General features: G+C 40.4%; 10 protein-coding genes, 2 long non-coding RNA genes and 2 other non-coding genes across 16 annotated transcripts in view; 5 read left to right on the top strand and 9 right to left on the bottom strand.

The window, feature by feature from the left end:
- Window positions 1-8,218, top strand: part of LOC125006587 (E3 ubiquitin/ISG15 ligase TRIM25-like) — a 9,782-nt gene extending 1,564 nt beyond the window's left edge. The window contains exons 2-3 of the mRNA XM_047582800.1: window positions 4,898-5,404; window positions 6,337-8,218. Of these exons, the coding sequence (XP_047438756.1) occupies window positions 4,898-5,404; window positions 6,337-8,016 (2,187 nt within the window). The 3' untranslated portion in view covers window positions 8,017-8,218. The remainder of the gene's footprint in view (window positions 1-4,897; window positions 5,405-6,336) is intronic.
- Window positions 52-164, top strand: LOC124999045. Its single transcript, XR_007111130.1, has one exon. It is a non-coding gene; the product is annotated as a U5 spliceosomal RNA (small nuclear RNA).
- On the top strand, window positions 398-510 carry LOC124999052. The gene has a single exon (XR_007111132.1). It is a non-coding gene; the product is annotated as a U5 spliceosomal RNA (small nuclear RNA).
- Window positions 8,219-84,769: 76,551 nt separating the features above from the next.
- LOC125014804 lies at window positions 84,770-92,459 on the bottom strand. 2 transcript variants are annotated; one of them, XM_047596204.1, is made up of 10 exons: window positions 91,901-92,459; window positions 90,603-90,743; window positions 90,171-90,280; window positions 89,565-89,709; window positions 89,078-89,098; window positions 88,882-88,961; window positions 88,710-88,800; window positions 88,525-88,626; window positions 85,955-86,119; window positions 84,770-85,445 (listed from the first exon to the last, which is right to left on the bottom strand). In XM_047596204.1, the coding sequence occupies exons 1-10, from the start codon at window positions 91,929-91,931 to the stop codon at window positions 85,306-85,308; spliced, it is 1,026 nt and encodes a 341-aa protein (XP_047452160.1). In that variant the 5' UTR covers window positions 91,932-92,459; the 3' UTR covers window positions 84,770-85,305. The 2 variants fall into 2 exon arrangements, with proteins under 2 accessions (XP_047452160.1, XP_047452171.1); XM_047596215.1 differs by having other exon boundaries at window positions 90,603-90,686; window positions 91,901-92,450.
- Window positions 92,460-93,694: 1,235 nt separating this feature from the next.
- On the bottom strand, window positions 93,695-98,453 carry LOC125014903. The gene is made up of 3 exons (XR_007113540.1): window positions 98,336-98,453; window positions 96,665-96,835; window positions 93,695-94,598 (listed from the first exon to the last, which is right to left on the bottom strand). It is a non-coding gene; the product is annotated as an uncharacterized LOC125014903 (long non-coding RNA).
- A 1,994-nt stretch (window positions 98,454-100,447) lies between these two features.
- Window positions 100,448-120,425, bottom strand: LOC125014592 (FHF complex subunit HOOK interacting protein 1A-like). Its single transcript, XM_047595805.1, has 18 exons — window positions 120,226-120,425; window positions 116,889-116,943; window positions 115,030-115,251; window positions 113,813-114,017; window positions 113,496-113,717; window positions 112,301-112,463; window positions 110,941-111,052; window positions 108,525-108,626; window positions 107,973-108,029; window positions 107,793-107,879; window positions 106,267-106,434; window positions 106,110-106,189; window positions 105,511-105,677; window positions 105,307-105,418; window positions 103,292-104,616; window positions 103,019-103,197; window positions 102,704-102,824; window positions 100,448-102,357 (listed from the first exon to the last, which is right to left on the bottom strand). The coding sequence occupies exons 3-18, from the start codon at window positions 115,132-115,134 to the stop codon at window positions 102,125-102,127; spliced, it is 3,438 nt and encodes a 1,145-aa protein (XP_047451761.1). The 5' UTR covers window positions 115,135-115,251; window positions 116,889-116,943; window positions 120,226-120,425; the 3' UTR covers window positions 100,448-102,124.
- On the top strand, window positions 102,393-109,083 carry LOC125014909. Its single transcript, XR_007113541.1, has 7 exons — window positions 102,393-102,625; window positions 102,738-102,841; window positions 105,276-105,440; window positions 105,528-105,792; window positions 106,254-106,398; window positions 107,802-108,048; window positions 108,500-109,083. It is a non-coding gene; the product is annotated as an uncharacterized LOC125014909 (long non-coding RNA).
- A 2,859-nt stretch (window positions 120,426-123,284) lies between the features above and the next one.
- Window positions 123,285-150,757, top strand: LOC125014597 (SH3 domain-containing protein 19-like). The gene is made up of 17 exons (XM_047595818.1): window positions 123,285-124,408; window positions 132,218-132,245; window positions 136,121-136,161; window positions 137,441-137,570; window positions 139,210-139,345; window positions 139,461-139,632; window positions 139,714-140,847; window positions 143,237-143,308; window positions 145,017-145,257; window positions 145,740-146,019; window positions 146,102-146,308; window positions 146,972-147,030; window positions 147,114-147,364; window positions 147,484-147,515; window positions 147,861-148,035; window positions 148,119-148,213; window positions 148,801-150,757. The coding sequence occupies exons 1-17, from the start codon at window positions 124,318-124,320 to the stop codon at window positions 148,906-148,908; spliced, it is 3,252 nt and encodes a 1,083-aa protein (XP_047451774.1). The 5' UTR covers window positions 123,285-124,317; the 3' UTR covers window positions 148,909-150,757.
- On the bottom strand, window positions 150,755-154,406 carry LOC125014704 (tripartite motif-containing protein 16-like). Its single transcript, XM_047596001.1, has 2 exons — window positions 152,361-154,406; window positions 150,755-152,279 (listed from the first exon to the last, which is right to left on the bottom strand). Exons 1-2 carry the CDS (start codon window positions 153,761-153,763, stop codon window positions 152,096-152,098), a joined length of 1,587 nt encoding a protein of 528 aa, XP_047451957.1. The 5' UTR covers window positions 153,764-154,406; the 3' UTR covers window positions 150,755-152,095.
- A 2,714-nt stretch (window positions 154,407-157,120) lies between these two features.
- LOC125006526 (E3 ubiquitin/ISG15 ligase TRIM25-like) lies at window positions 157,121-163,694 on the bottom strand. Its single transcript, XM_047582671.1, is given in 2 exon segments — window positions 157,121-158,782; window positions 162,006-163,694. Coding segments are annotated over 2 exon segments (3,330 nt in total). The 5' UTR covers window positions 163,674-163,694.
- Window positions 163,695-167,102: 3,408 nt separating this feature from the next.
- Window positions 167,103-169,540, bottom strand: LOC125014713 (tripartite motif-containing protein 16-like). Its single transcript, XM_047596014.1, has 2 exons — window positions 168,105-169,540; window positions 167,103-168,023 (listed from the first exon to the last, which is right to left on the bottom strand). Exons 1-2 carry the CDS (start codon window positions 169,475-169,477, stop codon window positions 167,840-167,842), a joined length of 1,557 nt encoding a protein of 518 aa, XP_047451970.1. The 5' UTR covers window positions 169,478-169,540; the 3' UTR covers window positions 167,103-167,839.
- A 679-nt stretch (window positions 169,541-170,219) lies between these two features.
- On the bottom strand, window positions 170,220-173,236 carry LOC125014696 (tripartite motif-containing protein 16-like). The gene has a single exon (XM_047595989.1). It carries the CDS (start codon window positions 172,932-172,934, stop codon window positions 171,264-171,266), a length of 1,671 nt encoding a protein of 556 aa, XP_047451945.1. The 5' UTR covers window positions 172,935-173,236; the 3' UTR covers window positions 170,220-171,263.
- Window positions 173,237-174,565: 1,329 nt separating this feature from the next.
- On the bottom strand, window positions 174,566-193,420 carry LOC125014661 (serine/threonine-protein kinase DCLK2-like). The gene is made up of 16 exons (XM_047595914.1): window positions 193,187-193,420; window positions 191,601-192,737; window positions 188,087-188,511; window positions 185,807-185,933; window positions 185,569-185,697; window positions 185,278-185,360; window positions 184,368-184,440; window positions 184,154-184,259; window positions 183,804-183,861; window positions 183,041-183,160; window positions 182,778-182,924; window positions 182,307-182,440; window positions 181,191-181,268; window positions 180,976-181,072; window positions 180,790-180,870; window positions 174,566-180,695 (listed from the first exon to the last, which is right to left on the bottom strand). The coding sequence occupies exons 2-16, from the start codon at window positions 192,040-192,042 to the stop codon at window positions 180,570-180,572; spliced, it is 2,226 nt and encodes a 741-aa protein (XP_047451870.1). The 5' UTR covers window positions 192,043-192,737; window positions 193,187-193,420; the 3' UTR covers window positions 174,566-180,569.
- Window positions 193,421-198,405: 4,985 nt separating this feature from the next.
- Window positions 198,406-216,593, bottom strand: LOC125014619 (NACHT, LRR and PYD domains-containing protein 3-like). 2 transcript variants are annotated; one of them, XM_047595867.1, is made up of 9 exons: window positions 216,261-216,593; window positions 211,709-211,787; window positions 211,283-211,384; window positions 207,529-207,710; window positions 205,303-207,091; window positions 202,153-202,326; window positions 201,453-201,626; window positions 201,255-201,301; window positions 198,406-201,170 (listed from the first exon to the last, which is right to left on the bottom strand). In XM_047595867.1, the coding sequence occupies exons 2-9, from the start codon at window positions 211,777-211,779 to the stop codon at window positions 200,638-200,640; spliced, it is 3,072 nt and encodes a 1,023-aa protein (XP_047451823.1). In that variant the 5' UTR covers window positions 211,780-211,787; window positions 216,261-216,593; the 3' UTR covers window positions 198,406-200,637. The 2 variants fall into 2 exon arrangements, with proteins under 2 accessions (XP_047451823.1, XP_047451831.1); XM_047595875.1 differs by lacking the exons at window positions 211,283-211,384; window positions 211,709-211,787 and having other exon boundaries at window positions 205,303-207,138; window positions 216,261-216,592.
- Window positions 216,594-228,456: the final 11,863 nt, after the last annotated feature.

The raw sequence follows: 228,456 nt of genomic DNA, 5'->3' as shown, positions 1-228,456 counted from the left end.
GACGTTGTGGCTGAGAATGGACCCCTCCTCTTCCAAAAGTAGAGTCCATGCACTCTTGTTTCTCTTCAAATCGTATAAATCTTTCGCCTTTTACTAAAGATTTCCGTGGAGAGGGACAACAAGGGTTTTTCCCAATTTTTTGATGCTCTGCATTTTGCGGGGCTTCTCATTCATGTAAATGGAAATAACCATTTTCTGATCAGGTGATCGCGATGTGTCCTGTGTGTGAACTTATAAACTTTGTGTTATGTTGCCCTCTTGTGGTCACTGACTGTACTGCAAACGAAATCCTCAGATTAGTACTATGTGCTTGTTTCTTGTCTTGACCATGTGAACCATGAATCAGGACGTTGTGGCTGAGAATGGACGCCTCCTCTTCCAAAGGTACAGTCTATGCACTCTTGTTTCTCTTCAAATCGTATAAATCTTTCGCCTTTTACTAAAGATTTCCGTGGAGAGGGACAACAAGGGTTTTTCCCATTTTTTTGGTGCTCTGCATTTTGCGCGGCTTCTCATTCATGTAAATGGAAATAACGATTTTCTGATCAGGTGATCGCGATGCGTCGTGTGTGTGTGAACATAAAAAGTTTGTGTTATTTTGTCGCTATGGTCATTATTTTGTTATTTATGTGTTTATTTTATCAAGTAACTGGACTTTCATTTCTTGTCACAGTTGTCCTATGAGATGCAAATTTTGTGATTTTGCCTGCACAAACCAAGATTTTCTATTCAAGCACTATCATCTGAGGCACTACTAAGCTCAGGATTGTTATTACAGTACTTTTGAACTTTGTTGTGGTTTGGACTCTTTAAACATGTCCACGCCAGTCTGCATCTTTTTGTTTGTGTGCAGTCTACAGTACTTGCAGTATTGGTAGATACTAAGAGATTTCATCCTCCTGCATATTTGCTGGATGTTGATTTAATGTTTAAATAAACATGTTTTACAGAAGTAGTATTATTTGTATTTGTATCATATATGGTAGGCACAATAGAAAAGTTTTAGTTGCCATACCTTCTCATGTTTGACAGTATTCATAAGTACAACTCAAAATGTTGAGTTTTGATGCATTTGAAAGGTAACTTACCCGAAACAAACAATAATTAGTTGAGATTGCTGAATTGTAAGTGTTAAAAAATATATGAATTTTAGATTATCTCAAAGTTAACTTATAAGTTATCTCAACAAAGGATAATTTGTTGATATAAGCTTATGTAGTTTTCTTCAAAACTTGAGAGTTTTAGTTTGGACTCAAAACGCAAAAATGTGTTGCAGCCAGTTACCTAGAATTTTTGACTTTCATAGCCCTTTATTTTTTACAGTGCATGATCTCACTGTCATTAGGAGCCAGTCTGTTGAATGCGTGGACAGTTACAAGTATCTTGGGATTGCCACTGATGACAAACTAACTTTTATCAAGACCTGTGAGCAGTATGCAAGAGGGGACATCAGCAGCTGTTCTTTCCTTGGAAACTGTTCCATTTTAATATTGACAAATCTATGTTGACCCTATTTTATCGGGCTTTTATTGAGTCACTTTTATCTTTTGCCCCGGTGTCTTGCTATCTTGGTTTGGTAATCTGTCACTACAGGACAAAAACTTCCTGAACCATATCATTAAATGGGCTGGGCGGCTATTTGGGAAGCCTCAACTCACCATGTCTTCTCTTTATAACGCTACCTGTACTCTCAAAGATGGCTCAGACCCTTTGCATGGTGAGTTCCAGCTCTTTCTCTCTGGTTGTTGTTTTTGGGTCCCTGAGGGAAGGACAAAACGGTACAGAAAGAGCTTTGTATCAACAGCAATTGTAATGCTGAACAGCAAGGCCCAGAGGTGAACAGTCTTGTTCATATTGAACAATTGACGCACGTTTTAATGATTGCACTTTTAAGGATTGTATATGTTAAGATGTGTGTACTGCTGTTGTCTTGTCTGCCATGATGTATTTTACGTTATTATATTTGGTTTGCTCAAATTTCTAATTAAGATTAAAGTGAATCAAATTCTTTCCTCTCTACTGTGTCTGCTTGATACTCAGAGGTTGTTGTGTAACTGTCCTTAAGTCCTTTGAGCTCCACCAAGAGGATGGACCAGATGGTCCTGGTTGTATGTGCACTGAGTGACCTTTGACTCATCACCTCTGTCTCCTCTGACAGGGAGAAGATGATCTGCAGGATCCTGCTGCTCATCATCCTCAACTCATGTGTCTGTGGTCAGTCTACAAAATTGACTTGATGAAGTCCAAATCAGTTGTCAGTCTTTAATGATGGAGAGGAGATGAAGAGGAGAATCAGGCAGAGGAGAACCACGACATCACACTGGAGTGGACCTTCACCACCAAACCTAACATGTCTTTCACTTCCCTTGACATCCTCTGTTTGATGGTGACTGATCAGAAAATCTCAGTCCTGTATCGTCTACGTGAAGGTGTTGAGTTTTCTCCAAGTACTCTGTTTTCTTCCCACCTACAAAGACATGCTCGTTAGGCTGATTGGTGATTCTAAATCGACCCTAGGTGTGCGTGTGAGTGCGAATGGTTGTTTGTCGATAGGCTGGCAACCTGTCTAGGATGTACACCACTTCTCGCTCGATGCCAGCTGGGATAGACTCCAGCAGCCCCTACCAACTTAGTGAGGATGAAGCGGTACGGAAGATGAGATGAGATGACTTTTCAGGATGAGTCCAGGGAGACAAAGACGTCCTCAGAGAAGGAGGAATCGGACTTTATGTGTCCAGACTCAGGACTGATGACTCTGATCTGTAGCAGTGTGAAGCCATCACAGATTATGGCTCCAGATCTGGTAGATGTGAACTCAACGTCACTGATAAGTTGACAGAGTAGAAGTTACTAGAAGTCCTTTTTAAAGATGTCGACTGGTTTTTGAGACGTGTGAAAGTATCAACTAATATTTTGATGTTCTTTCCAGCAGCTGCTGATCAGCCTCAAACTCAGAGACCAACGTTGAGTCCAGAACCAGAGACTGGAAGACGGAGCAGGAGACTAAATGATGGAGTAACAACAGTAGCAGCATTAGCAGGAGCAGCATCAGCTCTTCTGTCTGTCTGTATTGTGGTTTGTTGTCAGAAACCAAGAAAACACGAAAAACAAAGAAATGGAGCTTTGTGTAAAACCTAAGACACAAACCTAAGTGCTCCAGTTACTTCGATATTATTCAGTGATAAATGATGTTTCTGTTGAGTCAGACTTTAAATGAGTTCTTAAAGCATTAATCACTGAAGTCACTGTAAATAATTATTGTCTCTATCAGATGATACAGTTGTGGAGAGTCTTCATGAAACCTGCTCTGGACCAATCATGGCTGTTATCAGTCATGGATGATCCTGACCACCCTCTCCACCAGACGATAGACAGACAACGGAGCTCCTTCTCCAAGAGACTCAGACAACTTTGTTGTCTCAAAGAATGCTACAGGAAATCTTTCCTACCTCAAGCCATACGCCTGTTCAACTCCTCATCTGCATGTCACAGATATCACTCTGTACATTATTTCTTTTCCCTCTTGTATACACTTTTTGTTTCAATTCACTTATTTTTATAATTCTGTAAATAATGTGTATATAGGAGATTGATTTCATTCTGTTTTTCTCCATCATCTGCTGCTTTGCTAACGTCAACATTACATTTTAAAAACTTGTCTTAGTTCAATGTCTCTTGAAGACGTCCCACCACTCATCCAAGGCTTCTTCAGTTACAAACCTGATCTGTTGTGAAATGTGATGAATAACTGATGTCAGTGTTTATAGTTTTTCTGTCTTTATTTTAAATAAGTTAAAAAGTGATCTCCATGTCCTGTGTGTCTGGTAACACAATTTTGTTAGTGGGAGCTTTTAAGGGGAGGGTCCTCTGTGGATCATCCCACAGATACTGTACTTGATCAGTTTGGGATCTAGTGAATTTGGAGGCCAGTTCAACACCTTGTGCTGTTTTTCATGTTTTTTGAGTTATCCCTAAACCATTTTAGTTGCTGCTACCATTAAGGAGTCATTAGTCTGGTCTAGGTGGGAGCTACATGCCCGAGGAAAATCCTCATGAATGAATACCAAGTCCAAAAGTTTCCCAGCAGAACACTGAATAAGGTCTATGTTATTCACTTCTCCTGTCAGTGGACTTAATGTTATGCCTTACTGTTGCAAATCATTGTTTACCACAGTATTAAGAGTCCCTATTGGCACTAACAATTACTAAACTCTTTTATCATCTACGAAATTGCAAATATGCAATTTTTTTTTCCAGTGGTGTCAATTCCATAAACTGAACAAAATAATTGTCAACATGAGGACATTAATCAGAGAACTGTGACTTAAAAAGTCATTTATTTATTATTTATTTTGATCTTTTTATCAAGACTCAGTGGGAGGTAATAAAAAAGCATTAAAAAGACAGACAACAGGAACCACAATGTTTGTTGGATATAAATCTGAAAATGTCAATGGTTGCCTTTGGTGCAAACACAAAACATCAACAAATGAAGAATTTTAGCACAAAACTCTTTCATTGTGGATTCAAATGAATGTTTTTTGAGAAAAATGAAGGGAGAGTTCTCTGGAAAGAGGCTGATCACTGCTGTACTGGACCTGAAGATGTGGCCTGTGATGTCTGCACTGGGAGGAAGCTGAAAGCCTTCAAGTCCTGTCTGGTCTGTTTGGCCTCTTACTGTGAGAAACACCTCCAACCTCACTATGATGCAGCTCCATTATAGAAAAATAAGCTGGTGGAGCCCTCCAAGAAGCTCCAGGAGAACATCTGCTCCCGTCATGATAAGATGATGGAGATTTTCTGTCGTACTAATCAGCAGAGTATTTGTTATCTCTGCACAATGGATGAACATAAAGGCCATGAAACAGTCCCAGCTGCAGCAGAAAGGACTGAGAAGCAGAAGGAGGTGGAGGTGATGCTACAAAACATCCAGGAGGGAATCCAGGAGAGAAAGAAAGATGTGGAGCTGCTTAGACAGGAGCTGAAGGCCATCAAAGACTCTGCTGATAAAACAGTGGAGGACAGTAAGGAGATCTTCACTGAGATGATCCTTCTCCTCCAGAAAAGAAGCTCTGATGTGGAGCAGCTGGTCAGATCCCAGCAGGAAACTGAAGAGACTCAAGTCAAAGGTGTTGAGAAGAAGTTGGAGCAGCAGATCACTGAGCTGGAGAGGAAAGGCTCCGAGCTGAAGCAGCTCTTAAACACAGAGGACCACAACCAGTTTCTACACAACTACCCCTCACTGCCACCACCCAGTCAGTCTACACACTCATCCAGCATCAGCCATCCACTGAACTTTGAGGACATGAAAGTAGCTGTGACAGAGACCAGAGAGAAACTACAGGACATTCTGATTTGTACTTATTTCCACAACGTGGACAGTACATGTCTGCTTTCAAAGCACGCATCACAGTTTTGGTAGCCGACCATTCACAAAGTGTCATTTCTTAACTGTCATTTCTGAAATGCAAAGCAGATCAATAAAAATATTTAGTCAGTCTCTCTTATCAGTGCACGTTGAACTCTCCACCAGTGTCACACATCTCGATAGGAGCCATTGAAACCAATAAGTTTTAAAGCTGTAGAGTAATCTTGTCTTTTCCTGTAGTTTTATTACGTTATACTGACAAATGAGAGGTTGTTAAAGACCTGTATGGATTCATTTTTTTTATCTTGTCTGAAACTTTAGATTGGCCTGAACACTGTTGTACTTTAAGACTTAAGATCATCGAAAGAGATAATGATACTATTGTAGCTCAAATATCTGAATAAGTTAATGCTGGTTCTCAAAGAAAGGAGCTCGTGCACCCAGTTTGTGGCATATGGGGCTACAGAGCTGCAGAATAGTCAGGAAGCTCATACTTCTTACTTGTACTTCCTTTCTAAATGATCTCATGAGTGAGGTAAAGAGACGACTAGAGTTACAAGACTGATTTTAAACATTTCTCACTCATTAGCTAGTTATCCACGTCTCTCTTTACTTTTGTTGTTTTAGGGCAACATGTTCACTGTCAGGTGAGTTGTACCCCAGAGAGATTATGTGTGTGGTTTAAAATAAAATAAAAACTTTCAGAAATAAAGGATCAATACTGTTAAGTCAAAGTTTGTTTATGGAGAACAGATCAGCTGGCGGTTGAAAAAAAGAGTTCAACACATGGTGCCACATTACTGGAATAACCCCGCCCTGTTCTTGGAGCAGCTCCACTCTGTTCAGATATTTCCCTTCATATCTGCACTTTGAACATGGGTGTAACCAAGATGAGCTGATAGGCTCCATTCACTGTAGAATGATGTGCTATTCAGATCAGAGCTCAAACTACTACTTTTATCAATCAGGAATCAACACTGAGGGATGAAATGGAGCAGCAGACTGAGCAGAATTTGGGGAACATCTCTTGTTCCATCTGTTTGGATCTACTGAAGGAACCTGTGACTACTTCCTGTGGACACAACTACTGCATTAACTGTATTAAAAGCCACTGGGATGGAGAAGACCAGAAGGGAATCTACAGCTGCCCTCAGTGCAGGAAGACTTTCATACCGAGGCCTGTCCTGGAGAAAAACACCATGTTAGCAGAGTTAGTGGAGCAGCTGAAGAAGACTGGACTCCAAGCTGCTCCAGCTGATCACTGCTATGCTGGACCTGAAGATGTGGCCTGTGATGTCTGCACTGGGAGGAAGCTGAAAGCCTTCAAGTCCTGTCTGGTCTGTCTGGCCTCTTACTGTGAGAAACACCTCCAACCTCACTATGATGCAGCTCCATTAAAGAAACACAAGTTGGTGGAGCCCTCCAAGAAGCTCCAGGAGAACATCTGCTCTCGTCATGATAAGATGATGGAGATTTTCTGTCGTACTGATCAGCAAAGTATCTGTTATCTCTGCACAATGGATGAACATAAAGGCCATGAAACAGTCCCAGTTGCAGCAGAAAGGGCGGAGAAGCAGAAGGAGGTGGAGGTGATTCTACAAAACATCCAGCAGGGAATCCAGGAGAGAAAGAAAGATGTGGAGCTGCTTAGACAGGAGCTGAAGGCCATCAAAGACTCTGCTGATAAAACAGTGGAGGACAGTAAGGAGATCTTCACTGAGATGATCCGTCTCCTCCAGAAAAGAAGCTCTGATGTGGAGCAGCTGGTCAGATCCCAGCAGGAAACTGAAGAGAGTCGAGTCAAAGATGTTGAGGAGAAGCTGGAGCAGCAGATCACTGAGCTGGAGAGGAAAGGCTCCGAGCTGAAGCATCTCTTAAACACAGAGGATCACAACCAGTTTCTACACAACTACCCCTCACTGCCACCACCCAGTGAGTCTACACACTCATCCAGCATCATCCATCCACTGAACTTTGAGGTCGTGAAAGAAGCTGTGACAGAGACCAGAGAGAAACTACAGGACATTCTGAGAGAGACATGGACAAACACCTCAGTGACAGTGACTGAAGTGGATGTTTTACTGTCACAACCAGAGCCAAAGACCAGAGATGAATTCTTGAAATTTTCACGCAAAATCTCTTTGGATCCAAACACAGTACACACAGAGCTGTTATTATCTGAGGGAAACAGAAAAGTAACAGTAATGACAAAACCTCAGTCTTATTCTGATCATCCAGACAGATTCACTGCTTATTGGCAGGTCCTGAGTAGAGAGAGTCTCACTGGACGTTGTTATTGGGAGGTAGAGTGGAGAGGAGAAGGAGTCGGTGTAGCAGTCGCATACAAGAATATCAGCAGAACAGGGAATGAAAGTTCATTTGGATACAATGACAAATCTTGGTCACTACGTTGTTACACAAATAGTTATAGATTTTGGTACAGCAAAGTTTCAAGTGTTGTCTCAGGTCCTGTTTCCTCCAGAGTAGGAGTGTACCTGGATCACAGAGCAGGTCTTCTGTCTTTCTACAGCGTCTCTGAAACCATGACTCTCCTCCACAGAGTCCAGACCACATTCACTCAGCCACTCTATGCTGGACTTGGTCCACTTGATTCTAAAGTCACTGCTGAGTTCATTAAAGTCAAATAGACAGAAGTCTCTTCAGGGACAGTTGGTTAAAATGTGTCTTCTAGTCTCCATGTGGTTTGGTCTCCATGGTTGTAGCTGAGAGCTCATTGTTGTGTCATGTCTTCACTGCTCAGAGATCAGCTGTAAATCACCCTTTGTGGGCGGTACTTTGTCGTCTCCTGGTTTGTTGTTTGCCTGATGTTGGACTTTGATTTTACTCCTATCTCTCACATCATCGTTTCTTTGTAAATTTGGATCCATGATCCTCAAGAACCCATGAAATTAAGTGTGGGGTACCCCAAGGTTCAGTTTTAGTCCCAGTAAATTTTAATCTTTATGTGATTACCCTTGGGGACATCATCAATAGGCATGGAATAAATTTTTCGCTGCTACCCTGATGACACGTAGCTCTATATTTCTCTGTCTCCTGATGACACGGGGCCAATTGATTCCTTTTATGACTGTTTTTTACAGCTCAACCAGGACAAACTAGAGGTTTTAATCATTGGTCCTGAACGCAAGAGAGAGAAACTAAAAGAAAGAACTAAAAGATTTTAAACCATCACAATGTTTTAAAAATCTGGGCATCTTTCTCAAATCTGAGCTTGATTTTAGCCCACATATTAGAAATGCCACAAAAAAAAGGATTTACCAGTTTCTTTCTCTGGCCATTACAGAGGTGGTAATGCATGCTTTTATTTCTAATCGTATATGTTATTGTAATGCCCTGTTTTCTGGTCTCCCCAATAGGAGTATTTCACAGCTTAAACTGCTCCAGAACTCAGATGCACATGTGTTAACAGGGATCAGAAAGCAGGCTCACATTAGAATGTCTTAGATTTCTTAGAATTTCGAATGGCTCCCTTCTGGAATGGCGTTTTAAGATTGATTTTATGGCTCTTTTATTAGTTTTTATCTGTCTTAATGGCCTTGGGCCTTATCTGCCTGACCTGTTTTTACCCTATCAGGCCTTGTAGATTATGGCCTTTGGCAAAGCCTCATTTTATTATCATGGCCCACGCCTGTGGACCAGTGTGCCAGAGGAAACTCAGGGCCACTGAGACTGTTGTGTGTCGCAGGCTCAAGACCCACCTTTTCAATTTAGCATTTAACTGAATTCACTTTTACTCTTCTGATTATAACCTGTTTTTTTCTTTTTTTCTGCTGCTTTTATTGTTTCCAATTGCTCTTAAATTGTTACTTTGGTTCTAATACTAATGTGTTGTTTTTATTGTTTTTCATTCCTTTTAGTAGAGTTCATATTTTCAGTTTATATCAGTTATCTTAGGTTGTCCTGATGATGGTTTGGGGTCTGCTCCAGGGCTTTATAGCTGTGGTGTGGGCCTGTCTGTTTAGGTTGGGGTGGTCTCTAGGGCGGCAAACTCTGTGGACTAGGGCTGTGACACCTTTCGGAGTGTATGGCTCCCAATTAATGGGATTTCCTCACTTGGTCCCTCAGTGCTCAGCCACATTCTATTCTAGTTTATCTTTGGGATGGGGTGGGGTGGTGAAGTGTATGCTTAGATGCATGAACGTTTGTGTTAATGTGTTTGTATGTTGTCACTTCTCTTCTACTGCATAGGCCCCAACAGAGAAATCAGCAGATCTTCCTTCACAGAGATTTAGTTCTGACTTTGGAAAAAAGAAAATCTACAATTACATTTCCATTGATTGTTGTTTTCAAACGGATGAAGAGACAAGCTCATGTCAGTGATCATGAGCAATCAGGACATGAGTCATTATTTGATTGTACATAGCTGTCATCTGAGTCCAACTAACTGATTGTGTGGATGAAGTGAATCTGTGCATTAAATCACTGAACAAGTCATTTATCAGACTTTACTAATTTAATGGAGAACAAACTGAAGCTTCACATGATGAATAAAGCAGCTGTTTGTCACACATGCACAAATGACCGTCTCCTGTCTTTATTCCATGAATTATCAGGTATTTAAGTGCACTGTTGCATTTTATCTTGACTGTCAGGTCAGATAGAGCCCTGTAAATTTAATAAATGAACAATAAGCACATTTATTATCATTAATTAGCACAATAATATGATACCATGTATAAGACATAGTACTTTTGGAAATTATTTGCTGTTTCGCCTACTATATCCACTACGGGGTGTTATAGTTTGAGAATTTGACCAGTTCGTTAATTGGTTTGGCAGTGGTGTAAGGTGTCTTAACCAGTCAAAGCTGAGGGAGTTCTACACCATCGTGACCATACTGGGTACTGGTGTTGAGGTTAACCTTGAATCTGTTCTGGGTTGTGTACAAGTCAAGAGGAAAGATATTGATGACATGTGATATCTACCCAGCAGTTTTGTGTTACCTTTGTTGTTTCTTCACAGAACAGGAAAATTAATGTGCTTTAAGAACAACAACCAAAGACGAAGCAATGAAAACTTGAAAATTAAAAGGTTATTAGCTGACAACGTTTGTAATTTTACAATTTTAGTGCACATTTTGACTTGTTAGGACAAGCAGGATTATGACATCTCAAAACTGAGTTTAGCCTCCACTCAAGCCTACACTCTTACATACACTGATCAGTCACACCATGTCATGAGAATTCAGTGCTGGGAGACTTTTTTGACCTGGCACTCATTGGTGTGGATGTTACTTAAGCCCCTTTAGCCCCTTTAACAGTTTTGGTCCAAATTCACTCCCTAAGAAAACCCATATCCATTTTATGATGAGTCACAACTGTTTCGGAGACACAAGGGAGACCAGCAAAATATTAAAAAGGTGGTCATGTTGTTATGTAATGTTATGCCTGTTTGGTGTATATATGTGCCTGCCTTCATCAATGTTGGTGTTTTACGATTATGTGAATTCAGTGACAAACTCATGATAAAGCTGATGTAATTATGATTCTTTGGGTGAGTTGAGTAAAAATATCTCTTTTGTAACTGTTGTTCGACTGTGACACATTTTTTCACACAGCATCTTCGGTTATCCCTATTTACAAAAACATATTCTATATATATAAAATGCAATACAGCATGATTGTTGTAATTCATCAAATTGTCAGTGAGTCCTACTGATTTGGATAAGAACCAAAGTGTATTTACACATGATTTGCATTTGTCCACTGTTCATGCTAATAGAAAATAAATAAATTAACTTACTTACCGAGCACTACCTGGCTGTAGTTCATCCCATCACCTAACCTGAGTCTGAGGAAAGAGAGAGGAGTCAGAAACATCAGCACTGGATGTATCTGGCTGCTTTGCAGCTGTTTATGTATTCATTATTTTTTTAATGTGTTTCCTCATCCATCAGTCAGCGTTTGCTTGTTTTATGCAAATGAGACCATTTTGCCAGAAAGACACAGACACTCAGTGCAAGCAAATACACTAGAGTCCACGGAGCAGAGACACAGACGGAGGACACAGATGGAGGACACCTGAAAAAAGTCTGATCAAGTGATGTGAATTTTTCCATTTATTAGTGATCTGTGGATTGCCATGATAATCCTTAACGCTTCTTCCAGGACTGACCAACTGAAAGCATGTTTTTTATTCCATTTGTCTTTTCCAGATATGTCAGTGAACTCCTCTTCCTCTTCTGCCACTGACTCACTTCTTCATCCAAACCCTTCCTCCAACGAGACTTATGTCTCCCCATACGTGTACTGTCTCACCTCCAGCCCAAGCTTCTTCATCCTCATCTCATACAACATCACCACCATTTTCCTCCTCCTCCCTCTCTGCATCTTCATCCTCTACCATGGTCTCCGGCAGTGGCGTTCCACATCATCGGCAGCAACAACGAGCCACTCCGACAGGTTTACCTACCACATGGTGGCCATGGGGTTGATTCGTGTCTTTGGGTGTACCTTCTGCTTTTGTGGTGCCTCCACCAATAATTTGAATATTTCTACTGTGGGGTTCTTTATTACGGCTTTCAACTGGTATGGAGAGATGTACTTTCATGTCCTGACATGTGTGGAGCGCTACCTGGCCGTGGTTCATCCCATCACCTACCTGAGCCTGAGAAAAGAGAGAGGAGTCAGAATCAGAAATATCAGCATTGGCTTTGTCTGGCTGCTCTCCTTTGTGGGGATGAGCTTGGCGGTGACAGAAGTCACCTTTATCATCATAGACATCTTACACTTGACATTATCCTTTACTGTCATCTCTTTCTGTAGCTTTTCTGTTGTCCGTGTTCTGATTCGTTCAGGTCCAGGGGATCAGGTTGGGAGAAGGGAGAGGGTGGACCAGTCTAAGCTGAGGGCTTTCTACACCATCGTGACCATACTGGGGGTGCTGGGGTTGAGGTTAGCTTGGAGTCTGGTCTGGGTTGTTTACGCGACAAGAGGGGCCAGTGATTGTGTGATAATGACGTGTGATGTCTGGTTTAGTCTTCCCAGCACACTTGTGCTACCTCTGCTGTTTATTCACAGAACAGGAACATTGACATGTTGTAAAACCATTGTCAAGTGAAGACAAGGGCTAAATCCATAGAACAACATCTCATACAAGGTCATAAAACAGTGAAAATGCTCTGTGTAGGATATATGACTGATCCAAGTGTTTGTGTTATTGTGCCATCTTATCACAACTTTTGTAAAACTGGGCTGATAATGCCTTCTTCGCTAAATGTGGCAAAATATAGAATGTTTTTTCTCTTCAATTAATCCCTTCAATTATCCTTTAAATGTGATTCCTCTAAAAAGTGATTACTCTTCACTAAACATCCATGAAACATCATTCCAGAGGTTTTCATTTTGTGTGCAGTTTCTTTCTCTCTTTTTTTATCACTTTTTTGCCCACTTTTTTTTCATGCCCTCCAACAGTGGCGCTCCATATCCTCGGCAGCATCAATGAGTCACTCCGACATCTTCACCTACCACATGGTCGTCGTGGAGCTGAGTGGTGTCTTTGAGTGTACCCTCTGCCTTTGTGGTATCTACAGTGATAATCAAAGTATAATATTGGCTGGTTTCCTCCTCTTCCCCTTTAACTGGTTTGCTGAAATGTTGGTTCACGTCCTGACATGTGTGGAGCGCTACCTGGCTGTAGTTCGTCCCATCACCTACCTGAGCCTGAGAAATGAGAGAGGAGTCAGAATCAGAAATATCAGTGTTGGTTGTGTCTGGGTGGTAATAGTTGCACTGATGGGTTTGGTGGTGAGAGAAAAAGTCTTCATCATTCTGAGTTTCATCCTCTTGATAGTATCATGTACAGTCATCTTCTTCTGTAGCTTTTCTGTCCTCCGTGTTCTGATGCGTACAGGTCCAGGTGATCAGGTTGGGAGAAGGGAGAGGGTGGACCAGTCAAAGCTGAGGGCCTTCCACACCCTCGTGACCATACTGGGAGTGCTGCTGTTGAGGTTGGCTTGGGATATGGTTTGGGTTGTACTGCACATGTCGGAAGGGAGCTATCAGTGTCCGGTGTTGTCATGTGATATTTTGTGTAATCTTCCCAGCAGTCTGGTGCTGCCTCTTCTTTTTACATATAGAGAAGGGAAATTAATGTGTTGCGAAAACAACATCAAAGGAGGATGAAATGAGGGTGACAGTATGTAATTCAATAAATGGTATCCAGTGTATATTCTTCCCAAATGGATCTACTGGGACATAGCATTTTAGAGAATATTCCCCTACTTGTAGTGAATTACTAGAGGAACAGGAGCCTTCCTGCCCTTATTTCTGATGTCCGGGTCAAGGAGGTGAAGGAAGGGACTCCTATTCTCAGCCCTCCAGGTCATGGTATATTTAAAAGCTGTAACAAAGGTATCTGTACTTGTTTCTTGAAGTGTTCTCCACCTTCCATCCAAACCGCTATAATCAAAATGACTGACTGCAGAAGATATCTGGATAAAACTTGATTTGTCTTAGTTATAAATAGTCCTGTTTGACATTTTGTGAACATTTTGTCATATTTAGCCAATAATTTGATTTCTTGAGGGCATGACCAAACATGATTAATTTTTCTTTGACCCTCACCTTTAACGTTCAATCAATTCATCATCCAGGTCAAATTCATCATCCATGGTTCAAAATTACATATAGAGGAGGGTTAATAGTCGGATCATTGTTGAATTACAAATCATTTCCACTCTGTAAATGTACTTGTAAATGTGTTTTTAACAAAATAATGAAGGGAATATAGTGAATTTAAACATCCCTAGGGTGGTTTTAACATGTTATTGAGAAATAACCTGTAATCAATCTCTTTAAATGCTACATGTTGAAAAAGTTTATTGCTATTATTATTTATTGCTATATTTGTTTTCCTTGGCTAAACTTTAGTGATTAATTATGACACCTTTGGTCTAGTTTGATACCAAAAAGGTTTTATGTACGGCCTTTTACGGCCTACGTCGAGACTATGTCCTGTTCAGATGAAATCCAAAACAAACCATTCTTCCCTTTTTAGACTTTCAGATGTTTTAAGCAATTATCATGGAGAGAAATAACATGGAAACAGTCTGATTAGAGGTATGCTTCGTATTGTCTTCCCTCTGACCATGCAAGTTTTGTTCTTCTGGGTCAAAACTGACTTGGCCTGTTTGACTGTTTTGTTTGTGTTAGGAATCCATGGACAGTAGACCACATTTAAAGGAAATCATGTGAAATAGAAACGAGGGTTATATGCTTGTGCAGATTATGTGGTGAATCGAATCCAAATCTTATCCATCATCCAGTTTTGATACATTTAAAAATGTGTCATATGCCATGGTTCTGTGTCCTCTACTTGTGATCATGTTTTGAGTTTCCTGTTTTATTTTGTTAAGTTCCTTGGTTTCCTGTCTATCATGCCTCCTTGTGTTTTCTGTTGATAGCTCATTGGTTTCTTCTGGTGTGATTGCCCTGATTTGTTTCATCTGTGTCTCATCATCCCTTGGCTCTTTCCTGTATATATAGCCCTGCCATCCACCATCCCATGACGTCATAGGCACGATACATGGTTTTTGATGGATCTGAGATTAGCCAACACACCTGCCTCCCAATGTAGAGAATCAAACACTGTGCAGCATTTGTTAAAACCCTATATATAATACATGTAATTTGGTTTTTGTCACTCTTTGTAGTTTCATAATTGTGTAAGATAACTGACTGTACTTTGAAAGAAACTGGTGTTTTTGTGATTGGTTACTCTGGTTCGTGTAAAAGTCTCCTTCTGGGAACTAATCCTGTTATGTTCTTGGATTAAAATGTGGTCATATTCATTCTGAAACTGCTTCCATTTTCACTAAATATACAAGCAGAGCTCTGCATTTCATCAAACCACTGTCAAAGGTGTGTTTAAAATAACACAAGCCTGAACACAGGAACACTCACAGTTAATGACTCTGATTTGGCTAAACAAAAACAATGGCGGTTAGGATCTATTCATCAACCTAAGAGTGGAAGACAAAGCGTGTGTTCATAATATTTCATTCATCAAATGCTGATCCATTTACCAGTGAGTGTTATTGTTTTTTTTCTCACATGCAAACAGCACATATTTGAATTAAATTTAAAGAGGCTGAGAGAGAGGTGTAGTAATACACAGCCAGTCCAGTGAAGCTGAAGCAAAACCTCCACAGAGGAGACACATAGATGTGAGAAGACTCAAACGCTAATGAGTTTGGTGTTTTTTTTAGATTTCTTATAGACTTTTATTATAGTAAAGGTACGACAGCGTACAGTGACTAAATTGAGCATATCATAACAATAATGAGAGGAAATCCTTCATCTAGGATGGACAAGTGGACGCCATCTCTGCTTTTATCCCATTTTCCTTTTCCAGATCTATCAGGGAACTCCTCTTCCACCACAATGACAACTTGACATACATGTCTCCACTCTTGTATTGTTTCTTCTACAAGCCAAGCTCCTTCATCTTCATCTCATACAACATCACCACCATCGTCCTCCTCCTCCCTCTCTGCATTTTCATCCTCTACCATTGTCTCCGACAGTGGCGCTCCACCTCCCTGACAGTGACAACCAGTCACTCTGACATCTTCACCTTCACCAAATATACATATAATTATAAGTAGTAATAATGTGACTGTATTTCATCAGGCTGCTGTCACAGGTGTGATTATAATAACACAACCACGAACACACAGGAACACTCACAGTTGATGATTCTGATTTGGATAATCACAAAACCTTGTTTACACATGCTTTGAACCTAATGGACAAATAAAACAAACTGCACATTTGAATTAAACTTAAAGAAAGAGAGAGAGAGAGGATGAGCGGAGTTGCTATTTAAAGCAGGTACAGAATAGCTGAAGCAAGAGACGCCGTGGGAGGAATACGTCTGTGAAGGTTCTCGATCATCCAGGTCATGGTAATCAAAAAGGTGACAGGTAAGTATCCAGACGTTAATGGCAATTAGTGGAAACAAGTCAAGCAAGTTTCTGATGGGTTTTACCCACAGAGATTCCTCTGTAAATCTCAACCTCCCACCAGTCTCTCAGGACTGAAGAAGCTACTCGGATGAGCAGCGAAACAACTTTACAAGTCCAGTCTTTCCCCCTCTGGATTACCGATTACTGGAGACAACTCAGAAACGAACACTGATAAGGTTGGTGTTCCTTTCATTTTTATTTGTACTAGTATCATGTCAAGTTATATTTGACATCAGTCAAATCGATAATATTTTATTTGGAGAGGAAATATAACAGAGACTGCTTTGTCTTTCTATCTTCCAGATGTCAGTAACGTCCTCCACTAATGAGTCCCTTCTTCCTCCGCCAGATTCACCCATCAACCACTCCTTACCTTTACACTTGTATTGCCTTCTCACCAGACCGAGCTCCTTCATCTTCATCTCATACCACATCACCTACATCGTCCTCTTCCTCCCTCTCTCCGTCTTCATCCTCTACCATTGTCTCCAACAGTGGCACTCCACCTCCTCAGCATCAACAATCAGTCACTTCAACAGCTTCACTTGCCACATGATGATCATGGAGCTGATTCGTGTCATTGGGAGTACACTCTGCTGTTGTAGTATCTTCAGTAATAATTTGAACATACCACTGGTAGGGTTCTTACTTATCGCTTCAGTCTGGTATGGAGGGACGTTCTTTCATATCTTTATATGTGTGGAGCGCTACCTGGCTGTGGTTTATCCCATCACCTACCTGACCCTGAGGAAAGAGAGAGGAGTCAGAATTAGAAATATCAGCAGTGGCTGTGTCTGGTTATTTAACTTTGCAGTGATCGGTTTTATGGTGGCAGACGTGATCAGTATCATTGGGAATTTCTTATTTTTGATATCTTCTTTAACAGTCATCTCCTTCTGCAGCATTTCTGTTCTCTGGGTTTTGATTCGTTCAGGTCCAGGGGATCAGGTTGGGAGAAAGGAGAGGGTTGACCAGTCCAAGCTCAGGGCACTCTACACCATCATGGTCATATTGGGAGTGTTGCTGTTGCGGTTGAGTTGGGATATAGTTTGGACTATTCTATACATACCAGGAAAAATTGATCAGTGTGTGACTATGACATGTGGTATCTGGTTTGATCTTCCCAGCAGCCTGGTGTTACCTCTGCAGTTCATTCACAAAGAAGGAAAATTAGTGTGCTGTAAGAACAACATCTAACACAGTATCTAGCAGTTAACAAGCAGTTTTCTGATGGGCTGCACAAACAGACGTTCCTGTCTAAATGTATCTTTATCGGGCAGTCATTGAAATACTTCAGTGACATTCTAAATTTCAACCCTAGACTATTATTTTAACTTTTTAAATATTTTTCAAAGGTCAGTGAAGTTACCACATATGGTCACTTGCCCTTATGTGGTAAACGAATGTAAACATGAATTTAGACCGTTAGAACATAAGCACTGACTCACTGTTGAGACTTGTCAACATCATCACATTAGACAACATTAGGCCACTTTTTTGTGGTACCTATTAAATCAATTATGCCCCGCGTTCATTCATTCAGAGAGGTGAACTTTGCAGACGACATTTGACCTGAGAATGTAGATTTGATATTTGATTGGCTCTGTGAAAACCACATGCTTTTTAAAATGTGTGTTGAAGTTACCATAAAGGGCTAAACCTCAACTCTCCACCAGTCCCTTAGAACTGAAGAAGCTGCTCATATTTAGTGTCGGAAAGTCTTCACAAAACGGTACAAGTCCAGTTGCCTTTCTTTGGAAACGCCTAACAAAGGTTTTCCCTATTTTGACACAGAAGGATCACAGTGAATCTTTTCCTTGACATTTTAAGGTTGACTTCTACAGGAGGCATCTCGTCCCTGTTGTCATCTGGGCATGACTAAGAGATGCAGGTGGACATCTTTTTGAGACTTTAGACTTTATTTGTCCCAGAAGGAAGAAGTGTTTCCACTTGAGTGTACATATATTCAGCACAACAGGAAATAAGACAAGACAAGAAAGTGCAGAGGTCAACATTAACATGACATTAGACATTGAAAGTGGAGACCACATCTGTTTGAAATTGAAAGAAATTTTCTCAGGGTGTTTTTATTTATAAATTGAAATGAACAACTCAAAAAGACATTGAGCGTAGATTTTAGATATGGAGAAAACCATTGTTGTCCAGTGGAGTATACCTGTGCTTATCAAACAAATGTAGTCTGGTTATAGTTATAATTTCAAGTTTGTGTATATTGAGTGATGGCTCCTTCACATAAACTGACGTCATTCTTATTCTGTCTGTTAAGATAAATGTCTCCTCAAAGTAACTAATCGTGTAATTTTTTGTCCTTGAGTTAATTTCTCTTGTTGGGTCTCTTTGCTTGCGGTTTACTGTATAAACTAATAAGTAAACAACTTATAAAGATAATGTGAATGGTTTTATTTAAAAGCGTTTTGTGCACATGCACCATTTTTTCCTCATGGAAAATACACAAACAATGCGTTTGCACCATACTGCGACTGCACACTGTGGGATTAAAATAACACGCTCATGGTTAATGACACTGGTTTGAATAAACACAAACATTTGCGTGCACACAATTTGAATTCTGTCCACAGTTTGTCTTGATGGATTGGTAAATGATAAAAAAAAGCAATATAAACAATAAAAAAAAAACAAAAAAACAACAACATTTAAATTCAACTTGGAAGCACAGAGAGAGAGGAGTTGAGTGGCAATGTACAGCCTGTTCAGCAAAGCTGAAGCAAATGCTCCTCCATAGAAGAGAGACACAGTGGGAAGAAACTGAAAAACAAATACTGATAAGGTTGGTGATCTTTTCATTTTCTTTGTCGTCTTACTCTCTTTTTCAATCTAACTTACTAAAATGCATGGAAGAAAAAGTCGATAACTGGAAAGATTCTAAGCTCCTATAGACCAGTATTTGTAAACTCGGTAACACTTTCTATGAAGGTTGTATTTATAATGCCCTATAAATGCACTCATAATGTTTTATAAGGTGTCTATAAAGCATTATAATGGTCATTATTACCATCTATACATATTCACAAGTCGTCATAACCAACTTCATGATGCATTATGACAACTGGTTATGAATGATTATAATTTTAATCTGAATAATGCATTATAAATATGTCAATATCTGCCTAATCACTTGTTAATGTTATGATGCATCATAACTACTTTGCTTTGCTAAATGTGTATAGTGATGCATAATGAGTTTTGACTTCGCCTATAGTGCTTTATATCTGTAGTTATAACTATATGTAATAAAGTTATAATAATGTATACATCTCCCTACAGCACACAGTTATAAACAGCTATGCAATATCATAAGTGCTATTTGTCAGCGCTAAGTAAAGTGACAAGAATATGACAATATTATTAACAGATATAAGTTACTATGAGTAATTAAAAGGTGCAATGAACTAAGTCCTGAGTCTGGCATCTTTACCCCATATGTACCATGTTAATATCCTAGGTGTTATTAGTCAGCTTTAGGTAAATTAGTGCGACTATTATAAACAAATATGAGGCACAATGAAATGAGAGCCTGGACAGTAAAGACAAAAGGAATGCATTTAGTTCACTTTATTTTCATTTAAACCAACACACATAATCAGAATGATTATCAATGTTCTGAGCACATTACACAAACACATGAAACACGTGAAACAGGCCACCAAAGTGGCACGGCGTGGTCCTAGAGATGTGGCTCTTAAAAGTGCCTTTGGGTTGGTGAGGTGATTCAGGGTCAAAGGTCAGGAGATGGTTTGACAGCAACTACAAGAAGAACAGAGGCAAATCTTTAGTGCTCTAGCTGGGTTTGCTTTTTTATGCAGAAAGGTTTGATTGAAAACACATAAGCAGATCACGTTTTTTTTGTTTAAAGCAGCCTAATGAGACATTGTGTTACCGCATATCATGCAGGCACCGCAGATTACCCGTAGGTGGCTTAAGCTAGCTACACGAAAGTTACCAGACACGGCTAGTTTTAACTCACAAATTAGATCGTTTTCATATTCTTGCGTTTAATGATTGAAACCATTTGAAATCATTGATTTAATATGTAAACGATGTGCTTCATGTAGGCAAAGTAAGGCATTCGCTCACAAAACACTAGCAGGACAGAGAGACGACCTACCTGTCCTGGAGAGGACTCAGAGGAGAAAGGAAAGAAAAGCCGCTTTACGACTAGTACATACAGTCAATGCTTTACGACAGTGGGTGGAGCTGGGGACGGAGGTGGGTGGGTGTAGCTGGGGACGGAGGTGGGTGGGTGGGGTCAGAGGTCAGGGGTCATGGACTAAGGAATAACATTTCTACAATAATAATATTATAAATAAAAACGATATTAAAATAATATCTGACGGCATTCAATAAATGCGGACATTTCTAGCGATGAATCACCTCACCAACCCAAAGGCACTTTTAAGATCCACATCTCTAGGACCACGCCGTGCCACTTTTGTGGCCTGTTTCATGTGTTTCATGTGTTTGTGTAATGTGCTCAGAACATTGATAATCATTCTGATTATGTGTGTTGGTTTAAATGAAAATAAAGTGAACTAAATGCATTCCTTTTGTCTTTACTGTCCAGGCTCTCATTTCATTGTGCCTCATATTTGTTTAGAATAGTCTTATATCCACAACACCTCATTTGCACTAATTTACCTAAAGCTGACAAATAACATCTATGATATTAACATTGTGCATATGGGGTAAAGATGCCAGACTCAGGACTTAGTTCATTGCACATTTTAATTACTCATAGTAACTTATATCTGTTAATAATAGTGTCATATTCTTGTCACTTTACTTAGCGCTGACAAATAGCACTTATGATATTGCATAGCTGTTTATAACTGTGTGCTGTAGGGAGATGTATACATTATTATAACTTTATTAGATATACTTAAAGCTGCAGATATAAAGCACTATAGGCAAAGTCAAAACTCATTATGCATCACTCCACATGTAGCAAAGCAAAGTAGTTATGATGCATTATAAAACTAACAAGTGACTAGGCAGATATTGACATATTTATAATGCACTATTCAGATTAAAATTATAATCATTCATAACCAGTTGTCATAATGCATCATGAAGTTGGCTATAACGACTTGTGAATATGTATAGATGGTAATAATGACCATTATAATGCTTTATAGACACCTTATAAAACATTATGAGTGCATTCATAGGGCATTATAAATACAACCTTCATAGAAAGTGTTACCGTAAACTCTATATAGTATACATTAACATATCATCTTAGACCTAAGCTAAACCACCAACAGGAAGTTTAATTGGTGCTAAAGCAGAGAAGATTTCTCTTGTCTAATAAATAGAGAGATACACCAGTCAGGCATAACATTATGACCTTTCGCCTGTGTCCTCATGTTAGTGGGGGCCTTTGAGGGGAGGGGGCTTTGTGGATCATCCCACAGACAGTTGATCAGTTTGGGATCTATTGAATTCAAAGTCAGATCCACACCTTGTGCTGTTCTTCATGTTTTGTTTTTAGTTGTTCCTTAGATGTTTTTGTGAGAGAATATCCTGCTGGGGATGGCTGCTGTCATCAAGGAGTGTCATTGCTATGGTCTGGTCTGGTCTGGTCTGGTCTGGTCTGGGTGGGTGCTACATGTCTAAGTTAAATCCCCAGGGATGCCAGGTCCAAAAGTTTCCAAGGACAACACTGAACTGTCACGAGATGGTTTAAATGTTATCCACATATCATGTCATGATGTCATAATATTATGGCTGATTGGTGTGTCTGTCTATAAATTTTCAGGTTATTGTCTCCTCCAGATGTCAGTTAACACCTCCTCAGCCACTAATGACTCCTCTCTTCGCCCTCGAGCTTCCTCCAACTACCCCTCCCTCCCCTTAGGCATGGATTGCCTCATCACCACGCCGACGTCCTTCATCTTTATCTCGTACAACGTCACCAGCATCCTCCTCCTCCTCCCACTCTCCATCTTCATCCTCTACCATGGTCTCCAAAAGAGTTGCTCCGCCTCCTCAGCAGCAACGATGAGTCATGCTGACAGCTTCACCTACCATATGGTGACCATAGAGCTCATTCGTGACATTGGGTGTACCCTCTGCTGTTGTGGCATCTACAGTAAAAATTTGAACATATTTCTGGTGGGGTTCTTTTGCCTTTTACCTGGAATGGAGAGATATTCTTTCACACACTGACATGTCTGGAGCGCTACCTGGCTGTGGTTCATCCGATCACCTACCTGAGCTTGAAAAAGGAAAGAGGAACAAGAATCAGGAATATCGTCATTGACTGTGTGTGGCTGCTTAACTTTGCAATGATGGGTTTGATGTTGATAGACATAGTCTTCATTGTTACGTCTTTCTTTATCTTGATTCTATCATCTACCATCATCTCCTTCTGCAGCCTCTCTGTTCTCCTCGTTTTGATTCGCTCCCGTCCAGGGGATGAGGTTGGGAGGAGGAAGAGGGTTGACCAGTCAAAGCTGAGGGCGTTCTACACAATCGTGACCATACTGGGGGTGCTGGTGTTGAGGTTAGCTTGGGATATGGGCTGGCTTCTGTTGTACTCATCGGGAGCGAGTGGTCACTGTGTATTAATGACCAGGGGTATCTGGTTTAATCTTCCCGGCAGTCTGGTGTTACCGCTGTTGTTTCTGCACAGAGCAGGAAAATTAGTTGGGTGTAAGAAATAAGGATAAGGGCTACGTTTGTAGAGATCACTTCAGATACAAGAAGCTAAAGACAAAGAATCATAGAAAACTAGCAAGACGACATCTCGGTTTAATGCCAACATGTAAGCTCGATATTTGCATCCATGTCTAGTGCGACTTACATATCATACAGTCTGTTGACTTTGAAGGAGTTTAATATGTTATTTTGTTATAGTCTCAGTCTTAATAATAATGATTTTGACATGGAGGATCAGAGCAAATACTTTCCCCTGAGAAACATCAACCATAGTTGAATAAATATCTCTGCTGTTTCTCCACAGAAAAATAAAATTAGTGCATTGTAAGAGCATCTATTGATGATAACAGGCCAGAGCTGTAAACATAAAATCACCTCGAATACAAAAAAAGATAGAAAAACAATCACTGACACAATCAGGGGAGTAAGAGGGGCCTTGTCCTGGTTGTCATTCAAGGTGACGAAGTGAAGTAGATATACTCTCTGGTACCATAATCTTTGACCAAATGGGTTCATCCTTGACTCCAAATTGACTTTTTTTTTTGTCAAATTTGAAGAAATTTAGTCAAAAACTATATTTAAAGAATACATTGACTTTGTCCTGGGAATGCTCAAATATATATCTGTGCTTAGAAAGTACTTATAGTGAGGTTTGTTGTAATTCTTGTTCTTTCTGACAATGTATGTGAAGAATTTGTGTTAGTAAGTAATCCCATTATTTTTTCTTCAGTTTATTTCAGTTGTGTCTTTGTCATTTTCTCTGTATAAAAAAAAAACAAAAAACAAAAAAAAAAAAAAAAAAAACTGATCTGTAACTTCTATTTCCCTGATGGTTTTGTTTCGACAGTGCATATCTACATTAAAAACTTGAAAATATCCAAGTAAAATGTCATTGAACTCCACATTTCATCATACTGCTGTTATAGGTGCGATTAAAATAACAAAACCATGAGCCAAGGAAAAGTCATGGCTAATGAGTCTGATTTGAATAAAGACGCAATCTGGTTACAGGTCATTTGAATTAAATTCTGACCATTCTTCATCCTAATGGACTGATAAAGTAAGCTGGTGGACTGACATCAGTGTCAGGATGTATGCAATAATATATATGTGTGTGTGTGTGTGTGTGTGTGTGTGTGTGTGTGTGTGTGTGTGTACCGGTATATATTACAGTGAAATTATTGCAGGCCATTACGGATATCAATAATATTATTGGCAAGCATCCGTGTGATTGTATGTGCTTAACTGTGTTTGCATTTGTCGTATGTTACACTTTTCAAACTTATGGTAGGCTTTATCATTTGTCAGTCAGTGCTCTTAAAATGCAAATGCAACATATTTGAATTAAACTTACGGTTAGGGTTAGGGTTACACGGACTGAGAGAGGTGGAGTGGAGTTGCAATATACAGCTGGCACAGGATAGTCGAATACTTCACAGAGCAGAGACACAGAGGGAGGAAGTCAGAAACAAATGCAGTCAAGGTTGGTGTTCTTTCAATATTTAAAGTCAACATGATATGTGGACAACTGATATGCACAGACAAACACATATTTGAACATGTAAACAGTCGATTCCATTCCAACCATTTCAACTCACTCCATTTCAAACTGGAAAACTACTTGAAGATTTTTCTTGGGTTGGAAGTAGACCCTGTCCTTAAACCCTTTACAATAGATCGATGTATGTATTTTTATACACTTTATTATCATGTCTTTGTCTCTTCCAGATATGTCAGTATACTCCTCTTCCTCCAATGACTCCCTTCTTCGTGCAAACCTTTCCTCCGTCAAGACCTTCCTGTCCCCACACTTGTACTGCATGATCACCAGACCAAGTTCCTTCATCTTCGTCTCATGCAGCATCACTACAATGTTCCTCCTCCTCCCTCTCTCCATCTTCATCCTCTACCATGCCCTCCAACAGTGGCGCTCCACATCCTCGGCACCAGCAATGAGTCACTCCGACAGCTTCACCTACCACACGGCGATCATGGAGCTCATTCGTTTCTTTGGGGGTATCTTCTGCTGTTCTGGGGTTTACAGCAGTAATTTAAGCACATTATTAGTGGTGGGGTTCTTCCTTATATCTTTCAACTGGTTTGGAGAGATATTCTTTCATGTCCTGACATGTGTGGAGCGCTACCTGGCCGTAGTTCATCCCATCACCTACCTGAGCCTGAGGAAAGAGAGAGGAGTCAGAATCAGAAATATCAGCATAGGCTGTGTCTGGGTGCTTAGCTTTGCAGGGATGAGTTTGAACTTGATGGAAAATGTTTTCGTCTGCGTTTGTTTCTGCATGCTGACATCGTCCTTTATTATCATCTCCTTCTGCAGCCTTTCAGTTCTTCATGTTCTGATTCGTCCGGGTCCAGGGGATCAGGTTGGGAGAAGGGAGAGGGTTGACCAGTTGAAGCTGAGGGCGTTCTACACCATCATGGTCATACTGGGAGTGTTGGTATTGAGGTTAGGTTGGGACATAGCCTGGACTGTAGTATCCATGTCAGGAGGAACTAGTCAGTGTATGATTTTGGCATGCGATTACTGGTTTAATTTTCCCAGCAGTCTGGCGTTGCCACTGCTGTTTCTTCACAGAATAGGAAAAATAGTGTGTTGTAAGAAAAACATGCAGTGAGGATGAGGGAAAATGATTTATTTCTTGATGCGCAAATTGGTTAACTCATCTGTCAATGCATATGTAAAATTGCATAGTTTTGCATTTCTTTTTTTAAATTTTTGTATTAATTTTATGTATTCATCTTATGTTATTGATGCAACTTTGTCCAAGTCTCAGATGGACTCAAACATTTGTACATGTAAATAAAGTCTTACATATTTACATAATTTGATCTTTGTCTGCATTTGTAGTTTCATAATTGTGTGAAATTAATAATAATCCCATTATTATTACGCCCACATGAGGAAATCTGTTATAAATCATGTTTTTCCATCAAAAAATTTAAGTCAATTTTTACAGTGACAATCAGTTTCCACAAACAATGGCCCAGGGTAAAGGATGGGCTGCCGCCTGGCACTATGCACTATTTTCACTAAACCCTTTATGGAATATGTGTGCTTTGTGGTATTTCTAAAAGCTCTTGGTACAGGTATAGTCACAGTGTTGCTGAATAAGTTCAGTGACATCCATGTGGTTTATATTTTTGCTATCAAGGTGATTTCTTCTATCTCATCTAATTTTAGGCAAGGTTGAAAATGTAAACTCCCCCTGAATTTTACCAAGCATTGTAGGCAAAGTAACCGCCACAATGATAGTCATACATTCTCTGAAGTTGTTCCAATCCATAGAAATCAGGGTCATGCATATGAACCAGAGAGTTACTGAGATATTCCTGGTCCATTTTGGGTTTGTCTCTCCAGACGAGCTTCACTCCCCCAGTTATCATCAGTATGACTGTAAATAATGTTACGTCTGTGAACGTTCCCAGTCATCCAGGTCATGGTTTATAAAAAAAAAAGAAGAAGAAGAAGAAGAAGAAGAAAGAAGAAGAAGAAGAAGAAGAACCTGAAAACAGTGGCCACTGGTTTATTGAAGACATTTCGCCACTAATCTTTCTTAAATAACGTTACGTCACCAAACTGCCATCTCTGAGTAGATTAAAACTCCGAACACAGAAACACTGACAGGTCACACTCTCAAAGACTGATTTGGATAAACAATCAGGTGTCGCCACCTCATTTGAATTGTGTCCATTCGCCCCATAGCCTGACCATATAAAGTACAGGTGGACTGTATGTGCACCAGTGTGGTTTTTTTTTTTTTGTTTTTGTTTTTTCCCATTCGCTCTATATTGTGTTGTCAATAACTCCTCAGTCAATCTGTGATGCATATTGTTTTGCATGCAAACACAACATATTTCAATCAAACTTCAGAGAGGCAGAGGGATGGACTGGGGCTGCAATAAACAGCCCTAGAGTGTATTCCGCAGAGGAGAGACACAAAGGAAGGCAGCTAAGAGTACATACTGGAAAGGTTGGTGCTGATTCAATTTTCGAAACATCGTCACAGGCTTAAATGCTCAGTTGTGCGGACAATGGAAGTTATGCACAAAGTACTTGGTTATCAATGGAAAGACCACGAGGATGCCACCTAAATTTTTGACAGTATGGTGTGTATTTGTGCAATACTTCCGTTTCATCTAAACAGAGCAATATTTTGCCAACCACCGAAACATATTAGGATGGATTTTCTCCATTTGTGTTTGCATAAAGATACTTTTTATGATGCTGGATATTGACAAATGTATCAAATACATAGCTTTGGTATGGGATGGTTAGATTTTACAGTAATATTGCCAGTTTAAAGAGATACTTTATGGCTTGCACAGAGGAGTCGTCTCATGTCTTCTATGTTTCTGAAGGAGATTTCTGAAGTCAGACAAGGGAACTCTCATAGTTTCGTTGAGATGATTATTATTAAGATGATATTTGACAGAAAACAACTCAAAATTGTACAAATTTGCATTTGAGTCAAATCATAAAGCTGTGATCATTGGTATGATTAATTAACACTGCTAAAATAAAACTGAGTAAGCTAAATTTAGCTTGTGAGATAAATCTATTTAGATTCTTTTGGCTTGTGTGGGAATGATGTCACTTGTATCTTGGTAACTCAACTCAGGTGAAGTGAGGATTCTCAGACTTTTCAAGTAGGAAATATGACTTCAGGGGGCGTTCCGGTTGAAAATTTTGACTCAAAACTTGATATTTTGGAAATGAATGACAAAAAACTCTGCCTCTGCAAGAGGACGTCAGAGGACACTGAATATTCTTCATAAACATATAGACACGTGCATTCATTTAATCCATTTCACAGTCATTGTTCTTCTCTTCCAGATATGCAGATATGTCAGGAGATAGCCCCTCCAGTGACTCCCTTGTACAACCTAACTCTTCCTCCACTAATGCCTACATCCCCTTGGACGTGCGTTGCTTTTTTTCCAGTTCAAGTTACATCTTCATCTCATTCAACATCACCACCATCATCCTCCTCCTCCCTCTCTGCATCTTCATCCTCTACCATGGTCTCCAAAGGTGGCGCTCCAGCTCCTCTGCAGCAACAATCAGTCACTCCGACACCTTTACCTACCACATGGTGACCATGGAGCTGATTCGTGTCTTTGGGGGTACCTTCTGCTGTTTTGGCATCTGCTATGATAATATAAACGTATTACTGGTGGGCTATTTTCTTATTTCTTTCACTTGGAATGGGGAGATTTTGTTTCATGTCCTGACATGTGTGGAGCGCTACCTGGCTGTGGTTCACCCCATCACCTACCTGAGCCTGAGGAAAGAGAGAGGGATCAGACTCAGAAATATCTCGATTGTCTGTGTCTGGCTGCTTAGTGTGGCAGGGCTAAGTTTGGAAATGACCCAATACTTAGCTAAAGTGACTATAGGACTTTTGATACTATGCCTAATGATCATCTCCTTCTGCTGCCTTTCTGTTCTCTGGGTTTTGATTCGTTCAGGCCCAGGAGATCAGGTTGGGAGAAGAGATAGAGTTGACCAGTCAAAGCTGAGGGCGTTCTACACTATTTTGGCCATACTGGGAGTGCTCGTGTTGAGGTTGGCTTGGGGCTTCTTATGGTCTCTACTGTATGTGTCAGGAACAAGCAATGACTGCGTGATCCTATTATGTGAAAATTGGTTGATTCTGCCCAGTTGTCTAGTGCTACCGCTGCTGTTTCTTCACAGAACAGGAAAATTAGTGTGTTGTAAAAACAACTGCCACTGAATATAAGGAAATCAAATTGGTTTGGGATTGGGATGCCTAAGTAACATCCACTTGAATGAATATCAGGTCCAAAGGTTACCCAGCAGAATATTAAAGATGTTATTGTAAACGTTATTTACTTCTCCTGTTGTGGATAGTCAGTGTATATATTTAGAAGAGAATATAGACTTAGTCAATGAGTTCTAACACATGTGTTTCCTCAAACCTTGGCTGCACCTATACAGATGTGCATCATACATCCCTACCTAGCTGAACTTTGGTGTTGGTTTCTCTTTGTAGTATCAGTTATTTCTGTGTGTTTCTGTCTCTGTGTTTAACTTGGTTCCTTCCCCATGAGACTTAATTTCATCCATTCCACCAATCAAATCCTAATCATTTAGAAAGAGTAGAATGCGATTGTTATCTGTCTGCCTATTTTTGGAGGGTGCTACTTAGCTGTTTTCTGTTTGTGTTTACATGGGTAACTTTGGTTTGTTTTTCAGAGACGGATTGTGTTTAAACAACGGTGAAGTTCTTCCTTTATCCTTATTTTAATTTGTTTGAGTAGTATCTATTGCACGCTTAACTGCTCTTTTTTGTTTATGTGTTTGAATTGTCAATCATTGTACATTAAACAGTAGTCAACCAACTGAACCTGTTTCACACCTGTTTCATTTATCTTACATCGTTTAGAGGGCTGGGTCATGACCGTGTCATGTTTATGTAAATGTGGTAAATGATTCCATGACAGAAACCAATGGCATTCTAAATAATTTAACCATGGACTGCATAAGGATGGTAGATCAGCTCCTCAAGAGTGAAGCCAGAGCAAGTAGAGCTCCCCATGGTGACTGGCTGTAGTATAGGTCATAAGCCCCGCCCCCTCCAAGTTATTAGATGGGACTTGGGCCACTAAAATACATGTCAGATATTTTCTTTCAAGGATGTGTCAGTAATTGTAGGTAGTTAATATAATACTGATGCTTGTTCCATTTTTTGGAGAAGTTTTGTTTTAGTTATTTTATGCTATAGAAACAGGATGTGGCATAATGGCAACCACCAGGTGCCATGGCAACCGCTATGTGACGTGGTCCTTTAAGACTGAGAGTTGTGAACAAATAACTGGATAAATAAGTACCGTGTGTCCAACATTTCCTTGTAACTGGTAGAGTTGAGCGTAGCTGAGCGAAAATAGTGTCACTTGGCCATTGAGAGGAAGTAGAGAAACGTTGGTCATTTGGTAACATTTTAGTCATTTTCTCTTCAGTTAATTTGAGTTGTTGTGTATCTTTGTCAACAGATTTGTGTAAAAATAACAAAATTATCACACAACCTCTGCCTCATTAAAAAACCTAGTGATTAAACCACTAGGAAACAGAGTTTGAATCGCTTCTGTGCATTTTAATGTGCATTCAAAACATACACACATCAGCAGTGGGATTGTTGTCACTGGTGCACAGCCATGAACACAGGAACACTCGCGGTGGATGACTCCGGTTTGAGTAAACACAAAACTTTGTATATCTATGATTTGAATTCTGTCCATTGTTCGTCTTAATGGGCTGACAAAATAAACTACAGGTGGGCTGATGGCCGCAGTGTTATGTATGTGATCATTAATATAATAATTAATGTGACTGAATAAAATGTTGACACTGTGGACACCATATAATAGGACTGATTCAACAATTCCTCTGTGTGCATGTGGCTGTAAATCATGTGTCTGGGATTGTTCATTGGTTGGTCAGTGTTTTTTTTATGCAAATTTGACTTGGAGACAGAGGTAGAGGAGGGGTGAAGCTATCATATCTAGCTGGTACAGAACAGTTGAAGCAAATACTCAAGAGTCCACCAAGACAAGACACTAAGAGACACTAGTATTCTCTGACACAAATACTGAGAAGGTTGGTGCTCTTTTCATTTTTTCTTTAATTTCATAAATAATGCAAATAAGGGAGAGATGGAACTGCGAACACATCCATGAATTAAACTGTTGAGAAGGGAACCAACAAAGAAAATGGAACCGCAGGGATAAAATTATTTTTTACTCAACATTATCAGTCATTAATTACTTTTTTTATGACTCATTTTTTCAAAGTTGTTCCTGAACAACTAAAAAACAGTGTGTTTATGTGTGTGTGTGCATCCTGCTGGGGATGGCTGCTGCCATCAAGGAGTGTCATTGTTATGGGGTGGGGGTGTCTGGTCTGGTCTAGGTCGGTGGTAAGTGTCTAAGTATCATCCACACAAATGCCAGAAGAATATTGAACGGTCACAGCATGCTAAATGTTGTTTACTTCTTCTGTTAGTGGTTATAACGTGGCGGCTGATCACTGTATGTATAGTTTTAATTTATTCTATGACAATTAAGCCACAATAAAAATGCAAATTGCAATAGATGCTTATGGGTCATTGTTCACCATAATCTGTAGTTGTCATGATCATTGTCATGTTTCTTTTTCTCCCAGTTATGTCAGCAAACTCATCCTCCTCCAATGACTCTCTTCTTCATTCAAACCTTTCCGCCATGAGCCCCTACTATCCTTTAGACATGTACTGCCTATTCTCAAGACCAGGCTCCATAATATCCACCGCGTTAAACATCATCTCCATCCTCCGACTCCTCCCTCTCTGCATCTTCATCCTCCACCATGGTCTCCAGCAGTGGCGCTCCAGCTCGTCGGCAGCAGCAATCAGTCACTCCGACAGCTTCACCTACCACATGGCGACCATGGAGGTGGTTGGTCTCTTTGGGTGTGCCCTCTCAAATGTGAGCGTCGCCAAGGATGATGTATCCACATTCCTAGTGGGGCTCATTCTTTTGACTTTTACCTGGACTGGAGAGATATTCTTTCACATCCTGACATGTGTGGAGCGCTACCTGGCCGTGGTCCATCCCATCACCTACCTGAGCCTAAGGAAAGAGAGAGGAGTCAGAATCAGGAACATGTGTATTGGCTGTGTCTGGCTGCTTTGCCTCTTGGTGATGAATGTAATGATGATGGACATGGTCTTCTTCATTTCGGTCTTCTGCCTCTTGATATTTTCCTTGACAGTCATTTCCTTCTGCAGCCTTTCTGTTCTCTGGGTTTTGGTACGTTCAGGTCCAAGGGATCATGTCGGGAGAAGGGTTGACCAGTCTAAGCTGAGGGCGTTCTACACCATCGTGGTCCTACTGGGAGTGCTGGTGTGGAGGATAACTTGGAATATTTCTTGGTCTGTGCTTTATGTGTCACAGAAAAGCAACTGTGTGGTGGTGGCATGTGAAGTCTTGTTCAATCTTCACAGCAGTGCGCTGTTACTTCTGCTGTTTGTTCACAGGAAAAGAAAGTTAGTGTGTTGCAAAACCTTATGAGTACAAGTCACTACAGGAGCTGCAGGAGCCTGCTCTACTTCCACTTCTGCTGTTTCCCCGCAAGAAAATACAATTGCTGTTGTAATTTGATAATAGCATATTCATAGAATCTTCAGATATAATCTTTAACCAGCCTCTTTCAGTTGTTATTCTCAGCCATAAAGATAGTGTGTCTGTTGAGGGTATTGCTATCCCCTTCTCTGATTTACTGGACCTTAGGGTTACGTAAGAGGAGATACTGTCTAGGTATTTGATATCGCAGAAACAGGCCTTTTCTTATTTTTGTGTGACAAGTTGTTACAGGAATGTGGTCAGTTATGGACATACATGTGTATTCTTAACTTTGGGAAGCCAATCGCATAACAAAACTGTGTCTTTTTAAACACTATAAGAGACAAATGTTTCTACGTTGTACACTTCTGAGATCCTCCTTGCCACTTTGTGTGTTTAGGTACAGTCGTCTCCTATTGTAATTACAATATACTCTCATGTTTTAACTCTTTCAGTATTGTGTGATCATTATGTGTCCATCTCTCGGACAACTTCCATCATATTTCTCTTTGAGATTTCTAAAAGTCACTTTGAGCAAGGTGGACTTCAAATAAACTGGTCACATGACCCCCTGCATCGTCCACTCCGTGGTTGATTAGGTGGTTGCGAAAAAAAAAAAAAAAGATAATGCAAACACCTGCATTTCTAAAAAACCTCTCATATATCTAAAGCTAAAACACTTCACACTCTCATGAGGTGATTTTTCAGATGTATTTATAAAAATGTTTATTACAAAAGTGCAATGGAAACACGTTTTTCACGTCTCTGTCACACCGTGGTGAGGGTGTCTTGTCTTGGGTTTGTTTTGTCCTGTCATTTCCTGTTTTATTTTGAAAAGTAATTCTCCTCTCGTTTCAGGTCACTTGCCCTTCCTCATGTGTCTCAGTCTGATTGTCCTAAGTGTTTCCACCTGTCCCCTATTTCCCTCCATGTGTTTAAGTAGTCTGTGTTCCGCTTGTCTTGTGCCAGAGTGTCATCGTCCTTGTCCTGCACGAGAGCCTTGTTCCATGTCCACAGCCATAGTGGTTGCCCAAGTAAGCCGTTAATTCCTCTAGAAGAGTGAATTTTTGTTTGTAAATTTTCCAATAGCTAAAGTTCATAGCCCTTTGTTTTTCCTCGTTAACGAGTGATTTTTTGTTTGTTAATTATTTCCATAGTTTAGATTCCTAGTCCTTTTGGTTTTTCCTCTTTAAGAGTGATTTTTTTGTTTGTTTATTCTTCCATAGATTAGATTCATAGTCCTTCGGTTTTCCTCCTTTCGGAGCGTTTTGTGTTTCTCGGTTTGTTTCTTTTGATTAGAGTTTTTTCCTCCTCCTGGAGAGTTTTTGTTTCTCAGTATTCAGAGTTAGTGTCTAGGTTTTTATAGCCATTTGTTTGTCACTCTGTCTGAGTTCTCCGGTAAATTCAATAAAAGCCTTTTTGTTATTCAATATCTCTGCATCTGAGTCCTGCTTTGAGTCTCGGCCTGACAGTCTCTGGTGACGGGGACTTCCTCAAAGTGAAGTCTTGCATGACGAGAATTTAAGAGAATTATGGGATTTTGCAAGACAAGACTTACCGAGAGTTGCAGCTCATTCGCAAAACACCTTTCGATAGAAACGCGTGCAAAGCGCAACTGTACTTTATCGAAATTTCTGAAATTAGGCTTTTATTTTGCTAAAAGTTGCTATGGAAACACGGGTAGTGTCATCCGCTTTGTGCAAAACTCTTCCTTCAGTGAATACTCATGAGTAAACCACTACAAGAACATAGTTTTAATAATGTGCAGCGGTAGTAATGTGGTTGTTGTCATTGTCGAACGCCATATTTCATTGAACCACGTGTGTGTTCAAATATCACAACCATGAACGCAAGAACATTCAGTCAGTGACTCTGATTTGAATGAAATCAAATTTTATTCATACATCATTTGAATTCTTGACTGTGTTTTCATATGGAAACTACACATAGACACTTGATTGGGTACACAGTTGAAGATGAATGCATTCTAATATAAAGTCATGCACTAATTTGTCAATTCAGTTAAACGGCAAACAAACTGCATCCTCCAACATCCAGAAATATTTGTGAATGTATTCATACTTTCCGTCATAGTAGAGCCTCTGAATAACCCCCTTATCAAGAAGCCATCCATTTTTCAGCAAGCGTCTGTTTTATGCAAACTTTACTTGAAGCTTGAGAGAGATGTGTGGTGAAGCTGCAGTACATAGCCTGTATGGTGTAGCTAATACAAATACTTCACAGAGGGGAGACAGAGAGGACGGCAGCTCAAGAACAAAGGTTCGTATACTTTTCATTTTATTAACACTGTCCTATCAAATGTAAAATACCATCGAACAAAAAAAGTCACTGTTTGGACACTTGCAGAGGTGATATAATGATGTGATGTGATGAAAAAAAACATAGACAAATTAAGAAGCTATTAATCTGGCAACATAAGCACTGCAAACACTCTGAACAAAGTTGAATGCTCACAAATAAAAGTATAGGAAATATTTTTTATAAATTCTGTAATATACACAATGGTGGTTAACACTGATGCCTCACAGCAAGAAGGGTAAGGAGTTGGCATGTTTTCCCTCCGTCTGTGTGGGTCCTCTCCAGGTACTCTGGCTTCACCCCGAGGCTGAATGAACGAATGAATGAATGAAATTGCTGACATGGACTCCCACAGCGTCCGGAGTTCACCCATTACCCACAGTTAACCCTAACCCTAACCCATGCTCCCTCTTGTGACTCCACCGTCCCCCACTCCCATTTTAAACTTTAAACTTTTACCTCTTCCAGATATGGCAAGAAACAACTCCTCCACCACTGATGATGTCCCGCTCCCCCTTTGCCTCTTAACCAAACCAAGCTCCTTCGTTTTCATTCAACATCACCAACATCATCCTCCTCCTCCCTCTCTGCATTTTCATCCTCCACCAGGGTCTCCAACAGTGGCGCTCCACCTCCTCAGCCGCGAGCCACTCCGACATCTTTACCTACCACATGGACCATGGAGCTTATTCGTGTCCTCGCATCTGCTCTTTGCTGTTATTTAATCTACTGGGACAGTTATATCATATTATTGGTGGCGCTCTGGCTCTTGTCTTTAACCTGGTACGGAGAGATGTATTTTCACATCCTGACATGTGTGGAGCGCTACCTGGCCGTGGTTCATCCCATCACCTACCTGAGCCTGAGGAAAGAGAGAGGACTCAGAATCAGAAATATCAGCATTGGCTGCGTCTGGCTGATTTGCTTCGTAGAGATGTTTCTTGTGACAGAACCAAGCGTCTTCTTCTTGATGGGTTTTTTCATCTTGATGTTATCCTTTACAGTCATCTCCTTCTGCAGCATTTCTGTCCTTTGTGTTTTGATCCGCTCCGGTCCAGGGGAACAGAACGGGAAAAGGAAGAGGGTTGACCAGTCAAAGCTGAGGGCGTTCTACACCATTGTGGCCATACTGGGGGTGCTGCTATTTAAGTCCACTTGGGAATGACCTGGGTTGTACTTGACTCGTGGGAAGGACGGAGTAACTGTTTGATGATAGCGTTTGATTACTGGGTAAATATGGCCAGCAGTCTGGTGTTACCTCTGCTGTTTCTTCACAGAATGGGAAAAATAAAGTGTTTTAAGAACAACATCAAATGAAAATAAGGGCTAGATACATCAAAATGTGGTCACCTGAGAAAAAATGTTATGATAGTCAATTTCTTTCCTTATATTTTGTCATTTGTTGGTAGAGTCATTAAAGAGAAGCTGACAGATGCAGGCATGCCTGAACATTGAATAAAATAAAATATTAAAAGAATGTTGTAACCCTTGAGCTGTGTGATAGCAATAATTTATAATACAAAAATTCTATCATGTAAAACACATGTTGTATAACATATTGTATATGTAAAAGACAGTTTTACTCATAATGTGTTTTTTTAATATTATTATTTCTGTCTGCAGTTTCAGAAATTCATTTGTACTGTTACAGACGGGATGGTTACAGAGACTGTCCAAGTCCTAGGCTTTGCATGTAAAAGACAGTCTTATTCGTAACGTTATGTTTTTATTTCTGTCTGTAGTTTCAGATTTCTGCTTGAATAACTGTGTTCACTGACATTTTCTGAATGCTCATGAATAAATTACTGAGAAACACAGTCCGTGTTCATGTTATTTACACAATATGAGATGGCCTTATTCTGTTCCTGCTATCGTTGGACCAATCTCAGACTGCCTCTTATTCAATCTTGGCCCATCACTGAGAACAAAGGGCAATTTTTCAAAAAGATATTTTCAAGTAAATGCTCAATTGGAGAAATTTCAAAACAATTTCCAATCAATATATGTGCATTTAAAATGCATATAATCTTTTAATACATGTCTTGAATAATGGATGATACCAGCTGCCTGGAGGACACTGGTACACGGGGTCTGCTTGTTATTTCCCATTAAGACCCATGGAAAGAAACGCCTGGGCAGCTACCCTGTTGGTAACATGACCGTGAAGCCAACGCAGGATTGGAAAAGGAATGAAAAATGCATGCATCTATGGTTTTATTTGAACACTTGTGTTCACATAAACTTCGTATTTCTTTCATTCTAAAATATGCACGCAAGAACCCTATACATTACCAGCCGCATGTCACATTAAAATATCAAAACCCTGCACGGCGCAAGGCTCACAAGTCAAAAGCTCACCAGCTGATTTGGATATCATTAATCATTTATTTGTCTGCCAGCGTTTGTATGCAAAGGAAACACATTTGAATGAAAGATAGAGGATAAAGGTGGTGGGAGCAGTATTGTACAGTCAGTACAGTAAATTGTAAGGAAATGCCCCAGAGTTCACAGAGAAGATAAAGAGAGGGAGGAAGCTCAGGAACAAAGACTTACAAGGTTGGTGTTGTTGTTTTTTTTTTTTTTTTATTGTTTTAATGTCAGCATCATAATAACTGAACAAACAAAACAAAAATACTGATGGAGCAAAATTAGTGGACGTGCAATAATGTGGTGAGAATTTTTCGTCAGGAGTTTTTACGGATGTGTGCATTTCTGTAGAACAAAACATCTGGGTAGCCCATGTGCACGTTTATTGGCATCAGTCACTACTTCAGTGCAACCAGGGATTCTCAGAGCATATTTTTGCATCTTTTGCACACATTTTACAACCATCCTAACTCCATACTCTGTTAGTCTGCTTATTAGTCGGCACTGCTCTCTGTTCTGTGTAACGTCTTATTTTAGGTGCATTGTCTCCCAAGTTTTTTTCACTGTCCATATGGTATTGTTTGTCTTTGCATTGTCTTTCATTCTTACCCTGTCTATCTGCGCTGTTGACCCAGAATGATGTTCTTTTTCTGAAATGTGGTGTTACTTTTCCTCAGCAGTGGTGTTTTCATGCCACTATATATAATTAATTCAGAAACTCACTGGATATTGCGAGTGACTTCAGGAGTCAGTAGTTTCTCAGGGGTAGTGACGAGAATTTCCTACAGACTTGGGGAGTTTCTTGAAGATGTTTCATCTAAGTCTTCGGTTCTTAAAGACTGTTCGGGAGTTGGGGTTTAAATAGAATACATCAAACTCACAAGACTTGGAGCTCGGGTCTAGACAACTCCCCACTGATCCATCAGAGCTGAAGAAGCTACTTGAATGAGTGGTAAACGTCTTCAAGAAAGTACCATATTCGTTCTGATACACTATATCCTAGATGTGATTTATACATCTGATTTATTTGATTGTCTTTTTTCTCTTCCAGACATGTCAGTAAACTCATCCTCCATCAACGGCTCCCTCCCTTTAGACCTGCATTGCCTCTTCAAAAGTCCCAGCTCTTTCTTATTCATCACATTCAGCACTGTCTATATCGTCGTCGTCCTCCCAATCTGCATCTTCATCCTCCGCCATGGTCTCCAACAGTGGCGCTCCACCTCCTCAGCAGCAACAATCAGTCACTCCGACAGCTTCACCTACCACATGGCGACCACGGAGCTGATTGGTGTCTTTGGGGTTATCTTCTGTTATGGGGTGGTTTTCATCAGAGATTTAGAAATGTTTAAAGTTGGGGGCATATTTTTAACTTTCAGCTGGATTGCAGAGATATACTTTCACATCCTGACATGTGTAGAGCACTACCTGGCCGTGGTTCATCCCATCGTATATCTGAACCTGAGGAAAGAGAGAGGAGTCAGAATCAGAAATATCTGCATTGGCTGCGTCTGGCTGATTTGCTTCGCAGAGATCAGTGTCACATATTCAGACTACTTTATCATTGTGTATTTCTTCAACTTGGCATTTTCCTTATCAGTCATCTCCTTCTGCAGCCTCTCTGTTCTCCGGGCTTTGATGCGTTCAGGTCCGAGCGATCCGGTTGGGAAAAGGGACAGGGTTGACCAGTCTAAGCTGAGGGCGTTCTACACCATCATGGCCATACTGGGAGTGCTCCTGTTGAGGTTGACTTGGGGTATGGTTTGGGCTGTACTGTATGTTTCAGGAATAGAAAAAGATTGTCTGATCATGGCTTCTGATATATTATTATATATTCCCAGCACTTTGGTGGTACCTGTGCTGTTTCTTCACAGAGCAGGAAAATGTGCTTGTTGTAAGAACAGTCTCTCTTAGAGACCTGTCCAACATTCGTGAAGATCCCATCGAAGAGGCTGGTGTCATTCTGATCATCAGCTATGTTTGTATATGTACATGAATATATCTACTTGTGGGAGCCAATCACTCGGTTCTTCTGCATCATTAAACAACTTTGCAACATGACTGGTTTCATTTATTTATTCAAAGATGTTATTATAAAGTGGCATATTTTCTCAAGCTGTGGTCCACCAGGTGTGATTAAAATAACACAAGCAGAGTCGTCACGGTCAATGGCTGTGATTTAAATAAACAAAAAACTGTGTTCACACATCATTTGAATGGTGTCTATTGCTCATGTTAACAGACTGATAAAATAATTGTACGTGCTTGTTTTATGCAAATGAAACATATTTAAATTAAACTTAGAGAGAGAGCGGGAGAAGTGGAGTGGTGCTCTAATAAAAACCCAGTATAGTATGTTCTCAAGCATCCGCAGAGGGGAGACACAACAGTAAGAAGCTCAGCAGCAAACGCGAAAAAAAGGTCGGTGTTCTTTCAATATCATTATCACCTGCACTGAACAGTCGCGTGGATGGAGCAAAATTGTGGGTGTGCAATGTTACATGACCATTTATTAATGTAATATTAAGGAATCAAGTATATTACTTTAAAGCATTTTAGGGATTTGAAATTAAAATGAAGTTAGCCATTTTATATATCTGTCTTGTTCCTTAAATCTCCTTTATCCTGTTCTTGACTCCTGAAACTCCCTTAAACAGGATATATTTTTATTCTTGTTTTTTCATATATTTATATATTCTCAACGTTTGCACATTTTGTCTTTACGCCGTACGCCTTTGAAGAAGGTAATTTCAAGCCTGTATTGTGTTGTACATGTCAGAATTGACAATAAAGTTGTCTTGACTTGACTTAAACCTTCCCTTCTCATCATTTCCTTCAAAGCCTCTTGTTACTTACCTTCAATCTCTCTCATGCCTTCTCTCTACCTCCTCATCCCCTTCTTTCAATCTCTCTAATCCCTTTAAACACTCTCATTCCTGCCCCATCACTTTCCTTCAACCCTTCTTACAGCCTCCCTCCCCTTCAACTTCTCCTATCCCTTCCATTCAAGCCTTTCCATCCCCTCCCTTTGACTCCTCTCATCCCTCCACCCATTTCCCTCACGTCCTACCTACCCAAACACTTCCTTGTATTAATTAAGGTGTCAAATTACATTTGATTGTCATTTTCTCTTTCAGATATGTCAGTAAACTCCTCCACCTCCAACAATTCCCTTCCTCACCATCCACAACATTACCCCTTCAGGTTTGACACCGCTTGCCTCTTCTCCAGACCAAGCTCTTCCATCTTCATCACATCCTGCGTCATCATCATCCTCATCCTCCTCCCTCTCTGCATCTTCATCCTCTACCACGGTCTCCACCAATGGCGCTCCAGCTCCACTACAGCAACGACGAGTCATGCCGACAGCTTCACCTACCACATAGTGACCGTGGAGCTGGTTCGTGTCTTGGGGAGTACCCTGTGTTGTTTAGGTATCTACAAGGGTCATTTAAAAACATTTGAGATAGGCTCCTTTCTTTTGATTTTCACCTGGAGTGTAGAGCTACTCTTACATGTCCTGACATGTGTGGAGCGCTACCTGGCCGTGGTTCATCCCATCACCTACATGAGTCTGAGAAAAGAGAGGGGAGTCCGAATCAGGAACATCATCACTGGCTGTGTGTGGGTGCTTTGCTTTGCAGGGATGCTTTTGACAATGCTAGATGAGATCCGCATCATAGTGACTTTCTTCGTCTTGATATCATCTTTTGCTGCCACCTTCTTCTGCAGCCTCTCTGTCCTCTGTGTTTTGATGCGCTCAGGTCCAGGGGATCAGGTTGGGAGAAGGGAGAGGGTGGACCGGTCAAAGCTGAGGGCCTTCTACACCATTGTGACCATACTGGGAGCGCTGCTGTTGAGGTTTACTTGGGCTACAATTTGGGTCATACTGTTTGTGTCAGAAGAAAGAAGTTATTGCATTGTAATGGCAGGTGATAACTGGTTTAATTTGCCCAGCATTTTGGTTTTACCGCTGCTGTTTCTCCTCAGAACAGGGAAGTTAGTGTGTTGTAAGAACAACATTTAGCGAGGATAAGGGCTTCTATTAGCATACATTTTTTTCCCACTTGTTCAGTCTTTCAGCTTAGATTAAGAAATATGTTGATGTTTAGTTGGTACAGAGTTTATAGAGACTGACCAGAAAAAATAAAACTGCTTTAAACATTCGTACACTGTCCATGTGAGTGCATACATACATACATACATACATTATTTATTGACATTTGTCTTTTACGTCTGTTAGTTTCATGACCATTTTTGAATATATTATTGACTCTTTTTACCAGTTTGTATGAAATTCTCCTTCTGGTAGCTAACCCTGTTATCTGCACCTCAGTTATTGTGTATCTTTGTGTGTCCTGAGTTTCATTAGATTATTAAACAACTCTGAATCTATGATTTAATTCATTTATTGACAATGTATAAGAAATAATAGTACGATTGTCATATCAAGCAATGTTTTAACAAACTGTAGTATCAGGTGTGATCAAAATAACCCAACCATGAACACGGGAACACTGATTTGAATAATACAAATCTTTGTTTTCACATCATTTGACTTCCGTCCATCCCTGTTTGTGCTAATGGATGCTAACTGCTGTAATGGAAGTTTAGCTTATTTGTCCCCGCCCACTGTTTCTTTCCATCGAACCTCACAGGACAGACATGGAAATGCACAGACATGGGAAAACAACAGGCGTCAACCTTACTTCACATGCAAAGTCAGCAGCAACAACGGTGACTGTGCTAGCTCCTGTTTAAGTGGAAGATCATGATTGCACATGTAACAAAGGAATAGGTGTGTGTGTGTAGGTGTAAAGTCCAGGAGCCACTAAATAATCACAGTAGTAGCAGACCCCTGGAGGTGTCACCTGAGAGCTGGCATCCACCCCATGAAGGTGGACCTTGCCAGAAGCTCAGGGTCTTTCTTCACAATTACCACTCGGTCTGGACTGACCTTTCTTTATAAAGAAGTAAAACCCTTGTCAACTGGCACAAGTCTCTATTTTTTTATTCACCAGCAGCAAAGGAAAATTTCCACAACACAGACAATTAAAATCATTTGTCAAGTGCAGAGTCATTTGTCATTACATTGTGTTTTTTATTATGCAAATGGGATATTTAACTCACAGCTAAAGACTGAGCGAGGAAGTGTGAAACATATTTGAATTAAACCTAGAGTCAGTGAAAGAGGTGGAGCAGCAATAAACAGTCAGTACAGTAAAGTTGAATCAATTAATCCGAGTCCACAGGTTGGTATTCTTCTTTTTTCTTAATGTCAACATCAACATTAGTGTGGATAAAGCAAAAATCAAATCACACAAGTACTTCTCTATTATCATAGCTAGTTGTATCTTCTTCTTTTTTAAAAAAAAAATTGCAGTTGTTTAAGTATATCAGATAACTGATCTCCTTTTTTCAGCTTTGTTTTTTGGCTATGCCTCAACAGTTCCTTCGCCTCCATTTGTTATGTCCCCTTTGTCTGTTGTTTTTCTCTTCCCGACTCCTGATTCAATTGAACCATTACAATCAGTGTGGATATTATTTATACTTTAAAGCTAAATGACTATGACGTTTTTCTCTTCCAGAAACTGTGTCCAGAAACTACTCAATCAATGGGACCCTCTCTTTATACTTTCAGTGCTTCTTCTCCAGAAAAAGCTTCTTCGCCTTGACCGCTTTCAGCCTCGCCAAGATCTTCCTCTACCTCCCTCTCTCCGTCTTCATCCTCTTCAATGGTCTCAAACAATGGCACTGAAAGCCTTCAACAGTGAGTCACACCTGCAGCTTCACTCACCAAATGGTGACCATGGAGCCGATTCGTCTTTTCTGGGTCCAGCCTTTGTTGTTGTGCTACTTACGAGATCATTTTAAATATATTAACGGTGTTGTTCTGTCTTATTTATTTTACCTGGTTCGGAGAGATGTTCTTTCAGGTTCTGACATGTGTGGAGCGCTACCTGGCTGTGGTTCATCCCATCACCTACCTGAGCCTGAGGAAAGAGAGAGGAGTCAGAATCAGAAATTATCAGCATTGGCTGCGTCTGGCTGTTTTTTTTTTTTGCAATGATAGCTTTGATGAAGACGGTAGAAATCTTCCTCATTGCGTATTTCTGCCTCTTGATATCAACCTTTACAGTTGATCAGTTGTGATCTGGGTTGTGCTCTTCTCATGGGCAGAAAGGAGAGACTGTATAATGATAATATTACCTCTTCTTTTTGTTAACAGAGTCTACTCCATGTTTTCAAGCTTTCCATCTTGTTTTTATCCTGAGGTAGTTCTGGAATAGCTTGGACTAAGGTTTTTGGAACATTGTGTTGGTGTAGGATGAAACCCTGACCAACTATACCAGAGGATATACCATTGTTTTCATGAATGCACAATATATCTAGGCTACACACATGTAAAAGAGAGCCTTAGTCGTAATTTGGGGTTTTTGTGTTTATTTTTCTGTAGTTTCAGAAGTTTTATTGAAACTTACTGAATACTCATTAATGCATGAATGGCTGTGACACACAGTCTGTGTGCTTGTTATTTTCATAATATTACATGGCCATTTCTTGTTACTGGTGTTGTTGAGCCTTTCAGACAGTGCATCTTATACTGTGATGTTTGTTTTCAACCAGAACCATGGCTGGTATCCCACTTTTTGTTGAAGTAAACTTAAATAAACTACAGACTGATCAAGGAAGAAATTTTCCCAAGTGTTTCCCTTGAGATTCTTTTTGAGAATTTGGCCTAGTTTTACCAAGTGGTATGGCCGGCCAATGATTAGCGTTGGCGCTTCACAGCCATAATTGCTATTTGGAGTTTCTCGCTGTGCCTGAATATGGTTTCGAGACATGCTCATTGGGGATTCTAAAAAGATGTCGTAGTCACACGCACACCTATGACATCTCCCCCAATACTTATTCGATAACCCAAGCCTTTCCCTGTTGGATGAGTTTGTTTGGGCTAGTAGGAACGTAGCAATCCCACTACACCAAAAAAGGCCATGTCTGTAACTAGTCAAAGTATTTCTGTGTATTTGTCATTGTGCCTGGACTATTTCATGATAAATACTGGTTTTCAACTTCCTGGTTCCGCCCCTAATCCACCTTCATCTCCAAACAGGCACGACCGATCAATCATCAGCCTTGTTTTACTGTCGTAAGAGGCAGATGAAATCCCATAATTATACCTTCTGCTTTGTATTGGAGCTAGGGCAAAATTTCAGGTTTATTTTCAGATGCTAAATTATTGTGTACACTTAGAAATGTCATGTTAGAAATACGAGAGCTTGCCATCCAGTTGTTGAGCTTTTTTTGGTACACCCCTTTAGTGAGTTGGGTCGCAACTTTGTCTCTATTGCCTTATGAATATGAGCCTGATCTTGGTTCCATGCTGTAAACAACATCAATTACTCCCTGAATGGGAAAGAATGTCTGCTCTTAGTCTGATCGTAGAGCGCATGTGTGTGTTTGACAGGTGCTCATTCATTTGTCAGTCAAAGTTTCTGTTGATGTTTTTTTCATGCAAATAAAATATATTTGAAGTAAACGTGAAGACAGAGAAAGCGTGAGTAACAAATTAATTACTGGGAGTTAGATTAGAATTTAAATTTAAATTGCTGGACATGAAGAGACATTATATCTTGGCATTTAAAATGTCTAGAGGTTTTAAAGACTAGTCAACTTGTCAGTTTGTCAACTTCGCTGCTTTAAGCAGTTTCATGGGGACAAGTCACAGATCATGTGACAATAACAACATGGACTCTTCCTAGAGGACAGTGATCCAGTGGGTCATTGCAGGATGTCTAAGTAACATCCACATGATTCCAGTTTTGATTTGTCACAAGATGGTCAATGTTATTTACTTCTCCTGTCAGTGGTCATAATGTTGTGGCTGTATATTTTTGCATACAAGAGACATTCTTTCTTGAATTTTGTTACTGTCAGTGATGAGCCCACTGACTGTAACAGGTGGGTTTCTGCTTTTGTTTTTAATGCTGTTCTGTTTTTTTTTTTTCTGTCAATTTTAGTTAGTGTGTGTCTTTGTCATCAGTTTCCTATTAAGAGGACTCAAAAACCTTCTGCATAACCGAATTCTCATTTCATACTCTTTTCCGCATTTTAATGGTTTTATTTTCACAACGTTCTCCAACTAAATATATGAGCAATAATGACACATTTGTCATTATGGTGGCTGTGGATGCACCTTCCGTGAGTGTAATCAGTGTGAGTGTCATGCAAATGAAAGACAGAGACGGGTGAAGTAGAGCTGCAACGCACAGCCAGTAAAGTGTAGTTGACACAAATACCCAGAGTCGAACGAAGGGTGAAGCTCAGAAACACTGATCAGGTTGGTGTTGTTTTTGTTTATTTTTTATTATTATTTTATTAACATTATTTTCTTAAATTCACAACAATAATGACTGCTTGTAAAGAATCTAGAGCCGATGAAGGTCAGAAGCTGAAAGAATGGAACTACGACAATATAATTAATGGGATTTGTTTGTTGAATCTTCTCAAACTAGAGGCGTTTATAGTGGATTTTTTATCATCATTATTTTTATTATTATGCACTGTGAATGGTGAATCTGTCCAACAATGTGTAATTCTGACTTGAGAAAGAGAAAAATGTGGAGAATATCCTGATATATGTCTCTCATGAGTTTTCCAGCGTGTGGAGTTGAATACTGAGTCACTGCAGCACCACCTTAATATCAGAATTAGATTTTGTTTAGTCACAAGTTGCTTTCACATCACTTAGATATGAAGTCATCTATTAGTCCAACCTAATGGATATGTGGATAAATTAAACTGAATTTAGGATTTTGTTTCTGTCCACTGTTACTCTGATAAATACTAATCAGCTTGTTCTCGACACGTCAACAGGGCAGAACTTTTTCCTCGTGCCGTGTCCAGCAACTATTCTGTTGGAATTGGAAGTGGGTGTGGTTAATGCGGGAATGTCTCACTCCTATTAAGCACTGCTAGAAACTGCCAGAAAGTCTGGCGTGTACTGAGTCTGCAGTTAATGTTAGCGTGATCACAGTTGTGTGTACGCAGTTAACAGACACAATTTATAGATGTTTTTTCATGTTAAATGTTTTCATCTCTCTCAGATATGTCCGCATACTCCTCCACGTCATTCTCCTCCCCCTCCTCCTCCTCCTCCAAGGACTCACTTCTGAATCCACGCCTTTTCTCCATCAACGGGTCTATCCCTATAAAAATGTATTGCCTCCTCTCCAGCCCAAGCTCCTTCATCTTTATTTCATTCAACATCACCAACATCATCCTCCTCCTCCCTCTCTGCATCTTCATCCTCTACCATGGTCTCCAACAGTGGCGCTCCACCTCCTCTGCAACAACAACATCCAGTCACTCCGACACCTTCACCTACCATGTGGCGACCATGGAGGTGCTTGGTGTCATTGGGTGTATCTTCTGCCTCTGTGGTATCTATAAGGAAAGTGTGAACATGTTACAGCTGGGATTTGCTGTTATCTCCTTCCTTTGTTATGGAGAGATATTCTTTCACATCCTGACATGTGTGGAGCGCTACCTGGCTGTGGTTCATCCCATCACCTACCTGAGCCTGAGGAAAGACAGAAGAGTCAGAATCAGAAATATCACCATTGGCTGTGTCTGGGTGCTTTGCTTTGTATTGGTGGCTTGGGTGACGATGGTTGATTTATATTCCAATGTGGATATATTTATCTTGATAATATCCTTTGCAGTCATCTCCTTCTGCAGCCTGTCTGTTCTCCGGGCTTTGATGCGTTCAGGTCCAGGGGATCAGGTTGGGAGAAGGGACAGGGTTGACCAGTCTAAGCTGAGGGCGTTCTACACCATTTTGTCCATACTGGGGGTGCTGGGGTTGAGGTTAGCTTGGAGTCTGATTCGGAGCATACTGGCTGTGTCAGTAAGTATCGGTTGCGTGTTTATGATTTGTGAAGTCTATGTTAGTCTTCCATGCAGTCTGTTGTTGCCTCTGCTGTTTCTTCACAGAAAAGGAAAAGTGGTGTGCTTCAACGGCAACAATTAGCCTCTGATTAGCCGTACCCAAAGAGAGATCACTCTGATTGGCTGTCACATGGGAATAGAAACAGAAGATAAAAAATGTTGTCCAACAACATGATGTAGACAGATGTTTCAGAATAGCTGCAAAGGAAACATCTAACATTGAATTATGAAACAAAAAAAAACGGTATCAATGTGTTGTTCAATGTGAAAGAAAGTCACTGACAAGTTTCACATCACTCTTGACGCTTAAGGGTCGCAAATGACTTAGATATCACCCTAGACTCACAACTTAAGTTTGATGCACACGAAAAACAAAAAAGTCCAGTCTGAACTGTTTTAAACTTGTCAGGTCATGTCTCTCTTTTAAGGCAGAACTGAAGACATTTAGTGAGCATTTAGTGAACATTGGTTTAAGCAGCAGCAGAGATGTAAACACTAATTTTTTTATTTTGTCATTATCAGGACAGATATTTTAACTTGTTGTTTAATTATCTTTGTTTTGTGTCATGTGTGTAAACACATCACATTTTTCCATTTGTCAATGTCGTTTGTATTGTCCCTGTTAAAAATGTAGCAATCTGTAATTTCCTCTGACCTCTAACAAAGAAGTCAATTATGAGCTTCTCAGGAAACACATAATGCTCTGTAGGCAGGGGAACCCAAGCTACGGGCAGCCCCTTTAGCTAAAGAGAAAACTTTAACAGCTCAAGTTAAAATCAAATGGACCCACAAGGTGGAATAAGCTTTAATAGATCTGAAAAGGGAGCTTGTTAATCAACCAATACTCAGTTTATCAAACCCAAACGGGCCATTCGTACATATGTCACACTTGATAAACTTGGAGCTGTTGCCTGTTGCAGAGAAATCTTTGACATCCTTTGTGGACTTATTAGTCTGACTTCAGACTCATGGTTCTGCATACCCAGCCACTTTGCCACGTTGCAGGAGAAGCCTATTAATACTAAGGCTGGTTTGCTGTTGTCACTCCACAATAAACTTCTACACAGATTTGCTACAACTTTTGGTGTGGTTCATGACATTGAAACTTCCGCACAAAACTCTGCTCAAAACGTCACACAAAAAGAAAAGATGGGCATTCTATTGTTTCTGTTTTCTAACGATTTTATTTTTTGTTTTTAGAAAGTGAAAATCAACCGATTTTTAAAGGTTTGGTCATCCCTCTTGACCCTGGTAACGAGAAATGCTTTTACTTTTAATTTTTGAATTTTAAAATGAAAATCAAATAACCACTAATTTTTCCTTTTTTAATATCTTCTTCTGAACGGAAAATCCAATGACCAAAACATACACGGACCCATTTCCTATTTTGTTTTGCTACATTTTCTAAAGAAATCTAATTTGTGTTTCCAACTGCTGTCTTCTCACTTCATGTTAAGTTGGCACATGGATTATATCATGTGTCAAAAACAGGATGTGGACAGCTGGTACACTTAAGGATTTTCAACCTTTGCATCAGATTATTGAAAAGTGTGTCACATGTGTTAAATTTTACAGCATGGTCATCTGCTCCTACAAAACCATTTTGATCAATAGATGATGGATTTTAATAATTCATCATCATTAGGAGGTTCTCCTAAGACAGATCATTGTGCACTGGGGGGTTCACACTGAACTCAGCAGACTGGTGAGAAGTTTAAAGTTTGCTGTTTGTCACAAATTTCAACACAATCTTTCATCAAAATGCTGCCACGGGTGTGAGTATACTGAAACATCCATGAACTCAGGAACACACGCAAGTAATGACTGATTTGGATAAACACAAAACTACTTTATACATTATTTGAATTGTGTCCCATGGAACAATTTCTTTGTCAAGTGACAATGTCAGACTTTATGCAAAACATATTGAAATTCATCTTAGGGACACAGAGCCAGGTGGCGTGGAGCTTCAATATAAAGCCAGTACACTATAGCTGAAGCAAATAATTAGCCCACAGCGGGAGGAAGCTCAAAAACACTGTTAAGGTTGGTCCTCTTTTTATATTTATTACCATTATAATCTTAAACCTTTAGACACTCAGTTCAGATGTCAGAGAAAGGGGTGTTGATGATTTAAACTTGGATTTGAAATGATTTTAAAACCTTGGACGGAAAACGTATAAAATATTGTCTTTAAGTTGCATTTCCGGAGATGAAGCAACCCAATAATGGCTCTAGAAAGGGACAACTCTATCTTGGCACCAGCCTCTCATAAGACTCTCAGTGTGCAGTCACTTAATCATCACTTCAGTACCTTTTTAATGTCACAGTAAGAATTTTTGCCTTATCATTGCAAGGACTTTAGATTGGAAGCTGCATTTGGTGAATTTGTTAAAACATGCCTTCGACTGTGAACGGCAACTAAATAAACATTAATTTAACTTCTTTCTCTCCGGTGCATACATTTAACTCAATTCCAAACTTCATAATCAAGAAAAGTGAGTAACACTTGTGCAGATAAAAGAAAAGTTGTAACTAATGTAGTGAATTGGTTTGATGTAATTTTCCAGATATGTCGGTAAACTCCTCCTCCTATGACGGCCCCCCCTCACTGTTACAGTATTGCTTGCTCACGAGCCCAAGCTCCTCTATCTTTATCTCGTACAACATCACGAGCATCGTCCTCCTCCTCCCGATCTGCATCTTCATCCTCTACCATGGCCTCCAACAGTGGTGCTCCACCTCCTCACCAGCAACAATCAGTCACTCTGACAGCTTCACCTACCACATGGTGACCATGGAAGTGATTCGTGTCTTTGTGGGTACCCTTGTTTGTTTTGGTATCTATATGGAGAGCTTGACGGTATTACTCATTGGCACCTTTCTTTTGTGTTTTCCCTGGTATGGAGAGATATTCTTTCATATCTTGACCTGTGTGGAGCACTACCTGGCTGTGGTTCATCCCATCACCTACCTGAGCATGAGAAAAGAGAGAGGAGTCAGAATCAGAAATATCACCATTGGTTGTGTCTGGGTCCTTTGTTTTGCAGGGATGGGTTTGGTTTTTGTAGAGCACTTCATCACTTTGCTTTTCCTGATCTTAATACTATCCCTAGCAATTATCTCCTTCTGCAGCATTTCTGTTCTCTGGGTTTTGGTTCGTTCAGGTCCAGGAGATCAGATTGGGAAAAGGGAGAGGGTTGACCAGTCTAAGCTAAAGGCGTTCTACACCATTGTGGCCATACTGGGAGTTCTGGTGGTGAAGTTAGCTTGGGGCATAATTTGGGCTATACTCAATCTGTCTGGAAGAGATGATGGTTGTGTGGTCAAGGTGTCTGAAATCTGGTTTAATCTTCCCAGCTGTCTAGTGTTACCTATGCTGTTTCTCCACAGAACAGGAAAACGACTGTGTTGTAACAACAACATCCAGAAAAGAGCTAGACATGGATAAAATAAAATCACTACGCCCAAACCAGGGCTTTCATCCTCAAACTTTGGTCTTTAACATAAATAATGGTCACAGAAGAAAAGGGTACCTGAGTTGGAACGCGTGTAGTGTTTACTTTTAACTATGTCCTTAATTTATTAAAGGCATTCTAAGATGACTGCCTTGGTATCTTCGGTTTTTATTTTCCACTTTTTTTGCTCTCAACCAAAGAGCAACATCTTGAGTAACTAAGTTCTTAGTTCCAATCAGCACTCCTATTTTCAAGTGTTGTATATTTTTGTAGTTTCCTCTACAGTTATGTAACTTCTACTTCATGATTGTACTATTATGAAATATAGTTTTTATCTTTATTGGTTACATTATACAAAAAAATAAATGCATGAATGCATGAAAATAGAAATAAAAGAAAATGTACTGTGCAGTACGGTGTAGTGGGTATTTAAATCGCATGGGCTGTCTTGTAAACTTATTGCTGTCAATATCAGAGCACAGATTGATTATATTACCTCTGCTCTGCATTACATTACATTTGTTTTGTTTGTTTTTTTTAGCTCAAAATAGTGTGAAGTACTAGATAACTGTATATGCTTGTCTGGTTATTTCAAAAATATCCTTGTGGTGACTATTTTCCATTCAGTTGTTGTGTGTCTTTGTCATCACTTGCCTGTACAAATCACATAAACCCTGTTGTGTTATCTCTGCTTCACTAACTGCTCATGATTAACTATCCGATATACTTTTCATGGTGGTGCACATTCAATTTTTTTATACAAATAGTCTGATTGTCCTTATAAAGCGACATTAAAGTTTCATTAAAGTGCTACATGCTGTCACATGCGTGATTAAAATAAGACAACCACAAACACGGAGACGTACAAAGCTTAAGAGTCAATTTGGATAAAAACAGAACTTTGTGTACACATAATTTGAATTCTTTGAAATCATTTGCCAGTCAACGTGTCTGAGCATGTTAAATGCAAATGAAACATGATGAATTAATGAATTAGGGAAAGGTGGAGTGGAGCAGCAATACACAGGCAGTCCAGTATTCGGTCCTACGTCGTTGTCCTCCTCCCTCCCTGCATCTTCGTCCTCTGCCATAGTCTCCAACAGTGGTGCTCCACCTCCTCAGCGGCAACAATGACTCACTCTGACATCTTCACCTACCACATGGTCGTTGTGGAGCTGAGTGACAATAGAACATCAGGGTTTTTTTTGTAATTAGATGTATGTAAGGAATCATAGTGTTACTGTTATTATACATATCCACATCCATCAATGAACACAGGGACACTCATGGTTAATGACTCTGACTTAGATAAACTTGTTTACAAGTGTTTTAAATTTGTCTGCTGTTCATGCTAATAGGCTGATAAAATAAACTACAGGTGATGATACATAACACAGATTTTTTTTTTTTTTCCCAAATGCAAATTAATCAGATTTAAATTTAAATCAATGACAAAGAGAGAGGTGTAGTGCAGTTGCGATACCGGTACATGTAGCCGGTATGGGAAGATTTGGAGGAGTCCAAAGAGTAGAGACACAGAGGGAGGAAGCTCAGAAAGAAACACTGATAAGGTTGGTGGTGTTTTCATGCTCTTGTTAATATGATCCTTAATGTGGTATGGTCTGGTCAACTGAAATGCACAGACGAATATGAAGTTTGTTTTCAGTCGCACAGACACCAGTTACACAACTGATATTATGACCATCTTCCAAAAACTGTGTGTGAGGTCTCCCTCCTGAACAGTTAATACTCATCAGAGAATGGACATGGGCCTTCTCAGGCTGTCTGGGAACATAATGTTGTTAGTGGAGGCCTTCGGGTCATTGTTGTTGTTTACTTCCCCTGTCAGTGGTCATAATGTTGTGGCTGATCGGTGTGTGTCGTTGTTGTGTCACATACTCCTAATCCAAATGAAATGAAAGCCAACAGTTTCACAGCAAACTAAAAAAAACTAAATTAATCACTTGATTCTTTCCCATGTTTCATCCCCAACTCAATAAAAGTATAGAACAATGTACATTGTGATTGTTGTGTTAAAAAAATATTTAAACCTTGAACACAGGGACACTCACAGTCAATGACACAGAGTTGAATAATCACATCATTTGAATTCTGCCCACTGTTCATGCTAATGGAAAATCGAGTGTTTTTGTCATATGCAAATATTTGAATTAAACTCACACAGAGGTGGAGTGGAGCTGCAATATAAAGAGTACAGCTTAGATGAAGCAAATACTCAGTCTATAGAGGAGAGACGCAAGCTGTAAAAAGGTAGGTGATCTTATTTCCATTTTTAATATCAGCATATGGGAATACTGAACACAGGCACTGAAACCTGGTGTTGTTAACACTTTCTGTCATTTATGTTATGTTTTTAAAGTCCTTAGCGTTAGCATGTTTTATTTAGCTATATTTATCATAACTGAAATGACCTAAAACTAACTTAAACTAACTGAAACTGACGCTAATCACCTTTTCCAAAGAAAGTTCCTGTCACATCGAGTGAAAACCCGGGTCAACCCGAGTTTTTCGGCAATTGACCTGGGATTTTATTGGCTTGGCTCGACGTGGCTTCAACGTGAACAGGAATGCCGCGTCAACCCGGGTTTGTCGCTCTGCCTGTATCTGCCTGTTACATTATGACTCGACGGCCTGACAGACTGTATCATTGTAGAAGCTTCAGCTCAAAAACAAGTTTTGTTCTACTCCCATAAAGACTGATCTCTGAAGGGCAGAGATTGTTGTTCATTTTTTTTAAAGCAAACAAATGAAATGTGCTGTTATGCGATCATTAATGGAAGCACATAGGTGAACGGCAACTGTACTGCTGTGTTTATATACAGTTTGTATAGTGATCTCCCACACTTTTTTAACGATCATGGCAGCGCTCTGCATGTGAGGAAGCTGGGAGATTTGGCAGCAGATATCGGGCTCTGTGCAGGACACAATGATTTGTTCTAATATGAGCAGTCCTGAAGAATCCATTCTTCAGGTCATCAACAAACTACAAAGTCATTTGCAATGTACGCAATGATGTATGAGGGAGGAAAAAACAAGCAGGCAGCTCTCAGAGCGGGAGGTCTGGGCGATGTGAAGGCACCAAAGTAGAGTTGATCTGGGTCTGAAAATGTCGGGTCGACTTTCAATGTGAAAGCGGTATGAAGGGGTACTCTAGTACAAAGCTGTTGGTGCTGTGTTGCACAAAGTACCAAAAGGACATACTTTTGTATATTGTGCATTTTCCCAGCATTCAAATCAGGTCCATATAAATATCAGGATAACTGATTTCTGGACACATGTCAAGATTATTTGTTATCTGATAGTTTGTATGGATCATACCTCCAGTTGTCCTTAATTGGATCTGGTCTCTCTGTATTTACTGCTGCATTTAGCCATGTTCTTGCCACTCATGGGGCATGGCCCCTGGCAGAAGTTATGTCAGTGCATACCCTCTATTTCCCACACATTATGATTCTGAAATGAAATGGGTCAAAATTTTTACATTCCTTAATATCTCAGTAAACTCCTCCTCATCCATTGGCTCATATTGTCATCAACACCTTTTTAATCATTACTCAGTACAAGGAGTAATCCCTAATCTAGCACAGACATATATGGCATTTATTTATTTAATCTATTTGTCATTTTGTCTCCCAGAAATGTCAGGAAACTCCACCTTCTCCAATGAATCCATGGCCGTGGATTGCCGCATGTCGAGTCCAAGCTCCTTCATCATCATCTCATACAGCATCACTTCCATCGTCGTCCTCCTCCCTCTCTGCATCCACATCCTCCACCATGGTCTCCAACGGTGGCGCTCCAGCTCCTCAGCAGCAACAATCAGTCACTCCGACAACTTCACCTACCACATGATGACCGTGGAGCTGATTGGCGTCCTTGGAAACATTGTCTCTTGTTTTGGTACCTTCAAGAAAAATCTAGACGTATTGTTTGTAGCAGATTGTCTTTTGTTTGTCCACTGGTATGGAGAGATGCTTTTTCACGTCCTGACATGTGTGGAGCGTTACCTGGCTGTGGTTCATCCCATCACCTACCTGAGCCTGAGGAAAGAGAGGGGAGTCAGAATCAGAAGTATCACCATTGGTTGTGGGTGGCTGCTTTGCTCTATAATACTTGGTTTGAGTGTGATGAAAAAAGTCTTCACCATTCTGAGCTTCTTCCTCTTTATATCTTCCTTAACAGTCATCTCTTTCTGCAGTGCTTCTGTCCTCTGGAGTTTGGTTTGTTCAAGTCCAGGGGATCAGGTTGGGAGAAGGGAGAGGGTGGACCAGTCAAAGCTGAGGGCCTTCTACACTATTATGGTCATACTCGGAGTGCTGCTTTTGAGATTTGCTTGGGATATATGTTGGCTTGTATTGTATTCATATGGAGAAAGTAATTGTTTGATCATTGCGTGTGAAATTTGGTTCTATTTTCCCAGCAGCCTGGTGTTACCACTGCTATTTCTTTACAGAACAAGACAAGCAATGTGCCATAAGAGAAAAGGCAAATCGGGATAAGGGTAGCATTTATATAAAAAAAACAAGTGTATGTGTGAATAAAATTAATTCTGGCACACACACACACACACACACACACACACACACACACACACACACACACACACACACACACACTTTTTACACCCTGAGGTCCTCCGGCAGGCTGTTCCATAGACGTGGGCCATAAAACTGAAATGATTCCTCACCGTACTTCTTTGTCTTGACTCTAGGAACCACTAAGAAGTCGCTACCAGAGGACCTCAGGGCTGCAAGGCTGATAAATATGAGGGACCAAGACCATTAAGACATTTATAAACCAATAAAAGAACCTTAAAATCAATCCTGAAACACACAGGGAGCCAAAACAGCGATCTTAAAAAAGATGTAATATGCTCTGTCTTTCTGGTCTTTGTCAGCACATTTACCGCTGAGTTTTGATGTAATTGTAAAGGATTTATGTTTATGTTTTGTTTTTTGGGAAGACCAGAAAGGAGAGCATTACAATAGTCAATACGACTGGAGATAAAAGCATCAGCATCTCCGTGTTTGCTCGAGAGAGAAACGGGTGGACTCTGGCTGTGTTCTTGAGGTGGTAAAATTCAGTTTTTACTACGTTTTTAATGTGAGGGATGAAACCAAGTCAATAATAACGCGTAGATTTTTTACTTGTTCTGAGAGAGACACAGACATTGTCTGTAGTTTTGATAAAAGTTTCTCTCTCTGAGTCTCAGGACTGATGACTAAAAGCTCAGTTTTGTCCTGGTTGAGCTGTAGGAAGTTCTCTGCCATCCATGTCTTAATATCTAAAATGCAGTTAAAGAGGATATCAATCAGTCCCGGGTCAACAGGAGACACGGCGATGTATAGCTGTGTATCATCAGCATAGCTGTGAAAACTTATTCCATGTCTCCTGATGACTTCACCAAGAGGCAGCATGTACAAATTAAAGTGTTGGACCTAAAATCGAGCCTTGGGGGACACCACCATCTAGTTTGAATCTCCCAGATGAGGAGTGTTCATCTATAGAAGCATAAAACTGTCTGCCAGTGAGGTAGGATTTGAACCAGTTAAAAACAGTACATGAGAGGCCGACCATGTTGTGCAGTCTGCTTAAAAGAATATCGTAGTCTTCCGTGTCAAATGCTGCACTCAGATCCAGTAGAACCAGGACAGAGAGTTTCCCCTCAACCATGTTTGTTCGGATATCATTTAAAACCTTGATCAGGGCAGTCTCAGTACTGTGATTTGTCCGAAAACCAGACTGAAAAGTTTCATACAAACTGTGAGTTTTCATTAAATCAATCAACTGGTTAAAATCACTTTCTTTCAATCTTTTCAGTGTCTAAATTATTCCTCTTCAGAAGAGGTCTGGCCAAGGCTGTTTTAAAAGCACTTGGGAAAACCCCTGTCTGAATAGAATAATTTAAAATATTCAAAACATCCTCAGCTGAAAAAGTTGCAAACAGATTTAAAAAATGGTGAATCTAAAAGGGGGGTTGCTGGTTTTAACTGAGAGACCTTCTCCAGCACCTTAGCATCAACCAGGACAAAATTATCCAATGTTTCCTCACATAAAAACATTCAGCTGTAATAAAACAAGATTGAGAATGACTAAAAGCTGACCTAATAGATGTTATTTTACTACTGAAGTGAAGTGAAGTTCTGGGGTTATTATGGTTTTTACTGATGTTTGTAAAATGTGCCCGTCTAGCTTCCTTTATTGCCTTATTGTAGTTTTTAGCTCAGACTTTAGAATATGGAGGTTCATTTGTAATTTGTTCTTTCTCAATTTCTTCTCTGCAACCCGACACTTTCTTTTTAATTGTTTTATTTCATCATTAATCCATGGAAGTGTTGGGTTGCAGGCAGTGTTGGGGGTAACCGTTACCGTAATATATTACGTTTAGGCAGTAACAGAGTAACATAACGCGTTACTAACTATATTTTAGTAATATCATTACAGTTACTGAGTCCGAGGTGTCCGAGGTGTCGCACAGGCAGAGGTTTCGAAAAAAAAAATAAATACAGGCGCAACAGCCGTAAATAAAGAGAAGAAGAAGATGGTTTAAAATCAACAGAAGAAGAAGAAGACGGCAAGTTCGCAGCAACTGAATGTTTTCTAAGTGGTTATACTTGCAGTATTTTGATTTTGTCACAGTAATAGATAAGAACCTCAGAGCAAGGTGCACTTTATTTGCTGATTAGAGGCCGAGGGAACCGTCTACAGCTAAAAATAGTAAAGTAAAAGTAACCTGAAGAAACACCTGGAGTTAGAGGCTAAACGACCTATTGCTAGCAAAATACTGCCTTCATTTTTTAAAGAAACTTATGTAAAGTAACTTATTACTCTAAACAGAAGGTAATATTGTAAAGACATGTATCACTTTCAAATGCAAGTAACTTGTAATATAGAATATATCACATTTTGAAAGTAACCTGCCCAACACTGGTTGCAGGTGAGTTTTTTTGTTTTTAATGGTGCGACTTTATCGAGTGCTGTTTTTAATTTCTTATTAAAACTATCTACAATAAAATCACGAGGAGGGTAAAAAGTCTGCAGGAATGTCACCTAAAACATCAACAAAAAACCACTGACACTAAAAAAGACACAAAAATGATCAGAAATAGCTCAATCTAAAACAGAGGAGATGTGTTGACAGACAATAACGAGGTCCAGTGTGTGACCGTTGATATGTGTGGATTGAGTGATATGTTGAGTAAAATTCATACAGTTAAGAACATTTAAAAAATCAGCTGCAAGGGAGTCTGATTAATTGTCGACATGCAAATTAAAATCACCTAAAATAATAATCAGATTGAATTTTATGTGGATAATGGAAAGAATTTCTGAGAATTCTGAGATAAAAGAGGGGCGATGTTTGGGAGGCCTGTAAACACACATGCAGAAAATAGGTGGACTGTTAATAACAATGCATTGGTGCTCAAAAGAAGGATATCTGTCAACCTTTAGTTCTCTAAAATCTAGTGATGATGATAAAGTAGCTGCTACACCCCCTCCCTTTTTATTCTCTCTGTTAGAGAATGAGAAGCTGTAGTTGGGAGGGGATGATTCTAAAAGAACTGATGATTCATCCGTGCTCAGCCACGTCTCAGTTAATAACAAACAGTCAAGCTCATTGTCTGAAATCAGATCATTTACAATAAAACTCTTATTAGACAGTGACCTAACATTAAAAAGTGCCGTTCTAAACGGTCTTGTTGTTGTGCTGTTATATGATGTGTGTGTTTGTACCAGTATAAGGTTATTGCGATTTGTAGTGTTGGACTAGGACTTATGGAGTCTGTCTCTGATCATGATGGGAATGGTGTATGTTTGGTGTATGTTTGACGACTGAGTGGGTAAAATGAGTGGTGAAGGGAGTGGTGGGAGATCTGTCCTGCGGGGGGAGCTGTTGGAGGAAGGGGAACTGTGGTCCATGGGTGTGGCAGGGGAAGAAGGCACCTGGGAGGGGGCGTGACATGTGTCCAGGCATAAGCGTGGCGCAGACAGGACAGCATGCTGTATGTTCGCCGAAGATTGGGGTGAAGTCCGTTGGCCCTGAACAACGAGGGATGGTTCAAAAACAGGTTAAAATTGTCTATAGAACCAACATCATGCGCCCTGCAGGCAGATTGGAGTCATGTGTGCAGCCTGATAAAACACTCTGCTGCACGAGACAGAGTGGGTAGGGGACCACTGATAAAAATGTTAACCTTACCCTCCGTCAAAAGACTAAAAAGGTTTTCAAAATCCCTTTTAGTCACCTCTGACTGCCTGTGCACAGTGTCATTGGTGCCCACATGTACCACCACCCTGGTTACAGTTGGTGGTGTAGAGCACAGCAGCGCAGGGAGTTTCTCCAGAATCACTGAGACGGTGGGTCCAGGAAAAAAAATGGGTAATGGCATTGGCAAATTGAGTGCGCCTGACTATGGAGTCACCCACTACCAGTGTGGTCTGAGGGGGGAGCAGTGGAGACTCGTCGTGCAGGTATGACAATGTCAGACCTGGAGAAGGGATTCCCCAGTTCTGTGATGTCATACCTCGGAAGGGGATTCCCCACAGCCACAGCGTCGTAGTTGTGACTGAGGGTCGACATGATGTTGTCTTCTACTTCAAGCCGCCAACCACTCGAGATCCAGCAGTGGCCAGTGGGAGGAAATCACCGGTGTCAACAGGCGCCGGGACCTGACCTGTAAAAGATAAAAACAACAGTGTATGTTGTTTTGATTTTTTAAAAAGTCTCTGACGACTGAATGACTGGATAAATCTGTTGTCTGTTGATTAAATAACATGTAAGCAAGCCATTAAGTTATTTTAACTTACATTTGGGAACTAGACCACATTCCATGCCATTCTCATGCTATAGAGGTATGTCCCATAACCCTCTCTCTCTGTTTGTCTCGGTTCTTTCACCCCATCTGTTTGGACCCTTCTTCATCCTATATCCTTGACCTATTTCAACCCATCTCCTTCGGACCCCTTTTCATCCAGTTGCTTTCGGCTCCTTTTCCACTTCAACACTTCCCATCCCTCCTTCCATTTCTCTCAAGCCCTGTCCACCAACAATCCTTTGCATCAATGATGTCTTTGTTAGTGATCATTGTGATTATCATAATAAAGCACCATGACTTATCACAGGCATGACTAAAATGTCACAACGCATGAGTGGAGAAACATTCAGTTCATGGCTGTGAATGATTTGAATAAACACAAATCTTTGTTTGCACATAATTTGAATTCTGTCCATTGTTCATGCCAGTAAACTGTGGCATTTGTCATGTTCATGGTATATAACAGTGGTAATTTTACATGAAGTGGATGTCCATTTGTCTGCCCCTACGTTTTTATGCAAATTAAACTTAAAGACAGAGAGAGAGGGGTGGGGCTGCAATATACAGTCAGTATAGTTTGAAGGACACAGAATCCATAGAGGAGACACAGGCGGAGGAAGCTCACAAACAAAAACTGATCAGGTTGGTGCCATTTTTGTTTTTTAATGTGTTGCACATTTTAAACAAGCAATAGTGTGAAGATGCACAAAAAAACAACTGCATGGCAACCTTTGGCTGCATGCATTGCCCATGTCCATGTGCAATTCTCTAGACTCTGTTTAATCTTTTATAATTAATTGATTGTCTCCAACTTGTGTCTGTATTTGAACACATTGTAGATTCAGGATTTTCTGGAGTAACTCCTGTAGTATAGATTTATCTAGTTGTCATTTTGTCTCCAAGAAATGTCAGGAAACTCCAACTCCTCCAATGAATCCATGACCGTGGATTGCCGCATGTCCAGTCCAAGCTCCTATGTCATCATCTCATACAACATCACCAGCATCCTCCTCCTCGTCCCTCTCTGCATCTTCATCCTCCACCATGGTCTCCAACAGTGGCGCTCCACATCCTCAGCAGCAACAATCAGTCACTCTGACAGCTTCACCTACCACATGGCGACCATGGAGCTGATTGGTGTCTTTGGGCGCATTTTGTCTTGTTTTGGGACCTACAAAAAAAATCTAGACATATTATATGCGGCAGACAGTGTTGTGTTTTTAACCTGGTATGGGGAGATGTTCTTTCACGTTTTAACATGTGTGGAGCGTTACCTGGCTGCGGTTCATCCCATCACCTACCTGAGCCTGAGGAAAGAGAGAGGAATTAGAATCAGGAATGTCACCATTGGTTGTGTCTGGGTAGTTAGCTTTGTAGACATGAGTTTTTATAGTATAGAACAGTTTGTCATTGTTGATATCTTCCTCTTAATATTTTCCTTAGCAGTCACCTCCTTCTGCAGCCTTTCTGTTCTCTGGGTTCTGACTCGTTCAGGTCCGGGTGATCACGTTGGGAGAAAGGAGAGGTTTGACCAGTCAAAGCTTAAGGTGCTTTACACCATCATGATAATACTGGCAGTGCTAGTGTTGAGGTTAGCATGGGATATGGTTTGGGTTGTAGTGTATATGTTTAAAGAAATCCCTAACTGTGCGATCTTGGCATGTGAAGTGTGGTTTAATCTGCCCTGCAGCTTGGTGTTACCTCTTCTGTTTCTTCACAGGAAGTACATCACCAAATAATAATAATATAGGATTTGTAAATATAAAAATCAGATAAGAAAGAAGAAAATAATAATAATGATGATAATAAAAACTTAAGTTGCTGACCAAGAAGTTTGATGAGCTTTGAAAACTAGCAACTGTGTTTGCTCTACCAGTGAAAAAGTAACGTTATTTTTAATTTATTTACCTTTTTAACACTGGAAGAGCGAACATGACTTTTTTTTCCAGTTGTTTCTTGCAGGACATAACTTGGAGCCTGGCAAAATGGATTGACTTTTTACTTCATGATATTTCCACAATCCAGCTACCTCATAAAGTAACAGCAGTAATAGTAGTGAGTATATTTCACTTTATAGGGAATAATCAGTATTGTATCAAATTAATCATATTGGTGGAAAAAGAAGCCTGATGAGTGTGCAGCGTCTCTGAGTGGCTTTGAGCTAAATGTTAACACTGGCACGTCCATTTGAGCCATAGACAAAAATGACTGATGTATAGCAATAATTAGAGATGTCCGATAATATCGGCCAACCGGTAATATCAGCTGATATTAGCCTATTTTTGTAATATCTGTTTATATCGTTATTTTTAACACCGATAATGACAACAGATAACGTAATGGCCGTGTTGTGCTGCTGCGGACTCCTGTTATTGCTGCTTGTGGGGTCCTGAGACATTTACCGGTGCGCAGTGGATGAACTTATCAAACTGCACCTGGAGCCAAAACAACAACTGTGTGTGTAAGTTAGTCTGGGCAAAAAAAGAATCGGGAAATTAAGAATTTGGTCAATATCGGATATCGGCAAAAAGTCAATATCGGACATCCCTAGCAATAATGTTAAACATTTTATTGTTTTAGTTATTTTGGATCATTAGTTCGGTTTGGTTAAAAGGGTTGGGTGGGATTGGGATAATAAACTAAAAATTGCATTGGAGGTTCGTCTGGAGTCTCTTTTTGGGAGTGAATATGTTCCTCACAAATCAAATCATTTATGCAGGGCTTCATGTGGCGATTGACAGAAGAGTGGCAACAATGTCAGCATATGTTGCCTGAACACTGTGGAATTGCACTGAACTTTTAGCGGATCCTTACAGTGATTACAGTTTATTGTGAGAAGGATCTTTCTTCTAAGTTTTATGAATGTGTAACTTTATAAATATGATGTTTTCATAAAAGTTTCAGTCACTGTTATCATTGATATTGTCATGATTATGTGTGACTGTATCAAGTTGAGTTTCCTGTTTTATTCTCCTTATGTTTCCCTTGATTACTCATTGGTTTCTCTTGGTTTGATTGCCCTGATTAGTTTCACCTGTGTCCGAACATCCCCCTGCCCATGTGTGTCCTAATAGTCCTGCATTCCTTTAATCAGTTAAAGTAAATGCACCATCCTGCACACAAAGCAACAGAACCAGCATGTTAACTGGGTGACCCGTGAGCGGCTGGATGATGTCCAAGAAAAGTTTAGGCAACGTCAGATTTCCTGGTTTTCTTTCTTTTTATTAATCAGTACCCAACAATAACAGCAACAGCAAAGGGTGAAATGTCTCTTGTGGTCCAACCTGCAACACAGACAGATGTTAACTGGCGCCTTAAGTACTGTGCCACTGGATTAATTACTGGACTCTTCCACTTTACAGGTAAATGTACATATTTATCACATGGCTAACTCACCATAGACAAATTTTCAATGTCTCTTGCACACATAATTTTTACAATACTCCATTTGGCTGCTGTCGTTATCCGCAAAACACCTCTAAAATATAAATACAATAAATAGAAAAAAAACACCCTGATTTGACGGCACACAATCAGCCGTGGTCATGAGGTTCCCTAAAAGCTCATCAATATTCAATAAATATTAATATATAAAATGAAGTTAAATATCTGTAAAGACGTGCCAATAAGCAATGTGCAAAATGTATTGTGCAAACATTGGTAAATAAAGTGCTATTGTGACTCAAATGCCATGTGCAATTATTACTATCATTTGTGCAAAGTTGCAAATAAAACAACGTTACCACATGTGCAATATAAACAGGTAACGAAATGTGCTTCGTTACACAGCAGCAATTTCCTATTTCTATTTGATGGCATTTGATGACATGATGAGAAATTATTGTTTTGGAAGGTGCAGACAGTTTAAATATAATTTTGTTGTTTACCCAGAACTTTGCCGAAAAGTTGGCGAATGAAATCAGTCCACAAAATGAATGAAAATAGACAGTTGTGAAATAACTGATTATTTATTGTGATGTTGATTAAAATTGGATTACAGTGAGGTATGACTGCAAATAGTCCATGTGTTTTTTGTATTTTTTTTTTTTTTTTAAGCAGCTTTATACACAATTTTGTAATCTAAAATTGAACCCACTAAAATAAAATGGCTTTTCTTTCCCAAACACATCAAATGTGTATAAGTCAATATGAAACATAACATACAGCTTCAGTAAAGTGCTGAAACAGGCTAAATCCATGCGTAGTGAATGATACTGGAAGGTTGACTGCCTTAAAGTTAGGCTAGTTTTAAAATCTATTAGGAGAAAAGTCTCTCTAGTGTCAAACTTGGAAACATAACAAGATTTTGAAACGATGATTGAACGCATGCAGTGACAAAATGAAGGGTAGGCTAGGTTTGACTTTGCACTTTTCATAGACTGTTGTGTAACCATGACAACCAACATTCACTAGTGACCAACAGTCGGCTACAAAGTGATGGGCTTTGTCTGTTTATATTGGGGATGTCCTGGTCAAGTTTTTCTGTTCCCAATTCTGATCCCAGTCTTTTAATACTCAGTATTCAGGTAGCTCACACCCTGGCTCCAGACAAACTATGTTCTCTCTTCTCCAGAATTTTTCTCGTCATCCAAAACCATAAACTAACTATCTTTGGCATATTTTTCAAGCTTTGAGGAAACTTTTCTTTTAAGGCAGTGTTCAGTGTTCGTTGTTGTTTCGGTACATCCTTTGAGAGAAGTTGGTAGTATTGAATGATGATTACCTACTACCACCTCATCAAATGTCCACATTACACAATTTACAATTTTCTACCACACAGCAGACACATTTGGTCACGTTTTCCATCTTCTTTGATTTTTGGCAGTTTCGAAGCGAGCCGTCATATAACAGAAGAAGCTAGGGACATGGTTTTGGTTTACTGCATGCCTTAAACAAAAAACTACAAAAGTTTGGGCTTGGCTGAAGCCCAATCTTATCATTTTAAAAATGTCTGATAAAAATAGGACATTCCTAGTTTGTACTACCCAGTCATCATGGAAATCATCCATGGAAGCTGCTTTGAAAGGGGCAGCAAACACTTTTAAAAATACTCAGCAGGAGATTGCATGATCCCTTTGGCTATCAGCATCTATCTGGGGAAAAACAAACCAAGGCAATGTGGAGCCCTGGAAATTATCTGGCAGAGTAACTTAGCTAGTATATAGGCAGAATGTCCATGCCGACATTTGCATATAAACACTTAGGAGTGACCATTATCACACCTAAAAGTCAGCCACAAGCCCATAGCTCGAACTCTGGAAAGATGGACTTTCATGCACAGGCTTCATGTGTCATGAATGCTAATGTCACCCTCTTTCCGGTGGATCATGAAAAATTAACAATCCCTTGATGTTCAGGGGGGACCGTTATGGTATGTTAAACAACCCTAACCCTAATAACACATATTAATAAACTTGATATTGTTACCTGATATTATGAAAGCTGAGCTACATAGAGTTTATTTCAACAAGATAGATCATTGTCCTGATTTCTGATCATTCTTACAACATGACAGTTTTCCTGCTCTGTGAAGAAACAGCAGAGGTAGCACCAGGCTGCTGGGCATAGAGAACCAGAATACAGACACCCAAAGACCACATTTAGCACTCTCCTTCAGTTGTGAGGAACCAGCCATGGTAGTGCTTAGAAGACACCCCCCAAACCTCAACAACAGCACTCCCAGTATGGCCATGATGGTGTAGAATGCCCTCAGCTTTGACTTGTCAAACCTCTGTTTTGTTCCAGCTCTGTCCCCTGGCCCTGGACGAATCAGAGCACAGAGGACAGAAATGCTGCAGAAAGAGGTGACACTGACACAGAAGGCTACAACAGTAAAAGACAGAATTTGAGCATGGAGCTCATTTGCAATTGGCACAGAACTAAAACCAGCAAAGCAAATCAGCCAAACACAGCCAATGGTGATATTTCTCAGTCTGATCCCATTGGCATTCCTCAGGCCCATGTAGGTGACGGGGTGAATGACCGCCAGGTAGCGTTCCAAACAGGTCAAGAGGTGAAACATCATCTGTCCGGTTAAGTTCAATGAAATAAGGTAGATACCAACTGCCCCTATCTCTGTGTGACCAGTGTGGACACTAACACATGAGAGGATGGACCCTAAGATGCTTACGAGCTCTATGATAACCATGTTGTACATAAATAGGTCGGAATGGCTCGCCACCACTCCCGAACCCTGCTGCCGCCATCTCTGGTAGCCCAGGTAGAGGACAAGGATGAAGAGAGGGAGTAGGAGGAGGAAGCTGGTGACGGTGAAGGCGGTGAGGGTGGAAACACCAGCTCCTGACTTGAAGCACTGGTGCAGGTTTTCAAAGAATGAGGAATAAGGAGGAGGAGGATGAAGAGAGCCGTTGGAGGAGTTCAGGGCCATACCAATTGCCGTCTGTATAAGAGAGGAAGTGAAAGGGAATAATTAACTGACAAAGACACTTTTGGATGAGTCCGCTAACCTTTGTCTTAGCTTTGCATTAAATATGGCGTGACCTGGCTAACTCAGAATCTTCAACAACAAATACACAGCATCACCCTTGGCTGCTCATGTTCAAGATTCAGTGTGGCTACAAAAAAATCAAACATAACTCCAACAAACTTTTGCATTGTTAGTCACTATGCCGTAATAACTAGAACGTCTTTAAATGGGCAAAATGTCTGCATTAGAGAGAGTAAATGGATTCCTCGCTGCGCTACTTGAGGCTTTTCCTATTAAATACCTGGCTCTGTTAAGGAGGCACAAAATGTAGACTATCAGAATCAGAATCAGAAAAGATTTTATTGCCAAGTGTATTTGTACATACAGATAATTTGTTTTGATGTTTGTTGAATAAAAAATATGCATGTGAAAAATATGAAAAAGTTAAAGTGAGCTTTACTTTACAAAGAATGCTAAAGCCAAAACTGTCACAGGGTTCGGAAAGAAAAGCAAACAGCGAATTTATTAAAGTTAAGTATTGTATAGGCTTGTGTCAGCTTGATATATCATAATGTATCTGTCTAATTAACCAGCAGTGGCTTTACCAATCCCACACTAAAAAATTAAAACAATGAAAACACCATCATGCAAAATTATTGCAAAAAACATTTTAAAGCAGCAGTATTAATAGTTGTTATGCATGTGCTCAGAAATCGTTTGTGTTATCTATTCCCACCTTATCTCTGAATGCCCTTCCACTCCACTGCAGCTCTGACTGTGTGTCATGCACGTTTGTTAAATTAGCCTGTATATATGCACCTCTTGTTTTGCATATGGGACACATTATGCTAAGAAATAAATTAGGGTTCATTTATGTTGTCACCTACACAACGGCATCACTGCCTTGCTCTTCTTTATTTATTGAACCGATTCATGAATGTGATACAGAATTTTGTGTGCAGAACAGAATTAAAAAAACAAAACAAAAAAAATGTTATTTAACGATGAAGTATTGGATTTTAATTGATTGGTGTATACATAATATGATATAAATACACACTTGTTTATTTTCCCACTTGGCCTTTCTGTCTTACACACACTTCCTTTCTGTGAGTTGTGATGAGTTTTATGAAGACTAATTGTCCCTAGGATGGGAAATAAATACTTCTACAATTTTAAATCAGCATCAACAGTATGAACGATTTATTTATTTGCTGATGATACTTGTATATTTTCATTTAATTACAGTATGCTCACTAAGGTGTTAAAGTCGTAATAGAATATGTTTCCTTGGGTTTCCATGGCCGAGCAGCTGCATCCAAGTCATGTATCACCAAGTACAATGCAAAGCGTGGGACGCAGGGACGTGTAAAGTAGCCACCACTGGACTCTAGAGCAGTGGAGACATTCTCTGAGGTGATCAATCACAGTAATGCATTGTGCCAAGTATGAAGTTTGGTGGAAGTGGGTTTTGGTGTGGGGATGTTTTTCAGGAGCTGGGCTTGGACCCTTAGTTCCAGTGAAAGGAACTCTGAATGCTTCAGCACAGCAAGAGATTTTAGACGGTTCCATGCTCCCAAATTTGTGGCAACTGTTTGGAGATAGCTCCTTCTTGTTTTAACATGACTGTACACCAGTGGGTCCTTAAAGACATGGATGAGCCAGTCACTCGTCTGCGAGTTGAGGACAGAGTCCTGACCTCAACCTGACACAACATCTTTGGGATGAATCAGAGTGAAGACCGAGAGCCAGGCCTTCTCATTCAACATCAGTGTCTGACCTCACTAACGAGCTTCTGGAAGAACGGTCAAAAATTCCCATTATGGAATTATGGCACTATGGAAAGCATTCCCAGAGGAGTTGCAGTTCATATTCGTGTAAAGGCAGATGAGTGAATACTCTTGGCAATATAATACATGTCATTAACATTTGGCAAATTAATTGTAATTAGCTTGTTAACACATTTTGTTATAAAGCATTGTAGCTGAGTAGCCGTCCATTAGTGTGGATGGTTTGACAGGAGTCAAAAGAGCTGCACCTGTAAAGAGGTGCACATTCAAATCGGGCATGGTCATTAAGTCTGCGCTGAGTGTCTCATTTTCATATCCCAACAATCTGTACACCACTCGTTCTCTGACCTCATCTAATTTGACTCACAATGAGTCACATGTTCGATGGTGTTTTCAGAAATGGCTGATGAAATATTGTGGTTAAATCGCATAGAGTTGATATTCCCAGTGGCCTCATCCTTTCATTATTCCTTGGCATTTCCTTCCTTGAATTACCAGGTTGTTGCAGGTGTCCCATTGGCGTGTATGTATATGTGCACGTACATGATTGATTATTTCCATTTAAAATGACTCATTTTTAACTTCACACACCATTTAGAGTGATTGATTTGCAGCATATTTCTTGATCTTGTATTTCTCTGTCTCATAAAGTTGTTCAATGTAACACAAGTGCTGCCTGAGTCTTGACCTTTCTACAATTCTGAAAATCTGAGAGCTAATTTAACTAAAGGAAGCTCCTAGACCCATGATACATGATACCCATGGACCCTCTTTAAATAAAAAAACACATAAAATACTTCTTAGTTATCTAACTTATCTTTAATAGTTCTTGTAACACCAGAAATATAAGCGCTCAACATGGGGCTAATTTCTAATGACTTGAGGAAAACAATTAAACCCTAAAAACACGTGTTACGATAGTTCTCCTTCCCACATCACAACAAACTTCAACAGCATAGGCCGCTAAATTTATAAATTTACAAATGAGAGATAAAAAGTCAGAAAGAAAGAAAAAAAGGATGAATTATTGTCAAATTGTACGCGTGGTATTCAAATTGAGAAGCTGATTTGATTGAGTCTCCTCAATTTCAAATTTGCCTTCAATATAAATATAAACAGGATTTAAATGACAATGTCAACAAACGCTGTTGTGCATTCAAATTAAGTTGCCTGGTCTGGTCTAAGTGGTGGTAAGTAACAATGACAATGAATTGTCGAAAGATGGTTTAAACGTTATTTACTTTTCCAGTCAGTGGTCATAATGTTGTGGCTGAATAGTGTACTTTGAAATGCAATGACAAAGACGCAATTTCTCTTTTTCTGTTTCATTGCACAACTTTTTACAAAATAGAAGAAAACTTAAGCTGCTGTATGGTGTGAATAAGTCTGCCTCAGATACCAGCTCTTACCTAGTTTGGAGAATGTCCCTGGCTATCTATAGCTGATGCAATCTGTCAAGAAAAGCTGGAACCAGATACTAATCTAATCTGACCCTTGATCTTATTTGTTCTTTTTCTTACAACATGACAGTTTTCCTGCCCTGTACAGATACAGCACCGGCAACACAAAGCTGCTGGGCAGATTGTACCACAGCTCAGCCAACCTCACGCCGCATCGTATAGATTCCTCCAAGAATGGCAAATCATATAGAGAAGTGGCAAAAATAGTCCCTCCAAACCTCAACATCAGCACAACCAGTATCACTATGATTGTGTAGAATGACCTCAGCTTTGACTTGTGAATCTGCTGCCTGTCACCGGCACTTTCCCCTGGTCCTGGACGAATTAGAGCACAGGCAACAGAAATGCTGCAGAAAGATGTCACAGCTACACAACAGACTAAAAACACTAAATAAAAAATGATGGTGATATCATGGTTTACATGAGTAGAGAGACCTGTCCCTGCAAAGCACAGCAGCCAAACACAACCAATGGTGACATTTCTGAGTCTGATTCCATTCACCTTCCTCAGGTCCAGGTAGATGACGGGGTGAACGACGGCCAGGTAGCGCTCCACACAGGTCAGGAGGTGGAAAAATACCTGTCCAGTGAAGTTGGTAGAGCAAAGGATGATACTCAGCATCACCAACTCTGCGCAACCAGCTAGCATTCCACAACAAGACAGGGTAAACCCCATGATGTTCATCAGTTCTGTAATGACCATGTGGTAGGTAAAGAGGTCGAAGTGGCTCATCGTTGTGGCCCAACGCTGCTGACAGCATCGTTGGTAACCCAAGTAGAGGACCAGGATGCATAAAGGAAGGAGGAAGATGAGGTTGGTGATAGTGAAGGTGATGATGATGAAAATACCAGTTGTTGTGTTCAGGCAGTCGTGAAGTTGTTGATAGATGTCAAGACCAGGTTGAAGAGAGGCATTAGATGAGGTAAAGTTTGATGACATGACTGTAGGCTGAGATGAGGGTTAGGGTTAGGGGAGAGTAAAAAAACAAAATCAGTAACAGGATCTAAATGCTCCATGAGACAGTATATTGACATGAATGCTGAACTGCGTAATGCCAGTGCTACTGGTTCCCCCAAAGTTTCATCATTTAGCATATTCTCACATTCACATCAAAACTAAATGAGAACACTGAAAATAATACAATACAATAGAAAACAAAACAATATTAAACATGCCAAGTAATTTGCAAAAGGAAAATAAAAGAACAAGATAAGAATATTTTTTATTAGTTTTTGTGTTGCATCAGATTTAAAATTTACTACCCTCTTGTGACCTTAGTGGACAAAAATGACCCATTGACTTCCATTGACTCCAGCTAATTTTTCATGTTTTGTTTTGTTTTGTTTTGACAACAGTGATTTCAAGTAGATTTGAAGTTGAATTTTGTGCTGAAGATGTTACAAAAAAAAAATAAAAATAAAAATCTGTTTTTATAGCAGTTTTCGGACATGAATGTTGCTAATTTAAAGCTCTGATCTGCAAAATTAACCAACAGCATGTCTTTTCTTTTGATCTGTCAATTTTGAAGCTTGATTTTTAATTATTTAAATATTTTAATTTTATTTATTGCAATTATTGCATGTTCTTAATGCCATATGTTTCCTGTTTTGTACAAGATTTAAAAGTAAAAAAAAAAAAACAAACGAAAACAAACATATCACAACCACTTCATCATAATCTGCCTATAAGAGAATTCATGCTTCCTTTTTTTAACATCCAATTTATTTATTTATGAATTCCTATTTCAAACAAAACACTCAGGGGTGGAAAAGAATAGATTAAACAATTACAACAAACATTACAGAATTTCAATTTTCCTGTGTGACAAGGAACAAAATAAGCTACACGAACACACATACCTTACATTACATTTCACCATATATAGGCTTTTTTAAAAAAAAAAAAAAAAATACAACATGCAACATGCAGGAAATTTTTAGGATCTTACTCTTGAAGCAAAGTGTCTGTCTGATATTCACCAGCTTATTTTCCAGCTCTATTTTATTGTATTAAAAGAGTTAAAGAAAAATGGATTGAATAAAGATTAACATGCAACAGAAGCTGCCACGTTAGCACGATAAATCTTGTAAGATCAATAAGATGCACTCACTTTGTCAGTAGTTTCCATCCTTCTTTCTGTCATGTGTCTGTCCTGACTGCAGAGTGGCGTGATGCAAAGTGGTTATGTTAATCTCTCTGTGTGTTTGAATGTGATGCAACCGAGCAGATAAACTAATACATACACAAACAAACAACTGAAGAGAATGCGGGAAAAAAGTTTGTATGTGTGTTGATTGTTCTTTCAGGCTAGTTGCATGCAGATGTGCCAAATAATGTCTTTATAAAATCTCCTGGAACATATAAATTCTCTGAAATTATTTTAAGAAACAACACAGAACAATGGTTCCCTTTAACTTGCATTGAAACTGATAGAATTCAAATGAGCTATAAGCAAGAACAGGTGTTTATCCAAATCGGTGCCAGAACACCTGTGATTGTGTAACCTCTTATTTGAATCAGTCAACCCAACATTTTATTTTTGTTTTGTTTTACTTTGTTTTTGATTAACTAACTTTAAACCATAGATAAATATCCATTCTGAACATTGTCGTTGTCCCTCGATATCAACAAAATGTGACACACATCTAACCTTAATGATATCACTCTCCCGTCAAATTATGGCTTTTCGTTACAGCCTAACAATTCATATGTGAATAAAAGTCAGGTAATGCACCATTTGGACGTTTAGAAACCCAGTGCGACTGAAAACTAACCGACAGGCTAGCAGTCAGCTACCAGCTAGCAACCAACAAGAATTTAGCCCTTTTTACTGCTAAAATACGCAATTGTGTGCACATTGCAAACAAATGGATGAGTTGAATGGAAAGACAAAATTTTCCCCCCTGAGGAATCAATCAAGAAAGAATTATTGTGTTATTGTGGTTTGCACTATTGGCAAAACTCAAAGTGTGGCTGGTGGTTTTTACCACTTTGAATTTGAACTTTGTCCATTGATGAGTTACGGTAATCCAGACTGAGTACAGCTCTGTTTACACATTTTCAGCACCAAGTTCAATGCCAAAATTATGAAAAGCTCAATAAAATCACAGCAGGAGTCACATTTGGAAGATCAGGCGTCAAAAGGATGGAAGGGACAACGCGCACAGAGCACTTCAACCAAAAGGAAGAAAAACGTCAAACCTATCTAGGAGTTTAAGGTGCTAACTTTACATCGTGTCAAATTGTCCAGATCCTGATATGTTACTGTTGCCATTTATGAATTGAGAATGCATGGATCTAGATTATAGCACCAGGAGGTTAGCTCCAAATTATTGCCTTAATATCAGAGTTGTCCTTATCTGACTGAGGCACCCAGATAAAGCGACTGGAAATTGATTTTCACCAGCATCTAGCTAAGCTTTAGCTGAGCAAAGTCGGTAGAAGAACCACCTGAGGTTTAGTGCCGTCTTATCTGCACCATAACTAGCAATAATAATACCTACAAGAAAGCTGTATTATATCACCACCTAGTGTGGAGGAGAAGGACATGTTCCCGTCAGTTATTCAATTTTCTCCGTTGCATGAAAACTGGGACAAGGGCCACATTCAGAAAGTCGAATTTTGAGCATAGCTCCATTAAGCTGTGCATGTAATGTAAACGGGCCAGCTGACTACCCAGTACCTAGTATTATGACGTCCCTGCTCTACTGCGACCCTTTTTCTGCCTCACCGCTGCTTTTACAATACTGCAGTATTCCCGCTCTCAGCAGAAACATCACGGGTAACACCAGACCAGTGGGCAGACAGAACCACATCCCCGACACCAGCATTGGACACCTGATATACTCACTTACTGAATTCGAGTTGTAAATTACAAGAACCAGAGCGTGTCCACAAAACCTAAACATCAGAGTTCCTGTTATGGCGGCAATGGTGTAGAAGGCCCGCATCTTTGCTTGGTCCCTGTCTTTCCCCCCATCCCCTGGGCCTGGGCGAATTAGGGTGTGAAGAACAGAGATGCAGCAGAAAGAGACGGACGTCGTGGAGATGAACAAGAAGACAAGAAGTGTGATGGTGCTGAAATATTTGGTCAGAGCAAACCAGGCGACGAAAATCAGCCAAACGCACCCGATGGAAGCGTTTCTGATTCTGATGCCAGCTCTCTGCTTGAGCCCCAGGTAGGTGATTGGATGAACAACGGCCAGGTAGCGCTCCACACAGGTGAGGATGTGGAACAGCATCTGTCCGTTAGAAGTGACAGAGAAGATGTACAGGCCCACCATGTTCAACCAGGGCAAACTCAACCAGACGCCACAGCAGAAGAAGGCGCAGCCGAAGACGCCCAGCAGCTCCATGGCAACCAGGTGGTAGGTGAAGACATCCGAGTGGCTAGCCGGAGTAGAAGTCGAAGAGGAGCGCTGCTTCAGCCATCGCCGGACACCCAGGGCAATAACGAGGGTGCAGAGTGGGAAGAGGACGAGGATGTTGGTGCAGCAGAAGCTCACGAAGATGATGGTGCTGAATTTGTAGTTGTGGCAGATGATTGAGCTTGAAATGAGGGAGGAGGCATTGGCGGAGGATGAGGAGTTACCAGACATAGTTGTTTATATGATGGTCTGAAGAAGAAGAAGAAGAAGAAGAAGAAGAAGATGGATGACAAAGAATCAAAATATGACAAAAACATCCATGAACGTCTAAAAAAGCAAAATTTGATGTCCAAATTTTCATAAAATGAAAGCTTCCAAAAGTTTAAAACGTTTAGTTTTAACAGAATCAAAGTAAATCTATTGTTTTTAAAGAAAGAAAAAGAAAAAAGAAAAAGCTCACACACCTTTTCAGTTTTCTTGTTGCGATTCCAAACTGGACTGTTCAGCTCTGGTGCCTGCTTCTCTACATAAACGAATATTAATACTCATGCTCGGGGGTGGGCGGGTGGTGTTTTGCGTGTATGAAGATGTTGTTTTGCATGTTACAAAGCCATGTAAAGTATCTTATCCATGCAATGATACTTTAGCCTGTAAATTGCAGTAGGCAAATGGACTGACCCGAAAAATAAACTTTAACTTAATTTGTTCGTTGCGCTCAAAACACAGCATCAGGTGTGCGTCTTCAGAATGTTCATTTAACTTCCTGATGCAGTTTAATGGGTTTGTTTACCTTCACTTGATTAGTGTTTATCAGTCAATACCTTATAAGACTCATTCTTCGTGTCCACCCATGAGTAAATTTAATCTTTACACCAATACAATGAATTAATTAACAATTTAAATGTCTTGTGTTTAAAAGTAGCTGCACACTAGTCACACTGACTGCCTTATATAATCCTATCAAACTAACATTACATTTGCCACAGAATCAGTCTCATGTTCATGTTAATTGTTTTGTGGGGTAGGGACAGACTCAGGACGGGAATTTGAGTCCCTCGCTGGCTACTGCGTTCATGCAAACCAGGCTGCTAATGTAATAGATGTAACAGATACCAGACTAGTTATGACTGTGGCTGGTGTGTTGTCCTGAAATGAAAGTTATCCACATTTAAAGTAGATAAAAAAAAATAAAAAAAAAACATTTGACTAGACAATGATAGTCTACGTGTGCACCTTTAAAAACCCATTTAGATGATCCATCATGGGCAATGGGTCAGTGGGTCCATCTAAATGGGTCATCATATGTTCAAATAATTGTCTTTGTATTAAACACTCAGGAAGTCAGAGGTATCAAGAAACACATTTATTGAAAACAATAAAAACTTTGACATTACACTTAAATATAACAACAAGAAACAAAAAAACTTCCCCACATGAAAGTTTGAGTTTACAGTGTTCACTCACTAAAATCTATAAGCAAACAACACAAAATCAAACATCAGCCCTATTCGTAAGGGACTAAATTTCACCTGGGAATGTCGCATAATAATCGTGGAGGTTTCTAAATCCCGTGCGAATAGATCATTTGTGTGCAAATCACCTACTCTGTTTCCCCCAGATACAGGTAAAACAAATCTGGCATGTCTGTGTTATTGGTCTGTGGTTGTTTGTCTGCCTCGTTTCACTCAAAAATTAAGATGGCTGTGTTACAAATCAAACTTTAGACAGTGGGTTGGATGCAAAGTCAAGACGTTGTTTGACACTGCAGTAGTTCAGATTAATACAGTCTCATCACATCACGTTATAGCAAATAATAATTTAATTAATATGAATCTAAAACTCTAAACTAGAAGTACTCTAGAAGTATGAAAAATGTTGAAGAAAGGCAACTGGACTTTTGGAGAGAGTTTTTTCTAGAAGAATTTTCATCCCAGTAGCTTCTCCAGTTCTAAGGGATTGGTGTGAAGTTGAGGTTTAAATAGGAACATCTGTGGTTATAATCCAACATAAACCTGCTTAACTTGTTTCTGTTAATGACCAGAAGCTGACACGACTAGTATCCATTAACAACTAGATACTTTACCGTCGTTGAGACATTATCAGACTCCCATCTCAATGTGTGAACGGGATTGACATTTTTGGGGACAGAAGTTAGGACTGTATTGCAAATTGGTGGCAGATTACATCTCAGGCCACTTCACCTGTTTAGAGAAGGTTTTACCAATCTGACATAGATGTCTTCCTTTACTGAGGGTATAATATAACTCTGACGTGACGAGGGAGTAGCAGAGCTGTCATAACCAGGGAGAATGTCAGTAAACTTGAGTAAAGTTTCCAAATCGACCACAGGAAACATATGTCAAAATGTCAGATGAATATAGTCCTGTGCAAATAGGGATAATAGGAAGTCAACAAAGCAATTAAATGAAGCTCAGGCCAAAGTTCACTAAGGAAGATTTGTCCCATCATGGTTTCTTTCCCTCCAACGCCTGACCCTAACCCTAAACTGTATATGGACTGTCTCTTTATTTGCCTGTCTTCTTTCAGCCAATCTTTACCTTGTCCCTGCACTCAGTCTGCAAGCAAGCAGACTCGGAGATGCAACCCTTAACATTTTGCATTGTCTCATCTTCTACTACTGCTTATCCTCTCTAAGGCTGTGGGGGTTGCTGGAGCCTTTCTATCGGACAAGAGGCGGGGTCCACCCTGGACAGGTCTCCAGTCTATCGCACTCACCCGCACACCTAGGGTCAATTTAGAATCACCAATTAACCTAACAGCCATGTCTTTGGAGATGGGAGGAAATTGGGGTACCCAGAGAAAACATGCAGAACTGTTGGTACAGATAATAGTGAGAGGTTGGGTTATGGGTTTCTGATGGTTTGGTGCTGGTGCATCATTGATTTGATATTTACGCTAAAATTGTACAGTGGGTGTCGCATGCGTTGCATTTTGAAATTTTCATTTTCAAGCAGGAGTCTGAGAATGTGCCCTACGGCTTAAGTGGTTAAAACAAGCAAGCTTTCCAGTTTTGTGTAGAAACAGCACAGGTAAAACGAAACTGCTGGGCAGACAGAACCAGAATGCCGACACGATCACCAGACAATGATCGCCGCCTGCGGCAATGATCAGCCTGTACATGACCACGCAAGACAAAAGACCAGCAAACCTCAACAGCAGCACTGCCATTATGGCCAAGAGGGTGTTAAGCACCCTCAGCTTTGACGGGTCAGCCATATTTCCAACTCTTCCCCCTGGCCGTTTACGGGTGAGGCTGAAAAGGGCAGAGAGAGTAGTAAAGCTGATGACACAGAACGAAAAGATGTAGATGCAGAAAAATGGAAGAGACGGGTACAGTGGGAAGTATCTGTACATCACAGCTATCCATCCAACAGAGAGCAGCCAAACACAACCAATGCTGACGTTTCTTATCGTACTCCCGCCTCTATTCCTCAGGCCCAGGTAGATGATGGGGTGAACGATGGCCAGGTAGCGCTCCATACAGGTCAGAGAGTGAAAGAGAGTCTGTCCCGGTAAGACAATGGAGAAAATATAATACCCAACAACAGATACCAATTGATATCTTATATGGAACCCGAAACAGGAGCAGACGGTTCCAAAGACCCCAAAAAGCTCCATGGTCGACATGTGATAGGTGAAGTGGTCAGTATGGCTTGCTGTCGATGTCACAGAAGTGGAGCTCCGTCTTTGAAATCCGATGTAGAAGACGTAAATACAGAGAGGGAGAAGGATGAGAAGACTTGCGATGGTGTAGGCAGAAAAGATGGTGGTGATCCCATTTTTGCTGAAGCAGAAAGCATCTGTTGTGCGGTTGGAGGAGGCATTAAGGAACAATGATGAATTGCTGAACAACTCACTGAACATTTTCTGAGGGAAGGAAAGAGGAGAGTTTCAGATTCAGACATCTTTGTTAACCTCCTGAGACCTGAGCTTGTGTTTGCTATGCATTTTAATTACTCCGAGGTATTTGGGATGAGTAGGACCTGAGAAGTATAGAAATAAAGCATCATCTTGGAACAAGAAGTAGTAGTTTTTGAAAAACAAAAACAAACAAAAAAAGTGTTCTCATATGTAGACACTGGGATTATTTCATTATTTATATTATAATAAAGTTACCTAATTAATATCAAATAACAATGAAGTCCCAGTGTCCTTAGCAAGGTTGTAGCTCATTGTTTTTGAAAAAAATTAGTTAAATGTGTGGGTCATATCAAATGAGAAACATTAATAAGCTTATATAAGTCTTGACTGTAGAATTTGATGGGATTTTGTTCCTCGTTCACCTTTGTCCTGTGATCCTCTGTAGAATAAATCTAACGAAATTCCCAACCACAGGTTTTTACCGAGTAGTGTATTGACCCTTTGCTACCACTAGATGGCAGACTAAAGTGTCCACTAACAACAACAGGTGTAAATGAAGCAGAATAAGATGCAATAAAACCATATTATCTATATTAAACCATATTATACACAAGTACATACAATAAGAACAGATAAAAGTAGAACAGAGCAAGACAAATTCCAAGGAACACAGTGGAATCAATGGTAAATAAATAGAATAAATAAGTAAAGGGAGGTCACCCATTTGAGATTATAAAGAATTTAAGAGACAAATGGCAGAGGGAATAAAAAAGCATGCATTGTTTGGCTTAGTTGAAAGGGATTTGAACCCCACTGTAATATCCAAGCTCACCTCTCACAATGCTGAATCAGCATTTTTTATAACAGACTTTTTGGTCATGCCCTTTGGCCTGCTCCCCTTGGTTTCACCAAAACTTAAAACAGTCAGGAAAAAAATAAAATTTCTCATCTGTTTTGAGGTAGCCTGGGAGGGCTTAGCCCTGTTCGCCCATTCATACCAGCTGTCCCTATTTATACCAGGGTGGAGTTAGAGATTGTTCTATTCCACTTGGGGCAGCAGGTCCCACATCCTGACGCGATCAGGTACATCATGTTAGCATAGTTAATATCTTACAGGGACTAGCAACAATAACGGTAATGGAAGTATTAAGAGACCAACCTTTGGAGTCGTAACAGAATCAGAATTTCCTGGATCTTCTTCCTGCACAGGTGGGCTGCTGCTGGCAGGTGTCTGTCAGAAGAGAGTTTAACGTATGGCTTGTAGGGTGGACGTTTTGTTGGTGTTAGAAATCAAATCGGAGCACGTAGGCTCTTTGCATGTCGCTAAAGCAGTGACGTTCAGACCACTGTTTGTTTGTTTTTTTTAGTGCGGTATGGAAATTGTTTTCCTTGTGTTGGTCCAGTGGGTTCAAGATGCATGTGGTTGACTCACCTTCATTGGCCCTGAGGGGAAATTTGGCTTGGGAACACACAATCTCATGCACATGTAGATAATGCAGAGGAGTAACATACATATGTTGAAACGCCTAAAGTACACACACTGTGGTATTAGTCTGGTTTATACGAGTACAGTATTTGTACTCTTCTATAGTATTTTAAATCTATTTCATGTTAAAGGGCTTACATGGCAGAAAAGATGTGGTGGGGTGCTTGTTGGACTGAAAGATTTCAGAAATGTCAGAGGTCATAAAAAAAATGGCCACATGGGGGTGCTATCCACACTACAATGAAACTAGTAACAACTTCCCACATTGCTCTTGACAACAAATTTCCAGGAAACTCAGAGAGGACAGAGGCATTTTAATCACTCCTAAAGCCAATTTAAGTGTTAATTCTGCTTAGTTATGAACCAAAGCCAAGCTGCAGATGTTACATGAAGGTCTTAAAAGACTCCTTAAAGATATTTAACTTTGTAACCACTGACTATGTTGATAGCCGCGCTTTCTGCAGAAATGACCTTTATTCCAGTTCTTGGACACAAATGGCTTAACACATGGCACATTTAGAGAGTGCGCTTTACCCTAGTCCCAGGATGCCTTTTTGCACCGCTATTTAAAAAAATAAATTAATAAACATGTGTCGTAATAGTTTTATAAGAGAAAAAACACCTGGTGATTAGTATTAATACAGGTAATACCTGTAGGCAAATGATCATTTTTCCATGGAGACCAGAAGAATACAAATGATTTCAACAAGCAGGAGAAGTGCTTTCATAGGGGCTCCCCACTGTACAATGATCTGCATCATAGTGTAACTCATACTGTTTTGTTGCAGCGAATAACCATTAATACCAGAATCAACGGGTTTATATTTAAATCAGGAACACGTTCAGGCATGTTTTCTTTTATGATACTGACAATTAGTTTTTATTATTAGAGTTTAGAGAACTTCAACATGGAGTTGGGGGCCAAGCAGCGAGAGGAAGTGGTGACACGTCGTCCATGTTAAATTCACTTTATGTGGGATCAAGACTTTTCGCAGGATTCACATTTTACTGTTTTTCCTTCACACACTTTCATGGAATATTAAATGTAAATGAATACATTTAGCTCCGCCATGTGATCTTTTATTACCTAACACAGGAACAGCTTCAAACTAAAACACTCCCACGTCACTCTAGAACAAAATAACGCCGTCCTTTCAACCCGAAGACAAAGCAGTGCATACCTGAGTCACTGGCACAGAGCTCAGTGATAAAAACAAACAGCACATGCTACAAATGCTTGGGTGATACTGACGTCGTCTGAGTCATCATATGAAACAGTCAACAGATCAGCTATGGAGTAGGGTCAGAAAAGGACATAATTGCTGTTTTAGCTAACCCTGTACACAGTTCTGTCAGATTTTATTGTGAAAGGCTTTGTATTTTTCTTTTGTGTAACATCTTTTCTTTTTTCTTTTTCTGATGTTGTGCTTTTCTTTACTGTGTCATGGATCCATATGGGTCTGAAATAAAGAAACTGTTAATGAAGAAATGCTCTTGCAGTTTTTACAGCCTTCTCTGTGCCTTTCATGTACAAAGACCATGCCTTAACATGTACAAGGAAGTTTGTTGGTAGACAGGAAGTGAGGGAGATGGATGAGAGGGATAGAAGGGAAAGTGATGGTTCGGTGAATGTGTACATGGATGGATCGTGGTGGAGGAATCCAGAGAGTGACACTCAGGTCTTCCCTTCTCAGGAAGCTTTATATTCCTAGAATGAAAGATGGAAGAAGAAGAAATGAAAAGGTGAGGCTGACTGGAATGAGACATGAAGTGAAAATGTAGCTTTCTCCAGTGCTGTAATCTGAACTGACAACAGAGAAGTTTGCTCATTCAGCTTTGTTGTCTCTGCATGTAATACAGGTAAATACACAACCAAATGCAGCTTGGCATCTAACAGATGTGCACATAGCAGCAAGTGCAAAACAAAACCAATATCAGGGTAAAAAAAAAAAGTTATTTCTTCGAGTACGTGATCTTTTGAGCTGTATAATCACATGTCCCAGAATTCTTGTCAGTTGTGCTACATCAATGCAAAAAAAAAGAAAAAAAAAAAGACAAGCAATGACACAAGACACTGCTATTCTGCATGACATGAGAAGATGTTTAGCCTGGATGAATGCTCGTGAAACTGGAGGACGTGGAGAACATCTGCCAGGTTCCCATGTGCATTGTTCCCTTTAGATGCTGCGGTATTTTTAAACTCTCTTTGTCCTAAAGAAGAATACTGCGTTAGTCAAGACAACACAGTTAAAGCTAGTACAGTAAACATTAAACAGAAAGCATTCACTGACAGGAGTGCTTGACTGATGCCCCGCCCACTTGCAGTTTAAATTCGCCAATCAAGTCTGAACACACGGTCTCTGATAGTGAAACACTCTCCAGTCACCTGCTGGATCAGGAAGAGAGATTCATCTCTGTGGTTGAGTCGCTGTGGAAAATGATCTGGAGCTTCATCACCTGAGAGAAGACGCTGGAGGTAACGATGTGACTATTGGTCCTGTGTACTGTTAGAGTCATTCTCTAGTATTCGACATGGGTTTATCATTGATGTTAACTCTATAGTGAAATGGGTGATGACAGTCAAGATTATGTTTTATATTTAGTGACAGATCAGGGAAACTTTGAACTCATTTCTCTTGAACATCGTGACTAGTTTTATATGTCATTGGCATAAACTTGAAACAAACACTGGAAAGAGCAGAGGCTGGAGCTTCGACGACTGGCTGCAGATTAAACATTACAGTCACACGGCCTATGAGGCAAATGTTCACAGAACAGGTTTTTCCTGTTCCCTTGTGGACAAAAACAAGACAGTGGGGAAGTGTTGCTGATACATTTCTGCAACAGAGAAAGTGAAAGAAAAATCAACCGTACCTTTTCATTGTGACTCTCAATGTCAATTTATATGTATATAGCACATTTAAAAACAACCAAGTCCTTTACAGACTAGTCTGTAAATCATGCAACAATTCAAACTGAATTGAATGCCAAAGAATAGAAATTTATTTTAAGAAGGGATTTTGAAACAGGCCGTCTCTGTGCCAGCCTGCTTCCACTGCAGTGGTTGTAGTTGATGGAGTTTAGTCAGAAAGTTCTTTGGTCGGTGGTTTGTAACAAACAGGATGAAGAACAGGATCAGATGTTGTAACAGTTGGCTGTATCTGTATCTCTGCAGTAGGGGCTGATTGATTTTCTTTACCTGAATACATATTGTGGCATTTCACACAAAAGAAGCTATGGAGGCTTTTCTGAAAGTTTTATTGAAGCTTGAACACAAACTATTGTCAATCATAGACTACGTCAACACAGCGAACTTGGAATATGTGGCTCCCAATCGGGAAAAACAAAAAACAAAGTTGAAAAGTTGAAAACACCTTTTCAACTTTTCCATGTACAGCAGCTAAAGGTCTAATAACTTCAGACAAAGAAATTCACCAAAACATAGATGATGTGCAGCCTCCTTGTCTGTGTTACCACAGGAAGTTGGTGAAGTTGTTTACTGACTCCTGCTAGTGTTGGCAGATACCTGTTCAGATGCATTGCAATAGTACTTGTTATAGTAGTAGTAGTAATAGTTGTATTTCAGGGCTGACATGTCATGGTTTTAGTATTTCCACACACTTGATGCTAGTTTGCTGCAATAGGCTCCTCACCTGTCTTCAAGGAGGCGTCCATGTTGTTATTGTCACGTAATCAGTGGCTAGTCAATGTTTTTTGTATGTATTTTGTATTTTGCGAGTCCACTAGTCGGTACAACCCCTAATCTGCAGTGAGTGACCTTTGACCTGATGTGTTGATGACTCTTCATCTCTGTCTCCTCTGACAGGGAGAAGATGATCTGCAGGATCCTGCTGCTCATCATCCTCAACTCAAGTGTCTGTGGTCAGTTTAGAAATTGACTTGATGAAGTCCAAATCAATTGTCAGTCTTCAATGATGGAGCTGAAAGACTCCCATGTTCCAGTTCTCAGTGTGTCTGCTCCTCTCTTTCTCTCTCTGTCTCCTCAGCAGCAACATTTGAAGTGAATGTGACACAGAGCTCCTATCAGGCAGAGGAGAACCACGACATCACACTGGAATGGACCTTCACCACCAAACCTGACTCTTCATACAAATATCTGATCATCACCTGTAGCTTGTTCATCAAACATCAAGAGAAAGAGTTGACTCTGTATCATGTACGTGAAGGTGTTGAGGTGTCAGAGTCTCAAGATGAACAGTTTTCAGGACGAGTCCAGGGAGACAAAGACGTCCTCAGAGAAGGACGAATCAGACTTCATGTGTCCAGACTCAGGACTGATGACTCTGGTCTGTACGTGTGTGAAGTGAAGACAGATTATGGCTCCAACTCCGGCAAATGTGGACTCAGCGTCACTGGTGAGAACACTGACACAAAGTACAAATCAACCAAGTCATAAATGAACAATTAGTTTTTAATCCTTTATGTCAGATCCTTTGCAGATTGTATTGCAAACGCGTCCTATTACATTTGAAACAACTGGTTTTGTTTTGAACATTTTTCTATAGTTTCTCGTTATGTCACGATATTAGACACATGTATATGTTCATTTCCGACAAACAGCAAATGCTAGCTGCTAGCTAAAAATGTTCTACCATTACTGAACCTAATATGTTATCTACGTATGTATGTTTGTCTTCATGCAGCGTGCAAACTTCCAAAGCAGAAACGAGGTAGACGCTGCGAGCCGACCACATTTAATCAGAGTCTGGCAGTTACAGTTCTGATCATTATGATACTTTTAGCTCTAAAACCTTTCATTGCTTTTCTATGGCGGCGCCGGACCCGTGCAGGTATGATGGGAATCTTTCACATTTTGCATACATTAATATTTTGAAACGGTTGTGCAGTGTTACATCAGTGGCATTATTCCCTAAAAGAAAAAAACTGTGCAACTGGATTTTGTTTACTTAAGTACTTAAGTTAATATAACAAAACTAACATTTAAAAATCCAACTAATTGTTCCCATTGTCCATTTTCCTCAGGTACGACTCAAGAACCATGAAGTTACTGAACTAGTACTGAGTACAGAAGGAATGATTGATGATGGGACTCCATGGGACTACTTGCCAACTCTGTCTGCTGACTTCAAACATGTACTTTGCAAGTTCTGACTGTATCTGCTTCAAATAGGGCCTTAAGATTGTGAGCATCATTTAGTTTCCACTTAAGATGGAATTACTTTTAAGCACTTTACTTTTTGTTCTATTTACTTAAATATTGTAAACAGGTGATATAATTAAACAAACAATATATATATTATATATATTTTATATAATATACTATATACTACACTATATACTGAAATAATGTGATACTGTAACTACTGTCATCTAAAGATTAAGTTCCATAATATTAATATAACTTTGTTTTTAAATAGCTCTACCATCTGGCCAAATGAAGTAATTTCCGTGTAACTGTCAACCGAATAACTACAATAAATTATTTTTTGTGACAGAATATTTGCAGTATTTGTGGTTTTCCTTACATTTGATGAAACACTTTCAGTTTTGATGCTGTGATGGGGATCCTCTTGGTATTCCTCTTAATACTGTAGTTCTTTTTCTTTTTTGTGTGTCCTGAGAGGTAGGTTCGCTTCATTTTATCCAGCAGCAGGACAAAGTCAGCTAGTAGGGGGTCCCATTAGGGGAGATTCACAACGTGTTCCATCACTGATTAGGACCAATATCAACTGTCTCTGGGGACCCCCTTCCAACTTGGGCACTAGGCAATTGCCTTGTTTGCCTGTCCGCTTGCAGTGGCCCTGGGGGTAGTTCAGGCCTCAGAGGACTCCTGGCTGGATCGCCAAAATCTGTGTTAGTCTTAAAAGTCTTCCTTTCTTACTCTTCTTTTGGGAATTTTTGTTTGGAGGTTTATCTGCACTTGTGAAACTGAAACTATACGTATTTGAGTGTAGGGAGGGTAAAACTGGATTCCCCTCTATGCCCCTCTGCGTACATTGACTTGAAAGTCCTGGACTGTCCAGATGTGGTGGTGAACAAAAAGCAGAGTGTGGAGATGGAAGAAGAAAACTACATTGGCCATTATTATGTCTAAAAGGCAGAAAACAAGGAAAAGTCACAAGGAATGGGGGCAATATACTGAATATTTTTTTTACATCCATTCATCACTGAAGAACCAAATGAAGCTTGTGTATTAAAGAAAAAAATGCTTAAAATGTATTATAGGTCAAAAGCAGAAAAGCAACATGACTACATGAAAATAGTTTTTATTCATTTGTCTTCCATTATTATTTTTTTTTTTTTACAAAATAATAAATTCACAAGAAAATTGCAAATAACGCCAAATAGCCTAATTATTATCATTTCACATAATTTTGACATTAGTAAAAATTATAGAAAGGGTATTTACAATATTGTGACACATGTATAACAGCTTGATAACATATTTTAACATAACATTTAAAGTTTGAGAAACAGCTGACGACATGTCTTTTCATTCATTTTGAGAGTTGCTGTTGTTATCCCTGATGGTTAGCTAACACTTGGCGTGGATTAAATATTGTTTTTGGTGACCATGAGAAAACAAAACTAATCAGACAGTTAAGTCTAATGTCAAAAACATGTACAAACACGCGGCAACAAAACGGTTCAAGCTAACTCTGTTTACAGCTGGCTGGTACAGATTCATACACTGTTCATTCACAAATGTTTAGCTTTCCAGCTCCCGTCCTGGGGTGTCCAAGACGAGTAGTATGACTTCATGTAAATGTTCATCATTTTAACAAGTTAAGAGGAAGAAGATGAGGAGAAGGAGAAAGAAGACAAGGGGAGGGTGGAGGAAGGAGCATCAGTGGAGGCGATAAGCTGATCACACCACTCTGGCTCGTCCAGGTTTATTTCAACAAATGGGTCAGTGGAGCAAACCGCTAAGGACAAACAGAGTGAAAATTTTTAGATTAATAAATGTTGTCATTGCTTGTGTAAACGCACCTTCCTGCTTTCCTATATTTCTAGCTGAGAGTGTTATGGGATTCATTGAATTTTGAATGTTTTCTATGACCCTGTTTGTTTTTTCTTGTATTTCCTGTTTTTGTAAAGTTCTTCCTTGGTGTTCTTGTTTACTTCCTGTGTTTCTCCCCTACTTTGGTTGTGGGATTTGTTTCTCCTTGTGGCTCGCCCTCATTAGTTTCACCTGCGTCTCGTTAACCCCTCTGTGTATAGACAGCCCTTTAATCCTCACCTCCTACCTCCCTTTAGTGTCTTGCATTTGGGTCCTACTTCACTAGAAACGTGAGAGGGAGTTAAATTAGCTTCCTGACTTGTTCAACCTGGCTTTGAATCAAAAACAAGGACAACTAGCTAAGTAAACTGCACCAAAGCTGCCATGAAACAGCTTAAAACTAAAACCAATAATAACGATTTACTGCTATCTTACATGGGTTGTTGTTGTTTTCATTCTGCTGCTCCCCAATACAGTCGAGGAACAAGTCGGTGCTGCTCGATGGGTCGGATGTCTTGTCAGCTTGCTCGTCACCCAATGAGGGGCTGGTGTTAGGAGGTGAACTTTCAACACCGTTTGCATCTGGCTGTTCCTGGGCAGCTGGAAAGAGGAATCAAGAAAAAGGTTAGCCACCCTTTACATTTTTGTTTTGTTATTTGTTTGTGAGAACATTAGGGGAATGAACTACAAAGGGTGTGCTATCCCATGTGAAAAATTCCTCCTGTAGTTTTTACCCCCTGAGAAAACCCTCAAATTTATATTTTTTCCAATTTAATGTTGGCTTTGAAAACCGCGCCTCAAGAAATGTTCCAACTCGAAAGCAGCATGTAAATGAAGTGAAAACAGGGTGATGAAGGAAGACCATTGGCTGTCACCCATTTCTTAACCACGGCTTTGAAGCTCAGTGTGGGTGGCATTAGTCGTTAGAATTTTGGCAGAGCCTTTCTCCACCTACATCCCAGCTCATTCAAAAATAGGTAAATCTTGTCACCACTTGTCACTTAAAGCAGCCATGCCCTTATTTATGCATAACTTTCAGACTTAATATAATTTAAACAGGTGTGTCATATAAAAATTCTGGTCACGAATGGAGAAATTATCTATAGAGATGAAATTTGTTTTGTTTTTTTGTACCGGGCTGTACTGGATTTCTGCTTTAAAGTTGGACATTTTTACATGGAGGTCAATGGGAATTGACTTGTTATTGGAGCCAGCCTCTAGTGGCCATCAGAGGAATTGTAGGTCTAGGCACTCAATGACCATTTTCTGTGATGAGATATGATGGATGGATGGATGGATGGATATACTGTATACATGATATTTATGGGATTATAAAAATTTGAGCAAATGTTAACGAGACAAGACTAGAATAATATTTGATGTGATAAGATGTTATTTGAATTGTTATTTGAATAGTTATTTTGAACATTCAGACTGACTTTCAAAATATCTGTCCCTGTCATTGCATGGTTTAAGGGGCGGTTGCCTATCTGATCTCAGGCAGTTGATGGCAGTCCAAAAATCTAAGACTTCTGAATCCATTGCCTTCTGAATTTCTATTTTTTTGACACATGTTTAAACAGTGGACAGTAGAGTGTTTAATATATTAGCATTTAGCAAACTAAAATTGTCCAACATTATACAGTAAACCATTCAAATTGCAATAATGCAATTTATTGTTTAAGATGAAAAATGTTAGTTTTGCTTCAAAATGGTTCACCCTCAAACGCTTCCCTGATTATGTTTGGTAATGTTAATTACCACAACAATAGTTATGAGTGTTGTCCTTTTGAATGCACTGGCAGACAAGTTTTCTCAGGAATATGTGCTCAATTTGAAGTTTCTAAAAATACATTGTATGTGACATTTGAAATAGCTGCTAAAATGAGTGCTATTATTTGCAGTTTGAATAAACTGTCATTACATTTCACATGGACAGCTTTCCTGAGGTCATGACAGTTCAAAAAACTTTGACTTTTTCCAGAAGACGTAGCTGAAAAAAGTTTGTCCTAAGAAGGTTGTCAATTTCAAATTTCATGGAACTGTCCGAAATCTCAATTTCCTCCTGGGTGTTGAAGCCAAGACAGAATCCGCAAACACAATCCATTCTGTTTTGCCCTCACTTAAGTGTAGAAAATGTTGGGCAATCCACTGCTTAATATCATCAATGCAAAATAAAATAAAGTGTTCTGTGCACTAGTATGCTTCACTGGCAAATACACTGGAAAATCATCTTCATAACAATGAAAAGGTAAGTTAAGATACGTATAAGATATATAAAATAAACAGAATGGAGCCAAGAATAGAACCTTTGTAAGAAGGTAATCTAAAGTGGCTGTCAAAATTAACATTGATTTGAGGTGTGTTTACATGTACAAATTTGTAGATCTCAGTGGGTTCTTGCGGCATACCATTTTCTTAGAGTACATTGAACTATTCAACTGGCAGTTTATTAACTGATCTAGCTGGTCTGAAAATTGAATAAAGATCCTACTGTTGGCAAAATTTCAAATCTATTAAATTCCTGAGCTTTAGTTTGGTTGGTGGCAGGTAGGACCTTAGAAGCATGAAAACACTATCATTGAACAGGAAGTAGTTTTTGGACAAAAAAAAAAAAAAAAATGTCCTCATATGTGGACACTGGGATTATTTCACTTTATATTATAATAAAATCATCAATATGTGACATTGCTGACACTGTGATAGACTGAATTGTAAATAATCAAGTCCCAATATCCTCAAACGAGTACTTGCAAAGTTATTGCTCATTGCCATTGATAAAATTTGTAAAACTTGAGATTTAGTATATTGTCCCCCTTTGACCCGTAATTGGCAATAGAATGAATTCACTGAATCTAGTTAGTTATTAGTAGTTAGTTACTATAAGTAGTAAAGAGGATTCAGGTTTAAATGAAGCAGAAGAAGCTGCCACAAACCTGAAACTTAATGTCCCCACATGAGGACGATGATTTCAGGAGGTTAAAAGATAGAATTTAATTTTGTACCGCTCTCTTCAACGGAGGTCTTTTCCTCTGGCTGGAGACTCGTGCCGTTGGCTACTGGAGGAGTGGAAAGGTCGTCGATGGTGTACATAGGCACTGGTTGTTCTGAAATAAAGCACACGGGTCATTCTCAACTCATACACAGTCATAATGTTAATCCAAATGGACTTAATTAGATGGAAACACACCTAAGTCATCCACATAGACTTGTTCAAATGTGCCAGAGGGCTCGTTGAAATGGTTAGCAGACGGCGGACGCTGGAGGTCAAATGAGTACGTCTGGACAAACGAAGAAAAAACAAGGCCGGTAAGGTCACAGAGTTTAGAGGAAAACAAAACTAAAAACCTTTTCTTTCTTACTCTGGCTGCTCTCCTGAGTATGTAGAGGAAGACAAGCAGAATAATCATCACCACGATGATGAGCGCCATGACCACATAACCTGGAAAGGTGGAAAGAGAGTTGTGTAAGTTTTATTAGGAGTTGTTTTAGCATGTTTTATGTTAAGGATAATATGAATGATTAATGAGTTAAGCATCAATAAATACATGTCCTTACCCCAGACATTTTGTCCTTCCCCTAGTGGACAATAGAGGTACAATGAATTTACAGGAAAAAAAATCTTTCAACACCAAGTGAATGCATGGATTAAATGTCTAAGAGACATCGTGATGAATAATAATAAATATTACAATACACATAACAGTAATAATATATGTATAATTAACAAATCATTAAATTTTGCCTAGATTTTCATTTTTTTTTCTATTTCAATTAAATAAATAGTGATGTTTTGTAAAATGGAGTTACTAATAAATCTGTATTTTTTTTTTTTTTTTTGCATGCCAAAAAGTCATACCAAATTTTTCAAAGGCTCTGACTTTAAACTTTTTTTTATTTCCACTTAAATATGTAGAAGAGCTGCGTGCGACTGATGTGAGCGTGTTTGTCAGAGTAGAGGCGTGAGCACGTTGTGGTTTTTCGCACAGGAAGGACAACTGAGTCAGTGAAGGCGTCCTTTTTAAAATGCACAGCATTTTAGTACCTGGTAAGTCAGTTGAGGGGGCTGCTGTCGTGCTGTCTACCATGGACACTGTGGTGACGCTACTGGTGGTGTGCTGGTGCTTATTTTCTATGGTGGTGACGGTCTTGTTGGGTTCGTTGGTGTCATCTGTTTCGTCTAAAAGAGTCTGTGAAATACGATCAGTGTTTGAGTCTTTTAATGTCACAGCCTTTAGTCTGAAACCTCTGGAGGAGATGGAGAGGAGGAGGAGGAGGAGGAGAAGAAGGAGAGAGAGAGACAGTAGAGAAAGAAAGAAAAGGACACTGGCGAACTGCAAAGAGAGAAGATGAAGTAGAAGTTGGGTGACGATGGAATGAAGAAAGGGACGTAGAAGTATGGGGGAAGTGGAAGAAGAAGAGGAAGAGTAGCAGAAGAAGGATGAGGAGAATGGGGAAGAGAAAATGCAGGAGGAGGAGAAGGAAGAAGGGAATTAGAGGAAGGAGGAGGAGGATGGGAAGAAGAAAGATGCGGAGAGATAAGATAGTGAATAAGGGAAGTAGGAAGACTTTTTAAAAGACATTTTGATGCGAAACTTAGTTAGAATCAGATGAAGTTAAAGTTAAAGATAAAGATGAGGAAGATAAATACCGTGTCATTTGACGGGCCATTCTCAGTGGATGGAGCTGTTGCCGTGGCGACACCAGTTTCAACGGTAGGCGTGAACAGGGGTTCAGTAATGGTGTCGTTGTCACTGGAACCTGTTCCATACAGAAAAACGAGACCCGTTACCAAAGCAGGAACAACCAGAGAACCGTAACCATGGAGACGACAATGTCCACACAGAGACGAAAGGGTAGAGGAAGAGAGGAAGCGTGAGGAGGTAGAAGAGAAAGGAGGGAGACAAGGACATAGACTGCAACTAGAGACGATGAAGTGACAGAGGAGGAAAAGAAGAAGGACAATGAGGAGGCGGAGGGACGTGAAGGAGGAGCAAGTGGAGGTGGAGAAAGAAGGCAATAAAGAAGTAGGAGAAGGAGACGAGTTAGAAGAGGATGAGGAGAAGCTTCATCTGGTCTGTACCTTGGGGTGGTTCTGTGGCGTCCCCTGGAGTAGGAGTGGTGCTGTTATTCTGCTCTCCCCTGGAAACCAAGGGAAGGGCTAAAACTGAGGCAGGAGGAGAGAACGATGGAGGCGTCACCGTAAAGGACAATAAAACCAGCACTTGAGGTGAAGAAGATCAAGAGTCAACACAGAGAACAACTCAGACTTAAAAATAAATTACATTACATTACCCATAAATTAGAGTTTATGAAGAAAAACTACAAAGATGGAGTCGCTATTGACTCATGGAAAGCCAGAAGAATCTAAAGGAGCAGAGGAAGTTTACAGCAGGAAGAGGAAAAGGAGGAAAATAAGGGGGAGGAGGAGGAAAAGAAGAGTAGAAGGACAAGAACAATATAGAAAGGTAAAACGAGGAAGAGGATGGAAGGATTGAGGAGAAGAGAGGGGAGGGGTATGAGAAGAAAGAAAAGACAGGAAAATAAGTAAGGACACAAGAAGGAGGGGAAGAAGAAAGGAGGAGGATGAGAGAAGAAGAACAGGAAAGCAGAGGTGGAGAAGACGACGGGGGTTAAAAAGGCGGAGACAAAGGAAGAGAAGTTTGAGGAGGAGGAGATGGCAAATAAAATAGATGACGTTCAAGAGAGCGTTTTGATTTAAATCAAGTTTTCGTGGGTGAACAGGAAGTTGTTTACATGAATAACATGAATCAAAAAACACGAAGGGAACAAAAGAAGATCAGTTCACTTATTTAACATTTTACTTCTTAGCTTTTTAAAACTGAAAGTCCAAAAAAAAAAAGACAGAAAAGAAAATCTGTAGAAATCTCTATTGGATTTTACTTATTGGTTATTTTAGAGCTCAGAGTTGCTCTGGTTGACAGTTTCTGGCCGAGTTGCTGTATTCGATGGTGCGAAGGTCTGGGAGAAGAGCTGCAACCTCAGCGAACGCCCCATTCAACTTTTGTTTTTACATTTATCACAGCGGGTTTGAATTCTGCACATCAACTAGTCTCCAAATAGCAGGAAAATGAAGGACAGTTTGTGACTTCTATTTTTTTCTTTCTTTCTTTTTGCACATTTGAGGCAGGATGTAGAGTGACACATGTGCTTACTGTAGAGCTACTGAATGTTGCTTCCTGTGTTTCAGAGGTTTCCACGAGTCCTTAAATGACTCTAAACACCTGTTGCCTAGTCTAAATTTGAGCCTGAAGGAATAAATCATGAACCTTGTTGAAGCTCTTTGTTATCCCTGCGTCATTGGATCCTAACCCTAAAACTAGGGCCTAACCCCAAGTCCAACAGTTGATCTCGACTCACCGAGGAAACAGATTCGACTCCACAGCTTCATGGTGGTGATGAATTAGCTTTTTTTTTCTCTTTCTTCTTTCTCTTCTCTCTGTCGTTCAGATTTCTTAAAGCTGGACCATCGGCTCTCCTCGAGTTTCTCCTTTCACTTATATTCCTTTCTTCCAGGAGCACCCCCCTAGTCCTTTGTCGTCGGCTGTCGTTCAGTTTGAATGCTCTGCGTGGCGCGCTCTCTCTCTTCCTCTCTCTACTCTCTCTCAGTATCTCTCACCCTCTCTGGTTGACTCTCATTCGCTGATCGCCTTTTTTTTTCTTTTTTTTTTCTTTTTTTTTTGTTTGCCTCTCTTTCAAAGCGTAGGGGCCAAACATTGGTGGGCACATTTCAGCATGATTCGACAATTTTTTAGGTGAAGTCGAACTGACAGGAGGCAAGTAACACTATGACAATCTTGAAAAAAGTCAGTGTTCTGCTGTGAAACTTTCTGACCTGGTATTCATTCAGTTCATTTATTACTTAGACATGTAGCACCCACCTAGACCAGACCAGACACCCCCACCCCATAGCAATGACACATCCCCAGTGGGATGCAGAACAGAAAACGGGAAGAACAACAGAAGACATTGATCTGGCCTCCAAATTCACTAGATCCCAAACTGATCAAGTATCTGTGGGATGATCCGCCACAGAAGCCCCTCCCCTCAACCCACATATATAATGAAGGTATACCAACTAGCTTTAGCTCGTCCCATCTCTTGATACTTAATGCGAGCACGGTACTGCTTCTTCTACATCCCTTTCCAGAGGGCATATTCTGACCTCTTCTCAGTTAAATTCACTAGGTCCCAAACTGATCAAGTATCTATGGGATGATCCACAGACCCCCCCCCCGCTAACAACATCCTCTTTCAAGGCAGCACAGGACACTCTCAGAAGGCCCATGTCCATTCTCTGATGAGTGAGTTTTGGAGGCACAAGGGAGACCTACACTGTATTTGGATGTTATGCCTGATCGGTATATACATTTTTCTTTACCTTAACCTTCTACATCTGTCTCTCTCTCTCCCTCTGTCTCTCTCTAAACGTCTCTCGGTATCAGTCAGGAACTGAGTCATCGACCGCAGACTCTGCTCCAGATTGACACAGGATGCTCGCTCAGTGTTACAGCCTCTCACCTCGTGGGCACATGTGTCAGGGCAAAGCATCAAACTCAACCTGCAGAACGCACAAGATTTTATTGAATAAATAGTGATGATAATAATAAATCTAACGGCACGGAAGGGTTGCAAGAAGGAGAGGAAGCACTTCGTTTTAAGCATTTTTATTTATTTTTTTAAACAAAGAACAGTTGTACTGCTGCTTCGTGCAAGTCAGTTTGTTTGGTTTTCTTGTCTTTGTGGTTTGCTGGCTGCATGTAGAGGAGCGTGCAGCACCTGCAGCGCAGTTTGAATGTAACAGGTTTCAGAGGTAGAAGTAGAGAATTGTTTACTTGGCTGCAAAAATGCACATAAAGGTTAAAGTACATGTTGGGGAAAAAGAGCTGTATCATTATTATTATTGATTATTATTATTATTGATTATATACATGTAGACTGATCAGGCATAACATTATAACCACCTGCCTAATAATGTGTAGGTCACTTTTGTGCCTCCAAAACAGCTGTGACTCATCAGAGAATGGACATGGTCCTTCTGAGGGTGTCCTGTGGTGTCTGGTAACATAATGTTGTTAGCTTGAGGCCTTTGGATCATATAGGTTGAGGGGAGGGGCCTCTATGGTGGATCATCACACAGATACTTGATCAGTTTGGGATCTAGTGAATTTGGAGGCCAGGTCAACACCTTGTGCTGTTCTTTATGCTTTTTTAGTTGTTTCTAATGTGTTTTTGTGTATGTCTCCTGCTGGAGATGGGTGCTGCCATTATGTGGAGTGTCATTGCTATGGGGTGGGGGTGTTTGGTCTGGTCTAGGTGGGTGCTACATGTCTAAATAACATCTTCACAAATGAATGCCAGGTCCAAAAGTTTCCCAGTAGAACCGTTAGTTGTGACAAGATGGTTTTAATGTTATTTACTTCTTCTCTCAGTGGTCATAATGTTGTGGCTGATGGCTGTATGTTGTAATGTTGGAGACTTATTCATGCTAAATAGATGCAGCATTCAGTTAAAAGTTGACAAAATCCATATTCACATGGTATCAGTTTTACATGTGTTTTAGAAATTACCACCTACACATGTGTGTTTAAACTGACTCCATGATTCTTTAGTGAAAAAAAAGAAACCAAACTTTTTTTTTTTTTTTTTTTTTTTAAATTTGTGGTGGGATTTTTATTTTACTCCACAAATTATTGACATTCGCACAGGATTAAAACCACAAACGACCTCTGACACATCTCTGTTTTAAAGTAGTCTGTAATTGCATGTTTCCTTCTAAATAAAGAAGATAAGAAGCAGTTTTGTTGAGCTGGTTTCACTCATAATTTAGCAGACGTGGACTAATTCACAAGGTACCAAGTAAATACACTGCAGTCAAAGGAGGAGGATCTCAAACAAGAGTTGTAACAGATTCTACAATGCAATACAATAGAATCCAACAATACAAGGAGATTTGTTTTCTTTTCTGGTGTTCACAGTACCAGAACAGCACAGAGCAGGCAGAGGGAACCAAGGACATTTTCCCCAACGGTTTTCCTCTGCAAGAAGTGCGCAGCAGCTGTGGAAAGAGAGAGAGGACATGAAAGCTATTATATGGACAACATGTACAGTATGCAAAATATTACAGGATATTTCGGATAAATAAATGCAGCCAGGGAAACTACAGAGTTTTCAATGTGCTGGTCGGTATGCATTTCAACACTGGTCATGTGGTCAAGATTGGAAGAACAGTATTGCAGATACAAGCGACTGGCATTAAATATCCTGGGGGAGCTTGGTGTAGAGAAAAAGAAGACAAAATGGGCCGGTTGAGGTGGCTTGGGAATCTACGATTGAGAGCCTTTTGTTATAGGTTTATCGAGCGTGACCAGCTGGGAGCAGAAGCTCACGCAGCATAGATCCAGAATTTGCTCAAAGGATTACATATCTCAACTGGTCTGGAAATGGGATGATTTCAGGGTAATCCTGCAAAGTTATTTGTAAGAAATATTTAAAGAATGGATTTAAATTCCTCCAAGCCATTGATGATCACAGATCAAAAGTTAGCAGAAACATCTAGATACTGAAAACAAGGGCTCACATCCTTTTAGAACTCAGATATGTTTCACTTGTTGTTTAATTGGATTATCAAGACAGTTTAAAATCAGTTTTATTTAGAATTATACAACAAGTAGTTCTGACCAGGCAATTCGATTGGTCAATAAGACATTTAGAACATGCTCAAATCAGTATCACAGCACGGCGGACTCATCACTAAAAATATTGCTCCGCCAAGTCTGTGGCAACATTGTGTCCATCTCCATGGCAACACTGTAACTGTCAGAGCTGGAGCGGGAAACGGCTGAAAAACGCGCTACAAAATGGATCAGTTTGTTGTTAACAGCATCTTTGTTATGACTTGGGCAATAAAAGTAAACATTTTTAGCTCATTTAAGCATTATTGATTTAGTTCGAGTCCGAGACCGCGTCAAAACATGAACGTCAGCTCAGAGTTCACTCATCTGGGACTAGAAAATAATTTCTGTTGCTAGGTTGTTACTAAGGTTCGGATTATTTGCTGTAGTGGTGAACTAGGTTCCACATAGGAGTCTACTGACGTGACTGATTGTGTTCCAGTTATTAGTCAGACCCCATTTATTTCCATGGAAACGGGAAGCACACTCGCAAAAAAATTTAAATTTTGAGGGCAAAATGTCCATTTAATGATACGCCTTATTTTGTTGGCTATTGTTTTATAATCGCATTGTTATCGGTGACAGGACCGAGGCGCTTCAGACGACGTTAAAGCAAAATGTAGAACATTCTCCTACACCTTTTTAACGATCATGGCAACAACTTTAGAAGGAGCAGGGGTTTGACCGGTCCAATCTTCAGGTCATCAACAAACTGCAATGTTATCTGCAATGTACGCGATGATGTATGGGGAGGAAAAAACAGGCAGGCAGCTCTCACAGCGGGAGGTCCGACCCGGGACTTCTGGCGATGTGAAGGCACCAAAGGCGAATCGTCCTGGGATTTTCAAAGTGGTATAAGGAATAGGAATTTCAACGTATAAGGGCCTAAGTTTGTTGCCGATAAATAAGCATTGCTTGTACAGTAACGTTATGTCGTTACAACGTTGACCCCCTTTTAACGTGCCGAGTACCAACTGTAGCCTGTGACATTAATTAGCTGGCTGTCAAGGTTTTCCTGTGTCAAGCTTTAAGATGCTTCTGATGGATGGATAAGGTCAGATATGTTCAATATTTCCTATCTCCAGACGTAATATGTTTCTTTACCTGCTTGATAGTTTTGACTGAGACTCCAATCTTCCTCAGAAGTGTCATTAGTAAATTTAAATTGAATTCATTATAGACGTAAACTTAAAATCATCGTTTTATTTTATGCCCTTGTTGCCTTAAAAAACTGACAACACAAATGTGAGTTATTTTTAAAATATCTGCTATTAGAATCTTACAACGGTGTGAATACTCATGAGCTAACCTTTGACAGCTTGGGACAATTTTTCTAAGTGGATCTTTGCCATTGGTCTCTTATTGACCTATAATTTAAAACATCTAAAAATGTCAGCCTGAAGTAATCAAGTACGAAACATACGCACTGACCAGAAGAAGTCAAGTTTACCTGAATAGGTGAAGGAGGATGAGTCATCTTGCACTGGCCCAAACCATGTATAGTTTGTTAAGTCTTCAGGCATGAGTAGGGAGCCATTCCAGTTGTCAAAATAATTATAATCAACCCAATAATCAAGGGTGTCATTATATTGGTATCCACTTGGTAAAATCGATGAAATGACTGCAGCACCCAAAGGAATATAAGGACAGAAAAAAGAAAGTTTATAAAAGCTGTGAAAACTATATTCTTACATTGATCTGAAGATTGTGACACACTAAGCCAACAGTTGTCTATATGCCACTGTCAGGCAGACAATGAGCATCTGTTTCCCTAGTTTTTGGGGGTGTTCAGCACCATTTGCACGAGTAAAACCTAATCCCGTTAATGAAGCATAGGGCTGCTAATATCCTGGTTTGGCACTGTTCTGCTGCATCTGGACCAGGACTTCCTGTCATCATTGATGGACCAATGAATTCTGAATTCAACCAGTGAGCTCATCTGTCCACGAGCTGAATGTGAAGAGAAACTGGTTCATGGAGGAAAACAAGCCCAAGGAGACACATTGTTCTGCAGTAGAACAGTTTGGGACGGCCAAGTCAAAGTCCTGACCTTAACCCAATAGAAGCATCAGTTCATGAGAGGAAACCACCATCATCTCAGAGCTGAAGTGATTCTGAGGAATGGGCTAAAATTCCTCCAAATTGCTGTAAACAACAGATCAGCAGTTTACTTTATGTTTGCTATAAACCAAAATCTCATCTTTGTAGTCTACTTCCTCTTCTGTTTTAGTGGAGGTTTTGCATCAAACTGCCAAAATACACAAAGACAAAGATAAGGAACCAAATTTACGTGGCTTAACATGTCTGCTGTATTTGTACTTTACTCTGAAAGATGAAGTCAGTCAGACTTCAGGTGGTAACAGCACATTCTCAGTCAATACTACCACCTTGATTCAACACCTACAAAGAAAACCATTTAACAGAAGCACCCAAGTAACCACAACAACTTAACTGTAAGATATTTAAGATCAGATCGAGGCTCTGATCAGGATTTAGGTTGGCCGATAACTGAATAAAAAAGACTGGTATCTGATCAGGGTCCAAAAAAAAAAAAAAAAACTAGATTGAAACATCTTTAAGTTGTCAGTCCTGTTATTCCAACTCACTGATGTGCACAATTGAGGTCCTCTTTGTCTACTTTCTGGAAAATCTATTCACATGTTCTTCCATTATCATTAAGTCTGTATTGTTGATTTGATGTGTTCCTACCTTACCACCAACTCACCATTCACTTCCACTATTTCCAAAAACAAGACCTCACAAATAACAAATAGTCCAGTTAGAAGAAAGGGAATGCCAATTTCACTTGCCTTGTTGTAATTTGAACAGTTCCCCAATTGAAATGAGAATCAGAGCAGAAAATTGTCACAATATGAGGAAATTGAAATGAAACTAAAGTAAAGATAAAATTCTCTCGGGATAAATAAAGTACCTAATCTAATCTAACGACGTTAAGATTCTTCCAGTTTGTTCTCTCATTCCTGAGATTGCTGGAATCAACACAAAACATTTAGTGGAAAATATGAAGAAATGAAACAGGAATTAGGAATTTCGATGGCTCCAAATAACACCTTCTCAAAGCGAACACACCAGACAACTGCTAGAAGTTTGGTCAACTTACCAAGAGCCCACATCAAGAGAAGAAGCTTTGTCGATGCCATCTTCTTATCTTCCTATCTTATCTTCTAAAAGCTGGTTGAACATCTGGGACCACTGAGGATCGTCTGAGCTAAAGGAACACTTCCTCTCTGTGCGTGCTGTAAAACAGGAAGCAAGACGTCATTCATACGTCTGCCCCCATTTCGTAAAGCAGGGCCCTCATTTATCAATCGTGCGCAACGAGAGCGTAAGCACATTCCAACGCAAACTATGGTATTTATTAATTTGTACCTGTGCTTAGAAAAGTGTGTCAATTCACGCACAACTCTGACCATATGTACACACAAAATCTAGTGGTAGAACCGTGGAACTACACATAGAACCCAGAAAAGAGTCACAGTGTTCAGCAGCACATTAAACTTCCACGTTGCCGGTCTCTTCGAAAAAATCTAAGTCAGTAATTAGCAGACACTTTGAATAACTGACATGACAAACTATAAAAGACAACCTGAAAAGAAAAGTTGAAGTACACTACTATTGCTTACCTTGTATTATTGGAGAATTTTGAGAACCGTGCGTTTTCAAAGACCGTTAATTAATTTGATCTTGTTCAACACGCTTCAACAAAACCATACTGATGGATTTAAAACGCTTGTTTGGGTCTGTGGGACCCGTTTTCATTTTTTATTAAAAGAAAAATTATACAATTAATTCATTCTTCAAACTCAGACTCGCTGGCCTTGGAACATGTATCACAATACATTTTTAATGACCACACACCGTAACGTCCCCAGAGTGGATTGTTATCACAACCGATCAAGATGGCCAGAAGGTTCTCTGCACAGAGGGCTCTGGAACTGATTTAGGAAGAGAGAGAAGTTTTTGATGATGACGTAGAGGGAGAGGATTTAGAAGAAGAGGTTTCAGATTTTGAGGATTTGAGCATGTGCTCTGTCCCATCGGTGATCAAACCTTGGGTTATTGGTTGGGTTATTTTTGTCGATGTCATCTTCTCTTATTATCTTATCATCTCATCTTCCAAAGACTGGTTAGAAAAATGTGGGACCAGCGAGGTTCGTCTGAGCTAAAGGAACACTTCCTCTCTGCGTGTGCTGTAAAACAGGAAGCAAGAAGCTCTTAAGTCTGTCCATTTCAGAAAGCAGTGAATAAATGAATGTGAACGTGGGCTGGTTCGCCAGAAAGCACCAAGGTTCTCAGACCTCAGAACGGAACCGAATCCGGAGCCAGAACCAGAACCGTGTCGGTCTGAAAGCACTAACTGAGCACTAAATTTGCCAGTGGTAGTTTATACACAGTACATAACTATATGCTGTGATCGATATCCCTTTTCCTCCCATTGTAACTAAATATTTAAACTGTCTCCTCGTCATTTCGTAGCAGAGTTTGATGGTTACCTACTTGGTGTCTGAGGGAACCTCTGCCAGCCCTATCTGCTGACCCCTTCATCCTTACCTACAGCAACGCTACGACTTGACCCGCAGCCAGACACGAGCCAGGGTGGAAGGCTGCTTCCACTGCCTTCATTGGCTCAGGGTTGCCCCAGATAGGGCGGGGGATATAACTGCAACAATTCTGCACAACATTGAGAGAATTCAAGGGGGGCAATGATGGAAGAGCTGTGAGGGGCAACATATGCAATCATTATTTCTGACTGACCCATCACCTTCTGTCCAAAAAGTGTTGTGCAAATAATTAAAAGTCAGCACATCATCCACCTCTGACTGATGATCCAGCAGTTGTATTTCCTCTTTTGTCTTTATGAGGTTCAGTCTTATGTGTTTCATTTCAAGATTTGACTTTGTCCGGATAGTTTTTGAATTCTTTTGAATAAATTATACATAATTATTATGAGTAAGTAATTATTTAAAATTTAGTAAGATTTATAAGTAAGAAAGATGAGGAAGAGGAGGATGAAGAAAAGAAGATGGAGAGAAGAAAAAGAATGAGCAGAAAAGGAGGAGTAGACAGAGGAGAAGAATTAAAGAATAAAGGATGAGGAGAAGAGAAGGAAGAAGGAGGAGAAGTAGAGGAAAGAGTTGTTTCTGTGCTTCATCAGATGAAGTGTATTTTTTATGGTGCTGATATTGTTTCACAAAATAAGCATAAATAAAAGTTAATCGGTCAAAATCTTTTTTAATAATCTTCATCATCTTGACAAAAATAATAATAATGATCGCTACTTAATTCTCTTTCAGGACACCGCAAATAATTCAACACACAAACATTAACAGGAGTTTAAAAGAGAAAAAAAAATGTACATCAAAAGTCAGAATCCACTGTATTTACATCTCGGTATATTGCACTAAGATCGTAAGGCTCCGTCATGACTCTCACATACAGACGAAAGGAAACATAGACAGGAAGACGCGACCCAAGCTTTAGATTCACAGTTTGTGACTCGCTTCGTTTCATTTTCAGCAATAAAAAAAAAAATCAAAGAAAAGAAAAAGCAGCAAGATTTTTATGAATAAAACGCACAAATGAAAAGTTTCTTCCCATGTTTTATGTCTGCCATGTTAAAGATTCAGTCAGCTCACTTAACTGGAGTTAGAACTGTCGAGTGCAGCTCGTTTGTTTTATATGGTTAAATTTATTTAGTGTTTTTTCTGAAAAATTTTGATATTTCTGTTGCTTTTCCTTAAATTGTTCTGTTTGTTTTCTTTATTGCATTATAACGTTGGCTTATACAAAATAGATTATTATTACTATTTATTACAGTCATTTAAAAGTTAAACACAATTGTGCTTAATTTTCAAGTTTGTATTGTGCACTGTAAAAATAAATATCGTAAGATTTAAAAAAAAAAAAAAAAAAAAAATCACTCAAGTAAAACGTCCATGGGGGGGAAAAAAATGGTATCCTGCAGAGAAAAGATGTTTGACAGATTTCTCCAGAATTATTATCACGACCTTCAGGTGTAAACATGCTCCAAAAATATAAAACATATGACAACAATCTAAATATTTTACCTGAAGTTTGAACGTAAAAACCTACAGAAGTCACTGAATGTTGTGCTTAGATTGTACTTATGCAAGTTTTCAAGATGGCTTTACATATTCATTTCATACATACTCAAACATTAATTGTGAACATGTCAAGTTAAAGTTTGTTTTACAATGATTATTTTTTTGTCTTTTATTCTGCAATAAAACTTGTTGTCATTTTCAGCTCATTTTCACTTTTTATTAATTATTATCAAAATATTTCATTTTCATTTTTATTTACAGCCACTGCTGCCAGTGATTTGAACGTTTATTTTACGATTTTTCTTTTTACAATTTATGCTCAACAAATTAGTGCAAAGATTTAACAAAATGATTTTCACAGACCCCAAAAACATGTCCAAAACTTGATTTATCTTCAAATAACCAGCAAGCGTAGTGCCTGAAAAAAATTATGAAAAGTATGTTCATTAAGTTACATTAATTCAAAAATATTGAATGTACATTATTCTAACTTGTTATCTTTTAGGTCCATTTACTGTAAAGTCACTTCAGTGTATTTAAGGTTAGTTTCATTTTTAACATTTATTTATTTATTGCATCCAAAGCAGCAAGGGGTTGCCTCAACATATTAGTGCAACTAGAATTAACAAAACTATTTGTACAGACCCCAAAAATTAAAACTTGATTTCTCTTCAATATAATCTCCTTCAAATACATCTTCAAGTGCTCCCAGGAATATACTGTACATAGGGCTCATACAGGTTTATATGTTCGCTGTAAAATCCACTTAAATTGTTCAACACATGATGTAAAAAGAAATCTTCTGTGAATTAATTTGTTGAGTATTATTCCTCAGAAGAACATCCCAGTGCGATGCTGTGCTCCTGGGCGATGGCGGCCAACTCCTTCAGGAATTCGGCAAACAGGATGATGGCAAATACTCGGCTCTTGGCTTGGGCAGGAATAGGAGGGCAGGGCGGCAGGGCACTGAGGGGAGGCAAAGCCAGGGCGGTCCTCACGGAGCCATTGGGAAGAGATGGATCCAGGATGACGTTTCCGCCCTGAGACTGGAGGCTTTCTGAGGGACACGTGAGGAACAGAAATCTACTTATTTTCGTAGTTTGGAAGGGATACCAGTAGGTGGCAGGCTAGTAAGCAAGAGCTACTGTTAGCTGGAAGCAGGAAGCTAAGAAAAGGTGTTGTTACTTTGAGGTTAGGAAGAGCTACTATTAGCTGAAAGGCTAGAAAGCTAGAAAGCTAGGAAGAGCTACTACTACTAGTAGTAGGCTAGGAATCTAGGAAGAACTACTGTTAGATGGGAGACTGGGAAGCTTACAAGAAGCTAGGTAAAATCACCAACATTTCTGAGGATTATTAATTAGCATATTTGTTGTGTGTGTGTGTGTGTGTTGATGTGCATTAACCTCTGAATTTGCCATCTTGGTCTTTAACCAACAGGAACCTCCAAGCCTCAGTGACCAGGGCCGGGTAGTCTGGTCTGGCTGTGACGTAGCGCTCTATCTGGGCATGCACCGACTCCAACACCTAGAAACACACCACAGGTACAACAGTACACAGAGTATTATTATAGCATGGTTATAGTGCAGTGGTTAGACAGTAAGACAGTAGCTTTCTACGCATGTCAGTGTATGGACCACAAATACAACAGCTAATGGGAAACCTGTAAACAACACTCATGGTTTAAAGGGAGGAGGGGCTACTATTAGCTCGGACGTTACCTGGTAGAGTGTCCGTACGTTGGGCTGGTTGTTTGTGTCTGTGCTGAGCAGGAAGGACCTCAGGAGAGGTTGCGGGTACGACGCCAGCTGTGCCAAGATTCCTGTCACGAGCAGGTTCACAGCTATGGTGTTTTCCAGGAGGTTCTCCAGCCGAGACAACAGGACGCTGATAAAAGGACCTGTTGCATCATGAGGGAACTACAGGTTAGCAGGATAAACTCTACGATGTCCAAGAGAAAGTGTTGGTGCTTTGAACCACCACCCAGTACGTACCTGTAAATGGAACTCCATGACTCCTGCCCCCTTTCTTAGTGGCGCTCCTCCCCACCTCTTCCTCCTCTTCCTCCATCACCTCTTCCGTTTCTTTCTCTTCATCACCCCACGAGGAGCTGAAATAAACTCCAGCACTAAGCTCTTCCTCTTCCTCCTCAAGTTTCTGCCTCAGCTCTTGAACTCGCTTCCTGAATGTGGTCATGTCATCTATCATGTCATCACAGTCTGGCTCCACCCCTAAAGACAGCATGAGCTCACGGTACTGGGACAGGAAGTTGTTGTTGTTATTGTGAGTGACTTTGTTCTCGGGCAGACTTGGAGACTTGGCATTGGTTGTGGACACAGAAGGGTCAGATTCAGCATGGCCATTGTGTAAAGTGGTTGTTGCTGCTAAACATTGAGGTTTGTGCAGTTGTTGTGTTGTGTGCATGTGATTGTTGCAAGCTGGGAGGTCACTCAGGTTACAGTTTTGCCACCCGTCTTCCTCAGCATCATCACATTCGTCGATGATGTGATTCTTAACATCAGAACTGTTGGCGAAGGGTTGATGTCCCCGTGGCTCTCCTTGACTAGTTATCCTTGTAATCTCAAACTCTTCCTCCTCCATCCTGTTGGCACAGTCCTCACTCCTCCTCCTTCTCACCTCCTTCCCATAATCCTCACTCCACCGTCTCTCCTCTTTCCCTCCATCCTCACTCCTCCTTCTTGTTGACATAATGCTGTTAACAGTTTCCATGACCGTCCTCCAGGTTGTCATCGGCATTGCTGTTGACACTCGCTGGCCTTTGGAGATGCTTCCACGGGCTCGCCGATTTGCTGCCATGATTCGCTCCAAAATGGCCGCCTTTGTGTCTTTTTGAGCAACGAGATCGTAGACCAGCACGTCGTCCTGAAACTCTGATTCCTCAATGTATGAACCGTGCACCAGCTTATTCGCACTCCGTTTCATTTCCTGGATGTGTCTGGGAGGCAGCGGGGGAGTGCATCGGCTTTCGGTCTCTGCAGTGAGCCCACCATTTGACAGCACCATGTTTATCGCTGGTGATGACGAAAGATCCTCATCTGCAAAAATGTCGTCCCACTCCAACTCCAAGGTAGAGCTGGCTCGTCCCGCTTGGTTGCTAGTTGAGACAGTGTCTGAGGAGGATAGGGTTGGGGAAAGAGCTGAAGGCGGAGGAGTGATAACCAAAGAGCCAATGGAGTCACTCTTGACTCGCCCTGTGATCTCTTCTTCGTCTTCTACGTCATCCCCAGGAGTGTCAGATCGGTACTCCTGAGGCAGAGGATCGATACCGTCATATGGAGCTGACCAGAGCCGACATGCCCTGCAGATGAAACCGAAAGTGAACTGAAAATGTTGCACGTACATAAATTAATCTTTAATTCACCATTGCCAAAAATTCACTACTATATTTCTTCTGCTTTCTAGTCATGCTAGGAGGATAATACTAAACAGATTAGTACACCAACTTCAACATCTCAACAATGATGGGATGTCATGCACATCTTTGTACAAATATTCATGTTCCCCAGAAGGATAAACCCTACTGTATTAGAATTCTATGACATTTTATAAACTCACTAAAGACCTTTCAAAATACTGTATGTGCGCATTGTACTGGTCCAAAACAAACAAATAAAAAAAATAACTCACAAGAATAAATAGCTTTGAATGAAAATAAAACATAAAGTCTCATATATACAATCAAAAATATTTTTCTATCAGAGGAGTCGCCTCCTGTTGATCTTTGCAGATAAAACAAGTTAAATGGATGTTACTTGAAATGCAATGCTACAGGCTGCCCAGCAGATGTCACTTCAGGACAGTGAACCATAAAGTACTCTACTGTCACTGCTCTGATGCAGAGAGCTAACGACCCACTACATCACCATGCCATGCTTCTAGATGAAGCTGGAGAGTAATTTGTTCTTCTGGCGACAGAAACTATGACAGATCACCACAAATTGCAACTTTACTTTACAGACGATACAGGACCAATCTGAGAAATACCAACCGGTGGGAAGTGGAAATTGCCTGGCGGGCATCCCAGAGGTAATGGAGGTAGTTTACATCCATCAGAAAGTCTGAACCGCGACAGTAGCCGACGCTGTCCGATACTGAAAGATCTAACAGACACAGAGAATTCAAGTGAGTATAGAAAATATGTATTGTAGCTATATGTTTGAGGATATGTACAGTATGTGTTGTTTGTACTGACCTGCTCCTTTGGGCCAGTGGATGTGTTCTGAGTGTGAGTTGTGGAGGTATACCGGGCACCAGGACGGCATGAGGAGGAGGAAAGAGGCAGCACTGGAGGAATAACAGTCCCTCTGCTTTAAGGAGCAGCGTTGTTTCCTGTTCAGATGGCTGCAGGGGATCAGATACCTGAGGAAACATGGACCCACATGGGTCAGCAAGACAGAACAGACTCAGCTGGTCTGGAGTCTCTCCGCACGGTACTGATTCCGCTCCATCAAAGATCAAGAGCTTGACTGCTGAGGTATTTTTATTTTATCTCTATCAGTTGAAACACGCCTCATAGATAAATTTAAATGTCACTGAAGTTCAATAGTTCACACATAAACCTGATCAGATCATTTTATTTAGTTTCCATGTAAAGAAGAATTATCTAATAAGTAATCTTACTGAATGTGACTGTTTAATCATCACTAACTTGGTCTAGAAGCACCTGATAGTAGCATAACACACATTTACAAAATCCTGTTTCACAAGGTTTTTCTATCAAATGAAAGAACATAATAAAGTAAGATAGACAAACTGTGCAAATTTAATTCTCCCTGGAGCTTTTGGACTGACCTGAACACCAGCTGCAGCATAACATCTTCACAGAAAAGACCAATGAGAGTCCTGAAGAGCGCCAGGGACACTGTACCAAGCTGGTAAACACACAAAAGTGAAAGGTCACATAACTCTTTTAAAAACAGCTATATTCTATCACAGAGGCATGTCCTACCTGGAAAGGTGTGTTGACCCTGCTGACCAGCGTGTCCAGGATGTGAACGTTGTCGTGGGTGTGCAGCAGGATGAATGACAGGAAGGTCTGGAGGAGGGCGGGCTCGGAGATGGAGCGCAGGAAGAGATCCAGGTACGCTGTGGTGGTCATCACCTCCTCCACTGTCAGCTACACACAAACATGCAAGTGAATATGTGATTAAATAAGAGGCCAGTCCATTCATGTGCATGCTAAGATATTCACATAAACGTCAATCAGATCAGAGACGTCTGTATCCTCAACGCTAGTCAAATATGTTTCAGGTGCTGAAACAGGTTGATTCGGGCTGCCACTTGTCAAGTCAAGTTGTGGGAGCCTATCCCAGCTGTCATTGGGCGAGAGGTGGGGTACACAATTATCCTAACGAGTATGTCTTTGGAGGTGGGAGGAAACCTGGAGGTACCTGGAGAAACCCCATCTAGACACAGGGAAAAGATGCAAACTCCACCCAGAGCTCGACTCAAACCCGAACTTTGCTGCCCCCCAATGCACAATATAAGACAAAAAAACAAACAAACAAAAAAAAAAACAATAAAACCAAACCATCACCAATAAAATAAGAAAATAAAAGTAGAGTAAGAGAGAATAATGCATCGGTTTTATAAAGCGCTGTATCATAGGCATTAAACAGATGCTTTACACTGGATACATCCGCTCACACAGTCACACCCTGGTGGTGGTAAACTTCCTGCGCTGGGGCAGACTGATGGTAACATAGCTGGCCTCTCCTACCACCACCAAACATGACTCACTCGCAATCATACACCAGTGGAGCTCACACTCTGAGCAAGTGTCTTGCCCAAGGACACAGTAGACATGCTAGGGATAGGGCGCCTGAGATAATGAAGATGTCTGGTATGGTGTCCTCAGATTTTATGCAGACGATGTGGTCCTGTCTGCTTCGTCAGATCATGGCCTTCAGCGTGAAGTGGGTTCTGCGCTAAGACTCAACGTCGGATTAGCAAATGAAAATGTGTTTAATCTGTTCGCGCTGGAATAACTACAATTAAGCATCTTTCCTGTGAGCCCTCTAGTGATGGCTTCAAGCAGAAGATGTAGAAACAGCTGGTGCGATTTGACTAATGTGGCACGACTACAAAATGACATGACCTGTAGAAATGTAACAAAACCTGGTGATGGACATGCCTACATTTCAAAAAACCTCTTAAGTATTGCTGGAACACTTGCTATGAGTGCTATGAGTTGGTTTTTAAGACATATGGATATAAAAGTGTATCATGAAAGTGCAATGGAAGCACTTTTTTCACATTTCCTCATCACCGGCATCACCGGAGATGATGCAGGGGGTCATGTGAGTATCTGGCATGATGCGAATTTCAGAGAATTATGGGATATTGACAAGAATTTAGGAGAGTTACAGCTCATTTGCAAAACAGCTTTCAATGGAAACACGTACAAAGTCAGAATTTCAGAAATATTGCTTTTATTTTGTGGAAAAACTGTGACTGAAACGCAGTTACTGATACCTTGTGTAGAGCTGGAGCGAGCACAGGCACGAGGAAGCCATTGTGGATGTAACCCAACAGCTGGGACCGAATCGAGGGATGAGCGACCTAAAAAGGAGACAAAGACAAACGGAAAGAATAAAAATGGAGGGAACTTTTCGGATTGTATCATTTTATATGTGGGGATGCACTGTATGTTACCTTGGTAACAGCACTGCAGAAGTCCAGAGAGTGCAGGAAGTGTACAAGAGCTGGAACCTGGTGACCGAAAGACAAGGTACAAGGGACTCATTCATTCATTATTTTTCGTATTATTGCATTCTACGGGGTTAGGATTACAATACAGTAGCTCTGATTGGTTGGAGTGCTATCCAGTTGCATGCAGAGGAAATATTTGACACTGAGATTAGCACTAGCATCAACAAAACAAAATGTAATGGTGATGGAAGTGGAAGTAGCAGCCCTTTCACAGCCCTTTCACTGTACGTTGCTGTTCCCAGATTCATGCTAAGATAAAGTCACAAAATGATGGTAAAAGTCTTTGCAGATCTAAGGGTTATGTTACCTTTAGCTTTAAATCACATTTATAGCTATCATCAATAACCAAATCAACCAGGACTGATGGTTTATGACCATCACTCAGCCAAGCTAATGACCAGTTATCCTCAGCAAGAAATTCGTGGAGCTAGTTAGCTAATATTAATATATGCTAATATGCTAATGTACAGGACATATACAAGTTGCCATGGTTACCTGCTGCCAGTCAGCCTCGTCCAGACAGTGCCAGTCTTCACTGTAAACCTGCAGCCTGGCTGGAAGAGACGAGTACAGACCGGACAGACCTGTGGCCAGCACCTGAAAACACACCAACATTTCTTTATTTAATAGTTGTCATGAGAAGATGTCACTCTTGTGATGGGAAAAAATGTGACAAACAGCTCTGTGCTGTTCCCATAATGAGGGTTTTGGTTCACGAGTGAGAAATCCCAACACTGATCTTTGCCAGGTGCCATTTTCCAGGATTGGCTGCACTGGACGGTTCATTCATTCAAATACCGAGGGTGGTCGTAATGTGCTACCTGAGCTATATTCTGTAAATTCAATCACGTTTTTTGTTAGCTCAGGCAGCCAGGGTTATTAAATGTATTTTTGTTTCTTCTGTTGCATTTAGGGTTTTCGTTAGTGTTTTGGGGAATAAGATAGCTGGGGTTTTGTTGCCTACTTTACTTTGTATGTAGCCTTGTATATAGCTCACTTGTCACTGGTTGTGTGTTGGGTTGTAATAAACAGTTCACTTAGTTTGCACTTCGCATATCTTGCCTGTTTTTATGTTGCAATTCTTTGTCAACGGCAACAAACATCAATCTTCATGCACCAGAACAACTCACTGAATGACATATGCTATGCTATGCTATGCTATGCTATGCTATGTTGTTATGTTGTTTTAGGAAATACTGATAGGTTGATGGTTTTAGCTTTGGAACACATTCTGTGCTTCCCTGTGTTTGGAGTTTATATGCTAAGCTAAGCTAACTGTAGCTACACAGTCAGGAGGTGACAGGAGAGGAAGGAAGGAAAGAGGAGGAGAAAGCATCAGGATAAAACATCAGTCTAAACAGCAGCAGCAGCAGCAGCTCTGAGTCTCGTTAAGGCTCGGGTGACCGTCCAATCACGTGCAGACTTGCTAATCCCTCTCTGCCTACGAGCCAATCTCACACTGATTTACTAATCTGCTCTCTACATAAAGATTGAGGTCAACGTGTGGTCACATGGGCTTAAATCTGAAACACACACACAGGTAGCACATGCTCGCCCTTTCATATATCCTCACCACCACCACCACCTCCTCCTCCTCTTACATTGACAGCAGAAAGATGGCATTTATATATTATATTTTTAATTTATTTATTCTCTTGACATTCATTTCCTTCAGTCTTCTTATATTTTTTATTTTTAGTGTAATATCCGCTTCCCTGAAAACAACATAACTTCCTCTCTTATTTTACTGTTCTTGGTTTTCCTCTCGTCAGTAAAGTTTCTAGTTCCTCTAATTTCTCTGTCAATATCTGTCACACATTCAGTCCCCGAGGAAGCGGTATGAGCTCATTAGTTTGTTACATAACTTGTGATAATGAGATTACAATGCAGAGAGAAGATGAATGGGGGGAAAGGGCTTATGCACTCCACAAAAAAACAACAACTTCTGGTTCCATTCATGTTATAACGCCTGATTCATAAAAATCTGTTAAAGGATCAACAGTCAAGCTCTTGAAATACATTTCTTATAATTTTCTTCTTCCTCCTTCCTCTTCATGCTCAGAAAAACACATCAATTCAGTACATGAATCAAATGTGTTGAAGGCATTGGTGTCGAACTAGTTCATGCTGTGACCTGCATATATCTCTAAATTGCTGCTGCTGCTTTTTAAAAATATTTTTATTGTTTTCTTTCGCATTTTTAGCATATGTTGATAAAATCACATGAAAAAGGATTCCCTTTACCACCTAGCCAGAGACTATAGCTGGAAATTAGCTTAATTAGCTAATGCTGCTCTATTTACTGGCACCTTATACAGTTGATTAATGTATACACATTTAATACACATTTAATGAACTATCCCTTTCAAGTCATTTTATTAAAAATCAGTAATTTCTTAAGAAATATAAGTGCAACTTGCATTGCTGCCATCTGCTGTTCTGTTATGTAAGCAAATCCTACTAATAAGTTGACACCCCTAGTGTCAACAATGCCAAGGAAAACCGGAGAAAAAAAAGATAATTTTAGTACGTGTGAACGTGGCATGGAATCAAATACTGCAATGCACAGTCATCTGAAAACTGTTGATGTTTTGATTGTTTCACTTGGATACGACATTCATGAGTCCAGGACGTCCGCTAGCGACCAATTGTCAGCTACAAAGCAACGGACGATGAGTAACTCCCTTTAAATGTGGAAGGAGAGTCAATGGACTACTAGCAGGAATGGGCGGAGCCTCTTGTCACTGTGTTTCTATGGTGACCCACATCTGCTCAGCTAATCCTGAATCAACGCTTGTCATTTTTTAGACCGGCAGCAGATGATCCGACAGATGTAAGAACAGCGTTAAAGACAATCAGAAGAGGAGAATTAAAAGCCTCTTAGCAGCTTGTGTTTATTTATTTTACTTACAGGACAGAAGTATGTGTTCTGTGCGATGTGCTGAGCGACGCGAGGCTCAGAGGCCGACAGAGACATGATGAGCAGCAGAGCGTCTCGGGCCTGTTGACCGACTGAACCCTGTCTGAACGAGAGACAAAAAATATCACAATAATTAGGGTTTTATGTGATGTCTACAAACATGTGAACTTATATCTGTGTGTACTTACTGTATGTGTGTGGCCTATGCTTTTGTATGTGTTTTGTGTATGTGTCTAAACATAAGCACCTTTGTGTTTGTATAATTATGTGTATACCTAAGGTTGTATATACCTACTATATATATTTGTGTATACTTGGCAGTGCAACCCATGTATTTGTATATACCAGGTGTGTACCTAAGGGTGTATATACCTACAGTGTATATCTGTGTATGTTTGTATGTGCAACCCATAGATTTGTATATACTGCATGTATACGCATGTGTGTGCACCTTGGTGTGCATAAGCATTACAGTATTAGAATTGTATGGTATACCTAAAGTTGTACAGTATATATACCTACACTATATATCTGTGCAGACTTGTGTGTGTACCTCGTGTATTTAGACATGCCGTGTGTATACCTATCCGTGTCTACATGTGTCTACATTTGTGTGCGTATACTTGCTAAAGTTGTATATACCTACAGTGTATGTCTGTGTATACTTGTGTGTACACCCTGTGTGTGATTTCTATGCATAAACACAAGCACCTTTTTGTTTGTATACTTGAGTGTATAGCCAAGGTTGTATATTACAGAATATGTTTGTGTATACTTGCGGGTTGTATATACCTGCAGTACGTGTTTGTGTATGCTTGTGTATTTGTATACACCACATGTAAACCTACAGTGTGTGTGTGTACTTTATTGTTTTGTGCATGTGTATAAACATAAGCATCTTTGTCTGTGTATACTTGTTAGATTGTATATACCTTCTGTATATATCTGTGTATACTTGTGTATACACCTTATGTATTGTTGTCTATGATCCCTATGCATAAACATAAGCACCTTTATGTGTGTATACTTGAGTGTATATCCAAGGTTGTATGTAACTATAGAATATATGTGCGACCAATGTATTTGTATATACCATGTGTATACCTACAGTATGTGTGTGTACTTTAGTGTTTTTTAGTTTTGCATGGTATACCTAAAGTTGGATATAACTACAGTATACATCGGTGTATACTTGTGTGTACACCCTATGTATTCTCTTGTTTTATTTCTGAGGGTTTCCTGATTTTGTAGACCCGTGTTTGTATACCTATATGCATATACACATGCGTGTATCGTGTGTCAGTGTACACCTGTGTGTATTCCTTTAAATCCAACAGGTGTGTGTACCTACCTGTGTGTATATGGTATGAGCAGAGAGAACAGCAGGAAGTTTGCTGCTCCCTGGTCCTCACTGGTGTGGAAGAACAGCTCCAGCACTGAGGGATCTTTGACCAGAGCCACACAGAGCTGGTTCAACAGGAGGACGAGCTCCGCCTCCACCACACCGCCACTGTCTGCAGGGGGAGGGTTGGCACACAGGTGATTACCTGCCCAAGCTACTGATTAAACAACGTACTGACTACACCTTCAGTATGTGACACCACTTCCTTATTAACCTCTTAAAACAGACCAACCAGCTGCAGAGGACTCCTCCGGCGTCGGGCACAGTTGGTTTTAAAAGTGATTACTTTAAGCTAAGGAGATGGAAATCCACTGCAGTCAGAGTTCAAGTGGTGAAAACACCTTGGTACTCCAACAATATTGAGAATAACAATCCCTCATGTAACCACCTCAATCAGAACAGACCAATCAGTCGGATGGAGAAGGGTGGCGTAAACCTTCAATAATCCAATCCAATTAACACTTGATCTGCTGGTTTCTCGCTGGCTGGAGTAAATCTACTCTTTCCGTGCATGTTTAGGGGCAGAAACTGAGCCACTTCATGTAAATTTGAGGCAGCTTTATAGGAATATTTTGTGTTGGTTGTCTTGAAATCACAACACAAGGACAAAACTCGCGGCAGTCTCAGCTCCCAGACTCCAAATAACCCAACACATAACCATCTGCACTTTAAGATAAGGACATGGAAACCTACAGAGTTCAAGTATTGAAAACACCTTGGTACTCCAACAATATTTAGACTAAAAGTCCCTCAAGTAACCACCTCAATTGGAACCGACCAGTCAGATGTATGTAGGGTGGTGTAAACCTTTAATATTCCAATCTGCTAATAACTATATCTCTCTGGTTGGAGTAAATCCACTTTTACTAAGCATATTTAGGAGGGTAAACATCAGACCTTTCTTGCTGGGCCACTTCATGTAGATTTGACGCAGCTCTATAGGAATATTTCAACATTTCCTTTTGGTTCTGTGCCGGTTTTCTTCAAGTCACAACACAAGGACAAAATTTGAGGCACTTACAGCTCCTAGACTCCAAATAATCCAACACATAACCATCTGTTTTTGTGCAAAGCTTAGCTAATTATCTGTTACTCCAAAAATTTAGCTCATCATCTAACTTGATTCCTTTCACCAGCGACTCACCGGTCGCAGCTCCAGCACAGGAGGCGAGCAGCATCATGAGGGGCCGTAGAACCGGTTTATGGTGCAGTAGAGGCTGTCTGGCCTGAGACAGAAGCATCTGGTACATCCTGAGCTGCTCCAGCTTCATGTCCTCTGTGAACTGTCTCCTCAGGCTCCACAGAAACAGCCTCTCCATCACACCCTCCAGGACCACAAACTCCAGGATAGGACCCATCGCTCCTCCTGTGCACGAACCAGTGCATGGACAGCCACGAAGTCAGGTATGACACAACTAACCTCCACATACAGGAAGCATCTCATCTATTCTTTGTTCTTACCCTGCCCCGACTCCTCTTCCATCAGCAGAAAGAGCATGTGTTCCACATAGTTCTGGACAGCGCTGGCTTCGTCGGCCGGGATGGGGCCAAGACGTAACCCTCCAGAGCTGCCACTGCTGCTGCTGCTGCTGCCGTGACCAGAGAGGAAACTCAAGGCGCTGCCGCCCCCACGGCCCGGCTCATGTTTCTCCAGGATCTTCACAACCTGCAAACGGACAGCACAGCAAAAGCATCTAAATGTGTGGTAACTGAGTTTTCATCCATTTTAACCTTTTCAAAATTGCACATTAAAACATGATATTAACAGGTATAGAAGTGCAATTTCAAATTTTCTATCATTGTTAGTTCCTCTGACAGCCACTAGAAGCACCAAGTGCTCAAATTAATGCACAATTATCGATGCCTTCAGACTTAATGAGTTTGATTCTGAAGTTAGGGCTCTGACTATAGGACTTAGGGTTAGGGTTAGGGTTAGGAAAGCAAATGGATGGATTGCAGACGAAAATACTTTCTGGTGAATATGAGGCAAGGTGTTTTCAAGTTAACATCAGTTGTATCCAGTGGCAACTTGGGTTTGTTTACTGCATGCTATACTCAATAAACTCTATTCTTGACATCAGAGCTTGACTGTTCCAGTGTGCTTTCTATAACAAAGAAACTTCAGAATCTCCACACAAGCTAAAATCTTCACTGGCTTTGTTTCCTGAAGATTAGCTTCAAGTTAGCCAAAACACACAGTGAGTAATGCAATTATTGATCCTGATTTCAGTTTTAAGGCTTCAAACATGCCATGGATCAAACCTGTTTACTACATTTTTAGACAAAACTCTGAAAGAAATGAACTACGCTCTGGCAAAAAGCGGCAGAAAGGTTGAACACATGAATGAAAAGAGATAAAGAGGACGAGGAGAATGTCATTCACTCTCTGGATTTGTGTTAACCTTTGATCTTGGCTGCCTCAGACAAGGACCACACAGACAATAGTTTTCTTGGCAGCTGTAGGGAACGATTTGTTCTAAATGGATCTTGTGTTTAAGGGCCAGAGTCTGGGCCAGTAGTACACACACAAACACACACACATACTCAGTCAGTGTCGGCCATTATGAGGAAAATAGGACAGAGCAAAGAGGCCGAGAGCGAGAGGCAGAAGAGATTAAAAATGACAAAGCAGGAAACTGAGTCAATGAAGTGCAGTATAGGCAGAGGAGTTGGTCAACCTGTGCCCAGTGGTTCTTGAACACGATCATGCAGGTTTCCGGATCGACGCCTCTCAACGTGAGGGACTTCTTCCGGTTGCCCCCGACAACCACCGACGCCATCATTTTGCCCGTCGTCAGGTGGTTATGGCATGTTTCAGAGGGTGGTGGCGTCGCATTACCTGGCTCTGTCAGCCCCAGGTTCAGGCTCCGTCGCTGGGCTCCCGGAGGGTAGCTGGTGGCCTGTGGAGAACCAGGAGAAACTATGGGGTTGAGGAAGTTAAAAATGTAACGCCACAATTTGAAACGAGCAACTCAGAGTGTTTTGAAAGTCCAGACCAGGAACATCCCATAAGAGCTGTGGTTTTAGAGGTGATCTGACACCAGTTGTCTAGTTTGCCCTTTGTCTAAGTTGCTCAAATCCCTAATTTTTCCTGCTTCTAACATCAACTTTGGGAAACATGATCACTTGCTGCTTAGAACACTTACGCTGCACATATTTGATCTCATGGTTCAGAGATTCTGGATGATTTTGATGCAACTCCAGTTAACTGAAGTTAATCTATTGGTTAATTCTTGAAATAGACTCCAATATTTGCATGAATTTGCTGTGTTAGGACAAAGAACAACGCAATGCTAGCGCAGATATCTGCGTTTAGAAACAAGGCTCCGGTGTCCGCAGCTTTCATGGTTAGCGAAAATTTTCATTAACAGTGGTTTTTAGAGAATCATTTAAAGGGTTTAAAACCTGTAAAACAAACTAATGATGAGAAGAAAAACTCATGTAATCTAATATAAAACAATGGGCTTTCAAATATTACACAACCTTTCAACGCTTAGTTTCCAGACTTCTTTTATATTATTCTTCACCAATGTCCAAGACGTCCTTATTTATGTAAAACTTAGAAAGGGTCCACATGTCCCGACTGGTCAGAATATCATAATTAAGTTCAAGTAGATACAACTACTGGTTTCACCTTATTTGAGGACATTATGAATATCACCTGGCTGAGATTTGATGCTGCAGGACAGTAATCCACAGTGACCTTTGGTTATTTTTAGCTGCACGCTTTTGGGAACTCTCATCTAATTTCTAACCTATTTGTGTATTCTTAGTTAACCTAATTGAAACATAAAGAAAGAAAGAAAATCTATTGGCACCTTGTGTCTCTATTCTTAGGCCTGGTTGGTTTAGTCCTGTTGCTAAAGTTCCTTTGTCCATTCTGTTCCGACATTATCAAAATCTTTTCTTGTCCCAAGCTCGTTTTTGGTCTCATCAAACCAAAGAACCTCAAATGTGTCCTATGGCTACTAGAAAGGAGACTAGCAATGGGGACACTAAGACATCTTTGTCTTACTACTATTACTTCCAATGATTTGTGTGCTCCAGTCTAGATTGTCCCCGTCCCTTAAATTCATTGTGACTCTTTCAGCCCGTCTCTGTGGGTGTCCAGGGCGTCTCCTCCAGTCTATCCACTTCACCACCCAGACCAGCGTTTAGACTCCAGACTTCCTGTCTCTATCTTCTACCTTCAACTGGGACTCTCATCTCATGTTATTCCTTTAGATCTGTCTTTACTGAATTAAAATGCAGGATATCCAACTCTTACTCTCGAGCTAGAGGTCACTAAACACAGAATGGAGTTTTTCAGGAAGGAATATTTTTGACCGTTCGGGGCACTTCCTGTGTCCCTTAATAACGTATACTGTATGTTTCTGTCCATGTGTCCAGACAAGGCCAGAACAGGAAGTGAAGGTCTTCGGCTGCATCAAGCAAACAGGAAAAACTGACAACAAGTCCGAGTCCCACCCTGGGCGTTCCGGGAAATTCCCTAAATTCCCGCAGAGTTCTCCAAGAAATCTCCTGACAGTATTCCTACCTCCGTGCTGCTGCAGCTGGGACGTCATGGACGAGCGAGCATGCTGGCGGTTATCCTGAAATGAAGACAGAGAGACAGATATGAGCGACAATTTGAAAACTGACAAAAAAACAAACAAACACAAACCTACTTCATTTCCTGGAGACCTAATGAGTTTTGTTCCCAAAAGAGAGGCTGGGTTCTCACAAGATAAGTAGGACGAGGAGGACAAACAAAAGTCTGCAAATCCATCCTTTAACATCTGGGCCTTTAATCTATGTGTGTGCAGGACAAACAGTTGGATTTTGGTCCAATTTCCCATTTGGATCATCACGTTGTCATTTTAGAATGAGTGTGTGTCCTTGTGGTTTTGTCAGTACATATATATATATATATATATATATATATGTATATATGTATATATATCAAAGCATCCTTTAGAATTCTTCTCATTTCTGCATAAAAATGACTCAAAACATCATTGTATCTTCACATAAGTCCTGAAAGTTGACCAAAAAAACACAATCAAACAAGTGAAATGGAAATATTATGCTTTTGTGTTTGTTTAGTCAGGAAAATGGGCCAGTATTGCCAATCTATGAGCTGCACCTTGAGGATTACAAGTTAATTTAAAGGTCAAATTAGAGTGCATGTGTTCAGAAGTGTTTCCATCAATGTGATGAGATTCAGGTGTGAGTGTGGTTCAGTTCCTGGTTTAGTTTCTATAAATCAGAGATTTGTCTCAGTCTGATCTTCACAACACATGTTTGTGGACAAAGGAGCTTTGTGAGGAGCTCAGAAAACGAGTTGTTGCTGCTCATCAGGCTGGAAAAGGTTCCACAACCATCTCTAAAGAGTCTGGAAGCCACAAATAATCCACAGAGAGTCAGACAGATTGAAGACGACTGTTCCCCTCCACAGGAGTGGTCCACCAACAAACATCACCCATCATAGTGGGAGAGGAACCAGAGGAACCCAGGGGAACTTCTAAGCAGCTAAAGGCCTCTCTCACATTGGCTGATGTTCATGTTGATGAATCCACTCAACAACCAAAGACACTGCTCTCTGTCCACAAAGAACATGTTGGGACAATGTTTAGTGGACAGATGAGACCAGAGTAGAATAGTTTGGTTAAATTTTGGGCATCGTCATGTTTGGAGATGAACCACACTGCATTCCAGCATCAGAACCTCATCCCTCCATGAAACATGGGGGCGCTAATGTCCTGGTTTGGGCCTGTTCTGCTGCATCTGCTCATCATTGATGGACCAATGAACTGTGAATTCTACCAGTGAACTCTGAAAGAAAATGTCAGGACATGAGTCCATGAGCTGAATGTGAAGAGAAACTGGTTCCTGGAGAAAGACAAGGAGCCCAAGAACACAAATGGAGAATGTTTAAAGAAGAACAAGATGAATGTTTAGATACGGCCAAGTCAAAGACAGATCCAACAGAAATGTTGTGGAAGGACCTGAAACATCAGTTCATGAGAGGAAACCAACATCTCAGAACTGACGTGGTTCTGTTCTTGGATCAAATTCATCCCAGCTGCTGTAGACACTGATCAGCAGTTACCATAAACAAGGAGCTCACAGCACAGACTGGAAACCAGGCTTCACTTACTTTTACAGCTCATGAATGATCAAATGATTATTTTTCTTGAACACATAAACACAAAATTGCTTGGACATCAGGATATAGGACATTGGTTTTATGGAGGCAGACATCACATTGAGGTTTACACTAAAGTGAATGGATGTCCTCACAGAGATAGAAACATACATGTGTGACAGAAAGAGACAGAGGGAGGAAAAAAAGAGAAGTAATCTGAGATGAGACGAGGATGTTTAATCCCAAACGAGCAGACAGTCACATGCCATCACACAAACCACGGATTAAACACACACACACACACACACACACATGGATTGACCTGAAGTCTTTTCTGACCTCATTTTTAACGTTTTCCACTCATTTTCAGATGTTTAGCCGATTGAGGATTTGAGTTAATCGCGATAATAAAAATCACCCCTGCGTTGCGTTCAAGGACGCCTCAGGCGGAGAACGATGTGGATTTCAACTTTCTCAACTTCAACACGCACATCTGTGTTAAACCTGTTGGAATCATCGCATCGTATTGGGCGACCACATCCTCTCACAAACTGTCTAACAAATACGGCCTTTGTAGTTGTCTTTCAGAAACGTTTTAATGATTAATCTGATTGATTTTTGTTTATTTTCACTGGTCAAACGTCCCAAATACGAAGCAACACCTACCAGTGACGAATAACCAATCCAGTTAGATTTAACAATCAATTGCTATTTTCCATTTTTTTTTTATCTACTTCTCTCTATAACTGTCTATTCCATCTATCCTTATGCATGTTCTTATGCCTTAAAAGGTTGAGTTTCTTCATTTCTTTTACCAACACTTGTAGTGCAAGTCATGCACTTATTGTTTCCTTAACTTGATTGTTTACTGGATTGATTGTGTATGAATGGGGTGCGTGTGGAAAAGCTGCACATGTATTGCTCTGTTGGGATAAAAAAAACTCTCTGAATCTGGATCGATGCGTAAAATGACAACAAGAGGCCAGAGATAAAAAAAAATAGCAAATATTTGCATTTTAGAAGCTGGTTACAACAGGATTTTTGATCTTTTTTTATTATTATTTAAAAAATAAATAAATAAATATAGCAGTAAATAAGTTTATCATTTAATTATCTCAGTCAGACAGGCCCCGGCTGAAGATTCATAATTGTAGAATTTGTTGATGACCAGGCTGAATAGTGTGAACATCACCTCCTGTAGTGGGAATCAGTGGTATTTTGAATTGTGACTTTGTGATGTTTTAGCAAACATATAACAACAACTACATAGAAACTGTGCCGGTGTCCAAACAGATATGGACCAGTATTGTAGATAAATAAGTCACTTCATGTCTGTCTTTACCTGTTTGTTGTTTTCCAGCTCTTAGAGCACCTGAACGCACCATCTTAGGGTCACTGAACCTCCTTAATACTACTTACATCACACACAGCACACCGGTACACCAGCATTACTCAGCACAACGCAACTATACGTTTATATAAGTTAAATTATTGTTCTATTCTGCCCATTTCTTTCAGTTTTATAGAGTTCTCTTATTCTCTGTTGTCTTGTTTTCATGTTATCATCACTTTATTCTGGTTTTTATAACCTGTTGTTCATATATTTCTAGTTTATTTCCTCTTGTAGCTGTCAGCTCTTGTTATTCTTTGTTAAATTCTCGACTGAAAAGCGCATGATTGTAAATCCCAGTATATTTTAATTGTACACCAGACTACACGCTGCGCTCAGTTGACAGGCGTCTCTTACCTCTTCTCTCTAGCTGTTCGTCCTAAGTGAAAAAGTAAAAAGAAAAAAAAAAAGCCCTTAAAAACTCCGTAAAAGTCCAGACACGTGTTTAAATCCTCAGTTTTGTTGTTTGTGTTTTCCTATAAAGGGAACAGTTGTGTCGTTTCCCAGCGCAGCTCCGCTCCTGAAGCTTTAAGCGGCTCAGCTGTCAATCACTCTGGTGCTAGGTAACAGTTGACCACGCCCACTGCCACGTTAATCCACGCCCCCCGAGAACAGTTTTTATTTATTCATTTATTTCACAGCCTAATAACATTACGTTATTATTACTGAAAACTGGAAACCTGAAACTTGGAGCACAAATAAATAATAATGTATAAGTCCAAATTTGTATGGATTTAAAATAAAATTATGAATGGTTATTTGTTCTATTAATATTCTATTAAAATGTATTTATATATTTCTATGTGTGAATATAAAATGCTTAAATTACATCAAGATATCAGACGTATGCATTAAAAAAAGTATTAAATAAACCTCTGCTATTTGTACTTCACGTAATATCATTTTATTTGAGTTAATAATAGGTTATTACTACTGTTTTCCTCATTCATTATTATTTAAAAATGTATGACACAGATATTTACAACACATTAGACAGATAGATGCTGTTAATCACCGTGGAAACAGGTTAATGGCCGGTGTTAGAGAACAGCAGGAGGCCCATTAATCTACTTTTCCTACATAGGTCATCTGGATCGCAGCCAACTTCATCATCTGGATCACAAACCTCATTTAATGTGAAATGTGTCTTTAATATCAACGTGTTCTCACTTGTTCTTGGCTATATTTGGTTTTCTGTGTATGAGGCACCCTTTGGTTTGCCTATAAGGTCATTTAATCACAAACTCTTGTACAATTCATGTTTACAAAGCTCAGCAGAAATAAGATAGATATTTTAAATGTGGTGCTGGAGGTCAGTGTTTGCAGATGATGGCGTTGTGTTGATATTTCTTCACAGAGCAGCTCTGCAGAAGGTATTTGATGAATGTGTTGTGGTTGGAGGGATGGATCATGCCCTCCGTTCGCCATACGTTCACCAGTAGCGCCCCCTGCCGGCAAAACGATGGAGCTACAGCTGGTTTATGAATCAGGTTGTCAAAGATTCAAGGCTCAAAGAGTTTATCGTCACATGTACAGTGTATAAACATGTTTCCCTGTACAATGAAAACCTTCTTTTACCGTCCACACAGATGCCTAACAATACGTTTATATAAATGTTAGAAACAGAATATATATATATGTAAAAAAAAACATATCATACAAAATATAAAACAACTAGTGCAAGTAAGAGTGTAAGGAATAACCTGAATTATCTGGTCAATAAAACGTAAAAAAAAAACGTTGTGTGAAGTGAAAAATGGTGATTTGTGCAAGTGGCCAAAGAGTCTAAAACAGGTTAAGGTCATGAAAGTAAAATAAAGTCAGAAATGTTCAGTATGAATTTTCATCCAAACCATCAATTAATGAATGAATATCCTCTCAGTTATTAACTGACCAATGACAGGTCAAAAAAATGTCAGGAACCAGAATCAGAATCGCTTTATTGGCCAAATGAGCAACGTACACAGGAATTTCATGAATTTCATTTAGCGAGAGAAAAAAAAAAGACAATATATACAATTTAGAAAGAAAGAGAGAAAGAAAGAAAGAAAGAAAGAAAGAAAGAAAGAAAGAAAGAAAGAAAGAAAGAAAGAAAAGTGAGCAATTACTGTAATAAATACAGGCAAAATTTTAGTCCAGCTGTTTGGGAATCTGACGGCAGTATGGAAAAAAGACTCCTTATTTCACACTCGGTCCGGACTCGGACCTTAAACAAACTCTCGTCCATCATGGACATTGTCCACATTGTGCATTGTCTATAACTGTGACGAACCAACTGGACTGTGGTCATTACTGATGCTACACGGCATCACATATTCATATTATTATAGAACTTGATATATCTTTCATATCTGTTTCCATGAGATGAAGCTACTGGACATAACGTAGAATATTATATTTCTAAATAAATAAATAAGAACCCGCTGACTGGCGTTGTAACCACATGGTTGATCTTTTTTGTAGTAGAAGCAGACAACAAAATGCTTAATTTCTCATTTTGAACACATTTTCTAACAATTGCTAGTCATTCAGTTTGTAAGATACACACATTTGTCCCTGTGTGAACACATTATATATAGAAATATCCAATCTGTGGCTTTTATACTTTTATAAAGGCGCTTTTGAACAGATGACCACAGCTCAAATATATACATCATACAGGTTCAGTGTTTATATTGTGTGAACCCCCTTTGACTTCCACACTCAGAAATACGATTAATCGTGATTAAATATCATCCATTTTTAATCTATATTAATCGCATTCACTGACATATCATTATTAAAATGTTCACACGAAGTTGTGTGATGAGATATTTTCTGTGTTCAGAAGCGCTGTAGCTCGAAAAGTATAAAAGTTTAGATATTTCTATATATAATGTGTTCACACATGGGCAAATGTGTGTATCTTACAAATTGAATGACTAGCAATAGGTACAAAAGGAGAAGTTAAGCTGATGCTACTATGAAAAAGATGTGGTTACAAAGCCAGTTAAAGGGTTAATTATGATATGACGAAATACTCAGTTTGCAGTGCACACTATTAATAAAGATTAAAAATGAATGATGTTTGATTGTGATTAATCCTGTTTCTTAGTGTGGAAGTCAAAGGGTTAAATCAGCCTGGACCTGTTTGTTTACATTCCTCCGTTCAGTCAGAGTCAGCTTTTTTCTACAGACACCTGGCTAAGATAACAGGAGATACATACAATGTAGAAAACAATTAAACAAAAACGAAACAGAGACGAGCTAATGGTGTTATTCCACGGCCAAACGAAGCCACCTATAACCCAGAACATTTTCTGGTACAGTGTAACCGTCATGTTCAGTTGATTTAACAACCCCTGTAAAATCATTAATGATTAAAGGGTGTTAGTTCCTTTGTCTGCCTGTAGTTGTCCTGTGTTTCTGTGTGTTTGCTTTGTGTTTCGTTTTTACGTGTCTTTTTGGGATGATTATGAGTCTTTGGGATTGATTTGTGTCTGTTTGTGTGGCCCTGTGTTTATTTAGTGGTTGTTTTGTGACTTTCTGGAATCATTATGCATCTTATTTTGTCCCTTTGTAGTGGTTTTGTGTCTCTCTTTTTTTGGTCATTGTTGTGTATTTCTTTGTCCCTCCTTGTTTTTTGTGTCTCTTTGGGACCATTATGAGACTTGGTAGTTATTTTTTCTAGTTGTAGTCGTCTTCTTATCTCTTGCATCTCTTAGTAGTAGTTTTGTATCACTTTGTCTTTGTTTTGCGTCTCACTGTTTTGCCTGTCCGTAGTTGTTTTGTGTCTTTCTTTTGATTTTAAGTCTCTCTGTAGTTGTTGCTTCATTGTCGTTGTGGTTCAATTTTGTGAGTTTTTAGTTGTTTAGCCTATTTTTTGTGTCACTTAGTAGTTTTTTGTGTGTATTTGTCGTCATTTTCACAGTAGTTTTTTTGGTTGTGACTCATGACCAGGGTCAGTCCAAAGTCTTCCTCCTTTTTTTATTGTTGTTTGTTAATGCTAATTGTTTTGCTAGCTAATTGTTTTGTCCTCCGCATTATCGCTTCCGGCTGGTGACGTCACACAGCCGGAGCGCGTGCGGCTTGTGTGTATCGGTGAAAACAGGGAAGCTCGGAGAAAGTCCACCTCAGCCCGAAACTCTGCGCAAAACTTCAGAGTTTTAAGAACTAACCGCAAAGATCGGACCGATTCACTTGTCGGAAGCTGGCGAACACGGAGCCGAAGTGTGTAACTGAACCCGGGCGTCATTTCGGCCGATGAAGTTGACGGTGTTTGGGTGAACTTGTCTCGAAAAAGCAAGAGGAGGAGGAGGAGGAGGAGGAGGAGGAGGAGGAATAATGTCACCGTTTTTCTGAGCCAACTCCATTTTCTATCTGAGCTGGAGGAAGGGAAATAAAGGGATAAAGAGGTGAAAGGGTAAGGGATAAATAAATAGGTGCGTAAATAAATAAAGAGCAGGAGAAATGGCCGAGGCTCGGCCGGAGGAAGAGGAGGAGAACATGATGAGGGACACCCGGGAACAAGTGGTCCGACGACCGCCGAACAGCTCCGGAGGTAAAAGAGCGAAAAACACAAACTCAACTCTTCTCTGTTTTAACCGATTAATCCCGATTTATAGTCAACGTGTCGACTGCTGTGGTTAAAACCAGCTGTCACAGGTCAGATACTTTTCTAAGACTCAAAATACAAACATGAAACTTCACTGTCCGCACGTATCTAGCGACAAAGCTTTAAAAAAAATCTACTTATTTGTTTAAAATTCTTAATATTCGAGGGTTTCTGTTGCATTTTTTGGTGAGTTTAAAGCTTCTCTGTGCTCGTAAATCTCTCTTTACTGTGATATTTGTAGCGGGGCTGTAAAATCTCTCACATTGTTGATGCAAGTCGACGAAAACTGAAAACTACAAAAAAAAAAAAAAGTCTGGTCTAAAAATACAAGTTAATTGCAGGTTTAAATGTCTGCATCGTTTATCACCAGCACCGAAAGAATATTTAGGTTTGATATTCTCATTATATATATATATGTAAATAAATAAATAAATAATCATAGTGGACGTAAAAAGCCGATTAATCGACTTGTTCGAACTGACTTTGGTTGAAGAGACTTTAAGATGGTCTTCTGCAGGTTTCTGATCTCATCATCTGTTTATTTTTTAAATAATCCTTATTTTTGATTAGCTTTTATGAGCATTTATGGACCAGATCAGTTGTTAATGATGAACTGATTAATTGATCGTTTTTTATTTGAGTCGTTGTTTAAAAATTGTGTTTCAAAATTGATTTAGTCATTTTAAAATCAAAATGTGGAAAATTCCTTGACTTTATTTTACTTTCATGACCTTAAACTACATATTACTGAATTTCTGGCTCTTGGTACTTTGTGTATCTCATCTTTATTTACTTATTATGTTTTTTTTTTTGTTTTTTTTTTGGACCGAATCATTGGTAATTTATTAATCAAAAGGATTTTTGACAGTGAACATGTGAATTTGGGTTGATAACTGCTTCCTTTATACATCTGTTCTACTTTAACCCAACATCAGCATTTGTAGGTTTGTGTTTGAATCCAAATAAGTTGAAATGTCACAATTTATAGTGGAAACGGTTGTTTTATTAGTCAATTTGCTGATCAGCTTTGCTTTCTAACTGTTGTCACAATCACTTTTAAAACAAAAATGCAAAAATTTGACTTTAATGACCTTAAACTACACATTGCTGAATGTTTGACTGATGGCCATTCGCACAGCTCAGGCTTTTTCACTTTAAATGACATTTGATTGACCAGATTGGTCTGATATCATTACCAAATATTCAGCCTATTGATCAGTAGTGAAAGAGCCTGTTTGAAAGATTAAAGTCAGACACTCATTTATAATCTGCTTCCTTCGTACATGCATACTTCTTGAACTCTAGTTTAAAAGTGGAGATCAGTGGCAGATTAATGAATCATTTAAGCGAGAATGAGTTGGCATCTATTCTGATTATCATTTTAGTCATTCCATAAAGAAAGACCGGAAATTCTCCGTTTACAGCCCCAAATGAGCTTAAACTATGTGTTTTACTATGTTTTGACTCTTGGCTTTTTTAAAAATCTCCTCTAGGACTTTCTTTTTACCTGTATTGATCAGATCATTGGTTATTCATTAACGTAAGTTATGATTGGCCCTTTAGTAACCGCTTTATTTACACATTCACGCAGAAACTGACAGGCAAAAACGTTTTGTATTAACATGGGTGTAGCTTTCTGGAACCCAGCACGATAAATTCTTGTACCAACATGAGATCTTGTCACTATCTGGGTCAAAGTTTGCATGCGTAAATACACTGAGGCAGTTCCCTGTTGACAGTTATGGCGCTTTAATCTGTGCCAAGATTTCAGCAACTCGGTCTTGGTCTCGTTCAGGGAAACACAAGTTATAGTTTAACATGACCTGATCCTTCGAGGGAATAAAACAGAATAGAATAGAATAGAGTGTATTTATTGTCATTGTACAGGTACATCACAATTAAGGTCACCTAAGGCCCCCATTAGGTACTGAAGAGGAAGGAAATGTGCAAAACTAGAATACAAAATATGTACAAAATATAAAACACTAACATGACTTAACAAACCCGTTCGCACATAATAATGAGTCACAGATATTGCACGTCACATGAAATTATTGCACAAGTTGACGCATGTGGAGTTATTGTACATATTCATTGCACCTTGTTATGAGAATTATAGCGGGAATTATTGCACATCGTCTGTTTGTTGTTTGACTTGTTCAGTGCGCTCCTTTATAAATGTGATGAGTTCAGATGGTGCCGTTCACATGACGCATGCTTGAAATGATAATATGACGCAATATCACCTGTTGACGCGTGACGCTTTTTTTTAGCTGTTTTGCTTTTAACTGTTGAAAAAGTCGAGTGTTTGTGGTGGATGTTGGAGACGACAGAGCAGGATGAGGAATCACTTCTCTGCTTCTGTAAATGGTTTTATTGTTGTAGCTGTTTGTTTGGGAGAAGAGGAAACGGAGAAAATAGGTAGTTAGCATTTGACTGAAAGGTGAGCCGACAGGCTAGTGTGAGCAGATACACTAACAATTTTGAGATTATGTAAATACAGGCCATTTTTGTGGGGGTTTTTTTTGCCGCTTTAATGACCAAAGATTAACTGAGTCCTGCTGCTTTTACCTCTTTAACAATCCAGTTTAATTTCATGCTAGTGGCAATGTTTTCAGCCTCGACCCCACACAAAGCTAGTTGGTTGCTCGTGGCCGTCAAAGGCTCTGGTTACCTTGGTAACGCTCTTATGTTTCTGAGTACAACAATCTGAACATAAAAAAAATATTCCCTTTGTGCGCATGGAGCTAGCTCTGCTTGATGTAGCGTGTTATTGGCCTGGTGCGTCTGGTGGTTTTGAGGGAATCTGCGATCGCGTCATGTGTCAATTAGTTGCCCATCTCTTACATGTGTTCAAGTTGCTGCCAGCAACAAACAGTTCTTTGTCTCTTGTTGTTGCAAACTGTCAACATTGACGTTCCGCCTCGGTTTCCACGACACTGCGAGCCCGTTATCACCGTGATGAATTTGGTGGTCGGGAAAAAAAGTGGTGGGCGTTGTTTCCCTGAGGCAAACGTTTGGAGAAGAGGTCAGGTTAATACTTGTACGTTAAGTTGACGCAGAGGCTAGTGGGGGTAGCCAGGTTTGTTAATCCTGGTTTAGTATTTCCGGCGTCTTCTCCATCCCTGCAATTTTCAAATTGATTGTTTCGCATCAATAAAGAATCTGTAAGGTTAACTGAGGAGATTTGTATGACTCGTGTTTAATGAAAGTTCGGGGAAAGTTTCAGTTGCCGTTGGCTGCGTTTTGCAAAATAAAAGCGTTATTTCTGAAATTTCAATACAGTTCTGTTTCCATTGAAAGGTGTTTTGTGAATGAGCTGTAACTCTGGTAAAGTCCCGTCTTTCGGTATCCCATAATCCTCTTAAATTCTCGGCTTCACTTTGTGGAAGACGGACTTCAATGAACTGGTCACGTGACTCCCTGCGTCATCTCCAGTTGAAGCTGGTGACGGGGAAATGCCACAAAAAGTGTTTCAGTTGCACTTTTGCGACACAGTTATGTCAACGTATCTGGAAAAACGTTCAATAAAAATGTTTTAGTGATATCTGAGACATGTTAAGAAATGTGTTTCCATTTTGTTTCCAAGTTTTGCACGTTTCTACGAGTAATGGAAACGACTGTCGAAAGTGGCGGTGGAAGTAGAACCAAAAATGAACCTGACTGGCAAAAAAGCTGACTCGCGTTTGGGCGCGATGCCATAGGGCGAGCCAGACCGACGAGGCACAAGTGTAAATAAATGACTCACACCAGTGCCACAGGCTACGTACGTAGGCGCCCTGTCATTGCTGCAACATCCCAGAATGTGTTTTCCACAGACCCATGGTCAGTGTAGAGCCTGGTTGCCTTTAAGGAGAGCAGCAGCAGCAGCAGCAACATTAGCATCCACCAACTGTATAAACATCACAACAATAAAATGTTCTCAAGTGTAAAATGTGACATTTACGCTCATGGTTTTGCCCCAAACATAAAACCAAAGACTTCCACCAAACGTCTGTTTCCCTTAACTGTTCGTCGGCTACTTTTTAAAGGACAAAGAAATAAATTTAAACGTGGTAAAAGTCTCACTGGGTTTTAAATATGAGCTCATTGACACCACAAACTAATGCGCTGGAAAACAATCTGAAGTGTTTGTGTGCTGCATTCCTGGTCTCTCTGGGGATTTAATGATTTAAGTGCAGTCTGTCTGTTATTGATTTCTGTGGCATCCGTTTGTCTTTGGCTTCTCATTAGCGTTCGGTAATGCAGCTTAATTAAAGCCTTTTTTTAATTTAAAGTCAAACCGCGGCTCTGCTTTATATTCGTACATATCAGAAAACCAATTTATTGAAATTTGTTGGATGCAGTCGCCTTTTGGACGAAACTGCAGATGAATATTTTGAGCTGGATACGTTTATTTTACCCAATCAAACGTTTTGACCCTTTTTTTTTTTTTCCCCCACATGGAGCTCGTCTGGGAACGTTACATGTGATAAATGTCACATGTGGGCGTCCCAAGTTTGTATTCGGCTTCCTAAACGTGTCAACAGCTTTAGACATGTGCTGCCGCTAGCTTCAAACCAGCTCTGAAAGAGTTAGCAAAGTTTTATATTCCGACCAGCACTGATTTCAGGCCGTCAGAGTTTACTGCACTTTAAACAGGTGCAAAATGACCAGTACGAGGCAAAACTGAGCAAGTTACATATCACTGAGTCTTATCATGCCCCAGGTTTGCTGTTTTTGAGCATTAAAACAGCCGACGGGGACGATGTTCCTGACCTGAAGCGCCCAGATATATAAAACTACCTCATTAACTTTCCTTCGTAAATAGTTTCTGTTATATACCAACCTTTAATAATGTTAACACAGTTTAAATGAATCTCTAAAAGCACCACAACATACATGAAATTATTCTTTTATCTTTATTTATTATACAAGTGTTCAATCCCGAATTTCTATCTCATTGTGAATATGTTTAGCACTAAATGAGCAACATCCCTTTGTAATCTACATTATAAACATTAGACTAACTTGGACATTGCGTTAAAAACTAAACAAACAAGTCTTGGAAAATGCTGGATTCTGTCCCAGATAAAAAGTGAGGGATCTCACTTTATTGCTTTAATCCACATCTGCCGTCTTGCGGGATCTTTGGGAATCCCATAAAACGATTTCCACTTTGCTTTTCCCTGACCATTCTGACATCCTGGGACACAACAACCCAACCACCGAAAAATCATTAGAGAAGAGTGCTTTGCTGCCAATATGGCGGCGTTGTGATTAACCACAGTGACGTCAGGTCCCGGAGCTCTATTTAGCTAATTAAGTTCAGTAGAATATAAGACGGTACACAGTCAAAAAGCAGTTTGTTTTACTTAAAATGAAAATCCTGCGCCTACGACTAAGTTGTGTGGAGAAGGAAAAGCATCTGTAGTACGGCAACTTTATTAATACCGGCTTTCACCTGGGTTGTCACGAAACAACTTTGACAGAAGAAAAAGACCAAAACAATTACAATATTCCACATTTTTGTTATATGTTAAATGTTTGCAGGTTTCTTAAAACCTTTAGCTAATTGTCCAAGATCAGTCAACTTTTTTTTTTTTCATGTTCAGAGAAACTTCGGAAACCAACCTGAATTTTCCCCAACCGCAGCATTTTTCTCCATTGGGAACTGCTTCTGCTCTAGTTGGTTTTGTTTTCAAGAAAATGTCTGTGATTGGTTGTCGGACTATCCAGCTACAAGCAAGTTTTTTTCTCTATCAAGTGAAACGTGTCCCATAATGAAATCCTAGGCTAGTTCAGAGACAATTAGTTATAGCTCAGTGTAGCTCGTTGCTAATTTGGATCTTCTAATGTCTTGAGCTGGTCTGTTGGTGTATAATGGATTTTAACCTATTAACATTACATCTTCACATGTCTAAATAAAGCACTGAGAGGGAATCTGTGACCAATAAAGACAAAACAAATGCTGAGGCTGCTGAAAACTTCAGTTTGATCACTTGTTACTGAAAACAAAACTTCTCTCTTGTCAAAACATTACATGTACACCTTTAAGGAAGTAGATTCAGCAAGATTTTACCAGAAAGCACCGGCTCAGTTTCCCCAATCAAAACAGTGAATATATGTTTTTCTTTTTACCGACCTCCTTGCGCCAAACACGAAAACCCAAAAGATGACGAGTGCAGAATAAAATTTGCTGCGTGGTGCATCTGGACGTTTGAAGGCAGCTCCAACCCAGAGCTCAGAGAGCCAGCCCGCTGCAGGACAAACATCTGGAAGTGTTAAAACTCTGATGACTCCAGCAGAATCCAGCTGTAGCCAATCGCAGTCTGACTTCCTGGACGGTGTCTGCCAATCAGGAAGCTGGCCAGATCAGACGGGTGGGCCAATTTTACAGGCAGAGAAAGAAGGGGAAAAGAAGAAGAAGAAGAAGAAGGAGAAGGAGAGGACAGAAGAGAGATATTTTTTGAGTGTTGGAATAGTAGGAAAAAGAAGATTATTCCTTGAGACAACGTCTAAAGTTGGTTTGGAGTGTGGAGAAGGAGAGGAGGTAGGAAGTGAGAACATTAACTGAAGAAGGGAAGTGCAGCTCTGCTTTTCTTTTCTTTCCCTTCATTTCTTTCTGTTAAAATATGTATACATATATATTTATAAACTCTACTGATTCTCAGTCATTCCGACATTGGCGAAACAGACCAGAAGCTAAAGCTGCTACTCCATTTTTGGACAAAATGTTGCTGCCTACAAACAGTGTGAAGTGCTGACTGTTGTCCAAGAAATTCTTTGCACTGACGTCTGGGGCAGAAAATTAGCTAAAATTGTTTTTCCACGAATGTGGCTCTAAAAGCGAGTCAGCGCCTCTAGATGTTAAAAGGACCAACTTGACAGCAGAAATAAACGTGTTTGCAGCCTGGTTTCATAAATAGTTAAAAAGTAAAAGTACTGTTTGTGTCTAAAAAATATTTCACATTTCACGCCCACAACGTTTTTATCGGAAAAAAGTAGGTAACTGTTGGGAACTGATTCTGGTCCAGCAAAGTCAAAGCACAGCGTTTAGTTTGTTAACAACGAAATTATTGATTGGTTGTCGGATTATCCAATAGATGCAGAGGTCCTCTTAGCTAGCTAATTAGAGCTAACTTCTTACCTGCTTTTGGCTAGGCTAGTTAGCTGGTGGCTTTTAGTGTTTTACTGTCGTTCTTAGGTAGAGGGTGGAAGTGTTGGTTGAAGTGAAGCCGCATGTCCCATCACTTCTTACCCGCTGCTGTTGGCTAGGCTAGTTAGCTGGTGCCTTCTTGGTGGTTGCTTGTTGGTAGCTGACTGCTAGCCTGCTGGTTAGTTTTTCAGTTGGACTGAGCTTCTAAATGTGTTTTGCCTCGGATCATGGCACAAGGGATTGGAGCACCTTATCCTGTGTATTTATGAATACCTTCATATATCTGGTGCTGCCAGTTGCTGTATAATGGTTTTGTTGGAGGTTTTAACCTATAAATATTCCATCTTCTTACAGCAGAAGAATCCACTGAGAGTAAATTTGTGGTCAATAAAACCAAAACATTGATTTTTAGAAAATATCGAGGCTGCTGAAAACTGTCAACTAGATTGTTTGTTACTAAAAACAAACCACATCTCTTGTGACAATTCTTGTTAACATTATATGTACACCCTTAAGGAAGTGCAGTCTGCAGGGTGGTGGTGTGTTTGAATTTTATTAGCAGTTTTTGATCAATGCCACCGTCACCTATCAATGAAAGTTTCTCTTTCTCTTTGCAGGTCGTCGAAAACCAGAAAACCGTCACAGGTACGACATTCTGCACTTAGTCCTTCCTGACAGGTTTGGTCAAGATAAGTAACTGTTACCAGGAAGTAATCTGTCCCACATGTAGACTTTAGCCACTTTGAACCGAGCTGAGGTGTGTTTCATGTTGACTCGAGGCAAAAAGAGACGGTCTCTTTGATCTCAGCCTCTCGTGAAAGTAACTACAGAGTAGATCGGTCGACTCTGTGGTTTCATAGGCCGACGCGGCCTCAGGCCTCAGTTTTCCTCGGCAGAGTCGGCAGGAGCTACTGACTTTCCTCCCCGTTGGTCTCCGGTTCTGACACACTCCTGAAGGTATTTTGGCTCTTGGCCGGTTGGCATGGCAACTAGCCGGAGGAGTCATAGGGTTTAAAGACGGTGTGAGTTTACGGTGGGAAACAAAGCCTCTCTTCTGTTAAATGATAGGTTAACTGGCAGCAGAACGGACTGTAAGAAGGCTGAGGATGTTCAAGATCTTAAAGTGTCTATAAGAGTGATCACATAGATAGAAAAGAACTCCCTTTGAAAGGTTGTAGTATGTTCTCTTTAGTAAATATCCACCAAGTCCAATTTCTTGTCTTTTTTGAAATCCTCTTTTTGCCTCATCAGAGTTGTTAGTGTAACCTGAACTTGGATGATTGACCGAACTTCACTGATCCCTTTTTATGTTCTTACTTTTAAACTTCTATTCAAGGAAAACACAACGACAAACAGTATTTCATCAATAACCGCTGAGAGCAAATAGCGTTGTTATAAATGATTTACTTTTTAATGATTCCATTCAACAAAACCATTCAGTGTGTAGACATAAATAGTGAATGCAGTGTTGAGAACGATTTTAATTTCAATAACTTGTGCTGACTGTAATAGTAAAAAGATCTGTATTAATTTTATTATTATTGCTGACGCTCACTTAGTTGTTGTTGACATTCTTCACATTAATGGAGGTTTATCTAGTTTAGTTTTATAAGTCAATGTTTGCAAAAACAAACTGCATAAAACTTGTAAATGCACTGATAAGCAGTGCTGCCATGCTATCCATTAGCATCGCCATTAGCATCGCCATTAGCATGTGCTCTACACTCAGACAAAGTCTGCAACGAAACAACACTGACCACTGCGCTTCCTGGAGACAGTGTGAAGGAGAACAATCTTCCAGAAAGGGTTAGAGAGTTTATGGCAGCGTTGGATGACCAGAATATTTCTGGAGTAGAGCTAACCTCTCCACACCGCATTAACTTAGACAGAAAGATTTATTGGACTGAATCCAGTCGACTCTAGGAGAAGACAAGGAAAGACTTTAGGAATGTACAGGAGACCAACTTTAGATCAGTTCACAGATTGGAGGATACTCAATATTTAAATACCCTTATTGGATTGGAGCAATACACCATGACCAGGACATCCCTAGTAGAGAGACTTCATTCAGTGAAGTCCAACAACCGGACAAAATTGTCTCGATGTGTTGAGGTTTAAAGCTGATGGATTTTCTGTTGAGATGCTCTGACGTAGCTGCTGTGATTGGTCAAATTTGCATCTCACTGCATCTCTGTTTAGAGAATCACCTACTTCCTACCTTTGGACATATGCTCGATATGCTCTACCAGCATTTAAAACCTTTACAAACACGTCTCAAATAATGGGGGGAAAAGCTGCTACAACATAAAAACTGCATTTGCAAAGACGCCAACTCCAAGTTAAAAAGCCAAAGTGCACACCCACCCAAAAGTGAGTGCAAACTCGAAGAGGAGTTTCTTATTTTGTCCGTTGCCTTTTCAGTAAACAGGGAGGAATGGAAAGAGGGGGAAAGGAGGAGTGGTTTTCCACCAATGTTCAAAGCACAGCCATGAGTCTTGGGCAGTGTCAGGGCTGAGTCATGTGTGTCTGTTCATGGTTAAGACAAAGAAGAAACAGACCGAAAAGACGATTTAAGAACGAGCTGCAGAAACGTCTGACCTCCTGCTGTCATCTGAGTGAGTCTGTTGTTTCTTAACCTGCCTAGCAACCGCCTATTTGCTTTATTTATTTTAAGGTCTCTTTCAGGGAATTTAGCTGAATAAGCCGTCCGCTTATTGGGGAAAAACAAGGTTTGACATTTTGACATTCAGCTGTAAAAAGCTTTGAAAACGTGGCCTGTAGGACACAATGGAGTCAAATGTCATGTTAGAAGCACCAAGGAATTGAGTTCCTTTCCTTTTCTGCGATTGCTGTTGTTTTAGTTATTTAGAATTTAGAACGATGAAACCCATCTGTTCACTTAAAAACAGATGTAAAAATTGTAGTTTCCCAATGTTTAAACTGGAACATTTTCTGTACAAGCTGCCTCAGATACGTCGTCAGTTTCAACACTGCTTTCTTTTAGTTTTCTCATCGTTCCACACTTCGTTAGTTGTGGAAGTTGTCCAGGACTTGGTGGTGCTATCGTCACCCCCCCCATGAATGATGAAGAGGTTGGATCAATTATGGTCAAGTTCTCAATATATCAGAACTGTAAATGGTGACCTCAACTGGGTCAAAACAAGAAATTTAATTATTGTTCCCAAGAGAGAGATGTGTTTTAGTGGTGACCCCATCAAGTTTTTTGGCAGCTTTGGCGCTAGAGGTTTTGACGCTACATGGATGTGGTTTTGGTTTATGGCAAACCTAAAAAAAAAAAAGTAACTACAGTCTATCAGGCTTGGCTGAAGCCCAGTCAAATCCAGTTACATGAAAAATGCTTGGATCGGCCCCAGTGCTAAACGGGACATCTCTGATCTCCAGGACAGATGGTAGTCACGATGCTAATGGTAATAGATAATAGTAGCAAAGGCTAGCATGGCTGCCATTAGAGCTTGAAATGGGCTCATTATTCATAGCTTAAAAACTGTTTGTCATTGTGGTTACGTTTGAATAAAAGTTTAAAAGTGAGACTATTGGTTGATCTGTCTTTGGGTGGCTTTGATGCTGGGCAACTACCAGTAAAACCCAAGAAGAAGAAGGTGTTTTGACTGGACTGCGACCGCTGGGTCTGAGTGACGAAGCCCATGTGGAAATGCAAAAGCTGCAGTTCATCCAGTGGCCACTTGAGGCTCCAAAAGGGAGCAAATCCTCATAGACCCCCATGTAAAAAAAAAAAAAGGCCAACTTTACAGCACGTCTACAGCCTGGTACAAAAAAAATATTTTGGTCTCGGGGGCTGAATTTTTTTGTAACGTATTCATTTATTTTTTATTAAGTTTTAAAGTTCTCCATAATTAAGGGCGCTTTGAGTGACAGGCAGTGGAGAGTTGGGTGGGTAAAGCTCATCCAACATGGCGACAGCTCCATTTTCAAGCTTCAGAATCCAAACAGTCAATGATTTTGACACTACGGAGACATGGTTTTTGGTTATGGCAGACCTAAAACAAATGACTACAAATCAAGCCCCGTCCGATCCAGTTATTTGAAAAATGCCTGGACCGGCTCCAGCACCAACCGGGACGTCCTCGTTCTCTAGGGCAGATGCTAGTGGAGATAATAGTGGTGATGGCATTTTGATTTATGGCGGACCTAAAATCAGTAACTACAAAAGATTTTCAGTCACAAGTAGACGCTATAGTTGCAGCCAAACTGAAGTCCTGACGGTTTCCTCAAATAGTTGATTGACAGTTAAAGTCCGTGGTCCAGGTGTTGTCCTTTAGATTTGTCCTTTGTGTCTTTATACCTCAGAGCACGGAGCTGAGTGGAGACTGAAAAGTTCCAAGTGTTGGGACTGGCTGGGTCAAACGAGGTATTTTTCGTCACTGGAAAAAAAAAAAAAAGAGAGAGAGAGTTTTATAGAGGGAGGGAGGAGATGGCAGCAACAGAGGTGAAATGAAGTGACTCATGGTTTCCTCTTTCTTTTCTTCTTCTTTCTGCAGCCAGGGTCCTCTCTCGTCCATCAGAGCAGCCATCAAGAGAAGTGAGTATTCGCTCTCGACTTCTTCTTTGAATTATTTCATCTAAGTAGAAGTAGAGTAAACGTTGGTAATTAATCTAACAGAGCTGTGGGTGGTGAGGTCAGGAAACCTTTCAAAAACTGGAAAATGTGCATCATGACCTTTTTGCAGGGTGATTTAGTCCTGGTTGCCTGGTTAGACCTTTGGGTTTCCGTTCTGTAAAGCCTAAATCTTCTTGTGCCGTCACAGGAAATGCAACAAAAAATGAAAACGTGGTTGTCTAGACGACGACACTCCCTGGGAAACCAAACATGTTTGTTTCCATTCACATGTTTTATTGATCAGCTGCTATTTAAATCCTTTACTAGTTCATAAAAGGTTACGATCACAGCTGCGTTCAACCCACAGAACAGAAATCCAGTGTAACAATAAAGATCCTCAGGTTTCTCGTTCTTCTATCTTTCTTTGTTGTCTTTTTCGTCTTCTTGTTTGTCTACATGATTGTCGTCTTCTTCTGTATCTTCTGTCTTATTCTTCTTTGTGTTCTACTTATTCATCACATTTGTTGTTCCTTGTCCTTCTTGACTTCTTATTCTTTCCTCATCGTCTCCACTCTTGGTCTCTGTCCTGTTCTTCTATGTCTTGTTCCTTGTCCTTCTTCCTTTGTCTTCTTTCTCTTCTGTTTTTTTTGTCCTTGTCTCTGTTTGTTTCTCCTCCTTCATCTCGTCCCTCTTTATCTTCGTTGTGTTCTTCTTCAGCGTCGTCACCTTCTTCTTCTTGTGTGTCTTCTTACTTGTGGTTTTTCTTCGTCTTCTCTTTGTCCTGATCTTCCTCATCCTTCTGTTGTCGTCTTATTCTCCGCATCCTTCTTCTTTCTTCTTCCTTCATCTCCTTCCTCTTCTTTTTGATCTTCTGCCCATTTTTCTTTTTCAACGACTTCTTAGACTTTGTCTTCATTGTCTTTTGCTCCTTCTTCCTTCAACTCTTTCCTCATCTTCGTCGTCTTCTTCTCCTTTACCTCTCCTTTTCTTTGTCTTCTTCTCTTTCTTTTACTCCCTCTTCTCCTTTTTGTCCTCATTCTCTCCTCTGTCTTCGTCGTCTTCTTCTCCTTGTCCTCGTGTTTTTGATTTAACCTCCTTCTCCCCAGTCTTTTTTGTCGTCCTTCTTCTTCTAAACATGTGACAGACTGAGAGACAGAGACCCACCCGTCCTTTTTTTCCCCCTGATTCAGAAGACGTGTGTTTGATTTGGATTCCTTTAACTTTTTGCTGTTTTTTTGTTTTTTTTTATCTCTCCTGTCAGCCTCCAACCGGTCGACATCTGTCTCTGAGACGTCCAGAGACAGAGACAGAGACAGAGAGAGAGAACGAGACAGAGACAGAGAGAGAGAGAGAGAGCGAGAGAGAGACAGAGAACGAGACAGAGATAGAAGGTGGGTAGTCATAACAGAAACTGTGTTGTCTCTGGACGTGGTACGGTTTCGTTGTCATTTAAGGAAACGATAAAACGTTCCCGGCAACAAACAATGGGCTAATCTCTGAGCTCCTTCCTGCTTCACTTTCACACACTTTAGTTTTATTCTTGGTTCGGAGCCACCGGAAACATTCGTAGGCCGCTCTCTAATCATAGTCGATGCTGAATGTGAGCTTCATTCCTTCACAGTGAAGTAAAACACTAAATATGTCCTTTAACAGAGGGAAGTATTTGAGAAGTGAATATATCCAGGAAAAAAAGTGTTCTTACCCAGGGTGCATCACAGTGATGTGTTGTTTCATTTCAGTTCAGGGAGTAATTGGATCAACGACGCTCATGCAAACAGTTCTGTGTTTACAGGAAAATTGGGTTTTCAGGAAATCAAAAGTGAGTGGTTAGAAACTAGGGAAGTCCTGATCAAGTTTTCTTGCCCCCGAATCTGATACCGACCTAATATTGAGTCCCGGTCGGGTCTTAGATGTCCTAAAGTTGGTCCCCAGTACATTCCTAGAGTGTTTCCTTGTCTTCTCCTAGAGTCGACTGGATACATTCCAATAAATCCTCCTGTCTAAGTTAATGTACAGTGGAGAGAGTAGTTCTACTCCAGAAATGTCCTGGTCCTCCAACGCTACCATAAACCCCTTAACCCTCTATGGAGGATTTGTCTCCAGGAAACTTCCCTTCTTTTGTTTTCAACGTTCGGTGTTTGTTGTTGCTGTTTGGGTGAAGCCTTCAGCCTGAGTCGACTCCATGGATTCTGGTTAGTGATTTATTTTGAAGGTCTACGATTTTTGGCAGCTTTGATGCGAGCCAGCCACCATTAACCTCCTGAGACCGAAGCATTTATTTGGAATGCATCTTAATTCCTTTAAGATGTTGAGGTATGAGTACTTGTTAATTTGTTAAATTTTCATGTCATATCAAACTAGAAAATGCTTCACTACCAGTACATGTAGTAAAAAGATGAAAGTGTCTCCTCATGAGGACAACAGGCCTAAATGAAGCAGAATAAGCACCAACGAACCTAAAACATAATGTCCCCATATGAGGGTCTAAGGAGGTTAAAACAAGAAGATTTGACGCTACAGGGATATGATTTTGGTTCATGGCAGACCTGAAATATATAACCTTAATTCTTAGTCTTAATTCTTAACCTCAAAGAAGCATGTTGAGATCCATCTTTATTCCTTTGGCTTCAATAGCATTTGATCTGTTTTTATTTCTTTCTACCCTGTGTAGCTTTTTATTGCTTGATACATTGATGTTGATCTGTGTTTTACATGTTTTATATGACGTGTTGAATGTGAAGCACTTTGGTGCAAATGCTCTTTGCTTTTAAGGTGCTATATAAATGCAACAAACTGAAAGATACCGACCGGCACATCCCTGGTAGAAGAAGGACATAGATGTGCAAGCACCGCTTTATAAAACGTTAAAACATGTTTAAATAATACAGAGAAATAAGAGATTTGGGCTGAGACTGAGCCAAATTCCTAGTTTTGTTTAACTAATGCTGCAAAGCCTAGAGATAGTTACTGTTTATAGTGAGACAAATAGAGTCAGTTTATAACTTCCTGTTGTGGTTTACGCGTTGCCAGGCGACCAGAGATCACCATCCTATCTGCAGAGCCACTGGCCTCCACTTCCTGGTTCCCTGGCGCTGCTGGTGGATTCCCACCTCCGCCTCCTCCTGCTGCTCAGATCTGGGGACCCACGATCCCTCCATCCATACAGGTGAGCCGTGGTTGTATCTTCATATATTCTTCGTCTTCTTCATCTTTTTCCGTTTTGCCTTCTTCTTCTTCTTCTTCTCTTTCTTCTTCCTGACCTTCGTTTCTGTCCTCCCCAGCCTCCTCCGTCCTATGAGGAGGTGATCAGGGAGAAAACACAGGAGCAGGTCCTCCTCCCTTCCTCCTCCACCTCCTCTTCATCACCGCCCCCCCAGCGTCCAGTTCCCGCAAAGACGACCATCGCCACCCAGACTGATGCAGAATCTGCCCCCGACCCCGAGGAGCCACAAGGTGACGGGAACCTTGTCGGATTTTATTTATTTTTCTAAATGAATAAACAGCTTGAGTAAAATTCTTTTTGTCTGTGTGCAGCACAAAGACCAGTGAGGCCACCACGACCACGTCTCCCCTTCACTCCAAAGCCGTCCCATGCTGACGAAGCCACCCTTGCCACCACCAGCCAATCATCGCCCACCTCCTTTGGTTGTAACAGCGTTGCGACAAGCACGCAATGCAGCGACCTCGTCACTGATCTCCCTTTGACCACGACCTCTGGTTCTCAGACTGCCGAGGCGTCTCCTCCCAGCACCTCCTCTCAAGTGCCACTGGAGCGCCCTAGGCCACGCCCACGCTCAAGGGTCGGCATCCAGCCAATCAGCAGAGAGGTTAAAGTTCAGACTTTGGTGAAGCTTCGGGAGGACGGTTTGGCCACGCTAGCCGCCCGCAACCAAAGTGACGCCGCCGGCCAGGAAGCGAGCCAAGGGAAGTACCTTCAGGAGCTGCTTGAGGCGTTCAGCTCGGACGACTGGGGCTTCCCTGATCACCGTAGCGACAGCAGCGGACTAAGCCAATCGGAGAGCGAACAGGAAGAAGAGGAAGAGGACATGGCGACGCTGAGAGCGAGGATACAAGCTTTTGAGCAGCAGCAGCAGCAGCAGCAGCAGCAGCAGCAGCAGGTGGGCGATGGAGCAGTCGAGGGGGGCGTTGTCGCGAAGAAGCCAGAACCGCGACCTCGTCCTCGTCTCCAACCAACCAAATCTGCCCCTCCTGTCATCGCGCCAAAACCCAAAAACTTTTCGCATGGTCTCAAACCATCCAGCAAAGTATTCTGGGAAGACTCGGCTTCAACAGGTGAACCAGACACAACTGGATTAAACCCTAAATCTCAAACTGCTACAGAACCGATTTGTTCACCGGCTCAACCGTCAGTGACTTCAAAACCTCAGTCTGATGCTGAACCCCTCTTATCCAGCGCCCCTGTCCCGGCTCCTAGACCCCCTCCACCTAAACTCGCCGCCTCTGTCGGTGACACACCCAACCCCAAACCCCCGCCCAGACCTGCAGTCGCCCCCAGAGCAGGCAGCGTGGTGGTGCTACACCAGGATAAGAGCGCTACAGACGGGCACACCCCCCCGACTCTGCCCCAGAGACCCTCTGTAGAGGTCGGCAGTGGAGTACCGTCGGAGACCGGAAGTGATGCAGCTCACGCCGCCGCAAACCAAACTGGTGAGTGTCGTCATGGTTAGTGACATTTTCGTTAGTAGTAGCTTCTCTGAAAGTATTTAACCACGGCTTGGTATTGGCTACATGCAGGTCAGTTTGAAGCAAATGATGGTAGAAACTTGTCAATAATGGATGTCCTCGCACTTTTGGGGGTTCCAGTCCTGAATGTCCTTAACTTGGTCCCTTGTAGCTTCCTATTGTTGTCTTCCTTGTCTTCTCCTACAGTCGACTGGATTCGGTCCAATAAATCTTTCTGTCAGAGTTAATGTAGTGTGGAGAGAGGAGCTTGTACCTTGGGATCTCTACTCCAAAATGTTCTGGTCATCCTACACTGACATAAAGTCCCTAAGATTTTTCCTCCAGGATCAACATTCACTGCTTGTTGTTGTTGTTCTTCCCATGTTATTGGCCCCCAAGCTAATAGTGGCTCTTCCTAGGCTTCCAGCTAACTCCGTTCTAGCTTCGTAGGAACCCAGCTAAGAGTAGCTCTCTAGCTTCCTACCTGACGTTAGCTCTTCCTAGCTTGGAGAGGGTAGGTCATGCTTTGACTGTTGAAAATCTCACGCAAACCCATGTGTGGGTTCTCTAGCTCATACATGTTGTGGTCATCCAATGCCATAAACTCCCCAACCCTCTGTGGAATGTTTTTCTTCTTTTAAATGTGTTGCCGTGTTCTTCCTAGCCTCCCAGATATCACAGTAGCTTTTTTTTTCCAGCATCCCAGGCAAACTTTGGCCTTTTTTGAAGCTTTTGATGCTGTTTCAACACACGCAGGAAATGTGCTGCTTCCTGTTTATTCTGCTTATCTGCCAGATAACCTGGATGTGTCGCCCCTGCTGATAAGCACTAATGTTTAATTGTTGACAGATATACTATAGAGTCAGCAGCAGTTCTGATAAGCTTGATTGTTTTGGTCATAGATTTTAGCTGTAACCCCTGTTAGTGTCTGTAGTTGTGTCAGACACTCACTGATAACCATGATTATTTTGTTTCTCTTTTGATTTTACTCACTACTTACTTAGGAAAATGAAACCTAAAGTATTTTTGATTCGCATACCAGGATCCTGGCACTTGAAATTGTGGATGCAAATTTCACAATATTTACTTTAAAATGTTTCCTTCACGTACATGTGGATCCAGATCTATTGAGTCACTGCTTACTCTAAAATAAAAACCCTTTTCTTCAGACTTTGTCGTTATTATATTAATATTTAAGGTAAATATTCAAGTGTTCTTTTATTTATTTTCTGTCTGAGCTGCAGCATCATTTGAAAGATAATATCGGAGCGTTTGTGCGGACATTTATATAAAACTCTCCAATGTTTACCCTGAAACCTCCCTCTGGGATTTGTGGTGATGTCAGGGTGTCTGATTTCTGTACGCTGACTTCTAAACAGAGAGTCACTGTTGACCAAACAAGCAACCAAACGTCTCGTCTCACACTGAACAAAAAGCGAAGACAATGAAAACAGACTCAAGTCTTTCGAGGAAGTGGCTGTTCACTGTTGTCCCTGAAGAAGTTCTAATTTTTTCATAGTACCTACTGAACTTACTGCCTTGTCAGCGGTCTTGTTTTGCTGTCAACAGGCAGAAAGTCTACATCAAATATGTGCATGCACTGCTGATTTAGCGAAGGGCAAATTATGACAACTCACATCCAGTCTATTGTGATAATAAAAATTGTTTAAAACCTTTAAAACTTGTTTTGTAGCTTCCTAGTCTTCTAGCTGATGGTCTTTGTAGTTTCCTAGCCACTCAGGAAGTAGTTGCTTGGTTAGGGTTAGGGTTTAACAATCTCAATTAACAGTACATTTACCTAGCTTCTTAGCCTCCCAATTAATAGTAACTCTTTCTTGCAAATAATAATACATCTTCCTAGCCACCTAGCTAACAGTAGCTTATAGCCTCCTTGGTAGTAGTAGCTCTTCCTAGTTCCCTATCTTCCCCCTGGCTAACGGTACATCTGCCTAGCTTTTTAATCTTCCAATTAAGCTTCTAGCTTCTAGCTTCCTATCCTCCCAGATAATAGTATGGTTTCCTAGCCTCCTTGCTAATAGTAGCTCTTCCTAGCTTCCCAACTAATGGTAGCTCCTCCTAGCTTCCTGGCCTCCCAGCGGAGATAGCTTGTCCTAGCTTTCCAGCTAATGGTCGCTCTTCCAGTTTCCTAGACACCCAGCTAAGTAGTTTGTCCTAGCATCTAGCTAACAGTATCTCCTCTTGGCTCCTCTTTGTCGTGTGTTCAAGTTCAACTTTATGGTCCCGACACAGGAGACACGATACAACTACTCCCTAAATATCCACCAACATCTGAGATTCTTGAAGTCTTGAATTTTTATTTTTTTTTTTACACCGCTGCTACACCATTGTTTTGTATTTTTTTTTGTCGTTTCAGTGAAAGTAGGGAGCGTTCGTCCCGGCGTGCCGACCAAACCAGCAGCACTGACCTCGCCACGCAGAGCCAGCGGTAAGAGAGAAGCTGCAGCACAATGGATTGTTTGAGAGCTTAGAGACGCAACAAATCTAGCTCGTTTGTTGTGAGGCAGAAATATGCAAACGTGTGGAGAGATTTAATGTGGTGTGTTGATTTGTATGTGAGTGTGTGTGTGTGTGTGCGCGCAGCAGAAAGAGAGCGAGTGTTGTATTATGCAATCCAAACCTTGGGAAAGAAAAATGCAGCGATTGTGTGACAGGAAAAAGGCCTCCACTGTTGTGCTTGAGCACTGCGAGCTTGATGCATGGGAATTGTGTTTTGTATGTATTACTCTATGTGTGTGTGTGGATATTTTCAAACTGGCTCATTTATTGGCTGTAACATGAACTTGTGTAAACCAGTAGCTCATTAATGGTCTTTTTGTTTTGAGTTTCGCAGCCTTTAAATCTTCCAGTCACTACTCTCTCTGTATAACGGATGCAGCCACAGACTCTTTCCCACCGAGCAGTGACTGAAACAAAGATTATGCTGTAAAAAAAAAAGAAAAGAAAAAAAGACACATGCAATCTCGACGTGTGTGTGGTATCATCCCTCCCTACAGTCCAGTTGCCGCTAGTTGGATCCAAACGTCAACCTCTCGGCATTAAACAAGAAGCAAACACAAGTAGTGTCCCTCTAGTGGTCGTCTGTGTGTCTAAACATTGAAGCCAAAAAATGCAGTTCCTCCAATGTCCACTAGAGGTGACGATAGCTAACTGCAAAAGTGAGTCAATAACATAAATAAATAACATAAATAAACATTTTAACAGCCTGGAACAAAACACAGGTCCCTTCTCTAGACTTGACTTCCTCTTCCTTAGCTGCTCTTAGTTTCATAGCCTCCGAGCTAATAGTAGCTCTTCTTAGTTTCCTAGCCACACGGCTAATAGTAGCTCTGTCTAGTTTCCCAGCTAACAGTAGCACTTCCTAGCTTCCTGACCCCTCCATTAACAATAGATCTTTCTCACTAACAGTAGCTCTTGCTAGCTTCCTAGCCTCCCTGCTCATAGTAGCTCTTCTTAGCTTCCCATAGTAGCTCTTCCTAGTTTCCTAGTCTCTTGAGAGACTAGGAAACTAGGAAGAGCTACTATTAGTTGGGAAGAGCTACTAATAGTAGCAGCATAGTAGTAGTAGTAGTAGAAGTACTAATAGTAGCTCTTCTTAGCTTTTCCTAGCTCCCTAGCCTCTCAGCTAATAGTAGCTCTTCCTAGTTTCCTAGCTTCCCGACTAAATGTAGCCCTTCCTGTTTTCAAGGTGAATACAGATTTGACTATGATCAAGCGTCAGTGACTTTAGTGCAACAACAAACATCCTTTCAAGGAACTTTGTCCTCATGAAGCACTTTCTTAGTGCATAATTAGCAGTGAATCACCCCAAAAAACAATAATAAACTACCACATGTCTTTGGATCACACATATCTGCACATATGTTCAAGCCCCAGCAGAGGGCGCTACTTCCTCACAAAAAGCCAGTTCAGGTTTTGGTGGTGTTAGTCTTCAGCTGAGCATGTGCCATTGTTATGTCACAACCAGAAGGCAAAACAGCTTAACAGGGATATAAACAGTCAAAGTCACAATGTTTGGCAACAATCCACAAGTAAATCAGCAGCGGAAGCTGATCTCTTGTCTCTTGACCGGCCTGTGTATATATTTAAACATGTCGGATGAGTAATCCACTCTGACTTCTGCTCTCCACCTCCAGCCCCAAATCTGGCCCCTAAACCCACCGGAGTTTCACCAGCCGCCCCAGATCCAAACACAGTCCAAGCTAAACCTACAGCTGCTGCCCCGACTATAGCCCCCAAACCTACGGGGCCGGCCCCGGCCAAACCCCCAACTCCAGCTCCAGCTCCAGCTTTGAGGAAAGGTCCTGTGCTCCAGACCAAAGCAGAACCTGCCAACGCTGCAAACCCAACCTCCTCGGACCCACCTCTTCCTCCACGGTAGGAAAGAGAGTCACAACAACAACAATCTTTGTCAGTTAAATAGGAACGTCATCTTCTTTTATCTGGGGACACCATGTGGTTAAGGAATTTCCTACGTTTTGTGTGGTGCATTCACACGGGACAAGGGAACTAACTAATTTGAGATAATTACGGACATTAACCCTGGTTATGGAGTTAGTGTTATCTAGTATTACTTTCATACCACTATGTTTCTTGACAGCTTCAGTCACATTGCAGATTTGGGTTAATAATGAAAAATGTATTTTTAAAATGAAAACATGATGTGGTTTCATCCTTCTAATAATATTTCCTGATTTCCTCTGATGCTTTTCACTCAAAGCGGTTTGATTTATAACCCGTCCTTCATGATTCTTGAGTGAAAAGAGGCAGATAACCTGTGATTAAACTAATCCAGTGCCTAACTAAAGCAAATGTAAGTAATATGTAAAAATTGCTGCTTTCTTTTTTCCTTTTTCCAGTCCATCCAGTGTGAAACTCCTTCCTCTTCGTCCTCCACCAATCAAATCCACCCCGGGGAGGCCGCCACCTCCAGCTACAACCAACCAGATCCCTCCTGCTTCTAAGACGACTCCCACCAACCAGTCTTCGTCATCGTCATCATCATCATCATCATCACCACAGACTCCTCCTCCTCCTTCATTAACAGCCAGTCAGACTCAAGCTCAGAAGGCACCAAAGAGAGGCCCCCCTCTTCCACCACGCCCCAAACCTGGACACCCTCTCTACAACAGCTACGTGGTACGCCCACAAAACCTAGATACACAAACACGATTGTTTTTTTGTGTTTTATTTTTATCTACTTTGATTGTTCGTTCCTCAGAAACAGGAAGTCCTGATTGTGCTCGATGACCCGACCCCCTCACCCTCTGAGCCTCAGTCGGACGAAGGGAAGGTTCCTTCCACCGTCACGCCTCCCGTCAACCCGTCTCAATGTCTCCTGGACCTGGACACCCAACCAGAGCCTGTCCAGGACCAGGACAGCCAGTCGAAATCTGGGTTAGAAGGCCTGAGCATATCAGACTCCCAGGTACTGCTAAAGCTAGCTTTGTCTGTGCTGAAATATAACGGACTGTTATTGTGACGTTCTTAGGAACAAACCACTTGTCAACTTGTCAAAAAAAAAAAAGAGTCCAGATGTCGCATAGCTGCATGGACATATAAGTTAGACTTCAAAGGATTTCTATTAAAATATTAATACTAAAACACCTCCTTAAATTTGAAAGGAGGAAGAGCTACTATTAGTTGGGAGGCTAGGAAGAGCTAATGTTAGCTGGAAGGCTAGGAATATCTACTTTCATCTAGGAAGAGATATTATTCAGTTGGATGTTTGGGTGAGTTACTATTAGCTTGGAAGTTACAGAGAGCTACTGTTTGCTGGAAGGCTAGGAAGAGCTACTATTAGGTTCAAAGTCAGGAAGAGCTACTATTACCTTGGAAGTTATGGAGAACTACTATTAGCTGGGAGGTTAAGAAGTGCTACTATTAGCTGGGAGGCTAGGAAGAGCTACTTTCAGCTCAGAAGCTAGGAAGAGCTATTTGGTTGGATGTTTGTGTGAGCTACTATTAGCTTGGAAGTTACAGAAAGCTACTGTTAGCTGGGATGCTAGGAAGCTAGAATCTCTCAACCCATCATAGGTTTGATTGTAGAGGATATATGTTGATGGTTGTTTTGTTTTCTTTGATTCTTCAGTCCATCCTTCCTGTGCAGCCTTCTGAGCAGAAAGAGCAGCCAGACCCTCCTCTGGTCAGGTGAGACTCACAAACGCAAATAATATAATATTTAATGGAATTACTTGCCCGTGGGTTCGTCTACTCATCCCATGTCCCTGCAGCGGTCCTCGATGCGTCGCCGTGTTTGACTACGAGGGAGAGGAAGAGGACGAGCTCACCTTCTCCCAGGGCGACGTCATCTCCCTCCTAGAGCTCGTTGGGGAAGAGTGGGGGCGTGGCCAGATCCACGGGCGAATCGGAATATTCCCCCTGAACTTCGTAGAAGTGGTGGAGCCCCTCCCACAGCCGACGACGTCGACCGGGGAAACGACCAAGACACCACGGACGGACACAACAGTGATAGAGAGTACGGGTGAGCAGGAATATTTATTGATCTAGGAGACTTTCAGCAAATTTTAAAGCGTTTAAAATGGTTGTGGATATTGAGCTAATGTCAGTTTTACCTTTTTCTTTCACATTTGTGATCAACAGCACCAAAGAAGTCACAGATCCCAGACTCAGAGGTGAGTTTGTTTTACGGGGAGGTAGTCAGAAATATAATTTTGTTGTGAATCGAAACCACAGGATGTTCCCATCTATGTATTTTCAAAATGAAGGCATAATTTTTGGTCTTCAGTAGTTATTTATTTATCTAGTTATTTAAGGTTTGCCTTAAATAAAGAACACATCCCTGTAGCATCAAAACTTCTTCTTCTGTTTTAAGCCTTTATGGGGCGAGGAACCATATCTGGTAACTTTGTTCCTCTCATTGAGGTTTATTGTCATGTGGTTTTCATTCAGCCAATCAGAGAAGATCAAGGGAACATTCTCAGGTCTAATCTTCTGTGGTTATTGATGTGCTGCTACAGGCAGAGGAGTGGGCTGTGGCTCTGTTCGACTTCCCCGGTCAGACTGCAGAGGATCTGTCCTTCCACAAGGGGGCGATGATCCAGGTGACGGAGCACATCGATGCAGAGTGGAGGAGAGGAAGACTGGATGGGAAGGAGGGGCTTTACCCTGCGGCCTTCACGAAACCCTGCCAGGGTAAAGGGTTTTAGGTGTGTAGCCGAAAGGGGTGAAGGGTTAGTGGTGAGTCTAACTTCCTCCTCTTCCTCTTGTTTCTGCAGCTCAGCCAATCCCAGACCAGGAAGCTGAGGTTAAAGGAGTGGCCAAGGCTCTGTTTGACTTCACAGCAGAGAGCGAGGAGGAGCTCACACTAAAGGTGATTTGATTTTTTTTTTTTTTTTTTTTTTTATTACCTGGTGCAGCCAGACTAAAATACCAAGCAGGATTTCTGTCCTTGGTGAAAATGTTGTGTGTAGGGAGGTTCCGGTTAACTTCTACCTGGCAAGCTATCAATTTCGCTACATAAAAATCAGAAATAAATCATATTTTAACCATTTATAAAACGATGTGCTGCCTTAAAGCAATTTACAACCAACTAAAGCCATTTTTTGTGAAAAACTCAGAAACTCCACAACCCTCAAATAACTACTATTACTCTCCTGTCCATCCTGTCCATCAACACAACAAGGAATTTCTGTGATTCTTCTTAAAATAATCTTTTACTAATTTAGGCCAGAATTTCATAGCCAGACAATATTTTCTTCAGAATATAAATTAGTTAACTAGACACACTGGATAGCCCAGCGACCATTTAGTTGTCCATCACTACATTAAGCCCCGCCCACATGGTCTGATTGGCCCGTAACATCAACATAAGAGCATAATCAGTTCCCAATGGAGAGACTCCAAAAAAAAAAGATTGGAAAAAACTCTTTTAAACCCTTAATTGTTTGTCGTCTGCAGGTCGGTGACGTTGTCACACAGGTGGAGTCTCTGGATGAGCAGTGGATTATGGGAGTTGTGGGCGGGAAGCGTGGGATCGTGCCTAAAAACTACATTTCACTTTTTTGAGCAGAAATTCCAAAACAGACGATGGGGAAAAAACAAAAGTTCTTCTGGTAAACGAGTCTGGATTTGTTTTTTTGTTTTCCTTTTTAATGGAAACCTTATTTTTGACACCACGGGGAGTTCATGACTAGAAGGACACAACAATGAGATCTGGCATATTTTTTTTTTTTTTTGTTTGTTTTTTCTCCACACGAGGTGGGTTGGTTACTAAAGAGGAGAACTCTGACCCAGAGCTGAATGGACCTTTGAATGTCTTAACTACCAATTGTTGGGATTACTTCTGCACATGTGGACTACAGTTGCTATTTTTGGTTCATTGGACTCAAGAAAATCCCCCCAAAAAATAACTCTTAAAGCACAACTGCCTTAACTCTGAGCTCGTTAAAAATGGATCTACAAATCGATCCACGCGATGGGGGAAACGATGGATAAAGAAGATCTGAAATTTGGACGTTTGCTCCACAAATCCACCTTTAGACGACTTCCATCTCTCTCTATGTCTTTGGTATCCGATGTTAAAAGTTTTGCGACGTGTCTGTGAATGTGAAATTAGGCCGACTTGCGGGATTCAAGCTAAAATGGACTAATTGCCTTTTGACTAATTGAATATATCTGATAGCTGTTCTCATGCCGAGCCACAAGACGTTAGAAAACATGGAGCTCTGACCTGTATCGTTACATCATATGTGACAAAATGTACTTTTTTTGAGAAAAGGTAAGTACGAAATATTTGGTTATTTGGAATAACCGTACAAAAGTGTTTTGCATTATGACACCTGTAGCTATATTTTAAACGTCTATGAATTTATGTTTTTTTTTTTTTTTTTGTCTACTACACTCCCTGGAGCTTTGACGGTTAAATCATTCCACTTGACATGAGGAACACTAAAGCCAGTTTTAAGGCTGTGAACGTACGCATCATGTAGGTGACAATTAAAAGACGTTGCCATCTTGTTTCCTTAACACAAACTTGTGCTGCCTTTGGGAAAAGTTGTGCGATACGTTTTAATTAAACACATCTGAATTTAAGAGCATGAATAAATGGCAAGCAGGCATGTGTTTCACTAATAAACTAAAGGAAACGACCGGTGGCTGCTGTAAAGTCTTTAAAGTCTTAAAGTTTTGACATTAAGGATCAAAAAGCTTGTTTGACGGGTTAATTTCTAAGAAGGAATCCCCCGTTCCCAGACTGAACGTGAGTCGTATTTGTCAACTGAAAGTCAGAATGACGCTGATGATCCGCGGTGATCACAGATTTCAGATTATTTTAAGGTAATAAACTAATAAACGTTGTCTTTAGTTATATGTGTAACACTTAAAAGTCCAAAATGTTCAAATCAAAACTAAATAAGTTGCTTTTCACATGGTCAACAATTTTCCAGTGTTTATTTATTGTCTGTGCCATGTGATTCTGTACGTCTGTGAAGCCAAATTTACATATAGATGCCAGATGATGGTAGATGAGCAGTATTTTACTTAAATAGTTGTGTCTTGACGAGTTGTTTTCAAATTAATTTGTGACATGTTAAGAGTCCTGAAGAGGCGTTTGTGTAAAAGAAACAAAATCATCTACATTTACTACAGTAGCTTTTCGTATTTTCTCATATTTTAACAGTCAATAATTTTTGCCGCATCTGCTGCTGTGCAGAGAAACCAGATCAGATCATTACGACCGATTTGGTGGCAGCTGATCAGAAAACATATTTTGCTTGACGTCTTTACCTTGTTGGAGTGGTTCTGTAGCAGTTGAGTGACTGTAAATGTCGTGTGAGTGTAAGACAGAAATCTCATGTTTAACCAAACATTCCAACTTTTTTTTTCAATGCAAATAAAACTTTGACACATTTTGTCACTTTTTCTCACTTGTATTTTATTTAATTTTTTTGAAAGTGCAAAATAGCTGCTTTTAAAAGACATTAATCTTCCATAAAGATCCACAAGTTAGATTACTGGCAAACTCAGTTGAAGACCCTAACCCAACTCTTTCCTTGATAATATACTCCCTCAGAATTCTCTACTTTTCTGCAAATTCTCAGTAATTACTAATGATTATCAGCGGCTCATACGTCAGATCAGCAGTTACACAACAGCACAAGGGTTCACATTAGATACTGACAACAAGGGTATACATACTTTTGCAACTCACAGATATGAACAAATGATTCATTTTCTTGAATAAAAAAGAAAGAAGTACAACATTTCTGTTCAATTTGTTTGACTGGTTTTTCTTTGTCTACTCACAGGAGACGCAACAAATGTAACTAATGTATTTTCATAAATTACTCTTACTTGCTGTATTTCTAGCCACACAATGGTCTGTCAGTTTATCAACAAATGCGGCAAACAGTTATTCGGCTAAATCGGGCCAATTTTGTCAAATTAGCAAATCATAGTTTTTCATTTGTCCATCCCTGTAGACATCAGAGTGTTTAACAACTGAAAACCAATGAACCGTTCCATGTCTTTTCCATACGTTTGATCTGAGTTTCCTGGGAGATCTGGGAACATTCTGGGTCTGTGCCGGCGTCTCTCCCTAGCTCATCAGTTCTGGCAAACCCCCGGATGGAGGCGCCCAGGGAAAATCCTCTCCAGATGGCCCAACCATGTCAGCTAGGCCCTTTTAAATGGAAAGAGCAATGACTCTTGTCCATATGTCCCAGTTCCTCATCCTCTTCATCTCCCAGCGTGAACCCAGCTAAGGAACCAACCTTTCAGCTGCTTGTATCCCCAATGCCATCCCTTCCATCACTACCCAAAGCTCATGAACATAGGTGAGGATTTGGTCGTAGATCTACTGGTAAATCCAAAGCTTTGCTCAGCTCCCTCTTCATCATGACAGTCCAACATCTCTCTCCATTTAACCATCACTCGTGAACAACCTCCCAAGATACTTGAAGTCCTTCGCTTTGGGCTGGAACTCATCCCCAACTCAAGAGACAATCCATCATTTTCTAGGAGAGCACAGTGGCATTGGACTTGGAGGTGCTGACCCTCATATCAACACAGTAGAGATTCATATATTGAAAAGGTTTTGGTCAAACAACATGAAAATGGTGCACAAAAGATGTATAATCATGTGAAGAAACTACTACAGAAACTGTAAGTCGCTATAAAGACTGCCTACCACCTAATTTCTCAATTTCATCCTATATATGTAAATCAGGATTAAACATAAGCCTGCCCTATCTGTCTATTTGACTTTAATGAACTTGGCAGTGGCTCCAAAATAAAGAGGACGAAGTCCAGCATAGAGCGGCTGAGTGAATGTGGTCTGGACTCTGTGGAGGAGAGTCATGGTTTCGGAGACGCTGTAGAAAGACAGAAGACCTGCTCTGTGATCCAGGTACACTCCTACTCTGGAGGAAACAGGACCTGAGACAGAAGTTGAGACTTTGTTGTAGTAAAAATTATAACTGTTTGTAAAACAACGTAATGTCCAAGATTTGTCATTGAATCCAAATCCACATTCATTCCCTGCTCTCCTGATATTCTTGTATGCCACTGCTATATAAACTCCTCCTCCTCCTCTCCACTCCACCTCCCAGTAACATCGTCCAGTCAGACTCTCTCTACTCAGGACCTGAGGATAATCAGTGAATCTGTCTGGATGATCAGAATAAGACTGAGGTTGATCCATTAATGTTACTTTCCTGTTTCCCACAGATAATAACAGCAGTGTGTGTGCTGTGTTTGGATCCAGTGTGATTTGACGTGAATATTTCCAGAATTCATCTCTGGTCTTTAGCTCTGGTTGTGGCAGTAAAACATCCACTTCAGTCACTGTCACTGAGATGTTTGTCCATGTCTCTCTCAGAATGTCCTGTAGTTTCTCTCTGGTCTCTGTCACAGCTGCTTTCACGTCCTTAAAGTTCCTCTGAGGAAGAATCTTGATGCTGGATGAGTGTGTAGACTCACTGGGTGGTGGCAGTGAGGGGTAGTTGTGTAGAAACTGGTTGTGATCCTCTGTCTTTAAGAGCTGCTTCAGCTTGGAGCCTTTCCTCTCCAGCTCAGTGATCTGCTGCTCCAACTTCTCCTCAACATCTTTGACTCGACTCTCTTCAGTTTCCTGCTGGGATCTGACCAGCTGCTCCACATCAGAGCTTCTTTTCTGGAGGAGACGGATCATCTCAGTGAAGATCTCCTTACTGTCCTTCACTGTTTTATCAGCAGAGTCTTTGATGGCCTTCAGCTCCTGTCTAAGCAGCTCCACATCTTTCTTTCTCTCCTGGATTTCCTGCAGGATGTTTTGTAGCATTACCTCCACCTCCTTCTGCTTCTCAGTCCTTTCTGCTGCAGCTGGGACTGTTTCATGGCCTTTATGTTCATCCATTGTGCAGAGATAACAGATACTCTGCTGATCAGTACGACAGAAAATCTTCATCACCTCATCATGACGAGAGCAGATGTTCTCCTGGAGCTTCTTGGAGGGCTCCACCAGCTTGTGTTTCTTTAATGGAGCTGCACCATAGTGAGGTTGGAGGTGTTTCTCACAGTAAGAGGCCAGACAGACCAGACAGGACTTGAAGGCTTTCAGCTTCCTCCCAGTGCAGACATCACAGGCCACATCTTCAGGTCCAGCATAGCAGTGATCAGCTCGAGCAGCTTGGAGTCCAGTCATCTTCAGCTGCTCCACTAACTCTGCTAACATGGTGTTTTTCTCCAGGACAGGCCTCGGTATGAAAGTCTTCCTGCACTGAGGGCAGCTGTAGATTCCCTTCTGGTCTTCTCCATCCCAGTGTCTTTTAATACAGTTCATGCAATAGTTGTGTCCACAGGGAAGAGTCACAGGATCCTTCAGTAGATCCAGACAAATGGAACAAGAGATTTTTGTGAAATCCATCTCAGTCCGCTGCGCCATTTCATCTCTCACAAACAGTAAACTTTCTCAGCAGTAAATGAAAGCATCACACTGGAGGCCCAACCCATTTCGCTGGGCTAGTCAGGTTTGACAGCATAGTGATTCCACCAATCATTTAGCTGGCAGAGTTCTGTAAAGTAAGACACCAGGAAATAAACTGTGATGCCGAAGAACTTTGTGTTGGAGAGAAGGGAGGAGTTATCAAACGTTTTCAGGCTTGAGTTAAAGCAGTGGTTATTGTTGACATTTCCACTGCTACATGAATGTTTACAGGAACTGATCCGTAACATTTTATGTCGTACATTGCTTATATTTGTATTTTGAAATCAACATCACAGACGTTGATTTTCATAACATTAAAAAAATAAAGCAAATCCAAAGGTATGTAAGGATTCTAAAACCAGTCTGGCAGTTGGTTGACAGATAAACTGGGTGACGTTTTTCACCTGTTGGACTAGTTTGTTGAAGTGCGCTGTACTGTACTCTACATGTTTCCTTCAATCTGATGTATGTAGCTATGACAAAGGTTTGTTTATTTTGTCTCTCCTTCTCTTCTTGTCTGTGCTCTGTTTCTACCCGGCTGGTCTTCCGCAGATGTACCCCTCCATGTGAGCTGGGTTCTGCTCAAGGTTTCTTCCTGTTAAAAGGGATTTTTTTCTTGCCACCGTCACCTTCAGGCTGCTCTGAAGGTTTCAGGGCGTTTTTTGTAAAGCATCTTGAGACAATTTGTATTGTTATTGACGCTATATAAATTTAATTGCTGATTGTAAGAGTTATATGGGTTCGGGAGTGTGAGTCTGACAGCAGTCTCTTTGTAAAAGATATTTTCTTGTTTAACAAACCATTTCAACTTTTCAATCCAAGCAAAACTTGGACACATTTAAACAATTTCTAAGCATTTCTGTTTATTTTTACGCACAGTTATATTGTAGTTCAGCAGACATGAATCATTTTCAGCTGGTGAGGAAATGCTTCAGAGTCCACCAACAAATGGATACAGTTTAACCATTTAAGTGCTACAGTGCTGGGAGGTACTGCTTCCCTTTAAAAACCCGAAATAAATCATGAATCGCTCCACAACCATCCGATCTATATGGATGACCCTGTTCTCTGTTAATAGATAAGACTTCAGAGAATGAATTCCCAGTATTAGTAACATTGTGGCTGTTACTATGTCTGATTAAGTGGGGTTAAATTATTTACACTTTTATCCCTGTGTAAACATTTTCAAAATAGAAATAATTTCAGTCAAAGATGTTTGTTCAGCAATCTCTTTACTGTAACTGTACAAAGTTTTGTAAGAATAACACAAAACGCACATATTCTATGAATGTCCTAAAAACAGAACCAGGCAGACTCTCAATTTTGACATTTGAATAATCAAAATACCCAAACTTGGCCAGATTGAGTTTTGACCTAGTGTAGTCTAGTCGAGTTACAAATTCCCACCGATTCCCTCTATAAGATGCAATAGGACCACAATTCTATCTTTGTCCATTTTATTTAGTCTATCCGTATTCCTACTATTGTGGCTGTTGTGAACACATGTAAGTCCCCAAGAAAACTAGTCATCAAGACATGTTACATAACAATATGAAACTAAACTTCTGTACAAGATGTCTATATTGTGTTTATCTGTTCCACCACCATTAGCTCTCTACATGGAAGCACATAACCTTGGATGGCATTGTGACACATGGATCAGATTCTGTCAGGCAAGTCACTACATGGTACATAGTTGATCATTTGGATAGGCTCTAAAAGATAAAATGTAATAAAAACACTACCAAGAGCCATTGTTTCACTTACTAATATTTGGACATACATTCAATTAAGCAACTGTAAAATTCACTTTTTTCACAATTGAAATGAAGAGAGGTTTCTCCAATTTCATTCAAAGTCACTAAAAAGATTGCCTACAATATTCTGACTTTATATTTCTAGAATTCCTTCTGTACATGTATAGTGATCCTACTACGGGGCTAAATCTAAACCTAATAAAACTTTGACACATTTGAAACCATTTTCTCACTTTTGATTTTAGTGTAATTTCCAGCAAGTAAGGAAACACAACACAACAGCTGTGAACAAAAATAGATACACTACATTGCCAAGAGTATTCGCCCATGAATTAGGTGTTCCAATCAGTTCCATGACCACAAGTGTATAAAATCAAGCCTCTAAGCATTCAGATTGCTTCAACAAATATTTGTGAAAGAATGGGTTGCTCTCAGGAGCTCAGTGAATTCAAAACTTCTACTATGATAGGATGCCACCTGTGCAACAAATCCAGTCATGAAATTACCTCGCAATTAAATATTCCACAGTCAGTTGTCAGTGATGCGATTAGGAACGACAGCAATTCAGCCACAAAGTGTCAGGCCACATAAAATGACAGAGTGGGATCAGCAGATGCTGACAAACAGAGGTCGCCAACTTTCTGCAGAGTCAATCACTACAGACCTCCAACCCTCATGTGGCCTTCAGATTAGCTCAAGAACAGTGCCTAGAGAGCTTCATGGAATGGGTTTCCCTTCCTGCATCCAGGCCATACGTCACCAAAGACAATGCAAAGCATCAGATGCAGTGGTATAAAGCACCACCACTAGACTCTAGAGCAGTGGAGATGTTCTCTGATTGTTATCGCTTCTCTTCTGGCAATCTGATGGACCAATCTGAGTTTGGAGATTTCCAGGAGAGCAGTGCTTGTCTGACTGCATTGTGCCAAGTGTTTAGTTTGGTGAAGTTTTTCAGGAGCTGGGCTTTGCCCCTTAGTTCCAGTGAAAGGAACTCTGAATGCTGCAACATACCTAGAGATTTTGGACAATTCCACACAACTTTGTGGCAATAGATTGGGGATGGTCCCTTCCTGTTCCAACATGACTGCACACCACTACACCAGTAGTTTGCTGTGGAACAACTTGACAGATCAGCACATGCTCCTGACCTCAACCCAATAGATGTGAGGCAGGCCTTCTCGTCCAACATCTGACCTCACAAACGTACCTCTGGAAGAATAGTCAAAAATTCCCATGAATACACTTCAAACCTTGTGGATAGCCTTCCCAGGAGAGTTGAAGGTGTTGTAGCTGCAAAGGGTGGGCCGACAACATAAAAAACCCTATGGATTAAGAATGGGATCTCACTGATGTCACAAAATGTGTGTAAAGACAGGAGAGTGAATACTTTTAGCAATATATATATATATATATATATATATTAACAGGCATTAATCTTCCATAAACATCCAGCAGCTAAACAGAACCTTTACATTCCTAGCCCACAAGGTTCAGGAAAATGAACAACTCTACGTATCTTCGCCCTTCATCAGAGCTAAATATGAACAGACTTTATCTGTCAATTGACTTTAATCAACTCAGCAGTGTCTCCATCATAACGAGGACAAAGTCCAGCATAGAGAGGCTGAGTGAATGTGGTCTGGACTCTGTGGAGGAGAGTCATGGTTTCAGAGACGCTGTAGAAAGACAGAAGACCTGCTCTGTGATCCAGGTACACTCCTACTCTGGAGGAAACAGGACCTGAGACAGAAGTTGAGACTTTGTTGTGGTAAAATCTGTAACTGTTTTTCTCACAATATAAAGCCCAAGATTTGTCATTAAAGCCAAACCAACATTCATATGACCTCTCTGCTCTGCTGATATTCTTGTATGCGACTGCTACTTCAACTCCTCTTCCTCTCGACTCCACCTCCCAGTAACAACGTCCAGTCAGACTCTCTCTACTCAGGACCTGCCAATAAGCAGTGAATCTGTCTGGATGATCAGAATAAGACTGTTCTTCTTCCAGTAGTTTTACTTTTCTGTTCCCCTCAGATAATAACAGACATGCATTGGCTGTGTTTGGATCCAGTGTGATTTCACATGAATATTTCAAGAATCCATCTCTGGTCTTTGGCTCTGGTTGTGACAGTAAAACATCCACTTCAGTCACTGTCACTGAGATGTTTGTCCATGTCTCTCTCAGAATGTCCTGTAGTTTCTCTCTGGTCTCTGTCACAGCTGCTTTCACATCCTTAAAGTACCTCAGAGGACGAATCTTGATGCTGGATGAGTGTGTAGACTCACTGGGTGGTGGCAGTGAGGGGTAGTTGTGTAGAAACTGGTTGTGATCCTCTGTCTTTAAGAGCTGCTTCAACTCGGAGCCTTTCCTCTTCAGCTCAGTGATCTGCTGCTCCAGCTTCTCCTCAACATCTTTGACTCGACTCTCTTCAGTTTCCTGCTGGGATCTGACCAGCTGCTCCACATCAGAGCTTCTTTTCTGGAGGAGACGGATCATCTCAGTGAAGATCTCCTTACTGTCCTCCACTGTTTTATCAGCAGAGTCTTTGATGGCCTTCAGCTCCTGTCTAAGCAGCTCCACATCTTTCTTTCTCTCCTGGATTCCCTGCAGGATGTTTTGTAGCATCACCTTCACCTCCTTCTGCTTCTCAGCCCTTTCTACTGCAGCTGGGACTGTTTCATGGTCTTTATGTTCATTCATTAAACAGAGATAACAGATACTCTGCTGATCAGTACGACAGAAAATCTTCATCACCTCATCATGATGAGAGCAGATGTTCTCCTGGAGCTTCTTGGAGGGCTCCACCAGCTTGTGTTTCTTTAATGGAGTTGCATCATAGTGAGGTTGGAGGTGTTTCTCACAGTAAGAGGCCAGACAGACCAGACAGGACTTGAAGGCTTTCAGCTTCCTCCCAGTGCAGACATCACAGGCCACATCTTCAGGTCCAGCATAGCAGTGATCAGCTGGAGCAGCTTGGAGTCCAGTCTTCTTCAGCTCCTCCACTAACTCTGCTAACATGGTGTTTTTCTCCAGGACAGGCCTTGGTATGAAAGTCTTCCTGCACTGAGGGCAGCTGTAGATTCTCTTCTGGTCTTTTCCATCCCAGTGTCTTTTAATACAGTTCATGCAGTAGCTGTGTCCACAGGGAATAGTCACAGGATCCTTCAATGGATTCAGACAGATGGAACAAGAGATTTTCACTGAATCCATCTCAGTTTACTTCACCATTGCACCTCTCAACAACAATGTCGAAAGAGTTTCACTTTCCCAGCAGTAAATAAAACATTCACTGGAGGCCCAACCCCTTTCTTTGTTTTTATTTGCATTTACACTCTGCATTGGTTGTGCTAGTCTATCTGACAGCATAGTGATTCCACCAAGTGCTGTTTTATGAAAAGGGAGGAACCCAACACAACTGGAGAGTTGGACTTTGTGTTAGTGTGAGAAAGCCCACAGGTCCGGTCCAATACTACCATCTACTGGTGAAAGCGTGAACACTGTGTGAACTGTCATGCCCAGCCACAGTGAACTCGCAGTGGACCAGTTAGTGGGCCACACCATATGAAGCTGCATGGACATTCTGTGTGTTTCCCTAATTATGTGTCCCTTCTTGAGGAAATATAAGATTTCCATGTCTTAGTTATGGATAATTTGAGCTCTGCATTGCTCTGCATCTTGCTAGCACTGCAACTAAATCGAAGCAGTGGTTATTGTTGACACGTTGAACTGTCACAGGTCGACGACATAAGCCGTAATGTTCAGCTTCCATTGTTGTATAATGACAAAGTAAAAATATTTTGTTACTGTACTTTTTTTGTAATTTCAGTACCTTTTCTATTTCTGTCGACTTGTACTTTTATTGCATTTCTTTACTTTTTATTTTTTGTGTTGTTTCGGTAATCGATAATGTCGGATCACAGACAGCAAAAGTCAGATCATTGATTAATCATGTTAGGCGCGAGCGCAAACAGGAAGCTGCGTTGATGTTACATTTCACCTTCTACTTGAATTAAGGTCAACGATGAAGACTGATGACTTGACTGCTGACGACGTTACTCCATCACCAGCAAATCTCAAGAAACACAATCAAGCCACAACAGTCGGGTAACATCATCTACTAAAGTTATCATCATTAGCATGATCCACGAGCAGTTCCAAGCACAGGACTGTGTAGCTAATGGTAGCTAGCTATCTATGGATGGAAAAGGGGGGAGACAAAAAGGTAAAGTGGCACAATGCTATGTTTGGCTAACGTTCACTAACTTAGCTAATATCATAAATTAAACGTGGTGCAGAGTGGATAAAGTGGGTCTAACGAGACAGGCTAGTGTAGTGGAAGGGGACAGATTGTTTGCTTAAATTAGTACTAATTATAACCAGATTGCGATAAGGAAATATGTTGCATAATGGTCTTTGACCGGTAGTGTGAGTAGCTTTTAGATTATATTGTATAGTGTAATGACTACACAGCCAGGTTGAATATTGTTCACTGTTTCAGAGAAAGCATGTGGACCAGCTTAAAAGATACAAGGAGCTGAACATTTGGACAATGAAAAATATGTGAACTGATTGAAGCAACCAGGTCTGGCTCCTCTGATGAAGATGAGTTCTTCTCTGAAGTCCTGAACTCACCTCAACCACAAGACAACTCAAAAGAGCTGGGTGGTTACTTGGGCTTTTCAGCAGATCCCATGGAGTCACTAAGTTTTTTTTGTTTTTTGTTTTTTGTTTTTGTTTAAACTTTGGGTGTTGCTATTATTATAATTTGTTCAATATTGATATAATACAGTTGTTTTGATTTTGTTGCAGTCACCCAGTTGCAGATTCAACTGCAGATTGAGTTAAATCTTTGCCAGTTGTATTCAAATAAGGCTCAGAGGAGGTAAGAAAGCTGCCTGGAAGCACTTTATTTACTTTGTTTTATGGCAATATTCTGTCCTCATGTTTAAATGCAGAAAAAAAAAAATTCTTTAAAAGGTCAAAATTGACTGCTCTCTAACAGCAATTTTACATATACTTTTTCCTTGTACTTTTGATACTTAAGTACATTATAATTCACTGAAATTTTGATACTAAAGTGCAGTTAATACCAGCCACTTTAAGGCGTTTACTCAAGTAATACTCTAACAGATAACTTTCACTATTACCAAAGGCACTTTGTAAAAGATATTTTCTTGTTTAACAAACCATTTCATCTTTCTAATCCAAATAAAACTTTGAGACATTTAAACCATTTCTAAACATTTCTTTTATTGATTTTTTTACATACAGTTTTATTGCACTTCACCGGACATGAAGCATTTTTCAGCTGGTGAGGAAACACATCAAACTCCACCAACAAATGAAAAAGATAGAATAGTGTGATTAATCTGATTAGTCTGATTCATTTGTGATAAACTATGGGAGATATTTACATTTAATTTTCTTGGAATAACAATAACCCCTTGACTACAACTGTATCAAGAGTTTTTTAACAGACATATTCTATAAAATATTAAAGTATTAAAGTTCATACATGCAACTCCCCAAAGAAACGAGTCAAGACAAATTTATCAAATTGTCAGTAATGAGCCATTGTCATTTTAAATCATGAATTCCCATCCTTGATAATGACCCACTACATTACACAGATTTTGTGCTTAAAAACTTGAGCCTTACAGTCATTTTTCCTCCTGCCGTTCTGACACCGTGAGTTTTATCTGTCTAAGGAATTAATGATTCATTTATCTGTTCAATTTATTTGGCTTATCCAAGACCAGATCGTGGTTGCAACAGGCTAAGCAGGCAATTCTAGATGTCTTCCAAACCCCAAAAATGGCACCCAGGAAGCATCCTGACCACGTGCATAGTGTCCATGTCAACTGGACCCTTTTAAGGGGAAAGACCAACAGCTCCACTCCAGATGTCCCAGCTCCTCATCCTCCTCGTTTCTAAGGGTTAACCCAGAAACCCAACAAGGGAACCTCATTTCAGTCACTTGTGTCCACAGTGCCATCCTTTCCAAGTTCATGATCACAGGTGAGGATTTGATTGTAGATCGATCAGTAAATCCAAAGCTTTGCTCAGCTCCCTCTTCATCATGACAGCCCAACATCTTGCTCCATTCAGCCATCACTCATGAACAACATCCCGAGGTACTTGAACTCACACCCAACTCGAGGCATTCCATCATTTTACGGCAGGGCACTGTGGCATCGGACTAAGAGGTCCTGACCCTCATATCATGCCATTACAAAGACAATTCATACAATGATTGAACATGTTTTGGTAAACAAGTAAAACAATAATGACCATGAAAAGAAACCGAAACAGTGAGTTTCCATTTCAAATGAAAGGGATAAAATTGGTTCAAATTTCAAAGTCAGTGAAAATGTTGCTTGATTGGTCCTATACTCTGTATCATGGCCCTACATCAGGGCTAAACATGAACCTACTCTGTCTATTTGATTTTAATGAACTCAGCAGTGTCTTCATAACCAAAGAACCAAAGTCCAGCATAGAGAGGCTGAGTGAATGTGGTCTGGACTCTGTGGAGGAGAGTCATGGTTTCAGAGACGCTGTAGAAAGACAGAAGACCTGCTCTGTGATCCAGGTACACTCCTACTCTGGAGGAAACAGGACTTGAGACAGAAGTTGAGACTTTGTTGTAGTAAAATTCGTAACTGTTTGTGTAACTACGTAACGCCCAGGATTTGTCATTAAATCCAAATAAACATTCATCTGACTCCCCTGCTCTTCTGATATTCTTGTATGCGACTGCTACACCAACTACTCCTCCTCTCCACTCCACCTCCCAGTAACAACGTCCAGTCAGACTCTCTCTACTCAGGACCTGCCAATAATCAGTGAATCTGTCTGGATGATCAGAATATGACTGTTCTTCTTCCGTTACAGTTACTTTTCTGTTTCCCTCAGATAATAACAGATATGTGTTTGCTGTGTTTAGATCCAGTGTGATTTCACATGAATATTTCCAGAATTCATCTCTGGTCTTTGGCTCTGGTTGTGACAGTAAAACATCCACTTCAGTCACTGTCACTGAGATGTTTGTCCATGTCTCTCTCAGAATGTCCTGTAGTTTCTCTCTGGTCTCTGTCACAGCTGCTTTCACATCCTTAAAGTACCTCAGAGGACGAATCTTGATGCTGGATGAGTGTGTAGACTCACTGGGTGGTGGCAGTGAGGGGTAGTTGTGTAGAAACTGGTTGTGATCCTCTGTGTTTAAGAGCTGCTTCAGCTCGGAGCCTTTCCTCTCCAGCTCAGTGATCTGCTGCTCCAGCTTCTCCTCAACATCTTTGACTCGACTCTCTTCAGTTTCCTGCTGGGATCTGACCAGCTGCTCCACATCAGAGCTTCTTTTCTGGAGGAGACGGATCATTTCAGTGAAGATCTCCTTACTGTCCTCCACTGTTTTATCAGCAGAGCATTTGATGGCCTTCAGCTCCTGTCTAAGCAGCTCCACATCTTTCTTTCTCTCCTGGATTCCCTGCAGGATGTTTTCTAGCATCACCTCCACCTCCTTCTGCTTCTCAGTCCTTTCTGCTGCAGCTGGGAATGTTTCATGGCCTTTATGTTCATCCATTGTGCAGAGATAACAGATAATCTGCTGATCAGTACGACAGAAAATCTTCATCACCTCATCATGATGAGAGCAGATGTTCTCCTGGAGCTTCTTGGAGGGCTCCACCAGCTTGTGTTTCTTGAATGGAGCTGCATCATAGTGAGGTTGGAGGTGTTTCTCACAGTAAGAAACCAGACAGACCAGACAGGACTTGAAGGCTTTCAGCTTCCTCTCAGTGCAGACATCACAGGCCACATCTTCAGGTCCAGCATAGCAGTGATCAGCTGGAGCAGCTTGGAGTCCAGTCTTCTTCAGCTGCTCCACTAACTCTGCTAACATGGTGTTTTTCTCCAGGACAGGCCTCGGTATGAAAGTCTTCCTGCACTGAGGGCAGCTGTAGATTCCCTTCTGGTCTTCTCCATCCCAGTGTCTTTTAATACAGTTCATGCAGTAGCTGTGTCCACAGGAAGTAGTCACAGGATCCTTCAGTAGATTCAGACAGATGGAACAAGAGATTTTCTCCAAATGATTCTCAGTCTGCTGCTCCATTTCACCTCTCAGCAACAGTGAATGTCTGAAGAGTTTCACTTTCCCAGCAGTAAATGAAAGCGTCACACTGGTGGCCCAACCCATTTCCTTTTTTTTTTTGCATTTCCACTCTGCTGTGGTTGGGCTAGTCAGGTTTGACAACATCGTGATTCCACCAATCCCTCAGCTGGAAGATTTATGTAAAGGGAGGAACCAGGAAATAAACTGAGAGTTGGACTTCGTGTTGGAGAGATGGGAGGAGTTATCAGTAGTTTTCAGGCTTGAGTGAAAGCAGTGGTTATTGTTGACATGGTGAAATGCTACAAGTCGACGTCATGCATTTCTACGGCTGAAAACACTTAATCCAGTCAATCCAGTTTCTTTACAAATTACTGCTTATATTAAGAAGTTTACAATCACTATAGCTTGAACGGATTCACCACCCACCTTACACACACACAAGTCACAGGTGTCCTCATACATTTTATGGGTGTTTCACTTGTTAGACTGATATGAATGTTTGGATGTAATTATTGCATCAATCTTTCCTGAGGGGTGTGTGTTCTGCATGCCATTGCAAAGACACTTGTTAGTAATAGTCATGTGGTTTTGTGAGCGTGAGTTATACAGAAATCTCATTTGTTCAAGAGATTTTCTCATATTTAAGTATTTTCTAAGTGATTCATTCATTTGTCCATACATAAGTTATTTGTTGTTCAGCAGACATGACTCATTTTCAGCTGGTGAGGCAACACTTCAAACTCCAGTAGTGTGTCTGTTAAGCGCTGTGTGTAGATTATGTTCATGGAGGGAAGTTCAGTTCCAATGACCCTTTCTGCTGTCTTTATGACTCTTTGCAGAGCCTTACTCATTCTGTGTTGTGTTACCATACCAGAAAGTGATGCCTGTTGTGAGGATGCTCTCTATCAGTCCCTTGTAGATGTGGGTGAGAGGATGACAGCGTAGGCTTGCTTTCCTGAGCAACATGATGAAATAGAGCAGTGTTTAAAATCCATCTTAGCTGAGAGGTTACCTCCAGGCCATGGAATATGTAACTTTCAACCATCTCCACCTCATTCCCCTTGATGAAGAGAGGCTGTAGGGGGGGGTCTGCTCTTTCTGAAGTCCATTATTATTTATTTTTTCTTGTCCATGTTGAGACTGAGATTGTTCCCCTCACCATAGGCAAGAATGCCATTCCTGCGTCTCGACTCGCCCCGCCCGTGTGATGATGCCCAGGATGGTAGTGCCACCAGCATACTTTGTGATGATGGTATTATCCTGGGTGAGACTCAGTCATGTGCGTGCAGGGTGAAGAGTTTAGGATTAAGACAGGAGCCCTGTTGTGATCCTTGCTGGCTGTCAGCTCTGCGGACACCCTCCCATTGTCACCACCTGCAGGCTTTCAGTCAGGAAATCCAAGATCCACACACATGGTCTGACAGCTTCTCAGTCAGCGTGCCTGGGCGAATAGTATTAAAGGCAGAACTGTAATACAGGAAAAGCGTCGTAACTTACGTTCCCTTACTGATGTTGCAGGATGTGATGTAGAGAAAAGGTCATTGCATCATCCATTGAGTGGTTGGGTGGTAGGCAAGCTGGAGGGGGTCAATTGTGCTTGGGGCTATTTTAAGAGCTCAACCTTTTAAAACCGAACAGATCGTCAGCGTAGTAAAAAAACAGAACCCAACCTATTCTCCATTTTGATATTTGAATTATCAAAGTACTCAAACTTGGCCAGATTGGGCTTTGACCTATTTAAGGGTAATCTGACTACATATTACCACTGATTCCCTCTAAAGGAAGTAATGCTTACACAATTCTACCTTTGGCCATTTTATGTTGTGTGTACATCATCAAGTTCATGAAGCTACTAAACTTCTGTACAAGATGGCCTTATTGTGTTTATCTGTTGCACCACCATTAATCCTCTAGATGGAAGCACATAACCATGTATGAAAGTATGGCACATGGATCAGATTCTGTCAGGCAGATTCTGTCTGGTGCATAGTTGATGGAGTGTCATCTTTGACTCGACTCTCTTCAGTTTCCTGCTGGGATCTGACCAGCTGCTCCACATCAGAGCTTCTTTTCTGGAGGAGACGGATCATCTCAGTGAACATCTCCTTACTGTCCTTCACTGTTTTATCAGCAGAGTCTTTGATGGCCTTCAGCTCCTGTCTAAGCAGCTCCACATCTTTCTTTCTCTCCTGGATTCCCTGCAGGATGTTTTGTAGCATCACCTCCACCTCCTTCTGTACTGACTGCAATAGTCATGAGGTTTTTTTAAGTGTGGAATGGCTCCACAACCACAGATAAGAGTTAAAGGAATGGATTCCCAGAATGAGTAACATTGTTGCTGTTGCTATTCCTTGTTGTTGTGGTTAAACTATGGGAGATTTTTACATTTTTGTGAAGGTTGCTTACAGATTACTACTGGTTTTAACTACAAGAGGTAATAGGTTCACAGTTCTACCTTCAGTCATTTTATTTGCCTGTATATCATTCAATTCTACCATTGTACACATTATAGACCAGCCTGGCTATGCAGCCTTAAGCAGATGGGTCCCTCAATATGAGCTGGGTTCTGATCAAGGTTTCTTCCTAATAAAAGGAAGTTTTTCCTTTCTACCGTCGCCTTCAGGCTGCTCTGCAGGTTTCAGGCCGGATTTTGTAAAGCATCTTGTCACAGTTTGTATTGTTGACGCTGTACAAATAAAATTGAAATGAATTGAACAGAATCCATATAAATCTTGGCATTTCCTCCATGTGGCTGTTATGTACACATGTAACTCAACAAGGAAACTAGTTACCAAGACATCCTGCATATTATTGCAAAGCTAAACTTCAAAGATGACCATGAGTCATTTATTTCTTGTTCCATCGTTAGCCCACTAGATAGAGGCACATAACCATGTATGGAATTGTGCCTCAAAGATTAGATTCTGTCAGACAGATTCTGTCTGGTGCATGGTTGATGGAGAATCATGTGGATAGGTTCAAAAACACCAAATGCAATAAAAACAACACCAAGAAGCATTGTTTCACTTACTAATCATTGCAGCTACTTTCAGTTAAGTAATAATCTACTAATACAGCAACTGTAAAATTCACTTTGTCATAGTTTTCAGTCATTCGTTTTATGTTATCGTTTCTCCTCTACAGAGTTGTGGAGGGCTGGAGCCTATTCCAGCTGTTATTAGGAGAGAGGCAGGGTGTACCCTGACAGGTTGCCAGTCTATCACAGGCCTAACCCACACAGACAGACAGACAGACAGACAACCATTCTCACTCACGTGCACACCTTGCTGTGAATTTAGAATCACCAATTAAACTCACAAGAATGTCATTGGGAAAATTTCTAGAATTTTCTCTATGTATGTATACAGATCCCAAATTAGTGTTAAACCTAAACCTACCAAAAATTTGACACATTGACACAGAAAGTTTTCCCATTTTTATTTGCTGTTAAAGTCATTTCCAGCAAACAAGGAAACACTTCAAAAAAGCTTTTAAACAAAGAGCTACAGCTTTACTCTGGATTTCCCAGCTCCTCACCCTCTTCATCCCTAAGGATGAACCCAGAAACCCAACTAAGGAAACCCATTTCAACCACTTGTTTCTTCAATGTCATCCTTTCCATCTCCCCAAAGTACATGACCTTAGGTAAGGATATGATCATAGAATGACTGGAGAATCCAAAGCTTTGCTCAGCTATCTTAATCACGACAGTCCAACATCTCGCTCCACTCAACCATCACTCGTAAACAATGTCCCAAGATACTTTAACTCCCTCGCCTTGGGCTGGAAGTCGCTCACAACTTGAGACATCCATTGTTTTCCAGCAGAACAAAGTGACGTCGGACTTGTACGCTCTAACCCTCATATATATATATCATAACAGGAAAGATAAGAACATATTTTGGTAAACCAGTAAAAGAACAAGAAATTTGTTTAGAAAATCTGTATCTGTAACTGTACAGCAAACCAATTCTCAGATTTTTTCACTTAAAGAAACTACTACAGAAACTAAAAATCGGTGTGTTGCAAATAAAAGGGATAACATTGGCTCAAATTTTAAAGTTGGTAAAAGATTGCCTGCCATCTTTCTAATTTGTTGTTCTAGAGTTCTTCCTATGCATGTTTCATGGCCCTAACATCAGGGCTAAACATAAACCCCCTTCTGTCTATTTGACTTTAATCAACTCAGCAGTGACTCCAGAACCAAATATCCAAAGTCCAGCATAGAGAGGCTGAGTGAATGTGGTCTGGACTCTGTGGAGGAGAGTCATGGTTTCAGAGACGCTGTAGAAAGACAGAAGACCTGCTCTGTGATCCAGGTACACTCCTACTCTGGAGGAACCAGGACCTGAGACTTCAGTTGGGACATTCTTGTACCAAAATCTATAACTGTTTGTTTCACAACGTAAGGTCCAAGATTTGTCATTGGATCCAAACCCACATTCATATGAGTTCCCTGCTCTTCTGATATTTTTGTATGCGACTGCTACACAAACTCCTCTTCCTCTCAACTCCACCTCCCAGTAACAACGTCCAGTCAGACTCTCTCTACTCAGGACCTGACAATAATCAGTGAATCTGTCTGGATGATCAGAATAAGACTGAGGTTGATTCATTCTTGTTACTTTTCTGTTTCCCTCAGATAATAACAGCTTCGTGTTTGCTGTGTTTGGATCCAGTGTGATTTCACATGAATATTTCCAGAATTCATCTCTGGTCTTTGGCACTGGTTGCGGCAGTAAAACATCCACTTCAGTCACTGTCACTGAGATGTTTGTCCATGTCTCTGTCACAGCTGATTTCACGTCCTTAAAGTTCCTCAGAGGACGAATCTTGATGCTGGATGAGTGTGTAGACTCACTGGGTGGTGGCAGTGAGGGGTAGTTGTGTAGAAACTGGTTGTGATCCTCTGTGTTTAAGAGTTGCTTCAGCTTGGAGCCTTTCCTCTCCAGCTCAGTGATCTGCTGCTCCAGCTTCTCCTCAACATCTTTGACTCGACTCTCTTCAGTTTCCTGCTGGGACCTGACCAGCTGCTCCACATCAGAGCTTCTTTTCTGGAGGAGACGGATCATCTCAGTGAAGATCTCCTTACTGTCCTCCACTGTTTTATCTGCAGAGCGTTTGATGGCCTTCAGCTCCTGTCTAAGCAGCTTCACATCTTTCTTTCTCTCCTGGATTCCCTGCAGGTTTTTCTGTAGCATCACCTCCACCTCCTTCTGCTTCTCAGTCCTTTCTGCTGCAGCTGGGACTGTTTCGTGGCCTTTATGTTCATCCATTGTGCAGAGATAACAGATAATCTGCTGATCAGTACGACAGAAAATCTTCATCACCTCATCATGACAAGAGCAGATGTTCTCCTGGAGCTTCTTGGAGGGCTCCACCAGCTTGTGTTTCTTTAATGGAGCTGCATCATAGTGAGGTTGGAGGTGTTTCTCACAGTAAGAGGCCAGACAGACCAGACAGGACTTGAAGGCTTTCAGCTTCCTCCCAGTGCAGACATCACAGGCCACATCTTCAGGTCCAGCATAGCAGTGATCAGCTGGAGCAGCTTGGAGTCCAGTCTTCTTCAGCTCCTCCACTAACTCTGCTAACATGGTGTTTTTCTCCAGGACAGGCCTCGGTATGAAAGTCTTCCTGCACTGAGGGCAGCTGTAGATTCCCTTCTGGTCTTCTTCATCCCAGTGGCTTTTAATACAGTTCATGCAGTAGCTGTGTCCACAGGAAGTAGTCACAGGATCCTTCAGTAGATCCAGACAGATGGAACAAGAAATGTTCCCCAAATGTTGCTCTGTCTTCTGCGCCATTTCACCTCTCAGCAACAATAAATGTCTGAAGAGTTTCACTTTCCCCAACAGTATATTAAAGTGTTAAAGCACCAATCCCTCAACTGGCAGATTTATGATAAGGGAGGAACCAGGAAATAAACTGTGAGAATTGGTCTTTGTGTTGTAGAGGAAGGAGGAGTTATCAGCAGTTTTCAGGCTTCAGTTTAGGGAGTGGCTATTGTTAACATCATGTATTTCCACAGCTCCATCAATGTTTACAGGAGCTGAGCTGTAATGTTTTATACTGTACATTGCTTATATGCCTTTCATTGTAACCATTTGCGTCTTGAAATCAAGATAACAGAAGTTGATTTTCATTACATTAACAAAATAAAGGAAATCCAAAGTTATGTAACGAATCGAAAAGCAGTTTGAGAAGTGGTTGGAAGATAATTTGGATGACGTCTTTCGCTTGTTGTACTGGTTTTGTTGAAATGTACTGATTGTAAGAGTCATGCGGGTTTGGGAGTGTGAGTTCGATAGAAATCGGTTTCTCAGAGGTATTTTCTTGTTTAACAAACCATTTCAAATTTTCAATCCAATTAAAACTTTTTTTTTCAAAAACAATCACATTTAAACAGTTTCTAAACATTTCTTTTTATTTATTTTTACGTACAGTTATATTGTAGTTCATCTGACATGAATCCTTTTGAACTGGTGAGGAAATGCTTCAGACTCCACCAACAAATGGATAAAGTTTAACCATTTGAGTGCTACAGTGCTGGGAGGTACCGCTTCCCTTTAAAGAACCAAAACAAATCAGGAGTAGCGCCACAATCATCAAATCCATATGTATGACTATTTTCTCTATGGATAGATGACACTTAAAAGAATTTGATTCCCAGTATTGGAAACACTGTGGCTGTTACTATTTCGGATTCATTTTTTATAACCTATAGGAGATATTTACATTTCTATCCCCACCTATCAATATTAAGGATTTTTATTCAACAAGCCATTGACTATTTCTGTACCAAGACCAACTAAAAAAACACACATATTCGATGAATGTATGAAAAATAGAACCAGGCTGACTCTCAATTTTGACATTTTAATAATCAAAGTACCCAAACTTGGCTAGATTGGGTTTTGACCTCTCTAAAGGAAGTCTCGTTACAAATTCCCACTGATTCCCTCGACAAGATGCAGTCGGCACACAATTCTACCTTTGTCTATTTTATTTAGTCTGTACATCATCAAATTCTATGATTGTGCACATTATAGAATCCACATAAATATTGGCATTTACTCCATGTGGCTGTTGTGAACACATGCAAGTCCCCAAGGAAATAGTCACCAAGACATGTTATATAACAATATAAAACTAAGCTTCTGTACAAGATGTCTATATTGTGTTTATCTGTTTCGCCACCATTAGCTCTCTAGATAGAGGCACATAACCACGTATGAAATTGTGGCACATGGATCAGGCAAGTCACCACGTGGTGCATAGTTGATGGAGAATCGTGTGGATAGGCTTAAAAACATAAAACACGATAAAAACAATATCAAGAAGCATGGTTTCACTGACTGATCATTGCAGCTACATTCAGTTAAGCAATGATCTACAACTATAAAATTCACTATATCACAAATTAAAGGGATATACTGGTAATTCTGTCAAATTTAAAAATCACTAAAAGGATTGCCTGTAATCTTTTGACGTTTTATTGTATTTCTAGAATTCTTCAAGAACTTCTAGAATTCTTTCTATACATCTATAGTAACCCTAAATCAGGGCTAAATCTAAACCTACCCCATCTGTCTATATGACTTTTATTACCTCAGCAGTGTCTCCATAACAGGATGTCCAGAGTCCAGCATAGAGAGGCTGAGTGAATGTGGTCTGGACTCTGTGGAGGAGAGTCATGGTTTCAGAGACTCTGTAGAAAGACAGAAGACCTGCTCTGTGATCCAGGTACACTCCTACTCTGGAGGAAACAGGACCTGAGACAGAAGTTTTGTCTTTGTTGTGGAAAAATCTGTAACTGTTTGCGTCACAACGCAATGACCAAGATTTGTCATTGAATCCAAATCCACATACATATGAGTTCCCTACTCTTTTGATATTCTTGTATGCGACTGCTACACCAACTACTCCTCCTCTCCACTCCACCTCCCAGTAACAACGTCCAGTCAGACTCTCTCTACTCAGGACCTGCCTCCATCCAGTGAATCTGTCTGGATGATTAGAATAAGACTGAGGTTGTTTCATCAATGTTACTTTTCTGTTCCCCTCAGATAATAACAGGCACATGTTTGCTGTGTTTGGATCCAGTGTGATTTCATGTGAATATTTCAAGAATTCATCTCTGGTCTTTGGCTCTGGTTGTGGCAGTAAAACATCCACTTCAGTCACTGTCACTGAGATGTTTGTCCATGTCTCTCTCAGAATGTCCTGTAGTAGCTCTCTGGTCTCTGTCACAGCTGCTTTCACGTCCTTAAAGTTCCTCAGAGGACGAATCTTGATGCTGGATGAGTGTGTAGACTCACTGGGTGGTGGCAGTGAGGGGTAGTTGTGTAGAAACTGGTTGTGATCCTCTGTCTTTAAGAGCTGCTTCAGCTTGGAGCCTTTCCTCTCCAGCTCAGTGATCTGCTGCTCCAGCTTCTCCTCAACATCTTTGACTCGACTCTCTTCAGTTTCCTGCTGGGATCTGACCAGCTGCTCCACATCAGAGCTTCTTTTCTGGAGGAGACGGATCATCTCAGTGAAGATCTCCTTACTGTCCTCCACTGTTTTATCAGCAGAGTCTTTGATGGCCTTCAGCTCCTGTCTAAGCAGCTTCACATCTTTCTTTCTCTCCTGGATTCCCTGCAGGATGTTTTGTAGCATCACCTCCACCTCCTTCTGCTTCTCAGTCCTTTCTGCTGCAGCTGGGACTGTTTCATGGCCTTTATGTTCATCCATTGTGCAGAGATAACAGATAATCTGCTGATCAGTACGACAGAAAATCTTCATCACCTCATCATGACGAGAGCAGATGTTCTCCTGGAGCTTCTTGGAGGGCTCCACCAGCTTGTGTTTCTTTAATGGAGCTGCATCATAGTGAGGTTGGAGGTGTTTCTCACAGTAAGAGGCCAGACAGACCAGACAGGACTTGAAGGCTTTCAGCTTCCTCCCAGTGCAGACATCACAGGCCACATCTTCAGGTCCAGCATAGCAGTGATCAGCTGGAGCAGCTTGGAGTCCAGTCTTCTTCAGCTGCTCCACTAACTCTGCTATGATGGTGTTTTTCTCCAGGACAGGCCTCGGTATGAAAGTCTTCCTGCACTGAGGGCAGCTGTAGATTCCCTTCTGGTCTTCTTCATCCCAGTGGCTTTTAATACAGTTCATGCAATAGTTGTGTCCACAGGAAGTAGTCACAGGATCCTTCAGTGGATTCAGACAGATGGAACAAGAGATGTTCCCCAAATGTTGCTCAGATTGCTGCTCCATTTCACCTCTCAACAATAGTTAATGTCTGAGGAGTTTCATTTTCCCAGCAGCAAATGTCATACTGGAGGCCCAACCCATTTCTTCATGTTCTTGCATTCATAACATGCAGTGGTTGGACTAGTCAGTTTTGACAGCATAGTAATTCCACCAATCCCGCTGCTACTAGATTTATCAAAAGGGAGGAACCAGGAAATAAACTGAATCCAGCTCAGCCTGCTGCGCCATTTCACCTCTCAGCATCAGTGCCTGTGTGAACAGTTTCACTTTCTCTCAGGCAAATTAATGCATCAGGCCCAACCCAACCTTCTTTCACATTTACATACTTATCATCAGTGGTTGGGCTTGTGAACACTTTGTCAGCTCAGTGCTGGTGGAAATAATATTCTGCGGAAGTGTACTAATGGCGGAACCAGGATATATACTGTCTGACTCCATGTTGGAAAGAATGGAGGAAATGTCATCTGTCAGCTGTCACTATCTGCTGATCTCTTATCCTCAATGTACACATTTAAAAGGTGTCTTCTGCTTGAGGGATCTCCATCAGTTTTACACTACCCTGTCCTGGCACCCTTTACTTTATTCAAGGTGTGCAAACTTGGAAAAACTGGAAATGCTATGTTTGACCTGTGAAAATAAGGATCTGAAATGAGGACAGTAAAACAATAACCAAAGATTATGACATGTGAGAGCAGAAGGGGAAATTGTTCTGTGTGCCCTTAGACTAGCTTAAGGTGATCCTTGATTTTGGCAACATACTCTGAAATGTCTTTTAACCTTTTCCCTGGTGTTTGAAATAAACTAAAGTCAAACAAATAAATGAAACTAACTGAACAGCAAAAATGAAACCTAGCAGAAATGGCAAGCTTTGTGAGTAAAGCTAAACAAAACGAGTGGAATGCCGTGGACCCTGTCCTGGCAGTGTTTCATAGTTTAAATAGTTCTGGCACTCTCCATGGAGTTTCCAGCCTGTTCTTTATATCAGTAATGAAAGAACTATGATGCTTTTATTGTCTGTTCCTCACTGCAAGGAAATTGCCAGTCATTGACCTACCCAGATAGAGTGGTACTAAGAAGGATCAAGAAATTGTCAATTGAGACACCATGCCGGTTTTTTACTGACTTCTATCTGAATTGGTAGGCTAGCACGTAGTTAATGAGGCAGGTTAGCTTAGCTACTGAAATATCTACTTTACTAATTTCCTATAAGCATTCTTCAGCTTCAGTGATGAACATTCCTATAACATTCATATTATTAATATATTGTTGTATTTCTCTTACAGTTAAACATATGTGGGTGTTATTACCGACTCTGGCAGGGTAGATCTGTCGGGTGGTTCAGAGGAGCCAAATTCAGAGGAGACATTTCTCAATATTTACTCTTAGTTTGGGAAAGGAATTAAAAACCGCTTCAGGATTGCATTCACGAGTACCTCATTCACACTCAGTCTCGCTCTCAATTTCACTCTGGGTCACTTTTGTTAGTTGTCTTCCATCTCTGTACTTAACATAGAAAAAGACATTGTCACCGTTGTCTCTTCTGTTTTGAAATCCTTAAAATCTGTTAAATATTCCTGCTAAATCAACACATCGTGCAAGACAATGCACTTCGACATGAATGCCACTGCAGAAGATTTATTTTCACAGTTTATTTGAATGCATCTTTTCTCGATACCAGCCAGGGTTCTGGTCTCCTCCACCCTGATCCCAGCAAACATACTGTACATGTTTTATATCAACACACATGACGTTACAGATCATCGTTAGCATTAAAAACAGCATGTCTACAACATGTCCTCAAAACACTTGTTTTCACTTCTCTTTTCACTTCAGACCACAGCAAGTTCCCCTAAAAGCATCTCAAAGAGAAACAGTCCATATTTTAAAGTGAGGAATAAAACAAACCAAGCTTAAAGAGTAGTTTATACTAATTTAATTAATTTAATTTAAATCTAAGCCGTTTATATGTTTTAAGTGATTGGACTTTACATAAATCAGCTCGTACACTGAGATTCCTTTTAGAAGAACCAGCCTAGTTTCATTCAAAATCCTACTTAGTCTACTGCACTTCATTAAAAAAAAAAAACAAAAAAAAAAAAAAAAAAAAAAACGGTTTCTGTCTATAACGAGGCATGATGTGAAATTATCACACACTGCATTTCATAGAAAACCACACACAAAGGGCCTGGAAAGCACAGCCACCCAGGTCAGACGACTCTGCTCAGCACAGTCCAAAAAAATAGAACAACAATTCAACAATTGATGTCAAAAGAACCAACAATGAACCAACAATGAATCTAAAAGACACAAATTCAGCAACACAATGAAAATAATACGCACTCGTGTATCAAGTGCAACTCATAAAGAAATGTCAGTAACCTTCAGATCATACAAATCAGACATGGATTCAGCTACAGGCATCGAGTGTTTTGAAAAGTCACTCTCGGTGCATTCAAGGAATAAACAGCGCAACAAAACAAATTCACATTAAACCCATGCAATGTCCAGGTTTTCTTGCAGTTCTGATTTTTATGGTCTTTCAACAATACTCTTTCACACTTAAATGTGAAAGTTGATTTAACTGACCGATGAAAATGACGTGAATCCTAAAGATTTGTGGACCTGGGTGGCTGCAGCGCTAACGCTATGGACAGAAGGCGCCTCTTGGTTTGGTGTGAAGCAAAGATAAAATAATTAAGACTACTGGGTTCATAGCAGGCATAGAAGGTCAAAGGCCGAGCCACTGATTGAAAGTCGGGCTGCTGCTGAAGTTCTTCCCGGAGGTAACGGTAGTTTAGCATGAGGACAAAACCGCCAGCTAATCGTAGTAAGTTGTGTAAGTGTTCATCATGTGAGCTAAGGCCAACAACACCATGTGCAAAAGTTCAGCCAGGCTCAATGACTCCTGTACTGAAATGTGACATCACTGACTGTATGTAAAGATGCTTTACAGGTGATTTCAAGGCTCTGTGTTAGGTGTCCAGTCATCACCAATCTTAGGGATTGGCTTGCTTCTGGAGCCAGCAAGTGGTCATTACAGGAACTGCAGTCTTTGGCATGTCGGTGTTGGCTTCCGTTTTCATTACCAGAGGTTCCAACTAAGGTTAGTAACATTTGTTTTGTCATGATATGCACAATGTATTTTCGTAGTTGGGATGTCCCGTTGTTCGGGGATCATACCCTATCCTGGCATTTTGATATTTGATATTTTATAATTATTTGTTTCAAGTTTGTCATAAAGCAAGACCTAAACATCCCAGTGGCATCAAAGCAACTTTTTGTAGTGTTTTAGTGGCATTTAATGGCATAGAGAACACAAGGTACGAGCTACCCTGTCCACACTACATCAACTTTGAAAGAAAGATTTATTGGAATAAATCAATCACATCCAGGGGAATGAAAGGAAGACAATAAAAGACTTTGGGAATCTACGGGGAGCAACATCTCTAGTTTTTTAAGTAGTTGTCGCTTTGGTCACTTTCCAGTGAAGCTGTTTCACCATTGTTCAATCGACTCGCCTGAAACAAAGCAACCTCAACAATGCAGTCGACTGCATTTTTGCAGATGCTTCGTGAATTTCTACTAAAGGTAAGTTCATAGTTTACGCCCATGTTTGGTTGTTGACACGTGTCCTCAAGGGTCTGTATAAATGTTGAATGTCTCGATGGACTGCACATGCATAACCCTAAGTCCTGTATGCATGTATAGTAGCTTATGTAAATATATCTTTCTGAGGTCCTAACTTATGAGTAGTTGTGAATTATTTGTTTGTTTTAAATGGGTCTTTCAACTTCAGCAGCAAACTCTGCCAAACTCTTAATCAGCAGCCCCGGCCCAAGGTCAAGGCCATGGAAAAGGTTGCACTAAGTTCAAAGGTGGCGTCAAGGTCAACAACACTGAATCAGGTCAACACATTCACCCAGATGGCTACCTTTTCTTTTCAAGTTTTAACAAAAGTAAACCCCTTCCTTTGATGCAGACGAGCACTCGCACCTACACTACTAGTCTGGAAGTTTGGAGACACCTTCTCATTGAATTGAATGAGAAGGTGTCTCCAAACTTTCGTGTATACTTCATACTTTCCTTTCATCTAAAAGTCAACTACACCACACACATGTATTTACACACACACTTTTCCTTCAGGAATGAATAACCACTAATATCTGACAGACAGCATGATGGATGCATGGATGGAGCAATATCATTGGTTGACACCACATCTTACAGACACATGACCATACAAGGAAAGAGATTTGTCCTCGTCTAGTGATTTGTGTAAGAACTCTTTCTTTATGCTTCGTCAACACCCTTCAGGAACTTCTAATTTCATTTTCCTTCCTCTGTGTGTTATTTTTTTTTTTTAGTTTTTTTTTTTTTTAGTTGAATAAGAAGCTAACTATTGGAAAATACATTTTAAAATGTTTCAATACCAGTGTGGAAAATGATTTATTTCTTTCAAGAGACAAATATTTTCAGGATGACAAGATTGTTTCTTTTCTTTTTTCTTTTTTTGCTACTGTTTCCCTACTTCACAACTGATTCACACAGACAGACACCATCAGACAGAATGATATTTACAGTATTTACAACATATCTTATCCTCCGTAAACTGCTGTAAACCGAGGAGAGGCAGAGAGCTCATACTTCATGGTAAAAACCTCAAAAGCTTGTTGGAATAGTTTAAGAAACTGTGAGGTTCAGGATGTCACTCAGTTAATTTGAGATACAGTACAAAGTCTAGGGAATAGGTGAAGGACAGAAGGAGGCTGAGACAGAAGGAGACGTCTCTGTTGGCTCATTGTTTTGAGTTCTTATCAGTCAAAAACTAATCAGGTAGCTAGCCCGACTTTTCCACCCCATAAATCTTTTGTGGCAAGAACGTGGTCTAGAGTCTCTCCACTGGAAAGAAATTATGCTCCTGCAAAGATTTGCTTCATGCGATGATGGATAGAGTGGCAACAGTAGTCGCACATGTCATCTGAGTGCAATGGAGTTGAATTTATTTTCAACTACATGGCTCTGATTGGTTGAAGCAAAGTCCAATTGGGTGCCCCATAATGAAGTTATAGGACACATATTCTGATAAGAACTTGAGACTTTGTTGGAAGGAACATATTCAGGAAATATGAACTTTCATGGATCTAAGTTTCTCAAATCAAAGCCAGGATACAGTTGACCTAGCTTGACAAAAGACCAGAACGACAGGAAATAGCTACTCTTTAACTCAATAAATACAACCAACCAACTCTTCTAAAGCTGCCTTACTGCTAACACACTGTACAACACTTAAAACAAACAAAAACATACTTTAATGGGTGAGTGTTGGACGGAACTGGACTAGCTGATTTCCTGTTCCGTCTTTGGGCTAACCTCGGCTAATCGCCTTCTCAGCGAGCAATTGTGCACATTTTCTCAAAACAATGAGCCTTAGATTTAAATACAATAAATAAGAAGTGGTAGCTTCTGAACCTGGAGAAGAGAATTTAGGATATTAGAAGAATTGCTCAGCAGCGTAAACAGGCACAGAACTCAATTATCTCCCCGGTTGGTGAGTGCCAAGAAAAGGAAATGAGAAACGTCCTCCGGGCCGGCAGAAGGAGAGCTGGAGGGCAAAGGCAGAAGAAATGGGACGTTTCCCAGAATAAATGGAAGACTTCCTGGTAGCCTAGCGGCAGGGACTGCAAGGAGCTTAATCCCTAAACCAGAGGGAGAGTTTGTAAATGAATCAGATGTTCATATCCCTAACCAACGTGGGTTGAGGCCATTTTTCACAGCCATTTAGTGTCATTCAGATCAGAGGTAATGGCCCTTTTCGGGAATTGACCACCCAGTCCAAACGAGTCACTAGATGATGAAACTGGATGAGTCCAATAGCACCGTCATGGTGTCCTAGTGTTGATATGTCATATATCCTTCAAGTAGCAGGGAGGTGACTTCATTTATGTCCCACCAAAACAAAGCGAGTGTTTGATAAGAGATTCAATTGGACTTTAATCAGCAGCAGAGATGGGCCATTTAAAAGTCTAATGTAGAATAAATGGCACATAGTCTAGATCAGATGCAGCGATAATACTGGAAAACCTGGTTTGTTGCCAATGGAACAAATGGCCTAGATCAGTTTCCAGGAAAACGATGCAACTTCAAAGACCAGGTGACAGAAAAAACACTGTTCTAAGTGAAGGGATTGTTGACCAGAGTCTTTTAGAAGAAAGAGGAACAGGTTCTGGGCCACAGGTGTAGCTTCTTGTCCTGTTTGTAGAAGATGAAAGAGAACATTTTCAACATGTGGCACCATATTTAGTTTTTAGGAGTGATTCAACTAGACTAGACATTCTGCATTAAAGGTTGATGATTCCTGGACCAACAGTGGTGGTTTTGAATCTTGTAGACAAGCTGCTGTGGATTCTAGACCAGAGACGAAGGAATTCATTGGTTTCCTATTGATGTGTTCTGAGAGAGACTGAACTGACTTGATCTCCAGAAGAAGGAATGTGACCGGTTGAACAAGCAGAGGGGTGTTGTAAACCAGAAGTGGAAATAATGTCAGTTGTCCTTGTCCAAGAACTTGTTTGGTTGGAGATTTGACATCAGACTGGGTGGAACGTATTTTATTTGTGGTAGATGAAAACACGTCCTGTTCAAGATCTCAGACTTTAAATAAGATGAGTTCTAGACATGAGGACGAAACACAAGTTGTAGAATAGATGGAACTTGTTTGTCTCCACTCTAGACCAGAAGTGGGAAAACTTTGTTATGTTTAAATTCCAGTTGTTGGAAGGTGTTGTCTTCTAGACCAAAGGTGAGGACATTGTATTTGCATGTGTTGGATTTGTAGAAGATGAAAACAGCTCCTGTTCTACAGTGGATCAAGTCGGACTTCGAGAAGTTAAAAGTGATTTAGTTCCCAAAAGAGTTAAATAGGATATGTTCTAGACAAGAGGAGATAACACAGAATCTAGAGTAGAGGGGACTTGTCTGTTTCCATTCTATGTTTCCAGTAGACCAAAAGAGGAGTGGGTTAAAAGGTTTGGTTTCCAGGAGACACAGCAGGAACTTTGAGACAGGAGGGGGGAATGCATTTGGTTTGTAATACATGAAAACTAGTCCTGTTCTAGAATAGAGGACTAGTCTCTGGGTTCCCAGTAGACTAAAAGGGGAGAAAGTTTAATTTCCGGTCGAAAGTGTTGAAGGTGTTGTGTTCTCCACCAGTGATGAGGAAATTTGTTTGGTTTCCAGTAAATACAGCAGGGTATTCGATACCACACTGGAAAGAACTGTTTTGAATTTCTAGTACATTGAAATGGATCCTTTTCTAGACTGGATCTTCTGTTCTTGACTTCCAAAGGAAAAAACATGTGGATGAAAATCACAAGTCGTAGAGTAGAGGGAAATTATCTGTGTCCACTCGAGACCAGAGGTGAGGGAACGTTTGTTTTGTAGTAGATAGAGCAGGACATTCAAAATGAGACGGGAGAGAATGGATTTGGGTTGTAGTAGATGTTCTGGTCCTAGACTGGGACTTGGACTTCCAGAAGACAAACTTAGTTCTAGACAATAGGTGGGAAAACTTCCCAGGTTTCCAGCTGACCAAAGTGGGAGTGTTATGTTTAATTTCCAGCTGATGAAAAGTGCTGTGCTCTAGACCAGAGGTGAGGGAACTTGTTTGGTTTCCAGAATTGGGGATTCCTGCTCTGGTTCCAGTGTGTCTCCACTGATCTGGTCCTCAGCGCTGCTCACAGTGTTGGAGTCCACAGGAGCTTCGTCCTAGACAAACACAGAGTCAATAGTGAGTCCAGTCAGTTTGAATGTAGTCGTATGTAACATCTGTGTGTGCATTTGCGTGTTCTTGTGCTCTTACCGTCACCCAGGGGTGTAACAGGACCTCCTCGGCAGTGAAACGAGCATCCACATTTACCTGCAGCATTTGACTAATCAGCATCTGAGGAGTAAGTCATGTGACTGTTAGCAATTTCATCATCTACCGCCTCCTGCTAAGATGTTTTTGGGGGATTCTCAACGAAGACGTTCGATGAGTGAGTGCTACCTTTGCTTGGAGGCTAACGGCGTCCCAGTCTGGAGACGGAAACTCCAGCTTCCCTCTGAGGATCTGGTCAAACAACTCCTCCTGGACGTTGTTCTCACTGGGGAAGAGCAAGAATCTTTAGACTGTCTTCAGGTGACACAAGTGTCAGTCAATATGTGCAATATGTAGTAAAACACAAAACTAGACTCTGCTTGATTGTGGAAAAGCTCACTGACCTTCTGAACGGAGGAAATCCACACAGCAGGATGTAGGCGATCACTCCTGCTGCCCAGATGTCCACTTTCAGTCCATAGCTACACACAAAGACAACAGTTTAACACATTTGTTAGTGAACTGTAAACAAGGTTCTGTATGTAAATATGAAATTGAGTTTCTAAACTCAAAGCTAGGGCACTGGAAACAGAAAATAGCTACTCTCCGAATTTCAATAAATCCGACCGACCGACTCGGTTGTGTTTTACAATCATATACACTTTCTCATTTAACTCCTGGCACATTTTCCAAAATGTCTGACTTTTCTTGTTACATTTCAAAAGCAAAAATCAGTAAAAACTCGATTGATAGCTCCTGAACTTGTGGGAGAAAGGATCTAGATTTAGAATTTCAGTCTAAGTTTAAGACTTTAAATCTCTATCATGAGCTGTGGACAAACTTCGTTTTGACATAAACAAAAACTCCAAAGTAAAACAAAAAAATATAAGAGTCTTAACCAGCATATAAGTACTTTCATCATGTTCATTTCTAATGTTATTCTGCTGAACTAAGAATTAATGTAATCATGTGAGAGTGTCATTTTCAATGGAAACAATATGAAGCAAGACACTGACAACTGAAATTAAAGTTTAGCTACACTCAGCGTTGTCTTCCAGTAACAGGGTGAAGAGTCGACCAATAGGTTTGTTTTATTTTCAAACGGAAAACGACATAACTTCAGCATCGGCCATTCAGAAATACAGCTGTCCATGCTAGGTTGTTTTTTGTCACTTAAATGTATCATATTTCCAGCTCACGTTAGCTGCTTTATAAAGCAGTTTGTAACCTTTTAGTGAAGGAAATCGTTGTTAATTCTGACTTTTGGTAGAATAATTGTTTATTTCTAGTCACTGTGCGATATATTCACCATGTTGTCATTTAGCCTGAATGAGTAAAACAGTGCAACAAAGCTTGTTGATGGACAGTTAGCCATTTTCCACTGACAAGATTTTAGCTTGTGTTGGGGCTACTAGTTAAACTAGTCTCTTGCATCTTCAAGCTGGCTTTCTGTAAATTTCCTACCTTGTCATTACGTTTCATCAGTCTCTCTTAAAAAGTGCAAACTACACAACTCTCACCCGGTTTCAGCGATGATCTCCGGGGCGACGTACGTGGGCGTGCCGCACACAGTGTAGAGTGGTCCTTCTACGACTGTGGCCAAACCGAAATCCCCCAGCTTCAGGGACTTGGTGCCATCCGGATACTCGCACACCTGCAGAACACAAACAGGTAAACAACACAAAGACACAGCGAATTTACTGTCAAACAGGTTTTCTAATAAAGAACACAGTCATTTCAGACACTCGTGAGTCTCCAAAAATGACGAGTTAGGAAGTATAGTGTCTAAATTATGATGATTATTGTTGTTTAAGACTTTTTCCAAGTTTGTCCTATTCATTAGTTTTCATTTTCACTATTAAAAAGTTTTCAACCTGGAATAGAAAATACACCATTTGCATTATTTATGTTAAAAGCCCAACTTCTACGTGAGATGCTTTTCACTACCTGGAGGAATTTTTGCATTTTAAAGTAAATCTGTGTGTATGTACCAGCAGGTTCTCTGGTTTGATGTCTCGGTGTACGATGTTCATCCGGTGAAGGTACTTGATGGCACCGGCCAGGTTGAACACCATGGCACTAGCATCGCGCTCACTGTACTTGGTGGAGGAGGTGATGGCGTCGAACAGGTCGCCGCCCTGGAAAAACAAAAATGAATATGTCAATACAAAAAAAACAAAAAACAATTGGAGTCAGATGGATCTGTTTTGTTCCCGACTCTCAAGGACGAAAAAGGACAAAGTAGACGAGGAACCTTGACGAGCTCCATGACCAGGAAGAGCTGAGAGGGCGTTTCGTCCACCTCGATCAACTGGATGATGCTCGGATGTCGAACTCTCCTCAGGACCGCCACCTCGTTTTCTATCAGGTGTTCCTGTTCACACACAAACACACAAGGTTGTGGTTCCGTGAAGCTTCTGCAACGTGATTTTTCAGAATTTTCAGAAAAGATTCCTACTGGCTTCAAAAAACATGGTACAGAACCGCACAGAACCAGAAACTCCAACGACAAAGACAACTCATTGACAAACACACGGATAGTTTTAGACGTTTTAGACAGATGGTTTGAAAGAGGATTAAAGGAAGACATCTATGTCAAACTGGAAAACCCCTCCCTCAACATGGTCTGAGCATCTGCATCCACAGAAGGTTTCACCAGCCTGGAGTCTCACAATCGATTTATCATTAGATTGTTTCCTCCAATTAAAAGTGATCACCCCCAACTTCTTTAGAACTGAAGACTTGAATTAAACATCAAGAAACTCACCTAGTCTAATCACCTTGTGACGCTTTGTGTGACGCTTTCACACAAAACGTCGCAAAAAATGCGCACAAGGATTTCTTCTTGAAACTACTTTGAAATCTTTCAAATCAAGACTGTTGGAAAAGGTTTTTTTTTTTATTTCTCACTGTTGTCGATCATTTAAAAGTGAGGATGGAAAGCCTTCATATCGTTGGCTTCCACTGAAAGCGAACTGAATCTTTTTGAACGTTACAGTTACAGATCTATCCGTTACCTTCCCACAGCAGCGAGCTTTGTCAATGATCTTCAGGGCGAACTCCTGTCCCGTCGACCTGTCAGTAAAAATAGACCAAATAAATAATCCCGGCCTTTCAGTCTTTCTAACGAAGCTTCATTACAGAAACATTTAAATGTTTCTATGACACAACTTTTAAAGATTTTACAATAATCTAACATCAATCAATCGATTGAACTTTATTCACAGGACACAGTAAAGGTCCATAGTAAAAAAAAAACTTTATCTTGAAGTTTTTTTTATCATGAAGCATGAACTTGTTTTTTAGTGAAAGTCAATTCCTTTATTATTGCAGACTGCTTCTAATTGTGTGCTGGGGTCACGTTTACCTCTCGACGCACTCCTTCACCACAGCAAAGTTTCCGTCTCCGATCACTTTCCCGACCTTGTACTTGTCGTTGATCATGGAGGAGGAAACCGATCGATTACCGTTCACTTCAAGGAGAAGATAAGAAGAGTTAAGAGACTTTGAGACTCGCCTGAGACTATTTTTTTTTTTTAATTTTTCAAAAGATGAAAAACTTATATTCCGGCTAAACACACCTTCGACGGTGGACTCATCCAGCTGCTCCGCCTCTCCGTTCACATCTGTGGAGGAAGTGCGATGTGGAGATATCTGGAGAAGAAGCGAGACTTCATGTAAAAATGTTTCCTTCACGAAACCTGATCCATATTTCTACAAAAACCTGACAGCCCTGGTTACAAAGTTCTGTCTGGTCATTTTCTGTTTTATTTTCAGTTAGTTTTAATGTTGTGTTAGTCTTTATATTTTCACAGTTTCTCATTAATAAAAATCAGAAAACAGAATCAAAGTAAATATGATAATCAGATTGTTTATTAGTTTAAACCAGCGCTGTCAAAATGAACGTGTTAACGCGGATTCATCCATTATCGTGATTAAACTGATTCAAAATGGTCCTCTCCATGGGACACGTGAGGACACAAAAAAAGCACTTCCAGCTTCAAATAACACATTAACAAAGCCAAGCATACGTTAATCTGGGATTCTGCTAGAACTGTGGGCTAACGTGGCTAACAGCTGGAGACAAACCAAGACAAAGACAAGCTGGCAGTGCTCTCTCTCCTAGTTGCAGCAGCAGTGTAAATAAGAAATGGTCAGATTTCCTCTTGTTGGACAATGTCAACAAGTTAGTTTGGCTTAGTAGCAACAGGGACACATCAATGGGGACAAATGATTGGTTGAAAAAATGTTGTTCAGTTGTTTCAAGTTGATTTGTTGAAACTGTACAGACGTAGTCTGTTTGCTAAAACTGAAACGTGATTAATAGAGATTAAAAATTAATGATATTTAATCAAGATTAATCCACAGCAACCCTGTGATTAATCTGATTAAAAATCGTTTATCAATAATCGTTAAATGTTTGACAGCGCTGGTTTAGACATATTTAGGAGAGTTGTCTGTCAATCAATCAGTGGTTAGCTCAGTCTAAACCTTGAGGCTGCGTCGCGTCCCGGGGCTGGTGGGGGACGGGCTGGATCTGGACGATCTCCCAGTTGATCCTGAAGCCTCATTGGCTGCGCACAACAGAAAAAAGCAAACTAATTATTAGTCTAAACGATACTGGTAATCACACATGTGGAGGGAAAATGCTCTCAACAAAATATGCATCCTCTCCCCACATCATGTCTCACAACCACCACATGGTTCATGGTTCTGAAACAGCAGCAGGTAGAGATCAGCAGCTGTTATAATTTTCTGTATTTGTTTTTTGTTGCGTCACACCTGGACCCGGTGACTTTGTCCTGGACGGGCCTTTGGGAGGAGTCCTAGAAGAGGCGAGGCCAGAACTGCTGGGGGTCTTCGGAGTTTTTTGAGGGGCACTCGAGCGAGACACCTTGTTGGCCCTGCACTCTGTAGAGAGACAGGAAGTGAAAGTGTCGATTCAGTAAATGTGTTGGTCTCAGCTAATAGCGGACTTTTATGCCAGCTGTGTTGTTGCGGATTAATAATGGTGTTGTACCATTCACGAAGGCCTGCGATTTGCCGCCGTGTGTGAGCACAAAGTCGTCCTGAGCGTAGCGGAACTTCTCCGGTCCGCACGCCATGAACACATCGTCGTCCCCAAAGAAATCCTGCAGACAGGTCAGCTAACAAAAAAAACACAGACAACAGATGGGAATATTCAATCCAGGTTTATGACTGACTTTAATAAAAATAAACACAGAGCGCTGTCTAAGAACTGTCTCCAGGATTAAAATACAAATTCCACATCAGGATGTCCCAGATTGCTGGAGGACGAAGAGGAGGGGAGGGGGGAGTCGACAAAAATATGGATGATGAACAGGTGAAGAAAAGAAGGATCAACAGAGGTGTAGGACGACGGATTAAAGTCCCGTCAAAACAGAAAATATGTGAGAATGGATTAAATTACTTGCAGCTACCGAGCTAATCTTCTGTTGGATGTGTGCAACCCGAATGAAACGGGATCACAATCCATGGAAAACAGTCAATATTCCACCCCTGGGGTTGAAAATGAGGCCCAAAACTGAAGTTGTGTGGCTTCATTGACTTCCAAGATGGCAACGCCCAGAGACGCCACACTGAGCTTCAGAACAGCTCTTCAGGAGTCGTTTAAATAGTTTTGATGAATAATTTGTACCTAATGAACTGGCCAGTGAAAGGGCAGTGAAACAGAAACTGGTACCGAGGAATTTTAAAGGCTGCGCAGTTTCCATGGAGACCACACCGACTAACGGATGCGGAACCGGGTTGTGACTGGAAGACTGGTTGCCGTGGTAACAACCCTCCAGTGTTAAAGAGGGTTCGTGTGTGTGTGTGTGTGTGTGTGTGTGTGTGTGTATATTCAAAGTGGCTGCACAAACTGAAAGGACGGAGAGACTTGTTTCATTCACGCCGAGTCTGAAAAGAGTGAAAACGACAGAGCCTTCGTTAAGACTCCATGCCTTCAAAATAAAAGCCTTCGTTAACTCACTGCCTTCCAAATAAAAGCCTGTAATGTACTGCCGTGGATGTTACTAAAAGGAAGATTACTAGTGCCGCTGATGCTTTCATTTTGAAAGTGGTGTGTTTTGGGATTACATTTATATTTTACATTTATTAAGGCTGCTGTGTGTGAGTCCATAGAAAAGTGTGTGTGTATAATCCGAGCATCCTTTCCCTCAGCTCCACGCCATCATTGTCACAACCGACACACTCGTCTGTAACTTCAAAGATGGTGTGTGCATGTTGTAAAAATAGTCTTGCCAGCCAACGTGTGACAAGTTTAAATCCTGAACTCAGAGAGAGGATCAGAGCACATTAAAAGTTAAAAATACCAAACGTGACAAGAGTGAGCTTCAAAGACACTATGCTTACGGTCCACACTTTAAACACATTTTCTCTACATAATCCTGATCTCCAACAACAGTTCCAGTCGTAAATGATGGAACTAAGTCATTTACCTGGACCACATTTTCCAGAATTTCCAGCATTTCAACAGCTCAATGCACCAGAATTGCCAACATCTGTTCATTCTGTTTCCAAAAACAAATTATGACAAGGACAACTAGGGCAACTTGTAGGGGCTCTTGAAAAAGTCCCTGTAAGTTGCCCCAGTTTCAATTAAATGAGCTGAAACATAGGCAACATAGGCAACTCGTGGGGTCTCTTGAAGACGAGAACAACTGGACTTATAGTTTCTTCAATTGCAAATAGATAGAACTGCAGAAGCTACTTGGGTAAAACGTCTTCAATACTCTTGAAACAGTCCCAGCAACTTGTGGGGTCTCTTGAAGACGAGAATAACTGGACCTGCAGGGACAATCATTCAGTTTCTCAAGGACAGCTGAAGGCAACTCATAGGGACTCTACTCTACAGTCCCTACAAGTTGCCCCAGTTTCAGTAAAACAAGGTGAAAGAGAAGGGCAATTCATGCAACTCATGGGGATTCTTGAGAAAGTCCATACGTCTTCAATAAATCAAGTCCAGTCTCCCTCAGGTCAGCTTTTTTGTTGTTTTTTTGGATGTACCACAACTTGGATGACTGAGAACATCCTCAATCGATTAGTTGTGTTGTCACATTTCCTAACCCTGCTCAGTAGACAATAATACCCTGGGATACGTAGCTGTACCAAGCCCACACAAGTTGCCTCCCAGCATCTCCTTAATGACATCCAGAGCGAGAACACTTGTGGGTTTTTGGACTGTACTGTGTGCACACAGAATTCATTCATCTATGTTGGGAGACTGTTCAAATTGAGATATTTTTCTGTCAAGAGGTAAAACTAAACTTGACCCCACCTGTTTCCCATCCAGCGTGTAGAGCCTCTTTACTGCTCCAGAATCCAGCTTGATGGCCTCGGTGATGTCTGCCAGAACTTGTTCGAAGGAGTGCGCCGTCTTCTTGTTCAGCAGGATCCTCACCGCCTTGCGGGGCTTCACGCCGCTTCGGATCACCGTCACCAGCTTGGGTTTGATGAAGTCTTTGCTCTCCCTGCCCTCCCGACCTTCGACGCGATCCTTGGAGGAGGAAGAGGCGGCGGCGGCGGCGGCAGCGGCGGCTGCAGCAGCAGCAACTATGCTTGTTGACACTCCTGTGGACGCTGTGGACGTTCGGCCGGAGCCTGCCGCGCCAGTCCCGGCTCCGGGCTTCCAGCTCGGGACGGAAATCTTGGTGTAGTCAACCTTTCGGTAAGGCTCGTTGGAGGCGCAAACATAACACTCACCTGGACAAAGAGAGAGAAAATGAATATTGTCCTGAAACTCAACTGAGGAGTGGGAAGAAACAGTGACAAAGTGATGTTGAGTAAAATATTCCCAACAAAAAGCTGATGAACACGTGAAATGTTGAAACTGAGTTAAGAAATTGAAATGAAGGCCAAGGTTGAAATGTTAAATAAGTGAGTGATGTTCAGGGTCGGAGGTTATTCGAGAATCACTGTCGTCTAATGCCCTGAGGTAATACGAGCCCTATGTGTGATGCAATGAAGGTGACAGCAGATGTCAGAGTCATTCCCGTCTCTATGACTTAGACCTACACTCGACAGCTCCACGGTGCGTTCATGACTGATGCAAAAAATATGGAAACAAGGAAACCGCATAGGCGTGTCTCTACAAAATGATCACGATTAGTTAAGAATGTGTGGACTTGTAAACATCAGCCCGGCATGCAAACACGTTTTATTACTTCCTTGTATCTTTTATGGTTTTACAAATGAAGACACCATCATCTAAACTCTACAGTTCCAGGCTCATCAAAGAGGCGGTTTTATAAGGGGTGGAATCAATTGGAGTCAATGGGAGTGTAAAATTCGGCAAAGTTAATTCTGAGTTGTGTTAACACATTTTATCTGCAACTAGCTCTTATTTATTATCGATTAATTGATCATTTCGCTTAGAAAATGACTATATCGGACCAGGGTGACAATCTTGATATCCCTTTATCAGTCCAGCCAATAGTCTAATCGTCTAAAATCCCAAATTTCATAAATTATTGTGATTGTCTTAATCGCTGCAGCTCTGGTAACTTTAGTTGTATTAAAGCTGTAGGTGTTTAAGTTAATATATAGTAGTATATTATAGTAGTATAGTATGAGTGGAAACATGAAAATAGTATTTTATTATTAAAATAATTATTTTGTACAACTCAGAATTTAATTTATACTCAAAGCCCACTTCTTCATCGTCTGCTTTTCGTTTTCTGCCGGTTTCACTTATTAGCTGCAAATATTTCTGATCTTCTCACAGAAAATGTACCAAAGAACTTAAATGAGTGTATGTCCTAGTCTCTCTACTGCCGTATTTTACCTTATATGGTTAGAAATGGGTTTATGGGCTTATCCTGTTTCCTTCTCTCACCGCCTTTTTTATCTCACTACCTTCCCAACAAGCGCACGTTTCTCTCCGTTTCATCCCTGTCATACATTCACACACTTCTCTCCAGGTGTGACCTTGTCTCTCCACACGCTGCATTTCACTTTGCTATTCAAATCAAGCGGACAGGTCTGCTCTGGGTTTTTATTTAAATGCATATGTGAGGATGCTATTTTGAGGCTTTATTCGTGTATTTATTGTTGTGTTCTCCTGTAAACTGGTCACTCAGCTCTGTGTAGATCGACTGGGGGAGAATAAACTAGGCTTAAGATCATAAACAAAAGAGATGATGTTTTGTTGACGATTATGAGGCAACCAAACTACACTACACTTCATATAATGGCACTAAAGACAACTGATTAAGTAATTTATGAATACACCTGGCCAGAACAGTCTGGCTTCAGATGGGACACGATTTTGAAATAAAAAAAAACTCTTAACTTCAGGTCACTATTTTGACTCAACTGTCAGTGGACACATTTTAGATTGTTACCAAAACAGTTTCTGTTCTCCAAATTTAGTTTTGAAAAGACATTTTAGGCATATTTTGCAGGATCTCATGGTTTATCTTGAGGTTCTGGGCTGTTTTTGCCTTTTTAAATAACAGTAGTTTTATTAGGTATGTTAATATGGTCAATAACTACCAGCTGATTATTGTAATAACCAGTTAACATGTGTTAAATACCGCTTCAGAATCATAGTCAGAACTACAACTGTGAATTTTGGACTTTCTGGAAAACTAAAACTAAATTTATCTAATAAGTATGTTGTCTTATTGTGGTGACGTTTCCAGTCGCGACCTAAAAAGTTGGATATTATTCACACAATGACTGTCATTCTATATAAATGGACAGCGGGCCTCCATGAGAAGTTGTGAAAGTCTCCCACTTTGGTCTTGAAGCGATGATGATCCACTCGACGGTTTGACGAGTGCTTTGGAGCGACGCGTCTGTCTTTTAGTACGCCTCCAGACGAGCAGCTTCCTGGCACTAATGCTCATTAGTGGACATTACAACCAGTTACACATCAATACTCATGTTAATTGAAGTTACTCTGCCTCTGGTCGGCTTCTCGCTAAATGACTCTGGGTAAGAGAGGAAGGCGAGCAGACTGACCAGACCTCAAGAGTTAGCTGTTAAATTATTTCATGCACATAAATCTCGGTGGGAACGATTCTGCATCATTTATCATATTTACAGTGAAATTTAATGGCCCGGTTCTCCAAACTGTCAGACTTTAACTTCCTGTTTCTTTATGAAACAGAGGATTTCCTGTTGAAAGAGGATGTGAGGAGAGGAAAGCAGTGTGACTGAACAGTGGATGGAATCGCCATTTAGTCTGATTGTATTGATTATGTACTAATTATTCTGCTGTTGATGCACAAAGAAATAAATGATGCATGTGTGTTTGCATAACAAAGGCAGACAAAGCAGAAAGGAACGACGGGCGAGGAAGTTTAAAAATCGATCGCCTGAGTCAGAAGGACAGTCGGAGAGAACAGTTGCATCTTAGTGAGATCCGTCTATCATGTATTTAATCTGATGAAAAGAAATATTTGCAGAAATAGAAACTCCAGTAAAGGATCTGATGGATGGACAAAGCTCTGGACTAGGTTTGACTGTTTTAATGACGCAAAATGGTTTGACTAGTTTCAGCAAAGAGATCGATGATGAGTGGAGGTAATGGCTAGATAACAGCAATCCATAAAAGAAATGCCAGTTGGGTCTAATCGGAATTTACTATGATCAATAATGGCCACCAGGGGGCCACATATAATCAAATATACAAACTTACAAATACTTGTACGTTAGTTTGCTCTCATTTGTTCTCTTGTAAAGTCCTAAGTAAGATGAACAATACTAATAAAATGTCTACAAGTTCATCTGTTTAAAATATAGAAGTTACGTTAGCATGAAAGACAGCTAGCCTAGCGTAGTCTTACCTTCAACCAGCTCGTCCATGCTGGTGATCTTCTTGCTGCCATCTATGGTGTAGATGGTGCGTACGCCTTGTGGCAGATGCAGGTTGTCCGCTAGTGAGCGTGTCAGCTCCATTAGCAGCGCGTCGTACGAGCGGAAGCGGTCACTGGACACGGCGTACACCAGGCCTTTAAAGTATCGGTCCCCGTTGCGGTAAAACCTGACCTTCTTGGCTCGCTTCTCCGAGGTGAGCGCCTGCAGGGTCCGGGTCCGGTAGTAGCTGCAGTTGGCGCTGTGGGCAGGGCTAGGGACCAGACTGCTGCCCCTGGAGCTCGGACCGGACCCTCCGCCGCCGCCAGTGCTGCCGGTGGAGTCATCTCTCTTGGCCCGGGTGGAGCGACCCCGGCGAATCTTGGCGTCGCGTTCGTCGAAATGCTCCAACTCGAGAGTCTTGCTCAAAGACATGGTGAAAATTTGTGGCGATAGCAAAAGACTCCCCGCTACACAAGGTTCATCTTCCAAGTCAAGATGGTCAGCAAATCCAGGGGCGGCTCTAGGTTTGATAAGATATGTGTTATAAGGTTGGAGACTAACTGGAAAGAACCCAGATATTTTTATAATCCATGAAAAGTGGTGAAGAACCAGTTTTTGAATGTGGTGGTAATTGTCAGAATGTAGTTGGGTTCGCCAATGCTAGCTGTAATCCCCAACACAATCTAAATGAAGACCTCTAAAACACTGTAGAACCAGTTGGATGATGTGTAGACCGGTCATAGTCCGACAAAGTCAAGCGTAATTCAAGTGCAATCCCAATGTGAATATGACAAATGTAGTCCCAGGTTTTTACATCAAGACATCTTGTTGTAAATCCAGCAGTAACACTCTCAAACTTGATGGTTGATGGTTGGAGACTGATACTAAGAAAGCTCAAAGGAAGCAAAAATGTCAACGTCAAACCTCAACCCTCTCCTTGGCTATTTGGCCTCGTCCTCGCAGTAACCTTGCTGCAGTGTCAGTTACCCAGCTGTAACCTCGATCATCTGGCTTTCAACCCCGGGAACAACGGATTTAAACCTTGATCGTTGCTTTGTGGTCCGACTAATCCGTTTTTTCGGTCACATTTTGCCTTCCATTTGCGTCCTCGGCATCCCTCCGTTTCCCTGACAAAAGAATATGACAATCACATGGTTTAGGACGGATCTCAGCATCACCTGAGACACAACGTCCAGTCATCAGTTATCTGCTGCAGAAGGAGAAATTCAGTCTTTTTGGAGGGTGTTTTCACACCGGCTTGCATTTAAATAATGGCAGGACACAAAGAATGGGCTTCATGTGGATATCATTCATGCCTCCCACAGGTCTTTTATGTCAAATCATACGTGCAAAAGAGGCAGACTGTATTTTAATGAAATTTGCATTGATTTTTCCAGTCAAATGAGATATGTCTGCAGCTCAAAAGGCTGCATGGGAGCCCGAAGGTTAAAATTATTATAAAACCTGTCTCTTTCTCCACGTGTTTTAGATATAACAGAATTTTCTGCATCTGGGAGCTAAGCCGTGCTGACAGCGCCATTCAAACACACGTACACACGGAGAGGGAGGCACCCACCAATGTAATGCCGTGAAACCGGTTCTGTTGCTAGGGAGGGCTTGCTCCTCTTCTGCCCCGCTTTCCCCTCCACCCTGGTGCCGTGTTCCGGTCTGCTCGGGCTCTCCGGGCCGGGTTGAGCCGGTGCGCTTTAGCCGGGATACAGGGGTGATGGCCGGGATGCAGCGAGGAGAGAGGCGGCGGAGGGCAGCATGGCCGCTGCTGCTGCTGCTGCTGCAGAGAGAGGAGACACCGGCTGAATCCACCCTCCCTTCCCGTCGCTTCCCCTCCTCTCCGCGGATGTACGTGATGACAGCGTCCCCTCCCTCCCCCTGTGTCTCCCCCACTCCTCCTCCCTCTCCCGCTCCCTCTCTCTCTCTCTTTACTTCCAAGTCTTTCTCTATGTCGCTCTACCGTCTCTCGCCTTTCTGCCTTTTGTCTGACACTAGCTTATTTATTTTTTTCTTTTATGTCACGGCGATTTTCAAAGAAACTACTCAATATACGACTGAATTTATAAATGTATATATATATATATACTGAACCTATTATTTGTTAAAAAGTAACTCGAAAAATAAAGCTTACATTTATCCAAAAAATAAATAAATTAACAAATCGTTAGTACAAACATGCAGTTAGCAGCTAACATTCGTATAATGACTAAAAGCGAACAGCTTTTGGTTAATAAATGAAATAATTGGACTGATTAAATGTAAAAAGTAAGGTTAAAAAGGTAAGTTAAATACAAGAAGTTCCGAGTTTACTGCAATTTTACCTAGAAAATAGACGTTAATGTGACCGTTAGCTTTAACGTAAGCTTAACGGTAGCTCGTAGAATGGCGTCTTGCTAACAGTTTTTGATAAATAAATGAATGGTCTGGTTGAATGCGAACGTAAGTAAGTTAAATGTACGAAAATTTCTGAGTTTGCTGCAATTTACATCGAAATTACACGTTAATGTGACCGTTAGCTTCATTTAAAGAAACAAACTGCTAGCAGCTGCTAGTAGCTAAAAGCAAATGTCTGAATTTGCTGCAATTTACATATATATTAGTTAATGTGGCCGTTAGCTTAACGCAAAGAAATCCGAAGAACTCGCTAGCAGACGTTTTTTTTTGTTTGTTTGTTTTAGAATTTAGATGTTAATGTGATCGTTAGCTCAGCATAAAAAGGTAGTCAGTTTGCTGCACATTTCCTAAAAAAATGTAATGTAATTTAAAAATCGGTAGCTTGGCAGAAAGCCACAAACGGCAGCTAACATTGGCTCGTAAAATGGCTCCATGCTAACAGTTTTTGGTAAATACATAAACTACGTGGACTGGTTGCATATGAAAAGTAAGTAAATTAAATGCACAAAGTTCTGAGTTGGCTGTAATTTACATAGAAATTAGACGTTAATGTGACTGTTAGATTAGCATAAAGAAATAAAATACTAGCAGCTAAACAGCTAATAGCTAAACAGTTTTTGATGAATAAATAAATGAACTGGGCTTATTAAATATGAAAAGTAATTCAGATAAATGCAAGAAGGTCTGAGTTTTCTACAGTTTGCATAGAAATTAAAAGTTAATTTGACTGTTAGCTTAACGTATATTAGATGCTAATTTGATAGCACTATGTTTTTGCTAGCCGGTTTAACGTAAAGGCTAAAACAGACCGTCTGAAAGGCTACTATTAGCTAGTTATTTCACTAGTTTCACACAAATTGTAATTTGGTTCCGTATTTACTCTCACAGGTAAACATGACATGATGGTGATCACAAGACTGCTAACAGTTAGCTTAGCATGGCCAAGACCAGGTGGAAGCAGGCAGAGCTACTGCTGTGATGATCTCCTTGTGCACACAAGAATACAAGGTACGCTTTTAAATCTTTAAAGGTTATCATTTTGAACCATTTCCTATACAATTAGCAGCTATTTTCAGCATTTCTTTAAAAATAGATCATGAGATATTTAATACCAGTCTCATGAGTGAGTTTTAAGCTTAAGTTTTAGTGATGACTGTTAACATAAAGATGTAAACACAAAAGATAAGCTAGTATCTTTTGGCCATTATTTTCAGGTAAATATTTAAACTTTATTATGTTTTACATTAATTATGAAGGTTGAGTAAATAGACTCTTAGCATAAAGACCAAATAAGACTCATAACATTAGTTAGATATTTTTCCACATATTTTTAAGTCATGGTGAACATGTATGTTTTGGATAGAATTGGGTAGAAGTTTTAAGTAATTGTAACGGGATGATATTCTAGTTTAGTATGAATTAAAACGAGGCAGAAATTGCTTACGCCATCACCCTGATGATCTTACCATGTTCAAGCAAAGGTAAGTAGAAATGTTATAATTTTTGTGTATTTTTGTTCTTGACAGACAGTTAGCTAGCTTAGCATAAGCTAAATCAGCTAACTGTATTGCAAATTATTGGCTTGATGTAATATTAGCCCCAGCTGACCATTTCCAAGTACGCGGTACATGTTGTCTATTTCAGTCATTTTTCTTGAAAATTAGATGCTAGTTTAATATGTTTGTCGCAAACAAGTATTAATTTAGCTGTATTACCATATTAGTCTTTAAATATTTGGCATAGAAGGTTGTAAAATGTTTACAGTTCATATTTAATAGTGCAGAATCTAAGGAAAGAAGACAGGACTTTGTATATTAATACACCATATTGTTATTAATTAAAAATAAGGTGTAATAGTAGTTGTGAAATCCATAGAAGAGAAGAAAAGTGTTGTTTCACATAAGCATAACTTACTTCCTGCTCTCACCTTTCTAATATTCCTATGAGGCAACAGCTCCACCAGCAGGTGAAACAGCAGATGAACCAAACAGGAAGAACAAAGGAGTAAAGAAAATACATTGATTTAATTTATTACAAAGAAAAGACATATGCGCAATTTCATGGTAACATTAGTTTGTATGGAGATTTCAAACCTCATATTTTACGACGAACCCATTTCTTCTAAAAATGAATCTACAGGTAAATATGTGAAGTTTATACACTTTTTCATGTTGTTCTATTGTTAAATCCTTTTGCTTTCTGTGTTAGTTTCTAAGTTAAATTCTTGAAGCTATTATTATTTTTGACATCAGCTAAGACTGTCGTGACTGTTATGAACAGCTGTTACATGAGGTTAAATTGCAAAGTGATTAAGGCCCAGAGCTCATAAATAAGTGATAATAAACGGTTATAATGGAATATTTAATAAATAATTCTGCTCCATTAACAAGGTAAATATTTGATGAAGCTGTGGTTGCTACAGATATTCCCACTAATTTTACTTTGTAAAAGTAAGTTTGACTGATAAATGAGATGAGGCCGACATGCTGACATATGTTAGCTTATTGCTGGTGAACTGCTACCATGTTGATATGCTAACTATAGAAGATCATTTAGACTTACTTAGATTTGATTGTGTTGCTAAGACCAACATTTGTGAGCTAATCACTGCACACTTCACAGTAACTGAGTAAGATGAAGTAATATTAATGACAACAAAAGAAATCTTACAATCCCAGCTGAATGTACAGCAAAATGTATTCACACGGAAATACTTATTTGTTCACTTAATAGTTGTTTTTGTTTTTTGCCCACGATAGATGATGTGATACACAACTTCACAGTAAGTACAAAGCTTTTTTCACTTATTTATTTATTTGCTGCTGTAAGGTATCATCAGTTTACTGTGAGTCCTTACTACCAGGACTTTGTCCTCATTAGTCCTCTGGATGGTTGTGGGGGGGTTTGGGGCATATCCCAGCTGTCATGGGGTGAGGGGCAGGATACACCCTGGACAGGCCTCCAGTCTGTCTCAGGGCTGACTCAGAGAGACCTAATAATCATGTCTTTGCATGGTGTGAGGGAGCCAGAGTACCTGAAGCTAGTTACCTAAAGCACTTCCTGCTCTGTCAGTCACCTATTGGCAGAGGCTCCACCAGGTGGAGCGTTGTTGTGTGTTATGCCTTCCTTACAGCTGCTGGAGGACACTGAAGCATCAGTACTAATCACCAGACCACTGTGCCATTGCCTCCTTTTATGTATTGTACAACATATTCATAGGAGGACATATCAAATCTCAACTAGTCAGCGATATCTTGTTTCATGCGTCATCTCAGTGACCCTTTCCTTTTCTCATAGAGGAGGCTTTTATTATTCCGCACGGATGAAAAGTGGCAGCTGGAGGGAAAGACTGCCCCACCCCTTTGCTTTCAGCCAAACCATTCTCCTCACGCAAGGTAGGAAAAAGAAGAAAGGGGTTATACATAGGGTATAACTGCCTGATTCATTCAAGCAGTGGTACTGTGAGGATGTTTTTCGTGTTTTCAGGTGAGGTTAAACTGTTGAAAGGTGTTTTGGTTCTGCACTGACATGTTGTTTGCATACTTTGACAAGAGTATTTCTGCAAGGAATGGTCTCTTTATTTCCACAATATTTGAGTGCAGTGCAGTTTAACACAGCAACAGTGGAGAAGTCATAGAAGTCACCTACTCCCAAAGACACAGTCCACCATCCTAATTCAAATAGCCAACTTAAACTTTGCACAATTGTTTTTATATTAATTTTCCTAAAGGGGAAATAAATAGTTACACCAGGGTTTTATATATTTTTAAATGAAACCTTTACACCTGTTCACCTTCAAATGCAATATGAAAGAGGTCACATGCTGTTCTCAGAAATGTTCGTTCAGGACCAGTGTACCATAAAAATGCTGAGTGATTTTCCATTGTGTCGTTTAGATCCTTTCCACTGATAGGTCGAACTGTCACCTGAGCTTATCATCTTCTTATTGTGTGCGGGTGTTTACATGGCGCATATGCGTGGGATCCATTTGTTGTTTAAAAAACAAACAAACAAAAAAGCATTTTGGCCTTAGATACGAGTTTGTCTTGTTGTTGGAGTAACACCTTCTCAAAAGGTAGGTACTCAGGGTTGCATCAGCCACTTTATCTATATTGTCATGTCAAGTTTCTCTTTTTTGTCTACTTTGTACATACAGGATATATCTTTATATTTTATATATTCACAACATTTGTACATTTTGTTTAGATTTGTTTCAGTTGCCTTTGAGAAAGGTAATTTCAATCCTGTATTGTGTTGCACATGTCAGAATTGACAATAAAGTTGACTTTAATCTGACCAGGTTCCTTAACGTACTGTGAGAAAACACTAAATAATACAAAAGATCACAACAATTCAATGTTTTAGCATGATAACAAAGAGCAATGGTCACTGTTGACATTCTTCCAGAAAGTTTATTCTTAAAAAACATTCATTACATATGAGCGTGAGAGCAAAGTCTGTAAAACAAAAGCACCGTAAAAGGAATAGTTTAATATCTTTTCCAGAAAAATACTATTTTTGTATCTATACTAATTTTAGTTGACTCAGCAGATTAGTTTAGTTTAGCACAAATACTGGAGACTGGATTATATGTTGGAATGTCTTTAGAGGAAGTTGAAAAGTGTTACTTTAAGTCAAGTTCACAAACAAGATGTCAATAAAAAGTAAAATTAAAAAGTAAAAAGCACTACAGTTTAAAGTCAAACACTGTTTTATCTAAAGTCTTCACATGAACATTTCACTAAACAACACATTCAATGAAAATGCTGCAAATAGGTTTTCTGAGCTGCACTGAAGAAATTAAAGCACCAGATTACAGAAGCCACTACGTGTTAGAACATGAAAACAAATTCTCCTCCCTGTTCTGCTTGATCTATTTTAAGATATTTCAGTGCTGACAGATTAGACTGGAAAAATAAAAAATAAAAAATTCCCAGAACCTTGTACCAACCACCCTACCCAAACCACACGAACACACTTGACAATTTTTAGATTTCCAATTTAAAAAAAAAAAAAAAAAAGTAGCATGAACACACAACATTTTGACCAAAAGTAATCAGAAAATCCTGCTATACTTCCCAAATGGCTTCACTAGCTATCTGCACCATGTACTGCATCCCACAATGCATCATTCCCCATCTTATCTTAAATCTATACAATCAAAAAAAATCAGTGCACTTCTGGGGTATTACAAGTGTGAACGCATACACAAAACAGCTACGGTATGATTTTCTACAATACATGTTTATACATGATTTTATGCAAAAACTACAATAGGCCAGTATCACAGGGTAAGTTAACAAATAGACCTCTCTTTCCTTGTAGAAATCAACAAATGTTGTTAGTTGTCTGTGAATCCAAGTTCCTTTGGTGACCTTATTTAAATCAACTAAAGGTGAAGGAATAACCACAAGGTCAAATTGGGAACAGCAGTTAAAGCTACACATTCGGTAGGGGAAGAAAAACAAAAAACAAAACAAGAATTAAGCAACACAAGAGGAAATACTGGTATCATTTTCTGCTGCTAGATACAGCTTTTGGAGGGTAAAGGAATACGGATAATTGAAGAACTGTTAGTACTATCACTGCGATAGCTGCCTGTTTTAGTTGTCTCTTTGTCGATACCAGTTTGTTAATGCCGTTCGAAATAGATGTTAAGCTTCTAACTAGTGATGATATATGGATTTACTGATTATATGCTCTTGCTACTAACTACTTTCTCAATACCAAACTAAACAAGCTGTCACCACACACAAAATTTATTAGACAGAAGTGTTAAACTTGATGAACATGCCGGTAATATGTTTTCAGAGCTGCCCAGATGAAATGAAAGACCATGAAAACTAACAAGCCCATTCTTCTTCCTGTTCTGCTTGTACTATTATCAGGTATTTAAGTTGTTGCCAGATTACACTGAACAAATATTTCCCAGAACCTTGTATCAAAGAAAAAAAAACACATGCAATATTTAAAAGTTCCAAAACAACAATAGTCTTCAGTAAGCTGCCAAGAGTCTGCCAGTAACAAGCATGACCATGCTACATAGTGAGTAGTAGTACGTGAACAACCCAGATGATACGCCATATTGGCCAAAATGACGATCTGGACGGTGTATTGCGTACCACAATGTATTATTCTCCAGCTCATTAAAATTAGGCAAAAAAGGGAGATGCCTCAAAAAATCGGTGCACTGCTGGGTTATGGCAAATGTAAATGCATAAAATGAATACATATTCATTCATGATGATTTGACATAGAGAACAGTGAAGGCTAGTATTGCAGTTTAACATGGCAGCTAATATGCAAAAAATGGAAGGTAGTAAATGATTTTAAATTTTCAGTATAGAGTTATTAGGCAAAAATATTGCTGTTAGCTGCCAGGTTATTGTTGTCATGGTGATCTTAAAAGCTATTATGGTAATTATTTTGATGCCATTACAGACAGGTTAATCAGTTGGGATAGGAATTTTAGTTACTTGGTAAAAAACCTCTGTGGTTAATCCTGTCATATACGTAAAGTCTAAGAGTAGTATATTATTACATCTACAACTACAGCAGTTATTTAGGTGTATATGGTTAAATCTGACCGAAGTTGGTGCTCATGTGAACACAATTAATGTTTAATTATGTCAGCTGACAAAATGAAGCAGAAGACTGAGTGTGAAGCTCAACGGCAGGATAGAGCAGTACTTTAAAAGCTGTTTTGTAGGTGTGGAGATGGATCCGATTATCAGTGGATACTCTGTAGAAGGACAGAGTGCCAGCCGGCCAATCCAGATACACCCCCACCCGACTGGAGCGCCATCCATGTGAAGACACATCTACTTTCTCGTTGTTGTGCAAAACATAATAACCACTGTTGGAGCAAACCAGACACCAAGACTCGTCATCGTGTCCCATCTTGATATCACTTGTCTCCCCTTTCGGGTACGTTCCTCTGGATGTGACCCCAATGCTTAAGGGTCCAAACACCTCCACTTCCCAGTAGTAGCGCCCATCTAGGCCCTGTTCACAAAGCACCTGTTGGCAGAGGTCAAACCTTTCTGTGTGATGCAGATTCGGCTGCTCGTCCAAAACCCAGGTCACCTTTGTGTTTCCTCCAGAGAGAAGCAGGTTCTTGTGTGTTGCATTCGGTTTCAAAGTGAGCTCACATGCATCTAAAAGTAAGAAAATGCTTTATTTAGTAACAAGGTCAGATATCTGTTACCACTTCCTTCAATTCCATATATGATGAAACTTACATTTCTTGAAACTTGGCTTGATTCTGTGACTTCCGCCATATTCAATGCTAACATGTAAAGCAAATACTTTAGTTTGTTTATTGTATTCATAGTTTCAGGATTATCATTATAGTCACTGTAGTGAATTTGTAGCAGTTATCCATCAATGCTTTGTAACGCTTCAGTATTGAAGTAAGTAATGGCATAATGTATAATTACTTGAGTTTGCTGAGTTTGTATTGCGGATTGTTCCTCAGCTCACAGAGCAGCTTCTCTCCAGAGTCGCCTGGATGGTTGTAGCTCAGGTCCAGCTCTATCAGATGGGAGGGGTTGGAGTGTAGAGCTGAAGCCAAATGACCACAGCCTGTCTCTGTAACCAGACAGCCTGACAACCTGAGAAGAAACAAAATTTGGTGCAGAAAATATGGTACAATAAAAATGATCGGCTTGTATTAGTGGAAATGGTGCCGTTGAAGTGGCCTAAGCAATCAAAAAGAAATATGAATGTTAAATTCATAAACTTCTCCTTTCTTTTAAATGCAGTGTTTAGTATTTGTTGTTTCAGTACAGCCTTTTGTTTTATCTTTTGTTGCAGTGTTGAATCAAGTATTTAACTGACTTCATTTTCTAGAGTAAAGTGTTTTCACACAGCAGAGTCACATGATTTCAGTTCCTCTTACTCTTGCATTTTTGGCAGCTTTGACAGGAGTCAACTGCCACTAAAACGGAAGAGGAAGAAACCATTTTTACACTGCAGGGACATGGTTTTGGTTTGTGGCAGATCTAAAATAATTACTAAAGATCAGGCTTGGCTGAAGTCCGAATTCGATCATTTTAAAAATACCTGGATAGGCCCGAATACCGATCAGTGCATCTCTAGATTGTCCTAAATGTTATCTGTTCCTATACTTGTCAATACCTCAGTGTTTCCAGTCTGCAGCAGTCATTTGACAGTCCATCACAAAGGGTCTTGACTCCTGAATCTTTCAGGTCGTTGTTGCTCAGGTCCAGATCTCTCAGAGCTGAGTAGGAAAACTTGAGAACAAGTGCCAGGTGCTCAACCCACTCTGCACTGACGTTGCAGTCTGCTAGCCTAGGGATGAATGTTCAAATAAGACAATGGTAACATGTGCTTTTAATCCATAGACAAATACATTTTATTTTGGATATGTGTACAGTCCCCTCCAAAAGTAGTGGAACAGCAAGGCAAATTCCCTTGTTTTTGTTGTTCACTGAAGACATTTGGGTTTAAGATCAAAAGATGAGTATGACACAAGAGTTCAGAATATCAGCTGTTATTTTCTGGTATTTACATCTAGATGTGTTAAACAACTTAGGATATATTACCGTTTGTATTACACCACAGCATTTTTAGGTGAGCAAAAGTAATGGAACAAATAATCTAAGTAAATAACATTTAATATTTGGTGGTGTTATGTGTATAGATTTGTGTATGTCTCTCTCTTGCTCTCTCTGCTGTAGCCCTGCAGGTGAGAGGTGGAAGGTTGGCTGCCAGCATGTGTGAAGAGCTGTGGATTGGCTCATACTCCAGCCAATCAGAGAAGGAGAGACCTTTGAAAAGCTTCTCTTGTGTTGCTCTCTCGCTCTCTCGGTGCGTTTACATTCACGTGAAAAAAACTAATTATTTCCTTAATCGGACTGTAACAGGAAAACTTAAGTGCATGTAAACACGTAACTCCGATTAAAATCGGAGTTCTCATTATCCGATTGAGACACCCAGATAATGCGATTGAATCTGAGTTTTCAATCAGATAATGCGTGTGCACATGCTCCACGACCGCTGTGCTGGCGTGTGACCCCGGAACAAAAACGTCCAAGAAAGCCCATCGCAGAATAAAAAGAAGAGAAACGGAGCCGTCTGAGGGATAGCGTGGATCTTACCTGCACCAGAAGTATCGTGAACATTACGTACAATGTACTATTATCCGTCTGGTTATTGTTTGAAATGCCGGTCTGCCACATGAACGACTCTTGTTTATTATATCACGTAATAGATCAACCGGAAATCGGGCCATATAAACGTGGTATTACCTGCTGAAAAGACACATATCGCCACCTAGTGTGGAAGAGGAGAACAGTTATTTGATTTTCTTGCGCTGCATGTAAATCATCACCAAACTATTGCATTCTTCATTTGTGATACTATTCCAGGCTTTTACCGCAGCTTCTTTCTATTCTTGTTTGTTTCGGGTGTTTCTCCCTTAAGTCTCCTCTTCAGGAAGTGAAATGCTGCTCAGTTGGGTTAAGGTCAGGCGATTGCCTTTGCTAGTCTAAAACCTTCCACTTGTTTCCCCTGATGAAGTCCTTTGTTTTGTTGGCAGTGTGCTTTGGGTCATTGTCCTGCTGCATGATAAAATTCCTCCCAATTAGTTAAGATGCATTTCTCCGTAAATTAGCCAACAAAATGTTTCTGTACACTTCGGATTCATTCTGCTGTTACCATCATCAGTTACATCATCAATAAATATTAATGAGCCGTTCCAGAAGCGAACATCCACGCCCTAGCCATGACATTACCTCGACCATGCTTCACAGATGAGCCTATATGCTCCGGATCATGAGCAGTTCCTTTCTTTCTCCACACTTTGACCTTTTCATGACTTTGGTAGAGATTAAGCTTGGTCTCATCAGTCCATAAGATTGTGTTCCAGAAATTTTGTGGCTCATCTCTGTACTTCCTTGCAAATTTCAGTCTGGCCTTCCAATTCTTACTACTGATGAGTGGTTTGCATCTTTTGGTATGACCTCTAGATTTCTGCTCTCAGTCTTCTTCAAACAGTGGATTATGATACCTTCACCCCTGCACTGTGGAGGTAGTTGGTGATGTCACTTACTGATGTTTTCTCTCTTTACAGCTCTCGCAATATTCCTCAACTGCTGTTGTTTTCCTTGGCCGACCTGTTTGATGTCTGTTGCTCAGTATACCAGTAGTTTCTTTCTTACTCAGGACGTTCCAAATTGTTGTGCTTGCTATGTCCAATGTTTGTCCAATGGCTCTGAGTGATTTTCCTTCTTTTCAAGCTTGAAAATGGCTTGTTTTTCACCCATAGACAGCTCTCTGGTCTCATGTTGGTTTATCCTCTTTAACAAGAAATACATACTGGGTTTCAACCCAGCCCAAAAAGTAGACTAGACACGCAGAGCTATTTAATATTTGAGCAATCAACATTAAAAGCAACACCTGGTCAACAAGAAACACCTGTCAGTTACATGTTCCAATAGTTTTGCTCACTTGAAAAATGGATGAGTTCAAACAAAGGGTGGCATGTCCCGAGTTGTTTAACACATCAAGATGTAAATACCAGGAAATAAAAGCTGACATTCTGAACTCTCGCCTCATACTCATCTTTTGATTTTAAACCCAAATGTCTTCGGTTAACAACAAAAGCAAGGAAATTTGCCTACTATACTATTTTACATAGTATGTTTACATGCACGTCAAAAAAATCCTTAGTATGACTTTAACTGGACAACTTAAGCACATGTAAACACGTTAGTCCAACTAAAATAGTTGACACCCAGATAATGTGATTGGAAATCAATTTTCCTTGGCATACGCATAAAACAGATTTTAACTGGACAACGTCTATGCACATGCTCCACAACCACTATACTGATGTATGACGTAGGAACAAAAACATCCAAGAAAGCAGGTCACAAAAGAAGAAGGTAGACAGAGCTGGAAGAAGAACCACGTGAGGGATATTGTGCAACTTATCCGCACCATAGGTAACATGCACATTATGTACAAGATTGAAAAAGCTGTACTATTATTCATCTTGTTATTGTTTGAAATGCCGGTCTACTGCATGAACGACTCCAGTTGTTTGTTATATGACATAATAGTGCAACTGGAAAGGGGGCCATATTAATCCGCTGGAAAGACACATAATGCCACATAGTCTGGAGGATGATGGCACGCTCCCATCAGTTATTTGATTTTCTCTCTTGTATGTAAACTAGGACATGAACCGCATTCAGAAAGTCGAATTTCGAGCATAGCGCAATAAAGCTGTGCATGTAAATGCACTGACAGAAGTGAACTTACATTGCTTTTCTGCTGCTCCTCACAGCTGGTATCAGCCTCCTTCTGCCTTCCTCTGATGTGTTATAACTCTTCAGATCCAACACATCAAGATCATTCTTCGAAACCTGCAGCACGTAGGCCAGTGCAGAGCAGTGCAGGGGAGTCAACTCTGCCTTTGAATGATCTAACACTTTGAGATATTCCTGAATCTCATCTTTGATTTTGTGGTCTCTCATCTCGACCATGGTCTGGAACAGGTTCATACAACTGTCTGGAGAGATACCCTTCCTCCGGATGGATTTCAGGTAAGTCAAGATTTTCTTGTCGGCATCTTGACTTGGGTCTGGCGGGATCAGGAGTCCCTGAAGGATTCTTCGGTTGGGTTCAACCATGAGGCCAAGGAGGAATCTCAGGAAGAAGTCCAGATGTCCATTCTTCTTCTCCAACACTTTGTTAACCACCATCTTTAGAAGATCAAGTAAAGTGTGTTCTTTATCTTCCTGACTCAGGAAGTTGCCTAGACCTGCAGTATTGTTGGTTGTCAGACAGTTGTAGACATAGAGAGCTGCAAAGAACTCCTGTATGGTCAGATGCACAAAGAAGAAGACCTTTTTTTGGGAAAAGACATCTTCCTCTCTAATAACTGTGGTGCAAAATCCAGAGTAGATAGATGCTTCTTTTAAGTCAATGCTGCATTCTTCCAGGTCTTCCTCATAAAAGATGAGTTTGTTCTCCTGAAGCTGAACAAAGGCAAGCTTGCCGAGTTTCAGAAGAAATTCCTTGTGTGTCTTCAGAAGCTCTTCTTTGTTCTCCCCAGTCTTTTTGTCGTATTTTCTGTTCCTACGTTTTGTCTGGGCAAACAGGAAATGTGCCATCATCCCTGTCAGTGTCTGGGGAATTTCAGTGTATTCATCTCCCGCAAGGACCTCCTTAAATAAGACTGCAGAAATCCAGCAGAAGACTGGGATCTGGCACATGATGCCAAGAGGCTGAGAAGACTGTATATGTGATATTATCCTTTCAGCAAGACCTGAATCATGACTATATCTTCTCCTGAAATATTCCACCTTCTGTTGGTCACTGAAACCTCTTATCTCTGTCACCATGTCCACATACTGTGCAGGGATCTGATTGGCTGCTGCAGGACGGGAAGTTATCCAGAGGTTGGCATCAGGAAGGAGGTTTCCCTGGATGAGGTTGACAAGGAGGTTACTCACAGATGTTACTTCTCTGACAGACGTTATCACCTTATTCCCCTCGAAGTCCAGACTAAGTCTACTTTCATCCAGGCCATCAAGGATGATGATAATCTTGGTTCTAATGTAATCCTCTGACTCTTTCAGACTGTGGAGTACAGGATGGAAATCTATCAGGAGCTTGTGCAGGCTTTTCTCACCTGTGACCAAATTCAGCTCTCGGAAAGCAAGACTGAAAACATAATCCACGTCCTGGTTGGCTTCCTCCTCAGCCCAGACAAGGATGAATTTCTGCACAGTAAATGATTTTCCAATCCCTGCGACACCCTTCGTCAGAACTGTTCTGTGGGGGTTCTCTTGCCCAGGCAGGCACCTGAAGATGTCACGGACGTTGACTGAGTAGTCTTGTGATGACTGCCTTTTAAGTTTACTTTTAAGGTGTCTGAACTCGTGTTCTTCTTGTGGCCCTTCACACTCTGTGGTGGTGATGTAGAGGGTTGTGTAGATGCTCTGCAGTGATATTTCTTGGTCACCATTACCTTCAGATGTCAAAGTAAACTTATTTTTCATCCAATTTTTTAGATTCTTCTTTGTGTTCCCAGCAAGGATGTTTCCTGTAACCAAATGCAACATTTTACTTCAGGCTTGTAGATGGCAGGACCTACATTGATGAAGGAAAAGTCACAGTTGACATGTTGAAAGTATGACTTCTGGGAAGGTTCTCAATCATCATAGTCATGCTGTAACCAAAACACTGTGTGTGAGCAACACCTACAGATGTTCCCATTAACTAAAGATGCTACTTGGAGGAGTGACAAAATGTATTTAAGTTCAGTTGTCCTTGTTTCAGTTTGTTTTTTGGATTTAAATGTATGCTATCCTGAGTTTGGATAGCACCTGGAATCTTCCAGCATTGTATATTATTGTGCAGTGTCAAGCAGCGCTACTTGTACTTGACATTGTCACAGATTTATTATGTGGTTCATCAGAAGTAGTTGACTAGTATTGACTGAATTAATGGATACATTATGCTAGATGCCATCAAACTTACCTGTGTCTTGGTCGATGGTATGTTGTAATTTCTCTTCACACTCAGGGCAGGGCCGATCTCTTGCTGAATCCTGATCTGACCTCACACACTGTATGCATGAACGGTGTCCACATAGGAAAAGAATTGGAGCCTTTTCTGAAGCCTCCTTATATGAACAGCTGCTTAACTTCTCCTCCTGGTGGCTGTATGGAAAACAAAGGAACACACTTCTGTTGAGGCCAAGACCAAAAATTTGCCATGCCTCATAGAATTATGAAGCCGTCGTGCCATTGCGTGCCACACTGGGTTTATACATCTTGGAAGAGAATCTGGTTACAAAATACTACTGATTCCCACTACAGGAAGCAATACACACACAATTCAGCCTTTAAACACTTTGTTTAACCTGCACATCAAATTCTACCATTAGGCACATGAATATTTCCTCCATATGGCTGATAATCACCAACACATGTTACATATTCTTGGATCTTGTTGAGTAAGGTGGCTGTGTTGTTGTTTGTTATCTGCAGTACCACAATTAGCCCACTGGATAAGGGCACATGGCTAAGATTCTGTCAGGCAAGTCACCATGTGATGCTTAGTTGATGGACTTAGGATGTCTGCCGTGTGGAATTACTTTACACAGGGCTAGACGATTATGGAAAAAATAATGATCACAATTATGTTGATCGATATTGAAATCACGATTAATAAACACGATTATTCATTGATTTAAAAAAAAAAAGTATTTATTGAACCACCAAAACTCAACTTTAAACGAAACTTTTTATAGCATAAATGTAACAGCCTCCGTTATCTCTCACTGTCGCCAAGAGAGCCGGTGGGATATGGACGGCGCAACAAACATTGCAAACAATCTCCTGCTCCACGTCTGACAATTTGAATCCAAAATGTCTCTGAATGTCTGAAGTTGTCCTACCTTTCTTTTAACTAAAGGCTCAGGTTGCTTTCTGCCATGTTGTCAATCGCTCTTTCCACAATTGATCCACACACGTCACACTTGCTGCACGTGACAGAGGTGCGTTCGTAGTGCTTTTACAGCGCAGGAACTTGCAAACACGCCGCGCAGCACATGAATCGTTTTTCTTCAACTACAGTGTTTTTATGATCATGAGAAGCCAAAATCGAAATCACGATCAAAATTCAATTAATTGTCCAGCTCTAACGGAGGAGAAAAGTCAAACAGCTGAGTGCAACGAGTGTCTCAAGGGGTTGTTCCTTTTTTTGTTTTGGTGCAGCAAATCAGGTGTATAGTCTAGTTTTTTGTTTTGATTGTGTGTCTTAAGAAGCCATGTGTAACTTCTACTTACCCCAGATAGAATCATTTTGGCCCAAATGTTGCTTGCCATTTTGGCAAACCGTTGGAATGACTGCTGGCCCAAATTTGGGCCAAATTTGGCATGACAAAAGAATGACAAAACTCAGCCAGTTTTGGAATTCCAAATTTTGCCAGAACTATCGCAAAGAGAGCCCAAAACCCCTTGACCTTGACAAAAACTAGACTAAACTGACCCAAAAGAATACCATAATTGAACCAAACTGATGTCAAAGTGTTTTTTATTTTTCCATTTGATTTATTTTGTTTATTTATATGTTTATATATTTATCCATTCATTCAGTTATTCATGTGGAAGCTATGTGCTAGTATTCTAGGCTCATATGCCATTAATGAATTAACTGTATCTATAAAAAACAACAAAAACACAACAGAGTGCATTTTAAGACATTTATTTAAAAATGTTTTTTAAAACTTTCATTCTGTATGCCGCCCTCAGCTGGCTGCTGGCAGATGATTTTTTTCCTCTCCTCTTCTCTGTCCCCAGCACAGTAAACCCACCTTATGGCATCAGCAATCGTGGGGCGGGACGGGATTGCGTTTTACAGCATCTGTTTAATTCTACTTAGAAAAGCAAAAGAAAAGTCCCTAAGTGTGGACACGGTGTACTTGAATGTTTTCACCCTCCTGCCAAGGCAAGTATGATGACCGGCTTTTAGAAATAGATTAGAAATTAGGATTACAACTTCAAAATGAAACAGTCGCAGGGCGTACAGGACAAGCTCCAATCCTCCAATGGAAAGTAGTTTATATAGTGGGAATCCCTGTAACTCCACTGGTGGATGTCTTGTCCATTCTATCATTCTAATGATGTTCTTCTGCTGGTCCATTATAATTTCTTGATTAACCAGTACCTCTCACAGAAGAGCTGAAAATAAGAAAAACATATAGTTTAGTTTAAAAAAGTAGTAGTAGATAATCAAGCAATGACTGCAAAGAAAATATTGGCACCCATGAACTTTTTCAGAAAAAAGCCTCTACAGATATTGTTAAGGTTCAACATAATTTGGGGTTGCTTTTCTATATTAAGCACTAGAGACCTAGTTTGTGTATACGACATCATGACGACCTTACCAGGACCATTTCAGTTCCACACTAACTGACAGTAACGTTGTGCTCAGGAGAACATGTACTCTTGTTGTCAGACAGTTTTCGTTTCAGTTTATTTGCTCAGCCATAGTTTTTTTTAATTCCTCTATCGATAAAGATTTATGCTCATCCTGAACAAGCTAGTGCTAGCGCTAGCTAACGATTTAGCCTGCTGCACTTTTAAATGAAATGCTTTCTGAAATCTCGCTGGTAAATTAAACTGACCATGCGTGGTCAACTCAAGGCATATTATCCTAATCAGATTGATAGATTATAGCTAAAATATCTAGCCAGACTGAGATGACTAGCATTCACAAACGATAGGATCAAAATTGAATTTAAACCTCCACCTGTCATAATGATATTCATTCTATAAAATGTAAGTTGCATTCCTGACCAGCATCTCAAACAAAACCAAGAAACGTGTGGTTAGTAGAAACAAACTAATTTTGAGAGAGGAGAAACGTACTCACCTTCAGTATTCACGCTGAGGAACTGATGTGGGACTGCCTCTCTCCTTAACACGGTTTAAAAAAAAAAAAATAGAAGAAGCCGGACAGGTGCCAAAGCGCTCCCATAAACCATGAAATGTGATCCCGCTCAAACACATTACGGTCCCACGCCATTTTTATTATTATGGCAGACAATAACGGAACCAAAGCTGACCCAAACCCCCAATTCTTTGCCAAAACAACCCCAAAGAGGCCAACATATGCCATAAGAAAGCCAAAATGATTTGCTATGTGGGACATTCTTCTAGCGGAGATGCTATTATTTTATGTTAATTCATAAAATTATTTATTGCAGCTTTGCAATGTCATTGAGGTATAATGTGACTTTCTGTTTATACACTGAAATTATTTAATTTAAATATTTGCACCAAGTTGCACTTTTATTTCAAACATTAGGATGTTGCAGCTGTTTACAAATGCAAAGCTATGTGAGGTTTAAGTTTTAATAAAGTCGCACCATAACTTCATTTGTATTCATTGTATTCGTATTTGTTGTTGTTGTTTTTGGATTTTATGAAATATTTAGCAAGTAATTCTGATAGTGAAATTCGAAATTTGGGTTCATGTTTTCTCTGCTGAAATTCATTGTTTAGCTCAAGCTATGCGATGCTTTGTATTAATGAAAAGAATAGCTTCTCTAGTCTCAAACACCCAGCATGGTTGAATGGATTAGAGTGGATTGTGCAGTCTATTACGTTCCATTAGTTATAAATTAACAAATTACTTGCAAACACGGACAGTTGCTTATAGCTTTAAATCCTGGTCTTTTTTGTTTTTCAAGCACATGCATGAAATCAGCAAGGTTTGCAAGTACCCTCTGTCATTTCCAAAGTTATATGGTATTCCCATGGATCGATCACTTTTCATGGAGACACAGCTGGGCTGCGGAAACTCTTCATCTTCATTCATCTGTGAACTATAAAAGGAGGCATTATTAATTCATTCAATTATTAAGAGAGATGTCACAACTGCAGTTGTGCAAGTACAAAAATTCTGGAGAAACATTACACAAGTACAAACCTAAATGTACACATACTTAAAACACAGTGGAACCAATTTTACAATGGCAGTTGTGCAAAAACATTGAGAAACATAAGCAGAATTGCTTCAAATTTCAAATACAGGACACACACTATATGGACTATATTAACATTCCAGTTTCTTGTTTTAGTGAGCAGAATTGTCACTTGACATTTTTTTGCCTGCTCATGTTGATAATACACAATCAGGTAAATATTACCTGACTGATGGGTCACAGAGCTCAAGGGACTTGCTCAATGTTGACCGCTTCCTCTTCTTCTTCTCAGACATGTCTGCAACTGTAGAAGAAAAGTCATTTCATAATCATGCGTCCTCTAGAGCAGCCCTATACAATTAGCGGTGTTTAAAGATTATAACGTTCGGAGGCACCACTTTCAAAAACCCTGTACCTTCCACACAAGTACAAAGTTTAGTTGCTTCTTATAACCGGAGCTCCAATGCATGGTAATTTCATTGTGTTACATATCTGACTAGTTGCACCTTCGGTTAGGGTGGAAGGTGTTTTTGTTTATTCACATGTTTATTTCTGTGTTTTCCCTCCTCTGCCTCTCCCCTTTTGTACGAGGGAGGGATGCGCCTTTTCTGTGTTTGTTTACTAGGTTTGGTGTTGTAGGCTACATAATACTAATGATTTGTGTTGTTTGATTTGTAGGGCCTGGATGATGTTTTGTTTATGATCATTGGTTATGTGTGCGTTAATTACTGTTAGCACTTTTGATGACACTCATATATAGCTATATAAAACAAAATCTTATGGCTAGGCTACTATAATAGGTCTGTGCAGTAATAGCTATTTTTTTTGTTTGTGTTTGTTGGTGTTTTTATATGCACTTTGAGATGGGCCTGGGTCAGACATGACCAAATGCTGCTTGTGAGCCACTGAACTTTGAGGTTTTAAAATGTGGCCCAACTGAATTTGTAATTGAATAGCCCTGCTCTAGAGGGTTGCCGGGGCCTGGAGCCTGTACCAGCTATCAACATGAAATCTCTAAACTCTAAATATCCAACTCGACTCTTTATTAATAGTAAATAACATCTTCTACACACGGCATGGTCTCTGGAACCAGGCTGGCTAATGACAAAGACCAATAGAGACAAGTCTTCCACCGTTGCTAGCCAAATTAGCATGCCTGCTCTGACTGACTTGCTGGAGGAGCACTGCCAGTCCATATCAGTAGTGTTGTCTGCTGAGCCTAGGTCAGTGTTTACCTCTCCTGAGGCTAAACTAGACACAATACATGTCACAAACAAATTGTGAGTTTGGAGAGCAATGCCAATCGAAATGAAGAACGTACACAGGTACCCATATAACAAGTATCATGCTTCACTGTAACAGAGGCTTGTGCCAAGCTCAAAACCAAGGTCATCGTCTTGGAGGGACAAAGCCGACGTAACAATGTCAGGATTGTTGGCCTGCCTGAGTCCATCGAAGGTCTACTACCCAAGACTTTATTCCTCTGAAGTCCTGATTGAGATATTCGGGGACCAAATGCTGCAATCCCCTCCAGAACTAGACCAGGCCCACTGCTCCCGAGCTTCTAAGCCATGACAGGGAAACAGACCCAGGCCTGTGATCATACGCCTTGACTGGCACCAGACCAAAGAGTTGGTAATCTGGGAGAGCTGGAATGACCTCAAGTGACTCACTAGTCACATGTATGTATTAGGATACTTGAGATTTCGCGTGTTAAAATTTCTTGGATGAGTCATGTATTCTTGTGGCTGTATCACTCAGGTTGTTTTACATCCTAGTTATTTGGGTGAGTGCCTATGCCCCTGTATTGGATGATGACAAATTTATCACCCTTCTTTTCTCCTCCCTCCCTGACATAGACAATCATCATTATCTGATTATAGTTGAGCATAATTAAAAGTTTAAAGTTTAATCAGATAATTAGAGATTTTCTGTGGAATGGGAAGAATCCCAGGATAAATGTAGGCAAACTATACACAACTAGTAATTCAGGCATTACCAGATGTAGAATTGTTTGAAATATCACTTGAAGTGATAATGCGGGCTAAATACTGGGATGAACAAATTGACAATCAGTTTGCATGGATGCAATTGGAAAACAAGGTTGCTGCCCCCCTTGGGCCAATAGAGGCATTGCCACATAAAATGTCCCAGGTAGAGATAACAACCCAATTCTGGAGCTGTCCAAAGAGATGTGGAGAAAAGTCCCTAAGATGCTGCATCTCTCTCAATAAGGATACTCTTTGATTTGGAATAAACCATCAATTCAAACAGGGAAAGAAACTATCCTGTGGGAATCATGGTAGAATAAAAATATCAAGAAAGTCAGTGACTTGCATAGAGTGGACACTTGAAAATCATTTCAGGAGATTTTGGTTTGACAGACAAAAGTTTGACAAACAATTTTGGCTTGAGAGAGAGAGAAACAGACAGACTTCACAGTTTTCACAACAAGTTACAACATGTTTCCTAATAACACTCTGTTTCCTAAGGGTGTTTTTTCAGAAAACTGAAAAAAACTGACTTGGCTCTCTTTGTGTGTGGCTAAACAGCTTCCGCAACACGTGGTTCACCACCAACTGCCACTCACTAATGCTGTGGAGGGACTCTTCTGAACCCATACAACAAATATAATAGATTAACACATTTTGTAAGCTTCTAATTTGCTTCTAATTTAATCCAAGTTGAAGGTTTCTTAATGTTTCTAACACATGCTTTTTCAGGATCAACTTTGAAGCTGAACCTGTTTCAGTTGGAGTTAATTCTTTATATTGAATAACAGGAACAAGTATTCAGACACACAAGAACAGTCTGATTCAGCAGAGGAGAACTTCTTCTTCCATCTTCTATTTTTACAAAGTGAAAAAGTGAATTTGAGGAACTGTCACCTATAAATTCATGTTTTATCTGATGGTTTTTCAAATGTTCAAATGTTCAGGAATGAATTAATAGTCACTAAATTTTACATTGGACATGTGATGATGATCATCCATTGTTCACTTCAACTTCCAATGTCTGTAGAATGTAAAAACAAGTGTGAACTACAACAAACCACAACGAAAACTGGAAAAATATAGTTAAGATCATGTGGTTGTGACATTAATCTATGTTTTATGTGAACAAACAACTAACCACCTGGCTCAAAACCAAAAGTAGATTCATACTGATAAATTTGTTCCCTGCAAACATCACGTGTCAGGGGGAGTGTCTAGAAAAACTGTGAATATCAAATATCCTTTGTCCGCCGTGTTCTTCACTCTCCTTCTGTCCTGTCGCTCAAATCCAGACAAAACCGGATTTCAACAATACAGTATATGAGCGGGAAAATGAATGAACCAGGAGTTGGGTCATATTAACCTACCCAGGTGTTCAGCTATAACTGAACCCCTTTCAACCACATTGACCCAATGCAAAACAACCCAGCAACATGTTTATAGTACCTCAAATAACCCAAAAATGTGTTTATCGAAACAACCCAGCAATCAGGTGAAACACATTATCACAGAATTCATCTCAGTGCTTACCAAGGTCACTGTTTTAAAACCTTTTTTTTTTGTCAAATATTTCACTTTTTTGTGTTTGCAGTCAAAATTAGCCCACTAGGTGATAATGTATGTATTATGTTTATAATCAAATATAATTTCCCTGCTCATTTAACAGGAAACATCATGAGTGTTAGTCATAACGAACTCACTTAGCCACCGTGCTGCCACATAATGAACTGTCAGACTCTAAAACCCTTTGTATAGTGGGAAAGTAACTTGACAATGTGTTTGTATTTGAACTCTATATTATAACTAGTACAGGTTGAAAAAAAAACACAAATAATTTAACAAAAAAAATCCAAATTAGTTTCATGTCTTCTGAAGCCACGTGTGAAAAAAGTCATCAATTGTTTGATGAACAGATGGAATTAACTGCATTTTCTTACGAGAGAAAACCTGTATGTCAGTCAGATGTGACTGAACACATTAGGAGGGTTAAAGTAACATGGTCAATGTTTGTCATTAATATTAAGTTCTGTTACCTTGGAATTTAATCATCAATACCTTCATCTACTCTTGACAATGTTCTTTAAACTTGGACTAGTTTCTTCAGGTTATGAAGTGAAAATGCCAGAATGCATGTGATAACATGAAGTGACTTTCTCTCTTTTAGAAGCCATTTCATGAAGAAGGACAAGAACAAAGACTGATTCGGCAGAGGAAGAAATTCTCTTGAGAATGAGAAGGGAAGTTGAGGAACTATCAACTATAAATTTATGTTTTACCTGCAAATCATTTCAAATGTTCAGGAACCTATACTACTAACTATATTACTATAATTATAAAGCTTTGAGTCAGCGTACAAACAGTGCAAACGTATATTCAACTTAAACACAATTAAAGAAGCAGCTCTAGGAATCAGTTCTTTATAGTTAATATAAGGACTCTGGCTGATCCAGTTTCCATAATTATTAGTTTTCAAGTCAATAAAGTCACATGAATTAATACTTTGGACACGTGGTGGTGAATGTCCATTGTTCACTACACGTTAACAGAATACAAGGAACAAATGTAAACTCCAACAAACCACATAGAAAACTATGGAGAAATGTAAAATATAATGTGATTTTGACTTTTTAAACAACAATAATCTATATTTTACTTGATACAACTGAACACCATTGTCTCAGCAGTAACAATTAGATCATACATGCAAAACAAAGGGAACCACTCTTAGAAAGTCCAGTTACCTGCATATACCATGATCTGGACAACAACAGAATCACACTTACTGTATTTAAGAAGACAACTGGTCACAATCCTTCCTTGTTCTTTTTATAATCAATAATCTCTCTGGTCTCTTGTCAGAAGGACTATGGAGTAAATTCACTGGGTGTAGCTTCAGTCTTCATTGCTCTTATCTGAACAGACTTAAGTGTGAAATGTTAATAATTATCAATACAACAATAAAAATTCTGAGTTTTCACAGGCTCAAACCAAATGCACATTTCACACCGATAAATGTTTCCTGCAAACATGAAGTCTGAGCTCTGGGGTTCTTTGTTCTGGCTGTGTCTGGGGGAGGTGTCTAATAAAGATAAATTTGATCTGTTCTGTATAAAAACTTGTTCTGCTTATTGTTGTATAGACTTGTTCTAATTGTAAATATTAATATATTTTCTTCTATATAAATAAAAGTATGAAAGTTTACATTTGCCTTTCATCAACATAGTTTGCTTAAAATGTAAAGATCCAAAGAAAAATGAATTAAACATGTGTTGTGTTCTGTACTGAGGCCACCTAGTGGAGAAACAAGCATGTTTTAACTGCCTAAAACCAAAAACAGATGTCACACTGATAAGTTCTGATAAACTTGTTTCCTGCATATCAGGTCTGAGCTCTAGGGTTTTCTTTGTCCTTCTTTGTCCTTCTGAAGGACATTTGATGCCACCTAGTGGAGAAAATGCAGAGAAGTCCAGAAAGAAGTTAGTTATGCTTCCAGGTCATAGTTTATCCAAAAAGCAACTGGACTTGTTGAGTTTAGAGAAGACGTTTCATCCCAGTAGCTTCTTCAGTTCTAAGGGACTGGAGGGAAGTTTGAGGTTTAAATAGGAAACTGTGGCTAAAACCATCAGAAACTTGTTTGATGATGTTCATTAACAGATACTCACCTGTCGTTGAGGGTGGGGGAAGGTTATTTAAATGATTTTTGGATTTGCCTCCAAAACCATGTGAGAACACAACAATAACATCTTTAAAACTGACAAATATCACCAGTGTTATTTAAAATATTCTCTCCAAAATAAAAGTACCATGACCAAAGTTTGTAGCTCACATTAACTTCACTAAATTTACCACTTTTTACTACTTTACTCTTCACAACGTACTTTAAATTCTTCGCTCACGGCCAAAACATTAGGTACACTATCATTCTACTAGTCTCTAAATCCTCCTTGATGACGGCTCTAATGTTCACTTGATGCTGAAACAGAGTCAGAAAGGTGTTGATTCACCTGGATGATCATTCTGGAGGATGTAGTTTGTGTTGCTGTTAAACTGGATCTAATTAAAAACTAAAGAATTTCTCTTATTTAGCTTCACTACTGACTGCACCGTCAAAATAAAAGGAACACGTAGCAATACACAATAAAAAATAACAGTACCACAAAATGAACACACAGCTATCTGAAACTACTGCTGAACACACAAGTCCTCCATAATACCACAACTGAAGCTGTACTGTGAAACAAACACACTGAGATTTTTATGTATTTGTATATTTGCTGCTGGGGCAGTATTAGTTTACTGAGAGTCCTCATTAACAGGACCCAGTAAAATGTAAGATCAAACTACAAAAACATTGTCATTGTCAAAGCATTAGTTCAACATCACACCTGATCCCAAAGAAACACAACCTACATGTTAGAACATGAAAACTAAAAACTTTCTCCTTCCTCTTCTGTTTGTTCTACTTTAAAGTATTTGAACTGTTTCCAGATCAGACTGAAGAAAGAAAACAACTTCCACTCCCAGAACCTTGTACCAACCCCCCTCCCACACACATGAACACACTCAGCCAATGGTTGTATTTCCAGTTAAATACAAACAAGAACCCAGTCTGGCAATGCAGGTTAATTAAAACACTTCACTAAAACTGGTGTACAAAATACACACACACATACACACTATACTTAAAAATCCATACAGAGTCTTCACTTAGCTGCCAAGAGTCTGTCAGTAACCAGCATCAACACACTTACTGTGGTTACAGGTAGTTGTTTCCATGGTGATCTTAAAGGCCAGCTAGGAGAGGAAGTTTAGTTAGTTGGTGGAAAACTTGTGCAGTTACTTTGGTCATACAGTGAAGTCTCAGAGTAAGATACTATTACATCAACAGCTCCAGCTGTTATTTAGATGTGTGTGGTTAAATCTGATGATTCAAATTTGATTTGATCAGCTCCGTCTGTTTGATGACACATCTACATCTGATATTTTACACAATGAAGTGAGCTTATACAACTCTTCAAGTCCAACCTATCAAGATCATAATCTGGTACCTGCAGCACGTAGGCCAGTGCTGATGCTGATAACGCTTCACTAAGTAACACTTACTCTAATCAGACCACTTTTCTCCAGTAACACTAATCTAACAAGTAAATATTTCCAAACCAGTAATCAGATAAAAGTTAATTATCCAAGTCACTGTGTGTTACTATTTCCACATTTTCCTGAGTAAAAAGAGATATTTTTTCTTTCTTCTTGTCTATCATGATGTCACATATGCAACAAATAACGTTTTCATCATGAGGACAACTCGTGTGGGGAACTTCAGTTACCACTCTGTAAGTGCTTTAGCGTAAAGATGTGTAAAACATGTACAGTTTGGCATTAATGTCAGTTCACAGAGTGCAATAATAAAAATAGCAAAAAGTGCAAGGTTATATGTTTAGAAAAGGTCTGGAAAGTGCTACAGATAAGGCTGATAGAGATGCTTATACAGCAAACGTACATTCAAACATAAAGCAGATTAGAAGACTGGAGCTTGTTGGAGAACTACTGTTTGTTTCACTTGTTTCATGTTTTAGCAGCTGTTTGTTGAGGAGAAGCAGCAGGTTGTTTTGTAGTTTGAGGTGTCCAGATGAGCTCACCGTCATCTGAAGGCACAAAAAGAATTTATCTGTTAACAGAGGACTAACAACTAAATGTGTAGTTTGTCATGAAAATGGTACATTTCACTCTGGTAAAATATTTCATCTCCTTCTCATTAATCGCAATCTTTGGAACGACACCCTCTGGTGAAAATTTTACTAGTCTACAGTCCAATGCCATAGCTTTTTTAACACTAATGGCACGGAGGCGAATTCTTATGAGAAGCTTAGGTTGTCCATCGTGTCCGATGATGACTATCCTGCCCCTGCTAATCGTTTTGTTGTGGCTATAGAGTCTAATCCCTGAACACATACATGTGGTAAAACTGCCTGATTTATTAAAGCAGTGATTCTTTGAAGATGTTTTTTTGTGTTTTCAGGTGAGGTTTAACGGTTGAGAGGTGTTGTTATCTAGGTTCTGCACTGACATGTTGTTTGCATACTTTGACAACAGTATTTCTGCAAGGAATGGTGTCTTTATTTCCACAATATTTGAGTGCAGTGCAGTTTAACACAGCAACAATGGAGAAGTCATGTACTTACTCCCAAAGACACAGTCCACCATCCTAATTCAAATAGCCAACTTAAACTTTGCAGAATTGTTTTTATATTAATTTTCCTAAAGGGGAAATAAATAGTTTCACCAGGGTTTTATATATTTTTAAATGAAACCTTTACACCTGTTCACCTTCAAATGCAATATGAAAGAGGTCACATGCTGTTCTCAGAAATGTTCGTTCAGGACCAGTGTACCGTAAACATGCTGTGAGTGATTTTCCATTGTGTTGTTTAGATCCTTTCCACTGATAGGTTGAACTGTCACAAATACTGGAGACTGGATTATATGTTGGAATGTCTTTAGAAGAAGTTGAAAAGTGTTACTTTCAGTCAAGTTCACAAACAAGATGTCAATAAAAAGTAAAATTAAAAAGTAGATAGCACTACAAAAGGCAAACACACAGTTTAAAGTCAAACACTGTTTTATCTAAAGTCTTCACATGAACATTTCACTAAACAACACATTCATTGAAAATGCTGCAAAGAGGTTTTCTGAGCTGCACTGAAGAAATTAAAGCACCAGATTATAGAAACCACTACGTGTTAGAACATGAAAACAAATTCTCCTCCCCGTTCTGCTTGATCTATTTTAAGATATTTCAGTGCTGACAGATTAGACTGAAAAAATAAAAAATTCCCAGAACCCAAACCACACGAACACACGGACGAAATATAATAGCTGCCTGATTTAAGTTATCTCTTTGTTGATACCAGTTTGTTAATGTTAATGCCGTTCAAAATAGATGTTAAGCTTCTAACTAGTGATGATATATGGATTTGCTGATTATATGCTCTTGCTACTAACTCAATACCAAACTAAACAAGCTGTCACCACACACAAAGATTATTAGATAGTGTTAAAGTGTTAAACTTGATGAAAATGCTGGAAATATGATTTCAGAGCTGCCCAGATGAAATGAAAGACCATGAAAACTAACAAGCCCATTCTTCTTCCTGTTCTGCTTGTACTATTATCAGGTATTTAAGTTGTTGCCAAATTACACTGAACAAATATTTCCCAGAATCTTGTACCAAAGAAGAAAAAACACATGCAATATTAAAAAGTTCCAAAACAACAATAGTTTTCAGTAAGCTGCCAAGAGTCCGCCAGTAACAAGCATGACCATGCTACATAGTGAGTAGTAGTAGTTAGTACGTGAACAACCCAGATGATACGCCATATTGGCCAAAATGGCTGTCTGGACAGTGTATTGCGTACCACAATGTATTATTGTCCAGCTCATTAAAATTAGGCAAAAAAGGGAGATGCCTAAAAAAATTGGTGCACTGCTGGGTTATTACAACTGTTAATGCACAAAATGAATACATTTCCGTTCATGATGATTTGACACAGAGAACAGTGAATGCTAATATTCCAGCATAAAATGGCAGCTAACATGCAAAAAATGTAAAGTAGTAAATGATTTTAAACTTTCAGTATAGAATTATTAGACAAAAAATATTGCTGTTAGCTGCCAGGTTATTGTTGCCGTGTTGATCTTAAAAGCCATTATGGTCACTATTACTTTACAAGACAGTCTCTGCGTTTAAAGGTGCAAAGTAAAGCTGATATTTGAGAGTGGTTTTTGTTATGTACACTGCAACAACTAACAGATTAATCAGCTGGGATAGGAATTTCTGGTTACTCGGTGAAAAACCTGTGCACTTACTCCTGTCATATACTGTCATATGTCTATCAGTAATACGTTATTACATAAGCAACTACAGCAGTTATTTAGGTGTATATGCTTAAATCTGACCGAAGTTGGTGCTCATGTGAACACAAGTAATGTTAAATTATGTCAGCTGACAAAATGAAGCAGAAGACTGAGTGTGAAGCTCAACGGCAGGATAGAGCAGTACTTTAAAAGCTGTTTTGTAGGTGTGGAGATGGATCCGATTATCAGTGGATACTCTGTAGAAGGACAGAGTGCCAGCCGGCCAATCCAGATACACCCCCACCCGACTGCAACGCCATCCATGTGAAGACACATCTACTTTCTCGTTTTTGTGCAAAACGTAATAACCGCTGTTGGAGAAAACCAGACACCAAGACTTGTCATCGTGTCCCATCTTGATATCAGCGACTGACGTCACTCTCCTGTGCCCCTCAGATTGGTTTTTCGTTTTTGAATTTTGGGCAGCATTTTGCGGGGCAGACCATGAAAACGAAAAAGCAATGCCCTCTTTGTTTTTTTAAAATGAAAAGGTATTTCTGCAAATGCATTTGAATTTAAATTTTGTTCGCGATTTGCTTCCATAGCAAGTACCCTCTGTCATCTTTAAATGTGCACATATTTAAAACACAGTGGAAATAATTAGGCAGCTGATGGTGACACTTTTACACTGGCACCAGTTCCCTCTTTGTTCAGTTCAGCATGTTTCAAACATCTTCAGGGAATCGCGAGATGCTGTGATCTCACGAGACGGGTGAGGTTTTGAATTGTTACATGGCGGCATAACGCTGCACGATTAAACCGATTAAATCAAGACTTTAGAGGATAACATCAACAGAGATCCGCGGTCTCCACTCGCAGTCGAAGAGGCTAAATTAAAACATTGTAATACCGCCAGAGTGGAGTCCCTAGAAAACTTTATCGACGAGTACTACCTGCGGTGCGTCATGGAGCCTTCTGACAATCCGGCCAAGAGAAAGAAAGCTGACTCCTCCACGGACACAAGCGATCTAATAACAGCCGAGGTATCAGTACTTGAGTCTATTAATAAAAAACTAGATCTGCTGAGCCTTATGCACCAGGAGATCAAGGATCTCAAGTCAAGCTTAGAATTTTCGTACGATCAGATCGCTAATCTTCAAAGAGATAACGCCGAGCTGCGAGCGGACGTCACCTCCATTTCAGTGGAGGTAAACCAGCTCAAAAAAGAAAATAAACAACTGAAAGAGACTGTCCTGGACATACAATCAAGGAGTATGCGGGATAACCTAATTTTCTCAGGGATCTCAGAGAGCTCCCTGGACAATCCAGAGGCCCTGATAAAAAAATTCATGACCACCGCTCTCAAGCTGCCAACGGAGACGGTGAATAACATCTCCTTTTACCGCGTCCACCGGCTCGGAGCCCGAGGAGGAAACCGTCCGCGTCCAATCATTGCTAAATTTGAACATTTTCAACAGAAGGTACTTGTGAAGAGCAAAGGACGCGAACTCAAAGGTACCACTTTCGGAATTAACGACCAGTTCCCGAAAGAAATCAACGAGAGGCGTAAAGTGCTGTACCCGATCCTCAAGGATCATCGGCAGAGAGGAAAGAGGGCCGCACTTACAGTGGACAAACTTTACATCGACGGTCAGCTGTTCCGGGATGCAAACATCACCCCCTGGCTCTACTGATGGATAAGTATTAAGAAAAATAAGCCATGTATATTTGTTATTTGTATGTATATTATAAAGATGTACATTTGTATATATAAATATAAATACTAAGAATAGGGTAAAAAAAAAAAAAAAAAAAAAAAAACCTCACAAAACGTTAATGTATGTCACTCCTCTTACCTTCTCACTCACCTCATACATCCCCCCCTGCTATTCTTCTTTCTTTCTTCTCCTTCTGTCCATGTCTCCCTGCCCTCCACACTTACCTCCACTCACCCCTTCACCCCCCCACATATCTCCGACACAATAATTTCCTTTCTCGTGGTGCTAATGTTATTAAGTTAACAATCAGTTTTCCAGGAACTGATGCTATTGTTGATATGTCTGTATGACATTGCTTGTACCAGGTATAATCAAGTATTCCAACACTCACCTCCTGATTTCTCTCCATTGTCTGTACATCCTTTCATGCTGACAGCAGCAGACGACCCCGTAAAGACGTACAAAATCCTCTACCAACACAACATACAAAGAAGGACTGAATGCTCTCAATCTCAATGTCGCAGTTAACTGTTGTCTCTTGAAATGTGCATGGCATTCGCTCGCAGGCAAAAAAAATTAAAATTATGGATTATATCTCCAAATTACAAGCCGATATCTTACTCATTCAAGAAACTCACCTGCAAGATTCAGAAAAAAAATCTCTTATAGATCCAAATTTTAACCAAGTTTTCTCTTTCTGTTTCAACAGTAGACAAAGAGGAGTCTCGATTTTGGTCCATAAGAGACTCGTGTTTACCTTAAACAAATTGATAACAGACACAGAAGGTCGATACATCATCATTCAGGCATCAATCTTTAATAAATTATACACAATTGCAAACATTTATGCCCCGAATAACGATGATCCGGCCTTCTTTCACAAAGTCTTTTCACAATTATCTGACATAGCCGTCACACCCTTTACAATTATTGGAGGGGACTTTAACACAGTCTTGAATCCCTCTCTAGATCGGTCCCATAATTCGATACACATAAAAAAATCACAATCAGCCAAAGTCGTCAAAGAATACATGGATGAATTTGGACTTGGCGATGGTTGGAGAATCAAAAACCCCACAAAGAGGGAATACACTTTCTTTTCCCCCGTACACCACTCCTTTTCTAGAATTGACTTTTTTCTGACAAACAATTCTATTGTACAAAGAATCAACACCAGTATACACCCTATCATAATCAGTGATCATGCACCGGTGTCCCTCCACCTTCAAATAGAACCCTCCCTAAAACCATCACCCACATGGCGCCTTAACACCTCATTACTGAGAGACCCTGAATTTGACTCATTAATAAGGAAGGAATGGAAGGGGTTTTTGGAAATAAATGACTCCCCAAATTTATCCCCATCTCTGATTTGGGAAACAGGGAAAGCCGTAATCAGAGGCAAAATTATATCTTACTCCTCTTACAAGAAAAAACGGGACCAACAAGCAGAAAAAAACATCGAGGATAAGATTAAAGAAATAACAGAACAATACACCGCAAACCCAAATGAACAATTATGGACCCAACTACAAAATGCGAAACTACAATTAGAAAATATCTTGACCAAAAAAACAGAATTCGTACTTCAACAGCTTAGATACCAAAATTTTGAGAATAGCAATAAATCAGGCAAATTTCTTGCGAATCAACTCCAACGCAACAGAGAAAAATCTCTTATAAATGCAATTCAGGACTCAAGTGGCAAACACACTCAATCACCACAGGAAATTAATCATATCTTTTACAGCTTCTATGAAAAACTATATTCAACAACTACCAACCCGAATCCTGACGACATTCAGGCCTTCCTCAAAAAACTCAATCTACCCCAACTGACGGCAGAACAAAGAAACATATTGGATTCGCCACTGACCATGGAAGAACTATTAACAGCTTTAGAAAACATGCCTATGGGCAAAGCTCCTGGGCCGGATGGTTTCCCTGCCGAATTTATGAAACAGTTCTGGTCAGATCTGGCCCCCTTGTTCCTAAGGTCTGTTACAGAAATCAAAAACACAGGTTGCATAAGATCCCAAATGAATACTGCTGCAATTAAATTACTTTTAAAACCTGATAAAGACCCAACACTCCCTTCCAGCTATCGCCCTCTGTCATTGATTAATACAGATATCAAAATTATTTCCAAAGCACTAGCATCTAGACTAGAGAAAGTAATTTCATCAATAATTCTCAATGACCAAACAGGTTTCATCAAAGGCCGACAATCTACAAATAACGTTAGACGGCTCCTTAACCTGATCAGCATGTCCCAGCGTAGAAATACAGAAGCCATTGTTTTATCACTGGACGCTGAGAAAGCCTTTGATAAAGTTAACTGGGCTTTCCTCTTTGCCACCCTTCAAAATTTCGGCTTTGGAGAGTCATTTATCCACTGGGTTGCTGCACTGTATAATTCACCTAAGGCCACAGTCACCACCAATGGTTTCACATCACAAAGCTTCACCTTACAGAGGGGAACCAGACAAGGATGCCCCTGTCTCCCCTACTGTTTGCTATATTTATTGAACCGCTCGCATCAGCAATACGTCAGAACTCCAGTATCCAGGGTATCCACTCACCCATCTCTGAACATAAGATCAATCTATATGCTGACGATGTTTTACTTTACTTGCAACAACCTCAGAGATCATTACAGGAAGCTTATAATTGTATTTCAAAATTTTCAGCCCTCTCTGACTACTCAATCAACTGGTCCAAATCAACAATATTACCAATAACGGACAAAGCATGGGATCCTGCAGACCATAAACCCCAACTACCCTTTTCCATAGGTAATATCAAATACTTGGGCATAAACATCTCACCTAAATTGTCAGAGTTAGTGCAACTGAACTTCGATCCACTCCTGGAGAAAATCTGTGATGACCTGAAGCGCTGGACCAATCTTCCTATCTCTCTGATGGGACGCATAGCAACAGTCAAAATGAAAATTTTTGCCACGAATTAATTACTTATTTTCCATGATCCCATTCAAACCCACAGCAAAATGGTTCCAGAACCTAGATTCTGCAGTCACCAAATTTTACTCAAAAAACAAACAGACAAAAATTAGCCTCACCACCCTTCAAAAAAATAAATCAGAAGGAGGACTAGATGCACCGAACTTTACAAACTACTACCTGGCAAATCAGCTGCAATACATCACCAAATGGATAAACCCAGAGGCAGATTACAATTTGTGGCTAGAAATAGAACAGGCCGACTGCCACAACATATGCATTTCGGACCTGCCCTTCATTACAATCACCCTTAAGCGTCATAACTGCTTCCAAAACCCCATTATTGCCGCCACCCTGTCGGCTTGGTGGAAGAGTCTAGAGACCACAGGATCCCTGCTGGAACCCTGTGGGTTCTCCCCAATTTGGCACAACCCTGACTTTGTGAATAACAAAGTCCCTCTTCACCTCAGCACTTGGAAGCATAAAGGAATAACCCACCTCCATCACCTCTTCCAGGGGAACTTACTTATGAATCACAGAGATTTATTTGATACGTTCGAAATAAGAAATGGAAACTTCCTCCAATACCTACAGGTGACCAAGACAATCAGAAAGAAAATCCCAGTGCTCCAGAACTGCATACAGCCACCACAATTCGTCACCAACATTAAAAAACTCACACCGAAAAAGAAGAAAACCCTCTCTTTAATATATAAGCTGCTATCAACCACACATTTAATACATGTACCAATATCAAAATGGGAAGCCGATCTTTCCCTGTCTACAGACTTTGATTTCTGGACTCAGATCTGCCAAAATATATTTAAAATGACCAAAAACTCGAATTTACAGCTGATCCAGTTTAAAGTACTCCACAGATCACACACAACTCAATACAAGATGTATAGAATGGGCTTCTCCCAATCCGACAAATGTACGCAATGCACCCAAAACTATTCAGATTCTTATTTCCACGCTCTCTGGCTCTGTTCTCCGGTACAGCACTTCTGGTCACTTGTAACACAGAAACTCTCCTCAATTTTGGACTGCAGAATCCCATTAACCCCTAACTTGTGCCTCATTGGTGACCTGGAAACAATCAGACTTCCTCACCATCTATCACAATCTGTCCTTGTAGCTCTCACCATCGCCAAGAAAACAATCCTTATGAACTGGAAGAACAAACAGTCACTAAACATTTCCCAGTGGTTGAACCTTCTTTCCGATTATATATCACTGGAGAAAATATCTGCTACCCGGAAAAATCAGTTGACTTTGTTTGCCAAAAAATGGTCTGTATTCTGCGACTCCCTCAACCTTAATTTGCATCTTGACTTTGCCTGCTAGCTTTTGCCACTTCTGTTCCACCTACTGTAATGCTATAATAATATTTCTCTTACAGTGATGAATGTCGTTATGGAAAAGATTTTATTGCCCTCTTCATCCAGGTTCACTAAGGAGGATCCCCGGACCACAACACCTTGAGCATGCATTAGGGGTGCCCTACTCCTTCTCACCCCTGGGTTGACTTCCGGCCCTGAGCGGTTTACCCGGCTGGCCTCCCTCTCCCCCAGTTGGGGTGGCGCTGGTGACTTGCCTGGGGTTCCCTGTGGCTTCGGCGCTTGCTCACTTTCCTGGGGTCGTGGTGTATCGGTGGCCGACTCTCCCTGGATCTCCTGGTGGGCCTTGGCGGTCTGGGCTGGCGGGCTCCCTGTCCCCTCCTCTCCCTCCCCTCTGCGGCGCCCTCCTCCCTTCGCCCGGCTCCTCCTCCGGCCCCTCCTTCCTTCCGCTGGTGGCTGGGCCCTCGCTGGTCGTGGGGGGCCCTCCTGGGGTCCGGGGGGCCCCGGCGGTCGGGGCCACGCCCGGCGCCTTGGGGTCGGAGCCGGAGGGTGTGGGGGCTGCCTGAATACCACCCTGGGCATGTCCGGTCGCTCCGTCGCGCTGGGGCTGGGGGGGCTGCGGGGGGTGGGGTCTCCGTCCGCCTGGGGGGCACCCCTGCCACCGCGGGGGGTGGATGGGGGGTTAGCTGATGCCATTCATCGGCTGGTCGGTGATGGTTCTTCGGGGTTTCCTGGGGGTCTGTCGCATCCTGGTTGCTGTTCTGGGCTGGGGGCGGGGTCTGGTCGGGGGACTTCCTGAGTCCTGGGGGCCCTCGCCCCGTCTGTGGGTCCCATGGGCTGCTGTTGTGCCTTGGCCCTGCTGCCAGGGACTTGGCCCTCACTTGCCTGCCTCCTAAATTGCACTCACCTCACACTCCACCATACACTATGTCGCCCATTACAACCAAGGCTAGATACACCACACACACCCATCCCAAGTTTTTAATGCACCTCACCTTAGGGGTCCACCCAGGATCGGTCAGGGTCAGGGCAGGCTGCAGGACAGTAGTGTGCTGCAGTCCTCTGACCCTCCTGTTTGCCTCCTGTTTGCCCCCTGTCTTAAT

The sequence above is a fragment of the Mugil cephalus genome, chromosome 1, assembly GCF_022458985.1.
Source record: "Mugil cephalus isolate CIBA_MC_2020 chromosome 1, CIBA_Mcephalus_1.1, whole genome shotgun sequence".
NCBI lineage: Eukaryota > Metazoa > Chordata > Actinopteri > Mugiliformes > Mugilidae > Mugil > Mugil cephalus.
Note: the sequence above shows the minus strand (reverse complement) of the source record. Positions and strands in the feature narration are given on the sequence as shown.

Excerpts from the sequence above, each read along its gene's own strand:
- LOC125014804 (XM_047596204.1), bottom strand. The coding sequence starts at position 91,931 with ATGAAGCTGTGGAGTCGAATCTGTTTCCTCG. Across the intron at positions 90,744-91,900 it reads GAGTCGAATCTGTTTCCTCG|TGCTGGTTTTATTGTCCTTT; the intron begins GTGAGTCGAGAT and ends CTTCACCTCAAG. Across the intron at positions 89,710-90,170 it reads ATGGCCCGTCAAATGACACG|ACTCTTTTAGACGAAACAGA; the intron begins GTATTTATCTTC and ends CGTATTTCACAG.
- LOC125014592 (XM_047595805.1), bottom strand. The coding sequence starts at position 115,134 with ATGATGGCGTCGGTGGTTGTCGGGGGCAACCGGAAGAAGTCCCTCACG. Across the intron at positions 111,053-112,300 it reads CTCATACCATATACACACAG|ACAGGGTTCAGTCGGTCAAC; the intron begins GTAGGTACACAC and ends TCTCTCGTTCAG. Across the intron at positions 103,198-103,291 it reads TCATGGAGTTCCATTTACAG|GTCCTTTTATCAGCGTCCTG; the intron begins GTACGTACTGGG and ends ATGATGCAACAG.
- LOC125014597 (XM_047595818.1), top strand. The coding sequence starts at position 124,318 with ATGGCCGAGGCTCGGCCGGAGGAAGAGGAGGAGAACATGATGAGGGAC. Across the intron at positions 143,309-145,016 it reads CTCGCCACGCAGAGCCAGCG|CCCCAAATCTGGCCCCTAAA; the intron begins GTAAGAGAGAAG and ends CTCCACCTCCAG. Across the intron at positions 147,516-147,860 it reads CACAGATCCCAGACTCAGAG|GCAGAGGAGTGGGCTGTGGC; the intron begins GTGAGTTTGTTT and ends GTGCTGCTACAG.
- LOC125014704 (XM_047596001.1), bottom strand. The coding sequence starts at position 153,763 with ATGGCGCAGCGGACTGAGATGGATTTCACAAAAATCTCTTGTTCCATT. Across the intron at positions 152,280-152,360 it reads GGGAATGAATGTGGATTTGG|AGGTCCTGTTTCCTCCAGAG; the intron begins ATTCAATGACAA and ends AACTTCTGTCTC.
- LOC125014713 (XM_047596014.1), bottom strand. The coding sequence starts at position 169,477 with ATGGCGCAGAAGACAGAGCAACATTTGGGGAACATTTCTTGTTCCATC. Across the intron at positions 168,024-168,104 it reads TCATATGAATGTGGGTTTGG|AGGTCCTGGTTCCTCCAGAG; the intron begins ATCCAATGACAA and ends AACTGAAGTCTC.
- LOC125014696 (XM_047595989.1), bottom strand. The coding sequence starts at position 172,934 with ATGGAGCAGCAATCTGAGCAACATTTGGGGAACATCTCTTGTTCCATC.
- LOC125014661 (XM_047595914.1), bottom strand. The coding sequence starts at position 192,042 with ATGTCTTTGAGCAAGACTCTCGAGTTGGAGCATTTCGACGAACGCGAC. Across the intron at positions 188,512-191,600 it reads CATGGACGAGCTGGTTGAAG|GTGAGTGTTATGTTTGCGCC; the intron begins GTAAGACTACGC and ends CTCTTTGTCCAG. Across the intron at positions 185,934-188,086 it reads ACACGCTGGATGGGAAACAG|CTGACCTGTCTGCAGGATTT; the intron begins GTGGGGTCAAGT and ends TTTTTTTGTTAG.
- LOC125014619 (XM_047595867.1), bottom strand. The coding sequence starts at position 211,779 with ATGTCTGAGAAGAAGAAGAGGAAGCGGTCAACATTGAGCAAGTCCCTT. Across the intron at positions 211,385-211,708 it reads CTCTGTGACCCATCAGTCAG|TTCACAGATGAATGAAGATG; the intron begins GTAATATTTACC and ends CTCCTTTTATAG. Across the intron at positions 201,171-201,254 it reads CAAGCCAAGTTTCAAGAAAT|ATGCATGTGAGCTCACTTTG; the intron begins GTAAGTTTCATC and ends TCTTACTTTTAG.